General features: G+C 37.2%; 2 protein-coding genes across 4 annotated transcripts in view; both read left to right on the top strand.

Moving 5' to 3' along the window:
• The window catches only part of SCN7A (sodium voltage-gated channel alpha subunit 7), a 77,176-nt gene extending 49,912 nt beyond the window's left edge, over positions 1 to 27,264 (top strand). Inside the window, exons 14-25 of the mRNA XM_065927887.1 lie at positions 659 to 1,015; positions 4,961 to 5,398; positions 8,145 to 8,250; positions 10,406 to 10,560; positions 12,860 to 13,033; positions 14,699 to 14,806; positions 16,973 to 17,251; positions 18,001 to 18,054; positions 18,803 to 18,940; positions 20,872 to 20,976; positions 21,293 to 21,563; positions 24,311 to 27,264. Coding sequence (XP_065783959.1) covers positions 659 to 1,015; positions 4,961 to 5,398; positions 8,145 to 8,250; positions 10,406 to 10,560; positions 12,860 to 13,033; positions 14,699 to 14,806; positions 16,973 to 17,251; positions 18,001 to 18,054; positions 18,803 to 18,940; positions 20,872 to 20,976; positions 21,293 to 21,563; positions 24,311 to 25,377 — 3,252 coding nt within the window. The 3' untranslated portion in view covers positions 25,378 to 27,264. The remainder of the gene's footprint in view (positions 1 to 658; positions 1,016 to 4,960; positions 5,399 to 8,144; positions 8,251 to 10,405; positions 10,561 to 12,859; positions 13,034 to 14,698; positions 14,807 to 16,972; positions 17,252 to 18,000; positions 18,055 to 18,802; positions 18,941 to 20,871; positions 20,977 to 21,292; positions 21,564 to 24,310) is intronic.
• Positions 27,265 to 50,974: 23,710 nt separating this feature from the next.
• Positions 50,975 to 220,797, top strand: SCN9A (sodium voltage-gated channel alpha subunit 9). Of its 3 annotated transcripts, none has more exons than XM_065931685.1 (27): positions 50,975 to 51,126; positions 126,532 to 126,839; positions 134,326 to 134,444; positions 135,049 to 135,138; positions 135,710 to 135,838; positions 137,246 to 137,337; positions 138,309 to 138,518; positions 144,300 to 144,363; positions 145,656 to 145,797; positions 148,568 to 148,774; positions 150,368 to 150,655; positions 152,921 to 153,259; positions 156,075 to 156,204; positions 157,429 to 157,667; positions 161,160 to 161,333; positions 162,072 to 162,428; positions 165,020 to 165,496; positions 183,962 to 184,082; positions 191,320 to 191,474; positions 193,795 to 193,968; positions 197,983 to 198,105; positions 202,228 to 202,509; positions 203,307 to 203,360; positions 204,224 to 204,361; positions 211,808 to 211,912; positions 213,346 to 213,616; positions 216,361 to 220,797. In XM_065931685.1, exons 2-27 carry the CDS (start codon positions 126,582 to 126,584, stop codon positions 217,551 to 217,553), a joined length of 5,931 nt encoding a protein of 1,976 aa, XP_065787757.1. In that variant the 5' UTR covers positions 50,975 to 51,126; positions 126,532 to 126,581; the 3' UTR covers positions 217,554 to 220,797. The 3 variants fall into 3 exon arrangements, with proteins under 3 accessions (XP_065787757.1, XP_065787756.1, XP_065787758.1); XM_065931684.1 differs by having other exon boundaries at positions 152,921 to 153,292; XM_065931686.1 differs by lacking the exon at positions 165,020 to 165,496 and having other exon boundaries at positions 152,921 to 153,292.
• Positions 220,798 to 288,358: the final 67,561 nt, after the last annotated feature.

The raw sequence follows: 288,358 nt of genomic DNA, 5'->3' as shown, positions 1-288,358 counted from the left end.
ATTTTGTGCCATGTGAATAAAAATTTTTAAATCTAGTGAAAATAAGTGAAATATTCAGATTAAACCTTGAATGTTTCACTCTCATGTTAATTTTAAAGGTAAATACACAATAGTATTCTTGCCTGTAAAATCCCATGGACAGAGGAGCCTTTCAAGGCTACAGTCCTTGGGGTCACAAAGAGTCAGACAGAACTGAAGTGACTTAGCACTCATGCACACAATAGAGCTGTCAATGGACTTCAACGGACCCTTGAGACTTTTCCAATATCATCTATATGTTGAAATGCGGGAAAATATTCAATATATTTTGTAAAAAGAAAATAAAGACTGGAAACTTGCTTTACCAGATATTAAAACAAAACTAGAGTACTTATAATAGTATAATATTGAAAAAAATGGGAATTGACAGATCAATAGAAAGTATACTTAAGTTTGGTGTAAAAAACTATAGAATATGTAAGATGTATTAAAAGTTGTATATAAACTGAATTTTCAGTGCTTAGTATTATAATGCTCAAAAGTGAATATTACATTAGAGACTACACACATTTATGGGTATAATGCTAATAAAAATTTTAAATGTACATTGTAATTAATAGTGACCAGAGTTTTTGTCATTTTTTTTCTTATTTTTGTTGTTTTTACATTGCTCTATCAGTTACGAATTTTTAGATTGGGAAGATACTGGCCAACATTTAAGATTCTGATGCTGACTCTTTGTAACTCAATTGTTGCCCTGAAAGACTTGGTCCTGCTCTTGTTCACGTTTATATTCTTTTCTGCTGTGGTTGGCCTAAACCTGTACGGTTCAAATTACAAAAAATATGTCTGCAACATAAATGAAGACTGTCAGCTTCCACACTGGCACATGCATGATTTCTTCCATTCTTTCCTGAATGTATTCCGGATTCTCTGTGGAGAGTGGATAGAGACTTTATGGGATTGCTTTAAGGTAGCAGGTCAATTGAGTTGTATTCCTTTTTACATGATGGTGATTTTAATTGGAAAATTATTGGTAAGTAATCCATGCTTTAAAACTTTCCTTGAAAAACTGACTTATTGTAGTCTGGCATTTTCATAATGAAGACTTATGGAAGCCAGTGGTCTACAACTGTGCTGTCTGATATGGAGGCCTTTAACCACATGTGGCCATTAATCAGTTAAAATATGAGTGGTCCACTTTGAGATATGTTATAAGTGTAATATACCCACTGAATTTGAAGTCTTCAGTTCAGTTCAGTTCAGTTGCTCAGTCGTGTCTGACTCTTTGCGACCCCATGAACTGCACCATGCCAGGCCTCCCTGTCCATCATCAACTCCCAGAGTCCACCCAAACCCATGTCCATTGTATTGGTGATGCCATCCAACCATCTCATCTTCTGTCATCCCCCTCTCCTCCTGCCCTCCCCCAAAAAAGAATGTAAATGATTTCATTAATAATTCTTATATTGAAAGTGCTTCCTAGGTGGCACTAGTGATAAAGAATCTGCCTGCTGGTGCAGGAGACACAAGAGATGCAGGTTCAATCCTGGGTTGGAAAGATCCCCTGGAGAAGGAAATGGCACCCCACTCCAGTATTCTTGCCTGGAAAATCCCATGGACAGAGGAGTCTGGTGAGCTACGGTCCATGGCGCCATCAGGAGTTGGACATGACTGAAGTGAAAGCATTTTAATTATAATATTTTTATACATTTAGTTGAATAAAATGTATTAGTTATGTTAATTTCACCTGTTTTTGTTTATACTTTTAATGGGGCTGCTGGAAAATTGCATACATGATGTTCATCATATTTTCGTTGGTTATAACCTGCTACTCAAAGTAGCTTTGGTTTTATGTGGGAGACAGTTATTAATGTAGACTCTCAGACCCCATCCCAGACCTGTAAAAGCAGAATCTACATTTTAACAATATCCCTAAGTGATCTGTGTACACATTAAATTCTAAGAAGCACTTAAATGTAGCACTGGTTGTCAAATTTGACTGCACATTGAAGTTACTTGGAGAACTAATAAAAATAAAATAATGTCTTGGATTCATTCCCAGAGATTCTGATTTTATTGTTATGTGGACATAGCTTAGTCATCAGGATTAAAAAAAAAATCCTCATTTGATTAAATTGTGCAGCAAATTTTGAAAACCACTGATCTTTGAAACTATCATACATTAACTGAGAGGAAACACTTTCACTCCTAAATTTCCAGTAATTGGAGTGATTACATTAATTGAAGTATCTTATACTTCTTCTAGGGCTTCCCTTGTGGTTCAACTGGTGAAGAATCTGCCTGCAATGCAGGAAACCTGGGTTTGATCCCTGGGTTGGGAAGATGCCCTGGAGAAGGGAAAGGCTACCCACTCCAATACTCTGGCCTGGAGAATTCCATGGACTATGTAGTCCATGAGGTTGCAAAGAGTCAGACACAACTGAGCGACTTTCACTTTCATAATTCTTCTTAGGGAAAAAAAAATGGTTTATAAAATATATTTGTTCTTATTGGGGAAAAAAGAGACTCAATATTTACTTTTCTCTCCTAACTCAGAGATCAAGCGGATCTCCCAAAAGACAGAAACAAAAAAATCACAGGTTAAAATCCATTGTATCAGTGCATTTCTCATTGCTTTTATTTACCCTGGACCCACTCCTGTCCTAAGTACATACTGACACTGTGTTTAATTGTTCATGTACTTGTCTATCTTCCTTATTAAGCTAGAACTTCCATGAAGGAAGGGATCATGAGTCTCATAAAGTGGTTGCATTTTACAGTGTTACACAGTTCTTTCTTTACATCACAGCATTTTCAACTTAATTTTCAGTCTTTTAACACTCACTGCATATGTATATATGCGTGATAGGGAGTGTGTGTACATGTCTAAGATATAGGAAATGTTAGATCATAAGCTCTTAAAAATACAATTGTATTATAATTTTTCCTCTCCAAATCCTGACATAGAAATCTTTCATTTGTTCCATAATTAATTAATTTTTCAACAAATATTTCATACTTTATCATGTACTTTGTGCTTTGCATTGTGCTAGTTATCTACTGAAGAGAAAAAATGGCTCCAACTCACATGAAGCTTGTAGTCAAGAAATTCTTCCTTAACACCCTTTTCTTTTTTCTCACTGTGAACAATACTTAACCAAACAAAGGAAAAAGAAACAACCAACAACCTTAAATTATGCTTGTTCTTGCTCTTTGTCCTTTGAGAATGATAGAGATGCTAATAAGGTAGTTTCTACGAGGCCCCGTAGGGCCCCTGCCCAGATTCTGTGTAAATAAACCTTGATAGCAAAATGGAACACTAGTGGAAGAACAATCAAACTAGTCTGTAGGTGTTGTTTTTCAGTCTCCCAGTCGTGTCAGACTCTTTGCACCCTCATGGATTGCAGCAAGCCAGGCCTCCCTATCCCTCACCATCTCCTGAAGTTTGCCTTAGTTCATGTCCGTTGCATTGGTGATGCCATACAGACATTCAGTTATTGTCTTTTCAGTTTTCAGTTTTTCAGCCATTGAGATTCTGTCATGGTAGGTTATAGAAAATATATGTTAGTTGTTCAGGAGATCTTACCTGTAAGAAATTTCCAATGCTGAGCCAAATGTTAAACCCTCCATTTTATTTTATACACCAAACTATGGTTTCAGTTAAGATAATTTATTTTATGACTTTATTATCTGCAAAAGTATTTTTGTGTTCCCACAAGTGAGTCTTATTTGAGCTTTCTATATTCCTAAGAGATAAAAAGATTTGGTTATTGAGACTTAAAGGTAATCCATTAGAATTGAACACAATTTGGTGGGTACTTCATAATATTTTAGCTGTATATGTGCATAAGAAACCCAGCAATTATCAGAGTGTTTGAGAATTTGTCTCTTCAGATAGATCCAAAATTCTGAAAGATATTTTAACAAATGAATGTTGCAGATCTTCATATAGTTAATTATTTTATTTTATGTACACATAAATTGTCAGTGTAAGTATTAAGAACTCGGAAATACAATAGAAAAGTTTTATGTAAGTTATATACATATTCTTATACATAATATCATTTGAACTTTTCCCTTTAAAAATAATATGTAAAGCATAAAGTAATTTAAATTTCCAAAAGTTCAAATATTTGAAGAGAAAAGAGAAAACTTCCAGAAAGGACAAGATGCCTAAATTATTACTTTAAAAGAATAATCAATGTATCTCTAATTATCTCTAATCTTATAATCTAAAATTATAATTTATACTCTACAATAAGAAACAAAATAAAAATCTAATTCTCTGGAAATTGGGCATGCCTTGATCTTATTTCTCAGCGATAGTAAAGGTTGAAATACACACTATCTTCGAATTCAAAATAATTTGCGTATATTAGGAGTGATCCTTCCTTTACTTATCTCTTTCTTATTTGACCAAATTTATTACCACAGAGAATCAACTAACCTACCCAAACCCTGTGCTTGCACATCACAATTAGATGTGGCCTTCAAAACTAGGAATAGCTCTCTCCCCAGGATAGTCCTCATGAATTTGCAGAACCCATGAAGATGTCATCACATACCTTTCTGATATCTTTCTGAGTTAGGTTGAAGTGAATTCAGCCACCTGGAGTAGCAATTGGTTTTCTCACCTTGGGAGAGTCTGCCTGGCTTAGTAGAAAAGAAAACAAACTGGAGTAAGACAGACTTAAGTTCAACCTCTGTGATTTTTGATACTTGGCATCTGTAAGCTTTGTGTTTTTCATCTGTAAAGGAGAAACAAATGATATTTCATAAAACATTGTAACCTTCTGGCTATCCAAATTCCTAACACAGCAACTGATCCTCTGTAGATAAGAACTGAATAGCCTAAAGAGCATCATAATGTGTATGCTGTTTTCAGATTGCAGGCCAGCTTTTTAAAAATATTTGTTGTTGTTGTTTGAAAGAAAACAAAAAATGAGATGCATTTAGCTTCATTTACTTCCGCATTCAGATACTTTACCTGTTTCTGGCGTTGATCATCTCATTTGGTTCATACAAGCCTGCAACAACTGAAGAAAATGATGAAGCAAAAAATCTCCAGCGTGCAATGGCAAGAATTAAAAAAGGAATAAATTATGTGCTTTCTAAAATACTATGCAAAAAACAAAATGTTCTAGAGGAAACAATGGACAATGTAAGTGACATATATGTTAAAGAGAATATTTCTGACCATACGCTCTCTGAATTGAGCAACACCCAAGATTTCCTCAAGGATAAGGAAAAAAGCAGCGGCACAGAGAAAAACACAATGACCGAGAATGAGAGCCAGTCACTAATCCCCAGTCCCAGTGTCTCAGAAACTGTACCGATTGCTTCAGAAGAATCTGATATAGAAAATCCGGACAATAAGGAGATTCAGAGCAAGTCAGGTGATGGAAGCAGCAAAGAGGTAAGTTGTTTTAACATCACGGTTGCGTACTGTTGATTGATGGCACTGTTGACAAGGAAGTGAAGCAATGCTGAAGTTCCAAAGTTAGATTATTACCCATTCAGTCCTAGCTGCAGCACTCCTTCTCCTGATTTTCTGCTCCTGATCCAGTCTCTTAAACTTCCTAAGTTTCTTCATCTGTGAATGAGGATAGAATTGTATCTATTTCTCAGGATAGAATGATTAAGAAAAATAGTTCAGTAGTGCATAGAATAATGTCTAAAATATGGAAGCACTTAGCAAACATTAGATAACATAATTATAATACCTTCAGTTAATGGGGTGATAAAAAGCATATGGAAGAAACCTAGATTTTTACAATTAATGCATATTACTGGAGAAATCACTAAACTCTCCTAGGCTTTATCATCTTTAAAATATAAGATGGGACTAGAAGAGTGCTGAGATACAGATACTTTCCTGCTTGCTAAAATTTTAAGATTCTTGTCAGTTTATTTCTGCAACATATATTATAACATAATTAGTCCAGCATAATTGAGTTGGACTAAAAGACCAAAGGGTAAAAGAAACATCAGTTGTAAATGTAAACAATTTGTCGTTGTTGTTTAGACACTAAGTTGTGTCAAACTCCTTTGTGGCCTCATGGACTGTAACACGCCAGGCTTCTCTATGGGATTTTCCAGGCAAGAATCCTGGAGTGGGTTGCCATTTCTTTCTCCAGGGGATCTTCCTGACCCAGGGATTGAACCCACATCTTCTGCATTGTAGGCAGATTTTTTACTGCTGAGCCACCAGGGAACCAAAAAAAATAAAGGATCACCTTTAAAGAAGGGCAGATACTACCGTTCACTTAGCTTTAAAAATGTATACTTTACTGAATCCAGTCTTACTGTCTTCATTTGCAAGTAGCACAGTCTTAGTAGGAGGTGCCATTTAATACAAAGCTACATCTGTAGCGATCACATCTGCAGTGTGAGCCACTTCCACTGAACTTCACTAGAGAATTGTTTTATTTCATTCACTGGCATAGGGCAGGGAAGATAATGTCTTTTTCCAGATCCTCAAAGTCTCTGGTACCATCTTATCTCCCAGACCTCTTCTGGTTTATCAGCTGTTCTCTGTAATAGCTTACCAAATTGGCCTTCTAACAGGAATTAAGTTTCATTTATCTAGAGTCCTTCTAGTTTCTGGTAAAGGCATCTTCCTTTCAGAGAAACATTTTCACTCCTTATCATACCCAATCTTGTCAGGTCCATTTTCCTTTAATTAATACCATTGTTAGGAAATGAAAAATATTCTTCTCTTGCACACTGATTTTATTTAAATTATAACAACATTATAAGGCATGTGCTACCATACATTTCTGGGTAAAATTGCTATTTATCGCAACACATTGTGTGGAAATGTCCTGAAAAACTTCTTGTCAATCTCATTAGAAAGTCTGAGATATGAAAATATATACGAAAGATGGAACTTAATGTAACTGTAAATGTTGAAGTTTCAGAAGTTGTTACTTAAGCTGCATAATTATTTGGTTCTTTTGATTGGTTAACTACTCAAAGAAGATTTTATCATTTATATATTTCATTATATATTTAATTAATCACTTTCCAGATTATGTAGCCCAAGAGTATTTAGGATGTTGATCTAAAAAAGCAAAGAATAAAATATAAAAATTACAAGTGATATGATAATTCAGAGATTCATGTTCTTGTTTTCTTTGGTATTTTAACTTTTATCTTTTAGTACAAATATATAATTATATAAATTTCATAAAAATAACATCAAACAAATCAGATTTTGAAACATATTTTTCATAATGTAGCCATATATATTGGTCACTAAGTAATCTTTTATTAAAATGATTTATAATTTTGATTTATTTATAAATTTAAAATAAATACTCAGGGTTTTGAGAAAATCATATAAGATAATTTATGTGTGAGGGTTTTAAATACTCTAATGAATCATATATATAATGTATGATTTTCAATTATTGTATGCTTGAATATTACATAATATTAATTTATTGTCTACTCCCAAATCAATGCATTGCTATACCTTATTTTATCAATAATAAAGAGAATACAAAGGGAAATCAACTAACCTTTTAAAAGATTTGTTTATTTAAAAGTAATATCCTGCTGAATATTTTATGTTTTTAATAGAGCAGTATAATGTCTTAAAGTTGACAATATATGGCTTAAAGCAAACAAAACTTGCTAGTTTTATTTCTTTGACATTTACTGTGCAAAAAACAGGTAGAACAAAATATTTATAATTTTTTTATATATTCTAACTTGATTTTTCAGAAATTTGGGATAGCCTATACATCTTTTAGAACAGTGTTATTCACTATATGTTCATTTTAATGTGAAAATTATTTTATCTTACATTAATTTTTAAAATATCTTTAAACATTTTGACTCCTAGAGATATGTATACATTTAAAATTTATTTTTAATTTAGTTTTTATTTTTTGTAAAAACTGGCATGTGGCATGTGGGATCTTAATTCCCTGACCAGGGATTGAACCCCTGCACCTTGCCTTGAAGCTCAGTCTTAACCACCAGGGAAGTCTCTGTATGCATTTTAATATCAATCATGAAATTGGCATAAAGTCTTTTACTGTGACAGTAATTTTTCTGTATATAATTTTTCTTTTTTCTGAAAAGGAAATAAGCTTTAGGCAAAGCGAGTAAATGAAACTTTAATGGCAACTTTCTTGGTGGGACTTACTTTTCAGAAAGTAAAGCAGTCGAGCTCATCTGAATGTAGTACAGTTGATATTGTTCTCTCTGAAGAAGAAGAAATGGTCTATGAACATGAAAAGCCAAAGCATCTTAGAAATGGTAAGAAAAAAATAAGTTATTTTAATCATTATATTAACATTAGGCTAAATTTCTCTTAACCTAAATAATACTATTAAATACACTTTTAATTTTAAAGAGTTTGTTAACTTGACTAAGGAATACCCACATGCAAATGTGTTTGTGTGTGTGTGTACATGCACTCATGCTCATATGTATACAGATAGAAACTTATAATAATGTCAAAGAAAAAGTCAATGTCTGGAACGGGGAGAAAGGGCCTGCTTCCTAGGGGATCTCATGAAGTAGTTAAAAGTTTTAGTTCTGAAATCACACATACTGAGTTCAGATCCCAGCCCACCATTTACTAGCTTTTACTTACCCTCCTCTGACTCATTTCCTAATATGTAGAATGAGGATAAGAATAAGACTTACTTCATGGGATTAATAGAAAGATTAAATCAGTGTGTGTGTGTGTTTATACGTCATAGAATGGGGTCAATATTTAAAATACTCATAGGAAAACAAATGTAATAGTCATTTATTTTTATAAGCTCCATGAATATTAAGAAATATATAGGGCTTCGATCAGTTGACTAAGTTATTAAACATGTAATATGCACCTCTCTATAAGTTATAATTATTTAGTTTCCTAAAGGGGCTTCCCAGGTGGGGCTAGTGGTAACTAATCCACCTGCCAATGCAAGAGACACAAGAGATACGGGTTCAGTCCCTGAGTCGGGAAGATCCCCTGGAGTAGGAAGTGGCAAGCTGCTCTAGTATTCTTGCCTGGAAAATTCCATGGGCAGAGGAGCCTGTTGGGCTATGAAAAGAGTTGGAGATGACTGAGCTACTGAGCAGTGTATTCGTCTCCTATCAAGACTGACAAATAACCATAGGTTCTAAATATTTAAAAGCACCAAAATCATCAAAATGGCAATGCCTAAATGTTCAAATTCCTATACTCAAAAATAAGAATCTGCTTTCAGTAGCCTGAGTTCTAGGACTTATATGATAAAAGACCAGGGAGAAAACATTTCCTATGTTTTTCTGACCAAGAATGTATAAATTGGCTCTAGGGAAAAATTTTTAAATGTATTGACTTTAAACTGCACCCACCTCCATGCTTCATTCTCTTATTAGTTAATCACACCGTTTTCAAGCCTCAGGTTTTCCTTATGCTAACTCTCTTGATCAGAATATAGAATTACACCTGTACCCTACCCATAAAAAACTCCATAATCCAGGCTTAGCTCCTTAAATAGTCTCATTCAAAATTTCTATCCCATGTCACTGAAGAACTAGGATAAGTTTAATTTACTTAATTGATATTATACCTCTTAACATGTCATAAATATTTGCATATTTAAATGAAAATGCTTGTTATGCTATGTGAATCTTCAGAGAATAAATTTTCAGGCATTATACCAAAAAAATCTAATAATTGGAAGATGGTGTGTGTGGGTGTGTTTGTTTTGTAGGAGTGGGGGTATCTTCTTTCTCAGATTGTGTCTAATAGGGTAAGAGGATGTTCTGAGTCATCTGTGCCTTTCACAATTTCTTTTTTCCTGCTATGGTCCCCAGGTGGTACAGTGGTAAAGAATCCCCTTGCTAATGCAGGAGACTCAAGACATATGGGTTTGAACTCTTGGTTGGGAAGATCTCCTGGAACAGGAAATGGCGACCCACTCCAATCTTCTTGCCTGGGAAATTCCAGGTCAGAGGAGCCTGGTGTGGGCTACTGTCCATGGGATTGCAAAGAATTGGACGCGATTAACATATACTTACTTACTTGTTGTTCAGTTGCTGATTCATGTCCAACGCTTTGCGACCCCGTGGACTTCAGCATGACAGGTTTCCCTGTCCTTCACTATCTCCTAGAGTTTGTTCAAACTCATGTCTGTTGAGTTGGTGATGCCATCCAGCCATCTCATCCTCTGTCACCCCCTTCTCCTGTCCTCAGCCTTTCCCAGCATCAAGGTTTTTTTCCTTCCTTCCTTACTATTATGGAACTCACAAACTTTTTTTTTTCCTCAGCGATTGCAGTGGTCACTACAGTAGGAGTATAAATCTAATGTCTATAAGTCAGAGAACATCTATATTAGATACTGTAAATAAATGACTGTTAAAGCATTTGAAATGTTTAACTTTTCATGAATTTCTAGATTTTTGTTCTTAATAGTTTCATTCTTGACAGTTTATGAACGAAGATCTTCATCTGCTCAAATCAGTAGAGGCCCCAAGAAAGGAAAAATCTGGCAGAACATAAGGAAAACTTGCTGCAAAATAGTAGAAAACAGTTGCTTTAGGTGTTTTATTGGCCTTGTCACTCTGCTCAGCACAGGTGCTCTGGTAAGTGAGCCTATGTGATATTTTTATGGGAAAAATGCATCATATGTCTATTAATTCATAATGTCACCAAGCCAAATTATTTTCCCCCAGAATACTTAATATAGTACCAAATTTTTTATTCTATGATTTTAGTTTTGGGAGATATACATTGCAGTTTCTTAGAGAGTCTGTATATGCTTCATTCAATATTAAATAAATAATTTCAAAATATGTGAATGATAGCAGGAAAAAGAATATTAATAAATACCCTATTATTTTAATAAAGTTTAATAATGTGCACATATTGTGCTAGTACTTTGGTACTTGTTCCATAAGGAAAGAGAAAGACTGTATATATTTTTAAGAACCTTTGAACTACAAATATATTTACTCATTGACACAACTATCTTAATTCTGGGAAATTATCTTAGAATCTTCACATGTGTTAAGTGTGTTTACAAGAACTTTTTGTAATACCAAAAAATTGAAAAGCAAGAAGAATACATATTAGAATGATTAGAATACATATTAGAAGAATACATATTTAAATTACTATTTAAATACACTATGGTACAGTCATCCAGTGGGATACTGTGCAGTTAGCTATGTTGATATTGCAATTCCCCAAGATATGGTAACAAGTGAAAAACAAGAAAGAATAAAGTACACAGCATGCTGCATTCTATGTAGGGAAGGAAGAAAAGTAGAATGTGCATTGATATTTGCTTGCCTATGATTAAAGAAGATGAGAGACTGCTCCACAGGAAATAGTTAATTGTGAGATGCAGGAAACAGAGAAGAAGGTGTGATGGTTGGGAACCAGACTTTGTCCTGCATACATTTTTAAAGTACACTTTATATTGACATTTAGCACACATCCCGGAAAGCATACAGATCATAAGTGCATAGCATAGAGGATTTTCACCAAGTGAATGTACCCACGTAACCATCACTTGCCTTGAGAAGGAGAGCGCTCCCAGGGCTCCAGAACCGCCCTCTGACCCCTCACGGTTACTTCCGCATTCCACCTGGGTAGCCAGCGTGTGGGCTTCAACTGCCATCTACTGGTTTCGCCTGTTTTTTTTAAAAGATTTACTTATTTATTAAATTTATGGCTGCACTGGGTCTTTGCTGCTGCACAAAGGCTTTTCCAGGTGCCGCGAGTGAGGTCTACTCTTTGTTGAGGAGCCCGGGCTGCGCACTGCGGTAGCTTCTCTCGTGGCCCACGGGCTCTGGGGCTCAGACTCAGCAGCTGTGGCCACGTGGGCTTGGCTGTCCTGTGGCGTGTGGGATCTTCCTGGACCGGGGATCAAACTTGTGTCCCCTGTATTCGTAGGCAGATTCTTTACCTCTGAGCCACCAGCAAAGTCCCGAGGTTGCCTGTTTTTTTAATGTTTTAATTGAAATAGAAGCTTCTGTGTATCTTTTTACATTAATTTGCATTATGTATCTTTTCAGTAGGTAAATCCATTTAGTAAATAGTACTTTAGAATAACTTTGGCTTATGTTTATAATCTGTTTTAAAGGATACTTTAGTCCATACTTGGTTCCATTGAGCCAGTTAATTCTATTGTTTTATATATACTTTTATTTAGCAGTAGTTTTTCAAGAATCACACCTTTCTTTACGTATGATTATTTTCGTCTGTGTTGAATCTTTGACCTCCATTGCACTTTGCAACAAGTCTGCCTGAGGTTATTGATACTTTATGGCCTTTTTTCAATGCTAAATGAAATTAATTTGAATTACATTATCAGACTTTGCTTCCTCCACAATAAAACTGAGGTTGATCTATTAAAACTGAGAAATGTTAGAAGAATATTATAGTCTTATTTCATACTCATTTATTTACACTGGTTTATCTGACACACTTTGTTACTTTTCTTGTAATAGCTGTAGGGATTTCTGAAAACACAAGTTTAGGGGTTTTCTTTGTATCTCTACTTCTTGATTCACAATGGCATGTATCTGTGAGATGGCTATAAGAGATAAGAACCAGGTCAGATATGACTAAAGATTCCATCTAAGTTTGAATAACTGATTTGAGAGAGACTTTTCAGTTCACTGTTTAGAACAGTGTTGAGGTCAAGTTCAGACTCTCTAAGTAGAGGTTCTGGAATCAATTAGTGATGTCTGCTACAGGCATGGGAGCAGAAAATGGACGTGGATTGTTTGAAAAAACTCAAACCAAGTGTACAAGCCCTTGAGATTGCAATCTATGACAGTGGTCACCATCTGGAGATGGGATTTCATTCCCCACTTTGCCAGAAGAGTTTTTAGAATTTACATGTACATTGATCTTTAAATATTTCACCCACAGGCTTTTGAAGATATATATATTGATCAGAGAAAGACTATTAAAATCTTATTAGAATATGCTGACATGATCTTCACTTACATCTTTATTCTGGAAATGCTTCTAAAGTGGATGGCATATGGTTTTAAAGCCTATTTCACTAATGGCTGGTACAAACTAGACTTCATGGTTGTTATCGTACGTATTTTAAAGCAAAATTTTAAAGGCTATTTGTTTCCTCTTCCTTCTTTACTCTTACTCTGCCTTTCTTTTTGATTTATGTGTATCTTTCTTTTACCTTTCTCTATACATTCTCAGTCACCAATATCCCATATTTCTTTATATGTAATGTTTAACATCCATCATTTCCATTTAAAAATTTTAATATTTCAGCACTTAACTCCTGGATTTTTCTAATCATTACCTATAAACCTGCTGCTGAGAGAATAGGCTTATTGAACAATATTTTGAAAATATCATCATTATAAACTATTCAAATTCTATTGGCTCTACCTTTAAATCATACACTTAAAATTAGACCACTTAACATAAACTTCGGGCTTCCCATATGGCCCTAGTGGTAAAGGATCCGCCTGCCGAATGCAGGAAACTTAAGAGACACGAGTTTGATTCCTGGGTCGAGATGATCCCCTGGAGGAGGAAATGGTTACCCACTCCAGTATTCTTGCCAGGAGAATCCCATGGACCGAGGAGCCTGGCGGGCTACAGTCCATGGAATTACAAAGAGTTGGACACAACTGAGCATCTGAGCACTTTTCCATCGTAAACTTCACCAGTAGCACACTGATCCTAGGTACCAGAACATGTGAATCACTGCAGTAGATTCCACCACTGCACACATTTATTCTGTTCTCCACATAACAAGAAAAATAAGCTCCATTAAACCAAAATATTTTCTCAATTTCATTCTCTCCTTACCCTATATGCCTAGAACAATTCATGTCACATAGTAGGTGATCATTAATTTTTGTTGAATGAACAAATGTCTCCCCATTCTATCAACAATGATTGAACCTTCTCAGTATATAAATAATAACTTAAATATCTGACCTTTGTCTTCTAAATCAATTCTTGCAAATTAACCTTCTATTTCAATGATACCACACTGTACCTGCAACTCACCTTCCTGTTTCTTGGTTATTGTTCTTTTGTATCTGCATTCTTCCATGCGTATGTAAATGATATCCTTACTTTGAAGCCCACTCTGAGCCTCTTTAGTGTAGGGTAAAAGAGAATAATTTTTTTCATTTATATTACCTTGAAAATATAGAAAAATGAAGGTACAACAAAATTAATCATAACTATACCACCTTCATTTTTATTAATATTGAATCATATTTATGCATGTATGTTTACTTTAAAAAAATCACCTTAGAATCCTTATTTTTTTGTAATTAGTATTTGAACTTAACAAAATTCATTTCCTCCTTGATGCCTCATCTCTGAAATCCTATTTTTTATATTGTCTTAACTATATATATATTTGGATTCATATGAAAACATATTCTAAATTCTGTTTTAACGAATATACTGTTTACTATTACTCTATTGCAAATAATCATGAAACTAATTCTTAATCTAATTCTAAAATAAAAATGAATGTAAATATTAATCTTTGACCATAAAGAATCTCAAACACAATTTTTTATCTCAATAACATGTATTATTCTCACCAAAAAATACTTTTGAATTTTGTGAAATAGTTTTTAAATAGCTTTAGAATACTTTTAAAAATTTTGGTAGGCTTTGACTGTAATTTTCTGTAATAAATTTTCATTTACAGATTGTTTTGATTAAATTTAAAATTAAGTTCTATTCAATTTTTTATTTATATATATCCAGGTGTTCTGTCTTAGTTTAATAGGCAAATCTCGGGAAGAACTAAAACCACTTGTTTCCATTAAATTCCTTCGGGCACTCAGAGTTCTATCTCAATTTGAAAAAATGAAGGTAAGAGAAAAATTTCTAATATAATCTACAAGTTTTTATTTGGGATTAATAAACATCCATAAATTAATAATCTTTGTTGTCTTCTCATTTGTGTCTTTATTAATACAAAAGCCAAATTTCCAATGCACATTCAGTTTAGTGATAGAAAGATTTCATACAATATTCTAGGGCTATAAACTACACATAGCCTATTAAAACATGGGTTGTGGGTGAAGGAAATGGGGAGATGTTGATCAAAGGATCCAAAACTTTCATTTATAAAATGAATAAGTTCTGGGGAATTTAGTACACAGTATCATGACTACAGTTAGTAATACTACATTATATACTTGAAATTTTCTGAGAGTACAACTTAAATGTTTTTCACCATTTATCCCAAAAGATATCTATGTGAGGTGATAGATGTGTTAATTAGTGTGATTGTGGGAATCATTTCACATTTTATACATATATTTGGACATCATCTTGTACATCTTAAACTTACACAGCTTTTGTAAATTATACCTAAATAAAGTGAAATACATATATACATATATAGTTATACACACAAATTAGATAATAAATGTAACTAAAATAACATGTTTTAACTTTAAAAATATCCTGACATACTGTGTATTTTTTCCTAATCAATTTAGATACACGGAGAGGAAAAAAGAGTTTCAAAATCAGCAAATTGTCTTCCCTCAATTTATAGAAACACAGGCAATTTTTTGCTAGGTAAAGTGCCTCTGTCAGAAATCAAGTCCTGTACTATTTGATGCCATACATTAATTAGAATGGCAATGAGATAGTAGCCATGGATAATTTGAGATCAGATAAATAATTATACTTAGGTCAAAGTCAGATCCAGATCTTAATCTTCATATCCTCTGGAAGTTCTGTCTGTAGTTGGATTAATTCTGAAGATATATCATAAGTGTATAAGGAAGCTATGTGATTACAAAATTAAAGTTTTAATGTATTTAATAAGCTTCAGGTCTTCAGGTGCTCTTATTACTTAAATATTTATTTCAACCATATCTCTTTCTTTTATTCTTAACATTTGTGTATATTTTCTAATAGACATAGACTTGTTTTCATCAGAGGCATCAGCGGATCTTTCAAAATATGTAGTGTCAACAAAAGATCCGTGACTTAGTTTTAGAAATGAAACTAAATGTAATTAGAAGTACAATTAAACGTAAAAATATTAATTCAAGGACAGAAATCTAAGGAATATAAACAAGAAAGTACAGACAAATGGCTACATTTTCAGTAATGGCTGATAGAAGGCAAGATTAGAATGATAGGAAAGAGAATGGTGCCTCAGGGTGGGGGGCGGAAAGAGAGAAGGAAGTGAGGCTGTGGAAAGGGAGTCAAGTTAAAGAAAGATAAAGAAAAGAGAAAGAGAAAGCAAAGATGAAGAATATTGCATTGAGTTTAGCGCTGGTTTACATTTGTATAAGAGCTTTAGTGGAATGATAGGAATAAAATTCTGAATATAATAATTAAAGAATAAAGGGACCTGAGAAAATGGAGACAGTGATTATAGATTATTGCTGCTTATTTAAGTTTAGGCAGTAGATTTATTTCCCAGACTTCCCACTCTGAAGTGGTTCACCAGAGACAGTGGTTCAGAGTGGTCAGTGATTTTGAGAAGCACAGTACCCACTGAGTGTTTCTTTAAACAGTCACTTGCCTTGGCTTCACTGATCTATAGTCTTCTGGTCTTCCTCTTAATTTCCCTCCACTGTGTAGGTTAATCATCCCTGAAGTTAGAATCCCCAAGACTTAGGTCTAGGTTTTTTTCACTCTCATTTTATCTGCTTTCTAAATAATCTGATACATTTACACAGGCTCACTTGTTTTGCCTATTTCTGGTACAATATGGGAGATGGATAAACATGTTAAATCAGTGAAATAATTATTTATTTGAGTATTTATACTAATCAGCTCCATTGTATTTTAGTGCAAAATTTTGAGAATATATGAATTTTTAATATATATTTTAAATATAAATTGTTATTTCAGTTATTCAAATACTAGCAAGTGACCTATTACATCTTCAAAGATGGCCTTTTTTGTTGTTATTTCAATATGACGTTATATTAATAAATATTCTCAATTTAATTAAAATACTTTCACATTTCTTACTGAAAGTTTATATGTTTGTCTTTTATATGCCAGGTGGTAGTGAGAGCTTTGATTAAGACAACTTTACCCACAATGAATGTGTTTCTGGTCTGCCTTATGATCTGGCTGGCTTTTGGCATCATAGGAGTACACTTATTTGCTGGTAAATTCTATGAGTGCATTGACCCAACAAGTGGAGAAAGGTTTCCTCTATCTGAAGTCATGAACAGAAGTCAGTGTGAAAGCCTTGTATTTAATGAATCCATGCCATGGGAGAATGCAAAACTAAATTTTGATAATGTTGGAATCAGTTTTCTTTCACTGCTTCAAGTAGTAAGTACATGTTTGAATTTTTGAATTATGTTTATTCATATTGTAGGTGACCATAAAGGACAAAAAATGTGGATGCTTAATAAAATTAGTTTTAAATTATTTTAGCAATTGATAGTTGATATAGGTTATGGGACATAGTATACCAAGCTCATTTAGAAAGACAAAAGTGAAATATAGTCCTTGCTTTGTTGGAAAAAGGAAGTGGAGATAAAGGTAGAACTAGGTTAACAGAAGAAATGCCAAGTATTGACCAAACCTATTACCTCCACCACTGATCAGACAATAGGTACACAGTTTTTGATCCAACTCAGGTTACTGCTGTTTGTTTCTACTTAGTGCTTTGAGGAATGACCCCAACATCTGGCATCTTTCCTGTCTTACCTCCCTCATAGTATAAAGCATGCATATAGCAATTACAAGTAACTATGACACTTGGGCAGCAGGTAGTTATTCACCGTTTATCCATCTATCTCTCTCTTTTTATTTATACTGTTTTAAAATATTTTAAGTTACTACAAATAAACTACATAGCTTTAAATAGTTTTTATTTTTTAATTTTTTAAATAGTTTTTAATAGGCAATATAAATGTAATAATGAAAGTGGTAAAGATCTCAGTTACACAGTATTTTGAAGTGTGGTTGACCTTACTAATCAAATGTTTTACTGTATTCATAATATTGACCGTTAATTTTTATTTGCCTCAAAGCATAAGATTTCCATAAGAATTAAATACATGCCATTTTTACAGGCAACATTTAATGGATGGATCGCTATTATGAATTCAGCAGTTGATTCTACTGATGTAAGTACTGTACAATCTGAGAACCATCCTTAAGGTTGGCTAAGTCATTTTTTAATTCAAGGACAGGACACAAGCAATAATTGAGTAATTAACATGGTAATAGCAAATGTTTATGCTAGACAGAAAGTTCATTTCAGATTGAATATTTCATGAACAATGAACTCCTTCCAGAATTATATACAATGGTTGAGGCCCAATAGGCACATTTGAAGATTATCATAACAATGATTAAACCAATGCAATAAACTTTAAAATTCAAATAAAAGCAGTGATATCTCTTTACCAAAGAACAAAGAGGAAATACTGCCTCAAGTAGCACTGTTAGATTTTCTTGTCCTAAAATATTTTCTAAATCTTATGTTTTAAAAAGTCAGTGTCAATATTTTGCTGTTTTCTCACTTTTTCATGTATTTTATTTTTAAAAACATATTTTTTTCAGAGCAGTTTTAGATCTACAACATTGAAAGGGAGTTACAGAGATTTCCTATATACCTTTATCCTCACAAATGCATAGCCTCCTCATTACTGATATCACTCACCACAATGCTCTATTTTTTTTTTTACCAAAGATAAACTACACTAACACATCATGATCACCCAAAATTCACTCAGTGTTGTGCATTCTGTGGGTTTGGACAAATGTATAATGACATATACCCTTAGTTATAAGGGTATCATATAGCATATTTTCACTGTGCTAAAAATCCTCTGTGCTCTGCCTTATTTTGCTTATTTTTTTAACTTTTAGGTAGATATGCAACCTAATTTTGAAAACAGCATCTATATGTATTGTTACTTTATTGACTTTATTATCATTGGATTATTTCTTCCTCTGAGTATGTTGATTGGTGCTATTGTTGCCAATTTCCACAAGCATAAAATAAAGATAAGTATAAATATTCTTTGTCAATCAATGCCCAAGTTGGGGGGGAGAGTGTCCTGCTTCAAATAATTGGTTTTAGATTCAGCTTAATAGCATTTTTATTTGGTACTTACCTTTAAAAAATTATTTATGTTCCTGCAGATTGAATATTGCTAAAATGTTTATCTTTACATTCTTTTCTATATTCAAATAAGCACAAACAAGTTTAAACGTTAAACATAACAACTGTTTCCGTGTATGTGTTTGTAAATCATGACATGCTGAAAAATAGCATTGTTATATCTGCACAAATATGTGAAGATGTTCAAGAAAAATAAACCACACTTTTTACCCTTTGATGTACTCAAAGTGGTTCAAAATTGTACCCAGCAGAGACATCTTTGTCAATTGAAATGGCTTTTTCTGCTAAAAGTGAAAGTGAAGTGAAAAGTAGCTCAGTCACGTCTGACTCTGAGACCTGGTGAACTGTAGCCTACCAGGCTCCTCCCTCCATGGGATTCTCCAGGCAAGAATACTGGAGTATTCTGCTGAAAGTAGAGAGTCATAAATCCTAATTAGGTGACCTAAGTAGAAGTTCCTTGGAACAAATAAGAAAATTCAGAGGCAGAATTGAAAAACCCCTGTTCAGTGTCATCCCCACACAGACTCCCTTCAGGGCTTCTGTTAATACAAATGCCCCAAATGTCATGTAAATCCACTTATTTTAACCCCAGCGATCTACTTTCTATTAAGTGTAGAAATGGCTTCTAGTCAATCAAAGAAAAGAATAGTTTAATCTTGAAATTTCCTAGTTAGCAAAGTCATCAGTGTGGTGTAGAATCTGGTAAACAAGTCATTCTGAGTCTGCACTAATTAGATGGGATTAGAGTAATTAGATGGGTTTACCCACTCCAGTACTCTTGCCTGGAGAATCCCATGCACTGAGGAGCCTAGTAGGCTGCAGTCCATGGTGTCGCTAAGAGTCGAACATGACTGAGCGACTTCCCTTTCACTTTTCACTTTCATTCATTGGAGAAGGAAATGGCAACACACTCCAATGTTCTTGCCTGGAGAATCCCAGGGATGGGGGAGCCTGGTGGGCTGCGGTCTATGGGGTCGCACAGAGTTGGACACGACTGAAGCGACTTAGCAGCAGAAGGACTGAAGCTACTTAGCATGCATGCATGCAGAAGGATCAGTGGTCATTGGACTGTATGCTTCAGCTTCTTAAGGATTTCAGCCCAGTGGAATAACATCCTAGGATTTGCCCAGGGGCTTCAAATTGGTGAGCCCCGTCAATTTAAGTGACCCAGTCCTGACATGGGCAGTAACAATTCCTAACTCCTAGATTAACACATTAAATGTTCACCTCTTATTCACTTTGCTTTTCCTATATAAGATACTGAACTTAACACTAAAAACACAAAAATGAATAATTCCTAGAAGATATTGTGAAGGGGTAAGCCCTAGGTGCTTTTGGAATAATAATGAAAAGATATCTTCTGATAGTATTTGGAAAATTAAGTAACCTGTGAACATATAAAAACAAGTATATGACCAATTCTATTTTTTCTTTATTATTGAAAGGTACAAATCAAGTTCAGCTTTTGAGGTTAACTATTCTTAGTAACCTTTCCAGATATCCTCTGCTGTTTCTCTTTTGTCTCTAACAAGAGGTAGGTCCCAGTAACTAAAAAATTAAAATAGGGTTGACTACCCGCAGCAAAATGCATCAAAATATAGTTGAATATCAATCATTTCCAGTGTATACTCTGTATTTTGTATGGATTTTTGTGCAGAAGATCAGACATGTTTAAACATTATATAGTGCATTGCAGTTAAGCATTCTTTAGAGGATTAAATCAATAATTGCCAAGCTTTAGAAAATGCATATTAATATAAGGTGAAATGTGGACTAAATATGATTTTAATATCTTTTCCTTTCATTGTTTTACCAGGGAGGCTCAAATATCTTTATAACAGTCAAACAGAAGAAGCAGTACCGTGCCCTGAAGAAGCTGATGTATGAAGACTCTCAGAAACCAGTACCTCACCCAGAAGTAAGGAAACATCTAGATTTTTCTAGCTTTCTGAAAAAGTCTCCTTTATATATTCTCTGTTACAAATGAAGATATGTGTTTTTAAAATTCTTAACAACAAATGCTTTTGACATAATTTTTTAAAGGTGTTCCTTGACACAGCTTTTGATGGTCTTTTTGTTTATTTTCTTTGACTACATGCTGTAATTATAGTTTGGTAAAATCTTAGTTTTCACGTATTCTGCTATTTATGCTGGGAGGGAAGTTGTAAGTCTAAAGACAATGTGTATAAATATCTTATTAATAAGAATATTACACCTTTTTCCTTTATACACAGAACAAGTTCCAACGATTCATCTTTGACTTGGTAACAAGTCGAGTTTTTAATATCATCATTATGACTCTTATATGCTTCCAAGCAATAACCATTATGATACAAAGTGACGAACAGAGCCCCCAAATCGACACTGCTTTGTTTTGGATTAACTCAGTTTATGTTATGCTATATACTGGAGAATGTGTACTAAAGCTCATCGTTTTCCATTGTAACTATTTCACCAGTGGATGGAACATTTTTGACTTCATGGTGGTTGTTTTCTCTATTACAGGTAAGATTTTGTTTAGTCAGATTTTCATTTGTAATAATATTAATTCAGTCAACCTCTTATAGTAATCATCTTCTGAGGTATAGTCTCTTTAATAAACCCAACGGTGGGGGGGGGGGGGGGGGACTCTTTTTATTTCCAGCAGGAATGCCTTGAAAGTCCATCTGAGACACCAGAAAAACCCCAACTTCCCCGAGGAATACTGGAGTGGGTAGCCATTCCTTTCTCTAAGGGATCATCCTCACCCAGGGATCAAACTCGGGTCTCCCACATTACGAACAGATTCTTTACCATCTGAGTCACCAGGGAATGCCTTACATTTTTACATTTACACGTGTACACATGCCTGACAGATATATTTATCTAACATACTGAAAAAATACTTTCTGAATTAATACATAGACTTTATTACACAGACCACCAGATAAATGCTTAATTATCCCTTCAGTATATCACATACATTATTTATTTAAGATGACACTAGCAGGACCTTTATGTTTTAGTGTGATAGAACCTTTCAAACTCATTGTTTTCTTTCCTCTAATCTCTAAAATTGTTTACTAGTTTCACAACACTAGAGTTTTAGGCTTTTATGAATTGGTCACAAGTTTTCTCTTACTCTGGAGATCTCAGTCCTTTATTTAACAAATATATTTGATTATTCTCTTTCTGAATAGATATTATGCTATATGCAAAGAATTCAGTAGCGAATGAGGTAGGCATAATTCCTCTATATACATAGTTTATAATCTATCAAAGGATACATATAATTAAATAGTACATGTTAATGTGCTATTAAGGTATTGGTAAGATAAGAAGCACAGGGCGCCCCGGCACCACAGCAAAGTGAGAAGCACATAATCAATAAGTAGAGGTCAGAGAAAGCTTCACAGAAGAGGCAAGAAACTAAATGGGGAGCCACTGGTTAAGGAGCTAGCCAAGAATCTAGGATAAAAGTGTTCTAGGCAGAAAAGGTTTACTGTCTGCCTCCCATAAGACACTTACTAGAAAGTTATCTCCATAAGAGTATGGACAATATCTCTGTTACTGTCAAGTACTGTTCTAGGCAGTCAGTAGTGAAAATGTGGATAAACTTTCTGCCCAGTTTTACCTCCAGAAAATTAACTCGTTCAGCTGGTAACAGAGGCAGTGCAATCAACACTGATAGACAATTGCAAGAAGCTTCCTAGAAAAGCACATGAAATCAGGAGAGGGCCGAAAGAAGGAAAATGGAAGAAAATGAAAGTAAGGAGCCCTGTAGGTTGAAATGAGAATAATTGAATCAGACGTCTAGAAGGAGAGGAAATATCTCAGAAGGTCAGATATCCTGGGTTCAGAACATACTGATAGATAGGTATAACTAAAGTAAAATGATGGAGAGTATTAAAGTTAACAAAGCCAAAGACTGAAAGACTAGCCTTTCAGTGGACTGTTGATGGTAGGTGCTGGGGTGGAATGGACACCAGTGAGCCGTGTACTAAAGTCTGCAATGAAAATGAATGAGGGGGAATGAACAGATCACAGAGCTAAGGAATGGTAGATGTTATAGTTGAATGCCATGATCCACAAACTATCAAGATTTTTTTCTTTATAAAATTAATATGAAAGAGAAGTATCTGGAAATCACATTGGAAAGAAGGAAAGATGCTTGCTTGTTCCATCTTTCTACACTGAGAAATGTTGAGTGGGAAAGAATGAGCTGTCTGTGCTTGAGCGGAAGTAGTATCCTCAAGATAGAGACAATTTTCTTCACTTCCTTTCTTATCTAAAATCTTAGTGAACAGGGAATAAAGATGTGTTTACAATTAAAGGGGGAAACCTCCTACATAATGTAAGAGTTTGGAAGATGGGGGAGAAATGAAAATTTGAGTCAAGAGTAGAAGGTTCACTAAAGCACTGTGTGCCAGTAACCAAATTAACAGAAATGTGAGACACGATCCTTCCAGATTCAGCAAATATACCATCTCATTTAGAAGCTTCATAGAATTTTCCCCTTCTCCATCTTTTTGACTCAAAATGAACACTGTCTCCAGTACTTCCAGAGAGCATTCCTTATGTTTGTTTATGGTAATTATAATCTCACCTTGTTTTATAGTTATATATCTCACTCTCATAGTTCTCTTCTCACCACAGCGAGAAAGAAAACTTCTAGACCAAGACTTGTTTATTCACATTTAAAATTCCTAAGGGTCCATATGGTATTTATGAAGTCAATAAACCAAATTATAACCTATAAATCCAAATGCAAAGTATTTTTTCAATTATATTTATCAACTAGGTCTTTCTGCTTTGCATGATAATTAGTTTAAATGTCTACCTCTATTGTCTGTATCATATGGTCTTTGAGGATAGGAGTCATGTCATTTACCTTTGCATATTTTCATGGTACCTTTATTAGGTATCCAGTAAAAGTTGGTTTGAACTAAATTGCTGGATCTAACTGCAATCAGAAAAAAAAAATATGACTACTGTTCTACATTATGGATACATGCCATCTGTGACTCCAGAAGTGTCTGATCCCTAATACCCTGGAAATAATGGTAGAAATAATTCTCATCCAAATTCTCATCCAAATTTGTTAGATGCTGAACATTGCCACTATTAGTATTTGGCTAAACCAAACTGTCAATGTGTGCCAAATGTTATAGGGGAAGGATTAATTATCTGAACATACAGAAAAAAGCGAATGTAAAATAATTTATATTCCTCTAAGTAATTGTATTGCCTGCTTTATTTTTTCCTACACCAAGGACTATTTCTGCCTCTGATGGTAGGATATTACCTTGTATCTCCTTCCCTTGTGCAACTGGTACTTCTCTCACGGATCATCCACATTCTGCATCCTGAGAAAGGACTAAAGCTGTTCCATAATCTGCTGCTTCCTTTGATGCTGTCCCTCCCTGCCTTGTTGAACATCAGTCTTCTCATCTTCCTGATCATGTTTATCTATGCCATCTTCGGAATGTATAATTTTGCCTATGTTAAAAAGGAAGCTGGAATTGATGATATGTCCAACTTTGAAACCTTTGGCAGCAGTATGCTCTGTCTTTTCCAAGTTACAATATTTGCTGGTTGGGATGGGATGCTCAATGCAATTTTCAGTAGTAAATGGTCTGACTGTGATCCTGATAAAATTAACCCTGGGACTCAGGTTAGAGGAGACTGTGGCAATCCCTTTCTTGGGATTATTTATTTTGTCAGTTACATCATCTTATCTAGGCTGATCATTGTAAACATGTACATTGTTGTTGTCATGGAGTTTTTAAATATTGCTTCTAAAAAACAAGTCAAGACATTGAGTGAGGAAGATTTTAGGAAATTCTTTCAGGTATGGAAGAGGTTCGATCCTGATAGAACCCAGTACATAGACTCTAGCAAGCTTTCAGACTTTGCAGCTGCTCTTGATCCTCCTCTTTTCATGGCAAAACCAAACAAGGGCCAGCTTGTTGCCATGGATCTTCCCATGGCAGTTGGAGACAGAATTCATTGCCTTGACGTCTTACTTGCTTTAACAAAGAGAGTTATGGGTAAAGATCTGAGCATGGAGAAAGTTCTTTCAGAGATGGAATCAGGATTTACATTAACCAACACTTTTAAGATCACATATGAGCCAATTACAACTACTCTGAAACGAAAACAGGAGGTAGTCTCAGCAACCATCATTCAGCGTGCTTATAAAAGTTACCGTTTGAGGCAAAGTGACAAAAATACTTCAGATGCTCATATGATAGGTGGAGACAGGGAAGGTCAAGCTATCAAAGAAGATTCCTATATTGATAAAGCTGAGGGAGTGTCAATACTTCAAAGCCAGGTATAATCCCTCTTATTTCCTTTTCACCTTTTTTACATGTCCCCCAAATGTTAAAAGTTTAAGAAAGTAAAGATTTCACTTAATAATCAACTGTTTATAACCCATGAAAGATTAGCTTGTGCTCACAAGATCCCATGTCCAACTTACATTTACCCCTAAATATTCAATCTAACCAAGACCATCCCGTAATATTACTGCAGAGTTAAATTAGGTTAAAATTATTGTTTAATATTCCAATACTTGCTTTCTCTATATGGCTTATATGCTGTGTACTTCTAGAGGAAGAAGGAGGTAATGGCAGAAATTAGTAGGAAAAGGAACTTCCTTATATGTTTTATGTTTACTTTAACTTGATGGGATTCAAGTCACCACTAATAGGACTTAATTACAAATAAACAAGTACTTTCTTAAAGTGGGACGGTGTTTTAAAAAATAATACAGTGCTACAGGCCATTGAATCACAAACTAGCCTAGACAGATACCAGTCAGGGGAAGGGAGAATGCAGTTCTTAGAAGTGCCTTTGAGATCAATCAGAGAGACTCTTGGGCTGTGGATCCAAACCATTTTTGAAAAGATTGATTAGAGCCCAGATTTTGTTTTTGATTGTTTCGGTTTTATTTTGCATTTGGTCTGGGAGTTCGTTATTTCTTTGTTCTTGGGTTCCCAGTGTCTTATCTCTTTGGCCAGTTTCAGTTAAGGACCAGCTCTTTTAAGAGCACGGGTTCCTAGAACATAAAGGGAACTAAATTTATGGCCTACATTTTCAAATTTATCTCATTTCTCCTTGGAAAATAGTAGTCACTTTAACTACTTTTCACGGCACTTCATTTTTTTTTTATATATAACTTTAAGAAAAAAATAAATCACTAAAACCATGTGGACTTCTGAACTAGGAGATCAAAATATGAGTTTGTTAGTGGTAGTGTTTTATAACATTAGAGTATGCAAGTTAATTTTCCATTTCTCATTTATTTTTCCAAAATTATTTGTCTTGTTTTTATTTCATCACATACATAATACTCTGTAAAATACTTTCTGTTTGAAAAACTTTAAAATCCTATGCATTAATTTTCACTAGTAAAATTAATTTTAAAGATAGGCACGAATAGTTGTCATAATAAAATTTAGTCACAGGCATCTCTATAGTTTAGGATTCTGGTATTTACTCCATTGTCTTAAGACTGACTTCTTTGTGCCTACAAAGTGCTAAAGGATTCAAAAAGAAAATATGTATACTGTTGACTTAATGACAAGTTTTAAATATGTTGTATGGCATTCAATATTACTTAGATATCAGTAGTTGTATTTTATTATGAGTGCATGATCTTGATTGAGCCTTAACAATTATAATCTATTTCTGCTCCTCAGAAATGTATTAACCTGACCAAGATGCCTTTGGGGGATTCCCTAAGCAAATGTAATTTCAGGGTTCTGTTTCTTATTATAAGTGTTCCTTCCCTCTCTCCTCCCATTCTCCATCATGTGATGGGGACCAGGGAGGAGTCAGTGTTAATTTGGTGACATGGTAACAGATGGTGCTTTGTTTAAGCTTCTCAGTTTTCTATTTCTTGGAAAAGCTTTATTGTGGAAACTGCTTCATATACTTAAACTGAATCTTAACTTGCTTATGTAAAATCCATAAAGACTATGAACTGATTTTAGTTTGAAAATTATGTCTTTTAATTATAAATCATGTTTGCCACTAACCTTCCAAAAACTATGTAAAGAATTATTTTTAGGAAATCTTATAATATTGTACTTTTTAGATATTAAAGAAAATAGTAAATACTACTTGTTAACTATGTAAGCATTGGTTCTTGTACTTTGGTAAATTAGCTTGGCAATTTGTATAATAAGAACTGTTTAAGATGAGCTGTAAATTAAAGCTTATTCATTCAGACTTTACCTGAAAATATGGAAAATAGCATCTCATTTTCTTTTTGTGCTAAAATTCTTATAGCATAGACTGTCTCATATATACCATCAAACCAGTCTGTTCATGTTTCCAAGTAGTGTGCATTCATACATGCTAACTCGTGTCATACTCTATGCAACCCTATGGATTGTAGCCTGCCAGGTTCCTCTGCCCTTGGGATTCTCCAGGCAAGAACACTGGAGTGGGTTGCCATGCCCTTCTCCAGGGGATCTTCCCTACCCAGGGATCTTACCCATGTCTCTTATGTCTCCTACATTGGCAGATGGGTGTTTTATCATTAACTCTACCTGGGAAGCCCTTCCAAGTAGCATTCAGTTCAGTTCAGTTGCTAAGTCATGTCTGACTCTTTGCACCCCATGGATTCAAGTAGGCCAGGCTTCCCTGTCCATCACCAACTACTGGAGCTTGCTCAGACTCATGTTCATCGAGTCAGTGATGCCATCCAACCATCTCATCCTCTGCCATTCCCTTCTCTTCCTGCCTTCAATCTTTCCCAGCATCAGGGTCTTTTTCAATGAGTCATTTCTTCACATCGAATGCCCTAAGTATTGGAGCTTCAGCTTCAACATCAACCCTTCCAATAAATATTCAGGAATGATTTCCTTTAGGATTGATCTCCTTGCAGATCAAGGGACTCCTAAGAATCTTTTCCAACACCACAGTTCAAAAGCATCAGTTCTTTGGCACTCAGCTTTCTTTATGGTCCAAATCTCACCTCCATACATGACTAGTGGAAAAACCATAGCTTTGACTAGACAGGCCTTTGCCGGTAATGTCTCTTCTTTTTAATATGCTGTCTAGGTTAGTCATAATTTTCTTCCAAGGAGCAAGCATCCTAATTTCATGGCTGCAGTCACCATCTGCAGTGATTTTTGAGTCCAAGAAAATAAAGTCTGTCACTGTTTCCATTGTTTCCCCAACTATTTGCCATGAAGTGATGGGACCATAAGCCATGATCTTAGTTTTTTGAATGTTGAGTTTTAAGCTTTTTCACTTTCCTCCTTCACTTTCATCAAGAGGCTCTTTAGTTCCTCTTCATTTTCTGCCATACGGGTGATGTCATCTGCATATCTGAGGTTATTGATATTTCTCCTAGCAATCTTTATTCCAGTTTGTGTTTCATCCAGTCTGGCATTTTGCATGATGTACTCTGCATTTAAGTTAAATAAGCAGAGTGACCATATACAACCTTGACACAATCCTTTCCCAATTTGGAACCAGTTTGTTGCTCCATTTCTGGTTCTAACTATTGCTTCTTGACCTGCATACAGATTTCTCGGGTGGCAGATAAGGTGATCTGGTATTCCCATCTCTTGAAGAATTTTCCAGTTTGTTGTGATCCACACAGTCAAAGGTTTTAGTGTAGTCAATGAAGCAGAAGTAGATGTTCTTCTAGAATTCTCTTGCTTTTACTATACCCCAACGGATGTTGGCCATTTGATCTCTGGTTCCTCTACATTTTCTAAATCCAGTTTGAACATCTGGAAGTTCTCTGTTCATGTACTGTTGAAGACTAGCTTGGAGAATTTTGAGCATTACTTTGCTACCACATGAGATGAGTGCAAACATGCAGTAGTTTGAACATTCTTTGGCATTGCCTTTCTTTGGGATTGGAATGAATACTGACCCTTTCTAGTCCTGTGGCCACTGCTGCGTCTCCCAAATGTGCTGGCATATTGAGTGCAGCACTTTAACAGCATCATCTTTTAGGATTTGAAATAGCTCAGCTGGAATTCCATCACCTCCACTAGCTTTTCATATTGATGTTTCCTAAGACCTACTTGACTTTGCACTTCAAGATGTCTGGCTCTAGTTGAGTGACCCAAGTAGTGTATTTAGGTACAAAAACCAAGTTAAAATACAGAGTCTCTGACTTCAAGAACTTGTCATCTAGGTGGGAGAACAGACCATTGATAAAATGATATATAAAAGTTGGTATATGTGACAACTCAGATTATTAATGGAAGTAAATGTACCACAGCTGCTATATTGATGATCACCACAGGACTCGGTCTGGCCTTTGACCACACACTAGCAGTATGCATGCAATTAGGAAAATATTTTCACACATCAGTCCCATTCTTCCTCTCTTGCTTCAACTCCCAATTACCTGAAGCTCTCCTGTTGAGAAAATCACAACTTTGCTGCCACAACCCAGACTGAGCACTTGAAAATCCATCATCAAGTATACTGAGTCTAATGCTCTCAAAGCTTACAGTCCATCCAGTGGAAACAGAAATAGTGGACTCCTTTCCAAATGGGCACTATACTCTGTCATCTTGAAGGGCAAAACTGCAGGAAATTCAAGGCACAAGAGTATATACTATTCAATAAATTCCTTTTACTAAGTGAAAGCTTTAGATAAAAGTTTATTTTATAACTAAGTCTCTTCATTAAGTAGACTCTGAGTATATTACAAGTGACTATTAGCCCCTCAAACGTATTCTCCCATTCTTATATATGGTAATAGCATTCCTGCCTCTTAGCTAGATACACGGCCTTCTGGAATAAATACTTGATAACCTTTTTTTTTTTTCCCAGTTAAGGCTGGCCATGTAACTAAATTCTATCCTTTTTAACTTTCTTTCCACTGACTGGACTTGGATGAAGAGGCAGGCCATCTGTTATGAAACAAGGAAGGCCAACAATCAGTGAATGATAAGCAATAAGATAGAAGAGTCTGGTTCAGGTAATCATATTTAATGATTAAAATATAATCATATTTTATGATTAAAGCAGGCAACAGTCAGATCACATTGTATCTCCTTTTCCTAAGCTATGAAGAAAAATAAGAACCCTTGAGGGATGACCCAAATCTCTTTTCACAATTTCTCAACAAATGTTCAAATCTTTTTTAACAAAAATCCACACCATATTCTTGAGTTCAAACCAGAAAAATTGTTATCCAGTAGAGAGCATATCACTCTAATATAATATCCTATTATAATTTGCTCTTCATTAGCCATACAGGTGTTACAAGAAGTAGTTTCCAACCCTATGTTGACTTTTACTTTTTACTTAGTATGTACTTCCTTGGTGGCTCAGATGGTAAAGAGTCTGCTGGTAATGCAGGAGACCCAGATTCAATCCCTGGGTTGGGAAGATCACATGGGAAGATTCAGCCATTCTTGGAGAAGGGAATGGCTACTCACTCCAGTATTCTTGCCTGGAGAATCCCATGGAGAGAGGAGCCTAGTGGGCTACAGCTCATGAGGTCACAAAGAGTTGGACATGACTGAGTGACTAACACTCTCCAAAGAACCCAAAGAACTGAACTAGAAGGAAACTATCATAAACCCATAACATAACATACAATGTGAAATAGGAATGCCTTTTTGATCATTGGGTACATCATACTGTTTCAGTACATGAAAGAGTTATCTTTTTTGTTGAATAATTATTTCTATATCACTGACTCAATGGTCATGAGTTTGGGCAGACTCCGGGAGATAATGGAGGATGGGGAAGCCTGGCATGCTGCAGGCCATGGGGTCACAAAGAGTCGGACACGACTGAGTGACTGAACAACAACAATTATTTCCTTCTGAAGGTTTTATCAGTTATGCTTCACAGTTTTGGTGAACGAAAGTATTTGTTTTCTTGACTGAGTGAAGCTTTCAGATCAAGGAGAAGCATTGACATATTTAGGACATGTAAGACTGAAATAGTAGCATCAGTTTGATTAAAGAAGATGTGTTGATTTATGTGCTCTTTACATCACAGAGAGTGACTAAGAATCATCTCTAAGATGTCTGTTTTCCTCCTGAACCTTAAATTATTAAACATATTTCCCTGTCCTCACATAGCTTTCTGCAGAAGAAAATACTGCATCCTTCCAGTGAGCACAAAGATTCTACTGCAGTGCGCCACAAGCAAAACCAGCCAAGGTCTGCTGGGGATCTCTGCTGCTGCAGCATTTAATACACACAGGAAAGGTCTCATGAATAATACATAGTTATAAACAGGTGGCCATATCAAGATCTTCACTTAATGCTATTCCCAAACACACTCCAAAGAAAGTAATTGGATACCTTCATTAGTGATTGATCTGTACAGGAAGAGATTATGATGAAAAGCTTGCAAGACATCGATTGCGTGTGCATTAGCTTGAATTGGCCTGCATTATTATCTACTGAAAACCCACACAAATCATAGCAATAACCAGAATTGTAGTGCTAAATAGAAATATACAATGTTTTAAAACAATGAGTATGTACATCCAGAACAATTCATTCACTGTAGAGTATGTTCAGAAGCAAAAACAGCTTATCACGAGGCCATGTTATAATTAGACAAGTGCTAATGAGGCAGTGTTGAGTACTGATGTACCACCAATGGAACAGCTTGTAGGACATGAGTCCACTCTATTCCATTTTCTTAACACCAATGACAAGAAATGTCAGGAGGCTCTAAGCACCTTCCAGGAACAGCCATCATTAATCTCCAATATAATTACATTACCTTTTTATTATTTTAGATGAAAAAAAACTAGTGAGCACTTTTTATTTTTGCATGATCACAGACTTGTGCTAAACCTACAATATAACAGCCTTTGTACATTCACCTCAATCTGCCAGAATTATTAACACAATTGACTGCTGCTCTTGGTAGAAGGAGGAAGGATGACCCTCAAGGCCAAGTCATATACTACAGATATAAACCTCTCAACTCTGTACACAAATCTTCTTTAACAAGAATGGAAATGTGATATACTATCTTAACTAGACTGTAAATTATTATACTAAGCATTTATAGGCATTTGTAAGACAGCACTAGAATAATTTCCGTATGTTTTTATTTGTTTTACATTGCTTTATCTCAGTGGCTCTTATGTTATCAATAAGTCCTATAGAATATTACTTGCATATGATTAATTTTCTCTTAAATTATAGAGTAATTCATCTAGGTGATCTGGAGATTCTATATTGTTGGCTGTGGTAGAGCTTTGGTTATATCACTACTCTGTCATGGTTATGTTCTCCATATCTTAGTTACTTCTACTTATCTGTGTTGGTTTAATGCATGAAAATTGAATATGCTAATTGGAAGAGAAAAAAATCAAATTCTAAGCTGTTACTAATGTGAGATGCAATCACTGGGGGTGGGGGAAAGGAATTTATTTAAGATTATTTAAAGTCAGGATCTTCTCTCTACATTTACAAAAGATTGATGTGGGAATTGCCATCTCACTGTAAATAACTAGAAAACATGACAAAATGTGTGAAACAAATATTTGTAGATACCAATCAATAGTGAGCACAAAATTATGAAATCTGAGAGAATGGGTCCTGGGACAATTAAGTTTCAGGATCTCCACCCTTTATTAAAGGTTGCTCTAGACCTGACTTAAATACACATCAATGCAAGCCTCAAAAAGACTAAGCAAGTCTGAAAGAAATTTAAGTATTGCCATACTTAAGCAATACAATAAAATATAGCACTCAGTAATGCAAAATTCACAATGTCCAATATCTAATACTTTCAGATAATGGAAGAAGCAGGAAAATGTGGCCCTAAAGCAGAAGTAAAAAGAAACAGATTCAGTTTTGATATTAATTATGAAATAAGAGACCAGGATGTTAAAATAGGTATTCTGAATATCATAGCTATAGACAAGATTATAAAGGTACATATGAATTAATAAGAGAAATTGAAAGTGTAAAAATTATACAAGTAAAGTCCTAGGGATAAACAAAAATCATCTGAAATGAAAAATAAACCAGATGAATTCAACTGCAGATTAGAAATTGCAAAAGAGATCAGTGAACTTGAAAATGTGGGATAAAAACTATGCAAATTTAACAGAGAGGAAAAAAATTAGAGATTTAGTGACCTATGGGCCAATAATTAGCAATCTTATATATGTATAATCTTGCCGAAATAAAGATGAGTACTTTTAAAAAATAATTTTGCTTTCTTTTTCCCTGTGCTGAGTCTTCGTTACTGTGCAGACTTTTCTCTAGTTGCGGAAGCAGGGGCCTCTCTCTGTGGAGTGTGCAGGATTCTCTTTGGGGTGGCTTCTGTTGTGTGGAGCACAGGCTGTGGATGCAGGGGCTTCAGTAATTGTGGCATGTGACTCAGCAGTTGCGGTTCCCAGGCCCTAGAGCACAGGCTCAGTAGTTGTGGTACTTGGGCTTAGTTGCTCCACGGCATGCGGGATCTTCCCAGACCAAGGACAGAACTCATGTCCCTGCACTGGCAGGCTGACTCATCACCACTGAGCCACCAGGGAAGCCCAAGAAGCCCCCCAAGTCCAAGCCCACCACTTAAGCCCCCTCTTAAGACAAACACCAGTAGTGCGGTACTACAAGGTCAAAGGAGGTTCTTCAGGTGGAAAGCAAATGTGAGACTGAAATGTGGATTTAAACAATGGGATGAAGAGCACTAGAAACTGTAAACATGTGGATAACTATATTTCTCATCTTTAACAGTTTTTAAGTTGACTGTATAAAGCAAAGGTAATGTATATTGTTTATAATTTGTAATACATGTATAAAAATGCACAACAACACAGTGAAATGGATAAGACTGAGGAAATATTAATAAAAATGTACTGGAATAGGTTTTATACTGTCTACATGAAATGGTATGTTATTTGAAATTAGACCATAATAAGTTCAAGAAACACATTCAAAATCGTAGAATAGCCATTAAAAAATATAAAAAAAGACAGGTTAATAATCCAAAGAGAGGAATATAGTGGAAAATTTAAAGCACTAAAATAATTTTTAAAAGAAGGAAAACTTGAAAACGAACTAAAAAAAAAAAAAAGCAGATGAAATAAATAGAAAGCAAATAGTGGATAGCAAGATGATTGATGTAAATATCAATAACTGCTGTTGTTTAGTCGCCCAGTCATGTCTAACTCTTTTGCAACCCCATGGATAGGGATTTTTCATGCAAGAATACTGGAGTAGGTTGCCATTTCCTACTCCAGGGGATCTTCCTAACCCAGGGATCGAGATGCATCTCCTACATTGGCAGGTGGATTCTTTACCACTGAGCCACCAGGGAAACCCATACACTTGACATAATGCAGCAAAAAAAATATGTTACTTCTGTGATCTTCCTCTTCAAGTCCTATAACCCCTGTCTAATCATTGGAGAAACAGAAACAAATTACAACTGAGGGGCATTTGACAGAATTGACTTGATACGAAGGGCTGGCTCATTTGAAAAGACCCTGAAGCTGGGAAAGATTGAGGGCAGGAGGAGAAGGGGACGACAGAGGATGAGATGGATGGATAGCATCACTGACTCAATGGACATGGGTTTGGGGACTCCGGGAGTTGGTGATGGACAGGGAGGCCTGGCGTGCTATGGTTCATGGGGTCGCAGAGAGCTGGACACGACTGAGCAACTGAACTGAACTGAACTGAACTGAACTCTTCACAGTTGTCCAGGTCATCAAAAACAATGGAAGACTGGGAGATTATCACAGAAGACATGACAGGTATAGGCAGTGTGTTATCCTGGATGGGATTTTGGAACCGAAAATGAACATTAGGTAAAAACTAAGGAAGTCTGAATAAAATATGGACTTTAGTTAATAATTATCTCTCAGTATTAGTTCAATAATTATAACAAATACCATGTTAAATTAAGAAATTAATAATTGAAGGGACGGGGTGAGATATATAGAAACTTCTCATTTTTGTTCTATAAATCTAAAATTGTTCAGAAGATTTTAAAATATAAAAATATATACTTTTTAAATTTAAAAATATATTATAAATTTATGTATATATGAATCTAATTACTATATTAAGCATTTAGCTCTAAAGATAAAAGAACAGAGTAAAAGCAAATCTATTTTTAAACTAAATAAAAATCACAAAGCACATATAAGAACAAAAATAACTCCATAAAATTTGCTCTTAAAAATTATTTTAAGACTATATATAAAAAAGAAACAAATACCAGATATATATCCTCACAGATGTACAGATAAAGGAAATAGTAGAGCTAGGTTGAAACAGCAAAACACACACACAACCAAATGCTAATAAAAAGGAAGCTTAGCAATATTAACATTAGACAACACTAACTATATGATAAAAAGCTTTAATAGATAAAAACTATCTATTATATAAATATTTATCATATAAAACTTTATTTATCAATATAACTATTTATCATATAAAAATATTTATCATATAAAAACTATATGATAAAAAGCTTTAATGAACAAGGATGCTACTTAAATGATTAAAAAAAAAAGATATGCAAAAAACTAGGAATAAAACCACCATATGACCCAGCAATCCCACTACTAGGCATATATCCTGAGGAAACCAAAACTGAAAAAGACACATGTATCCCAATATTCATTGCAGCACTATTTACAATAACTAGAATATGAAAGCAACCTAGATGTCTGTTGACAGATGAATGGATAAAGAAGTTTTGGTACATACACACCACAGAATATTACTCAGCCATAAAAAGGAAGGCATTTCAGTCCATTCTATAAGGTGGATGAACCTAGAGCCTATTATACAGAGTGAAGTCAGTCAGAAAGAGAAAGATAAATATTGTATACTAATGCATAGATATAGAATCTAGAGAAATGGTACTGAAGAATTTATTTGCAGGGCAGTATTGGAGAAACAGACATAGAGAATAGACTTACGGACATGGGAAGAGGGGAGGAGAGGATGAGCTGTATGGAGAGAGAAACATGGAAAGTTATATCACCCTATGTAAAATAGATAGCCAACAGGAATTTGCTGTCTGGCTCAGGAAACTCTAACAGGGGCTCTGTATCAACCTAGAGGGGTGGGATGGGGAGGGAGATGGGAGAGAGGTTCATAAGGGAGGGGAAACATGTATACCTATAGCTGATTCATGTTGAGGTTTGACAGAAAACAACAAAACTCTGTAAAGCAATTATCCTTCAATTAAAAAATAAATAAAAAAGCATAAACCTAATAAGGTAGCATTCAAATTAGAGGTGCAAAAAGTAATAGAATTATAAAAAAGATATATATTCATACAAGGACATACTTTAGCATACTTCTTCGAGAAATACATTATGTGAAAGAAACTAGTAATAATTTAGAAAACTTGAAGATCACTATTAAAGAGTTGATTTAACCTGCACATAAAAAGTATACAATTTTTTAAAAAACATGATCATTTAAAAAATTGAAATTGGTAACAAATAATGAACAAGAACATATTAGAGAAATTTCTAAGAGCTATTAAGTCATTTTTCAAAAAAGAATAATTGAATAAGTATGTTGATGGAAAGCCTCAATATTAAAAAAAAATGCAAACTCTCCTAAAATTAATATAATTCAAATTAATGTTTTTTCTTCATATTACTGTTCTTGTTGGAATTTGGCAAGTCATGTGGAAGAGAAGTTGTCCAAGCATGCTGAAGACAGTTGTGAAAAAAAAAAAGAATGAATAAATAGCGCAATCATCTTTCCAGACATAAAAAACAGCAACACTTTTCTTCTTTCCATTCTCCCTCCTTGGTCTTCTGTCCTCACCACTGTATTTTTCACAGTCTAGCTTTCCTCAATTTCTCCTGCTCTCCCTGTTCCTTCCTTTCTCCCTTTTTTCTTTCTTACTTATTTATGTAACTTAATCCCATAATGGAAAGAGAAGCTTCAGCCAAGATATTGGAAAACAATGTTCTGTTTAGTGACTTCTCACACACTTCTGACTTACATAATAATTTCAGGAATACCTTATCCTCATAAGTAGTCAATATTCTTTGACTGAGCCATCAGATATATTCTAATGAAGGAATACCTTTGAAATAATTCTTCTCAGATAGTGAGATGGATTCCAAATTGGATTCTAGTAAAATAGATGAGATAGTACCAATCAGGGGATTATCATGATATCAGTGCTTTATATATTATAAATTAGCATTTATAATTAGCATTATAAATTAACTTAAATTTTTATATAATTGTAACAAATCACAAGATATCTCACTTTATTAAATATTGGTCTTACTCTTAATTCTGATTATGACTTTCTTTTATTCAGTCTATAGATATATAAATAGTAGAAAAGAGAGAGTATATCTTTCTATATCTCTAGTATATAGAGACAGTAGATTTTTTATTGTAACTTTTACCAACCAAATTAGCCACAGAAAAATTATAAGAAAAAATGTTTCAACTAAATTTGCACTGAACACTTTAGTGCCTACAATAATACAGCATTCATAAAAGCATTTTATGCATAATGCCATATATTTCGCTCTTTACCTCAAAGGTGATGAATAACAATACTAATAATAGTGGCAATTTTATTGAATGCTGACAATAAGCCAAGCTCTCAATGCTGAGCATTTTATACATATTACCTTCTTACAAAGTTTCAGCGGATGGAAATTATTCTTGTCCTAATTTTACAGATGACTCTTAGGCTGGTATATGCTAGAGATATGATTCAAATCTATGTAATCAGACTCTACTATACTTAACCACTTCTAAATAAAAACAGTGGAATGTCTATTTGGTTTTCTTAAATGAAGAAAAACTTATATTTGTATAGATATTGATTTGTAACCCATACTTTTCTAGAATGGGAGTTAAGGTAGCTTTTAAAATTACTTACATAGTAGATTGTATTTCTGGTCCCAATTTTTCACTCTTCCCTATAATGCCCTTTACTATGTGGTGTTACAGTTTATCTCACAAAAGAGTGAGATATGCTCATTTCTCCATCCTTGAATCTGAGCTTTGTCATGTGGTTTGCTTTGGCCTTTTCACACCAGTTCTGAGCACAGGCTGCAAGAGATTTTATATATTTCCACTTCTGTGTTGTGTGCCTGAAAACATGGAAACCTGCCTCAGCGAGCCTGCGGATGGTGAAAGATCTACACTGTAGAACTGAGCTGTCCAAAGTGTCCCAGCTGAAGCCAATCTAGGCCAGTCTAGGTTAGTTACTTCTGGCCAACCTCCAAATGTGTAAGCCCAGTCCAGACAATCAGGGCCACCCATCCAATCTCTGAATCAACCACCAAAGAATTGATGCTTTTGAACTATGGTGTTGGAGAAGACACTTGAGAGTCCCTTGGACAGCAAGGATAACTGACCAGTCCATCCTAAAGGAGATCAGTCCTGAATATTCATTGGAAGGACTGATGCTGAAGCTGAAACTCCAATACTTTGGCCATCTGATGCAAAGAACTGACTCATTTGAAAAGACCCTGATGCTGGGAAAGATTGAAGGCGGGAGGAGAAGGGGATGACAGAGGATGAGATGGTTGGATGGCATCACTGACTCGATGGACAGGAATTTGAGCAAGCTCTGGGACTTGGTGATGGACAGGGAGGCCTGGCGTGCTGCAGTCCATGGGGTCGCAAAGAGTTGGACACAACTGAGCAACTGGACTGAACTGAACTGATCCAATCCCTGTGGCAACAAATGCCAATTATTGTATGTCATTGAGATTTTTGTGACTGCAGATTATCCATTATTATTATGGCTATAAATAACTGCCTGAATATAAATTTCAATGAGCAGAGATTGTGAGTGGTCACCTTATTCTAGATCCTAGAACTACAGTAGTTATTTAAACAGACAAGGTCCTTGCTCTTTGCAGAGATTACGTTCATACAAGGACACAAATTTTTTTAAATGTGTACAGATACTTTCATATAGTTAAAGGTACGTGAAGAAAATCAAACCAGATGGTGTAACAGAGATTGACTGGGAAACAGAAGATGTGAGGCATAGAATGTGATCACAGAAGGAAACATTGTGGAGTGACATCACTATTGATTTCAGAAAGGGACATTTGGGCTGGTACTTGATAACAAGGAGTCAACCATGCTAAGATCTGAAGGCAGACCATCTTAGGCAGAGGAAACAACCAGTGCTAAGTCAAACTCCAGGCTCGTGTTGAGAGTTGAATTTTGTCCTGCAGAAAGACACGTTCAAGTCCTAACCCCCAGTACCTATGAATGTGGCTTTATGTAAAAAAGGGTCCTTGCAGATGCCATCAAATTGAGATGAGATGAGATGATTGGTACCTTTATAAGAAGAGGGAAATTTGGAAATTTGGACAGAGACAGACACACTCAAGGAGAGTGCCATGTGAAAACAGAGACCCATTCAAGCATTTAGAGACCAAAAAATCACCAAGAACTTTCAACAATGACCAAAAACCAAGAGAAAGGCATGGAATAACTAGCTTCTTCCCTAAGATCCTCTAGAAGAAATCAACACTGCCTACACCTTGCTTTTAGACATCTGGTCTCCAGAACTATAAGAGAAAAAATTTCTGTTTTTTTAAGGCAATCTGCTGTTTGCAGTACTTTATCACAGCAGCCCTAGGAAAGGAATACAGCTCAGAACAAATTTGGTGGATTATAAGACCTGAAAGAAGACTCAGGAGCTACAATATGGTGATGAGGAGGTTAAGTGTAGAAGTTGGATTGGGAGAGAGAGACTCAAGGATCCCAATATTTAGGGAAATGAATTATTTTTTAGCTTTAAAAGCAAGGAAAGAAGGGAATGAAACTAAAAACAAGGGAAGGAAAGATATAATGAAACCAGAAATAAATTTAAGTAGGCAAGTATTCATTTCATGGGTTCCCTATACTTGTTAGAAATGCACTATGAAAATTGTCTTAAATTTTCTATCATCCTGTGCAGAGAGAAACTGATGAATCAAAGTTCTCTTAAGATAACAATAATCTGTCTGATTGCCAATCACAGACAAGATAAAGTCTAAGTTCCTTGGCATGTCATAAAAGTCCCTCCATGATTTCTTAAAAAACTGTAATTAGAACTACCATATGACCCAGCAATCCCACTTCTGGGCATACACACTGAGGAAACCAGATCTGAAAGAGACACGTGCACCCCAATGTTCATCGCAGCACTGTTTATAATAGCTAGGACATGGAAGCAACCTAGATGCCCATCAGCAGATGAATGGATAAGGAAGCTGTGGTACATATACACCATGGAATATTACTCAGCCGTTAAAAAGAATTCATTTGAATCAGTTCTAATGAGATGGATGAAACTGGAGCCCATTATACAGAGTGAAGTAAGCCAGAAAGATAAAGACCATTACTGTATACTAACACATATGTATGGAATTCAGAAAGATGGTAACGATAACCCTACATGCAAAACAGAAAAAGAGACACAGATGTACAGAACAGAATTTTGGACTCTGTGGGAGAAGGCGAGGTTGGGATGTTTCGAGAGAAAAGCACAGAAACATGTATATTATCTACACTGAAACAGATCACCAGCCCAGGTGGGATGCATGAGACGGGTGCTCAGGGCTGGTGCACTGGGAAGACCCAGAGGGATCAGGTGGAGAGGGAGGAGGGAGGGGGGATGGGGATGGGGAATACATGTAAATCCATGGCTGATTCATGTCAATGTATGACAAAAACCACTACAATATTTTAAAGTAATTAGCCTCCAATTAATAAAAATAAATGAAAAAAAAAATTAAAAAAAAAAGTCCCTCCATGATTTATTTCTGCTTATCTTTACCACTTCACTTTCATTCATTCCCTTCCTCACTGTTGTTGTTCAGGTGCTAACTCGTGTCTAACTCTTTGTGACCCCGTGAACTGCATCACAGGGAAGGACAGGCTTCCCCGTCCTTCACTATCTCTGGCAGTGATACTCATATCTGGGAGTGATATCTCATACTCATGTCCATTGACTTGGGATGCCATCCAGCCATCTCATCCTCTGTCACCCTCTTCTCCTGCCCTCAGTCTTTCCCAGCACCAGAGTCTTTTCCAATGAGTTGGCTCTTTGCTTCAGTTGGCCAAAGTATTGGAGCTTCAGCTTCAGTATCATACACGAAAGTAATCAAACAGATTGTCATAATTTCAATGCACCATTTATTTCCAGCTTCCATGTTTGCACATGCTATTTTATAAAATATTTTATCACCATCAGCCCCACATTCACTTACCAGTTTCTTCTTTACTATTACATTCATTCATTCAACATTTGAACTTCTTCTCTGTACCAGGCACCTTTAGCATTAAGGTATAGTAATAAATAGAGTGTTTCCCTGGTGACTCAGGGATAAAGAATCCACCTGCCAATGCAAGATATGCAAGTTCAATTTCTGGGTCAGGAAGACCCCTTGGAAATGGCAATAGCTCCAGTATTATTTTCTGGGACATCTAATGGATAGAGAAGCCTGGTGGGCTTCACTTTCTGGAGTTGCAAAGAGTTGGGCACAACTTTGAGACAAAACAGCTAACAACAATAAATAGGATACATATATTCCTTTTTTTCCCATAGAGCTATGGTCTAGCAGGCTAGGCTGAAAAATAGAAAATTAATTACAATTGTGTCAAATGTAATGAAAGAAAAGTACAAAGCGTTAGGCAGGGAGAACCTGACCCAGGCTTAGAAGTTGAGAATTGGCTTCAAATTGAGAAATAATGGTTGAAAAGAATTACCTACACAAAGAATGAGGCTGCCTTTCCAGTCAGAGAAAGCTGCATGGTCCAAGACTCTTGAAATGAAGTATTTCATGTTCCAACAATCTGAAATAAACTGCTTCTCCTTTCTCTCTCTCTTTCTTTCTTTGTACCTCCCTACTCTTGTTTCTTCCTCCTTCCCTTCCTCTTTCTCCCTCTTCTTCTCCTCCCTACCTCTTTGGTTGTTGATTTTTGTTTCAACTCAGAAGAGGTGGTATAGCATCATTTATTATTTGTGTAGAAAATTATTTAAGATATGCCCCTAGTCTCCTTATCTGTTCAATAGGAATAGCAAAAATCCTTAACACTTGGGTTGTGCTGAGAATTGAGTGTGATTGTGTGCCAACTGCCTCAAAAACTTAGCTATTGCTCTATTTATTCATCTATTTTTCACTGAGCATTAACTATTAGTTTTATGTGACAAGCCTGGTCATAAGCGCTTTATATAGACATGGTCTAACGAAATCCTTACAGAATTATACAAGACAGATGTTACTGTTTCCATAAGGAGAGAACTAGGGCATAGAATGTTTAGAGAACTTTTTCATAATAACACAATCGACAACCTTCACCTGCCCCTAAAGCCTAGGTTTTTTAAACACTATCGTATACTTCATCCTTTCACGAGTTTCATGAGTTAAACACAACAGTATGTTTTATCCTGTCATCTTTTTTAAGAAGGAAATATGTTCTTTAATATATTTGACTCTGACAAAGCTGTTTAGCTTTGTTTAGGTATAGAGAGTCGGAACTCAAATGTAGGATAGAAACAAGATAAGATAGCAGGACTCTTCAGCTTATAAGTAGCTACTGCAAAGTTAAACCACTGGGGAAAAAAGGATAGAAAGCAAAGTGATTGTTACAAGAATGTAAAAGAAAATGTCAATCAAAGTGCAGCCATTATCCTGTTCATTCTTGAGCACTACAATGTCCTTGCCAACCCAGCTTAACGATACAGATCATTTTCCAAATATGTATAATTTGGGAGATTTCCAAAAAACTGTAGGGTAGATCATTAAAAGCTACAATTAGCCAATGGCCATCATTTTAGGCTTCTGTCACCATCCTCTTCCTTCCCCAGTTCCCATGAGACTGATACTTTATGATAACAACACTCAATATGGGCTAGTGGCCTAAGAGATCAGAAAAAACAATTATATCAGTTGGACCTCAGTTTACAGTTCTCTAATGGTCTGGTTCAGATATATATTTTAGGGGTGTTCATAAATCAGAAGCACATACAATGGCTAACTAGGACAGTATCCCCTTTCTTTCAATAATGCTTTTGAATTACAGAATGTAATGCATTCTTTGATAAGACGCTGAAGTGAAAAATCATCTGTACTTATTAAGTCCAGATCTTTTGTGCATCATTTGAGTTGGGGAAGACACTCCATGTTTTTCATCACACTACAAAGTCTATGCAGCCATGAAATTAAATGATGTTTACTCCTTGGGAGAAAACTTATGACCAACCTAGACAGCATATTAAAAAGCAGAGATATTACTTTGCCAACAAAGGTCTGTCTAGTTAAGGCTATGGTTTTTCCAGTGGTCATGTATGGATGTGAGAGTTGGACAGGGAAGAAATCTGAGCGCCGAAGATTTAATGCTTTTGAACTGTGGTGTTGGAGAAGACTTTTGAGAGTCCCTTGGACTGCAAGGAGATCAAACCAGTCCATCCTAAAGGAGATCAGTTCTGAATATTTTCATTGGAAGGACTGATGCTGAAGTTGAAACTCCAATATTTTGGCCACCTGATGCAAAGAACTGACTCATTTGAAAGGACCCTGATGCTGGGAAAGATTGAAGGCAGGAGGAGAAGGGGATGACAGAGGATGAGATGGTTGGATGGTATCACCGACTCGATGGACATGAGTTTGAGTAAACTCCGGGAGTTGGTGATGGACAGGGAGGCCTAGTGTGCTGCATTTCATGGGGTCGCAAAGAGTCGGACACAACTGAGCAACTGAACTGAACTGAGCTGAACAAAGTCTATGGTAAGGAGTAATATAAATAATAACAGACTCTCCAGACAAGAGGTTGTCACTCTCGGCCCATGATTGATACAAATTCATTAGGTGTTTTCATGTGTCCTCAACTTCTGACTTCTCTATAACGGGGATCAAAACCTCCAGTCTACACTCTCACTGTAAGCAGATATCTATCTGGCTTGAAGGGGTCTGCAGTCTCCAAAGCTCTTATACCTCTAACAAACAGCCAATTCACTCCCTTGTCTCCAATGCTTTGAACCTCTGACTTCCAAGGAAATGTCAGAAATACTGCCAGATGATAGAGACTGGAAAATATTTTCTTCAAACTCTCAGTGTCCCCATAACAATACAACAGGGCAGTTGGCTCCACTTTCCTCAACATTTCTGTGCAATACTGACTCTTTTGAGACAGAGGAATCAGACATAAAGATTAGTACGGAGGTTCGCTGGGAAGTCATCTCAGGAATCATAGCTGAGCAGAAATAAAGGAAGACTAGTTGGGCAAAAGAAATTGAATCTTAGTGCAGTTGCAGGAGCAGCCTCAGTCAACTTAGGGCACTTACTCCCCTTTATCCAGGCAAAGTGACTGGGTCTATGCACCCCTCCATTAACCAGTCATTGGAATATGGGCTGCCTCTGGAGAGGGGCCACACCTTGAGTTAGGCTTCTTCCTTCCTTCAAGGATAACTCCCATATAGGACCACGGCTATAAGCCATGAGGAACCCATACATCTTCTGATTTCAGGGATTAGTTTATTTTTCCTGGAGGATGGGAAACGTGCCACAACATCCACTATGTGGATACCCTGTGATACACTGGATGGGGTACACTGGATATTTGTTTGGTTTTCTTCTCTGTGTTTTGTTGCCAAATGTGGATCCCTAAAGTGACAAGCATGAAGGAAATGGCAACCTACTCCAGTGTTCTTGCCTAGAGAATCCTGTGGGCAGAGGAGCCTGGTGGGCTGCTGTCCATGGGGTTGCAGAGAGTCGGACATGACTGAAGTGACTTAGCATGTATGTATGCATGCATTGGAGAAGGAAATGGCAACCCACTCCAGTATTCTTGCCTAGAGAATCCTGTGGGCAGAGGAGCCTGGTGGGCTGCTGTCCATGGGGTCGCACAGAGTCGGACACGACTGAAGCGACTTAGCAGCAGCAGCAAAGTGACAAGCATAAGTCAAGAAAATAATATGAGCAAAGTGATGCTGCCAAATAAAATTGAGTTGTGATTCCTATCAGAAACACTTTTTTCGAGATTATGTTCTGTGTACTCCTTTGCTAAAATATAGGTTTTAAATATCATATTTGGGATTTTTAAAAATGACAATACCATGTTGAGTCCACACATCCAGATTTCTGCCTGAACACTTCCACCTGGATGCCCCCCAGTATCTCTTAGTCATCTAATTCTCACATTGTCTATTCCTCTGATAATACTCTTGGCGAGTAGCAGAGGGTTATTAATAAAATCAACATTGTCATCTATTGCCACTCATGTCAAAAACTTTTGATCTATCCTAAATATCTCAATCTATTCTCCTGTCTGAATTCAATAAATATGTATTTTTTAAAAATTCTACTTAAAGGAAAAAAACAAACTATGAATTCTGACTATACTGTTCCCTTTTTACTTCATTAGTTTCTTTAGGTCTTTATTTTTTCTCCTCTGTATGATTATTCAAACTATCCCTCCCAGTGTTGCCAGAGTAATGTGTATTTTTTTTAATATAAGTTGTTTTCCTACAAATCAAATATGCTGATGATAATTCATATTTTCAAAACACTGAGAATGTCACCCTTCTGGATTAAGTCCAGACAGTTTATTAGTGTACATTCAAGACCTTTTATGACCACATGCCTCCTTCCCTCTTGGTTTATGTTCTATCATTGGCCCAAATGCTTCCTAAATTTCCTTCAAACTGAAAGTGAAGTCATCTGCAGCTGCACAGGAATATTCCTTCTTCCTGGAAGGCCTTTATCCTCAACTCCATCCACCTGACTAATTCATGAACAGCCTCCCAAGTCCAGCTAACGCATCACTTCATTGGGAAGGTTTTGCTGGCACCCAAACAGTTACAATAAAATGTGATAAATGTTTTGATAAAGTTCAGGGTATAATGGAAGTAGGGAGGAGGGGAATTTAGTCCATACTTAGCACTGCAAGCAGGGCTTAGAGAATGTGACATCTAAGACCTGGACAATGACAGGAGTGAGTCAAGCATAGGTATGGAGCAGACTGCTTCTTTAGAGGAAAGCACAAGACCAAAAGTGTTCCTGTTAGAGGTAAAACCTAAGTTAAGAAATTTGACCTTCATCCTGAAGGCCACTTGGTAAATAGGGACTGTAGAGAATTAGAATTGGTAGTGCTGAAGCTGAAAAAGCAACGTGTATACCGTTTATATAACCCAGATAAAAGTTCATGCCACTCAAGCTAAGAGACTGGGAATAGTAATGGAAATAAGTAAGTTTGAGAGAATTTGGTATAAATACTGTCCCCCACAAAAGACATAAAGGAAGGAAGGAGAAAAAAGAAGGAAAGAAAGATCTCATGGAAAAAAGTTTGCTCTATGCTTCTTTTCTCCTTTGCTTTGATAGAACAAACATGCTGGACACGTATGGAGGCAGGGTGTATATGAGAAAGATCTGTATCTCCCTTTCAGTTTTGTTGTAAACTTAAAGCTTCTCTTAAAAAACGACGTTAAACAAAAATAGAAGAAGAGAAAGAAAACAGTATAAAAGATTACGTTTCTGTAACATTTGACTTATTTTGAACACCAGGTGGCAGTAGATATAACATTTATCTAATATGAATGCTTAATGAGTGAACAGTTTGTATTTTGTGTATGCTCAGATTTTTTTCTACTATCTAGGGCATACAAAGCACACATAAATGTGGAATATAATGTACTAATCTGTTAATTCCATCATCTATATCATTTTTGAGTCTGTTCCTTTTAATTTGCTTTTCTGCTGGTTACGGTTCATATTTTCCTTCTTGGCAAGTGTGGTAATTTTTTTAAATGGATGCCAGTCAGTGATAATTTTACATTGTTAGGTCCTTCAGAAAGTGTTTAGTTTTATTCTGGTTAGCATTTTAGCAAGTTGAAACCAGTTGGATTCTTTCAAATCTTGCTTTTAAGCTTTGTTGGTGTAAATCTGGAGCAACTTTAAAACTAATTTAGCCCCACTACTAAGACAATAAATACTCTTCTAAGAATTCTACCAGTATCTCACATGTAAAAAGATCTTTACATGTTCACTGCAGGAATGCAAATTATTTCTAGCCCTGGCACGAAGGCCAAGACCATATACAATTAGATCAGCAAACATTCTGAAGCTGACACATTTTTAGGAAACTGCTTTTCTCCTGCTGTTTCATTATGCATAATTTTATATGCATATGCATAAATAATGCTTATTACTTCAGATTATGTCTACAATCTTCTTTGTATATTGTGTATGTCTGCACTCAGTTGCTAAGTTGTGTCTCTTTGCCACCTCATGAACTGTAGCCTGCCAGGCTCCTTTGTCTATAGGACTTTCCAGGCAAGAATACTGGAGTGGGTTGCCATTTCCTCCTCCAGGGCATATTCCCTACTCAGGAATTGAACCTGTATCTCCTGCTTGGCAGGTTTCCCCAGTGGTAAAGGATCTGCTTGCAATGCAGGAAACGCTGGTTGGATCCCTGGACCAGAAAGATCCCCTGGCCAAGGGCATGGCAATCCACTCCAGTATTCTTACCTGGAAAATCCCATGGACAGAGAGAGCCTGGTAGGCTACAGTCCATAGTGTTGCAAAGAGTCAGACACCACTGAAGTGAATAAGCATGCATGCATGCACTCCTGCTTGACAAATGGATTTTTTTAATCACTGAGCCACCTGGGAAGCCCTTGCATATTGCATCATGTTTCTAGACCTTTATAATTTTACTTTGAAACTACTTTTGAACCTACTTTTTAGCTATGTATACAGAAAGACTTGTAGCTGTATTCTCCCATTTTTTCACTGTAATTGACTTATCTCAAATTATAGTACTGTCATTAGCACATACTAGAAAAGAAATATATTTCTAATCCTATTTAATAAGAAAAAGCAAAGTCTGCCAGTACTACATTGCTTAGTTTATTGTCTCACATTGCTGCCTATGTCTTCTCCAGAAACTTCTATAGTTTTGAAAATTGGAGTGGCAATTGTGAAAAAGACAAATGTATAGATTTCCGTGTAGTGTGTGGATGCTAATTCGCTTCAGTCATGTCTGACTCTTTGCAACCCTATGGACTGTAGCCTGCCAGGCTCCTCTGTCTACGGGGATTCCCCAGGCAAGAATACTGGAGTGGGTTGCCATGCCCTCCTCCAGGGGATCTTCCCCACCCAGGGACTGAACCCGTTTCTCCTGCAGCAGATCCCTTACCGCTGAACCACCCGGGCAGCCCAAAGTAAAACAATTCTTCTTTTTTGCTTTGGTTTTGAAGAATAATGTTAGTAATTTCAAAATACAAACATCTCTACTTTTTTCTACCCAAATTATAGAAGATCAGTTGTGAATAGTTCATGAATTAATTGGCTGTTGGCTGGTTCAGCCAGGTTCTTCTCTGCCTCCTACAATTCAAGTCTACCTTTTAACCTTTTCAATGGCATTATCTAGTTATATCTACATATAACACCATCACTGAGTACTTGGTGAATTCTTAGGGGCATTTAATGTAATATTGAATAGGAGACTCAGATGACCTTTTTCTGAATTTAGGCAGAGACAAAAATATAATAATCCCAGCACTGCCAGAAGAGCAACAAAAACACAAGCAGCATGGACTAAAGGCAAGAGATTACAAAAAGCTTGTGAGACTGAAAAGGGTACATGAACTAAATAGATGATGGTAACTAAATAGTTGGGAGATGAAGCAGAATTAGAAAAAGAATGAATAATACACACCATACTTTGCAAATAAATTCACAGGCAAACTCTCACCAGGGACCCCTCATACACACCAAGGAGGTTTTATTTTTTAAGACTCCCAACGAGAACCTAGGTATAGTGAAGGGACTCCTACAGTGGCAAAGCGTGGTATACACTCATTGTCAAAGCATGGTGTATATTACTTTCTTAGTGGCAGGGGGAGGGGGATACTAAATCCCTTTCCGACCACACAGGTGGGGAGAACTGTTTTTTGCCATGAAGAAAAACAGCTATACTTCATCAGACCAATGAATCACCCAGCCTAGTACCTCATCACTATCCCAAGAGATGTTTTCTGGACAGTGTTATATGACATTAACCACCAAAAGTGACTCTAATTTCCTATATGGTGCCATCATTTATCAGTTCATCTTGACTCTTTTTGTCTTGATTTTATATCATCTCTAGGAAATACAAATCCAATAAACTCACTCTATATTTTATAGCATGGTGCTTTGGTTTGTTCTTGATTGCTTCTTTAAGGCTTTGAGTACTACGGAATTTGATCAAAATTCCTCTTAATCATATTAATAAATTTAATCATCTCATAGGCATTGATCATTATTTCTTTGTCTTAATCAGCTAGAGTTTTTATGTTCTAATTTACATTTTCTTGAGGAAAAAGTAACATGAAAGTCTCTGGGTTCTAATTATTCTGAATATCATATGGATTATTCCCTAATGAAACCCAGATTAGGTGTCAGGGAACTATAGAGAAATGGTTGGTTGAGCTAATTTTACATCTCAGTGACTGTGCATCAGAAGATTTAGTTGAAGGAGGACTTCAAGGTGGTAAGAAAAGACAGTGACTTTACTGCATCTAGTCAAAAAGGCTATCACTCCTACTACAGTTAATTCTTTTCCCTCTATCTGCAAGTAATGAAGAGAAAGTGACTTGGTCACGAAGTGGCCTTGAGTATTAGCCCCAAGTGACTGAGTGTGCTCTTCAACTGAAAGCCTCACAAACTTGACAGCTAAGGTCCAAACGGCAAATCTCTGAAGCTCAGTAAGCCGCCCAGAAAAGTAAATCCTGGGACTTGAAATTCTGTGTGTTTACCACTAGGTTATCATCTCCATATTAGAAGGTATGGAAGTAAATTACACTAAAGCTGCAAATGCCCATCATTCATATTTACATAGCAAGGTGATCTATCTCTTTTTTAAGGCCGGGATCCACTTTGCCACAACGTCAAAAATCCTTCCCGTTTCCTCCTTGGTGGAAATTTCCCGTTTCTCTTTGAGAAAGATAATTCGATTCTGTTTGCATCATTCTTCCTCCCAACAGGCTGTTGTGGAAAACGCACGCGCTCACACATGCAACCGCACACAATGATTTACAGAGATTTCTTTTCACAATCGCTCCTACCCAGCTCCGACAGTCAGAACCTATATGACTGATGGCCTATCCAGATGAGCGGGTCCCAGGTCGGGGAAGGCACCCTCTGCGCCGTCTCCCTCCCCACCCAGGGCGACCTGGGCTCCTCACTCCACCTTTGAAAGGAAATGCATTCTTTGCTTGCCTGGAAGTCTCGGTAGCCCGATCGATCTATCATAAAAGAGAAAGGAAAAATCGCAGCCTAGAGACAGGTCTTGCGCGCCACCATCCCCCCCAACAGACTCCGTGGGCAAACTCCCAGGGAGGGAACGGCTTCCCAGTATTGAATCCTCGGAGCTCGGGGCCCAGGAGGGACTGGCGGGGTCACTGCGCTCGGTCCCCACCTCCTCTGCCCGGAGTTCTTTCTCTCGCTCCGCGTCAAGTGGCTTCTCGGAAACGTTAGCCGATTCAGCAAAGCAGGAAGAGTGGAAAGGGTGATGGGGCGGTGTGAAATAAGGGGAGGACTCTCCTGGCAGCTGGAGGGACACACACAGACACGCACACGCACACACTCACACATTCACGCCCCGTCCAATGGGGTAGGTGAGGGTGCGCAGGCGAGCGACCCCCTCCTCGGCTCTCTGCTGGAGGACAATGGAGAGCATGTGGCATCTCCAACACGGAGGTCGGGCTGGGCCCCCGCGCGGGTCCCCGCCCAGCGCCCCCAGCAGGCGCGGAGGGCTGCGCCGAGCGAGGGTGGGGCAGGGGCGGGGAGCGAGGAGGGGCCGCCGCGCCGGGGCGGGGCCGCCGCCTTTCTGGGCGCGCCCCGGAAGGAGGGGCGCAGTCGCCCGGCTGGCCCTCGCCCGCGTTCGCCAGGCGAGTGTCTGGTTTCCAATTCCGCGGGCTCCGGAATTGGGGCTGGGCTGGCTTGGGTGCCAGCTGCGGGCAGTGGCAGGCGCCGGCCGAGCAACAGGAGCTCAGAGAAAGAGGGCGCGGCAGCAGTGGAGAGGACGCCGGGGGAGAGGAAGGGTCCCTGAAGCCCGCGCCCTCCCCGGGGCCAGACCCTGCGGGCGCACTGGGTGGGCATGATCGGCGGGCACGGCGGCAGGTGAGTGCCCTTTCTCCTGCTCCTCTGGTGTGGCGGGGACGGAGGCCGCCAGTCTCTCGCCAGTGCCCTGCTCAAGCGCCACACCCACCTGTGTCCGTTTTCGCGTCTCGGGTTTGGGCCACCTGGCATCAACGCCACCTGGAAGTAGAGCGGGGAGAAGTTAGGCGAGGAGGTGCCAGCGACTGGACAAAGGGGAGCGGAAAAGGCAGCTGTTTCCCTTGCCAGGTCGGTCTTTTGCCAGTTTTGACAGTGTGGGTTTGCTGCCAGATCCTGAAAATGTGGAAAGGCAGAGCCGCTGTACCGAATGGCTACTGTTATTTCTCTTCTGTCTACGGTAGCTGAGTCGTCGGATGGGTTTCGGTTTCAGGGTTAGGTCGTATTCTTTAGGAGCAAAAAACATGTGTTCTGTTTCCCATTTGCAAAGGTGAGCGTGCAGAACCCGCAGAGCTGACACTACCTGTAGGCTGGCAAGGATGCGCCGCACCCCTTCCGAGCACATAAACACAGATGATTGACGGGAGTCTTAGCCTTATTTCTCCGGGCAGTTTATTTTCTTTTCAAACGAATGTGCATTTTGTTAGTGAAATTCACATGGGTTTCAGAATCATTTTAACTTTTTATCGACTAAAGCTGAAACTATCATTTAGTTTTTAGAAGAAAATAATTGTTTTCGTTACTTCTTTGAAATGCAAACCTCAAAACGAGATTAACAAGCTAGAAACTTCAGTGCCAACTTTGGTGATTATAGCAAAGATTTCTCATTATTTTAGTGTTTATATTAACAGCGTTTGAAATAATCTTAGGTTTTTTTTTTATTATAGTAGCAGCATTCGAAGTAATTTATATCCGCTTTGAAGGTAAGAGCAATTTTTATGTGAGAGAAGCTTAAGGGGAAGTTTTAAAAAGCTCACTTCAATAAGATAAATACCAGATCAACGAAGGCTTTTAAAAGGATGATGGATTTTCATTTGTTGTTGTGAAGTCAGTATTAAAAGGTTCAGGTTTTTTCAGAAACACAATTATTGTTCTTGTCTATTTCTCCTGATTCTACATGGGCAGGAGAAAGGTACTGTCCTTTCTTTCTTTCTCTTGGTAATTTAAAATATATGTTCATGATTTTTGCTTTAATATCATGCTTTATGATAGGATATTGCTTTATCTATATATAGTCTGCAAACCAAGACCAATTATTCGATAGACCATTTTATTGAAGTCTTCACGTTATTTTCCATCATTTAAAAAATATAAACTAGAATTCATTTTTTTAGAAACTAAGTTGTTAATCTTTATTTATTTATTCTTTGTTTAACATTTTAACAATGTTGTTAATTATTTGAAAGCTTGTCTTATTTGAGCTTTATGTATGGGATAATCATGATTGCTAGAACAGCTTATTCACAATAAAATGCTCGACAAAATATGGCTTATGATATATTGAAAGATGTGCCCTGTATTAAGCAACTGACAATAGCTTAAGATAAGTTTTGTATTTTGTAGATGGTTTAAGTACCTGTCTATTTAGAGGTCTCCTTTTGAAGGTGAACCATTGTGCAATCGAGGGACATGGTGACATATTCTTATAGAAGCTGTGTGTATGGTGTGCCATGATTCCTATGGTGCAGGTTAGGGCTTCCAAGGCACCTGATGCTTCTATGGAGGAAAGATGAGTCAGGTTTGCCTCTCTGCCAGGAGCAGCCTCCTGCTCTCCTAGGACCAGGAGGTTATCATGGGAGCCCTGCTGTGGTAGTGCTTCTGTGTTTTTGCTACCTGTTGGTGAGGAGACTTTTGGTAGGAAAGAAAGAGTAAGAAATTCAGAGGTGGAATCTGTGGGATCCTATTCACCCTATTTAATGTGACGGACCAACTTTTTCTGTGGCAAGTAAAAAAGGAGAATGTTGTGTTTTTCATGAATAGTAAAAATATTTATCTAATATCTATGCCTATTAGATATGTGAAAGAGTGTGAAGTACTGGGAAGAATTATATGCGTTTTTTCTAACCTTGTAAAGGAGCTTAAAGTTTAGAGCTATGAATGGGTCATTCTGCATGTCATAATGGTAACAATGTATGATTTTCCCTAAAACTCTGTCTCAGATCCTTTTCTCCAGTCTTTGTCGTCTGAATTAATGGCTCCACCATTCACCAAGTATTTACTCCCTTCTCTTTCTCCTCATAGCATTTCATCCCTAACCAGTCCATATTTCGATCTCTCAGTCCTGTCTCCCAAATGCATCTCTATCCAATTATACTTCTCAGTTGTACCTCTTCCGCCCTGCTTTCTTTATCTACCCTGCCACCAGATTTGTGGCATGATTATAACTTTCCTGGATTCATGCTACAGCCTTGACGCAACCTCTCTACTTCCATAGTTTGCTCCCTTGTAATTACCTCTCCAAGAAAGCAACACCATTGTGTCTCCCCTTAAGAACATTCAGTGGATCATAACTACAAAGAAAAAAGGAATAAATGCAGAAACACAAAAACGGATTATCAACACATTCCTTCCGTTAGCGTCCAGCTCACTCTCTAATCTGGTCCCACCTCTCTGAGTGCATCTCCCATTCATTTATACGCTCTAGCCACCCTGGTCTTTTAGTACCTGAAACACAAGAAGCAGTTTCACTCCCTAAGGCCTTTTCAAATGTTCCCAGTGCCTGGACTATTCCTTCCTCTATTTAAATGTCTAGCTTGTTTGCAGACTTACAACCTCAGCTCAATGGTCTCTCCTTCACAGAGATCATTCTTGATCTCCTTGTCAAAAGTAGACCGTTACATATTTGTTTCTGTCTTGGTACCTTGTTTGTTTCCTCCATAGTGATTATTACCGAATGCTGGTATTTTGTAGATCTGTATATTTTATGGTTTTATGTATTGGATGCTCCAAATGAACGGACACCGTGTCTTTCTAGCTGACCCTGCTTTCAGAGTCGTATCTGCAGTGGAGAAGTAGGGAGTTCCTAGATATTTATGAACAAAGATAAGACTTATTTCACCATAGAGTTCAGTAACCCTGTAAACTTAAGCGTTTTAGGATTCCACTTCTTTCTTTGTTGAGCATCTGGTAAGTTTACAGTGCTAAGAACTATGATTCTGAAGAGGTAAAATTAAAATATCTTGAGATGTATTCCCATCTCTCAGCAGTGTAGTCTTTAAGGTATTCAAAGGGAAGTATATTATAACACACCCTAAAAAGGCAGTAACCGCAACTGGATTAAAATGTATTTTAAAGACACATTGGAGTGCATAATCCAATGACTTTATGACTTTGGTGCAAGTGACTCATAATATACAATGATGACCTTATTAGGTTTAAGTCTACATCTTTCACCAGGATTTGAGGCTTTGTAATCACTAAATTTAAAATCTTGTTTCATAATAAATGAGAACAGTGGGCTCAGTGGATGGAAGTATAATCAAATGAAGCGGAGGTCATAGATTGGTGCCCACATGATCCAAATTTGTGTTTACTCCAGACTCAAGGGGCAAATTATCTCACAAATCCAAAATGTTCACTAGGAAGACTCAGAGAGACACTGTGGGCTAACCTAGGAAGATCCATCACTATTTTGGGGATAGGAGCTGCTGCTGCTGCTAAGTCGCTTCAGTTGTGTCCGACTCTGTGCGACCCCATAGATGGCAGCCCACCAGGCTCCCCCATCCCTGGGATTCTCCAGGCAAGAACACTGGAGTGGGATGCCATTTCTTTCTCCAGTGCGTGAAAGTGAAAAGTGAAAGTGAAGTCACTCAGTCGAGTCCAACTCAGACCTCATGGACTGCAGCCCACCAGACTCCTCTGTCCATGGGATTTTCCAGGATAGGAGAGTGGGCTTCAAAATGCTTGTTGGTTAATGATAGCATTGTATTTATACTACAGTTTATGCACACATTCACACACACACACACACACATGTGTGTGTGCATGCCCACACTTTGTGTGGCAATAGGCCCCCTCTTTTTTTGAGCCTATACATAATGATATTAAATGAAAAATAAGTTTTTATAGTAACATTTGGTTGAAAATTTAGCTTTCAATTAGGCACTTAGCTTTGATTAGTGATATTTTTGTCTTAAGTGATCAACCATTTGTTTGTTTTGGGTAAAGAATTGGGCAGTCATGTTTCTTCTTGAAGGACTGAACTACTTCATGAATTATCACTAGGGATTTTGTTAAATTTGCCCTTATGGTGGTACAGTGGGGTTGTTGTAATGTATTGGAGTGCATCTGTGCACTCATTGAAGTTAGGCTTCCATTTTACATATCCTACATTAACTAGTTCATTCCCACATGTAGTTATTAGGCTTCCTTCTTCGGAGCTGTGTAGGATTAGGACTATTTAGGATGGCAAGGTCATAATGAAATGGATATCCTAAGATTGTATGAAAATGATTTTCTTATGAGAATTTATAAGAGCACGTTCAAAATAGGTGGGTAGGTTACTTTTGTGGAATATGAGAGAACAGTTGGTGTCTCGCCATTCTGCAGAATGAAATTTCTTCATCGAAGGTTTAACTTGCTTCTCCTTCTCTGTGTAGCTGGAAGGCAGTGGCTTTAGGCAACAGGGAAAACCATCAGCCTTGGGCACCTAAAAGTAGAATGAAGTTTGGAGGAATGAAACCCTTGAGTGGTGAGGAAAAATGCCAGACCATGAAAGAGGGGAAGGAGGAGGGAATGTCTCAAAGAGTGCCAATAAATGTCATCTGCCACAAACAAATTTGAGTTGATATTATATGGAAAACTGAATTATTCTCTATCTTTTTAGTCTCACTGAGAAAGTCATTCTCTTTTCATTTCTCTTTAAAATAACTGTATTTTAAGTGAAAAAAAATTCTGTCATTGCTGCTTTTTAATATAGGAAATACCTTTGGATTTTTAGACTAATATAACCTGGAGCCAAAAGCCATATATTGTTGTTAAATTATACCATTGCTTTAACTATAATTTCATTGCTATTCACTTTATAATTTCCTTTTGTTGTGTCAGGTGTTTGAGAGACTGCCATTATTGATCACAACTTTCTTTAAAACGTCTCTTTGGATTTTTTACAAAGCTGTCTGAATCATTTATCAACGTATGATAAAACTTTAATTGCACCTATGATTGTTCACTTGGAAATTGTTCACTCTTGAAAGGAGTGGGTGCATTTACATTATCATTAACTTACCATCCCTTGCCTGAAATGAATGTCTTTTTCTTTCCCTTTCTCTCTTATATCTCATCTTCTAAACAGTAATACAAATTTTGCTCCACTGGTAGGCCAAAGTATTTATACAAATAATTGGAAAATTGAGCCTCTAAAGAAGAATTAATAAGATTAGATAGATGTATTAAAATACAAAGACATTTCTATAGAGATGGTTAATGAAATCTTCTTTGTGTTATATGCCAAACCAAACTTCTTGTGTCATCTGATTTTTTTTTTTTTTTAATTGGGGCAATTTCACGGTATGTAGTGTCTGCCAACTGTATCAGTCATTCAATGTAATTAAAAATGTCAACTTCTTCAGGGCCTATGATTTACAAGTTCAAAAAAGAAGCAAATAGAAGTAAATAGTACATATTCATATTGATATATAAAAATATAGTGTGGGAAAACAAGAGAAATGTTGTTTGATAATAAAATATCTCCTTATGCATGACTTAAATTCCACTAAAGTTTCATTCTTTCAAGTTCAATGGAGCTGCTTCCTTTAGGGCTTCGAGTAAGGATGATTTGCTAACTATACATGTGTTTTAAATGGAATAAGTAAAATATTTTATTGGTAAATTATGCTTTTGCTTTCTCTGGGTGATGGTATAGAGTTAATATTGCTTACAGGTAAATTTTATGGGTCCAATATTTATAGGTAATCCTTTCATGCAACAAATTTTACAAAGTTGAAATGACCTCCCTCCTCCAACATAATATATATATTCTTGTTATCCTGGACAAATTATGTTAATTCAAGTAGGGAGAGAAGAAATGTCATCATCAGGGGTCAACTGGAAGCAGTTCAGTTCAGTCACTCAGTCATGTCCAACTCTTTGCGATCCCATGGACTGCAGCATGCCAGGCCTCCCTGTCCATCACCAACTCCCGGAGTTTACTCAAATTCATGTCCATTGAGTCAGTGATGCCATCCAACTATCTCATCCTCTGTCGCCCCCTTCTCCTCCCACCTTCAATCTTTCCCAGCATCACGATCTTCTCAAATGAGTCAGTTCTTTGCATCAGGTGGCCAAAGTATTGGAGTTTCAGCTTCAGCATCAGTTCTTCCAATGAATATTCAGCTAATTACAATCCCGTGAGATCATCTGACAGACTTTCTGGAATGAATGTTTGTAGAATGGCAATGCAAAGAATCTCTTTTGGAAATTCATATTGTCTCTCCTATAATTCAGAATCTTTGTAAAATACTGTATAATGTGTTGAAAACACAGAGGAATAAATTTGTGTTTACATTAGTGTAGTGAAAGAATTGTTTTCTAGATATCTCCCTTGCGGAACATATGATCTTAGTCAAATGCTGAAAAGTGAAAGTGTTAGTCGCTCAGTCGTGTCCAACTCTTTGCAACCCCATAGACTGTAGCCCACCACACTCCTGTGCCCATGGGATTCTCCAGTCAAGAATACTGGAGTGGATAGCCATTCCCTTCTCCTGGGGATCTTCTTGACCCAGGGATTGAACCCAGGTCTCCAGCATTGCAGGCAGATTTTTCACTGTCTGAGCCACCAGGTAAGCCCTAACCAAATGCTTTCACTTCTCAGATCAAATTTGTTATAAAATTGATAGTGTCCATTTCTCAGGGTGGCTGTACAAATTAGGTTAAAATATATATATTAACAACAGGCATTTTAGTGTCTCACATTTTAGGGAGGTGTTCAATAATGTTGACTAGACATTTGGTAACAGTATATTATAGTCAAAATTTACCCATTATATTTTGAATACAAATGGTGCAACATCTAAAGTTTATCATTGTTAATTCTACATTTAATCCTGTTTCATTGAATGCTAACATTGCACTTTATCCTGACTTTTTAATGATAGTATAGTTATACATCTCAAATATAGGACCACTGCATTTATAACACTTGCTGGTAAAGTTTTCAACTACAGGCTATTACAAATAGTTTATATGAAATATGTAAGAACTTCTCAGTAGGAAGACATGAGAGGCATTCAAAGATCAAGAATTTAACCATCCAGTTATACTTTATTTATGACTTTCAACCTGATCCATCAGAATTCTGCATTAATAGAGAGCAGGTCAGTGGAGGTGACCTGTCAGATGTCGTGTTAGTGATCTTATAACAAATAATATCTACTGTGATAGGAATTTTTTAAAAAGCATACATGAAATTTCTCACTTATGTATGAAATCAGACTTACTCTACTAATTCAATCATCAGAGTATAACTTTGCATTTATAAATCAGTGAATAAAATGTATGAACTTGAGGGAAATACTTGCCAGTTACATCCATTCACTTACTTTATTTCACTGGTGATACATGAACAAAAATCCACATCAAATTAAGGATGATATTTAGTTTCTTAATTGTTTTCTTTAGCAATTCATACATTTTGCTCAGATACACAGAATAATAAGACATGGGCTAGAGCAGTATCATGAAGACATAAAATAGGTATATAATGGATACATTACCATAAGGGAAAATATAGATATCACAATTTACATCTTGTTAATGTTAGTGATTGCTCCTTGGAAGAAAAGCTAAGACAAGCCTAAACAGTGTATTAAAAAGTAGAGAAATCACTTTGCAAACAAAAGTCAGTATAGTCAAAGCTATGGTTTTTACGGTAGTCATGTACAGATGTGAGAGTTGGACCATAAAGAAGGCTGAGTGCTGAAGAACTGATGCTTTCAAACTGTGGTGCCAAAGACTCCTGAATATCCCTTGGACAACGAGGAGATCAAATCAGTCAGTCTGAAAGAAATTCTACCCTGAATATTCATTGGAGGGACCGATGCTGAAGATGAAGCTCCAATACTTTGGCCACCTAATGGAAAGAGCCAACTCACTGGAAAAGACCCTGATGCTGGGAAAGATTGAAGGCAAGAGGAGACAGGGATAGCAGAGAATGAGATGGTTAGATAACATCACTGACTCATAGACATGATTTAAGCGAGCTCCGGGAGATGGTGAAGGACAGGGAAGCCTGGTGTGCTGCAGTTCATAGGGCTGCAAAGAATTGGACATGATTTAGTGACTGAACAACAGCAATATTACTGCTAATAACATTAATTTAACAGCTTTATGTGTGAAGGTCTTCTTTTACACTGAGCAGTACATTAAGGGATTTGCTAATGCTCTTTTTAAATCCCCACAATCACCCTCTGAGGTGAGAAAACTCTAAGGCTCAGAAGTTAACTAACCTTCCCAGAGACTCACTATGATTGTGAAACTTGGGTAACATATATACTCCTTTTAATGAAAGCAAAATCTTATTTACCCCAAAATTAAGCTTGCAAGTATCCCACACAGATACACCTGATTACTGTTTATTCCCCCAATGCTTTTTTAACCCATAATGGAGCTGAAATAATCTACATTTGCAATTAAACATACCAAACAGTGTAATTATAATACTAGAGAATAAGAAAAGGAAAGGTTGAAGCTTATTTAAATGTTCATCTTGAATATTGATCTTAGGGAGTGCATTTGTGTTAAACTGAAATTGAGATGTAGGTAGGAGTTTGAAGACATTATTTTATTATGAAATGCATCTATACATTTGAAGTGTTTCTGAGGTTGTTTTAGACGTTGGGTAGCTTTGCTTTCTTGATCTAGGGGTATCACTGTATTATTCTGACATGGCTTGGCCATAGTTAGAATATTTTGCTTATATGAGAGACTCAATACAGGAAAGGAGACTTTCCCAAGGTGGGCAAAAGTTGCAGAAGGGTGATAGTGTCATTGAAAAGGGTATGTGTGTGAAATGTCTGCGGCAGATTTATTCAGCTATGAGCTATGAAATGGAGTAGAAGCAGGGAGTGGAGTGTATCTGTGAGATCCTGGGTGCTAGAGGATGGAGAAGGAGAGATTGCAAAGTGATCTTGTGCAGGGTAAGAGAAAAAGAAGATAGTATTCATCTAAAGTGTTTTTATGTTCTAAAGCTTAGCACTTATTGTCACACAGAATCAATTATTTATGTCAATTACAGTGATTCTTTAACATCAGTGATTCAGGGTTCAATAAGGATTTTAAAACATTTGGGGAAAAATAATTTATTTTACATGACATAATTTTCTAAGATGATTTTCTTTTAGTATCTGTTATCTACTTAGATACTGTGCTTTGAGTGGTATATAAAAAACATGAGAAAATGGGCCCCTAAGTTCTATGATATATCTCAATCTGTTCTAGTGATTGTGCCTTGTCTGCGTATCCACTAGACTGTTAAAGTTTTAATAGTAGAGACCATAACTTGTTCATATTGGCATCTCTGCATGGTGCCATCACAGTCATTCTTAATACATATTTCATCAATAAAAACATATTTCATCAATACTTATTACACAACCATGTCCTTGACTTTAATTAAAAATAGCTTTTTCATTGAAATGGAACACTTTCTAAGAATAAGGAGGAATAAGTTAAGAATTTAATAATTTATACTTCTCTTACATCATTTTTTACCATTACAACGTAAATTATGTTTTTTATTTCTTACTTAGGGAAGGGGCAGCATTCCTGCTTATTTTCTTATTTTCTGCTCCAGTGCGGGTTCATCAATTGTAAATGACAATATTTAGCCTTCTTTGCCTTAAAGAGCTGAAATATTTTGACATGTACGCAAGTTGATGCTTTAAAAAGGCTGAAACCCAAATCCTTTTCTAAAAGTGAGCTTTCTGTTGGAAGGATTCGCATAAGAGATGAATCGGTAACCAGATAGTAAAAAGAAAAAGTTCAAAGTAAAATTTTCAACTGACTTGTCTGGAGGTTGAAAATCAACCATTAATCAATCATTAAGCCCTATGTGGTTGGCCTCCAGAATGTGTAGGTTAGGCATTCGTATCCAAGGTGGTATCAGTGCCGTTGAGGTTTGTGGGGAGGGAGGGCCTGGCAGAGATCCCAAGGGCAGTGGCTAAGGGATGCAGAGTTGCCCCAGGTCAGTTCCTAGAACTCTCAGCCTCACTCTTCTCAGCATTTGTGTATTTTCTTAAATTTAATGGTGTTTCCTTCTTTCCTTCCCTCTTCCTTTGTTCACTCCCTTCAGCATCTATCTATTGAGTAGGTATGCAAGGTACTATTACAGACACTGTCCATGCAGCAGTGAACAAAACACGGCTGTTTCCTGCTAGATTTGAGACTGATAATGAATAAGTAAATAAATGTTTATCACTTCCTGACCTTACACTGTATACTGTGAGAAAAAAAAGCAGGACAGAGCACATATAGGAAAGCAGGCAGTGTATATTAAGGGTGGCTTTTGTCTTTTAGGGGTGCTATTTGAGCAGCGACCTGAAAGAGATAAGGAAGTGTGGAAGCCAGCTAAGTGACAGGAAATTTATTCCAGTCACAAGAAGCAGTGATCGCAATAGCCCTAAGGTTTATCTGATGTGTTTGCTGAATAGCAAGGAAATCAGTGTGACTGAAGTGCAGAGAGCAGAGTTGAAAGTGGTAGAAGATCAGTTTGGAAAAGATTACTAAGTCTGCCTGGAGGTCTGTGTGATAAACCAGTATTACAGTGGGACCAATGTTATAGCAAGGGACAAACTTTGGGAGGGGGTGAAGTGTGCATGTTTTAAAAACTGGATCCCATTCTTAATGTGAGTACCACACAATCCAAATTAATGATTGAAAAACTCTTAATTTCCTTACAAAAGTTATCTTTTAGTCATTTTTTCGATGATTTATATGTAAAGGTCATATTGTTTCACCAACTGCAATAGATTAGATTCTTGGAAGCCTTTTAAAGAAAGAAGGGGTAATATAGAGTTTACAGTTGAGAGTATCTAAATGTTTAAATTCTGGAAATTAAAACATGGTGAAAGTACAGTAATATTTTGTATATTTTGATTACTTTTTATATCATGCAAATTATTTCTCATGAAATAATGATACTGCATATATGTAATTGAGTCCTATAACTTCTTGGCCTTTTTGCTAAGATAAGGGTATAAAGGAGTCCTGCCTGGCAAAATAGATAGCAGGGAAGCACATCTGAATCCCATCATGTTGGACCCAATGCTAACTGCTGTGACTTTGGTATCTCTTGACTCTCTTCCTTACAGTTGTCAGCAAATTTTTGTGAATTAAAAAATAAAAAAATTTTGTGGTAAAATATACATAGCATAAAATTTACTGTTTTAACCATTGTTAAGTGTTTAATTCAGGAGCATTAAGTACATTCACATTGTTTGCAACCGTCACCATCATCCATTTCCAGAACTTTTTCATCATTCCACACTGAAACTGTGTACCCATTAAACAATAATTCCTCATGCTTTCTGCTCCCCCCAGGCCCTGGTAACGACCATTCTACTGTCTTTCTTTATGAATTTGCCTATTTGAGGTACCTTATGTAAGTGGAGATATATGGCATTTGCCTTTTTTTGTCTGGCTTATTTCACTTCACATAATATTCTTAAGGCTCATTAATGTTACAGCACGTATCAGAATTCCTTTCTTTTTAAGGCTATCTAGTAGCCCATTGCCTGGAGAATCCCCATGGTCAGAGGAGAGTGGCAGGCTACAGTCCATGGGGTTGCAAGAGTTGGACATGACTGAGCGACTGAGCACAGCACAGGAGTCCCTTGTATGTGTACACCACACTTGATTTATCCATTCCTCCACTGATGGATGTGCAGGTTGCATCTGTGTTTTGGCTCTTATACATAATGCTGTGATGGACATTGTTGTACAAATAGCTCATTGAGTTCCTGCTTTTAATGCTTTTGGATATATAAAAGAATTGGAATTGCTGCTGCTGCTGCTGCTAAGTCAGTTCAGTCGTGTCCGACTCTGCTGGATCATAGGATAATTCTATAATTAATTTTTGAAGAACTGCCGTACCCCTTTCCACCATGGCTGCACTATTTTATATTGCCCCCAGCAATGTACAATGGTTCCAATTTCTCTCCATCCTCATTAACATTTACTTTCTCTCTTTTAAATAGTGGTCATCCTACTGGGTGTGAGGTTGGATTTTCCAATGGTTTTGATTTGCATTTCCTAATGATTAGTGAAATTGGTTTTTTCATGTGTATATTGACCATTTGTACACTTTCTTTGAAGAAATCTCTTTTCAAGTCCTTTGGTCATTTTATAATAGAACTGTTTGTTTTTGTTGTTGAATTTAAGAGTTATTTATATGTTGTGGCTATTGATCCCTTATCAAACACATGATTTGCAAGTATTTTGTCTGTTCCCGGGTATCTTTTTACCCTCCAATGTCTCTTGACACAAAAAAGTTTTAATTTTTGTGAAATCAAATTTATCTTTTTCTTTTGCTGCCTGTACTTTAGATACTACATTCAAGAAATCATTGCCAGAAAAAAAAAATCATTGCCAAATCCAATGTCTTAATGATTTACCCTGTGTTTTCTTATTTTTATAGTATTAGCTCTTATGTTTAGGTCTGTGATCCATTGTTGATTTTTTTTTCCATTGCTGTAGATGTTATAGAGTTTTAGAGTCTCCCGCTTCCCTTTACCCATCATTCCCAGTGGTTTGTTCTTTAGTTCAGTATTCCTTACTCTGAACATTTTACTTTCAATAACCTTCATTGCATTTTTTCTTGTATGGCAAGATAAAAATGCTTAAATTATTGTAAATGTATAGCAGTGATATAGAGGGATTTCTGGTACAGAAAGAATATTACATATTCATATTCTCCTAGTCTCTAATTGGGTTTTTTCATCCTTTAGATGATTATTATTAAAAATTTTTTGTAGTTTAAGAATTCTGATTCCTTACTAACTAGTTAATAGATTCAAGAGCTCTTTATATTCCCATTGTAGATACCAGTTCAGTTCAGTTGCTGAGTCATGTCCAACTCTTTGGGACCCTATGGACTGCAGTGTGCCATGCTTCCCAGTTCATCACCAAATCCCAGAACCTACTCAGATTCATGTCCATTGAGTCAGTGATGCCATCCAACCATTTCAGCCTCTGTTAGTCCCTTCTTCTGCCCTCAGTCTTTCGAGCATCAGGGTCTTTTTCAGTGAATCAGTTCTTTGCATCAGGTGGCCAAAGTATTGGAGTTTCAGCTTCAGCATCAGTCCTTCCAATGGACATTCAGGACTAATTTTCTTTAGGATGGACTGGTTGTATCTCCTGGCAATCTGAGGGACTCTGAAGAGTCTTCTCCAGTACCACAGTTCGAAAGCATCAGTTCTTTGGCACTCAGCTTTCTTTATAGTCCAACTCTTACATCCACACATGACTACTGGAAAACCCATAGCTTTGACTATATGGACCTTTGTAGCCAAAGTAATGTGTTTGCTTTTTAATATACTGTCTAGGTTGGTCATAGCTTTTCTTCCAAGGAGCAAGCATCTTTTAATTTCATGGCTGCACTCAACATCTGCAGTGATTTTGGAGCCCAAGAAAATTAAGTCTGTCACTGTTTCCATTGTTTCCCCATCTATTTGCCATGAAGTGATAGGATCAGATGCCATGATCTTTGTTTTCTGAATGTTGAGTTTTAAGCCAACTTTTCACCCTCCTCTTTCACTTTCATCAAGAGGCTCTTCAGTTCTTCGTTACTTTCTGCCGTAAGGGTGGTGTCATCTGTGTATGTGAGGTTACTGATATTTCTCCCAGTAACCTTGAATCCTGCTTGAGCTTCATCCAGCCCAGCATTTTACATGATGTACTCTGCATGTAAGTTAAATAAGCAGGGTGACAATATACAACCTTGACGTTTCCCAATTTGGAACCAGTCTGTTGCTCCATGTCTTGTTCTAACTGTTGCTTCTTGACCTGCATACAGATTTCTCAGGAAACAGGTCAGGTGGTCTAGTATTTCCATCTCTTTGAAGATTTTCTACAGTTTCTTGTGATCCACATAGTCAAAGGCCTTGGTGTAGTTATAAAACAGAAGTAAATGTTTTTCTGGAACTCTCATGCTTTTTTGATGATCCAGTGTATGTTGGTAATTTGATCTCTGATTCCTCTGCTTTTTCTAAACCCAGCTTGAACATCTGGAAGTTCACAGTTCATGTACTATTGAAGGCTGGCTTAGAGAATTTTGAGCATTACCTTGCTAACGTGTGAGATGAATGCAATTGTGCGGTAGTTTGAACATTCTTTGGCATTGCCTTTCTTTGGGATTGGAATGAAAACTGACCTTTTCCAGTCCTTTGGCCACTGCTGAGTTTTCCAAATGTGTTGGCATATTGAGTGCAACACTTTTAACAACATCTTCTTTTGAATTTCAAATAGCTCAACTTGAATTCCATCACCTCCACTGACTTTGTTCTTAGTGATGTTTCCTAAGGCCTACTTGACTTCACATTCCAGGATGTCTGGTTGTAGATGAGAGATCATACCATTGTGGTTATCTGGATCATGAAGATCTTTTTTGTTCAGTTATTCTGTATATTGTTGCCACCTCTTCTATATATCTTCTGCTTCTGTTAGGTCCATACCATTTCTGTCCTTTATTGTGCCCATCTTTGCATGAAATGTTCCCTTGGTATCTCTAATTTTCTTGAAGAGATTCAGTCTTTCCTGTTCTGTTGTTTTCCTCTATTTCTTTGCATTGATTGCTGAAGAAAGCTTTCTTATCTCTCCTTGCTATTCTTTGGAACTCTCCATTCAAATGGGTGTATCTTTCTGTTTCTCCTTTGTCTTTCACTTCTCTTCTTTTCTCAGCTATTTGTAAGGCCTCTTCAGACAAGTATTTTGCCTTTTTGTATTTCTTTTTCTTGGGGATGGTATTGATCCCTGCCTCCTATACAAGTTCACAAACCTCTGTCCATAGTTCTTCAGGCACTCTGTCTATCAGATCTAATCCCTTGAATCTATTTGTCACTTCCACTGTATAATCGTAAGGGATTTGATTTAGGTCATACCTGAATGGTCTAGTGGTTTCCCCTACTTTCTTCAATTTCAGTCTGATTTTGGCAATAAGGAGTTCATGATCTGAGCTACAATCAGCTCCCATTCTTGTTTTTGCTGACTCTTTAGAGCTTCTCCATCTTTGCTGCAAAGAATATAATCAGTCTGATTTCAGTGTTGCCCATCTCGTGATGGCCATATGTAGAGTCTTGTGTTGTTGGAGGAGGGTATTTGCTATGACCAGTGTGTTCTCTTGGCAAAAGTCTATTAGCCTTTGCCCTGCTTCTTTTTGTACTCCAAGGCCAAATTTGTCTTGGAGTTATTTCAGGTATCTCTTGACTTCCTGCTTTTGCATTCCAGACCCCTGTAATGAAAAGAACATCTTTTTTGGGTGTTAGTTCTAAAAGATCTTGTAGGTCTTCATAGAAACATTCAGCTTCAGCTTCTTCAGCATTACCATTTGGGACATAGACTTGGATTACTCTATTGTTGAATGGTTTGCCTTGGAAATGAACAGCAATCATTCTGTCGTTTTTAAGATTGCATCCAAGTACTGCATTTCAGACTCTTGTTGACTCTGATGGCTACCCCATTTCTTCTGAGGGCATCTTGCCCACAGTGGTAGATGTAATGCTCATCTGAGTTAAATTCACCCATTCCAGTCCATTGTAGTTCACTCATTCCTAAAATCTCGATGTTCACTCTTCCTGTTTTACCACTTTCAATTTGCCTTGATTTACGCACCTAACATTCCAGGTTCCTATGCAATATTGTTCTTTACAACATTGGACTTTTTTTTTCATTTATTTTTATTAGTTGGAGGCTAATTACTTTAGAGTTAGTAGTGGTTTTTGGTATACACTGACATGAATCAGCCATGGATTTACATGTGTTCCCCATCCTGATCCCCCCTCCCACCTCCCTCCCCACCCCATCCCTCTGGGTCTTCCCAGGGCACCAGCCCTGAGCACTTGTCTCATGCATCCAACCTGGGCTGGTGATCTGTTTCACACTTGATAATATACATGTTTCAATGCTATTCTTTCAGATCATCCCACCCTTACCTTCTCCCACAGAGTCCAAAAGTCTGTTCTATACATCTGTGCCTCTTTTTCTGTCCTGCTTATAGGGTTATTGTTACCATCTTTTTAAATTCCATATATATGCATTAATATACTGTATTGGTGTTTATCTTTCTGGCTTACTTCACTCTGTATAATGGGCTCCAGTTTCATCCATCTTATTAGAGCTGATTCAAATGTATTCTTTTTAATGGCTGAGTATGTGCAGATGACACCACCGTTATGGCAGAAAGTGAAGAGGAACTAAAAACCCTCTTGATGAAGGTGAAAGAAGAGAGTGAAAAAGTTGGCTTAAAGCTCAACATTCAGAAAACTTAAGATCATGGCATCTGGTCCCATCACTTCATGAAAAATAGATGGGGAGACAGTGGAAACAGCATCAGACTTTATTTTTTTGGGCTCCAAAATCACTGCATATGGTGATTGCAGCCATGAAATTAAAAGATGCTTACTCCTTGGAAGGAAAGTTATGACCAACCTAGATAGCATACTTAAAAGCAGAGACATTACTTTGCCAACAAAGGTCCGTCTGGTCAAGGTTATGGTTTTTCCAGTGGTCATGTATGAATTTGAGAGTTGGACTGTGAGGAAAGCTGAGTGCCGAAAAATTGATGCTTTTGAACTGTGGTGTTGGAGAAGACTCTTGAGAGTCCCTTGGATTCCAAGGAGATCCAATCAGTCCATCCTAAAGGAATCAGTCCTAGGTGTTCATTGGAAGGACTGATGCTGAAGCTGAAACTCCAATACTTTGGCCACCTCATGCGAAGAGCTGATTCATTGGAAAAGACCCTGATGCTGGGAGGGATTGGGGGCAGGAGGAGAAGGGGACGACAGAGGATGAGATGGCTGGATGGCATCACCAACTCGATGGGCATGAGATTGGGTAAACTCCAGGAGTTGGTGATGGACAGGGAGGCCTGGCGTGCTGCGATTCATGGGGTTGCAAAGAGTTGGACATGACTGAGCGACTGAACTGAACTGAACTGAACATTCCATTGTGTATATGTACCACAGCTTTCTTATCCATTCATCTGCTGATGGGCATCTAGGTTGCTTCCATGTCCTGGCTATTATAAACAGTGCTGTGATGAACCGTGGGGTACACGTGTCTCTTTCAGATCTGGTTTCCTTGGTGTGTATGCCCAGAACTGGGATTGCTGGGTCATATGGCAGTTCTATTTCCAGTTTTTTAATGAATCTTCACACTGTTCTTCATAGTGGCTCTACTAGTTTGCATTCCCACCAACAGTGTAAGAGGGTTCCCTTTTCTCCACACCCTGTCCAGCATTTATTGCTTGTAGACTTTTGGATAGCAGCCATTCTGATGGCATGTAGTGGTACCTCATTGTGGTTTTGATTTGCATTTCTCTGATGATGTGTGATGTTGAGCATCTTTTCGTGTTTGTTAGCCATCTGTATTTCTTCTTTAGAGAAATGTCTGTTTAGTTCTTTGGCCCATTTTTTGATTGGGTCATTTATTTTTCTGGAATTGAGCTTCAGGAGTTGCTTGTATATTTTTGAGATTAATCCTTTGTCTGTTGCTTCATTTGCTCTTATTTTCTCCCAATCTGAAGGCTGTCTTTTCACTTTGCTTATAGTTTCCTTTGTTGTGCAAAAGCTTTTAAGTTTAATTAGGTCCCATTTACAACACTGGACTTGACTTCCATCACCAGTCACATTCACAACTGAGTGTTGTTTTTACTTTGGCTCCATCTCTTTATTCTTTCTCGAGTTATTTCTCCACTCTTCTCTAGTAGTATATTGGGCAACTACCGACCTGGGGAGTTCACCTTTCAGTGTCCTTTGTTTTTGCCTTTTCATACTGTTCATGGGGTTCTGAATGCAAGAATACTGAAGTGATTTGCCCTCCCTTCTCCAGTGGACCACATTTTGTCAGAATACTTCTCCATGACCTGTCGGTCTTGGGTGGCCCTACACGGCATGGCTCATAATTTCATTGAGTTAGACAAGGCTGTGGTTCATGGGATCAGTTTGATTAATTTTCTGTGATTGTGGTTTTCATTTTGTTGGCCCTGTGATGGATAAGGATAAGAAGCTTATGGAAACTTCCTGATGGGAGAGGCTAACGGGGGAAACTGAGTTTTTTTCTGATGGGCAGGGCCATGCTCACTTCACTTCAGTTGTTCAGTTGTGTCCAACTCTTTGTGGACCCAGGGACTGCTACATGCCAGTCTTCCCTATCCATCACCAACTCCCAGAGCTTACTCAAACTAAACGTATATCACATTAGTGATGCAATCCAACCATTTCATCCTCTGTTGTCACCTTCTCCTCCTGCCTTCAATCTTTCCCAGCATCAGGGTCTTTTCAAATGAATCAGTTCTTTGCATCAGGTAGCCAAAGTATTGGAGTTTCAGCTTCAGCATCAGTCCTTCCAATCAATATTCAGGACTCATTTCCCTCAGGATTGACTGGTTGTATCTCCGTGCAGTCCAAGGGACTCTCAAGAGTCTTCTCCAAAACCATAGTTCGAAAGCATCAATTCTTCGGCACTCAGCTTTCTTCACCGTCCAACTCTCACATCCATACATGACTACTGGAAAAACCATAACTTTGACTTGCCAGACCTTTGTTGGCAAAGTAATGTCTCTGCTTTTTAATATGCTGTCTAGGTTGGTCATAGCTTTTCTTCCAAGGAGCAAGCAGCCTTTTAATTTCATGGCTGCACTCACCATCTGCAGTGATTTTGGAGGCCAAGAAAATTAAGTCTGTCACTGTTTCCATTGTTTCCCCATCTGTTTGCCATGAAGTGATCGGATTGGATGCCATGATCTTAGCTTTCTGAATGTTTAGTTTAAACCAACTTTTTAAAACTTCACTTTCATCAAGAGGCTCTTTAGTTCTTCTTCACTTTCTGCCATAATGTTGGTATCATCTGCATGTCTGAGGTTACTGTCATTTCTCCTGACAATCTTGATTCCTGCTTGAGCTTCATTCACCCCAGCATTTTGCATGATACTCTGCATATAAGTTAAATAAACAGGGTTAAAATATACAGCCTTAATGTACTCCTTTCTAGGTTTGGAACAAGTCTGTTGCTCCATGTCCTGTTCTAACTGTTGCTTCTTGACCTGCATACATGTTTCTTAGGAGGCAGGTCAGGTGGTCTGGGCTTGCCATCTCTTTATGAATTTTGCACAATTTGTTGTGATCCACACAGTCAAAGACTTTGGCATAGTCAATAAAGCAGAAGTAGATGTTTTTCTGGAACTCTCTTGCTTTTTTGATGATCCAGCTGATGTTGGCAATCTTATCTCTGATTCCTCTGACTTTTCTAAATCCAGCTTGAATAGCTGGAAGTTCACAGTTCACAAGTATTGTTGAAGGCTGGCTTGGAGAATTTTGAGCATTACTTTGCTAGCATGTGAGGTGAGTGCAATTGTGTGGTAGTTTGTTTGAACATTGTTTGGCATTGCCTTTCTTTGGGATTGGAATGAAAGCTGGCTTTTTCTAGTCCTTTGGCCACTGCTGAGTTTTCCACATTTGACTGCCTTTTGAGTGCATGCTCAGTAAATCTTTAATGCAGTTTTCTGTTGATGGGCAGGACTGTGTTCCCTCCCTGTTGTTTGACCTCAGGCCAAACTATGATGGAGGTAATGAAGATAAGGGTGACCTCCTTCCAAAGGTCCCATGCGTGCACTGCTGCCCTGAGCACCCCTCCCCCTACAGCAGGCCACCCCCGACCCATGCGTCTGCCAGAGACTCCTGGACACTCACAGGCAAGTCTGGGTCAGTCTCTTCTGGGGTCACTGCTCCTTTCTTCTGGGTGCTAGCGTGTACATGGTTTTGTTTGCGCCCTCCAAGAGTCAGTTTCCCCAGTCCTGTGTAAGTTCTGGCAGCTCTATGGTGGGGTTAATGGTGACCTCCTCCAAGAGGGCTTGTGCCGTCCCCAGGTCTGCTGCACCCAGAGCCCTTCCTGCTGCGGCAGGCCACTGCTGACCCGTACCTCCGCAGGAGACATTCAAACTCAGATCTGGCTCAGTCTCTGTGGGTCCTCTGGGTTCTGGTGTACACAAGGATTGTTTGTGCCGTCTGAGTGTCTCAGCCTGGTTGGGGTTTGATTCTAAACATGATTTCGCCCCCCTACTGTCTTGCTGGGCTTCTCCTTTGCCCTTGGACATGAGGTATCTTTTTTGTTGGGATCCAACATTCTCCTGTCAACTGTTGTTCAGCAGCCAGTTGTAATTTTGGAGTTCTTGCAGGAGAAGATGAGTGCACATCTTTCTACTCCACCATCTTCCTCTGCCACCAGACTCCTCTATCCATAGGGATTCTCCAGGCAAGACTGAGGCTGGTTGCCATGCCCTTCTCCAGGGCATCTTCCCAAACCAGGGATCGAACCTCGGTGTTCTGCACTGCAGGAGGATTCTTGACTGTCTGAGCCACAAGGTTACTCTGTAGCCACTAAGCAGTCTGGAACTTTCTCCACTATTCTAAGCCTGTTTGCATCTATTTATGAGACTCTAAAATTCTGTCTAAAAATGGTAGAAGATAAGAAATACCATCATACATTTAATTCATTCCTCTTTGAAAATAGTCATACTATTCATCTTCTGACTATCTTTTAAACAACAACTGCCTCAAAAAAGAGTACATTTTAAGTGCTGTTATGTGGATTCCATCCTAGTCCCAGATTAAGGTCAGGGCTACTGAATGTCTTGCCGTAACTATAGCCTCTAGTTCCAAGAGGGAGTAGAGAAGTAGGAAGTGCAGGAACTTTCTCTGTTGATGAGCATAGTAGTTTGATGGACATTTAGTTTGCAAAGGATTTGTAAATCCATGTTATTTATTCAGTGGTTCTTTACCATCTCTGATGAACTTTCAGTAAATAAGTTTGTTTAGAATCTTAAAACCTTCTCTTCCTGCCTTTATGCATACTGGAAAAAAAAAATACACCAAAAGCCTTATAAGTTCACAGCAACTTTTCTTGATAATGCCTGCAAATATTCCAAAGAATCTCTTGGCTGTGTGCTAGTTAACTCACTTGTTCTGATACTGAGTTAAAGGGCTTTGAGTCTATTGACCATTCCTGGTCTACAAAGAATATTTCATCAGCAACTGTCACTGCTCAGATTTTACCTTGAATGAATGTCTAGTCTTCTCATACTTTAGCTTTAAGTTCTGGAGCACCCACTACTAATAAAGAATAATCCACTAACCCCCTATGAGAAATTTTTCCCTTTTTGTTTTTTGTAAATAATGTTTCTCAGTATCATTCTGACTGTTGCCTACCCTAAGCATTTTTAACCCATTGCATGATCCTGCTCAGCCCTAAAGAATCATTTCTACTGTCAGTTGATTAATCTTCTGTGAACTTGTCACATTCCTTATTTTCATATACTTTAAATTATTTTATTTCCATTTGGTTTTCATCAAATTCCAATTTTCGGTTGTCAGATATTTTAAATTCTCAGTTTATTTTCATTTAACAAGCCTGATTGATTTACTAGTTATTATCACATCTGAAAAACAATGCACATTTTCTACATACACTCTATAAACTGAGCCTTAGGTTGGGCGGGAACCAGATGACTGTGTGATAGATATTGCCATCTGTTGATAGAAAGCAGTGTCATTTTGGTTTTACAGTGATCATCAGTTCAGTTCAGTCACTCAGTCGTGTCTGACTCTGCGACCCCATGAACCGCAGCACGCCAGGCCTCCCTGTCCATCACCAACTCCCAGAGTCTACCCAAACCCATGTCCATTGAGTCGCTGATACCATCCAGCCATCTCATCCTCTGTCGTCCCCTTCTCCTCCTGCCCAATCCTTCTCAGCATCATTGTCTTTTCCAATGAGTCAACTCTTCACATGAGGTGGCCAAAGTATTGGAGTTTCAGCTTCAACATTAGTCCTTCCAGTGAACACCCAGGACTGATCTCCTATAGCATAGACTGGTTGAATCTCCTTGCAGTCCAAGGGACTCTCAAGAGGCTTCTCCAACACCACAGTTCAAAAGCATCAATTCTTTGGCACTCAGTTTTCTTCACTGTCCAACTCTCACATCCATACATGACTACTGGAAAAACCATAGCTTTGACTAGACAGACCTTTGTTGGCAAAGTAATGTCTCTGCTTTTTAATGAGCTGTCTAGGTTGGTCATAGCTTTTCTTCCAAGGAGCAAGCGTCTTTTAATTTCATGGCTGCAATCACCATCTGCAGTGATTTTGGAGCCCAGAAAAATAAAGTCTGACACTGTTTCCACTGTTTCCCCATCTATTTGCCATTAAGTGATGGGACCAGATGCCATGATCTTAGTTTTCTGAATGTTGAGCTTTAAGCCAACTTTTTCACCCTCGTCTTTCACTTTTATTGAGAGACTCTTCAGTTCCTCTTCACTTTCTGCCATAAGGGTGGTGTCATCTGCATATCTGAGGTTATTGATATTTCTCCCGGCAGTCTTGATTCCAGCTTGTGCTTCTTCCAGCCCAGCATTTCTCATGATGTACTCTGTGTATAAGTTAAATAAGCAGGGTGACAATATACAGCTTTGACGTACTCCTTTTCCTATTTGGAACCAGTGTGTTGGTCCATGTCCAGTACTAACTGTTGCTTCCTGACCTGCATACAGGTTTCTAAAGAGACAGGTCACAATGTATGACAAAACCCACTGAAAAATAAAAAATTAAAAATAAATAAATAAATAAAGAGACAGGTCAGATGGTCTGGTATTCCCATCTCTCAGAATTTTCCACAGTTTATTGTGATCCACAGAGTCAAAGGTTTTGGCATAGTCAATAAAGCAGAAATAGATGTTTTTCTGGAACTTTCTTGCTTTTTCGATGATCCAGTGAATGTTGGCAATCTGATCTCTGGTTCGTCTGCCTTTTCTAAAACCAGCTTGAGCGTCTGGAAGTTCATGGTTCACGTACTGCTGAAGCCTGGCTTGGAGAATTTTGAGCATTACTTTACTAGTTTATGAGATGAGAGCAATTGTGTGGTAGTTTGAGCATTCTTTGGCATTTCCTTTCTTTGGGATCGGAATGAAAACTGACCTTTTCCAGTCCTGTGGCCACTGCTGAGTTTTCCAAGTTTGCTGGCATATTGAGTGCAGCACTTTCACAGCATCATCTTTCAGGATTTGAAATAGCTCAACTGGAATTCCATCACCTCCACTAGCTTTGTTTGTAGTGATGCTTTCTAAGGCCCACTTAACTTCGCATTCCAGGATGTCTTTCTCTAGGTGAGTGATCACACCATCGTGATTATCTGGATTGTGAAGATCTTTTTTGTACAGTTCTTCTGTGTATTCTTGCCACCTCTTCTTAGTATCTTCTGCTTCTGTTAGGTCCATACCATATGAACAGTGATCATAGTTCTGTTTTAATCTTTAAAATATCCTGGAAATAGAGACTCACAGAGATAGAGTACAAATTTATGGTTACCGGGGGGGAAAGAGGAGAGGAGGGGTATTTAGGGACTTTGAGATTGACATATACACACTGCTAAATTTAAAATGGATAACCAATAAGGACCCACTGTATAGCACAGGGAACTCTGCTCAATGTTATGTAACAACCTGAATGGGAAAATAATTTGAAAGAGAAGAGATACAGGTATATGTATAACTGAATTACTTTGTTGTACACATGAAACTAGCACAACATTATTAATCAACTATACTTCAGCATAAAATGAAAACTTAAAAAAAATAAGTACAGCTCCTAAGAAAGCAAGTTAGGAATCTGCTACAAAATTACAAACATACATATCTTTTACCTTAAATAAATAAGTAAATAAATAAAATACCCTAAAGAGGAAAAGTTTCTGTTTGTAGATAAATGCAAAGTTCATCTCTTATGAAGTAATTAAATTTATTATCCTTTCTTAAGAACGTTAGGTGTGCACAATAAATTGGTAAGAAAGTTGATAAAAATCATGCATAATAGTCGTTATAGGTTTTGTGTACTTAAAACATTATCAGGAAATATGCTAAATGAATGATTAGAATGTACTGTACACTTAAAATATACTAAAGAAATGTGCTTAAATGTGTTTAAAATGCATTGTCTCATTTTTTCCCCTGAAATGAACTTATTGGATAATCATTTTCAGTCCTGTTTTCCGATGCAGAAACCAAGCTTTAGAGAGGTTGACTTGCCCCCAAGCACAAGCTTAGAAGCAGTAGAGATGGGATTTATATTTTTAAGTGATAAATGCAAAATATGAAGTGGTGTGTATGTAGAATATTATTAGTGTGAAAAGAAAAATTAGTAGTTATGTATGTGTTTATAAAAACACATAGATGGATACATAATTGTTATCTCACGATAGAGGAGTCTGGGTGGCTGGGAAACAAAGAAGAGAGGGAGAATCACTTTTTGTTATATGTACCTTTGTGTTTTGTGGCTGTATTTATTCTTCAAAAACAAATGTAAGGATGCTGTTTAGGGTGAAAAGTGAGTCATAAACCTGTAGCTTTGGCCCAGCATTTTAACTTAAAAGTATTCTCTTCTTGGAGTTACTGATTGCTCTGAAACTTCAGGCTGAAATCAAATAATATATCCTCAAAAGTACATCTAAACTGAATTTGAATGAATGAATGATGCAGGTGAGTGTTTAGCGTACCATAATGTATATAAGAATATATGATATTTTTAGTCTTATTTAGAATATTCATCTCAATTAAATAAATTTCACTATACAAAAATTTGAAATGCAGTATATTTTATACAGAAGATCTGAGAATGTGTTTCACCCAAACACCAAGAAAAGCAGAAAGACAAAAGTTGGGTTGGATGAATCCAGTCAAGGTAAAATGAGCAATCTCTCTTAAGCCTCAGACATGACTCCAGGGACTGTGTGATTAACTCATTCCTAGGTCTGTGATTCCAGAAATGTATCTTGAAAATAAAACTCTGCTCTCACACAATGAAAAAATACGTATACATAAAAACGTATGAACATTCTAATTATAAAGTAACTATATGGTTTTGTAAAATAGCAATTATTTAATTATATTTATTTTCAAAAATAAGGTTTGCCAAAGACAAAGGTTAAGATGACAAACTGGCAAAAAAATAATAGAACTTTTGTAAAAAGGGACCAATGTCCTTAGCATAAAAGACTCCTTATCAAAGAAAGAAATGATGAAAACCCAATAGAGAAAGGACTAAGAGAGTAAGAGAACTAAACTGAACTGAAGAGAGTAAGTAGATTTATTAAAGAAGAAACAGATGTTCCATGGAATGTGCATTTAAAATGCTTTTTTTTTTATCAAGTTGGTAAGCATTTTTCAAATTACTATATTTAATACTGCTTGGGTATGGAAAAATATATGCTTTTATATTGCTAGAGGGAATGTACATTTTTATAGCCTCTCTGGAAAGCGTTTTGGCAGTAGGTATGTGCCTTAAAAGGACAAAGGAAATACATCAAAGTATCATCAATAATTTGCTTTGAATAGATTACTTTTATTTTAATTTTTATGCTTTTCAGTGTTATCTAAACATACCAATGAAAATTTACTATACTTATGTTCAGCTATATTAATAACTTGAAATTAGTTATATGTACAACTTTCTTCAAAGTATCATATGTTGGATTTAACAGTAAAGTCATAGCTTGGACTCTACAGACCTTTGCTGATAAAGGTCCATATAGTCAAAGCTATGGTTCGTCCAGTAGTCATCTACGTATATAAGAGTTGGACCATAGAGAAGGCTGAGCGCTGAAGAATTAATGCCTTTCAATTGTGGTTTTGAAGACTCTTCAGAGTCCTTTGGACAGCACGGAGACCAAACCAGTCAATCCTAAAGGAAATCAACTTTGAATATTCATTGGAGGACTGATGCTAAAGCTGAAGCTCTAGAATTTTGGCCACCTGATGTGAAGAGCCAACTCATTGCAAAAGACCCTGATGCTGGGAAAGATTGAAGGCAGGAGGAGAAGGGGGTGACAGAGGATGAGGTAGTTGAATAGCATCACTGACTCAATGGACATGGGTTTGAGTTAACTCCGGGAGATGGTGACGGATAGGGAAAGTTGGTGTGTTGCAGTTATGGGGTCGCAAAGAGTTGGACACGACTTAGTGACTGAATAGCAACAGCAACAACAAAAATATTTTCTGTACAACTTGGCCTTGTTATTTACCTACAGATTTTAAATAAACCGCATTGTTAATGGCAACATTTAAGCTGGAATTAATCAACAATCTAGTATTGTATCTGTGCCTAAGTTTCTGTAATAGTTGAGTAAGTTACCACTTTGCTAGAGATCCAGACATTGGGATATTTGTCCTTAATCACGTATATGTTTCAAATAAAGTATTTGCAATTTGGGGATGCTCAACCACTGATGAAATGGAAAAACATTCCTAATGAATTTTTAGGAGTGACTAATATAATTGTGAGTATACATGACTAGTATAATTCAGAATTGAAGAATTTTAACATGGATTTTCCAGTAGTCATTTATGGACGTGATAGTTGAACCATAAAGAAGGCTGAGCACCAGAGAATTGATGCTTTTGAACTGTGGTGTTGGAGAAGACTCTTGAGAGTCCCTTGGACTGCACGGAGATACAACCAGTCAATCCTAATCAGCCCTGACTATTCATTGGAAGGACTGATGCTGAAGCTAAAACTCCAACACTTTGGCCACCTGATGCAAAGAGCCGACTCACAGGAAAAAGACCCTGATGCTGGGAAAGATTGAGGGCGGAAGGAGAAGGAGGCCACAGAGGATGAGATGATTAGATGGCATCACCGACTCAATGGACATGGATTAGAGCAAACTCTGGGAGATGATGATGGACAGGGAGGCTTGGTGTGCTGCAGTCCGTGGGGTCGCAGAGTCAGGCATGACTGAGAACTATAACGACATTTGGTTAGGTGATGTTTACCATACTAGTCTCTCTTCCTATCTATCAGATCAAGCTTTTAACTTGAGTGTTTTTGGTTGTTAGAATAGACTGGTTGAATCTCCTTGCAGTCCAAGGGACTCTCAAGAGGCTTCTCCAACACCACAGTTCAAAAGCATCAATTCTTTGGCACTCAGTTTTCTTCACTGTCCAACTCTCACATCCATACATGACTACTGGAAAAACCATAGCTTTGACTAGACAGACCTTTGTTGGCAAAGTAATGTCTCTGCTTTTTAATGAGCTGTCTAGGTTGGTCATAGCTTTTCTTCCAAGGAGCAAGCGTCTTTTAATTTCATGGCTGCAATCACCATCTGCAGTGATTTTGGAGCCCAGAAAAATAAAGTCTGACACTGTTTCCACTGTTTCCCCATCTATTTGCCATTAAGTGATGGGACCAGATGCCATGATCTTAGTTTTCTGAATGTTGAGCTTTAAGCCAACTTTTTCACCCTCGTCTTTCACTTTTATTGAGAGACTCTTCAGTTCCTCTTCACTTTCTGCCATAAGGGTGGTGTCATCTGCATATCTGAGGTTATTGATATTTCTCCCGGCAGTCTTGATTCCAGCTTGTGCTTCTTCCAGCCCAGCATTTCTCATGATGTACTCTGTGTATAAGTTAAATAAGCAGGGTGACAATATACAGCTTTGACGTACTCCTTTTCCTATTTGGAACCAGTGTGTTGGTCCATGTCCAGTACTAACTGTTGCTTCCTGACCTGCATACAGGTTTCTAAAGAGACAGGTCACAATGTATGACAAAACCCACTGAAAAATAAAAAATTAAAAATAAATAAATAAATAAAGAGACAGGTCAGATGGTCTGGTATTCCCATCTCTCAGAATTTTCCACAGTTTATTGTGATCCACAGAGTCAAAGGTTTTGGCATAGTCAATAAAGCAGAAATAGATGTTTTTCTGGAACTTTCTTGCTTTTTCGATGATCCAGTGAATGTTGGCAATCTGATCTCTGGTTCGTCTGCCTTTTCTAAAACCAGCTTGAGCGTCTGGAAGTTCATGGTTCACGTACTGCTGAAGCCTGGCTTGGAGAATTTTGAGCATTACTTTACTAGTTTATGAGATGAGAGCAATTGTGTGGTAGTTTGAGCATTCTTTGGCATTTCCTTTCTTTGGGATCGGAATGAAAACTGACCTTTTCCAGTCCTGTGGCCACTGCTGAGTTTTCCAAGTTTGCTGGCATATTGAGTGCAGCACTTTCACAGCATCATCTTTCAGGATTTGAAATAGCTCAACTGGAATTCCATCACCTCCACTAGCTTTGTTTGTAGTGATGCTTTCTAAGGCCCACTTAACTTCGCATTCCAGGATGTCTTTCTCTAGGTGAGTGATCACACCATCGTGATTATCTGGATTGTGAAGATCTTTTTTGTACAGTTCTTCTGTGTATTCTTGCCACCTCTTCTTAGTATCTTCTGCTTCTGTTAGGTCCATACCATATGAACAGTGATCATAGTTCTGTTTTAATCTTTAAAATATCCTGGAAATAGAGACTCACAGAGATAGAGTACAAATTTATGGTTACCGGGGGGGAAAGAGGAGAGGAGGGGTATTTAGGGACTTTGAGATTGACATATACACACTGCTAAATTTAAAATGGATAACCAATAAGGACCCACTGTATAGCACAGGGAACTCTGCTCAATGTTATGTAACAACCTGAATGGGAAAATAATTTGAAAGAGAAGAGATACAGGTATATGTATAACTGAATTACTTTGTTGTACACATGAAACTAGCACAACATTATTAATCAACTATACTTCAGCATAAAATGAAAACTTAAAAAAAATAAGTACAGCTCCTAAGAAAGCAAGTTAGGAATCTGCTACAAAATTACAAACATACATATCTTTTACCTTAAATAAATAAGTAAATAAATAAAATACCCTAAAGAGGAAAAGTTTCTGTTTGTAGATAAATGCAAAGTTCATCTCTTATGAAGTAATTAAATTTATTATCCTTTCTTAAGAACGTTAGGTGTGCACAATAAATTGGTAAGAAAGTTGATAAAAATCATGCATAATAGTCGTTATAGGTTTTGTGTACTTAAAACATTATCAGGAAATATGCTAAATGAATGATTAGAATGTACTGTACACTTAAAATATACTAAAGAAATGTGCTTAAATGTGTTTAAAATGCATTGTCTCATTTTTTCCCCTGAAATGAACTTATTGGATAATCATTTTCAGTCCTGTTTTCCGATGCAGAAACCAAGCTTTAGAGAGGTTGACTTGCCCCCAAGCACAAGCTTAGAAGCAGTAGAGATGGGATTTATATTTTTAAGTGATAAATGCAAAATATGAAGTGGTGTGTATGTAGAATATTATTAGTGTGAAAAGAAAAATTAGTAGTTATGTATGTGTTTATAAAAACACATAGATGGATACATAATTGTTATCTCACGATAGAGGAGTCTGGGTGGCTGGGAAACAAAGAAGAGAGGGAGAATCACTTTTTGTTATATGTACCTTTGTGTTTTGTGGCTGTATTTATTCTTCAAAAACAAATGTAAGGATGCTGTTTAGGGTGAAAAGTGAGTCATAAACCTGTAGCTTTGGCCCAGCATTTTAACTTAAAAGTATTCTCTTCTTGGAGTTACTGATTGCTCTGAAACTTCAGGCTGAAATCAAATAATATATCCTCAAAAGTACATCTAAACTGAATTTGAATGAATGAATGATGCAGGTGAGTGTTTAGCGTACCATAATGTATATAAGAATATATGATATTTTTAGTCTTATTTAGAATATTCATCTCAATTAAATAAATTTCACTATACAAAAATTTGAAATGCAGTATATTTTATACAGAAGATCTGAGAATGTGTTTCACCCAAACACCAAGAAAAGCAGAAAGACAAAAGTTGGGTTGGATGAATCCAGTCAAGGTAAAATGAGCAATCTCTCTTAAGCCTCAGACATGACTCCAGGGACTGTGTGATTAACTCATTCCTAGGTCTGTGATTCCAGAAATGTATCTTGAAAATAAAACTCTGCTCTCACACAATGAAAAAATACGTATACATAAAAACGTATGAACATTCTAATTATAAAGTAACTATATGGTTTTGTAAAATAGCAATTATTTAATTATATTTATTTTCAAAAATAAGGTTTGCCAAAGACAAAGGTTAAGATGACAAACTGGCAAAAAAATAATAGAACTTTTGTAAAAAGGGACCAATGTCCTTAGCATAAAAGACTCCTTATCAAAGAAAGAAATGATGAAAACCCAATAGAGAAAGGACTAAGAGAGTAAGAGAACTAAACTGAACTGAAGAGAGTAAGTAGATTTATTAAAGAAGAAACAGATGTTCCATGGAATGTGCATTTAAAATGCTTTTTTTTTTATCAAGTTGGTAAGCATTTTTCAAATTACTATATTTAATACTGCTTGGGTATGGAAAAATATATGCTTTTATATTGCTAGAGGGAATGTACATTTTTATAGCCTCTCTGGAAAGCGTTTTGGCAGTAGGTATGTGCCTTAAAAGGACAAAGGAAATACATCAAAGTATCATCAATAATTTGCTTTGAATAGATTACTTTTATTTTAATTTTTATGCTTTTCAGTGTTATCTAAACATACCAATGAAAATTTACTATACTTATGTTCAGCTATATTAATAACTTGAAATTAGTTATATGTACAACTTTCTTCAAAGTATCATATGTTGGATTTAACAGTAAAGTCATAGCTTGGACTCTACAGACCTTTGCTGATAAAGGTCCATATAGTCAAAGCTATGGTTCGTCCAGTAGTCATCTACGTATATAAGAGTTGGACCATAGAGAAGGCTGAGCGCTGAAGAATTAATGCCTTTCAATTGTGGTTTTGAAGACTCTTCAGAGTCCTTTGGACAGCACGGAGACCAAACCAGTCAATCCTAAAGGAAATCAACTTTGAATATTCATTGGAGGACTGATGCTAAAGCTGAAGCTCTAGAATTTTGGCCACCTGATGTGAAGAGCCAACTCATTGCAAAAGACCCTGATGCTGGGAAAGATTGAAGGCAGGAGGAGAAGGGGGTGACAGAGGATGAGGTAGTTGAATAGCATCACTGACTCAATGGACATGGGTTTGAGTTAACTCCGGGAGATGGTGACGGATAGGGAAAGTTGGTGTGTTGCAGTTATGGGGTCGCAAAGAGTTGGACACGACTTAGTGACTGAATAGCAACAGCAACAACAAAAATATTTTCTGTACAACTTGGCCTTGTTATTTACCTACAGATTTTAAATAAACCGCATTGTTAATGGCAACATTTAAGCTGGAATTAATCAACAATCTAGTATTGTATCTGTGCCTAAGTTTCTGTAATAGTTGAGTAAGTTACCACTTTGCTAGAGATCCAGACATTGGGATATTTGTCCTTAATCACGTATATGTTTCAAATAAAGTATTTGCAATTTGGGGATGCTCAACCACTGATGAAATGGAAAAACATTCCTAATGAATTTTTAGGAGTGACTAATATAATTGTGAGTATACATGACTAGTATAATTCAGAATTGAAGAATTTTAACATGGATTTTCCAGTAGTCATTTATGGACGTGATAGTTGAACCATAAAGAAGGCTGAGCACCAGAGAATTGATGCTTTTGAACTGTGGTGTTGGAGAAGACTCTTGAGAGTCCCTTGGACTGCACGGAGATACAACCAGTCAATCCTAATCAGCCCTGACTATTCATTGGAAGGACTGATGCTGAAGCTAAAACTCCAACACTTTGGCCACCTGATGCAAAGAGCCGACTCACAGGAAAAAGACCCTGATGCTGGGAAAGATTGAGGGCGGAAGGAGAAGGAGGCCACAGAGGATGAGATGATTAGATGGCATCACCGACTCAATGGACATGGATTAGAGCAAACTCTGGGAGATGATGATGGACAGGGAGGCTTGGTGTGCTGCAGTCCGTGGGGTCGCAGAGTCAGGCATGACTGAGAACTATAACGACATTTGGTTAGGTGATGTTTACCATACTAGTCTCTCTTCCTATCTATCAGATCAAGCTTTTAACTTGAGTGTTTTTGGTTGTTAGAATACTGCTTTCACTACGGCAGATAGATAGTAGCTTTTATTTTGGTATCATTAAAATGAGAAAAGACAAGGTTTTCACTTTCAGTTGCTCAGTCCTGTCCGACTCTTTGTGGCCCCTGTAGCCTACCAGGCTCCTCTGTCCATGGAATTTTCCAGGCAAGAATACTGGAGTGGGTTGCCATTTCCGACTCTGTGGGTTCTTCCCAGCTCAGGGATCAAACTCGCATTGGAAGATTTTTTCTTTACCACTAGCACCACTGGGGTAGCCCCAGTTTTATATTTCTTGCATACATGAAGCTACACATAAGGTAAGGAATTGTTTCTGAATGTGTTTTAATTTTTTAGAAGAGGAGAAAAAGTGAGAACACCATAACTTTAAAAAATTTCTGATGTAAATTCAGTGACATGACAGTTATTAATTACTGTATTTGAAGATAATCTTAAAATATTAAAAACTCAAGTATTCATAATTTTATTAAATAATAATTGTAGTTCACTTACGAATCAGTGTGACGTTTACATTGCCTTAAAGACAGGGTGCTCGATTCTTCCTGTATTTGGGTTAGAAGAAGTTGTCATTCTTCTTGTTCAACAAGTTCCTGTGACATCTAGTTACCACACAATACGCTAGTGATAAAAGATATCCAAGACAAGTTTCCTGTCTAAGGAGCTTAGAGCCTGGTTGAAGAAGACAGACATGGAGACTAATGAAAGAAAAGAGGCATTATAAGGAATATGATAAAAATATGTACTAGGGGGTAGGTGGAAATGCAAATTAGATAGGAGAGGTGAGAGGAGAAGCTGATGAAGAGTTGAATTTACATTTGAGGGAAGAAAGATAAGAGATGAGATCAGATCTCTTCATATAAGAAGTGCTGAACTGAATTTTTAAAGTAATGAAATGAACATAATAGTTGAAACTGGATAGAAGGAGCAGCATAAGAAAGCAGGGGTCATAGAATTATCTGGTTGCCGTTTGGGGAAATGAAACGTAAAGAGATGTAGCTGGAATGTGGTAGACACAAATAGGGGAAGGAAAGAGGCTATCAGCACCTGGCTAGGAAAAGTTTTCTGTGCTTTTCCTAGCTGTGGCAGGTTATCCTGTAGGCAGCTGTCAGCTATTGGGGATTTTTTTTTAGCAGGGGAAGATTACTGAATTTCCCATTATAAAGGCAGGGTTTCTTGTACATTGAATGAATATTAGGACTGAATTTCCTTGGTACTACTGAACTACACGCTTTCCAGCATTTTCTGTAGCACAACTCTTTTTCCCCCCAAAGGAATTATTTTGGTGCTTCAATAAGAAAAACAGATACAATGGAAATATAGGGTCCTTAACAATTTTAAATCTTGGTCTAGAGAAAATAATTCATTGTTCCAACAACCCCTGATACTCCTAAATTGAAATCCACTAATGTGGCCCATGTCACATGTACAGAAATAACACCCAATTTTCAACTAATAGAGGGACCAAAACAGAGAAGTACAGAAACCCAAAGCCCCTTTTCAGGTGGAAGGCTCAGATTTCTAATAAAGGCTTGGTTAGGAGTTTCATCCCTTTTTTTAAAGTTTGAAAGTCTGACTATATTCTTGTAATTGTGGGGGCAAAAGTATTTTGATAAGATATAGCAGAATATCTTACAATATTATTGTAACTAAAGGGAAAAATTAACAAATTTGAAGCAGAAGATTTTTTATGAATTCATTTAAATTCTAAAAAAGATACATTCAGTTACAGCAACACATGTATTTTAGCTAATGATTAATAGGTTGTGACTGAGAATTGCTTTCCTAAGTGCTTCTTTACTTCCGTAGGTCCTTTCTAGGGCGTGATTTGGGTTCTTAGTTTCTGCCTTTCTGTACTTTGCTCTTACATAGGGTTTTTTTAGAAAGTTATCGTCATCATTACACTGTCATCACATCATTACATCATCACTACAAGGGCTTCCCCTGTGGCTTAGCTGGTAAAGAATCCGCCTGCAATATGGGAGACCTGGGTTCGATCCCTGGGTTGGGAAGATCCCCTGGGGAAGGGAAAGGCTACGCACTCCAGTATTCTGGCCTGGAGAATTCGATGAACTGTATAGTCCATGGGGTCGCAAAGAGTCGGACACAACTGAGTGACTTTCACCCTTCACATCACCATCATTAATTTGTCATTGTATTTCATTTTTTGAATTTCACTTGTTTAGATAATATTTTATATGTTTTACTTCTTGTCTCAGGGCAAAAGAGTGCATACGTCAACCCATGTAAATATTTGTTGAGTTGAACAGGCTTTATTATTTTTTTTTTAAAGTTTTTTTTTTAATTTATTTTTATTAGTTGGAGGCTAATTACTTTACAATATTGTAGTGGTTTTTGTCATACATTGACATGAATCAGCCATGGATTTACATGTATTCCCCATCCCGAAAGGCTTTAAAAGTATATCATTAAATCACTATGGATTTATCTATTCTAAATTTTCTATTAAGCTGTCTGAAGGAGAACTGTGTAAAACTGAAATTCATTTAAATTATAATAGGAAATGTACCAATATTCCAAATTAGCAGTTTTTTCCCATTTTACAGGCGTGAGGTTTATTTTCTAGTCACGTCAGTATAATTTCAACATTGTATAATGTGTTGCTTAAGAACATGCAGAAGAAGAAAGGACAGTAGAAAAGAGTATTTGTGATATAGTAGATATCATATATAATTTAGCCATATAATAAAAGGTTATATTATAATGGCGGCTAGACTATGTATGTTTGATATGTATATATACATATACATAATATATGTATATATATTCTAGTGCAGTGTGTTATAATGTTTTCTATTGCTGTAAGATAGTAAAAATAAGTATATATACAATATATATATGTATATAATATATATAATGGAATAAAAGACATTTTAAGGACTGTATTATTTTACATATATATGTTCTTAGGTGGCATCAGGTATGCTGATATGCTTCATAATAATTGTTTAAAACTCCAGAATGAGATTTGTTCCCATTATAATCAAGCAGGATAAGGCATTTTGAAAAAAAAAAAGAAAGGATTTATTCTCTGGTAATTAAAATTAACTATATGAAAAGATTTGGACTCTGTGATTCCACATGGTTTTTCTACCCATCCCCCAAGCTTAATGACTTAGATGATCCTGTTGTATTCGCTTGTCCATAGCAAAGACAGATGGCTCAGCCAGGGAATTCTCCACTAGCTCTGCCTCTCTGAAACCACAAAGTCAGGAAATGTAATCAGAGTGCTCAGCTGAACCAGAGCAAGAGCTTTCCTAATGGGTAACTGTGACTTGAGAAATTACATCCATTAGATAAAGTGATTAAATATACATCAGTCCTTTGGCAAGGGAGCCATGAAGATATTGCAATAGAACATCATCATGTAACCCATCTCTCCTGCTGGAAAAAAGAAACGTGTTTTTACCTTTGACATGTATCATCTCTAAATTCCTCAGCTCAGTTTCAGGGAGACATTTTTTTATAACAGGAGTTATACAGTTCTGATTTTCTGTGAACTAGAAAACATACGAAACATTACAAAATATTTCAGAATTGCTCATTCCCCCACACTGTTTTTGTTTTATATTGTTTTTCTTCCTGTTTTAGGCATTTCATACTTCAAGTTATTTTTTTAATTCTTCCAATAGAAGCCATTTGTGTCCCCAAATTAGACTTTTTTCACTTAGATATACACATCTTAAATGTATACTTAGAAAAAAACTTTGTTTTGCTAATGTTCATGCAGATTTCTCTTAGCTTTCTAAATAGTTTATGTTAAAATCATGTTAAAAGAAAATTTAGCTTTGAAAAGAAATATCACTATTGAATAGCATTGACCTTGAATATATTTATAGTTCTAGAGATTCCTGTTTCTTACTCTTAGTTATAACTACCTTTTGATTAATAATACACTGCCCATTATATATTAATATACTTGCTACTAACCTACTTGAGTTAATCCATGCATTTAAAATGTTCTTTTTAAGTGATGAATAATTTTTCACTTTATCCCTGGTGATCATCAGCAGATTACTGCAAGATGACTGACAGAAAATGTGTTTACAATTATGGACTCATAGATAACTAAGTTGAAAATACCCTCCAGAAGAGCCAGCTTCCTCACTTTATACATAAATCCCTGAGCCCTCAACTTGTGTCTAGCATAACAGAAAGCACAATTAAAGACACGAGCAAAAGTAGTCATCCTTTTTGAAGTTTCTTTAGTGTTCCTGAGCACACTTATATACACACTAATTCCTCTCCCCCCAAATCCAGATTTCTCTTTATATTCTTTTTTTATAATTAATTTTATGTATTTCTTGATGCTGGGTCTTCATCACTGGGCAGGCATTTCTCTAATTGCAGCGAGCAGGGGCCACTCTCTAGTTGCAGTGTGTGGGCTTCTCATTGTGGGGTATCTCTTGAGGAGCGTGGGCTCTGGAGCACAGACTCGATAGTCGTGGCACCTGTGCACAGTTACTCCACGGCGTATAGGATCTTCCAAGACCAAGGATCAAACGACTCTCTCCTGCATTGGCAGGCAGATTCTTTACCACTGAGCCACTGGAGAAGCCCTCTCTTTATATTCTTAGATCTCCAAATCCTCAGTCAGCAGTTTTTACCATCTTACAACAGTAAAAAAACAAATCCTTCTGTAATTACCTGTAAATTATACATGCAGGAAAAATGGAACTAGAATTTTAATTCAGAGAAGTACCTTACAGATGTATAGTTAAAACTTCCCATTGTATAAATGTTCTTGGTGCCAGAGGTAGTGTAGCTATAATGTAAGTTAAAGTCAAGTCTATGAAATCATTTATTGGTAGAAAGGCTTTGTACTAAAAATATAACAGACCTGACATGTTTCTATGAAACATTATTATGTACACGATGATTCTAGATTCCTGTATGTACTACCCTCGGTGTCTACTTAGAGTGTTTAGTAAAATTATGCCGTAACTTACAATGTAGTGCAGATATTATAATTCACAGAATTGACAATATTTTAATTCTCTCTGGCCATTGAAAATGTTCCATTTAATATTCCAAGATTGGGAGTTGAGGAAAAAGTATTCAATAGATAAGTAAAATATGTGGTTCAGTGCATAAATTGAAATAAATAAAATAGATTACATAGAAAATTGTATAGAAAACAATAACCATGAGAGAAAACTGGAGAACTCTTGTGTAATTTTGACATTTCTCTTTTATTGAGGTCTTGAGTTTTGAGCTTCTTCTAACCTCTTTTGGATTAAGGAATTGAGAAAAAAGTATATAACCATTGAATCAAAGTTTGTTGTCTGCCTACTATGTGCCTCGTTATGCTAACCATTGGGAATTGAAAGATGAATAAGATGCCCAATTATGATGAGAGGAACTACTTTGGAGATTTAATTAAAGTTGTTCTGGGTGAAATAATCCTTGGGCTGGCTCCTGAAGGATGAATGGGAATGTTCCATTGGACCAGAGCCACTTAGCTACATTTCTGGATAGGTGTGTGGGCCTGAATTTCAGGGAATGAGGCTAGGATCACTGAAGAAAGGCTTTTGTAGTTAATCTCATAAACCAAACATTGATGATTTTTATTATAAGTAGAGAAGTGATGTTGTCAGTTTTTATTTACCACTTTGATATTAATATGTAGTCTGTAGATTAGAGGTAAAGAGTGAAAACCTAGACATAAGAAACTATTGTGATAATGTAGATAAGATGTAAAGAATAAAGAGACAAGCTGTGGGGGTGTAAAAGGAAATGAATTTAGGGGTGATTTAAAAAGAATAATTAGTAGGACTTGTTGACTGGATATTAAGAGACTATTCTGAATCCCCAGTTGGTGATATTTGTTACTTCTAGTACTGGCTACTGATTAGTTGAGTCATTTAAATGATCAGAGTAATATAAGAGTATAGGAAAAATGGATAAGTTTGTCAAATCTGAAGGACATACGTGCTGCTGCTGCTAAATCACTTCTACGTGTCTGACTCTGCGACCCCATAGACGGCAGCCCACCAGGCTCCCCTGTCCCTGGGATTCTCCAGGCAAGAACCCTGGAGTGGGTTGCCATTTGAAGGACATATCTAGGTTGGAAAATAATTGTTTTTTTCATGTTTTTACAATGGAAAGCCTTCCCATCCTTAGTTTGTAAAAAGACTATCCATATGATAATCAACAAACAACTGCACATGTGCAAAGGTGCTATTTTAACTGATTTCCATTGGCTCATGAGTTGACTGCTGCCTGATGTCCTCTCTGAGAGGTACCACATGATAGCTAGGAAGTGGGCCATCTCTCTCCCACATGTTCTTCCTGCATGTGCACCTGATGTGAATACCTGCCATCTTCCTATAGGAAAAAGGCTCAGTCCCTCTGGAACATGGTCATGAAAAGTTGCCAATTCCTTATGTAGGTCCTGCATCTATTGAAATTCAAATTCAACCTGGCACCGCATATTTTATCTGGCAACCCTGTCCTATATTTTTCTAAAATGTTCATCCTTTTCTGCCTACTCATGACCTCATTATATAAGCTCTAGATCAGAATGTCCTCCGTAAATTCTGAGACATGAACTTCAAGTGCACATGAAGGATGGCGTCAGGGGAAGATCATCTACCAGTCAGTTCCAGGTACTTCTGACACTAATTCCTGGATTTATTTTCAGTGTTGTAATTTACCAGTGACTTCACATAAAACCTTAATGTGTTTATAACTCAGGCAGAATGATGGAATAATAATGATAACAGGGCCCCAGGTGTGTTTTGAGCATTAATTAGTTAATTATGGAACAGTTGAGAGGCGTACTAAATAGCATAGAATTCAAGGCTTTTCACTTCAATCGGGGGTCCACTTAAATAGCGCTTTACTAAGCCAGAGAAAACAAATACAACTTGCGCATGAGGTACACAACCTACTAGGAAGGCTGATCTCCTAGTGTGGCCACTTGCATGAAAATATATCCCCTGGGTGTCAAAGGCTTTCTAAGAGCAATGATTCATGAACCTCTTGGATTTTTAGGATGGTATTGTGAAAATATTTTTATCTGTACTCTTAAACGGTTACTTGACTTGATTAAAATATTTTATGCTTTGATCCAGAAATTCCAGGTGTAAGTGGAAATGACAGAATACCCCCCCCCCCAAAAAAAATCCTAGAGGGGAGAGGGTGATGAGTTAGGAAGATGGAGAGAGTGATGCGAGGGTCAGTACCTAGAGATTTTAGACAAACTTGCAATGCTAAATGCTTCTATTTTATATTCTCTAGATTCCATTCTTATTAATTCAGGATCACTGTAATACATAAAAATATTTTTTAAAAAAGAACAATCAGCAAATTGATGTGGAAGAGGAGGAGACATGTAGATGACTCAGCCCCAGTCCCAATTCTCCACCCTAATCTTCATGTGAAATAGTCAGCCTTTCATGCAAACTGAGTTCTGTCCAGTCTGAGGCTCAAATGATTTGAATAGTTCTCTCAAAACTATTGTGCAGGTGACTTGTCTTCTGTATTTTTGTTGTTTGAGTTTTTCGTCTCCTGGCTTTCCCACCTACTACGAGAAGTCATATACTTTATCATGTACATTTGTATATTATACACCTTTTTCATTGAGCATGACATTCCCACCTGAACCTGTGCTTTAGAGAGAACAATGATAAATTTCTCTGCACCTGTTCCATGTTTAGTAAGTTTCCAGTTCCTTTTGGTGTCAGACAATAGCAGGTATCTCTGCAGTCCCTCAGGTCACTACTGTGCTTGGTTTGTTGTCAAGGTAGCAGCTGAACTATATCTTTCACAAACAGATGGTAAATTTTTTTCCAACTTGAGCAGAGCACCTCCCATTCATTAGCAGAAATGCCCCTAGAGACCCATCTCTATGTTGTCTACATGGCTCAAACATTGTATACTTTAAAATGTCTAACATGTACAGTGTTGAATTGTTTTAAAATATTTAAGTATCCTAGTAAATCCTCAGTGTTGAGATGAATAAAAGGGGTTCAGTTTCCCAAGTCATGACTGAAAAGGTCTATGAGAAATGCCAAGTCATGGTAGATTCATTTGGGAAAAACCGAGAAAAGTTTTGTGCAAAAGATTCACGATCTTTGGTATTAAATTTTGGAATTAAGAATAGACCTAAATAATGAGATTTTCTGATGATTTTTTCCGTTTTTATATCCCCTGAGCAAGCCCATTTTCTTCTTGAGAAATTGACTAAGGCAGGAAAGAAGGGGCAAGCGTTAGGGCATCACTAGTCCTTCTTCCCTTGTTTGTTTACAAGTGGTGAGACAAATTACCTCCCACAGCAGCACAGGTTAATTAAGAGGCTCAGAGGAGCAGCGGATGAGACTGTCCTTATTGATATTTCAGTAAGAATTCTCCATCTTGGTGGTTTCAAGGCAGATGACAAAAGCTCCTCAACCTATACTTCCCAACCAGCAGACCTAATGACATAAAACCTCATCACATATTCCAATTTTAAGTGTAGAATACTCCCATGTTTTAGCAAGGATGCTAGGCCACTGTTTTTTAACTAGACTGGAAAGTCTAACCTGTAATACCTTGGTTCAAACAGTCTTTGGTTTCTAACAGATTATAACTTTAGAAAAGAAATTTTCTTGGGGTGAGAAAAACAGGGTAGGCACTGTTAGTTTTATTTTGGGTGAAGTTGATAGTAGGGAAAACATAGCCAAGGAGATCATCCTTGTTCCTAATACTAACAACATGGAACTTTGGGAGCTCGGGAAGAAGGTAAGCAACAAATGTTCTCACCTTCAGCAGAACCTTCTGGTAAATATACTTGTTCTGTTTGTTTGGTTTTTATCTTGTTGGTTTTTAAATTTCTCTATTGACTTGAAATCCCTGTTTATACTGTGTGTTTTCTTATAACTTGCCCTTGTATCTCAGTCAGTATCCCCCTTTTCCTCTATCACATTTTAAAGGGTCTACTGACCTGAACATGACGAAAACTTTCAAAACAGGGAGAACTGAGTTTAGCTTGCCTCGGCCCCTTTCTAGTATAATAGTATCAAAGAAATGTCTCTAAGTCTCCATAAATTGAGATGAGAATAATAACTGTTTCTGAAAGGATTATAATTCTAACACAGTACTTAATGCTGCTTTATCTATATATTAGTTTTCCTCTATAAAACAACCAAACCCCACCTTCGCTCAAAAATCATGTTCTCTCCTGATGGCATTTATAGTTTTATAAAAGCTCTCTTATCACTAGCCAATTTTCTAAGCTATGCACACCACAACTCAGTACCAATTTTGTCCTGAAATTACCTAAAGATAGCCGAAGAGTAGAGATTCAATGAAAGAACTTTGGGAACTCCTAAATTGAGATATGTATCATCCAGCTGCAATTTGCTGGCTATTCTATACAGATGAGAGCTGAGGCCTCTATTTAGGCCACTTGATGCCCATCTTACATGGCAGCTGTGATATTTTAACTCCTGCAGTAATTGGGGTTGTATTTGCAATACAATCAGCTCAAATCTAATTTATCAATTTTATGAGGTCTGAAACATGGTGAGAGCTCCCTTTCAGAGCCTTGAGGACAAGCTGCTCTGCCAAGATAACAGAGGGCATGACTCAGGCTTTTCTGACTTGCCATCCTGCTTCACATCAGACCCATAAAATTTTATGTTTAGCAACCTTCTCCTCCTATGTGTTTTGGATTTTCTCATCTAAAAACACAGCTATGATGTCAGTGGTGGGAATTTCCATCTCTGGGTTTATTATCTTGAGGAGTTTTTCCTGCTTGGACAAAGGATTTTAGGTGGCTTTCTGTAAAACACATGTGAAAGGGATCATTAAAAGGAATTTCAAAATAGATTAGGCATTATTGGCAGTGAAGAAAACAAGCAACAGGAAACTTTGTTTTGTATTTGACAGAAGGGCTTCCACATACTGGTATATTGCTAGGATGATGATTATTTATACAGGTCAGAAACATCTTCTTAAGGTTTGTCCTCTAGTCTCTTTTGACCAAACCCAATACTCTACAAGGTTGAATGACTCTGATGATACATGAGTAGTAGGATGTCTTTTTAAGCCAAAGCATATGATTACACATCCTTAGTTTTATAAGATGGCTGCTCACCAAAAGGCTTTACTTTGTGGTTTCTCATGGGTCACACTTCTGATAACTCCCATGTGATGGTTAATGGTTCAGTGTTAGGTTCCAGCTCTAACTGTTGTCAAGAAGCAACAGTTAGAACCGGACATGGAACAACAGACTGGTTCCAAATCAGGAAAGGAGTAATTCAAGGCTATATATTGTCACCCTGCTTATTTAACTTATATGCAGAGTATATCATGCAAAATGCCAGGCTGGATGATGCACAGGCTGGACTCAAGATTGCCAGGAGAAATATCAGTAACCTCAGATAACGGAGATGACACCACCCTTATGGCAGGAAGCAAAGAATTAAAGAACGTCTTGATGAAAGTGAAAGAGGAGAGTGAAAAGTTAGATTAAAGCTCAACATTCAAAAAATGAAGATCATGGCATCCGGTCTCATCACTTCATGGCAAATAGATGGGGAAACAATGGAAGCAGTAAGAGACTTTACTTTTGGGGGCTCCAAAATCACTGCAGATGGTGACTGCAGCCATGAAATTAAAAGATGCTTGCTCCTTGGAAGAAAAGCTGTGACCAACTGAAACAGCATATTAAAAAGCCAGAGACACTACTTTGCCAACAAAGGTCCATCTAGTCAAAGTTAGACTGGTTTTTCCAGTAGTCATGTATGGATGTGAGAGTTGGACTATAAAGAAAGCTGAGCGCTGAAGAACTGATGCTTTCAAACTGTGTTGGAGAAGACTCTTGAGAGTCCCTTGGACTGCAAGGAGATCAAACCAGTCAAACCTAAAGGAAATCAGTCCTAAATATTCATTGGAAGGACTGATGCTGAAGCTGAAACTTCACGTTGGCCACCTGATGCGAAGAACTGACTCATTTGAAAAGATTGAAAGGGGGAGTAAAAGGGGACAACAGAGGATGAGATGGCTGGATGGCATCAATGACTCGATGGACATTAGTTTGAGTAAGCTCCGGGAGTTGGTGATGGACAGGGAAGCATGATGCGCTACAGTCAATGGGTTTGCAAAGAGTCAGACACAATTGATCAACTAAACTGAACTGAACTGAAAAAGCTTTATAAAGTTAAAAATATATATATATCAAAATATGCTTTTCATGATGCTTCATTGATTCTAAATAATATGATGTGGTTAATCATTTTTCAATTAAGTATATGTCTGTGCCAGTTTAGTTTGGTTGGTTGCAATGTGATCCTCCTACTGGATCCATATAGGAACACTTAGCATTTATTTCTCCATGGAAAGATATATAATACTCTCAGACAGTCCTCCATGACCCTAGCCAGTTATCCACATAAGCACAGAATTGAACCTTAGCATTTTGAGATTTAATATTTTATTGAGTCGTTCTTACATTCAGCACCCCTCTCAGCACCATCTGTATAAATAGATGGCTTTACATGCACTGTCTATTGTAATGCACACAATAACATTATGAGGAACAGTACTATTGTTGTCATCACTTCTTAGATGAGCAAACTTGATCTTAGATAAGACACTAATTCATTACACACAATCAGAAAACGATAGGACTGGATTTCAAAAGCTCATTTGTCTGACTTGTTCCTAATACAATACCATGTTCCTCAAACCAAAGACTGTCTTTTGACTGATTTTGAAATGTATAGAATAATTCTTGGGGTGAAAAAAGCAAAGTTTTATTTCCATTTTTTCCCTTTCCCAAAAAAGGTATCTGGCAGGTATTTTGCATCAACTATAACTTCTTTTTTGAAACACAGACATTCCCAGTTCTGTAAAATATTGACATATGTGATATCTTGGGGCTTCAATATGTAAAGACTTCTTGTTTTTGTTTCAAAATAAAACACCAGTTATAATTCTAAATGGGTTATCTCAGATATGTAATTTTCTATAAAACTGGTAAAGGATATGACAAAAATTTTATGTGCTCTCTTTTTCACCACACTAAGAAAAAAAATCAGTCTTCTAATTAATTTATATAAATTTAGTGTATATTTCACCTGCACTAAATTTTGTGTTGGGTTGGCCAAAAAGTTCATTTGGATCTTTTCCAAATACCAATAAATGCTTACTATAATAATCATTTACAGCCAGAAAAATCTGAAGGAATTTTTTTGCCAACCCAATAGTTAATTTTATGACACCTAGAAAGATGTAATACAGATATTACAATTAATTTTGATGTTGAAAAAAATTGCTAGTTTCAAAACCTAAAGCATTCTGTGTTCTAAAAGTATTTTTGCAGTATGAAGGCAGGAATAGATAGGGACATGCTTGCCAGAGTTCTCCAGGGATGTTTTGGTGGTGGATTTGAGGCCGGAGCACATCAAATAAATTGTGATTTGAACATGGGAAAGGCATATTCTGCTGTCTCCAAGTGAATTATGAATATCTAAGAAGGATCTTTGAAGATTTTTTAAAAAAAATATTGCCTTTAAATTTTCAATCTTTTATGTCCACATTTTAATGTATATGCTATTTTGTAGTTGTACATGTAGATTCTTTAAAATTTAGCAGTGGTACAAATTCATGTACTGGGAGATGCTCAATTTATTTTATTGTTATTGTTACTTTGCTAGTAAAAATGAGTCTGGGAGGTTTTCTTAATGATAAGGATTGCAAACATGATCCTATAAGTATCACAGTCTTAAGGAAAGGCAGGAAAACTAACTGTAGGAATTAATTGTAGGGCTCATGATTGGCTTAGTCACAAACATCTCTATATGGCATTGACTGAGTAGATTGGCCTCACCACTGATTGAAATCATTTGTGTTTCCTAGTCAACCTTGAAATAGCACAATAATTCTACCTTATTTTGAAGTAAATATAATGTATTATCATAATATATCTAATATATATTGATATATATTTATTTGCTCTTTTTTCTGTTTGTAAGTTATAATTTCTCAGATGTTAAGGACAGAATCTTCATGACAAGATTTTTGGAAAGTATATGTAGTCATCACTCAATTGATTATTATTTTGATAGATATTTATACAACACCCACAGAAATAAGTCTGAGACATTTCCTGTGTATTGACCTCGTTATTCTGCAAGTATGCTTACAAGACAATAAAAGAGAGCTGAGAATCTCCTAGTTTTCGTAAAATTAAGATTAAAACTTGCCTCATATTTCCTGAATGAAATGACAGGTTAATATTATTGATGAAATGATTATGGCTTGGCTTCCTTGAAGCATAAGCTGTTTTAGTTTTTTTAAAAAAAGCAATTAGGAAAATAATAAAGAAATGAAATAGCAATTCCTCTTCCATTTTTCCCTTTCCTCGTATTGTTATAAGCAAAAGTAATACAATAGCCACTAATTATAGGAAACCTCTCAGACTTTGTAATTGGATCTCTCATTTTCCCCACATAAACTAGGAACTAAAAGTTTCCTCACGCAAAGGCCTGGTTCATTCTCTTGAACTCTTAATAGTGTGTCTTTATGAGAACCATAAAAAAAGAGAGACACATTTAGACCTATTGGCTAAGCTGGTCCCTTTTCCAAAAAAGCAAATATGTGTAGGCTTATTACGGTCAATCTTCCCTCTACTATCAAAGTAACCCATCTTCAGCATAACGAAGTGGTGGAAGGCCCTGTGCTCAAGCTCCGAACTTGACCTCTAGTCACGATTCCAGTATTTCCTTCAGTATAACTTTGCAAATACTAAACTGTAAAACTTAATGTCACCATTTATTTTTAAACAGATAGAATATCTACATTTTATATTTCAGAGTATTCCCATATGAGAGGCAGGTATAAAAATTATAAAACCATTGTAAGTCAGTGTATATTTTTGTAAGTCTATGTTATTCTTGAATGTAATGCTTCAGCAACCAAAATGCTGGAGGCGGAAGTTGCAAGTCTCTGTGAAGACCTGCAAGACCTTCTAGAACTAGCACCCACAACAGATGTCCTTCTCATTAGAAGGGGCGGGAATGCAAAAGTAGGAAGTCAAGAGACACCTGGAGGAACAGGCAGATTTGGCCTTGGAGTACAGAAAGAAGCAGGGCAATGAAAGGCTAGCAGAGTTTTGCCAAGAGAACACACTGGTCATAGCAAACACCCTCTTCCAACAACACAAAGGAAGACCCTACACATGGCCATCACCAGATGGTCAACACCGAAATTGGATTGATTATATTCTTTGCAGCCAAAGATGGAGAAGCTCTATATAGTCAGTAAAATCAAGATTGGGAGCTGACTATGGCTCAGATCTTGAACTCCTTATTGTTTCAAATTCAGACTGAAATTGAAGAAAGTAGGGAGAACTACTAGACCATTCAGTTATGACCTAAATCAAATCCCTTAATGATTATACAGTGGAAGTGACAAGTAGATTCAAGGGATTAGATCTGATAGACAGATCTAGTGCCTGAAGAACTATGGATGGAGGTTCATAAATTTGTACAGGAATCAGTGGTCAAGACCAACCGCAAGAAAAAGAAATGCAAAAAGGCAAAATGGTTGTCTGAGGAGGTCTTATAAATAGCTGAGAAAAGAAGAGAAGCAAAAGGCAAAGGAGAAAAGGAAAGACATACCTATTTGAATAGAGAGTTCCAAAGAATAGCAAGGAGAGATAAGAAAGCCTTCCTCAGTGATCAGTGCAAAGAAACAGAGGAAAACAATAGAATGGGAAAGACTAGAGATATCTTCAAGAAAATTAGAGATAGCAAGGGAATATTTCATGTGAAGATCGGTACAATCAAGGACGGAAATGGTATGGACCTAACAGAAGCAGAAGATATTAAGAAGAGGTGGCAACAGTACACAGAAGAACTATACAAAAAGATCTTCATGATCCAGATAACCAGAATGATATGATTACTCACCTAGAACCAGATGTCCTGGAATGTGAGCTCAAGTAGTCCTTAAGAAGCATCACTATGAACAAAGCTGGTGGAGTTGATGAAATTCCAGTTGAGCTATTTCAAATTCTAAAAAATGACGCTGTTAAATTGCTGCACTCAATATGACAGTGAATTTGGAACTCAGCAGTGGCCCCAGGACTGGAAAAGGTCAATTTTCATTCCAATCTCAAAGAAATGCCAAAGAATGTTCAAACTACCACATAATTACACTCATCTCACACATTAGCAAAGTAATGCTGAAAATTCTCCAAGCTAGGCTTCAACAGTATGTATACCCTGAACTTCCAGATGTTCAAGCTGGGTTTCGAAAAGGCAGAGGAACCAGAGATCAAATTGCCAACATCCGTTGGATCATCGAAAAAGCACCAGAGTCCAGAAAAACATCTACGTCTGCTTTATTGACTATACCAAAGCCTTTGACTCTGTGGATCACAACAAACCATGGAAAATTCTTCAAGAGATGGGAATACCAGACCATCTGACCTGCCTCCTGAGAAATCTGTATGCAGGTCAAGAAGCAACAGTTAGAACTGGACATGGAACAACAGATTGGTTCCAAATTGGGAAACATCAAGGCTGTATATTGTCACCCTGCTTATTTAACTTATATGCAGAGTACATCATGTGAAATGCTGGGTTGGATGAAGCACATGCTGGAATCAAGATTGCCGGGAGAAATATCAGTAACCTCACATACACAGGTGACTCTACCCTTTGGCAGAAAGCAAGGAAGAACTAAAGAGCCTCTTGATGAAAGTGAAAGAGGAGAGTGAAAAAGTTGGTTTAAAACTCAACATTCAGAACTAAGATCATGGCATCTGGTCCCATCACTTCATGGCAATTAGATGGGGAAATAGTGAAAACAGTGACATACTTTATTTTGGGGGCGCTCCAAAATCACTGCAGATGGTGACTGCAACCCTGAAATTAAAAGACGCTTGCTCCTTGGAAGAAAAGCTATGACCAACCTAGACAGCATATTAAAAGCAGAGATGTTACTTTGCTGACAAAGGCCCGTCTAGTCAAGGATATGGTTTTTCCAGTAGTCATGTATGGATGTAAGAGTTGGAGTATAAAGAAAGCTGAGCTCTGAAGAATTGATGCATTTGAACTGTGGTGTTGGAGAAGACTCTTGAGAGTCCCTTGGACTGCAAGGAGATCCAACCAGTCCATCCTAAAGGAAATCAGTCCTGAATATTCATTGGAAGGACTGATGCTAAAGCTGAAATTGCAATACTTTGGCCACTTGTTATGAAGAACTGACTCATTGGAAAAGACCGTGATGCTGGGAAAGATTGAAGGTGGTAGGAGATAGGGACAACAAAGGATGAGATAGTTGGATGGCATCACTGACTCGATGGATGTGAATTTGAGTAAGCTCCAGGAGTTGGTGATGGGCAGGGTGTGCTGCAGTCCATGGGGTTGCAAAGAGTCAGACATGACTGAGTGACTGATTTAATCTGAACTATCCGTGCATTGGAAATGTATTTTTAATTTTTTTGCCTAAAAGGGTGCTGTCAAGGGGTATTGCCAAGGCAAATTAATTCTTTAGAAAATAAGTTGGCATATTTTCTAGCCTTTCCCTTCTCCTGAGCATCTTCCCAACCCAGGGATTGAACACAGCTCATAGCTCAGTTGGTAAAGAATCCGTCTGCAATGCAGGAGACCCTGGTTTGATTCCTGGATTGGGAAGATCCCCTGGAGAAGGGATAGGCTACACACTTTAGTATACTTGGGCTTCTCTTGTGGCTCAGCTGATAAAGAATCTGCCCGTAATGCGGGAGACCTGGGTTGGGAAGATCCCCTGGAGAAGGGAAAAGCTACCCACTCCAGTGTTCTGACCTGGAGAATTCCATGGACTGTATAGTCCATGGGGTCACAAAGAGTTGGACATGACTGAGGGACTTTCACTTCACTTTCACTCCCACATTGCAGGAGATTCTTTGCCAGCTAAGCCACAAGGGAAGCCCAAGAATACTGCAGTGGTTAGCCTATCCCTTCTCCAGGACATCTTCCCACCCCAAGAAACCAGCTGGGGTTTCCTGTATTGCAGGTAGATTCTTTACCAACTGAGCTATCAGGGAAGCCTGGCATATTAATGTCTGTCAAAAATACAAAGAAATGTAGATATAAAAATAAAATATAGAGCAAGTACACAAAACCATGTTCTTAGCATAAATTTGTACATCAGGAAGTAAACTTCATCATGTGATGAGAGGACTAAAACATTGGAAACCTGATAAAATAAAAGTTAGAACACCTAGAATCAGTAGGATGAGTTGAAAGAAAATGAATCAGAAGTTCATAGTGGAACTGATGTGGAAGCAGTGTTTGGTAAAATACACATGTGTCTTTGGGCTTCCTGGGTGGCGCTAGTGATAAAGAACCTCCCTGCCAATGCAGGAGACTTAAGAGATTTAGGTTCAGTCCATGGGTTGAGAAGATCCCCTGCAGGAGGAAATGGCAACCCACACCTGTGTTCTTGCCTGGAGAATCCCATGGACTGAGCAGCCTGGTGGGCTACAGTCCATGGGATTGCAAAGAGTCAGACACAGCTGAAGTGACTTGGCAGGCCTGAACATATGTGTCTTTGCCTTTAAATTATATATATCAATATTAAAGTTGTATAGTTTGAGAAAAAACACATCAAGTGCAGTCAATATGAATTATAAAATTTCTAAAAATATTTTCTTTTTAGCTTGTGTTATTTGGGAATTTTGTTTTCTCTCATTTTCATTAAGAGATGGGTTTCCTGTATGCTTCCTTCCTCCCTCCCTCCTTTCTTTCTTTCCTTCCTTTCTTCCTCTTTCTTTCTTTTAGCTGTAATGCAATAGAATAAAACTAACCAGTTTGTAGACATGTGTATCTTATGGTTTCTTCTCAACAGATTAGCCAGTTAGGTTTCTTACCACTGAAATAGGATGTGGAATTCTAGAGTATTGGAGAAAATAAATTTCTTATTGTTTATGTTGACAGCAAAAGTGTTGCCACAACATTTGCTTTGTGGTAAGAGAGCTTATGATTTGCCAGCTATAATTTGCTGCCTCTCTGGGCAGTGGACAATAGTATCAAAAAGAAATGTCATAAGAGATGTTTTATGTATTTATATTCTGCACTAAAGTGCTCATTTATTTTATATTTTTGCTATATTATTCTGAGGTTATTTAAATGAAAGTCTACTCATCTTATTGAGATGATCTTTGTACTAATATCAAGTTTCTTCTTTGCAGTGGTGAATTTATAATTAATTAACCAATACTTATTCACAGACACTTAGATATAAGGGACTCAATTTTGTTAATGTATTTCTTTTATTTAAATATAGAGACTTGATATCAAATATTGAAACAAAAGGCAATAGATTTAAGAAGCTTCTCTTCCACCTTCATAAATTCATTATGTTTAGGGATGGGGGCCTATAAAAATACAAAGACCAATGGATTTGTTGTACTTCTACAAAACAATGAGAAAATGTGTTTCCTCCCCAAGGCATATCTTTCATGTTCTCTTGTCCTCATCTATTTTTGCATATTTACTAATCTTTAATTACAATAAGTCTAAGTTACAGACTTAGAAATTCCCAAATTGTGTGCCTGTCAATAAAAAATTGCTGCCTATGAAATCTTTTTCCTTAACACATTAAATATCAGAGAGTTTGCAGTTACTTGTTCATGCCTTTAAGGAAGTTAAGAGCAAACTGAGTGTCATTTTAAATTTGATTTTCAAAGAGCAGTGTGACAGAAATGTGACATAATCACACCAGCAGATTATACCTTCTTAGTGTTACTGATGTGTAGACATTCCTCAATTAAGTTTCTGGGGATTGTTTTATTTAATTATGAAGGCAGTTTACTAGATAAACTACTTGCTGATTTAATTTCTAAATTCAAGCCTGCTAAACAAAGCCAAATGAATCATCAGTTAAGAACTCCAGTGACTCACATATCAAGACCTTTGTGACGGGTACATCCTCTAAGCCATGTACTTCTGCATTTTGAACTTTTAAAATCATTAATATCCCTTATCTAGTGTTATCTTTTTCTCCTACATTGAGAATCAGCAACCTTAGTTGCTTAGTCTTGACTCTGCTTCACACAGCTCTGTCATCTTGGACAAAGTCACACCTAGATGACATTTCAGTTAACATGTTTGTGAATTGAGAGGTCTGACTTAGATTTCTTCTAAGTTCCAGTGACTCTAGAGTAATGTTTTTATACTGGATTAGTGAGTTGTAGCATGTAGATTTAACACACATGCACACATACTCAAGGAAATGAGGGTAGACTAGAAGAGAGAATATCCGTATTATTTATAGTAAGAATAAATATTATCTGTGAAGTTTGTTTCAGATATAAGTGAACATGTATACTCAGCCTCAGTGTACAGTTACACTGTGGGTCATGGTCATAAATTGTGAGGACTTCTCTAGAATCTTACCGATCTTTCCCACTCTGTTTATAATGGTTGGTTTGCAAATACAAACTTAAATAACACCTGTTCCCACTACAGATTTTTCATTGTCTTAATAGCCTTAAAAACACCATGTCGCCAAACAGTAAACCTCAAAATAAAGCAAACACAAACCAGAATAATTCATGCCTGGAATATGTATGATATAATTTTTTGATTATATTAAAAGAAGTCATGAGGGGAGGGAGGCATAGGAGGGAAGGAATATATATACATAAAATTATGACTGATTCATGTCATACAGCAGAAACCAACACAAATTTGTAAAGCAATTCCACCAGTTAAAAGAAAAAAGCAGAATGTGCTCAAGGCACTAAATAGTATTTTGCTCTGTTAAGGTGAGGTACATTTTAAAGTATTTTCTGCATCCTAAAATTCCATTTGGTGGTTAAATTTTAATGTTGACTTTGATGCACCCTGTTCCTTTCAGAACAATGAGTCTGATCCTGCCGTCCAAGATTTGCATATTAAATCAAGATGATTAATAATTGTTAAACCTCAGTAGATAGTAATTAATGTAGTCTACTTAAAGTATTCAAATTGTCTTTTTATTTCTAGGCTATAAAATAGATTTTAGTACTATCTTGGAAAATCTTTGTTTTAGAAAACTCCAATTAGGAAAAATTATTTTAATATAGCCATTTATATGCAGACCATTTGGACCAAGGTCTGAATGTACTATAGTTATTGAAGTCATTAAAATATTACCTCTGGATTCATGAGAATAGTCCTTGGAATTTTCTTATAAGTGAAACTGTTATTTTGCTGTGCTTGGAACTTCCTCTTAAATGGCACCTATGATGTAGTCACTTTGTGCTCTTCTCTTTGGAAAGATAATACTAATTATGATATTAAAGTTGTTCAATTATAGGGTTGTTTTTATAGTTGTCTGCAATTCATAAGGACTGTACTTCTTGAAGCACGACCTGCTTCTTGAAACCAACCTGTGTAGTAAAGTGTCAAACACTGAATAGGATAGTTTTTAAAAATTAGAAATAATTGTGAAAAATGAAATAATGTTTCATAAATGTAAAAAGCAGAAGCACATGAAATGTGTTTCCATGTGGTATATGATGTTATTAAGAGTGATTTAATTCAGTTAATTGGTTTAATTTAATATGAATAAAATTAGTATCACTTAATTTGATAGTTATTCAATATTGCTTCAGCATTATATCGAATTACATTCTGGTGCTAACAATAGTGACCTCAACACAGTAACCTAAACTCCCATATGCAGAGTACATCATGAGAAATGCTGGGCTGGATGAAGCACAAGCTGGAATCAAGATTGCCAGGAGAAATATCAATACCCTCAGATATGCAGATGACACCACTCTTATGGCAGAAAGTGAAGAAGAACTAAAGAGCCTCTTGATGAAAGTAAAAGAGGAGAGTGAAAAAGTTGGCTTAAAGCTCAACATTCAGAAAACTAAGATCATGGCATCTAGTCCCATCACTTCATGGCAAATAGATGGGGAAACAGTGGAAATGGTGGCTGACTTTATTTTGGGGCTCCAAAATCACTGCAGATGGTGACTACAGCCATGAAATTAAAAGACACTTACTCCTTGGAAGGAAAGTTATGACCAACCTAGATAGCATGTTAAAAAGCAGAGACATTAGTTTGCCAACAAAGGTCCATCTAGTCAAAGCTAGACTGGTATTTCCAGTAGTCATGTATGGATGTGAGAGTTGGACTATAAAGAAAGCTGAGCACTGAAGAATTGATGCTTTTGAGCTGTGGTGTTGAAGAAGACTTTTGAGAGTCCCTTGGACTGCAAGGAGATCCAACCAGTCCATCCTAAAGGAAATCAGTCCTGAGTGTTCATTGGAAGGACTGATGCTGAAGCTGAAACGCCAATACTTTGGCCACCTTATGCGAAGAGCTGACTCATTGGAAAAGACCCTGATGCTGGGAAAGATTGAGGACAGAAGGAGAAGGGGACGACAGAGGATGAGATGGTTGGATGGCATCACCAACTCAATGGACATGATTTTGGGTAAACTCTGGGGTTTGGTGATGGACAGGGAGGCCTAGCGTGCTGTGGTTCATGGGGTCGCAAAGAGTCGGACATGACTGAGCGACTGAACTGAACTGAATGGAAGACCAAGATCGACATCCAGGACCGGTCTAGTGACTGCAAAAAATCGGTAGGTACCTACATGGTCCTTCTTCTTCTGTTGCTTCTGACTTCCAGCCAGAAGTTCCATTATAGTAGAAGATGGTTGTTGGAGTGCTAATATCCAAATTCAAGGCAACAGAAAGGAGGGAGGACTCAGCTTCTTTTTTAGGCATCTACAAGGAAGTTCCATCAACACTTCTTACATTTATTTAGTCAGAACTAGTCACACCCCTACCTGTGAGGAAAACCGAGTAATGTAGTTATTGAGTAGAGCCAATAACCCAGGATTCTTGTGTAAAGATAGAGAGTGAGAATGAAATATTAGAACACATACATTTCCTCTTTTGTTCCAAATGATGGGACCATTTTGGGTTTTTTAAATTTTTTCAAGAAGCAGTCTCATTATCAAGTAATAATGAAGTTATATTGTGCTTTTTATTCAGAAATAGTTACAAGTTTACAAAAACTTTTTATTCAGAACAAATTACAAGTTCAGGAAAATTATGAACTCTTTCGACTGAAAAAGAACTTTAAGATCATCATCTAAATTTTTCATTTCCCAGTGGAGTAACTGACACTAGGTTAAGCTGTGTAAACCCTGCTCCGGGTCTCATAGGTGATAAGAGTAAGACCCAGAACATAAATAATGGTTTCCTAAGGTTCCTACTAATACTCTTCCTGCAACATAATGGCATAAAAATTGCACAGATTCCTATAGAAGTGGTTAGTCACTCGGGCGTCTCCGACTCTTCGCTACCCCTTGGACTGTAGCCTGCTAAGCTCCTCTGTCCATGAATTCCCCAGACAGGACTGCTGGAGTGGGTAGCCATTCCCTTCTCCAGGGAATCTTCCCGACCCAGGGATTGAACCTTCTCTCACGCTGCAGTCAGTTCTTTACCGTCTGAGCCACCAGAAGAGGAATGCCTATGAAACCACTACTCTCCGAGGAAGTTCTGGTTCATAATCATCTGTTCCTGGGTTTAATGCTACCAAGTACTCCATAGACCTCTCATCATTTCTTTAGTTTGCTCTGTGTGTTTTGATGCATCAGTGCCTTGGTTCATTTTGTTCCCTCTGCCGGATCAATAATGATAATAATAGCAATCATCATAGGCATTTATTAAAGTCTTACTGTTTTAGATGCAGTTCTGAAGAGTTTATATTTGTTGATTCATTTAATTCTTCATCATCCTTTTCATACTCATCTTACATGTGAGTAAATTGAAATGCCCAATTAAGTTATTTGACCTAGGTAACATAGCTTCTAAGCCTTGAAGTCAGGTGTAAAAAGAAGTTATCCTGCCTGGGTTTTACAGTCAGGGTAATTAGAAATATCTATTCAGCCATGAACTTCTACAGAATTCTGGCTTATCTTTCCTACCCTAGCTCAAACCCATGTCTACATCTTTGTGTTTCTAAAGTACTTTTTCCATTCAAGTAATTGTATCCTCCCTTGTATTATGGTAATTTGTACATAAGTCTTTCTTAAAGACTATTACCCTTTAAAAATAGAATTTTTTCTGGTCTGTGTCAAATGGTTCTTTATGTTGATGACTCCAGAGTTACTATTTTCATCCCCACTCATATACTGAGTTCCAAAACAACACGGCTCACTACTTCTTCACCTGTATAGTTTGTGTCTGCAGACATCTCAAACACATTATATGCAAAACTGGACCCATCATTTTTCTCTCTTGTTTAAGTCTCATCCTCCTAATTTTCTTACCATCGGAAATTATGGGAGCATTTACTTGGTTGTCCAAGTTGGATACCTGAAAGCAATTTTTGATTCTTATCTCATCCCCAGGGTACCACATTTAAGTGTCAGTTTTAACTTTTCGTTTGCTCTCAAGTATGATCATGCTTCTGCACCTTGGTGTGCTACATTTTTGTACTCATCTGCTAGCTGATCTCTGTACTGTAAATTCACCCTCTGCACTGTGGAAGATGTGAGCTTTACTAAATACAGATTTGATCATTTTCCTGCTTAAATTAATTCACAGTCACTGCATCTCCCCTATTCTCCAACCCTCCTTTCTCGTCATTATTTTTCAAGGACATAGTTCCTTTAAAAGGAATGGGAAGAGTGAATATTTCCCAAGTGAAATGGTGTCAATATCTAGGTCTGTAGCTCTGCACAGATATTCTTTATAGTGAGTACTATAATAGGAGTACCAAAGGTTGGGCCAAAGCTAATGATAATGTAGTGATTATAACTGAGAAGAGGGGAGCCATTGTGGATTTATTGACAGTCTACAATGCCCATGAGGAGAAGGAGAACTAAAAACTGAGCCATTTTCTCAGGGTGTTTACAGTGTAAACCACAAGTAGACAATGTAAAAATCATTTAGAGTCAAATTAGCAAGTAAGTTCCTAAGAACCTTGGCCAGTGCTAAATCAGAGGGGCCCATGGATGAAACTGTGGTCTAACCACAGGTTTCTCAACTCAGCAAGATTGACATTTTGGGCCATCTAATTCTTTGTTGTTGGAGGTGTTCCTGTAGGATGGTTAGCAAGCTCCCTAGACTCTTCCTGCTAGATGTTCATGACAAGCACGCCTCCTCTTACTGAGTTAGGCATTAATGATAAGAATTGTACCTTTTTGGTGGAGATAATATTAATATAAGTATAATTTGGTGATGTGTGTATGCTCAGTCACTCAGTTGTATCTGACCCTTTGTGACTCCATGGACTATAGCCTGCCAAGCTCCTTTGTCCATGGAATTTTCCAGGCAAGAATATTGGAATGGGTTGCCATTTTCTACTCCAGGAGATCTTCCCGACCCAGGGATTGAACCCATGTCTCTTGTGTCATTAGCAGGCAGATTCTGGGACACTCATATTTTGGTGGCTGTTTACCTAAATGTGTGTTGTTTATTCAAAGTTGAAGCAAAGTATAAATGACTCTCTGAGTGTTGACGGTTCTGCCATATTTTACATAATGAGCAACATCTGGTTTATATTGACAGTAAGGGCTTCCCTGGTAGCTCAATCGGTAAGGAATCTGATTGCAGTGTAGGAGACCCAGGTTCATTTCCTGGGTCAGGAAGATCCCCTGGAGAAGGAAATGGCAACCCACTCCAGTATTCTTGCCTGGAAAACCACGTGGACAGAAGAACCTGGTGGGCTATAGCCCACAGGGTCGCAAGAATCAGACATGACTTAGCGACTAAGCACCATATTGACAGTAATGTAATTGTCATGAAATTATTTTCTTATTTTAAGATTTTGCTCAAACAGAATGATTGGAGGATTTTTGTAGTTTTGTTTGCATTCATTACTTTTCAGTTCTCTTGCATTCTAAAAGCTAGTGGCTCTCTAACAAATACAGTGGAGACAGTCCCACTATTTGAAGCACTGAAATCATACATTCATTCTGAAAAGGCCCCACAAATTCTTGTTGATTTTTTAAATAATTCACTGAGTGATGCCTACTTATTTCCTGTTTATAGTTTTCAGTATCTCTTTACAGTACAATTATGCTGTTTGAAAGCAGAGAAGAAAGTATTATTGAAATACTCCACTGCTTAAAAGAACTTGTTGAATGAAAAAAATCAAGGAAAATGTTATTCCTTAAATACCAAGACTGTTTTTAAAAGGGAAAACTTTACTTAAGAACAAGTGGGGGAAAATCCATCTTCTAATGAATGATTATTATGGGAGGTGTGATGACTGTATTTTGAAATGGCTCTTATCTCTTGAAGAATTTGATTCTTGCTTATGAATGTTGCTAAACACTCTTCCAGAATGGGGCAACTGGAACCATCTGTAGTCAAAGAAAAAGACGTTAAAAATTCAAGACAGTGTGTGTTTGTCAGTAGACAACATTTTAAAAAGTCGTAGATCAAAAGAGATGACTTAGTCCTAAAAAATACAAAAGCAAGTTATGTCATGAAAGGTAGTATTATACACTTCAAAGAAATCAGTCACATGACTTCAGAGTCATTGGCCTTATGTACATATGTGCTCCGTATTTCAGCTTGAGAGACTGATGTTCACCATGTTTTCTCATTAATGAATGTTCAGTGGACAAAAGGATGAAATAAGTGGATATGAACACTGTACCAGATATGTTACAATGTAAATGGAACATAGACTCTAATTGCGAGAAATTTTATATAAGAAAATTCTGCAAAACAGGGAGCTGTTAATGAATGCCAAATCACCAAGGAGATTTAATAAAGATATAGATAATTTAGATACTGATAATTTTAGATACACAATGAATGAAATTTTAAAGTAAGTATGCTCTATGTGTATGTTTTATTTATCTCAAAATGGGCATAAGCATTTCAGTTCAGTTCAGTTCAGTCACTCAGTCGTGTCCAACTCTTTGTGACCCCATGGACTGCAGCGCACCAGACTTCCCTGTCCATCACCAACTCCCAGAGCTTGCTCAAACTAAGGTCTATCGAGTCGGTGATGCCATCCAACCATCTTATCCTCCATCATCCCCTTCTCCTCCCTCCTTCAATCTTTTCCAGCATCAGGGTCTTTTCCAATGAGTCAGTTCTTTACATCAGGTGGCTATTGAAGTTTCAGCTTCAGCTTCAGTCCTTCCAGTGAATATTCAGGACTAATTTCCTTTAGGATTGACTGGTTGGATCTCTTGCAGTCCAAGGGACTCTCAAGTCTTCTCCAACACCACAGTTCAAAAGCATCAATTCTTCAGCACTCAGCTTTCTTTTTAGTCCAACTCTCACATCCACACAGATGGACCTTGGTTGGCAAAGTAATGTGTCTGCTTTTTAATATGCTGTCTAGTTTGGTCATAGCTTTTCTTCCAAGAACCAAGCCTCTTTTAATTTCATGGCTGCAGGCACCATCTGCAGTGATTTTGGAGTCCCCCAAAATAAAGTCTCTCACTATGTCCATTGTTTCCACTTCTATGTGCCATGAAGTGATGGGACCAGATGCCTTGACTTTGGCTTTTGAATGTTGAGTTTTAATCCAGCGTTTTCACTGTCCTCTTACACTTTCATCAAGAGACTCTTTTGTTGTTCTTCACTTTGTGCCATAAGGGTGGTGTCATCTGCATATGTGAGATTATTGATGTTTCTCCTGGCAATCTTGATTCCATCTTGTGCTTCATCCAGCCCAACATTTCCCATGATGTACTCTGCATATAAGTTAAATAAGCACGGTGACAGTATACAGCCTTGGTGTACTCCTTTCCTGATTTGGAACCAGTCTGTTGTTCCATGTCTTTTGCTAACTGTTGCTTCTTGACTCACATACAGATTTCTCAGGAGGCAGGTAAGTTGGTCTGGTATTCCCATCTCTGAATAATTTTCCACAGTTTGTTGTGATCTACATAGTCAAAGGCTTTTGGCGTAATCAATAAAGCAGAAGGTGTTTTTCTGGAACTCTCTTGCTTTTTCTATGATCCAAAGGAATGTTGGCAATTTGATCTCTGGTTCCTCTGCCTTTTCTAAATCCACCTTGAATGTCCCAAAGTTCATGGTACATGTACTGTTGAAGCCTGGCTTGGAGAATTTTGAGCATATTTTTGCTAGCATGTGAGATAAGTGCAATTGTGTGGTAGTTTGAACATTCTTTGTCATTGCCCTTCTTTGGGATTGGAATGAACACTGACCTTTTCCATAATTGCATAAAAAATTAGAAATGATTTAAATTTAACTGAATGTTGTGATTTTTTTATTTGCTAACTCTGGCAACTCTACCTGAGTAGTGAGTAGGGGAGTATTCCCCTGTTGAAAGAACCACTAGTTTAGGCCAAGAACAAATAATATAGCATTCTTATGATTATTTAAAATACTTTATTATTGATCTTTGTATTTCTCATAATCACAATATTCCTGTTTGTCCCAGACTTTCCTGAGGATGAAAACTACAAATACTCTACTAAAAATGTAATCTTAAAGGAAAATTTAATTTTGAAGTATTTTAATCACTTAGCAAAACTGCCCTGTCTAAAATTAGCCTGTTGTTTTCATAACCTAGTTTCCACACAGTGAGTCAGAAGTAATTTTCTCTTATTAAGCAAGAATATTAGTTGAAAGCAAGAGAAATAAACATCGACTCTCTCACACCCAAAGGAGATTTATTGGAAGATTCTGGGTTCTCACACGGTCACTGGACAGCTTTGGGAATCTGGACAAGCTGGATGGGGAAGTGAACAGACCAACAGGAGGGCCAGAAGCTATTTGCAGACTCATCTGGCCAGGACAGGACTGCTGGAGGGTTCTGCCACAGTTGGACTTTACTGTAGTTGCACAAAGACTCAAGCACCTAGGAATCCCAACTTGACCTTCCTCCATCTTGGCTTCGCTCACTCCAGGGTAAAAGTAAAGGGAAAGTTAGTCCATTTGGATAAACTTAGGAGATGCGGCCTATTCTATTCTAACAAGAGTAGAAAGGAAGGATAATTCACCTTAGATTTTTATAGTAAGAGGTAGAGGCTCAAGTTCCATCACCACTACTCTCAAGGGGACATCCCTGTTACCCCAGTTAAGACGGAAGATTGGTTGTTGGGTATAAATGTGTATACATATGCACATATACACACACTTCTCTGCATAGACACATCCGTAATTTCCTTTGAGGTTAAAAAATGAAGCAAATTAATATCTGCCTGTGTAACACTGATCTGTATGTGCAGTCAGTTGGAATAGATATACCTTATATACCTTCCTTTGCTTGAAGCAAAGGAAGGCATTTTACCTCAAGTAGTATGACTTTTCAATAAAGTATCATTTTATATTTAAATTTAAGTCATCTGGTAGCAATTGGTAACCCCTTCTCTCCAAAGGAGACCCGGATATCTGGATTTGATCCCTGGGTCGAGAAGATCCCCTGGAGAAGGAAATGGCAACCCACTCCAGTATTCTTGCCTGGAAAATCCCATGGACTGAGGATCCTGGTAGGCTACAGTCCTTGGGATCGCAAAGAGTCAGACATGACTGAGTGACTTCACTTCACTTCACTTTTTTCCAAAGTAGGGGTTCCCTTGTAACTCAGTAAGAATCTGTAACTAACTCAGTAAGAGTCAGTAAAGAATCTGCCCGAAATGCAAGAGATTCAGGTTTGATCCCTGGGTCAGGAAAATCCCTTGGAGAAGGAAATGATAACCCATTCCAGTGTTCTTGCCTGAAGAATCCCATGGACAAAGGAGCCTGGCTGGCTACCGTCCATGGGGTTGCAAGAGTTGGACATGACTTAATTACTAAACCACCACCACCCCAAAGTAATAGATAATTTGTGGTGCTTTTCTATCTGTGTGGTTGTAATACTGTTGTTCAGAGAATTCCTAAGTGATTTAGAACCCAACTATGCCTACTGTCTAATTTGATAAGTGAACTATGAAATAGTATAATATGAAGAGATAACACAAGTATGAAAGATAACGCAGTAAAAGTAGATTATGGTAAAAAGAAGCTGTTAAAATAATTAAACCTTAAGAATTTAAGTTTTAAGTTCTGCTTATGTTTATTTTAGTACTGCTATGCAACTATCACATCTGTCTTTGAGCAAAGCACACAATACTGAAATTGCATTCCTTGACAGTGATCAAGACAATTAGTCTCATATGCTTCCTGAAAGAGGAGATTTTTATTACAAGTGAGTGCCTTATAAGGCTCTCAGGTTCTTCTTGGTAACTTCTATGATGTCTCAAGAGGAAGATAGGGATGTGTCTCTTACGATTTATGTCTTGGTGTCTGATGTGATACAGCATTTAATCTTGACAAAAAATTTTGATTTGCTGTGTAAATGCCCCGGTTATCCTGCCATGGATGGAAGCAGATTTGTACTGCTTCCATAATAATGGAAATATGCCCAGATAAGCCAGGGCATATCTGTCTGTTGCCTTCCTCCAGTAATGCTATCTGGCGGATTCTTTACCACTAGCGCCACCTAGGACGTCCTTATCAGGTATTCATGTATGAGTAAAATGAAGAACTATTGAGAGGTCTTCTAATTATGATTCAGAAGCAGCCAACACTTGCCCCACACCTGGTTTAGTTACTGTTTTTCCTCTGTTTTCTCCAGATTTCATCCTCCAGCAGCTTTCCCCTTCTTATCTAAATAGTAGATCACTGGTTGACGAATGTGCACTTCCTCTTATCTTTAATTGTTTCACCTTCATCTTCATCTTCCTTCCATCCTTAGGATCTGTATGATCTAGGTATTCCTCTCATGTGCTGAAGCTGGGTGTAGGAAGGATCCACATGTTTCCTTTGGAGCCAAGAGGTACAGCAGAACTTCCAAACTCATCTGAATTTTTTCACTTCTCATGAAAGAGAGCTTGTATCACGACAGTCACACTAGAAGCTTGCCTCTCTCGTCTCCCCTGATGATGACTTTCTCTTTTATCATGGGACTTTGGATTTTATGAATAGAAAATTTGTAAAGGGAATGTCACTGAATATAGGTGAGGATTTTCAAATGCTTTGGTGGTGGGACTTCCCAGGTGGTCCAGTGGTTAAGAATCCACCTTGCAGTGCCGGGGATGCTGCTTCAGTTCCTGGTTGGAGAACTGAGATCCCACGTACTGCAGAGCAGGTGAGCCCAGCTGCCATAACTACAGCATCTGCACTGCAGTGAAAGATACTGCGTGATGCAGCGGAGGTCCCACATGCCACAACTGAGATGCAAGTCAGCCAAACGATTTTTAAATTTAATGCTGTGGTGGCAGAAGAGCACTTTGTTTGTAAGAAATGGTTAATCAAGTATATCCCTGATAGCCAGACTTGTCTATTGCCTTGTTTGTTGTTATCAGGTATTCATCATTATTACTTAGTTGCTAAGCTGTGTCTCACTCTTTTGAGACCCCCATGGACTCTAGGCCACCAGGCTCTTCCGTCCATGGGATTTTCCAGAAAGAATACTGGAGTGGGTTGCCATTTCCTTCTTTAGGGGGTCTTCCTGACCCAGGAATCGAATCCACATCTCCTGCCTTGGCATGCAGGTTCTTTCCCACTGAGATACCTGGGAAGCTATTGGGTGTGTAGATGTCAGTAAAATGAGAAGTTTGGAGTCAGATTTCTTTCATCTCAGTGTTATCCTACAGTTCCTAAAGTAATACAGAAATCGAAACAGAGCCTTTTGTAAGTTAACAGTGTCATCAGGCAGGTATATAATAAAGCCCTAATTTAACAACTTAAAAGATATTTGGCATGCTTAACACTACCGAGTGAGTGAAATTGCCCTTGCAGTGTTGTGCAAAGTCGTGTCTGGCTCTTTGCTACCCTATGGACTGTAGCCTGCCAGGCTCCTCTCTTCATGGGGCTTTCCAAGCAAAAATACGGTAGTGGGTTTGCCGTTTCCTTCTCCAGTGGATCTTCCCAACCCAGACCTTATTCTAAAAGAAAATATACATGAATCCCTTATAGGTGAATTTTTTAGCCTACTTAGTCATAATGATCTCAAGTATAATTAGGGCTCAGACATTGTGACTCCAGTCAAGTTCTGTGTTTTTAAATTGTAAACTTATTCCTTACCCAAGAGGGCACATTTATAACAATTACCTCCCAAGCATAATAACTTAAAAATTGATCAGCATTTCTAATGGATCTTGTATTTATCAAATCTATGCTATCTTTACTGTGTAAAACATTATTTTTATGTATTAGTTATAGCCCATTTTATTTAAAGTAGTTCAGTTTTGTAAATCTATTATCGCAGGTACATTCTAAATAATAGCAGTGTATTTACTTGATAAAGTCAAATTACTGAGACATTGTTAATGTCACATAATATTAGTATAATTTTGCAACTGTGATTTCTTCTTGTTTTAAATGAACTACTGACCTTGTAATTGCTTTAGATTTACAGAAAATTTTTACAGGTATTACAGAGTTCCCATGTAAACCATACTCAGTTTAATATATTAATAAATAATTTACATTGTTATGGTATATTTGTTGCAATTAATGAAACCATAATGATACATTATTATTATTAAAGAATCCCTTTACTGTACTTAGATTTCTCTAGGTTTTCCCCACTGTCTTTTTTCTCATCCAAGATCCTGCCCACATTACCAGTATTACATTTAACCATCATGTCTCCTTAGGCAGCTGCAAGGCGTGACAGTTCAGATGTTCTTTGTTTTTGATGACTTTGATGATTTGAAGGAGTACTGGTCAGGCATTTTGTAAAATGTCCCTGACTTGAGCGTTTCTGATGTTTTTCTCATGATTTAGATCCAAGTTTTGGGGAGGAAGACTATACAAGTGCCAATATCATCATATATCAAGTGAGCATATTATCAACATGTTACCACTGTTGATGTGAGGAATGATTTGTCTTAAATTGCTCTTTAAAGTGCTTGTGCCACGCACAATTCCATGTGCCATGCACAAATTCCATGGTGCCTTCAGAAAGCTTTAAAAATAATTGGTACTCCGGTTAAAATCTTACCTGTGGGAAAATATCACTGCTTGTTTCCGGACAAGTGGCAGTTTCAAAGCAGTTTTTCACTTGACAACAGGAAGCATCAATACAACATTCTATTTTACTTGCTTTTACATTTGCCCACTGTTTTAAATAGTTTAGATTTGACTGAAGTTGATTCAGATTTTGACAGATCTTCAAAATGGTTTATTGAACCTATTTTACTTTTATATAAATTTAAGTTAGCTATAGGTAAGAACTCAGGAAATATAAAGCAGAATCTGAGATTATGAAAGAATTTTGAGCATATAATTATTCTCCTGCTCCTTGAAATGAGTAAGTATATCTTGAATTGTCTAATCACAATGAAAGAAACAGGAAGTTCAAATGGTGCTTTCTTTCTACAAGAAATATTGAAAGCTGTCAAATGAAACTAACTGCTAAAGGATTTCCATAGGAAATATTTTAAGAGAATAATTCTATTTTTAAATGTATATTACATGTGTAAGACAAAATATGCTATCATTACAAAAGCCTGACTCTCATTAGAAAATTATATGGACAAAATAGATACATATGCTACCTGAACCACAATAGACTAGAAACTGTCATTAATAAACCAATTGGGAACTGCAGTTTAGAGTCTCAGTATTAGTCTATGGGACCCCATGCCCTTCTCACTGTCAGAGGTTATTTCTATGGTAAGGACTTCACAGGACTCTGAAGATTAAAGGAATCCCCCCAAACAGCTTCCTGATGGCTGAGGCTAATATAGGATGATAAAAATCCAGTTTTTGAAACAGTATGTTCAGAGCCATAGAAAGCACCTAAAGTCCCTAAAACTGTCTAGAGACTGTCATATTTCTTTGCCTGAAGGAAGGGATCATTCTTGTTCTCTGTTCAGAGACTCTATTAATGATACTTAAATGCTTCTTAGACAGTGAACCAAGTGGTAGAATTCATTTCCTTTCGAGTCTGTTCACAAATACAAATTTAAGTTTAAAAGAAAAAAAAGAAAAAATCTTAATGATAGTTCTTGAACCACCTAACTTTGTATAAATAAAAAATATCCTGCAAATCTTCATATAAAGTTCAGGGCAAAATAATGGGGATTTACTTAAATGAAACTCAGTAGCAATCTAAATCTCTGAGTAATCAAAATGCCTCCTAGGGATATTTGTACTGTTTAACATTATGTTTTATGAAGTAACCGGTTTTTTTATAAATGCTTTGCCATCTTTGGGCTCAGAGAGGTTGCATAACTTTAATATACAAGATCACATACCTAGTTACTGGAAAACCTAGGATTCAAACTTTAGGACTTTTAGCTCCTGAACTTGCACTTGAATCACTTCTCTAAATCAAATCTCTGCTTATGTTATACACATATATGAGCTATGTTTCATGCTTAAAAGGCTAATCATTTCAGTTCAGTCGTGTCTGACTCTTTGCAGCCCCATAGACTGCAGCACACCAGGCTTGCCTGTCCATCACCAACTCCTGGAGCTTACTCAAACTCAAGTCCATCGAGTCGGTGATGCCATCCAACCATCTCATCCTCTGTCGTCCCCTTCTCCTCCCACCTTCAATCTTTCCCAGCATCAGGGTCTTTTCCAATGAGTCAGTTCTTCGCATCAGGTGGCCAAAGTATTACGGGCTAATATATTTCTATAAACTGAAATATCCTCAAGTTGATCATAATGAACAGATCTTAGTTACATATGTATGATGAAATTGACCCCAGCAAGAAATTTAAATGAAAGAATGAGACAAGTTAATAATATTAATGGCACCATCTATTGTTACTATATGAAAAACTCTCTCCTGTGCTCTTTATATACACTAACCATCCCCATCCTAACCACCCTTTTAGGCAGTGATTATTAACCCCATTTTCAAACTAGGAACCTGAGGCTCAGAGAAGTTAAGTCATATGTACGGAGTCAGTAGCTGTAAAACATAGAATGTGGATTGTGATAGGAAAGGCCAAGATAAAATGATCTGTGAGCTACTGTAACCAGTTCAGATTTTCCTGTATTGAGTGCAAGTACACCTCATGAGAACTTTTGCCCATTTTATATTTTACGTTTTGGAAATTGAGCCATACTTTCAATGTCTTACAGAAACTCAAATTTGAAAGGAAACTGGAGAAACTTATATAAAGTGAAAAATTATTTTTTTAAAGTGTTCACATTCATAAATAGCATTCGTAAATTACCATGTACTTTGAGTTTTAAGGGCTTCCCTGGTGGCTCAGATGGTAGAGAATCTGCCTGCAGTGCAGGAGACCTGGGTTTGATCCCTGGGTCGGGAAAATCACCTGGAAAAGGGAGTGACTACCCACTCCAGTATTCTTGCCTGGAGAATTCCATGGACAGAGGAGCCTGGCAGACTACAGTTCCATGGAGTCACAAAGAGTCGGACATGACTGAGCAACTAGTACTTTAGTTCTTAAGCTGATAAACATGCTTCTTTTAATATCTTCTTTTTTTTTTTTTTTTTGCAGTGTTGTCATTTATTCCTGAAAGTTGAAGATCAGCTTTTTTTTTAACTGAAGAATAATTGGCATATAACATTGTAATTAATTTCAGATATACAGCATAATAATTTGATATTTGTATACATTGTGAACAGTAAGTCTAGATACCATCTGTCATGCATAGTTAAATTTTTTTTTCTTGTTATGAACACTTTTAAAGTTTTATTTTCTCAGCAACTTTCAAACCTGTAATACAGTATTATTAACCATAGTCACCATGGAAGAACAGCTTTTTAAAAGACATACTTGGAAAGGCTAAAGGTAACGCTTGGTATTTTTTTTTTTTTTTTTAGCAGTAATAGCTATTCCTCTCCATGCCTATTGCTTAGCGAATATTATCTGAGCTCATGTGAGAGCCCACGGATTTGAAGGATGAGTGAGTGTGGGGGACACTCCCAGGAGCTGCATTGCTTACATCAAATGAAAATGGAGAGAATAAAGGATACAAAACTGAAATTTGCAGGCTTAATAGTGATGAAGCGCTATGAGTAATACCATGTGTGGTTTAATTGCCAAGTCATGTCCGACTCTGTGATCCCTTGGGCTGCAGCCTGCCAGGCTTCCCTGGCCATGGGATTTTCCCGGCAAGAATACTAGAGTGGCTTGCCATTTCCTCCTCCAGGGGCTCTTCCTGACCCAGGGATTGAACCCACGTCTCCTGTATTGCTGGTGGATTCTTTACCAGCAGAGCTACAGGGAATACAGCATGAGTGATGCTTAAAATGTTGAGAATTAAAAATAAAAATCAATATGGCAAAGAACTTGCTTTGCTTTTTTATCATCTTGGACTTTGTAGCTAGAAGGGAGCTAAGGGTTTTAGGGTATTTTTGTTAGTCTTTCTCCTTTTTCCCCAATTACACTCTCCTTTCCTGTTTAGTTTTGTCTATTATCTTCCTTCTCTTGCTCAACCTCTTTCATTTCCTCCTTTCCCCACCTCATTCCAAAAACTTCTTTCTTTAACTGAGCATGATATAGATTCAGAATTCAAAAATGTGTTGTTTTTATCGAATGGAATGTATGTTTATCCTTTCAGTTTTAACATGGAGACTTTAAATTTTCATATTTTACTTCCCACTCCCTACTTTTCAAATAAAGCAGAACCCCAAAATTTTTGTGTGGTTTCAATTGCATTTGTTTTCTCTATTAAATAATGAAACCTGGTCATTAATTTACAGTGTTTGTCTGATTTTTTATAACAATTTATGTAGTTTTGGCTGTGCTGGATATTTGTGGCTGTGTGGGTTTCCTCTAGTTGTGATGAGCAGGGGCTGCGGTCCAGCTGCGGTAGGCGGGCTTCTCATTGTGGTGGCTTCTTGTTGCAGAGTACAGGCTTTAGGGTGCACAGGCTTCCCAAGTTGCAGCAGGTGGGCCCAGGACTTGTGGCTCCTGGGCGCTAGAGCAGACTCAGTAGTTGCAGCGCACAGGCTTAGTTGCTCTGCAACATGTGGGATCTTCCTGGACCAGGGATTGAACCAGTGTTTCCTGTGTTGGCAGGTGGATTCTTTACCACTGAGCCACCAGGGAAGCCCCAGTCTGATGTTTTGATTTAGTGCATTTGTTGCTTTAAAAAAATGGCTCTTAAAAGAAGTCACATCAATATTTTATGATTTTTTTAAAGTAGATAAGCTTAAAACCTCCCTGAAAAGTTTTATCTCAGCATTACTTGGGTAAACCCTGACAGCCGTATTTTTTTTAAGTTATACACATGATTCTTTTATATACCTTGAGAATGGAGTATACCTTCATTCTGACATAAATATTTTCTGGTAGCTACAGGGAAAGTACTTACTGTTTTGAAATAGTGGTATTTAAGAAAATGATAGGGAATAAGACTCATTATTTTCATATTATGGATTCTTGATATTGTTCTCTACCCTCTCAAATTTCTCTGAGAATGCTAATTTTAAACCCTTAATATTCCCCCTATGTTTGATTTTTCCTTTCTTCTGGAGTTAAGAGTTTGATCTGTACATCTTAGTCCTTCAATTTCATGTTTGGTAGTTTTGATTACCAGTTTACCCTTAGTTATCTATTAGTAGTTATAAATAAAAGGTTGTGATGTTGGTCAGGGTTTCTTCTGCTCTTATGTAGGCCTGTTTTCCAAATAAGTACTCCCTTGAAAAGGCAGGATGGGTGCAAGCTGTCTGTGTGTATCTGATGAGTTGATAGACTGGCTTCATTTTAGGATAGATGGGCAAGAAGAAGAATCTATCCTTCCCCAGACTCCACTCCGCTTTCACCTAAAATGAATATGGACATCCTAGAGGTCTTATCTCAGTTAATTCAGAGATTAACGTTTTGATTTTAGCCTCAGGATGAATTCTGCTGCCTTATACAGGAGTATAGAAGGAATTGTGGGATAGCAACCTGCAAGTTGTTAAATTGATAATCCTTGGTTAGTCAAGGATTTGACTAACCAAAACTTGGTTTCTGACATACTTGCTTGTGTACCAACTCTATGACTTCTGTGCTAGAAAGAAGTATTTCTTTCTTGAGCATTCTCAGGTGAGTGTTTTAGGCCTTGCCTTCTCCTCTTATCTCCTCTTTAGGGTAATCCCATCTGATATCTCTCTGAAAGTGAAGTCCCTGTCTGACTCTTTGCGACCCCAGGGACTGTAACCAGCCAGGCTCCACTGTCCATGGGATTTTCTAGGCAAGGATATTGGAGTGGGTTGCCATTTCCTTCTCTAGGAGATCTTCCTGACCCAGGAATTGAACCTGGTTCTCCCGCATTGTAGGCAGATGCTTTACCGTCTGAGCCACCAGGGGAGTCTGTCTATATCTCTATCACTATCTATTGCTATCTCTTTAGTTTTGTGAAAACTCTTTAGTGTCTTTTTTGGCTTTCAGTGATGTCATAAAACCGTTGGTTCCCTACTGTGCATCTTTGTTTTCAATGCAGTGGGGATTTAGAAGCCAAAGAGTGATAAACAAGAACTGGAAGCAGACATTGCTTTGACTGGAATGATGCAGAAGATAAAAATAGGCAGATTGTAGATGCATATATACATAGGTAATAGCTAGAAAATAAGAGAGTTCAGAAAATACTTTCATCGATATTAATACATGGAAATATGGTATTTTCAAATTATAAACTTAAAAAGAAAGAATAAATATTGGCTAATTTTATTAACTGTCTTGCTGCTAGTTAGTCACTAAGTCATGTTTGACTCTTTTGAGACCCTATGGACTGTAGCCTGCCAGGCCCCTCTGTCCTTGGGATTTCCCAGGCAAGAGTACTAGACTTGGGTTGCCATTTCCTTCTCCAGAGGATCTTCCTGACCCAAGGATTGAACCTATGTCTCTTGCATTAGCAGGTGGAATCTATACCACTGAGCCACCAGAGGTCAAATAAATTTCAGTGCTTCTTTTTTAAATACATGTTTTTGGTTGAATCTGTGGATGTGGAACTGCAGCTATAGAGGGCCAGCTGCTTAGTTATGTGCAGAGTTTTTACTGTACTGTTAGTGCCTCTTACCTCTTGTGCTGTTCTGGGGTTACTTGTATGTAGGAGTAGAATTACTGGTTCATTTGGTACCTCTTGGGCTTCCCTCGTGGCTCAGCTGGTAAAGAATCCGCCTGCAACGTGGGAGACCTGGGTTTGAACCTGGATTGGGAAGATCCCCTGGAGAAGGGAAAGGCTACCCACTCCAGTGTTCTGGCCTGGAGAATTCCATGAGCTGTATAGTCTATGGAATATAGACTGTATATATATTATAGGCTGTATAGTCTATGGAATCGCAAACAGTCAGACACAACTGAGTGACTTTCACTTCACTTCACTTTTGATAAAACAGTATGCTATTTTTATTGTTAAAATTTGAAAAAATAAAAATAAATTAGTAAATAACTCCTAATCCTTCAGCTAGGAATAGCATTCATTAAATATGCAGTACATTTAATTTCATACTTTCAATACATTTTAAAAAATTGAGTTGAAGATAAGTATATGTTTTTGTGTACCCTATATTCTGTTATTTTTATAAGATTTGTAAAATTTATTAAATAGTCTTTAAAAGCACTCTTTAGATGCCACTCAGTTTCCTATTATATGTTCATTTTTTCATTTAATGAAACCCTGACAGACTTTTGCATAGGTTACACTTTTTCAATATTATAAAAACATTGCAGTAAATATCTTCATAAATGTTTAAAGACTTCTGAGATGATTGCTTTTGGTTACATTCCTAGAAGGAAAGTTATTTGGCAATAAAAATGAATCAACATATTTAAGGATTTTGATAGATATTGCAAAAGTACCCTCAAAAATTTGTACACATTATGTTTTCCCATCATCCAGATAGGAGGCTGTGATTTCCCCTCTACCCACCAAAGGATGGGTATGATTATGAGGATGATTATGGAATCTGACCCAAAGCTCTTCAACTTACTTTTTTCAAGACCCTCATGTTAAGCAAGTGCTTAGCGTCTTCCTTCAATTTAGCTTGAGGAAAGTATCTCCAATTGTGGTACCACTGACTTGAATCACCCACCACCCTCACTGTTTGCATATACTTTAGTGATTTGTAAACTGTATACTGAGAATGTGCATGAATAGAGAGTGAGGACAAGAAAAACAGGGGAAAAGAAAATAACAATATTGGAAGAGTATTGGATATCTGAGTTCATGACATCTACTTACTGGAATTTCTGTCAAATAATTCTTGGAAGATGTGACATCTCCATTTGAATGTAAGATGTACAAAAATACCAGTTCTTCAGCCATCTCTTCTCCCAGGAGATCAAGTATGTGTACACTTAAGGTCAATCAGGACAAGTAACCCGTTTACCTTTATGATTTCAAGAAGCGTTGAGGAATCTCCTAGACCCAAATGGCAACTACATTCACCACCTTGTTTCTCAGAGAGATGTAGTACAGTTTCCAAAAGGCTATTAACTTCTGGAATCAAGTGATTTGTGACCAGTTTTATAAATTGTACCAGGCTTGGCCTTCAGGTGCTAAAACTAAATCATAGCTTCTCCTAAACTAATCTTACACCAAAAGCAATTCCGTGTTTATACTGCGACCGTAGAGACTTATGCAGAGATTGGTGTTGAACATGTGCATTTGTTTCCATTTTCTAAACCTCTTTTTTTGACATAGGACAGTTTTCATGAATTTCATGATTCAGATTTCTTAGAAATTGTTTATAAAAGTTTTATGGGGGTATAGCTTACATATCATAAAAGATCATCCTTTAAAGTGTAAATTCAGTGATTTGTAGCATAGTTACAGAGTTGCACAGTCATTGCATTACCTAATTTTAGAACTTTTTTTATCTCTCTGAGAAACTTCATTCCTATTAACCATTAACCCCATTACCATTAATGGTCATTTCTCACTATTCCCTCCCGCTAGCCTCTGGCAACAGTAATGTTCTTTTGGTCTCTGAGGATGTGACTATTCTGAACATTTCATACGGCTGGAACCATCCAGCCTGTGGCCTTTTGGATCTGGCTACCTTCATATGGTTTTCAGGGTCCATCTGTGTTGTAACATGTGTTCATATTTTACTAATTTTTATTTTCATGTAATATTCCATTATGTGGATGCACTTCATTTTGTCAGTTGACAGACATTTGGATTGTTTCCACTATTTGGCTATTAAGAATAATGCTGCTATGCACATTCATTTTCAAGTTTTATGGAGATATGTTTTCAATTCTTTTGAGTACTTACCTAGTAGTGAAATGATGAGTCATGATTCATTCTCTCATGAGTCACTCTGGCCTGCTTTTGAATGTGCACATTTCTTGATATTTCTTATCTTTCACTACTTTCTTAAAAAAATAAAAGTCATCTCAGCTTTAGTTTCCATCAAAATAAATGTTTCTTCTTACTGGTTTGAATTTATAGAAACAATGGAGTAAATGAATGCACGCATGCTAAGTCGCTTCAGTCATGTCCAACTCTTTGCAGTCCTTTGGACTCTAGCCCACCAGGCTCCTCTGTCCATGGGATTCTCCAGGCAAGAATACTGGAGTGGGTTGCCATGCCCTCTTCCAGGGGATATTCCCAACCCAGGGACTGAACCCACATCTCTTACAACTCCTGCATTGGCAGGTGGGTTCTTTACCACCAGCACCCCTGAGAAGTCCAATGAAATAAATAATCTTAGTCAAATACTTTAAAACCCAGGAAAGCCAGCAAACATGTAGTCATTAACTCTTCAAATTTTGTTCAAAAGCAATATTATTAGCTGCTTGTGGCCAGCAGAATAGACTGACTTTGTTCTTTTCCATAATTATAAAATTCCATAATTCTGAACCCAGGTAGAGATATGTTCTTATTTCTAATTATGCCATTGCATGGCTTTCAACATGTTCTTTCCTGTGAATGATTGCTACATATCTACTATTTATAAGAGGGTTTTAGTTTTGCATATTTGGAGAGGATACTAAAAGAGTTCTGGAATTTGTCAGGAATGTTTGAAATTTTGTTCTTAAATCAGTGAATTCACTACTTTCTCTTACATATGGTACCCTCTCCCCTGATACATGCCTAATTTCTCTATCTTTGTTTCTACTTTCAAGATATAAAGAAAGTTAAACTAATTGTATTCTCCTAGAAGGAAATGGCCCAGTACTCTTGCCTGGAAAATCCCATGGACAGAGGAGCCTGGTAGGCTACAGTCCGTGGAGTCACAAAGAGTCGGACACGACTCAGCGACCTGACTTTACTTTACTATGGTCAAACCAGGTTTTTCTGTATGCTTCAGTTCAATTGGTATTCTTTTTTAGAAGTTTCATAAACACAGAAACTGTTTCCTCCTTACTGTCACAGCTCTATATATCTGGTATAGAAACATGCCCAGGTTAACTATTTGGTAAAAATATTTTAAATGAATATGAGTTAGCAGAGTTAAAAAGAAATGTGGTAAGGCATTGCCATGGCAAGACCCAGATTCAAGTGTGTGGTGGTTTAGTCGCTAAGTTGTGTCCAGCTCTTGCGACCTCATGGACTGTAGCCTGCCAGGGGATCTTCCCAGCCCAGGACTCAAACCCAGGTCTCCTGCATTGCAGGCATATTCTTTTCCAACTGTGCTGTGTGATAAAACATAAAAATATTATTTTTCAGAAAAGCTAAATTTGCTTTGTAAGTTTTTACATAAATTTGCATTGCAAAATGATTGTTTTTATGTTGTTTTTAAACTGGTTTTCCACCTTTAAAAAATGAATAGAATTCTGATAAGGGCTTCCTTGGTGGCTCAGAGAGTAAAGAATCTGCCTGCCATGCAGGAGACCCAGGCTGGATCCCTGGGTCAGGAAGATCCCTGTAGAAGGGAATGGCAACCCACTCCAGTATTCTTGCCTGGAGAATTCCATGGAGAGCGGAGACTGGTGGGCTACAGTCTGTGGTGTTGCAAACAATTGAACACGACTGAGCGATTAACACTACTACTTACTGATAAGGGTTATTCTTATACTGTGCTCAAGTAGCTAAGGGGAAGAGTCATCCATTTTGCTGTAAACATAACTAGAGTTGATTTTGTTTAACATGGGAAGAGGAGAAAACTGTAAAAGAAAGAATAATTAGTTTCAGCTTCCTTTCACTTCTTTTTCTGAATCTATATAACCTGTGTTGTCACATTTGTGGTTTGCTTAATATTTTATATTTCGCAGTGGAAAATAAAAGAGCAGACCATGGCTTCTCTTAGCTCATCCTCCCTCTGTATATCAAGATATCACTTAATGCACAGTCTTTCAAGCTGTTCACGGCAGGTTGACATACTAGAAGTTGGTATGTCCCAACTCTCAGGCAATCCTAATGCAGAAGGACTCATTTTTATTTCCCAGTGGAGGAGTTATGAAGTTACCTTGACTCAATGAAATAATGTGCTCATCATTTTAAAAATAATAACTGTTAATTTTATACTCTTATTTCTAAAATTCCAAAATAATTCCAAAATAATAATATATAATTTAAAAATTTTTCTTTCCTGTACTTTTTGTAATGTTTTGTGTATACATGTAAGTCAATTAAGGAAGTCATAATTTGAGTGCCTATCATAGTTGTTTTTTTTTTAACTTTAAAAATTTAATCTATCCCAAACATTTCCAAAATTCCTTTTATCTTCTTTGTTCTTCTAAAGCGTTTCCCTAAATTGTTTTTAATTTAAAAGGAAAAAATGTTTTCTAATTTGTAAAATGGCATGTATTTATTGTGTGTGTGTATGTGTGTGTTAGTCGTGCAGTGGTGTCTGACTCTTTGGAATCGCATGGACTGTAGCCCGCCAGGCTCCTCTATGCATGAAATTCTCCAGGCAAGAATACTGGAGTGGGTTGCCATTCCCTTCTCCAGGGAATCTTCTTGACCTAGGGATCGAACCCAGTCTCCTACATTATAGGCAGATTCTTTACCATCTGAGCTACCAGGGAAGCCCATGTATTTATTGTAAGAAAATCTAAATGTGTAAAATAGAGTAAAACAATCTTCCACCACTTCATTTTTTATAGAAATGAGTTTCTTTAAGAGAGAGAAGCAGAGACTGTGAGTATGTCAGACAGAATATGATCAGGTTATGCAGAAAGAGGAGAACTGGAGAATGGTGCTGTCCAAAGCCCTGTCATAAAGATTTTTAAACAAGGAAAGTTGAATTGCACTAAGAGTAAGCACAGATGAAAAGTAAAGCGAATTAAGCATTTTTAATTAAGCTGTCACTAAGATCCATGAAGTACTAAGTTCAAATTCTTAAATAAAGTTCCTTAGAGGGCATGGAAAATAAGTCATGTACATGGTAGTCACTTAGTAAGTACGCATTCAACTTGATGGTAATTATGTGAACACATGACTTCTTGCAATTGAAACCAGAATCTGTTTTTTATTATTACTATAGTTCTTATTATTGTTTGTTAAGTGTCATTCTTAACTGGCAAACAGTTAAGGCTTTCTTTGTTTCTCCTTAGGCCTCTTATGTAAGGAGTTGAAGGGGAAATAAAACATACAGGATGAAAAGATGGCAATGTTGCCTCCCCCGGGACCTCAGAGTTTTGTCTTCTTCACAAAACAGTCTCTTGCCCTCATTGAACAACGTATTGCTGAAGGAAAAGCAAAGGAACCCAAAGAAGAAAAGAAAGACGATGACGAGGAAGGGCCAAAGCCAAGCAGTGACTTGGAAGCCGGCAAACAGCTGCCCTTCATCTATGGGGACATCCCTCCGGGCATGGTGTCAGAGCCCCTGGAGGACCTGGACCCTTACTATGCGGACAAGAAAGTGAGTTTATCCTACCTGCAGTGGTGCGGTCTGTCTTTACCTCTTGTACAAACAGGTACTGAGATTAAGAGGAAGTTAGTGAAAAACTACATCATGAAAACATGTTTAGTTAAAATGCATATGTAGGATATTTCAGAATATGTACTTTTTCTAATTTTTCATCAAAACTGATTCTGTCACTGGCATACTATTTTGATCTTTTTTAATTTAATAGTGTTCAGTATCACGTTCTGCCCTTTAGACATGACATAAGTGCATCCTCATAGAAATAAAATAACTGTCAATGTGAGAAGTAAAACGTGGTATACATCCAGAATGTATTTGCATAGAGGTGTCAGTTGAATCTGTGGGAATATATAAAATCACTTAACTAATTATGGAGTTTTGAGAGCCACTCATATAGAAGGTTGGAGAGAATGGAGAATCTGAGATGGTCAGAGAGGTAAGACATAAATCAGAAAATTTTCTACTATTAAAAATAAAAGGGGTTTAAAAAAAAAAAAAGGAAAGAGAATATCCCATAAAATTACTCCGGAAGCTGAGGCTAGATAAAGACTATTGGAATGAACAAGGAGGATGAGTTGGTAACTTTTTTGCAAGCAGTTTATGTTAGTTGATGGAAATCAAAGCAAGAGAGTGGTAACTCTACTCAAAACTCTGTAATGGCCTATATGGGAAAAGAATCTTAAAAAGAGAGAGGATATATGTATAACTGATTCACTCTGCTGTATGCCTGAGACTAACACAACATTGTAATTAACTATACTCCATTCATTTTTTTAAAAAAAAAGCAAGATAGTGGTGGACAGAAAGTGCAAAGAGGAAGTGTGGGTGCCAGCTGATGCATGCTGAGAAATTTGAGAAATTTCCATCAGAAAGATGGTCACTTAAGGCAACAGAAATTGAAAGCTTTTTTTTTTTTTTTTTAAATAATGAAACGTTGCAGTTACAATTTTTTTAGTATTTATTTTTGGCTGTGCTAGGCCTTCCTTGCTGTGTGCAGGCTTTCTCTCACTGTGGCGAGCAAGGGCTAGTCTATTGTTGTAGTGTGTGGGCTTCTCATTGCAGTGGCTTCTCTTGTAGAACATGGGCTTCAGTAGTTGTGACACGCAGGATTAGTTGTCCCATGACATGTGGACTCTCCAGACCAGGTATCAAACTCATGTCGCCTTACATTGGTAGGCATATTCTCAACCACTGGACCACGAGGGAAGGCCCTTGAAAACCTTTTTTATGTAGGGTATTATAGCATGTTTAAAAGTGGAGAAAAATTATTCCCAGAGAGGAAAATGCAGAAGGTTGAGTAAAGCAGTTAGTTGCTAATGTTAACAGACAAGGGATAAACCAAAAGTCGGCTTGCATTTGCATTAGAAAACTGCAGAAAAGTGGAGAGAAGCCTTACTGTGTGAGCCTTGTAGGGCAAATAGGATGAATTTAAGATATGTTGAAGTAAATGTAGGCACATCTGAGGAAATGCATGTTAAATAGTGTCAATATTTTCCATGCTACAGGAGTGGAAGTTGTCTTTTGAGAGTCAATCCTGGAAACAGCAGATCTGAGAGTATTAATTGCATTAAGGACATGGGAGAGTTTGAAACAACTGCTGTAAAGATAATTCTACCAAGAAAATGAGAAGGAGGTTACCATCATTTTTGAGACAGTAGCAGATACAACCAGATTGAACTTGACAAAGAGGAGACAGTACAAGATAAAATCAGCAGGTTCCCTAACTTTCTCCCAACAATGCTTTGCTATACAGCACCTGCAGACTTACCATCAAGAGGTCAAGGAAGTCAGGATAAAGTCCATTTAAAAGTTATTTTGATCTAAGGTATAAATAAAAGGGCACATTTCTTGATAAGAGAGCTAGCAGATAAAATAAGGAAAAGTGAAATGTCTTGTGAAATAGAAAACGTGATGAACTTAATTTTGATGGTGTAAACACATCTACTTCAGGGAGAGTTGCTATGAATAACAATACGTAATTTTTTGTTTCATATTAAAATCAGAATCTCAGCAAACTGACAGCATGTAAAGAGTAAGCAGAATACCTGAGAAGCCTTTGAGACAATACTCAGCATTCTTATTAACTCATCAGTAGTCCGACACAGAAAAAAAGAAAGCTAGCATGTTTTCAGGGTCTCTGTGACAGACAGTGGATTTTTCATACAAATTCGCAACATATTCATCACAACCTGAACAGATAGGAATTAATAAAAGATTCGAGGAAATTAATTTACTCACAAAATGTTACATAAACACTCATAAATTCTGTCCTAGGTTTTTTAGTTCAAGTTGATTTGACTCCCTACTGAGATGTTGTACATCATCTCTTAGTTTAGTTTTGTTTTTGTTGTATAGCAACTACTGTGCTCACAACTTTACAAAAATGAATGGAATAATGAATGGATAAACAATGAAATAGGCAAAATTAAAAATACTTTCTCATTTTACTTATATTACTTCATCCTGAAAAATGTCTGGCTCCTGCATCTCCCATTTCCAGAGGGGACCTGGATGTAATTTAACCAGCCTCCCTTAAGGAGGAAAAAATCTTTCTGGAGTAAATCCCAGTTCAGAGACATAAACTAATATTGACTTAAAGTGACTTGGGAGGTAAGAAGAAAATGTTTGCATTTGGAGGATGAAAAATGGAATCATTTTAGCTCTGGGATAGACTAATGTAATAGAGAATATTTGGGGTGGGACTCCAATCCCTTGCTTTGGCCCCAACTCCTTTCAAATGTGACACCAACTATGTTAAAAGCCCAATGCACATTTGCATCAGGATATAATACTTAGGTAGAGCTAAATCAGACTAAGTAATCTATTTTTCATGGCCCTCTCTTAGCAGATGAATAAATACCCAAAGGGATTATTGAGTCTTCTTATTTTTATTTTTTGGTTTGGAGCTTTAAATGATCAACTCTCTGTGCCATGTCCTAGCTTCTCAATCATTCTTGGTTAAAATAGTCTGGATTTCCCCTTGCAACTTCAGGGTTGACTTTCATGTGGATTGAGTCTTTAATATTTCACGTTATTCACTCTAATAGATGAGAACTTTATTTCTGCTACACTATAATCATTGTTTGGAATAAAAATCTTAATGATTCCTGATTTGTCTTAGGTTCAGATTTTAACTTATGCTTGAGCACATTTATCTTATGCATTAGCTTATGCACTGATTATTTATCAATGCCTTGTTAAAAAAACAGAACATGTAATAAATTAATGTAGAGGTGTACAGTGGTTAGGGCTTCATTTTCAAATATGATGAATATATTAAGTGGCTTCCCAGGTGGCCCTAGTGGTAAAGAACTCACCTGCCAATGCAGGAGACATAAGAGATGCGGGTTTGATTCCTGGAGTTGGGAAGATTCCCTGGAGGAGGGCATGGCAACCACTCCAGTATTCCTGCCTGGAGAATTCCATGGACAGAGGAGCCTGGTGAACTGCAGTCTATAGGGTCACACAGAGTCAGACATGACTAAAGTGACTTAGCATGCATACATGTTCCCAACATTAACCAAGAGTTTACAATGTACCAGAACTTACTTTTTAAAAATTTATTTATTTTAATTGGAGGCTAATTACTTTACAATATTGTAGTGGTTTTGCCACACATTGACATGAATCAGCCATGGGTATACATGAGTTCCCCATCCTGATCCCCCCTCCCCCCTACCTCCCCATCCCATCCCTCTGGGTCATCCCAGTGCACCAGCCCTGAGCACCCTGTCTCATGCATCCCACCTGGACTGGCAATCTGTTGCACATATGATAATACACAGGTTTCAATGCTCTTCTCTCAAATCATCCCACCCTCACCTTCTCCCACAGAGTCCAAAAGATTGTTCTATACATCTATGTCTCTTTTGCTGTCTCGCATATAGGGTTATCGTTACCATCTTTCTAAATTCCATATATATGTGTTACTATACTGTATTGGTGTTTTTCTTTCTGGCTTATTTCACTCTGTCTAATAGGCTCTAATTTTATCCACCTCAGTAGAACTGACTCAAATGCATTCTTTTTTTTTTTTTTTTCAGTGGGTTTTGTCATACATTGATATGAATCAGCCATAGAGTTACACGTATTCCCCATCCCGGTCCCCCATCCCACCTCCCTCTCCACCCGATTCCTCTGGGTCTTCCCAGCCCACCAGGCCCGAGCACTTGACTCATGCCTCCCACCTGGGCTGGTGATCTGTTTCACCACAGATAATATACATGCTGTTCTTTCGAAACATCCCACCCTCACCTTCTCCCACAGAGTTCAAAAGTCTGTTCCGTACTTCTGCGTCTCTTCTTCTGCCCTGCATATAGGGCCATCATTACCATCTTTCTAAATTCCGTATATATGTGTTAGTATACTGTAATGGTCTTTATCTTTCTGGCTTACTTCACTCTGTATAATGGGCTCCAGTTTCATCCATCTCATTAGAACTGATTCAAGTGAACTCTTTTTAATGGTTGGGTAATATTCCATGGTGTATATGTACCACAGCTTCCTTATCCATTCATCTGCTGATGGGCATCTAGGTTGCTTCCATGTCCTGGCTATTATAAACAGTGCTGTGATGAACATTGGGGTGCATGTGTCTCTTTCAGATCTGGATTCCTCAGTGTGTATGCCCAGAAGTGGTATTGCTGGGTCAAATGGTAGTTCTATTTCCAGTTTTTTAAGAAATCTCCACACTGTTTTCCATAGTGGCTGTACTAGTTTGAAATGCATTCTTTTTAATAGCTGAGTAATATTCCATGGTGCATATGTACCACAGCTTCCTTATCCATTCGTCTGCTGATGGGCATCTAGGTTGCTTCCATGTCCTGGCTATTATAAACAGTGCTGCGATGAATCTTGGGGTACACGTGTCTCTTTCAATTCTGGTTTCCTGGGTGTGTATGCCCAGGAGTGGGATTGCTGGGTCATATGGCAGTTCTATTTCCAGTTTTTTAAGGAATCGCCACACTGTTCTCCATAGTGGCTGTACTAGTTTGCATTCCCACCAAGAGTGTAAGAGGGTTCCCTTTTCTCCACACCCTCTCCAGCATTTATTGCTTGTAGACTTTTGGATAGCAGCCATCCTGACCAGCATGAAATATGTACCAGAACTTAAAAGCTCCACAGACACCGAGTGCTAACTCTCAAGTTATGAAATGGTAGATCAAGTATTTAGAATACTGTCTGTCCCTCTCCAAAGCTTATATTCCTCTAAGTTCATAATTCTCTAATTTTATATTCAATAAATTATTAAATAAATGAGCCATATTAAAATAACTCATTCAGACATTGACATCTGTACATTTGCTAGCAGGATTTTAGAGTTTTCTAGAGATACTCATTCTGCTACTCAAAATTTCATATCTGTTTTCCCATCTGTAATTAACTAGTGGGTAGGTATAAATCCAGGCAATCCTAAAGAAGTTTTTAATGTAAATGAAAACTGGGAATTTGAATTTAAAAATAGTAAACCAAGTATTTATTCTTTTAAATTTCAAGTACAAGTTAACTTGATCTTGCCAAGTTGAGGCAGTAATATCATTTTCATGTTAGCTCATTTCATGACTTCTGTTTCATGAAGCCTCCCTGATTATTCCAATAGACATAAGACCCTGCTCCCTCTTCACTCATGCTCTGCCATTTGTATTTCTCTGTATGATACCTGTCACGTCATGCCTTGTATTAGGGTTGTGCTGTCTGCTTAGTCCCTCAGTCGTGTGTGACTGTGACCCCATGGACTGTAGCCTGCCAGGCTTCTCTGTCCATGGGGATTCTCTAGGCAAGAATGTTGGAGGGGTTGCCATGCCTTCCTCCAGGGAATCTTCCCAACCCAGGGATCGAACCCAGGTCTCCCGTGTTGCAAGCAGATTCTTTACTTTCTGAGCCACCAAGGAAGCCCTGTATTAGTTACTGTGCTCTTAATCACTTTTCTCTGAAACCTCTTAAATGCAAAATTCATGCCTCACTTATGTTCAATTTTATTTCAGTTTCTCTTATGCCATAGTTGCTCCCAGGTGGCACTAGTGGTTAAAGAAAAAAAAAAAAAGCTTGTCTATCAATGCAGAAGAGACTTAAGAGATACTGGTTTGATCCCTGGGTCAGGAAGATCCCCTGAAGGAGGGCATGGCAACCCACTTGAGTATTCTTGCTTGGAAAATCCCATGGACAGAGGAGCCTGGCAGGCTACAATCTAAAGGGTCACAAAGAGTTGACAACAGTGAAGTGACTTAGCACACACGTTCACTACACAGTTGAAGAAAATATTAGATCAATGAATTTTAAAAAGCACAGTGTATTGAGATTTAAGAAAACAATAATTGTATTCAAACATGAGGTATTAATTTTAAAACTAATTTTCAAGATAAAAGTGAACTTTAAGTTCAATTATGTTTTAACGTAACTGGTATAGTAAAAGGGACCAGGAGTATAAAAAGTTAACCTAAGATAGTTCTCGTTTGTTTTCTCAGGAACACTGCCACATACAAAAGCAAGATTACCCAAAGTTATATCTCTAAAATTTAGTGGAAAATATTTGTCACATATGTGTGCCATTCATAAACATAAGTAAAATTCAGAATCAACATCAAAAAGACCAAAAATCAGTGTCTTCTGTTAATAGATAGCACAAGGAATTTGCTTGCCAGTCACAGATAAGTAAGAGGAGGCTTTGAACTTAAGTCTTTCTGGTTTCCAAGCCAATTCCTTAGGTTGTTTTAATGTTTTGTTGTTATTGCTGTTTATTTGTTTGGCTTTTAAATTTTTCAACTAAATACCAAAGCCATGGAGAATGTAACTCATTATTCAGTGGTTGCATAAGATATTTTTTAAATGTTTGGTTCTATTCACATTTCAAAAAATTACCATGGACAGTAGCAAACAAGTTCTTTAATTTGTGTTCTTTTATTTTAGCTGTTATTAGTATTATATGTAAAATAGGAAAATCAAATTGAGTAAAAGGATTCTTTCAACTCTAATGTTCCTTAAGTTCATGAAAATATTTTGAAAACTCCTATTTTAGAACATTTGCTACTAACCCTGACAATAGCCAGGAAGCATTACAGTTCTCAAAGCAATATGATAAGAATCAGGGGTAGCTGGTTGCTATTTGGTTTGCTTAAAATGCAATGTAATGATACAAGGAAGTTATATTTAAGATAATTCCAGTGGCCACACTGATTTGTTGCTGATTTGAATGTTAAGGGATATGAAAAAGAGAACACTGTGTTTTGAAAGCTCTAAATAATACATACTCATAAATGGCTCGCTTCTTACTTTGTTGAAGAAATGGACAGTGGACTTGGAGTTCATTGGCTAACATAATGTGAGTGTCTCCATCAGTGGCCTTGGAACCACATTGCTTGAGTCTGATGGCAGGGTTTCTTTAATATGACTCTACCACATGCAGAGGTAAACTGCAGACATTAATGTACTAGACTGAAATTTTGAAATCTCAATTCATACTGTTTTCTTTTTGCTCCTGCAGACTTTCATAGTGTTGAACAAAGGAAAAGCAATCTTCCGTTTCAATGCCACACCTGCTTTGTACATGCTGTCTCCTTTCAGTCCTCTCAGAAGAATATCTATTAAGATTTTAGTACATGCATATCCTTTTTAAAATGCTTACTTGCAGTGGTTCTTTAAAATGTAGTTTCTGGCTATTTTATTTAAATATAGATTTTTATTTCTTTTTTACCTGAAAAGACTCAGGTTTATCAATCTCAATATAATTTGGTGTAGATCTCTGAATAGATTGGGAGTGTGGCAATTTTGGGCTTCCCAGGTGGCGGTAGTGGTAAAGAACTCACCTGCTCATACAAGAGACAAAGAGATGCAGGTTTGATCCCTGGGTCAGGAAGATCCCCTGGAGGAGGGCATGGCAATCCACTCCAGTTCTTGCCTGGAGAACCCCATGGACAAAGGAGCCTGGTGAACTATAGTCCATAAGTTTGCAAAGAGTTGGACATGACTGAAGTGACTTAGCATGCATGCATGCATTCATCATATCATCATCGTCATGACAATTTTGGTATTTTAGGATAAATTGCTTTTATCCATTACCCTTTTGTTTAGAGAGGTTTTTTTAAAGTCTATAGGCTCATTTAGAATTATTTTCTAAGGAAAAATTGTCATCATTTCAACAAATATCGTTATCAGATATTCAAAGTTACCATGTGTTCTTTGATCATATTCCTTGATTCTAAGCTACCGCATTCAGCATGCTTATCATGTGCACTATTCTGACGAACTGCATATTTATGACCATGAGTAATCCTCCAGACTGGACCAAGAATGTAGAGTAAGTGGGTATAAGTACATTTTAATATAGTCTTAGTATGGTTGTTGTTATCCTTCCTTTTTCATACCAGGAAGTTATTGCATGTATAAAAATTGTGGTGATTATCTTCCCATGTTCTATATTTCCTTTACTTTCAATTAGTTTTTTCTCCTCTACAGTATTAGCCTGCTAACATTAGAAGAGAATAATACATGTTACAGTCTTTTCTAGAAAAAAGATCTTACCAGATACCCTGCCTGTTCTTAGACATGTCATGTATCTCTTGTCCTTGGATGTATTATTTCTGATAGGAACAATACAGGAGTTTTCTAGGCTGATCTCATACCTGTGTTCTTAGTAAATTTAAAATACCTCTACTTTCTGGGAGTGTTTCTGGAATATATATTTCAAGATTTTCTGGAAAGATCTTAATTATAATTTATTCTCATAGCTAGAATGGGCACCTTAATCATCAGCCATACTCTAATCAGTGTCTTCCTTTGGTTGATCTGAGAAAAATAATTATAAAGGCTCACCTGGTACCATGTTCTTTTCACAATGGATTAATATCACAATGGACTCTTTTACCTAGGTACACTTTTACTGGAATATATACTTTTGAGTCGCTTGTGAAAATCCTTGCAAGAGGATTCTGTGTAGGAGAATTCACTTTTCTTCGTGACCCATGGAACTGGCTTGATTTCATAGTCATTGTCTTTGCGTAAGTATTTATTTTTTGAAACTCCAAACTCATGAAATTCTCAGACAGCACAGTATCCCAGTGAGAAAAAACTTTGGGATCAGACTTTTCCTGCATATAATAGTTTGATTTAAAATATACAACATGGAAGCTAGTCATCAAAAAATGGTAATAATTTTTCAGAAAGAGCATTTCCCACTCAAACGTGTATATATGATATCATTATAATAGAGGATTTTCCTCTGTGCTCAGCATGTGGATGAATAGCATATGTGGTACCAGTTAAAGTCACACTTTTTCCAAGTTCCTATTTAGTATCTGATAAAACCGATAAGAGAAACAGAGAAAACTCAGGCATTTATTGTTAGCATGGTGCTCTTTCTATTAATGTATATTATTCAAGAACTAATAAAATATAGAAGCAAATCTTTCATAAGGACTCTCACTGCATACTAAACCTAACATTAATGCATTGTGTCTATATTACATAGGCATCCACAGTTTATTTTCATGGGAAAAATATCACATTAAGATATAATTTTAGCTTATTTGTACTGTTCTTCTTTTCCTAAATATATTTGTCAGAACATTTCTTTAGTTTTTAAATCTCAAACCTAAACACAATATTTTCCCTCTGTCATTTTGAATTGTAAAAGTAATACATGTTCATTGGAGGGATTTAGACAATATGAAAGGGTCTTGAGATTTCTAGTCTCCAATTCTGCACACCTGCCCCACCTCTTTGTCCTTCATCCGTGACTACTGTAGGTCCACCCACCATCTGCTAAGATAACACTGTGTCAAAGAAGGCTGCATCTTCTCAGGGGTCTCCTTTTTTATTGAGTATAAATTACATGCCATAAACTTTATCTTTTTTAAAGTATAAAATCAAGTGTTTTATAGTGTGTTCATAAAGTTATGCAACAAGCACCACCCTCTAACTCCAGAATATTTTCCTTATCCCAGAGAGCAGTCACTTTCCTTCCCTTCTTCCCCCAAATCCCTGGAAAACACTCATCTATCTTCTGTCTCTGGATTTGCCTAATGGAGACATTTCACATGAATGGAATCTTAAAATATGTGGCCTTTTGTGGCTGGGTTCTTTTAATTAGCATAGAGTTGTCAAGATTTGCTGATGGTGTTTTATAGAACATTATATATCGATATTACCATAATATTGAAGTCTAGTCATTGAAGCATTTCATCGTTTATTTAGGCATTTAAGTATATGAAGCCATTTTAATATTTGCATTTTGCTCACATCAAATGACTGAAATCAAATTAAATTAGTAATGATAGAAGCAAAAGATTTGCAGAACTATAAATTTAAATAAGAAGTCCCAAGCATAGGAAACACCTTGACTAAAGGCACAGGTAAGTATCATAGACTCTATCTAAATTCTGAATAACTCTGATTTAATTCTACAGGTATTTAACAGAATTTGTAAACCTAGGCAATGTTTCAGCTCTTCGAACTTTCAGAGTGTTGAGAGCTTTGAAAACTATTTCTGTAATCCCAGGTAAGAAGTAACTGGTGTGAAGCATTAGGTCACGCATAACTCCAACTCTCTGGGAGTTGTTCTTTGCTTGTGTGGGTGTGTGTGTGTGTGTTATCACCGTGTTTGTGTATAAACTCCCCATTACAGATATGTGACAGAGTTTGTGGACCTGGGCAATGTGTCAGCATTGAGAACCTTCAGAGTTCTCCGAGCACTGAAAACAATTTCAGTCATTCCAGGTGAGAGTGGGGTTAAACACCAGGGCTGACTTTGATCTTTTGAAGGAAAAAACAATAAAAACTTAATCTTACATGATTTTTCATTAAATTTGATCTCATGTTTTTCATAATTCTTATGAAAAGTCAGCCTTTGAGTTTAATCAATTGCATGAGTCTTAGAGGATGAAGATGGCCATTTGGTTCATATCTCAACTTGAAATTTTTCCTCCTGTTTAACAGTTTGTTTTCCATTTTGCTTATCCAGGAATGAAAATTTCAATTTGTTTTACTGCTTTTCATAGAATGAAGGAAAGAGATACAAAAATATTAGCATGGGGAGGATTGCATGACACAATGCTTTTTTCTTTCCTCAACAAACCATTTCTTTACTGAAAACTTGTCACTGTATCCTGCAATTCAGCCTCTGTTTTGGTCATTATAAAGAGATGGTTTGTCTGACAGACATTTACTGAGCTGACACAAGTTATTTTTTCAAATGAGTGTGGCTATGATTCGAGCAACCAAATTATTCATTTTGACTGGTTATTCTTTGGAAATACTTTAAAGTTTTTAGTCACTTGCTGTAATATACAGAAACAAAATATATAAAACAACACATCCCCCCTTTTGAGCTGGTAGACTTTTTTTTGAACTAGGTTATTTAAGATCATTGATTTGATAGAGTGCATGCATTTCTAAGAAAGCTTGTATTTTGTTTTTGTTTTTCATTTAGAAACTATTTCATTGTGAACACCTTTTCTTCTCTGTATTCAGGCCTGAAGACCATCGTAGGGGCCCTGATCCAGTCTGTGAAAAAGCTCTCAGATGTCATGATCCTGACTGTGTTCTGTCTGAGCGTGTTTGCCCTGATTGGGCTGCAGCTGTTTATGGGCAACCTGAAGCATAAATGTGTACAGACTTCACTTGAAAACAATGAAACGATAGAAAACATACTGGATACCCTCGATGAAGAAGAATATGCAAGTAAGAATACCCTGTAGTTGCTAATAGGTTGAAATAAGGCTAAGAGCATTGTTCTCTTTGGGCAATGAAATGTTGCTTTCATTTTAATTATTTCAAAATCACTCAAATATACAGAAAGTTGCAAAAGTGTGAATTTTTATCATGTTGTATTTTCATAAATTTCCCTGGGTCTAAGCTTTCTAGCGGTTCGAATATTGAGAATGTGGGAGAATAAATTTGGCTGTAGAGAAATAAATTTAACTATAAATTAATGATATTGACCATTAGATTTCATCATGAACTATGTATTTATATACTGTAGTTTTATTGTGTAGTTTATGCTTACATTTTTTATAGTATGATTTATTATATAATAATACAATTACATTTTATACTTGTATTATTCTTATAACATTATTAATCATGGTACAATGTCAATTATCACATATTAAAATATTTGTCTCAATATATTGCTAAAGATTTGTATAAGCAGAGAAATCTATTCAGCTTTATCCTATTATATTAAGCTCTATCCTCCTATTATAACCAATGAAGTGTTTCACAGAGCTTTGTAATGGCTCCCCTCAATCTAGCTAATAGGCCATTGAAGTTTAATTCCTGAGAACTTGTTCTGTAGGTATCACTTCAGATGATATGTATACACAGTCTCGGAAGTCTACTTAATTCACAAATGTATTTTTGAGTATCTTACAGAAAGCATAAATTGGATGTCTCCTAACAGCTATCTCCTACCACAGTTTCTCTCACCAAAGCTGATTAGTTTGAGTGAGAATGAGGTCTGGCCAGATTGTCTTCTGTCTTAACGCCTGCAGTGTGTCTGTGTGATGTTACCCAATGAACCCATGAAAGATAATAGATAATTGAATCCAGAGGTAAAATGAACGTGTAATTGCCTTAGACAGAAGGGGATCAGGGAGTAAAAGTCAGGTGTTAATTCTCCTTAAATAATAAAGAGTCATATATGTCATTTTTTTTTAACTCAGTGTGTTTTTCCTACTCACTGAGAAATATAAAGGCAAATAAAATCTAGCTAATATAGGAAAAAACTGTAAATAAAGAAAACTAAAAAAAAGAACCTAAAACAAGAAAACTGAAGATTTTCAAAGTAAAATTTTATTGTATTTTTTTTACTAACAGTATTTGATAAGGAATTTAGCAAATTTTCCTTTCCTTTTTTAATTTATTTTTTTAGCTTCTGATTTTATTAATAGGATCCTAAATTTTATTTATTTCCCAAAGACTTTACTTCTAATTTATATGCCATAAAAATTTATATATCTTACAGGTAATTGCTGACATTTATATTCTGTTTTACGAATTGGTTTACAGCACTTACTTAAACTTGACTTTTTGTACTAGGATCACTATGTCCTTTTTTCAGAATCTTGGTCTCATTCCTGAGTTCATGATTTGAATGATTTTTAAAAACATTTTAGAATTACTATAAGCAATTTTTTTTTTGAAAGGAGTAGTAAAAGCTCTTAGATTTTGCAGTGTTTCCTCATGTTGTGTTTACATGTGAGTGCATGACAACTTAGATAAGAGTGAAATTTTTTACCACCATCTCCCTCAATTCTGTACATTAGTCTTGATTTTCCTCTGAAATATACTTTCACAGCAGAGATTACTGTGTTAAATCTGAGTTTGATTTCCCACCTGTTTTTTGTGTCATAGAAGCCTGATCTCACTGCAATATTTATTCAAGCATTCATTTATCATGTCTGTTTATTGAATGCTTCCTTGAGCTAAGCATTGTACAAGTTTCTGGAGCTGCAGAGATGAGTATGGTAGCCTTAGACCCAGCATCCACAGAGCTTATCCTCTTGGGGGAATAAAATAATTAAGGGAGGGGAACAGACAAATAGCAATATTATAAGTTATAATAAATGCTATGCAAAGAATGTAAATCTCAAAAAAAAAAAGAAAGTGAATCTCAGGGGCAGAGATACCAACTAAATGAATAGCCTTCTCTGAGGAGGTGGCATTTAAACAGAGATCTGAAGAATAAGAAGAAGTCATAACACAGTGTAAGTGTATATGGAGGCTGTTCCTTGAGTTAGAAGGAAGAGCTTGTGGGAGAGCCCTAAAACTGGAAAGAGTGTGTATTTAAAGAATGGGAAAAGAAGAATGGGAAAACAGCAGTGTGGTTAGACTTTAGCAAAAGAGAGGCAGAATGGCAACAGAGAAATAAAGGAAAAAGGCAGGGGTCATTTCATGCAGGATATTTTAGCCCAAGGAAAGGAGTTTTATTTTATTTTAAATGCAGTGGTTTTAATCACTTTTGCCATATGGAGAACTCACTGGGCAATAATGGATGGTAGACTGAAATAGTGAAGATCAGTTAGGATGTTGTTTCTGTTATCCAAACAGGAAAAGATTGTGACTTCATCTTGAGTGAAATCAGAAAATGAAAAAGGTGTGTTCAAGATGACACCTATAAAACTCATGGATGGATTAAAGAGGAGAGGAGGGCTTGGGGATCTTATCTAGGTTTCTAGCCATAGTAACTGGATAGGTGGCAATGGGAAATGAAGGAAGAGTGGGCAGGCTTATTGGAGAAAGTCACAATTGCCCAGTTAAAATTGAGAAGCCACTGGGACATCCAAATGGAGATAGAAAGTAGACAATTGGAGATTTAAGCATAGAGACCAGAGGAACTGCCTAGTTTGGAGATATATACTTCAAAGTATTCATCAAAAGGAAAAGATATGTACACAACTACACACATCCTTCTGAAAACCCTGATGTTTATAAGTAGGTAGAAAATGGGCAATCTGTTTTTTAAAACAAATTTGGTGGTTATAAGCTGCTCATCTTCACAACCCTAATGTCTGGAAGGCAGGTAGAGAGGAGTACCCCAAAGAAGACATAGAGTGACCAGTAAAGCAAGAAGCAAAGATATAAGTAAGGATGCCAAGAGAAGAAAGTAGATTGAGAAAAAGGGAATGCTTGTATTGAATGATGCTGCAAGATCAAGGATTAAGGTTAAGGTCAAGGATGATGAGGATAGAGAAATGTACATTAGCTTAAACAACATGGAAATCATTAGTCACTTTCATGCAGAAATTTTAGTGGAGTCATAGGAGTACAGAGTTGGACTAAGGTGGTGACAGGGGTGAATAAGATAGCGGAATGAAAAGACAGTATGTGTAGACAGTTCTTCAAAGACATTTGTCTATAAGGGAATCAGAATAATAGTGACAGTGGCTGGCATTTTTTTAAAGGTGGATTTTGATAGAGATGTTTTTCTAGCACTAAAAAGGAATGAGTAGTAAAATATGGATTAATAATTCAGGAGAGTAGGGAGAGGTAAGTCCTTGAGAAAGTGGAAGAGCAAAGGGGAGACATCTCCACCACTGAAGCAGGAGGAAAGATAGAGGAGCAGACTCCAGTGTTATCAGAAGAGGATTAAGTCAAGCCCAGGGGTTTTTATTTCCACGGAAAAGTGTGAGATGTGTCATTGGCTGGGAGTAACAGAAGAGGAATTCTTCTCTTCATATTACATTCTCCCATTACATGTTAACCTTAAATTCTCTCGAGGCTAATTACCTTAATACTTTACTGTTTACTTGTTTAGGAATTATTTTCAAGTGTTCCACCAGACCAGCATGAGCTTTCCCATTGCTTTGTCTTTCATCATTCATCTGCTGAATTGAATAGTTAGCCCTGCAGCATGCCTATACAGGCAGCCGTAGAGCCCACTTTTATAAAGCAACTCCTCCGTGACTGGCCAATGTGAATCAATATTACCTTAAAGGATGACTCGAAAGTAATCTTTCCATACTAAAAAAATCTCAGAGATTTATGGATAAAAAGTTACACGATAACCTCCTCCATCCTCATTCTGCCATGTCCACCCTCCCTGAGGCACAGGATTTTTTTTTTTTTAAAGCACAGTGTGAGAATTTTGTCCCCAAACTAAAAGGCTTTATTGCTTTGTGTCTTCTAAGATTTGGGTCTTCTGCATAAGTGATGTGTAAGTCGGTCAGTCTTACCTGAAGTTATTTAATAAGAGCTGCTGCTCTTTGAGTATTTATATAGAAACTGTGGGGTACTGTGTTAAGTGTTTTACATGCAATATCATATTAGTACTTTTCAACGGCTCTTTGAAGTAGGTGTTCCTATCCACATTTTACAAATGCAGTAGCTACATCATAAAGCGGTAAAACAATTCACTTACATAGGAAAGGGTAGAAGCAATATTCAAATTTAAGTACATCTGACTTCAGAGTCTTTGTTCTACTGTTAGTCCAGAGGCTGCTAAAAATTATAACTTTATTTTTTTTTTACTTGAGCCAAATAGGAAGTTGAGCCCCTATTAAAATTGTTTTTGACCTTTATACCTTTACTATGTACTTTTGGATCAGCCCACTGTATTAAGAGTAAGTTGTTATAGTGAATAAAGAAGAGTTATGAGTTCCTTTACACCTGAAAAGGGGCACGAAGGGTACCGTGAGAGGGGAAAACGTGCATTTATTTCAGTCCCAGGTCCTCAACATTCCAGAACTTAGTAAGTCGTAAGTCGATCCTGATTAGTGCGTAAACAATGAGAGAATTTCAGAAAATATATTTCCTTCGCTTATGGTTTTGCCTTGCCGATTCTTCCTCTTCTGGAAACCTTGGAGATCTTCCTTCTCTTCTCCCTACCCCCCACCCCTTACTCCACTTTCTCTCTGGGTTCACTCATCAGATCCCCTTGGCCTGACTGTAGTTGATATTTTCACTGACCTCAAGACATATCCATCCGCTGACTTACTTGACACATATAATTAAATACCTAGTAATCATTTCAAGCGAAGTACAGCTAAAACAGAGAGCCTGGTTTTCCTTTAGGCCATTTCTTTGCCTCAGTCTTCCTTATCCCGTAACTGGCGCCACTCTGACCAGCTGATACATCCCCGTGTCCCCTCTCTTCCACACCCCCCACACACATGCCATCAGCGCATCCTGTCACCTTTGTTCTCTCCCCTTCTCTCCGTATCCATGGCTCCTCTCTGGAGCCCTGTCACCTCTCACTATAGTCTCGTAGCTTGTATCCCTGCCATCTCACTTGCCCTCCCGTTGTCCAGAGTCCACAAAGCAGCCACAGCAATCTTATCTTGTATCTCTACTTCCTACTTCCATTACTTCCTATCATACTTAAAATCCAAACTCCTTTCCATGTCATGCAAAGCCTTGCCACGTGGCCCCTGCCTATCTCAGCCACCACAATACCCCCCACTCACTACACTAACTGGGCTGGCCATTTTGCTGCTTTGTTCCATATACCAATTTCATTTCTACCTTAGGGTTTTATTCTGCTCTTTACCCTGTCAAGATGTCTCTTCATCAGGATCTTTGGGTAGCTGGCTTCTCTGTAGCATTTAGGTCCCAGTTTAAATGTCATCTGTTTAGAAAAGACTTTCCTGGCCACATTTTTGTCACATTTTCTTAATTTATTTTTAATGGCATCTTCCCCTATGTGAAAATCCTTTGTGTATTTATTTATGTACTTGTTAAGTGTTCTTCTCCATCACTAGCCTCCACCCTTACCTGAGCGTAAAACTTCATAAAACTGATGATCTTATTTATCTTGTTTGTCATTGTATTCACTGCCTGACCCATAATAGGTTATCAAGACATATTTGAGTGAGAATTTATAAGAATACAATAAATAAATGAATGCCTATTGCCAGACCTGAATATATTTGTAAATTGATCTGTTTTAGTTAACTTACCTGCTCAGCCACCCTGAAAACTTACACTCCATAATGTGATGTTGTCCAATTTCTTCCTAAACAGAATATTTTTATTACTTGGAGGGATCCAAAGATGCTCTCCTTTGTGGTTTCAGCACCGATTCAGGGTATGTAATATTTGTTTCAGTTTTAGTCTAAAGACTGAAAAAAAGAAAAAGCAATCTCAATCAGTTTGCTAAGAAGGACCTTTGATGCTATGTTATTTTCTTATATTTCATGACATTATTTGACTCATTCTGTCCCACAGTGAGTCCAGACTTTAAAAAGATCATGGTTAATGCGTACTTTTGAAAGCAAGACATAGGTATGCTTGAATTAAAACAAGATGCAAGTCATATATCTTAAGGAAGTAGAAAAAAAGTTACTTCCAAAAAACCCAACCAAAAGTTGTTTGGATAGTTTCTAGCCTTTCTTCTTTCTATAAAGAAGAGTGATAAAATCAACTTTTCTTTCCATCCCCAAATTCTACTCATTGTTCCATCGAGTACAGTTCATAGGTGACAGAATGCAGTGCCAGTTTGGCCACTCTAAACAAAAGGGTCCCATGGACTTGAGTAAAGGGTCCCATGGGTAAAAAGGGTCCCATGTCCCATGGACATGATACTATTTTAAGGTATCACATTTATGTAAGTACCTGCTGTTTCTCCCATACACCAACTTTATTTCTGCTGTAGGGCCTTTGTTCTTGCACTCTCCCTGCCCAGAGATCTCTTGACCAGGCTCTGTGTATACAGGGAACATAAAAATAAACAAGATAAAGTTGCTGCTCCCAAAGACACATCAGAACACCTTTTATCTGTCATTGTGGATACCAATCTACCAACTTTAAAAAGACAAAAAGTCTAATTATAAATCTCTATGAACTTATACAATTGCTATCTGTTGACAGTTGTTGATTCTAGTTCACCTCAAGAATAATTTGGGGAAACTGTTTTATTAGAGACCTGTATATTAATATCGATCTTTGTGAATATAAGAATTGTTATATGATATCTAGTGAAAGTTTTCAAGTTTTGATGATTGTTGATGATGATACTAATAGCAGCTACCATTTATCAAATGTTTTTTAATGTACAGGAAGTAGGTTAGGTAATTTGCATACATTATCTTTTTTAAACTTAAAAACAATCTTAACCTATGGAAGTACGTATTATTGTCTTGTCTCATGGAAAGAAGAAACTGGGCCTTGCAGAATTTAAGTAATTTGACAAAGTCAGCAACTAGCAAAAAGTAGGGATGGGGTTGAAACCCACTTCTTCCTGACTGCAAAAAGTGTGTTCTTAATCATTATTCAGTATTGTCCCCTAGAAAGGAATCTTGAGTTTTTGACTTCTCTGTAGTACTCTTTAGCTTGCATCCTGAAGGTCCTCTGACGTATGATATTCTTTTTCACATGTAGTCAGTGTCCAGAAGGGTACACCTGTAGGAAGATTGGCAGAAATCCTGACTATGGCTACACAAGCTTTGACACTTTCAGCTGGGCCTTCTTAGCCTTGTTTCGGCTAATGACCCAGGATTACTGGGAAAACCTTTACCAACAGGTGAGTGCCAAGAGAAGCATTCATTGTGTTCATTGCATGAAACAACTGATGTATGTCCTAACCCGCTTTATGTGTGAGATATTTTATTCAGTTTAGAATGGAGAAAACTCTATTGTATTAGTCCTGTGTATTCTATTTCTAGTACTATTAGAATGGATCATTGTTAAATCATAAATTATTTTCTTATCTTTTCTGGGCTTTTTGATCTCCAGATCTCTTTCCCTCTTTGTGAGTGTAGCATCCCATGGGGTCCTAGGTAAATAGCAAGAAATATCCTATAACATTCTCTGATAGCGCTGCTGTACACGCTATGCTCCCGCACATGCCTCCCCGCCTACAGTGCTCTAAGTACCAGGCTCTCCTGTGCTCACCAAGCTTTGTTTTTGAACTACCTTGGACACTTGTTCTGGAAGGCAGCTATGCTCACCACTATACCACCAACGCTGGACACTCGTTCTGGACTCGGTAGTATCTCCCCCAAATTCATATGTTGAAGTCCTAACTCCCAGTACTTTAGAATGACTATGTTTAGAGTTATGGCCCTTAAAGAGATAACTAAGTTAAAATGAAGGCCTTTACAGGTAGCTCAGTGGTAAAGAATCCACCTGCCAATGTAGGAGATGCGGGTTCAATCCCTGATTGGGAAAAACCCCTGGAGAAGGAAATGGTAACCCACTCCAGTATGCTTGTTGGGAGAATCCCATGGATAGAGGAGCCTGGCAGGCTGCAGTCCATGGGGAGGCAGAGTCAGACACGACTGAGCAACTGAGCACAAGTTAAAATGAGGCCACTTGGGTAGGTTGTTAACCGATCTAATGTTCTTTTATGAAGGAAACATTAGGACATGAGTAAGACACCACACACACACACACACACACACACACACACACACACACACACACACACACACACACACACACACACACACACACACACACACACACACACACACACACACACACACACACACACACACACAGAAAGTGTCGAGTGAGGACTCAGAAGGCGGCCATCCACAAGCCAAGGGGAGAGGCCTCAGGAAAAACCAAACCTGCCAACACCTTGATCTTGACTTTTAATCATCTAGGACTATGAGAAAGTACACTTCTGTTGTGTAAGCTACCCAATTTATAGGATATTGTTATGGCAGCCTGGGCAAACTAGAATAAGAATGGAAGATTCAACTCATAGCTCTAAGTTTTCCTCTCCTAACTCAACTGCAGCTTACAGCATCCATCTCTTGCAGTGGGATTCTTCATTCACGTGGCTGTCTCCTCCAACTTCCATGTGATCTTCTTGGAACTCTGGGCACACACACACACACACACACACACACACACACACACACACACACACACAGAAAGTGTCGAGTGAGGACTCAGAAGGCGGCCATCCACAAGCCAAGGGGAGAGGCCTCAGGAAAAACCAAACCTGCCAACACCTTGATCTTGACTTTTAATCATCTAGGACTATGAGAAAGTACACTTCTGTTGTGTAAGCTACCCAATTTATAGGATATTGTTATGGCAGCCTGGGCAAACTAGAATAAGAATGGAAGATTCAACTCATAGCTCTAAGTTTTCCTCTCCTAACTCAACTGCAGCTTACAGCATCCATCTCTTGCAGTGGGATTCTTCATTCACGTGGCTGTCTCCTCCAACTTCCATGTGATCTTCTTGGAACTCTGGGCTCTATCTTTTCACCTATATGTTATCAGCATCCAACCTCAAGAGAAAAGAGACCAAAAATGATTATTTTGTGTTACAAAAAATAATGAGTCACTTTTCTCAGATTGCCTCAGGTTCTTCTTTTGGCCTGTTTTATGTCTGTTTCATTTCTGAGACCATTATAAATGAATTATAGAAATTATATAGAAATCTTACTTCACAGGAAAAAATATGAAATATACAAATGACTGTTTAAGGATGCAAAAAGATACTCACCTTTACTGCAAATTAAAACTAGAGTGACATATAACTTTTCATCTCTTGGAATGACAAAGATCAAAAACCTGATCAAAAGGAAGATACTGTCTGATTAAGCTATGGGGAGGCAGATTTTCTCACACATTTCTATGAACCACTAGAGAGGGTAGTATGGGAGTTTCTATGAAAATTAAAATGAATATGCCTGTTAACTTAAGAACTCCACTACTAAGAATTTATCCAAAAGAAGAATTCCGTAACAACTGATACTGATAGCAAAGGGAATTGAGTTATTAGAGATAGGATAAAGAAACTTATTTTTCAGTTAATATCTGTTTGTACAATTTAATTTTTTATCATGTATTACATTTAAAAATTTTTAGTGTTAATTAAAAATATGTAAAAGTTGAATACATAAGTTCATTTAATAAGGCTATCTACCTTGTGATAACATAAACATTAACACTTAATATATCAGAATGTGATACTATAGAAATTGTCTAGTCCTATAATTTGAAAATGAGCAAAAACAGCTAGTTTTTGAGTAATTTTCAGACTATGGGAGAAAAAAATTCAGAGTTATTATTAAGCTTATAATAGTCTAGAATCATATTTAATTTTGATACAGGCTTAGTACATTGCTATATCTTTTGTCCTGGAAAAGTGTGTGTTTTAATACTGATTGTCTTCCATGAAGATGCAATTTTATTCCTTTATTTTTCTATAACATGAGACTATACAGAACTGCTCGATTTACCATGCCTTAATAAGCCATTCAAGTTGAAATGATTTACCAAAAAAAACCCCTCTGTGTTATTAAAATAATGATTTCCTTTTTTGCCTAGACCCTGCGTGCTGCTGGGAAAACCTACATGATCTTCTTTGTTGTGGTGATTTTCCTGGGATCCTTTTATCTAATAAACTTGATCTTGGCTGTCGTTGCCATGGCCTATGAAGAACAGAACCAGGCAAACATTGAAGAAGCGAGGCAGAAAGAGTTCGAATTTCAACAGATGCTAGATCGACTTAAAAAAGAGCAAGAGGAAGCTGAGGTATTTTTATTTGGTTTAAAATTTTTCCTAGAAGTGAAAAGGCAAAGGGGAATAACAGAACCCCTGTGGTCTCTGTCCGACATTTCCCAGGGAGATTTTCCTTCCTGGATTCTTTCATATAAACTGAATTTTCATTCTTGTGTGGTCAAAGGAAGCAATTCTGGATTGAGTTAGAATTGACATCTGTTTCATTCTACCTTCGCCCCTAATCAACTCACTCCAGCATGGAGAATGTTCTAAGCTCTTTTTCCTAAGCCTGTTCCCCATGATTCCTCAGTATATGGTATTAAGCAAAGTCCCGAAACGTTTATGATGTTATTTCCCCACAGTAACAATTGTACACATGTCCTTAGGGAGAATTATTTTGATATTAGAGTTAACAAATACACTGTGGAGTAGGAAGCAAATGGGCATCAGTTTTAGTTAAAGTTGCAAAAATTTTAAGGTAATGTGAGATGTTGAAAAAATCATACTTGTGATTGTGGCCACTTTAAGTCACAAATTATTGTGGATTTATCCTTACTCCTCCCTCCAAAGGGGCATATCAGTGGAAAAGTTTGAGGAGGTTTGTACTAAGAGAACCAAAATTTCAAATATTTTCCATGAGTTTGATGGTTTGTGCTAGTAAAATCTTTTCAAGAAATCTAACCTATTGGGAGGAAATTAGTATTCTGTAATGCAGAGAAGTTTTTAGGCAGAAAAATGTTCAGTGTAATATTTTAATATTAAAAATCAGAAAGAATTTAAATTTCTAAAAATTAGAAAATGGCTAAGAGGATTATAATATTTTTGTGTCTTGAAATATTATTCAGCCATAAAATGATGTGTTTTTAAGAATATTATGACAGGAAAAGGTGTTAATATAATAATATATTAAGTCATAGAATATAAAATTGAATATAAGATATACATTAAAAATATATGAAGACTGAAAAACATGTTAATGCCAGTTATTCCTGGGATGTAGGATTGTGAGTATTTCTTGCTTTTTATTCACAATATCTTTAATTCCAAATTTTGTAAAGGTTGGAAGGTTTTATAAGGGTTTTTAATAATAAAAACTTAATTTTTGTAAAAGGGTTAGCACTAGGCTCTTGAAGGAATATCCTGGGTAATCCCTAAAAGTGTCTTTTATTTTCTTGATATATTATTCTATAATAATTCATTTTATTTTAAAATAACTCTTTCTTCAATTAACTATAGAAGTGTGTGAATCTATTGATAATATTGAACTATATTGTATGCCTGAACAACTTATACAAATGAATTATCTTGTCACATGGTTGATATGAGTTTTATGTCCCAGAATTATCTAAAGTTAAAACTTTTACATATACTATTTAAAATTGCTTTATTATAAGTATAGTAATAGTATATAATAGTTTAGCTATGAAGCACAATATGGCTTTATTAACAATGCAGGAGAAGTGATAAACATATATTTTATAAGCTCTCTAGTCATGATGCAAAGGAAACATTACTTCCCGTATGAGGGACATGATTATATGCACAGTATAATTAAATTTGTGGTAAAGAGGTGCATTTTGCAGTCCTTGGAATTGACTCACTGTGTGTGTTCTCTTGGTTCAACAGGCAATAGCATTAGCAGCAGCTGAATATACCAGCATTGGGAGAAGCAGAATAATGGGTCTCTCCGAGAGTTCTTCTGAGACATCCAAACTGAGCTCTAAAAGTGCTAAAGAAAGAAGAAACAGGAGAAAGAAAAAGAACCAAAAGAAACTCTCCAGTGGGGAAGAAAAGGGAGATGATGAGAAACTGTCCAAATCAGAATCTGAGGAGAGCATCAGGAGAAAAAGTTTCCACCTTGGTGTTGAAGGTCATAGGCGAGCACGTGAAAAAAGATTGTCTACCCCTAACCAGGTACCACTGACACCATCACGTGTGTATTGCCAGAGGTGGGATCATAGCGTTCTATCTGAGGGAAGGGCACTCAGGAGAAGAGTGAGTGACTTCATTAGTATGTTTTTAGGTAAAAATCTATTGATGACTGGGCATTTGTGGAAAGAACATGGGTATATATAGTCTTCCATTTAAATTTGACCATTTTGAAGGAGCTTATAGTTTTAGAATTGTCATATCTTCTCTAATATAAATATCCAAAACACATGTTCATGAGAACCGATGTAGAAATGAAGAAATAATTTACAATATCAGTTACCTTTTCTTATTTTTATTCAGTCTTCATTTTGCAGTGCCTCATTGGTTAAAAACTAACCTCAGATTAGTTTTCTCTTTTTTCACCAATGTGGGTACACCAGACTACTGTAGGCATCACCAGATTACAGCAGGTAGTCACCAAATGACTGTAGGTACACCAGATGACTGTAGGTAGTCACCACCTGACTGCAGGTGGTCACCACTTTAGGGATCACCAGAATATCAGTCACCCAAACCTTACTGCCGCTACCCCAAAAGGTACCAGTCTCTAACATCTAGTCCCATAGTCTCATTTCTCCTTGTGTGGAATTTCTCTTTCCTTTTTGTTTTTTTTCCACTGACACCTCTGTATTTTAGAATTTCCTGCCTACAAACCTCCAGGAGCAATGAACTATTCCTATTCTCTTTACACTTCTCTGGTTTTCACTGCACAGTCCCGTCAAATAATTTTTCTAAAACAAAGTAGTTTTCCTGCTCAACTTAAAACATAAAAACAGACAAAAGCTGTGTTGAATAGCCACTGGCTACAGAGCAAGACCCACATCTTGTCAGTGCTTTGCTCTTGTCATGGCTTTGACCTCAGTCCCACTCTCGTCAACCTCCACGTCCTCTCAGCCCACCACAGTTGTCCTCTCACCTCCGTGCCCCATGTTTTCATGCCTTTTTACTTGGCGCACATGGTCTCCTCTTCCTCCTTGCTTTCCTCCTGGCATGGGACCACCCACTCTTTGCCCCTTAGCTCCGCTGCCACCCATCCACAGAGTCCTCTGTTCTCTCTACTCCTCCCAATCTGCTCTTCGTTACCCACTTAGAATTACTATCCTTTCCATCTACGTCGTTAAAATTTCTAGCTTCTGCTGCTTACGTCTGTGGGACCCTACCAAATATACACAAAAGTAAAAGAATCCCTTCCTTCAAAGATTTCATAACCTAGTTGGGGAGATAGAACTTGAATTTAATATCGGTAAAAAAAATGTAAGACAAAACTGTTCCCAGAGCAGTTCAAGCTAGTTTTAAGGTAAAGACTTTATTATATGCATTTTTCATTATTCTCAATGCCTATCACCTTGTCCTTAACACAGTAAACACTAATGTTTATTGAATTAGATACATCCAAGGAATATGCACTTTGATTTATACACATAGTTTATCTTGGACACAAGTCATGTAAATGTGACTTGTTTTCACTTCTTTGGTATTGGACAGCTTCTTTTCCATGTTCTAATATTATTATGAGGGCTTCCCTGGTGGTTCAGCCCTAAAGAATCCACCTGCCAGTGCAGGAGACACGGGTTCAGTCTCTGGGTGGGGAAGATCCCTTGGAGAAGGAAATGACAACGCCCTCCACTATGCTTGCCTGGGAAATCTCACAAACAGAGGAGCCTGACGGGCTACAGTTCTTGGTTTCGCGAAAGAGTCAAACATGACTGAGTGACTAAACAACAACAACAAATATTTTTAAGACTTTGTAAATCCGTTGGTATTAGAAAGTCTTTCTTAACAGACCTTAACGGAGCCCTCAGTATGCAGGATAGAGTTGCAAGCAATGGAATGCAAAGATGCATACAGTGTAGTCTTAGCCTCAAGAAAGTTTCAGTACTTAAGGAATGTAGGGGTTGATGTATGAACAGCTCGGTAACAGCTATTAGTATCAAATTCTTTTTTAAGTAATAATTTATTTATAGCAAGATGAATGGTACAAAATGAGTGGAAAGATAACTTGAGACCAGAAGTATAGAGTGATACAGTAGCAGATAACGTACTTGGTCCTGAAAAGATGAGCTTTTCGAGTCACCTCTTTCCTTATGTGAAAGAATTTGTCGTTTTGCTGAATTTCTTTGTTTTTAAATATGTTTCTTTTAAACGCAGTACAGAGCCCTCTGTCCTCAGGTCAGTGGTCTTCATGGGAGTTCTAGGAAATGCATGCCTGCTTCAGCAGATACACATCACCTTTTATTTTTCCTGCAGTCACCACTCAGCATTCGCGGCTCCTTGTTTTCTGCAAGGCGGAGCAGCAGAACAAGTCTTTTCAGCTTCAAAGGTCGAGGAAGAGATATTGGATCTGAGACTGAGTTTGCCGACGACGAACACAGCATCTTTGGCGACAACGAGAGCAGAAGGGGCTCCCTATTTGTGCCCCACAGACCTCGAGAGCGGCGCAGCAGTAACATCAGCCAAGCCAGTAGGTCTCCCCCAGTGCTGCCAGTGAATGGGAAGATGCACAGCGCTGTCGACTGCAACGGCGTGGTCTCCCTGGTGGATGGACCCTCCGCCCTCATGCTCCCCAATGGACAACTCCTGCCAGAGGTGATAATAGATAAGGCAACTTCTGATGACAGCGTAAGGACGTTTTAAATAGCTCAGGCATGGTTCGGCCCTTATTCTTGCATCCATCACTCTCTCTGCTGGAGGGGCCTTCTCTCTGGTCCTCTGAATGGCTCTGCATCTTGCAATACTTTTTATGCTAGAAACACACCTTTAACTGATTAATGTAATCCTTATACTATTGTTGTAGGTATCCAATTCCAAGATATTTAAAACCCCATTTGTGAAAAATGGTACTTATCTACTGATATTATACTTGATTATGAATTATCCCCTTAGGAAACAATCTATATATCAGCATAAAATGCATTGATAATGCTAACATTATTAGTTGATAATAGGTTCCATGTCTGTAAGGAGATTTGGGTTATTTGCCACCTACCGCTATTTTTTCAAGTCACTACTTTATATATACCTTGCTCTAAGGGATCTTATTTGAGTTCTTAATAATTAATAATAGTAATAATAATAGCAGACATGTTAGTATTTATAGCAGCCCTAGGAGGTGATATATTAATATCCCTTTTATACACCTGGGGAAACTGAGTCATGTGGAAATGAAACAATTTGTGCAAAGTCACTCAGCCAATAAATGGTAGTCCTGAAATTCAAAAAGAGGCCTTCTGTTTCTGAGCTTGTGCTTTTAACCACCACACTTTCTCTCATGGATGTGGTAAACTTCTTAGGAATAATTTAGAGTAACTGATTTTCCCCCACACATAAATGAAACACATTGTTATCATTAAAAAAAATACCAGAACTCTTCCATCTGAAGTCTGTGAATAAAAACATAATATCCAAAATACATATGTAAATGCAAACATATACATATAAGACAAAAATAAAACACCTTTCCAAAACAACAGTTTCAAGAGTTTGGGAGTCATTGAGTGGTATGAGAAAAGGATGTGATGAAGCTTGAAAGTGAGATCTTTCTGGTTTTGAAGTTTCTTGGTTATCTGTTAAGGTCACTCACCATGTTACATTGTGTTGCTTGATATCGGAAAGGCTTTGACTAACCTAAAGAGCTCTGAACTTGTGCCACCTATTCTTAAATCATATTTGCAGACAATGAAGTGTTTTAAGTGAGAATGAAGTTCCATCAAAGCCATGGCCACACATGTATTTTCGCTTGAATGCATGCATGTGCTTTTAGGTCATATGTGACCTCTGTGCTTGCATGATATAGCTTCAGCCCTCTGTGAAGGTGTTTTTCTTATCAAATAAGCATGTTAAATTTCCATGGAATCATATCTTTGCTGTGTTTTGCTTTTCAATAATGTGTATTACCTATAAAAGATTATATAATGGGTATCAGATTTAGAGGTTATTTCTTATTTTTAAATGAAGTGTTTCACTTAATACTTAGTTTTACCACAGAAAAATCATTATCATTCTAAATTCTAAGAGTAAAACTACAGAACTGGAGTAATTAGTGGATACTTTATAATTCAATAGAAATAAATGCAAAACATAATAACATGAAATAATGTACAGTTTAGATGAAAACATTGCATGAGAAATAATATAACCTTGACACGTGAGACTGTCTACATGGAGAAAAAATGATTTAATCAACATAGCTATTTGTTTGACTTAGGGAGAAAAGAAATCTCTGCTTGTAGAAAGTCAGTAAATTAGAGAGTATATCAGCTAAAATATGGTTATAGAGAGATCTACATAAGAAGCCACCTGTAGATATGTGTGTATATGTCCTTGCACATATATGGGCACATATATGTGTCCTTGCACATGTATGCATGTCCATACATACATATATACACACATACATGTATTTATGCCTGTTTGTCTACATTTTAATTTACAAGCATATATAACTATATCTAAACAACTATATTTTACAACTCTAAATCTGTATATCTATATATATGTTTATAGAATGGTGTGTGTGTGTGTATACACATATATATATGCATACCACATATAAGTAGATAATAAATATAAAGTTGTATGGTTGTTTATATGCATATATGTGTGTGTGTGTGTGTGTATTGTTGGCCTGCACTGAACTGGCACAGTGTTTTAACTTTGAATTAGTTGCCAAGATTTAGAAATAAGACATCTTTTCATAAAAATGGGTATACCTGGTAAGACTGAGCTCATATTCCTGCATGGCATCAATCCTTTGGAGCCTCTTTCAGATGGAGCTTACATTCTCCACTTTGCTACAGTTTCCACCTGTCTTAATCATCATTTTCCTGCTGAGTCATTCATCTTGATAGACTCAGAGCAGTTCATGAGATCTGCTTTGGCATGAGAAACAGTCATTACCATTGCCCTGTTATTGCTGTACCCCAAGAAAGGATAATTACAGACGTTTATCAGAGAACACTGAAGTTCTTCCTTTACACACACACACACACACACACACGCCATTGCAACACTTATTTAGCTGTTTTCATGTTAGGACTCTTACATAGTAAAGCTATCTGAATAAATTGGAGACCCAGAAAGATAGATAATGATAGTGATTATAACAATGAAAGCAGCTCATTTTAGTTTTTATTTCCTTAGTATTAAGCCATTTAATCCTCATAACAAGATTTTGAGGCAAGTACTATGATTATTTCCATTTCACCAATGATGAAATGGAGACAGAGAGGTTAAGTAACTCTCCTATGATACACAGCCAGTGAATGGCAGAGCCATGACTCAAATCAACAGTCTAGACTCTAATTACTCACTACAACTTTGTGAGCAAGATTTTATTTTCTACCTACAATTTATTGAAATTCCATTCTTAAAACTGTAATTAATCATCTTTTTTTTTTTCCAGGGCACAACCCATCAAATACACAAGAAAAGACGTCACAGTTCTTACCTCCTTTCTGAGGATATGTTGAATGACCCCAATCTCAGACAAAGGGCGATGAGTAGGGCAAGCATATTAACAAACACTGTAGAAGGTATGGAATAGCATTCTCTTAAACATACAGATTGTTAAACAAAATTCGGGTAACTCCTGGTCAGTCTTAAATAGATATAGCAAGTCCTTAGGAAGAAGTCAAAGAATATAAAATGGTGATAAGCAATGGTAAGACTAACCGATAGATACTACTGGAATTGTCTTTAGTGCTTAAAAAGTGGATAAAGTTCTTCGTGATTAAAGACAGGCTTTGGGTTATAATGACCTTTCAAAAATAAACAGCTTTATGGTACTAAATGAAGAAAGTGAGGGCGGCCCAGGGCTATGTGACTCTCTCACTGTATACTCTTAGAAATCTTACCTAGTCTCTCGAAATTGATCATTTTTCTAACAGGCAAGAAAACAATACCAACTTCCAGATTCTGTAAGTTTCTGCTTCTGAGAACATTCTATAAAATTGTAAAATAGTAATATGTGACACAACATCTGTCAAGATAGTGATGTGTAGCACTAGAGAAAGCAGTTTAGAGAATATGATGTGAACAGTGGTGATCAGCCAAAGGGTGGCAATTTCAACAATGTATTGGCGCCCATCCTCTCTCCCCACAACATGCCTCTGGTTCCACCTTGTCCACGGGCTACCACCTCATCCCCCAACACACCCATGATGGACCCAGACAGAGTTTTCACCCACCTCCTAAATTTATGATGAGAACTAAATGGGCTAATGGTGTGTGCGACCTATTGCATGAATAGCTCTATAAATTATTTCTAGTCTCGGTCCTGGGATTATTTTCACCTGTGAGCTGGCAAAAGCTTTTCCTGTAGAGAATAGAAGTTTGTTATTATTGTAATGGGATTCAGGGCATAGGGGAATGTATATACTGGGGTGTGTGTGTGTGTATGTATGTATTGGTTTATATACATTTGTCAAATATATACATTATCTGGATTAAGAAAACATCAATTTTTTTGTTTAACATCATATGTTAAGTGCTTGTTTCTCTCAGAGATACCCATATATGCTCTCATTCATTAATTTCACTGCCTTCTTCTTAGGATTGATCTAATAAATGAACGCATGATATAAGATTTTTATGTTATATGCTATGCGCTCATAGAAAGAATATTGTTAAACTTGCAAAGTATAAAGCAGAAGACTTGTTTCAATGTTAAAGGGTACTGCTGATGTGCATCTGGTTAGGAATAAAATATATAATATGTAATGATTAACTTGGTGTTCTCTGTGGTTATTTTCTTCCAGAACTTGAGGAGTCCAGACAGAAATGTCCACCTTGGTGGTACAGATTTGCACACACATTCTTGATCTGGAATTGCTCTCCATATTGGATAAAATTCAAAAAGTGTATCTATTTTATTGTAATGGATCCTTTTGTAGATCTTGCTATTACTATTTGCATAGTTTTAAACACATTGTTCATGGCTATGGAACATCACCCAATGACTGAGGAATTCAAAAATGTGCTCGCTGTGGGAAATTTGGTAAGTCTGTTAATGTGTATTATGATCCAGAACGTCTCTCTTTGGTTGTCATGATTATCATTCCTTTTTTTTTTTTTTTAAGTCAGATGGATATTTAACTAGGTAGTTATGCATGCTCAGAATTCACAATGTGAATCATTGTACAGAGACAAGTTTCTGGTGATAAACACTATCTTAAAGTAATCGTGCAGGCATATTGAGGTCTATGGATAACAGCATTATCTCCATAATGGGTCACCATCTTGGGAGTAAATGTGTGTTTGTTTTCTGCCAGGCATGTCTGTTAGCAGCAACACTTTGAAAACTTGATACTTTCCTACCCATTTTATAATATTATGGCAGCTTACTTGTGAGTACATACCCTACAAGTTTTCAGAAAAACTATGGATACTTTGTTTTGATATATAGGTAAAGGATTCAGGCATTTGTAATCCCAAAGTCCTTAGTTTTGAGTCCTGGTTTTGCCTCCTAGTAGTTATATGACCTTGGGGAAAAATTTTAATATCTATAATCTTTTATCTTCTCATTTATGTAATAGTAATGGTTTCTTTATAAAGTAATATTTTAATTTTAATATAACAATAATGCTTTGTTTATATTCAATATATAAATAAAATTAATGCTTATTTATTAATATTTATTGAGAGAAATGAAGACTTTCTACTTATTAGCCAGGCATATGGTCAGTACTTAAACCTGTTTTCATCAGCCATCACCATCATCATTGCAATCATCATGCTTTCTTTTTTTTTAAATTTTTGTTGGAGTATAGTTGATTTACAGTGTTGTGTTATTTCTGCTTTACAGCAGAGTGAATCAGTTACACACATAACGTGTATCTACTCTTTGTTATTTCCCATGTAGGTCGTAATAGAGTATTAGGCAGAGCTCCCTGTGCTACACAGTAGCTCCTTATTAATTATCTGTTTTTTATAATCATCATACCTTCAATGAATCAGCAGAAACAAGCCTTAAGAACAAGAATATTTAGAAGTCAAAGTGATTAAACTGGACACAGAAGAAATAACAGCAGCCTAGAAGGGATCTGTAAGCTTCAGAAAGATATAGGATTCTGTTAGGAAGGTTGATGCCAGAGTAATCTCTTAAATGGGCAGTGGTGATCACACTCAGTTAATGCCTCATAGCAAACAGAAAGTGCTCGTTTCCAGCGATCTGCATAACCAGGCAGAAGTTCTGTTTCACAGCCAAAAGGTCCCAGTGTGACTCTTCATCAATCATGAATAACTCTGGATGTCTTTGCAAAATGTCTGTATGAGATAATTTTGCTTTTGCCATGGTCCCAAATCAATTGATATTTGAAGTCAAAGAGTGTTTCTGAGTTGGTCTTCTCTCCAAATTTCTTACACTTATTTCAAGGCAGGATGTTTAAAACTCATGTGCCCTGACTTAGCATTCTTCTTTCTATTCCTAATTGCAAAAGGGCAAGATCATCTAGTTTCTTATTGTTGGTAGAGGTCAGATCATAAAAACCAGTACCTTCTCACTGAATTGTCTGTATCACTGTGAATCCAAAAATTATCCATCATGTTTCCTGTCTGTAACTACAGTCCCAAGTCTGGGTGCTCCCTGCTAGTCTTCTTGATGATGTATTATTTTACAAATGACTCACAGTTATAGAGTTAACCTTTTCCCTTTGAACGTTCTTTGTTCAATTTCTTTGAATCAAATTGCACCCAAGTGATTTATAAGACTTTCACTGTTGCCTTTTTAATTGAGTCCTTTTGATGCCATGTCATAAATTAAGGATGTTCTGTGATATACTTTTGTGTCAAAGCTTTGGAAATCTTTGGGGCTGCACTGGTGGCTCAGAAGATAAAGAATTTGCCCGCAATGCAGGAGCCCTGAGTTCAACCCCTGGGTTGGGAATCCCCTGGAAAAGGGAATGGCTACCCACCCCAGTATTCTTGCCTGGAGAATTCCATGGACTGAGGAGCCTGGCAGGCTACAGTCCATCAGGTCACAAAGAATCAGACATGACTAAGTGACTAACATTTTCACTTTGGAAATCTTACTTTAGCTGCCACTGTATTGATTCAATACTTTTCCCTCTTCTACTGATAAATCTTTGAAGTGAATCAACTTATTCATTACTACTCTAAGAGCAATCAGAACAACAACAAAAAAGACTGGCTCAAAATTTCAGTATCAATATGTTTCCTTTTTACTATCTTCCAGAATAACTTGTTGACATAAGTTATTTAATAAATGTTTTACAAAGAGTGCCTATCCTAACAAACACATGAAAAGATGCTCAACATCACTCATTATCAGAGAAATGCAAATCAAAACCTCAGTGAGGTACCATTACACACCAGTCAGAATGGCTGCTATCCAAAAGTCTACAACCAATAAATGCTGGAGAGGGTGTGGAGAAAAGGGAATCCTCTTACACTGTTGGTGGGAATGCAAACTAATACAGCCACTATGGAGAACAGTGTGGAGATTCCTTAAAAAACTGGAAATAGAACTGCCATATGACCCAGCAATCCCACTCCTGGGCATACACTGAGGAAACCAGATCTGAAAGAGACACGTGCACCCCAATGTTCGTCGCAGCACTGTTTATAATAGCCAGGACATGGAAGCAACCTAGATGCCCATCAGCAGATGAATGGATAAGGAGGTTGTACATATACATGGTACATATACACCATGAAATATTACTCAGCCATTAATAAGAATTCATTTGAATCAGTTCTAATGAGATGGATGAAACTGGAGCCCATTATACAGAGTGAAGTAAGCCAGAAAGATAAAGACCATTACAGTATACTAACACATATATATGGGATTTAAAAAGATGGGAATGATAACCCTATATGCAAAACAGAAAAAGAGACACAGATGTACAGAACAGACTTTTGGACTCTATGGGAGAAGGCGAGGGTGGGATGTTCTGAGAGAATAGCATTGAAACAAGTATACTATCAAGGGTGAAGCAGATCACCAGCCCAGGTGGGATGCATGAGACAAGTGCTCGGGCCTGGTGCACTGGGAAGACCCAGAGGGATGGGGTGGGGAGGGAGGTGGGAGGGGGGATCGAGATGGGGAATACCTGTAAATCCATGGCTGATTCATGTCAATGTATGGCAAAAACCACTACAATATTGTAAAGTAATTAGCCTCCAACTAATAAAAATAGATGGAAAAAAAACCAAAACAAAGAGTGCCTATCTTAATTTTCAAAGGTTTTATGTATCAGAGATTTTAGTGTGCCTTCTAAAATGCTCTCTAAAGGTGATGAAAACTGATAGGAGAGTTAGAGTTTCTTAACTGTTCAATGCTTGTAGCTATAGGAATAGTGATAGTTGGTTTATAGGATTAAATGAAATAATAATATATGTTTATAAAGTATCTTTATAAAGCACCTTGTCTGAAACACAGTAAATGCTACACAGATAGTCATTATCATCATTAGGTTGCTTTCATACCTTTTAATAATACTAGAAATATATTTTATTTCTTATGTAGGTCTTTACTGGCATCTTTGCAGCTGAAATGGTTTTAAAACTAATTGCCATGGATCCATATGAGTATTTCCAAGTAGGATGGAATATTTTTGATAGTCTTATTGTGACTTTAAGCTTAGTGGAACTTTTTCTAGCAGATGTGGAAGGATTGTCAGTTCTACGATCATTCAGACTGGTAAATAAAGACCAATTTTGCCTTTATATTCTATATATAAAGGGGTGTTTCTTTGGTTTTACAATCACTATTTTTTTTAACTTTTGGAGATGTGATTCAAAATATAAGATTAGATCTCAGTAGCTAGTAAAATGAAGTTCCTTTAGTAGCAAATGCACTTAAAGAGCTCAAAAATATTTGAATGTTTTAATTTTGGGATCTTGATGACATATTCAGTTGTATATGCTAGTATAATGATAGGGCAGTAATTTATATCACAATAAGAAGCTTATGGTTTGTAGAACTTCAATCATGTAGATTTCATAAAGATTATCCCTTCAAAATTGTTGTCTGATGTCAAAAATATTAAAAAATAATGACTTTTTAATGCTTTTCCCTCTAATTTGTTGAACTTTCTCCTTATGTCGGCATGAAAAAATTATGAAAGTATCAGAAAATAGAATTAAGGATAAATGACCAATTCTAAAGGATATAATATCTGATACTGTGATAAGAGATTTCCATAACTATCCTGAACTAAAATTGCAGTTCCTTCAAAATATGTGTAGCAATTGTATAGCGGCAAATATAACAAAATAATAGGAATATTGACAGCAGATTAAAAGTTAATAATAAAAATAATTGATTTTACCAGGTAATGATAATATATTAGAATTAAATTTTGGAACAAAGTTCAAGACTGGAAACATTGAGAACTTTTTCATAAAAACTGATAATAAGTTTTGTGTTTACTCTTAGCTCCGAGTTTTCAAGTTAGCAAAGTCTTGGCCAACACTGAACATGCTGATCAAGATCATTGGCAATTCAGTGGGGGCTCTGGGAAACCTCACCTTGGTGTTGGCCATCATCGTCTTCATTTTTGCTGTGGTTGGCATGCAGCTCTTTGGTAAGAGCTACAAAGAATGTGTCTGCAAGATCAATGAAAACTGCAAACTCCCGCGCTGGCACATGAATGACTTCTTCCACTCCTTCCTGATTGTGTTCCGGGTGCTGTGTGGAGAGTGGATAGAGACCATGTGGGACTGCATGGAGGTCGCCGGCCAAGCCATGTGCCTCATCGTCTACATGATGGTCATGGTCATTGGAAACCTGGTGGTATGTAATCACCTGTTCATGCATTTAAAATTCTCCATAGAAAATTATCATATGATGATATGATCATTTACTTTTATAATTATAGTATTAATTAGGTCTAAAGCCATTAATTGTAATAGAATATTGACTCTTTTAATCCAGTGAAGAACAGAAAAGATAATGAATTATTGTCTTATTTCTCTGCCAGATAATGCTTTCTTATAGCTTTCACAATATTTATTTTAATGGAAAGTTTTCATTTTTCTACTTCTTTCATTTTGATAGTAATGTCATATAAATTAATCCATGGTTTTTATATCTCTTAAATATTGATTCAAACATGAAGCCATGCTAGTAAACAGAATATGATTAACTTAATAATAACAAAGTGAATTTATAACGGAACAAGGCAAATGGAAGGCCTAGTCCTGCTGTGTTATAGTCACATATAAGACTAGCATCTATAACAAGTATCAACAAACTATATGGCCCAAGGGCCAAATCCTGCACACTGCCTGTTTTTGTCTCATTCCTGCAAAGCTAAAATGTTTTCTACATTTTAAAATAGTTTAAAAATATAAAGAAAAATATGCTTTGTCACAGGGAAATTAAATGGAATTCAAATTACAGTTTCTATAGGCAAAATTTATTGAAAACAGATATGCTTATTCATTTTCATGTTGTCTGTGGCTGTCTTACTCTACACGGACAGAGATCCTCTATCCTACAAAGCCTAAATAGTTTACCACCTGGCCCTTTTACAGAAAAAGTTTGCCCACCACTACTCTCTAGTTTCTCTTTTACAAGTGATCTACTTCTCCATTAGTGTTTTCTTAGCTTGTGTGCCTTCTGTTTCCTTCTATCTTATACCTACCTGTTGGTGGGAATTTTCAAGCTTAGAGGCAGGAGAAAATTTGGATAAAATGCTCTTCAGTGACTCACTTCAATTTTCAAAGCCATCATGTTCATTTGATGTAGTTGGTTAGCCTGTTGTCAGACTGCTCATCAAGTATGGTTGTCTATGGTAACAGCCACATGGTTGGTACCTTCACTTCCCATTGGCTTGAAAACAAGTTGCTGATTTTTTTTTTTGTCCTTGTAGCCCCCATGCCTACTTGAAACTTGGTAAGAGAGTAGACATAAATGCTCTCACTGCAAAAAGATAATGGTAATTATGAGGCATGATGGAGATGTTCCTTGACACTATGGTGGTAATCATTTTGCCGTCTATAAGCTCATCAAACCATGTTGTACACTTTAAACTTATACAATGTAATATGATAATTATATCTCAATAAAGCTGGAAAAGCTAAATCTAATTATGAATTTGAAGGAAAAAAGAAATCTATTAACATTTGCATTGATTAAGGAAACTAAAGGGAAAATGAGCCCTTGGTTTCTCATCACCATTCCTATTAGAACACACACACATCAACGAACATATATTTTACAGTGAAATATATTTTTTTATTGATAATGAAGACCGACAGGAAAATAGTCTCAAAATTTCTTAATGATTCATCAGATTTATTTCTATGATTTTCTCTTTCCCCTCCATCTCAGATTCTTCTCTTAAGCCTGCTATATTAACACAGATATTTTTTAACTTGTGCTTTTCTACTTACATTTCTGAGAAATTGTTCTCAGGGTGACCAAAATTAGTGGTGAGTCCTTTTCCTCAGCTTGGTATAATTTTGATTGTTTAAATATGAAGTAGATGTCTTTGGCCATGAAGAGACTTACATGAAAGGGTTTTTCAATCATTTTTTTTATATAAAATATTTTTAAAATATAATTTACATATTTTGAGCCCTCTGTGAGAATTTTTTTTTTAAATAATGTTCAGTTTACTTGGACCCTTGCCTCTAAGGAGGGAAACAGAAATGGTTTTGCACACAAACAAAATTTTGCTTCAAGGATAGGCATTATCCTGACCTGTTTTATAATCTTTTCCAGGGCCACCCAATCATAATGCCATTATCTCATTTGAATTGGGTTCAATGGGCATATCTTTTTCTTTGCTTTAAAAGTCTCATTAAGTTGCAAGTTGGCACAATTCTTGGAGAGGATATTTTATTACAGGAACTCTAAGAGCTTTATATGTTCCACTTATTGCAATAAGTGAAGTTTATCTTCTGGGAAAAGTAAACGCAGATCTTGGCTTAAGTTACCTTCAGCACAACAGACAATAGTCACAATTTTCTTGTTCTACTTGCTTCTCACAGGTAACAAATATTAAGTAAAGGCAAATGTTAAGAGGGCATTTTAGGCGCACAGAAGGGAATTTGGACACAGGTTTTCTGCTGTAGAAATGAGTTTAGGAATGACATCACGGTAATGGTGAGGGAGCATGCGCTTTGCTCCTCATGCTGGCCCTTTAAGGGTTAGGCTAACCTCTGCTCCCGTGTTCACAGAAGGTCACACACGGGGAGACTGATGAGAACTCTAGCTTCTCTGCTCCCCCAGCCCGTGTTCTTATCTGTGGATGAAGAAGTATAGAGCTCTTCATTGCTGGTTTGGATTTTGGCCTGTATTTCCGAAAACTGTACTTATTTTCTTTTTTTATTTCCTATCTCCCTGTTTCTCCACACCCTATTCTCCACCTGACTTAGGTCCTCAACCTATTTCTTGCTTTATTACTGAGCTCATTTAGTTCAGACAATCTTACAGCAATTGAAGAAGACACGGATGCAAACAACCTCCAGATTGCAGTGGCCAGAATTAAGAAGGGAATAAATTATGTGAAACGAGCCTTACGTGAGTTTGTTCTAAAAGCATTTTCCAAAAAGCCAAAGATTTCCAAAGAGATAAGACAAAGAGAAGATCTAAATTTTAAAAAGGAAAACTACATCTCGAACCGCACACTTGCTGAAATGGGCAAGGATCACCATTTCCACAAAGAAAAAGATAAAACCAGTGGTTTTGGAAACAGCGTGGACAAATACTTAATGGAAGAAAGTGATGGTCAATCATTTATTCATAATCCCAGCCTCACAGTAACAGTACCAATTGCACCTGGGGAGTCTGATTTGGAGGTTATGAACACTGAGGAGCTTAGCAGTGATTCAGATAGCGAATACAGCAAGGGGGTAAGATTGTTTTTTTACATATATTGTCTCATGTTATTAATTACTATATATGAGTTAAAATTTCAGATTTTTGCTGTCATGAGTTCTTTTCTAATATGCATACTAATAGGTAATTTGTGTGTATGTGAATTTGTACAGTAACTTCCTGAAGGTTCACGTGGTAAGGTTTTACCTACTGGTTCTTAATAACTGATGTAATCTTCTTTAGCTAGATTTGAAAGTATGGGAATATTTAAGTCTTCCTTTCCTTTATTCCATTTGTCATCCACTGTAAAGTCATATGCAGTCTCCTCTAATAGTGTCTGTTGAATCCACAGCTCTTCTCCATCACCTTTGTCTTTGCCCTCTGCTTGCCTAAGCCATTTCCACGTGGTGTCCCCACTGATATCTCTGCCTTCATTTCCCATCTACTCTAATCCATTTGCTTGATTAATTTTACTCAGGTCCAATCCTAATCACATCACTCCTTTGAAGTATCCTTGATCCCCAAGATAGATTTGAATTGTACACTGTAGGTAAAAGCCTTCTTATCATGGCCTCAACCAGCTGACTAGCTGTGTTACCTCGTCCTCACGCTGGGGCTCCTACACCTGAACCAAGCCAGTTTTCTTCTGGGCCACATACACTCACAACCTGCGTGATTTTGCTTGGGGTCTCCTTCTTCAGTCAAAATCCTGAGTACGCCCTTTAAGACACAGCCCTCAGTTTCCTTGTATGTAAAATTATCAGCCCTTACTAAGAGCTAGGTGACGGTTAAATGAATTGCACATGTTAAATGCTTAGAACAGTATTCACAGTGCTCAGAAGTTATACTTATTATTTTGCATTATATTTTATATTCTTAAAGAATTATTATATGCATCAAATGGTACTGTAAACTCATTGAGAACAGGAAACTTTATTACAACTTTTTTGTATCCTCCTTCCCCACCTCCAGGGGCAATATATTCAAAATATTATTGAGCTGCATTTTTATTAATATGGAATATAATAATCATAAATGAGTTTTATGACAGGATTTTTATGGCATCTCTCTAAAGTTTTAAGATACCATTTTACAATATTTTTCTTCTCTTTAGGTCACATTTGAAAATATTGACATGTATTTCCCAAACATCTTCTATCTGCTTGACCCTATGTTAAGACCTGGGTTTCCCAGGTGGCACAGTGGGCAAGTAAAGAATCCACCTGCCAATGCAGGAGACCCAAGAGATGTGTGTTCAATCCCTGGGTTGGGAAGAACCGCTGGAGTAGGAAATGGCAACCCACTCCAGTGTTCTTGCCTGCAGTGTTCCACGGACAGAGGAACCTGGCAGGCTCCAGTCCTTGGGGTCACAAAGAGTCGGACAGGACTGAGTGAAGGAGCGCACACACACACATATTAAGACCTATCCTCCTTAAATTTATAGTGGATTTCGGAAAAAGATACAGAGCTCTGTGTATATGTGTACACATGTGCACTGGCCATGTAACCAATACGAGGTGCATAGTAAATGCTCAATACTTAATCATTGAATAAATACACGATTAATAAATTATGAATATATATTTTAAGTAGCCAAAGAAATTATCTCCAAGATCACAAAGTAAGGAATAAAATATTTTATTTTTTATTTTAAAAATCTTTACATGGAAGAGGTTAATAACTCCAAAAATTCAGAAGGTGTAGTTGTTTTGGTTTGAAAGTAGAAAATTAGATTCCTCATACCCTGTTCAGGAGCAGTAATCTGGGTCTAGTCTCATGTGAAAAGGAAAACTAATTCAATTACCCATTTTTCTGCCTACAAAGATTAGAGTTGTAAAACCCTAACTGCCTAGCAGACTTTCTGAATAAACGTGAGATTCTAGGTGTTAAAGCACTTTGGTAGCTTGATTGTAGCGTCTTTATATCTTAATATTTGAGAGGAGTAGTTTCTTACTTGGTCATTTTTTCTTTGCTCAAAGCCTGTGGCTATCCTTACATGGATCTCCTTAAGTCACTGGCAAATGTCATATTCTTAGTATGTTGAATTATAACATTTTAAAGGGAATCTAATAGACCTGTCCTGTATAGCACCTCATTTTCTAATTCAGAAAGCCAGTAAGAGAAAGCAACTTTATCTACAGTTTTGAAGCTGGTTCAAGGCAGAGCAAAATCGAGTCCCAGCCTTGATGTGCCTAAGTTTGCCTTTATTCCACTGTCTTTGTCCCTTTCAGGGATAAAACTCACATTCCTAATGGGGTTCATACCTAGTTTGTCTCCCCTGGGATACTGAGCCATGCTTCTGAAGAATTCTGTGGTATCCAGAGGAGGTTTGTGATGCCATAGTATTCAACTGTCTTCTATAATTAATGATTTCGTCTATAAGTTTTTTGGTACTGAAATAGACTATTTTAACATCCATAAAGTTACTCTGCCACTTGTCCTGTTGACCTTTCCTAAACCTAAAAAGCATGAAATTTAGTGCACTTAAACTGTGTTATCCAAAGACCATTTGATGGTAACTTAATATTCTTAATTATCATTGAGTTTTTTATGACATTGTAGTCATAACTACTTGAGAAAAATACATTTTTTTCTATTTCATATAAATGGAAATATGTGGCATAATATTCAGGAGCTTGAGGCTACCTTGTAGGTCATAATTAAAAATACATAAACTAGTTTCTTTAAGTCATTTGCACAGTATTTGAGTTGGTAAGCCCTAAACAAATGTTGGGTATCGTGTTTATTATTGTATTCATCATCATTTTTAGCCTCTAAAAATTCAGATTTTAAATTATGGGCTTTGAAATTTTGTCCTTCCTCATAAGACATTTTCCATGACGTATATCAAAAGTGCATCACCTTGAGTGTATTCAAACTTGCTTGACTATAAACTGAACTTGAGAAGTAATGAAATTTCAAGATCTATAAAAAATTTGTTATGTAGTATTAAGCAGTTGTCAACTGTAACAACCTGCATCTAGAGTCTTCCTCTCGAGTGCCTTGTGATTTAAATGTTTCTAGTTATGACTTATTGGTTTTATTTTTCATTTCGGAACACTAAAAGAAATTCACATTTCCTTATTTACCTGAAGTGTTTCTACATCATTTCAGGCTAAGCTCTCTGCTCTAATTTCCCTAATCTTCAGCTCCCATTGAGTTCCCAATTTTTTAACTGCTTAATTCCCTCCTTTGTATCTTTCCTATATTTTCATCTTTGAAATAATTCTTTTTTTTTCCATTTATTTTTATTAGTTGGAGGCTAATTACTTTACAATATTGTAGTGGTTTTTGCCATACATTGACGTGATTCAGCCATGGGTGTACATGTGTTCCCCATCCCGATCCCCCCTCCCACCTCCCTCTCCACCCGATCTCTCTGGGTCTTCCCGGTGCACCAGCCCGGAGCACTTGTCTCATGCATCCAACCTGGGCTGGTGATCTGTTTCACCCTGTTTCGATGGTGTTTCGATGCTGTTCTCTCAAAACTGAAATAATTCTTGATGAACTTTTCCCAAAAAGGCAAATCATGATTATCCAATAGAAAATAATGCCCAACTGAATATATGTCAGTTATTTAAGTCTTAAGCACTACCTGGAGTATTGTGAAGAAGGCAGCCTCTGGAGATAGAATTCTCTAGGTCCTAGCTTTAATATTTACTGTCTCCATGATTTGAGCAATTTACAAAAACCTCTGGTTATTTTTTCTAGTTTCCTTATATGCAAAATAGAATTATAATAAAGATTAAATGATTTGGGTAAACAAACAAATGCTTGTTGAAAAATAAGTGCCCAATTAACAATTACCATGGGGATGAAATTGAGTAGTCGTGTACACATTGTAAGCAGCTATTTGCTACAGGTTAAATTTTTATGTGTAAAGACAAATGTAGGAGCTTGTTACAAATGCCTGTTCTGGACTATATCCTGCAAACTCTAAGTCTGGATGCCCTCTCAGAATCCTTACTGGCAGTGTTCCCAGTGACCACTGAGATGGATTGGTGGGCATAAATGAACCTAAGTTCATCTCTGGCTTGTCTTGATCCAGGTTTCTGAAAATTCATTTTCTTTATTCAAGGGCTGGGGATATTTTCCACATTTGTCTGTTAAGAATCTGCATTTTGAACAGGAGGGGTAAAATCTCCAACCTTTCCTACTTTCCCCTTCCCCATCCAGAAAACAAATCCACCTTCTCTTTTATGACCTAAAATCCTTTTTTTTTTTCTGCCCTCTTCTAGCATCAGCTCTCAGATAGGCAAGTTTTTGTCTTCTGATAGACAGTTAGATATATACACTCCAGAATGAAGGCAAAATATTTTGTCCTCAAATACCTTACCAGAAAATGACCAGAGATGAGTTCAAATAAGGTGTTGAGTAAAATATCTTATGAGTTTTGAGACCATAATTGGCATTAGAACACCAGCATTTCTCTGAGGATGAGTCTGTCTCAGAATCAAGAAAGACATGCTGTCATCCCTAGAGACTCCTGAGAATAAGGCTCCTGTCACTGCTTCTCGGAATACACGCTGAACTGATGGCCCCCCTCAGAATCAATCTCCTCCTGGGATGCAGTGCAGCCCTCCAAGCCCTTGGCAAACATTAACACACTGCAGATTTTCACCATTAGCATTGAAGTGCTTCATTATTATGAGCCTCAAATGAAGCATGAAATGCATCCATTCATTCAATAAATATTTATTGAGATCCACTATGCTCCAGGCATTGTGCTAATAGTTGCTTAGAGAAAAAAAAAATTTTTTTTCACCCAGGTGCAGTAATTCAATGTGATTGGCATCTGGCTTAATTAAGTTCTTAAGAAGTGTAGTTCTTTTTTTTTTCTTTTTTTAAATTGTGCCAAATCTCAAAATTGAAAGTTGTAGAAAACTAAATTAGTAAGTTTTTTTTTTTTTTTTTAATGGAGAGCTGTTTCTTAGAGGGTTAAAGAGACATCCTTTTGTTTTCAGTTATTACAGATTGCTTCCTTTTTTGATTTAAAGATGAAAGAAAAATAGCCAGTTTGTAGACTTGTGATGTTAATTATAGACTTTTGATGTTAATTTTGAATGTGTGTGTACATTTCAGGGGAAAACATTAAATTTATCCATTTTATTTCTCCAAATATTTTAAAACATAACAGTCTTATGTGGTTTTTGGAATAAATTCTGACAGCTTTCAGAGATGCTGGTAGCTATGAATCTAAAACCCTGAACCTTTTTTAATGCTCTTTTGACAAATGTGTTATCAATGCTTGCTTAGGTAAATTTGCTCATCTTGTGTACTCAGCAGAGGAAAACATCCTGACAGGAAGATCTCCCCATTCATTCTTCCTCTAGCCAAATGCAAATACTTAGCTTTACTCAGTGGTTCTTCAGTGTTTTAAAACATTGTCTCCAAGTTGTGATGGAGCTAGTTGAGGTCCTTAGAGAAAGGAGAGCAGTGAAACTTTCAAATTTTACATAATCAAACTTCTCACCTTCAAGGGAGTGTCATTTAATACACTGCAAAAACAGTTATGCAAAATTTATGTTCTTAAAGGAAGTGAAGGCCACCTAAAGCTCTCATTCACTTTGATTATTGTGGGAGAAAAAATTGCAGAGGAATCCATAAGTATATATTCTGTTAACTGTGGCTATTCATTGTTTCAACTTCCATTTCCTAAGCACCTGCTTGTTGCCATATGCCTGCTGGACTCTAGAAAGATGTCAGCAGTGTACTCATTTCCTCAGGAGATGTGGTTCAGAGTCTTCTTGGTCTCTGGTGTTGTTGTAAGTGGTAAAGAGTAAAGCTAGGTCCCTGCCTTTGAGTTAAAACACACACAGAAATCAGAAATTATAAGTAAACATGTAAAAATATTTGAAACAGGTTTTTTAGAAAAAATATTGAGGCAGGATAAGGATAAGGTGGCTAATCTTGAAAATAAGTTGGAATCCTTCACAATGGGGATGCCAGTTGAAGTATGTTTTATGATAAAAAGAATTCATCAGGTGAGAGAGAGAATGAGAGAGAGAGCAGGGAGAGAAGGGGAGGGGTGGAGGGAGACAGAGACGAAGAACAGAGAAACACCCTTCTGGTAGATGTAAAAGGCCCAGCCTGTGTGGAAGCATCCAGATACAAAAACACTCATTAAATATATGAGAGGATGGCCACAGAGGAAGTAGCAGGTGACAGAGGTCGACTGGAGCCAGATAGTGAGTGACTTGACTTACCGTGATTTGGAGATTGAAGTAGATTTCTTTTTATTTTTTTGTCTTGTTTTGTTATTCTTTGTTGTTAGCAGATTTCTACTTTTAAAGGAAGCTTGTTTGCAAGTGTAATAAAGGTGAGGAAGCAGAGAGGATGGCAGGTTGTGGCAACCATCCTAAGGACACTTGCTGAAGACTCAAGCCCAGGGAGTGATGGTGACACGTGGGATAAGTGAAAGATACTTGCAAGCTAAAATGTAAGGGTTCGGGGTCTGGATCTGTGAATTGTGAGCTGTTTCAAAGGGCATATTCATTTTCCATGGCTGCCATAACAGCATCTCACAGACCTGGGGCTTTGTACCACAAGAACTGTATTCTCTGATAGTTCTAGAGGCTGTAAGTCTGTAATTGATGTGTCAACAGGGCCATGCTCTCTCTGCAGGCTCTAAACAGGATGCTCCCTTGCTTTTTCCTAGCTTCTGGTGGTGGTCTTTCATCCTTAGCCTTCATGACCAGTAGCTGCATCACTCTGATCTCTGCTTCTGTTGTCACATGGGATTCTTCCTGTCTTTTCTTTTTATAAGGACACTAATTATATTGGATTAGGGCCTACCCCAGTGACCTCATCTTAACTTGGCTACATCTGTAGAGACCCTATTTCTACATAAGTTCATATTCAAAGGTAACAGGCATTAGGAGTTCAACATATATTTTGGGAGATACAAAGTAATTCATAATAAAGAGTTTTGGCTTAGACGACTGGATGGATATTGATGCTATTAAAAATATGCGGGGGGGGGGTGGAATATTAAGGGGGTAGGGGAGAGACAGTTTAATTTGGGGACATCTTAATTGTAACTACTCACAAGATAGCTAAGTGATAGTGAACAGTAGATATTTGGAGGTTTTAAGAAGATATTCAGAGTTGTAGACAGCTTGGAATTTTGCATGTTAATTTTACATCAGGTTCCCTGGGAAACCAACTGTGAGTAGTGTTTTCAGGTTAAACACCTAACACCTGGATGAAATGATGGAAGCAAGCTGATTGGGCAGAGGGAGGAGTTGACATGCTCTACAATGTAGCAGAGGGTTCAGCTGATTCTATAACATCGCTGGTATGTAGGAGCCTGTGGAGTAATCCCAAATCAAAGCAAGGGCTCGGGACCTGTGTGCCCTGGACCCATCAGTCATTGGATACAGGTTCTCCCTCCACTCTTCAGGGAAGGGAGTATGATGTTGGGTAAGGCAGCTCCCTTCTGTATTTCAGTTCCCAGAGAGGTACTCAGCTGTGAGCCTTCAGTTGCCAACACTGCTAGAAGGTGGAGTAATGAGTAGCTTGTTTGAAAGGCAGATCTGGGCAGTGCACCACAGTATCCACTACAGTAGAGGGACCACAGGAGGAAGAGGACAAGTGAATAACCAAGCCCTTGAGAAGTGGACATGAAAGCCAGCAGCAAAGAGACCAAGGAGAGAATGTATACATTAGCCACTTTGATATACGCTATATAACTTTCTCTTTACAGCAACCTGGGAAAGAGGGTGCTAGTAATCTATGTTTACAGATAACTAAGATGCTAAAGGATTAAGAAGTAGTGCAGGTTAGTTGCTGATGTTTCTGGGAGTCATTTTAAATTTGAACTCCAGGCTTTAACCATCTCTAATACATATGATGGAAAGGCAAAAGCATGAGTAGAAATATATTCTCTGTTATATCCCTATAATGCTGCAATTCAGGGTCAGATTTTCTGTTATAATGGTATTGTGCACTTGCTGATTCATGTCCAGTTTCTAGTCCTCCTTAGTGCTAATTTATTAGCTTATTGTCTACCTTCATAATACAACACAGAGCAGAACAAAGCACATTCCATGAGAGAATGAGAAGCCAGTCTAATGAGGATGCATTGAGTAACAGATTATATTAGGTTGAAGGCACATGAAAGGAAGTGGCACCTAAGCTAGACCTTAAAGAATGGAGATCATAATTTTGTGTGAATGTGGTGAAGATGCCTACTCCGCAGGTGCCTCTCCCCAGGCAGAGGAACAAACAGTGGTGCTGTTCATCTGATTCACTTATTCACTTATCCATCTACCCATTCATCTATTTAGTATTCAATTTCTGCAAGCCATCATTTTGAGAAACTTTGTGTGCTTATTTGTTATTAAATTGCTTCCTTTTATTGATTTGATACAAATTTTAAATATTTGCAGTCATCAAGGTTGAATATTTTATGTTTTTTACTATATGGTGGTTTATGTTGAATATTTTATGTATTTTTACTATATGGTTGTTTTATTACACTGTTGTCAGGTCTGTCTCTCCTAAGATTTTTGTAAACTTTTTTTCCACTAAAAGGCAGTTGCAAGCAGTTTAGATTTCTTTGCATTATTCCATTTTAGAAAATATATTAATTTTTCCAGAAATGCATTTGATCTTGCAATATTCAGTTATATTCCTGGGGGGAGCTGATGTTTGATCCTATCTTTTATGCATAGATTCTTACAAAGACAAAACAGAATATCCCTATAGAATTTCACTTAGATCATTTTTTTGCAGATTGGTTCTAAACTGTTTAAATTTTCTTCCTTTTTATTGGATTTGTTCATGTATCTAAAAACAATGAAATTTTGGTCTGATGTTTAAATCAATGTTTCTTAATTGTTATATTTTGGTAAATTTGAAAATATTCCTTTCATGTAATATCGTTTGAAATGTCAAAATTAAATCATCAATGCTAAGTTTAGAGTATGCTTCAAAAACCACATACTGTCACTCTCACCCCACTCCAAAATTGAGGATCACTTCCTTTAAAATGTCTGTTATGAAGAGCAAACAGAATGCAAAAGGTTGCTTTCAGAAATTACAGTATTTAATTCATCTCCTAAACAACAGAATGATATAACTGTTTAGTTCATTGTTTTACAATCTATGTTGAATGATATATAATTTTATTACTGTGTTGCAAATATGTTTCTTTGTGTTTAGCATATAGCATGCATTATCAAATATAACTAATTTCTACTTACAGGTATGTGACTTTAAACATTTAAATCAGTTGATTAAGCTGTTCCATCATGCTCCACTTCCATACCTCTGTACCTAACTTTCTTACTTCTCACAGGGGTAAAACAAACTGGATCCATCACGGATGCAGCTCTGTGCTTTTAACCAGGCAGAGACATATGTGACCACTTTTACACAGGTTACCTAAAAAAAAAATCATACATATGTATATGATATTTTTTTTCAGTGTCATGCATGCTGTTCAGCTACAAAATCTCTCTGCCTGACCCATTGCAAGAAAGTAGAAACATATACAATTGTTCCATAGATAAATTGACATCACAGCATGTCACGAGCAGTTCTATTTTTGTTATTCTCTCAATGACTCCCTTGATATATCTCTCATGTCCTTGGGTGATTTCAAGTGCATGAGCTATAGATTTTTATTGAATAGATTATAAAAGTAAGGTATAGCATGTAACAGAAACCACTGAAGCAGCATTTAATTTAAAAACCTCTATCAACTTCCCCTCCTAATTTAAGCTATATGGTTGACCCTTGAACAACAGGGGTTTGAACTGCATGGTTCGACTTATAAAGTGATTTTTTTCAATAGTAAATAATACGGTACTACGTGATCCATGGTTGGTTGAATCCACAGTTGTGGAACAGAGGATACTGAGGAACTGTGAGTGTGGAGTGCTGACTGTAAGTTTTAATCACATGTTAGACTGCACGGAAGATCGTGCCCTGACTCCCATGATGTTCAAAGGTCAACTGTATATGTATAGATATATATCATATTAACTTGTCAGGTTTATTGCGGTAAGAGTAGAGTTTTAATATTCTCACCATAACAACAACAACAAAAACGGTGATTATGTGAGGTGAAGGATGTGTTAATTAACCTTATTGTGGTAAACATTTCACAGTATATACATGTAATCTAATTATCACCTTGTTTGCCTTAAATTTACACAATGCTATATGTCAAATACATCTCAGTGAAGCTGGGGGAGAAATTAAAATTGTCACATTAAATTCAGTAAAATAAAATTTTATTAAGAAAAATTTGTGAGAGTATTATTTCAGGCATAAATATAAAAATCTTATAACAAGAAAGGACCATTCTAGTGCTAGTCTTCTATTCACAGGTTAAGGTAATTGAGGCTCGTGCAGTTTCTGAGTATGCATGTAGAAACGTGAAGACAGAGACAGAATACCCAGCTTCTAGGCCAGACTTTGCATATATTTTGAAATAGTTTTAAGCAAAATGATAACTAGGGCTTTATTCCCTTATTGATTCAGTAATTAACATTTGATTTTTATTTGATCATATATAAAATGTACCAATTAATAATTTACTGGGCCTATGAATGAATGAGTTATAATGCCTGAAATGATTAATTTGATTCCAGAAGCAATTTTATACACTGATGAGAATAAGTTTCTGATTATGTACATTTGGCCCTCTGTACCTATGGGTTCTGCATGTGCAGATTCAATCAACTAGGGATCAAAAATATTCTAGAAAAGTCCAAATAGCAAAACATGAATTACTTACATGCCAGCAAGTATTACATGCATTTACATTGTATTTAGCACTGTTTACATAGCATTCACATTGTATTAGCTATCAGAAGTAATTTAGAGATGATTTAACCTATAAGGGATATATAAAGTATAAAGAATGTGCATGGGCTATATGTAAATACTATACCTTTTTATATAAGGGACTTGAACATATGCAGATTTTGATATTTTCTGTATATATCTGTGATTGTCTCATGAGGAGATAGATATACAGAGTAGCTTCAAGAGATAAAAAGTTTAAGTGGAACATGTTATGAAGTGGACACTAGATCTGTCAATAAGACATAAAACACTTTCTTAAAAGAAGAAACAGATTAATATGAATTGCTGTAACTAATGTCTAACACATATAAATAATATGCTATTCAGATATAATATCTTATTTTAATTTTACTATAGCTTGTTGAATGAATGAACTGGAAGGAAAAACCCATGTTAATAGGAATCATGCTTTTTTTATGCTTAATAGAGTTCATATTTTTAATTTATTTGTCATTGTTAGAATGTTTGTATTATTGTTTTCTATGTCAAATGATGAAAGCAGAACTTTATCCTGAAGTTGATACTCTAGGAATAGTGATGTTCAGTTTCAAATGTAAAAAGAAGCATATAGTTTGTTCTAGTTTACTTGCAGTTAATTTTAAAGGAATTCCTGAGTAAAAGACATATTTTTCTATTTCAGATTGACGATGATTTAGAGGCAATATTGTCTTAGAAAACTATTTTGTTCCAAAATGTAGTCAATTTCCTCCTCCTAGAACCTAAGTAAAGATACACACATATGCAATCGCATCTATATATATATATAGGTAAAACACTATTTTTGAGAAAACTGTTTTTAGGAATACACACACACACACACACACACACACACACACATATATAAATGTGTGTGTGTATGTGTGCTTAATTCCTAAATTATTATTACTTTTTTCTTGTTATCAAACTACTTTAGAAAACATGAGGTGCATATTAAGGAATGGTCAATTCTCCAGATAAACAAAGGCTCAATTGCAAAGAATGACTTGAAATATTTTCTTTGGCAGAAGAAATATATTTTTATCTGTGCCAAATTCTATTTTTACATTGTGTTTGCAATATTAGAAGCCTGGATATTTTTAAAAATGATAATTGTTATATCCTTGGAATTTGTCATGCCTTGTCCTTCCTCCTTACGAGTGGATAGTTTTAGGAAATAGTATTCATCATTCAGAGGTACAGGCAGTTTGTTCTTCGTCATTTCTTTTTTTATTATTAATAATATGTAGTGATCTTAAGTCACAGAGTACATGCTTTTACCTCATATTTTGCTGTCATGTTTGCCTATGTTCCAGTCCTTATTTACCAACTTGCAGTATTCTGCTGCTGCTGCTGCTAAGTCGCTTCAGTCGTGTCCAACTCTGTGCGATCCCATAGACAGCAGCCCACCAGGCTCCCCCATCCCTGGGATTCTCCAGGCAAGAACACTGGAGTGGGTTGCCATTTCCTTCTCCAGGCCTCAAAAGTAGAACTGTTTAAATATTTGTTCCCCAAATTTTTAAGGTATTCTTTCTGATTTGACCCACTACATTCCAAGTATTTACATACTATTCTCTGCAAATAGCAATAGCCCCTGAATACCAATTGTTGCTTTACCTTTGAAGACCTTGGCTGCCAGGGTCAATGCCATTTTCCATTAGAAAGAAGTGGATGATACTGTAGGATCTGGCTGAGAAGTCTAAAACCAGTTCAACCTTCTTATATGACCAAACTTTCTTGCATTTTTTTTGTTTGTTTTTATATGCAAGATCATATCTTTCAGTCACATAAATTGTCATGTATTGGACAGAAATTACCCTAGGTATAAGATTTTAAGAAAACAAAGACTTTCAGTAAAGGAATTGCTTTATTTTGAATTTCCTGGTGGTGACTGCGATTTTACCTCATTATTTCTCCATTATCTAAAACTATAAACCATTTGATCATGAGATGGAACTGTTAAGTGGGTTTCCTGCTGAATGAACAACAGCAGTTTCCCAAAAACTTGTTCAGCTTCTCTAATAGCAATAAACAAAACGCTAGGAAAGGAAAAACTCTGTTTTCTTGTCCTTTATTTTAGAAAGTGCTCGTGTTTTAGTTGCCCTTAATGTGGAGCCCTATACAAGGTCACAGGATAAAAATCTCTGGAACTACCAAGCCCCATAGCAACTGTTTCTTTGAGCCTCTGGATCTAAACTGCCCAGTTCCCTGACCCCATATTAAGTAAAATACCCACCCTATTATCCACCCCATAGTATCCTAACCAATCACCCAATGCCACCATTCCGGTAGGAATTTTCTGTCTTGAAACTGTAAAAACTGGCTGCTAGCCTGCAAAAGGGTTCGGCTCTCCCTTGAGCCAGCCCGCTGTTCTAACGGTGTCTCCCACTCTAATAACTTTATTCTCCTCTCATTCTGCCTCATGTCTGAAAATTCTGCTCCAACCACACTCAGACCACAACATTTTTGGTGGCCCGTACTTGGACTTGGGGTCTCTTCCCCCACCTCCTCCCTTCTTCCTCATAAGGACCCTCTTGGCAAGTGGCTGTGGAAGCAGCTGAGGAATCTGGCCAGGGTTACTCTCTGGTGTGTTCCAAAGGCCCCCACTGCTCATTGTGTACCAGTAGCTTCTGCCCAAATGGGTGCTAGTCTCTCTTTCTGACTCCTTTCCAACTGAGGACTAGGCCAACCAATATTGCTATGGGGCTTGATCAGTTCCAGAGATTTTTATCCTGTGACCTTGGTATAGGGCTCCACACTTAACTATGTGAGAAAAGAATTTAACTAGTAAATAAACTATTTTCTGCTAACCTAAATGGAAGCAAAATGAATATTTAGACCACAGAGAGGAAAAAATATTTAATTTTCCACTTATGAATGATATCTGGTGTCATTGATGAATGATGTCTGGTTGCAAAGAGTCAGACACAACTGAGCGACTGAACTGAACTGAACTGATCTGGTATATTTTTTAACTTGGGGCATTATCTTTTAAAAATAATCTTCAGAGAAAGCAGAATTCCAGAGACCAGAAGAGGATTTGGGGGACTTTAAGGGGCCCAGAAGCTAAATCATGTAAAGAAAATAAATATCATTACTCTCAAGATAAAAACAAACAAACATACAAATGGTAATATCACAGGTAATCTCTAGTTTTAAAAATGCTGAAGAGAGTAGTGTTTGCACTTCTGTAGAAGGTCGGGGCGGGGGGGGCGTGGCAAGGGGGGGCCTTTCAATTGCAAGAGAGAGGAGAGCATATTTTGGCTTTAAATTCAAGTTATCCAGTAATAGAATGGTAAATTTGGAAAACTGGACTTCTAGTCACACAAAGCATTGTATAGAATTCTACTCTAAAGATGCTTTGATCCTTTGTTATAAACTTTACCATTTTACTCCTCACTGTAGATTCAGAAACTTCATTATATGTATAAATTGTAGAAGTGAAGTGAAGTGAAGTCGCTCAGTCGTGTCCGACTCTTTGTGTTCCCATGGACTGTAGCCTACCAGGCTCCTCCGTCCATGGGATTCTCCAGGCAAGAGTACTGGAGTGGGTTGCCATTTCCTTCTCCAGAGGATCTTCCCAACCCAGGGATCGAACCCAGGTCTCCCACATTGCAGGCAGATGCTTTACTGTCTGAGCTACCAGGGAAGCCCTTGTAAAACAAGGCTGTAAAGTTAAAAGTTGGGTGATACTGGATCTAATCATGTCTTTGAATTTAATAAAGTCTTTCTTGCTTATTGACGCACAGTGGAGCTTTTTTATCACCAATGCTTCCCATAGTTTTTTGTCCTTTTATGGTCAGCCTTTCCTTTTGATTTGCTTCTTCAAGCTTCTTCCTGTCCCTTGTGTTTCTCTGATTTGATGCTCAGGTGAGATAACTGTTTTAGACTGTGCTGTTCAAAGAATATATTTCTTTTGTTGTGTGAAGCAAACAGCCTTATACTACCTACTTTGAATGTGACATCTTTGGGATGTTTTCAACACCAGCCATCCTCTTTGAATAAGGCTTTTGTTGACTTCTGTGTTTCCTCAATGCTGCTCTATGTTGATAGTGTTTTTTGATTTTGAGTGCCAGATTATCAAGTTATTAGACAATCCTACTTCAAACCTCTCAAAATAAAATATGACAAACTAACATTAATGAACATCCATACTAGCATGAAAGAGGCTTACAATGTGAATGTCTGTTTCAGGAAATGTCAGTAACAAATTTGTAAATGACCAGCCTAGGGCAGTTTTTTCATATGGCACCTATATTTAACAGAATCTCTTCTTAAATGCAGTTTTGTAAAAAGCACACCTTCAAGGCAATCAAAAGGAAACCCATGAAGAATAATTGAGCTTTAATTTGATCATGTTTGCAACAGTGAAATAGCTACAGAAGTTTGTAATCAAGATTAGAATGTTAGAAAACTACTTTAGTATTTTATGGATACACATTGAATATAGAAAAATATGTCAAAAACACGTGTATAGTATAATAATTACGTAAAGGAAACAGAATCAGGGAGACAGTGAAGGAGACTTGTATTTTCCACCATATACTACTTTACATTTGAAATTTTTGAGGCAAGTGTGTAGACTTTATTTAAAGGAAAGAAGGAAAAAATTAGAAAGTACCTACAGTCAATGCCCTATTATTTAATAAAAAGGCAGGAATGCTAACTATAGCATATTTCCTGTTCTATCCTATGCTATACTACTTGATTCTACTAAAAATTATCCTATTTTTACACTTATTTCCACTTCTGTGTAGAACACCAAAGATGAAAGATTCTCTCTTGAAAAGCAAATAGCCAAAAAATTTATTTCATATTTTACTAAAAATAAAATCAACATGAAATTATAAAATGACCTATTTATAAAAGCAAAGGAGAAATTTTTTGTTCTGAAGTATTTATTTTACTGCTCTTAGTATTGTATGGTTATTCTTCCATTTCCAAAATCACAAGAAAGAAAGCTAAATAGCAAATGACTGAGTTTATAGAAATGAAAATAACCATATAATTATTTAAAATAACACAAATAATTGACTTGATCTTCTCTGTATACTAAATAAGAATAAAAAAACAGTCAGCATTTAAAATCAGAACACCTACTATGAGATTTGAAAAATTTATCTTCAAGAGAAAAACTTTGTTACAGATAAAAGCCTTTCTATTTAAAGGTATCCTTTTTTTACCCTGTTAAAGAAACTTCTGCTTTAGTAAGTATTAAATTTAAAAGCTGAATAGATTAAAGCTAAACTATCTATATTGCTAGGACATGCACATAAATATTTGAAATTATATACAGTATTGAAATTACTACCGTGTGAATACTTAGTAAATTCCCAGGAAAGTATTGAGTTCCTAAAAACATTCTAAACATTGAATTTTAAAGCCACAAGAATTTGACTTGTGATACAAATTATAGTACGTATTGAATATTTTGATAATTTATGTTCCAGTGAGGAATAATTTTGAATAACTGTCACTTATGAGATACAATCAAACTCTGAATTTCATTAACAAAAAAATTGTCATAAAACTTACGGGGGCGGGGGGGACATTTCAATGGCAAGATATGTTTCATAAAATCATCTTAATTTTTACTTATAAATTAACTTGGCATTAATCTGCTTTCTTAATGCTCTTTTGAAGAGTGGGATGCTTTCATTAATTTAGTTTATGTCACAGCTCTGCAAATTTTAATCATTTTATTTAGAAGTTGTTAACCAGGTGAGAGAAAATCATTATAATTATATCCAAGTTGTCAATGTTTTGGCTCTGGACAGTAAGGAGGTTTTTATTCTATCAACTGTTTCACCCACTGCTTTGCCTTAAAATCCAAGCCAGTAACTTTTTTTCAGAATGGCAGTATTTGATCTCAGCTCCACAGAATCAAAGTGTCTTGTCTTTCATTTCCCTAGTGATGGTTCACTTGCAGTTGAAAGGTCAAGAATTGAGGGTATCAAATAATTGTAGTCTTTGGATATGGTACTTAAAATTGGTTTTTGTGGTAGTTGGCACAATAGGACATATTAGTAATTACAAATTTCCCCATTGTTTCTGGAGTAATATATATTTTAAAACCTTAAGTCTTACAGAATATCCAGTCTTATAATTAATTTGTATTTGCTTTATTTTAAAGTAATTTTAGATGAATACAATCAGTTTAAATAACCTACTTCTTAAATGAAATTTTATATTGATATTGTTAATTCATAATATTTTAAAAGTCTTTGACCTTGTGGGAAAAATACTTCTATGCTAATACAGATTAGAAGTATTAATTTTAAAAGAGTATTCATAGTTCTTTACTTCAGTTATACAAATAGCTTTCCTTACTTCATTGCTTATGCTCATTACTTTATCAATGCCTTTTTGTTTTTTACTGATGTTGAATACCATGTGGTAATAATAGCACTGAGAATATAATGTGGTACCCATAAAGCACACTTTTAGCTTCCAAGTCAGTCACTAAAAGTTAGTAGTCTAGGTTGGGCATGTGATCTTAATGCAATTCGGTAGACTGAAGAATAAATCTAAATGAAATAAGAATTTTCTCCTTTTTAAAATGTGTATTTTTTGGAATTATTCTTAAAAAAAACAAGTAAAGCTGTAATCTTAATAAGAGACTACATGCTGTAGTAACTAGTAGTTTCCAATAATCACATATCATTTACCAAATGAGAATGAAAATTGAACTCTTCCATTGATGTGCTGCTCCATTATAAAATAATTTTAAGAAAGTTTGACAGAGTTTTGCTACAGTTGCTGTATGTATTTTTTCAAAAACTTTCTGTGTATCTGTGTGTGTGTAAACATCCTGTTTGATCACAAAGTTCTGGGTGGGAAAAGGCTTGTTTGTGTTATGATCAGTTTCATGATCATAATGACAATGAGTTCATTCCTCTTGTGTGTTGGTCTGCTGTGTTCAATTTCATGGAATCTTTGTTTCAGAGTTTGCATGTGGTGCGCACTTTAGTAGCCACTATCTCTTGACATTATAATAATAGTTATGATCTTTTTCTACTATATCCTGAAATTCCATCACTAAGATAGGTGATGATGAATATTTGCTATAGACTTTGACATTCTGATTCGGATACAGTATTTGACTTTTTTTGTTTTGATGAAAGGCCTTCTATCTATATCATCCTGATACATATTCTTAAATCCAAACAATGATAGAAAAAATGTTTGAATTTCATTTTACACTAATTTTATTATTTTTAAAAATTTTAAGTATCAACAAGCTTTTTCTGCCAATTGTCAGATCAGACCTTTCCATTATCAGGTGTTGGCAATTTGGCATTTGTATATTATTGCTGTTAGGGTCTTAGTTGTTCTAAAATAGTAATTACTGGTGTATATAAACTTATATTAAACATAAAACAAAATAAAGGTGTGGTCAATACTTTGCAAATGTTATAGTTTACATAAAAATTGTACCTTCAGACTAATTCTGAACTAATAATTGTTGACATACTAAAAATAATGAAATGTATTTTGCACAGGATGTGTAGATAGAAAGATCAAGCATAGATGCATTGTAAGGTGACCTGACCTCAGTGTATGTTTATATGTTTTTATGGCCATCGTATTGTTAATCTTTTTTTCATAACACTTTGCATGACTCTGATGATCAAAGATGGTTTTTAACACAAGATTTGAATTGAACCCTAAATGAACTCTCTGGTGGGGTGGTGATTTCTTTCTAGAGGCTGAACCAGTCGAGTTCCTCAGAGTGCAGCACAGTGGATAACCCTCTGCCTGGAGAAGGAGAAGAGGCAGAGGCTGAGCCTGTGAATTCAGATGAGCCCGAGGCCTGTTTTACAGACGGTAAGAGAAGAACCAAGACCTCACTGAACATCCATTTGTTAATGTTTTGGCCTTGGTCTTAAAACCTAGTGCTTACTTGGGATTGATGAATAAACTGTCAGAAGACTCCATTCCATGCTGATTCAGTCATGGCTCTGTGACTAGACTTCTGTTTCCACACTTATGCTACTGATAGTAATTTACAAGGGCAGTGTGTTATACGGTAAAGCACTGCCATTTTTTGAGAGAAGCAAATAAGTGTGATACCTGATTAATAGAAATTTGTGTTTGCTCAAATTAGTACTATAGGCAAAACACATGGAGTTTCCTTTAGAAGTATTCCTATTAAAGGCATTTAAGGGTATCATCATGTATTGCAGCATCACAATAAAGTTAAATTGACTAGAACCATGTAAACTTAAATTTGTACAGATACACCAAGATTTTTTCTACACATTTTATGAATGACCCTGACTTAAAATTCTAAGATAACCAGAAAGAAGTTGGGTTTATCAAACAAATTATAGCTTTATATCAGGAAAGGACTTCAGAACAATTTAAACCCTCTGCAGAAAGTATTAATGCTAAACTATTTCAGACTGTAGGTGCTATCTTACTGAGATCAAATTTTGCAAAGGCTATTTTAATCCTATAAAATACCAATGAGAATACTTAATATAATAACTTTGAGATATTCAACACTTTTCAAATTTATAACTCTAATTTGAGTCTAGTATATAAGAGATATTACATAAACACATTTTCAATGAATTGTAGCCTCCAACACTGAAAATTTGCTGCAAACCAAAGTTTCAGTTGTGTAAGATGAATGCATTCTGAAAATATAACAGGCAACAATATGATTATAGTTAGCAATACTGTATGGTATACTTAAATTCGCTGAAAGGGTAGATCTTAAATGTTTTTAATTACCCCCCCAAAAAAGAAAAAATTGGTAACTATATGAAGAGTTGGCAGTTTAATTAGCTTGACTGTGGTGATTTTTCACAGTGTAAACATAACATATTTACAAGTTGTATAACTTAAAGTTTTAATTGTCAATTTTCTCAATAAAGCTGGAAAAAATGGACAGAATAAGAGAAGAATGTTTGCATGCAAAGTCACTTTAATCATGTCTGACTCTTTGCAACCCTATGGACCGTAGCCCACCAGGCTCCTCTGTCCATGGGGTTCTCCAGGCAAGAATACTGAAGTGGGTTGCCATGCCCTCCTCTAGGGGATCTTCCTGACCTGGGGATCAAACCCATGTCTCTCGTGTTTCCTGCATTGGCAAGCAAGTTATTTACCACTAACACCACCTGGGAAGCCCAAAAGAAGAATAGGCAAAATCAGTCTACAAAGGTAGAAGTCAGAATAATGCTTACCTTTAGGAGGTACAGATTGGGAAAGGATATGAGAATGATTTCTGGGTGCTTGAAAATGTTATATCATGACCGACATGGCTATTACATGAGAATATTAATCTATACAGTTAAAATACATATACTATACTGTATGTATGTTCTCCTCAATAAGAATTTAAATAAATAGATAAATATATTTTTTAATGACCAGAACACCAAAGAAAATCTATGAGCAAACACACGTCTCTTAGTTATATCATTTTGACCATCTGTGTTCCACTAGAGACTTCATACTCATTGGACCTGCTGGGGTAAGAGGTTCAGCCTGGTAAATTAAACAGGGCAACCAAGGAGCAATGGCAATCTTCAGCTTATCTACTTCTTTATCCAATCACCAAATAATCATTAAGTACTTTCTTTCTGCCAGGCCCAGGCCTGAGCACTAGGCAGAGAGAGCAGTTGAAAAAAAAAAACCAAAACAATATTTCTTACCCAAACGAAATATGTAAGTCTAGAGTAGGTCAGATAAGCGATATGTGCTTTAGAGAAGTAAAATGGAAAGGAATACCAAGGTCGAGGGGTAGAAGCCTACTACCATATAAACAGAATGGTCAGAGAAGGACTTTCTAAAAAGACAACATTTGATCAGACACCTAAAGGAAATTGAAGCAGATGTATGAAGGAAGACTGTTTCCAGCAGAGTAAGGAAGGCCTATGCCCTGAAGTGGGGATATGCACATTTGAAAACAAAATCAAGGGGCCAGTATGAGTCGAACAGATTGAGAGGTGGGAAGTTTGGTAAAAGATGAGGTTAGAGGTGCAACAGAGGCCAGAGTATTGAAAAACATAAGAATCTAAAAAAAAAAAAAAAGAATCTTATTTAGAAGTCTCATAACACCATTTTATAAGCAGATGGGTGGGTACCAAGGGCAGAAGTTGGAAAACCTCTGGATTTTCCTGCTGTAATCCAGATGAGAAGTGATGGGAAATTAAAACTATTGTGGGAGTATGAGCTTCTGAATATATTTTGAAGTTAAAGCTGAAGGGACTTGCTGATGGGTTAGATGTTGGGTGTTAAAGCTTTCTTCTCTTTAGAAGAGTCAAAGATGACTCCACGCTTGGGGCCTCAGAGAAATGCATTCAGTCTCCACATGAAGAGTTAAAAATGAGCGGGCTTGGTTTCCATGGGAAATCCACAGTTTGTTTACTTATAGTAGAAATGCCCCTGACCAAGTTGTGATTGGCTGACAAGTGTTGAGCTAGAACCAAGGCCAATTTAGAGCAGTATTTGGCCTTCAGAGGTTTTTGTTACCTGAAAGGCAGCAGAAAAATCAAAGCAAATGTGTGAGTTAAGTCAGAATAATTGTGTTTTGATGAAGATAAACACTAACATGATTTTGTTGTTTATTGTCTCGAATCCATTGAGCCTTTTCAGCTTCATAACTACCACTTTATCAGTTACACCTTATTCCTCTTCACCTTTTTCTCCTCCCCCTTCTTCTGTGTTTTTCCTTAGTTCTGCATCATTAGTGTTATAATTCATGACTTCAGCTTCCTTCCCCAGTTCTAGTACCATTCTTCACTATCCTTAATTATAAATATCTTTACAATCTGTATAATTATGAGCATGACATAATTATGAGCATGTATAATTATGAGCAGACTCTTTGGTTCTGCTTGGTTTTATATTGTACTCCTGTTGGATTAAACAATTAGTAAATCACAAAATCAGGATTAGGTTATGAGAAGGATACACTCTTCCTTAACATGGTGTGTTTTCTATTAATTTGGTAGGAGGCACTAACTCAGGTCTGCCCTCAAGTGTTCTGAGTTCAACTTCCTAAAAAATAGCTAATAACTAATCCTAACTTTGATAACACAATAACTAACTCTTTTGTGCCTATTTTGTCTTTTTTTTTAAGGAAAATATGGACAAAACATTTGTTTTAAAGGATTTAGAATTTTTTAAGTGTTTAAAAAATGACATATTCTAATCAGTGTTTACATTAATTATACTGATCATGCTGTTGCATTTTTATTAATGGAAAAACTGTCTTAGAAGTCGTCTGTGGTTTCTTTTTTATTTGAAAGCGTTAGTTTAACATGGTGAAACCCAATAGAGATTCTATGTAATGACTCACAAGAGCAAGTAAATGAAACCACCCAAAAGAAATAGCATTTACCCATGGGGACCCATTAAAATGTTTGAGAGGTTCTCTGTTATGTTTACATTTAATTAATCATCCTTTTTAAAAAGAAAGTGTGATGTTGTTGCTAACCAGCTAGGCTGGAAACCTCTTGGGATATACCTTTCTATGATGGCCAAACAGGCAGTGGTCTTGCACTCCTGTCTCAAAGTAAGAGAGAAGCTCTGTGAGCTGTGATGAATCCTGAGGACAATGTTTATGAACCTTCATCTCAGATAAAAAGTTTATCTGCTTTTCTAATTAGAATATATAGTGCCTTTTCCTGCCTGAATCATAAGAATAATATTTCTCTTCAATCTAAATACTGACAAAAATAAATCTCAAACGGTCAAATCTTCTTGGGGTTTCATTGATGGCTCAGTGGTAAAGAATCCGCCTGTCAATGCAGGAGATGCCGGAACTTAGAAGTTCCCAGAGAGAAAGGACAAGAACACATAAAATATACATGCCAGGAAAAATGTCAGAGACTTGGGGGAAAACATAGCTTGCTATATTTCTGTAAAGCTGAAAATTATTTCCTAAAGAGGTACCTTCTATTAAAGTACTAAGGTACCTACTAAGAGGGACCTCCTATTAAGAATCAATGAACTAATTTCACTGCAGAATCATAAAACAAGCCATTGATCAAAAAATGTATTTCATTAAAATTCTAGCTATGTTGTTTCAGGATACACTTTATGATTATATGAAGTTACTACTTGATAGGCTCAATATTTTAATGAAATATATTGCTTGATAGACAAGGAAATTATTTTTAAAGTACCTAAGCTTCTGAAACAAGTATCTGAAAGTACTGCTCATTTTTGCTCTCCCAATTCTACTTTCTCTCCAAATGAGGTTTTACGTCTAAGAATTTTAAGAGAAGAATTAACTGTAATACCTCTTTTTAAATTCTTTAAGTAATTTTGATTGTTTATTCTTTAATCAATTTTAATTAAAAATTTTTTCAATTGTTATTTCTCTAAGCCTCTCTGGGTCATAGCTCTGTTCACAGTCCATGAAACTTTTTCCTCTCCAACTTTTCTTTTACTTCAGCCTCTTGTACATTTCCTCCACCCCCGACTCTGTCATTTCCTTAGGGGTTTTGTCTTCTTCCCCCTATCCCAGTGATGTACAGCTAAATGTTTAACAACCAGTTCTCCAAGAAAAAAAAAAATGGTATACGTACTGCCATCAGTTTACCATATTTTGTTGATGTAAAGGATATGTGGTACACAATTTACAAATAATAATATAATCAACATCCTTCATTGACTATTCCATACAGCTGATTAGTTCTCACAGAGTGTGAATTTTGCCAGTTTTTTTTTTTATAACAATGATTGCAATTGATGAACAAGAATAGTTTTAACCTGAAGGTTGCTTGGTATTTTCATTTATGTTAATCAGTAACATGAAACAGGCTTCCTGTCAGAACTTGACTCATTCATCAGTGATTTAAACAAATTTTTGCTGAATCAGGTAATAGGATTTGAGCAATGAAGGAATATTTCCTCAAATTTTTCATGCTATTCACAGTGTTATGGCTGCAAACATACATACTTTTACTGTTTCATTAACATTTTCTCCCTCACTTCCTTAGTCTAGAAAATCAGCAAGGCTTGATTTACAGCGTTTGATAACTTTTGCAAAGATTCACACCATGGCTCATTCCTAACTGCTGGTGTCCCTTTGCTGCATGTGGAGTTGAAAAGACACACACAGTAGCCCATCAGTGTAACATATTTCTACCAACCAGGTAGAATACATAAAGCTACTCAAGAGCGTAAATAATAGTAAACTGTAGTAAAATTATTAGAGTAGTATGCTTTTAGTATTTATTACCTTTTCTAAAGTTATACTTTTAGGTTTATACACTTTAATTTTTGATAACAGCTACATTTAACAACGGGCTAGCAAAATTTTCCTGACAGTTTAACAATAAGTTGTCAAGACCAATGTGTTAGTTCCAGCATACCTTTGAATTCTCTTAATATAGCTGTTCCAGAATGTTCCAGACTTGTCCCTTCTCTCTCTTACCCTACTTTTTTTGTGTGGTCTTAACAACTGTCCTGATCTCAGCTGACACATACATGCTAATGACTCCTTCACATTTTTTTCCAGTCCAGACTTTTCCTTTAAGCTTCAGAGATTCACACCTTCAAATATCTACAGGACCTCTGTGTTTAGAGATTTCACAGGCATGTCAAACTCATTACCACCCCAAGCAGCTCCTGCTCCTGTGGTCTTCATTCATTGCTGACATCCTCACAGTTGTCTGGGCTTCTGCCTTCTTCTTACATCCCATATCCAGTCAGTCAGCAAATCCACTGATTATACCTAATATGTCTTGATTCTGTTAATGCTCTAGTTCCTAACAAGAGCTACCCTAATCTGTCTTTCTTGTTGGGGATACTGAACCAGCACCCTAAGTGGTTTTCTAGCTCTGGGTTTTTCTTTGTACCTCCCCATCGCTCTTTTTTCTTCTCTTCCAACTTATCCTCCACAGTTGTTGGAGATACCTATTTAAATTATGATCTTCCTATATAATTCTCTACCTACAACCCTTCACTTACCCTTCATTAGAATACAGGATGTAGACCAAACTCCTTAAGGTGGGGGAAAGTACGTTCTATAATCTGACCAATTTCTCTGCCTCATCTCTCATCCGTGCCTCTTGTGTACACTTTGCTTTCCTCACAGTTCTGAAATGTTTATAATCCCTGTACACATTTTGCTGCCTGTTGGCTGGAATTCCACCCAAACTCTTCTTGACTAACACTTTGATTTAATACACCTCTTCCAGAAAACCTCCTCTGACCTTACTTTTTCAACAAATTAAGCCAGGTTAGGTGAATGTCTTCCATGCTACCAAAAATAACCCCAGCATATCTGTCCTTTTCGTTGCTTTATCCTACTGTAGCCATTTATTTCTATATCTAGCTGCCTAACTAAAAGCCAAAAATAGATTCCATAAGAAGAAACTATGTACACAGCTGAGTAAAATGCTTGCTCAATAAATGTTTGATAAGGATGTGAATAAATAAACCTAAACAACTTTAAATTAAAAATTCCTGTTTTTTTAATAGAAGTATGTTTTACATCTGTGATTCCAAAGTCAAATTGGTTTTTAGCTTACATTATTTGAAAGTTTTATCTGCATCTTATAATCAAGATCTCTTTCTTTTGAACTGAATTATAGGACTTTCCACTAATTTTTAAAGTATTACTTATAATGCTGTTTCTCAAAAGTGCTTTTTTATAGAGGAGTTGAAGTAGCACCAGGTTGTAGACTAAATTCACATCAAGAAGGTCATGAAATGCAATATTGTCTTGAGATTTATATTGATTCAGCAATCATCATTTACTGCTCATTGTGTATCAGGATTAGGATTGTTTTAGAGCTGCGATAATAAATAACAGTATGTGGTTTAAATACTGTAGAAGAGGTTGGTGAGGAACTAGGGAAATACAGAAAACACAAATATATCCAAGTTAGAAATTACTGACAAATATTAAGAAAACGCCATGGAGATTTAGGAGATAAGAAGAGGCAACATCCAAATTAAAATTATTTGAAGCTTCAGATGTGCTTGAAATTATTTGGTTGAGGAATTATCATAGGGAGCACTTTGCATTAAATAATATTTCTTAAGTATTTTATTTATTCTGAATATCCAGATTTTACATGCATATCTTTCTTGCCAGGTTGTGTACAGAGGTTCCCGTGCTGCCAAGTTAACATAGAATCAGGGAAAGGAAAAGTCTGGTGGAACATCAGGAAAACCTGCTTCAGGATAGTTGAGCACAGTTGGTTTGAAAGCTTCATTGTTCTCATGATCTTGCTTAGCAGTGGTGCTCTGGTAAGTGATCTGACACCTAATGCTTAAATAGATGGTCATTATTTTTAATAAATGTGTTGGAAGTCAAAACTATTGTGGCTTTTTTTTTTTTACTTAAAAATTAATCCCTCTGGTCAGTAAAAGACAAAATTTTAGTTACCTTAGTTAATATTTACTACATGCCAGGCATTATTCTTACTCCTGGAATGATGTTTAAGACCCACGGACTTTTCTCAAGGAGATCAGAGAGCTTTAGGGAAGCAAGAGGCACGAGTGATACAGAACTGGGATATGTTTGTAAGTGAAGTACATGCACATTTAAGGTCTGGAGCAAGAAGGGTCATCTGCTTGGGAGTTCAGAAAGGTCGATGATGTTTTGCAAAATCTAGAAAGATGAATAGGAATTTTCCAGCCAGGAAGATAGCCTGAGGGGAATGAAGCATAAAATAGTATGAGACATTTAGGAAATTGAAAATTGTCAAACTGTAGAAAGTGTTGTGGGAGGACGAGCAAATCCAGGGAAGTGGTTGGTGACCAGAGATACTGTGAAAAAGATAGACTGTGTCAACTTAGGAAGCATCTTGCATTAGAGAAAATATTGTGGTTTTAGGATGAGAATGGGATAGGTCTCTCATTCTTATACATGCGCTAAGCATCTTCTATGAGGTTTGAAAAGGATCTGGGAGAGTTAGAGGCTCCCTGAGCTTTTTCTTGACTTAGAGAAGGGAAGCAAGAAAGTCCGGAGGGCTTGACTTTAATTCTTGCATTTCAGTTCCATTGTCATTCAGAAACTCTGCCAACTGCTGGAACCTTCTCTCAGCATCTTAGTAGGTCTGTCCATTCTCTGTATCCCAACTTCTCTGTTTTCCTCAATATTGGCAATAACCTTTTGTAAAAAGTGCTAAGGATTATTTTTAAAGTATTGATAGAAAAACTTGGAATAAGCAGAATAAGAATGGCACAAGTCCATAACTGTGGACAAGTCCATAACTGTTAGCCACTAAAGATAAAGGTCCTTTTGCTTTAATTTTCTCCAACAAGGTGAATATTACTTAAACTTGAAAGAGAAAATTCCAATCCTTTAGACCTGTTTAGGTCAGCAGTCATTTTCAATGGCTTCAGTTAACTGAATTCTTTAAGTCCATTCAAACTATTTCTCAAGGACTATGTGGCTGTAATCACAGTATCATCATCTACCTCTCACTGAAAGTTCTTGGGAAGTATCAAGAGGTGTCACATTGATGGAATGAATATAATAGATATTAGTAGAGCTGAAGTTTTTAATGAATGATAAAGGGTTGGTGGAAAATTCAAAGAAAGAAGCCATCTTCTGTGCTCTATAGCCCTATTAAGCTACAGCACCGATTCATTTCACAGACCTTTCCTGCTGTGTTCTGGACATACAGCTAGGTACTGAGAATCCATAAGCACGTAAGAGCTGAAGGAGAGGCTCTGAATCCCACTGCTGGCTTGAAGAAGAGTGCAGGGTGAGAGAGATTTATAGGAGGGGCTGACCTGGAATCATGTCTTCAATTATTAGGACTTACTAGTTTGCAGGAGAGCATAGGGGTGTCAGATGAGTGGAAATCACCAAAAGAGTCAGAGTTCTTGGTTCTTTTATAGGACTATAAGTAATTTCATTCTTTTCCACTCTATTTCTCTTGACCTCTGGTGAGCAACCACCTGTACTGATGAGAACCAAGTGTTACACCTGCGTGTGTGCTTGTGTGTTAAGCCGCTTCAGTTGTGTCTGACTCTTTACAACCCTATAGACTGTGGCCCGGCTCGTCTGTCCATGAGATTCTCCAGGCAAGGATCCTGGAGTGGGTGAGAATGGGGTAGGTCTCTCATCATGCAGGATGCCCTCCTGAAGGGCCTTCCCAACCCAGGGCTCAAACTGGCATCTCTTATGTCTATCTGCACTGGCAGGCAGGTTAGTGACTCAGTGGTTAAAAAAAAAAAGAAAAGAACTGCCTGCAATACGGGAGATGCACGAGACCCAGGTTTGATTCCGTGGATTGGAAGATCTCCTGGAGGAGAAAATGGCAACCCACTCTAGTATTCTTGACCGGAGAATCCCATGGACAGAGGGCTATAGACCATGGGGTTGCAGAGTGGGACACAACTTAGCAACGAACTTTCTTTCTTTTTTTCTCTTTACCACTAGCGCCAGCTGGGAAGCACACATGTTCCACTGTAACCGTAAACCAGAAGAAAGTCGGCAGGCCCATAACAGTTTAATATGTCAGTGATCTCTTTATCAGAATTTCACTTCCTGTTTTGGTCTTGAATCATAAGCTTCAAGTTGTACCGAATTTAAATTTGAGTGTTATTTTCACAGGCTTTTGAAGATATATATATTGAAAAGAAAAAGACCATTAAGATTATCCTGGAGTATGCTGACAAGATATTCACTTACATCTTCATTCTGGAAATGCTTCTAAAATGGGTAGCATATGGTTACAAAACGTATTTCACCAATGCCTGGTGTTGGCTGGATTTCTTGATTGTCGATGTAGGTACTTTTGAGTAAATTTTAAATAGAGTTTATTCTTAATAATAAGGGGTCTGAAAAATCTCACTAATGTTGTGTATTAATCATATTTAGATAGGCGATATACAAAAAAACAGTTTTTGCCAAGTTTTAGCTATACCTTACAGTTTTAGCTATACCTTATAATCGCCTGTGTGCTCTCAGATTTCCTCTATGAGACATTTGATTTTTGATATTTATACTAATGATTTCATATTTGATTTTTTTGATTCACCTTTTTAATATATATGTTGCCTAGTTACTGCCTAGAAAAATGAATGGTAAGATGAATACTTCTGCAATATAATAGTTTTAAAGAAAGGCTAGCCAAAATAAGAAGTAACAGAAAGAATGTAGATCTTTTCTCTTAACTTGTAATTATGATTGTCTTCTAAAAATTATTACAAAATATTTAAGATCTTCACAAACTTCTTAAAATATTATCCCAAACTTTGCTCTTTTCATCTCTCAGTTTAATAAAAAAGTTTACAAGCAGAGTTGAATTTATTTTTAGTTAATAAAGGGATATGGCTATTTAATAATTAATTTGTTTGTATTTGAAAATCTGAAGTGTGATTCTCCATATTTTGGAGTACATAATATGCAGAATTCAGGAAATTTATATAGCTTCAATTTGAGTTTTTTTTAATATTTTGCAAAAAGCTAAATAAATTATATATACATATAATATGTATAATGTATATGTATAAAAATGTTTTAATAATGCAACAGAGCAAAACTCCACTCAATATTCACAATATTCATGCACATCTAGGCATGTGGATTTAGGGGAGGAGTTGAGTTTTTTTTTTAATATCTCAAAAACTGAGAAATTTATCTATCTAGATAGCACAGTTGCTCTCAGTGTAATACCTGAACCAAATATTTGGCATGTGTGGGTGGGAATTTGTCAGAGATGCAAATTCTCAGGACCCACTTAAGTCCTGCTAAATTGGAAACAATGGTGTTGGGACCCAGCAAACTGTGGTAACAAACCCTCCAGATGATTCTGGTGCGTATTCAGCTTTTAGAACCACTCATGATTTGATATTCAGAGGATGGACTTGTTTGATATCTGCAAGTTTCCTGATGATTTGAAACTTGCTTGACTGACCATTATTCATCTGGAGGGGCACATATCATGTTCATATACGTGTATACATAAGGAGAAAGATAAATATGTGCGTATATGTAGATGTTCTTCTCAATTACAGACTGCACTTAATTTTCTCAGTAATGTGCATATATTCAATATAGTAGCACTCACTTAACAGTGGTTTGGAGATCAGGTTAACCATTTCCTCAGGGGCTATTCAGATTATAATAGACATTTTAAAACTTTCTTTTTGCTTATTAAAAAAATAACATTCATTATTCTAACTTAAAAGTACACCTATTTTTTAAACATACTTAAGTGGAAACTAATGAACCTGGAAGATGAGATGAATTTAAAAGTGATATGAGGATTAGTTATGAATGCAGATATATAGCATGAAGACCTAAAAAGAAACAGTTATACTGCATTTAGTGAGACATTTAGAAGTATAATAACTGTGTGAAAGCAAAACACTTCACCACACATCCTGATTCAAAAATCAGTTCACTGTGTTTTTGATAGCAGCAGTAGTGAACTTATAAATGATAAATTTTTCTACTTCTTTAATAGTTAAACATAAGGAAGTTGACTCTTGAGTAGCTCCTAATCTTCCCTGGAAAATTGAATCTTTCGGTCATTACTTAATCCCAATGAACTGCATTGCAGATATTGTTCTTAGTCATTGCCTCTTACTGCACACAGTGTGAAACAATGGATATTTTAAATGGATCTCATTCAAAGACCGAATGCATTTACAGCTCCAGATTTCAGGTCATTGAGGAGTTCATTGTTGCTTACCAAAATGTGTATTGATTTTCTCTCCATGTTCTTTCTTCTGAGATAACTTACAATAAGAACACAGATTTCTGTTGGACACTGGTTGTGGTAATTGTGGAGGGTCATCTAACATGACGAAGTTCTTGTATGTCTGTATTGATTGTGAAGCCAGTGAGATCACCTACTAGTGAGCTGTCTTCAGTACAATTGAGATTTTGTCCCACAAATTATTTTTGGGAATCTTTGCTGCTGGTTCTGAGAAACTGTAGGGCAGAAAAATCTTGTAGAAAATTTGCCTCATCTCAAAATCATAAGTCTTCAGAATACTTTTGAATAAGGTCTATCAATTCAGTTCAGTCGCTCAGTCATATCCAACTCTTTGCAACCCCATGAACCGCAGCACACCAGGCCTCCCTGTCCATCACCAACTCCTGGAGTCCACCCAAACCCATGTCCATTGAGTCGGTGATGCCATCCAACCATCTCATCTTCTGTCGTCCCCTTCTCCTCCTGCCCTCAATCTTTGCTAGCATCAGGGTCTTTTCAAATGAGTCAGCTCTTCGCATCAGGTGGCCAAAGTATTGGAGTTTCAGTTTCAACATAAGGTCTATACTAGGACATAAATTTGGCTGAGTGAATGCCACACTCTTTTGACTTAGCTTTATAATCACACAGTTCATTATTGTTGTTGTTCAGTCACTAAGTCATGTCTGACTCTTTGTGACCCCATAGACTGTAGCAGGTTAGGCTCCTCTGTTCTCCATTATTTCCCAGAGTTTGCTCAAACTCATGTCCCTTGAGTTGGTGATGCTGTCTAAGCACCTCATCCTCTGCCACCACCTTCTCCTTTTGCCTTCAGTCTTTCCCGGCATCAGGGTCTTTTCCAGTGAGTTGGCTCTTCACATCAGGTGGCCAAAGTATTGTAGCTTCAGTTTCAGCAACAGTACTTCCAATGAATATTCAGGGTTGATTTTCTTTAGGATTGACTAGTTTGATCTTCTTGCTGTCCAAGTGACTCTCAAAAGTATTCTTTAGCACCACAATTTGAAAGCATTAGTTCTTCTGCATTCAGCCCTCTTTATGGTCCAACTCTCACATCCATACATAACTACTGGAAAGACCATAGCTTTGACTATACGGACCTGTGTCTGCAAAGTGATGTCTCTGCTTTTTAATATGCTGTCTAGGTTGGTCATAGCTTTTCTTCTAAGGAGCAAGCATCTTTTAATTTCATGGCTGCAGTCACCATCCACAGTGATTTTGGAGCCCAAGCAAATAACCTGGACTTTATTCCAATTGAAATTTTGATAGTTGATTTACTTAAATGTCCAGAATTAATAAGCAAGTGAAAAACCGACAGAAGTATGAAAAGCATATGTGATTTTATTATTCAGATGTTAGAATAACTTACCTTCTTTCTATTATTTCTTTTTTTCTGGTTAACTTTCCTTTAAATCTATTTCCTTAAAAAGGCATCTATTTTATCCAATTTTTAGACAGTTAGTAGATAACTTTATCTATAAATCATTTTGTTCTTGTCAAGTTACTCTTCAGTTCAGTTCTGTCGTTCAGTCATGTCCAACTCTTTGCGATTCCATGGATGGAGCATGCCAGGCCTCCCTGTCCATCACCAACTCCCGGAGTTTACTCAAACCCACGTCCATTGAATCAGTGATGCCATCCAACCATCTCATCCTCTGTTGCCCCCTTCTCCTCATGCCTTCTATCTTTCCCAGCATCAGGGTCTTTTCTAATGAGTCAGTTCTTCACATAAGGTGGCCAAAGTATTGGAGTTTCAGCTTCAACATCAGTCCTTCCAATGAACACCCAGGACTGATTTCCTTTAGGATGGACTGTTTGGATCTCCTTGCAGTCCAAGGGACTCTCAAGAGTCTTCTCCAACACCACAGTTCAAAAGCATCAATTCTTCGGTGCTCAGCTTTCTTTATAGTCCAATTCTTACATCCATACATGACCACTGGAAAAACCATAGCCTTGACTAGACGGACCTTTGTTGGTTGCTCTTGGTAATCTTTAAAATTAACTTGTTCTCATCATGCTTTATTATTTAATTGGAATGATTAAGTGAAATTTTTGATTAATGAAAATTTTCTTTTTTGTAGGTTTCTTTGGTTACATTAGTTGCAAACACTCTTGGCTACTCAGATCTTGGTCCCATTAAATCCCTTCGGACACTTAGAGCTTTAAGACCTCTGAGAGCTTTATCTAGATTTGAAGGAATGAGGGTAAGAAAATACTAAACTTTCTAATATATTCATATTTATTAATAGAGTATGAAATATGAAAAATGGGCAATTAGGAATTATGGACTGTTTATACACATGTGCATATATATACATATGTATGATCTGTTTATGTAAATAAGTGTATATACATGTGCATATACACACAGTATTTCAATGCATATTGTTTAACAAAGAGTAAATGAAATATAATAATTCCTCCTTCATATTATATTGTTAGGCAGTGATTCAAATAAGTTACTTTTCCCTTCCTAAATGAAAACCTTTTCTATGCTAGGAAATGCAAATAAAGGGGACACTATTAGTCCTGACAGCATCTCTCATATACAAGTCATGAAGAACTTGCCTGTATCAGATGCTTAAATAATATTTTTTAAGGAATCATTCTGGGTAGGAAGCATAAGAAAAGACAGAGAAGTAGCATCAGGCATCACTTTAAATTTCACTCTTGAAATATATAGTTCACTGAAAATGGAAATATCTCCAAATTATATTTGAGAAAATGGAAGTTCTGAGTTAATTTAATTTGCGCTAGACTGTATAGTGCCTGAAAACTGATTTGTTTTTCAGAAACAAACCAGGTGAGATAAATAATGACTACCAGAAACCTAGCTTTAGGGCTATGAAACCAGCAACTTCTTCATAAAATACACAGAGGATAAGAGGACAGTGACTTTATTTTCTCTAATGAGTCCGTGTCCTCATTTGTTGCTACTCCCCTCAAATTTCTTCTTCTCCAGATATGTTCCTGCTTTCTCATGCCTCCATTCTCTTGGCTGGAATGCTTCTCCCTCCCTTGCCTCAACTCTAACTCTTCAACATAGCAAACTCCTACTTATCCTTTAGACCTAAATTTAAATGTGCCTTGTCTGTCCAGGTATAACTGGGCATCCTTCCTATATGTTTAAACACATAAAATCCTTATCATATTGCATCATACATATTTATCTGACTGCCTCTCTGTAGTCTCTGAACAATTTAACATGCAGATTAGTCTAGCTCTCTGCTTCTCTAAATGTAGTCAGCATCATTTGAAAACTTACTAGAAATGCAAATTCCTGATTCCACCCTACATCTGCTGAATGATAAACTCTAGAGTGGGGCTCAGAAATCTGAAGCCTCTGGTGAGTGTTAGACATCTTTTAGTCTAGCAGATCTGCATTGTTATTCCTGCTAACCTAATTAAGACTATAACCTCAATTAGTTGGTGTATCCAGTGCATATTGTTCCAGTGTATATGAGACATCATGATTATACAAAAAACTTTTTTCGTAAGTAAAAGTCAATTCCTGTTTGTCATGTAAGAACTGAAAAATTACATTTAATTTTATACACAAAGGTAATATTGGAATTGACATTAATTTTGCTTTTTGAACATGATTATATAGAACATTGCCATCAGAACTTCTCACTGATCCTTGGACTCAAGTGGAGCACATATGACATTTTCATAATCAAGGAATATACTTTCACCAACAAAACTACTTCCCTCAGTGATTAAGCCACCCCATTATTTTACCCTGTTCTTTGTTCTTCATCTGTAATACAGATGAATTGGATGAAGGAGAATGTTTTAATATATTTGGAGTGAAAAATGTATCTATTTAGTTTATTAGCCAGGCAAAAAAGGGGATGTTTTTTCACATTGCAGGGTCATTTTTAAGAATAAATATGATTGGAAACATTTTATAGTTAGCTTCCTTTGAAAAGACTTGAGGTTCTTGAACTTATTGACTTCTGCAAATGGCTTCTCATCAGAACAACATATATCCATCTCCCTCAGAGACCCATCATAATGTGCATTCTTTCAGCAAACATTTTCAACGCCAACTGTGTGTCAAATTTTGTACTATAAAACTACGATGGTAAATAGACCCCAACCCCCCAGGAGTGAGTCAGGACAATGTCCATGGAGAGAGAAACAGGGGGATATTAGTTGTTCTGTGGCATCTGCTGTAAACAGTAAGCACCCAGTGCTGCGGGAGTAAAGATGAAAGTGGCTGCCTGGGGGGACCTGGGAGGGGCTTCATAAGCAGGTGGCCTTGGAGCCATGACTGAAAGAATGGGCCCTAGCTCACAGGCAGGTGGGCATTCCAGGCAGAGGTGCAACTTGGTAGGGAAGGAGAGAGTTGAATAGGCAAGGTGTGTTTGAGCAGCAACTAGAAGGATCAGCATGCCTAGGTGATAAGCATAATGGGGAGGGCAAAGGAAATGCGGGTGAAAATGTAGGTCTGAATAATAGCTGACCACTTTGAACTCTCTAATCCTGTTCTTCCTAACCCTTTGGGGGGTGATGTACACTGTAAAACTCTTGTGAAAGTGTAAATCATCTCTATAAACAAAGCATGCCCATAATATTTTCATATAATCTCATGCCCCCATGGAACCTCTACAAGTCCATGAATCGCAGGGTAGTAACTATAATTCTGGATCAAGAGTCAACAGTCAAAGCCCACAGACTGGATGCCTGTTTTATAAAGGAAGTTTCTTTGGATCACATTGCATTCTTCAGTCACTAAGTTGTGTCTGACTCTGTATAACCCCATGGACTGTAGCCCACCAGGCTTCTCTGTCCATGGGGTTTTTCCAGGCAACAATACTGGAATGGGTTGCAATTTCCTTCCCCAAGGAATCTTCTGAACCCAGGGATCGAACCTGTGACTCCTGCATTGGCAGGCGGATTCTTTACCACTGAGCCACCTGGGAAGCCCCATTGGATCACAGCCACACCCATTGGTTTGTGTGTGATCTATTGCTACAATGGCAGAATGGAATAGTGGCAACAGAGATCATATAACCTGCAAAGCCTAAAAACATTTAAGACAATGTTTGCCAACTCCTGCTCTAGACAATCTCAAAAGTAGTCAGGGATCCTTCATGTCTTCCCTTTGGAAATGTCTTGAGAGCCTGCTCAACATATTGCAGAAAAAGAGAGAACATATGCTTTTTACTTAACAAGTTGGTCTTTAATGCATTTGTCCCCAAATTCAGGGTAGAGTTTAAGAGATAGTAAGTTTGGACAGATGAAGTAATTAAGAAAATCTGGAGAGTGATAAATGTTACAGTAGTTGCCATGTAGTGGAAAGAGGCATTGGTGATAAGTAGTAGTAGAAATGGCTGAAAAGCAGAAATAAAGAGAGCATAAAAGATAAACTTTATTGCATTTTTGTGTTAGCTTAGACTAGCTCTATCTATATTTAGCCAAGGCTTATATGGAAATTGCCTTTTACATTTAGAATAATAAGTTTGAAAAGATTGCTCTCATTCTGCAGATGAGGAAACAGGGATCCTAAGCTCTTAAGTATATTTATGTTATCACATAACTAGTGTCCATGCATGCTAAGTCATTTCAGTTGTATCCAACTCTTTGCGACCTTATGGGCTGTAGCCCACCAGGTTCCTCTGTCCATGGAATTCTCCAGGCAAGAATACAGGGGTGGGGTGCCATGCCCTCCTCCAGAAGATCTTCCTGACTAAGGGATTGAACCTGAGTTTCTTACATCTCCTGCATTGGCAGACGGGTTCTTTACCACTAGTACCCCTTGGGAAGCCCCATCACATAAATAGCAGCACCAATTAAATCTAAGGGGTTCAAACCATAAAAAGATTCCCAGTCTTAATTCCAGCTTATATATAGTAATGGTTTACATGGAAGAATTTTAGCACTAGTAATTCTAGGACTATGAACCTTTAAATGTACATTTTGCTTATTTAATCATTTATATTTATAAATTTCTTTCTTTTCTAGAGCATGCAGATTTTATGACTTCACCTTACATACATCAGGTTTTTGGTTTATTCTTTTATTTATTTTATTTATTTAAACTGTCATTTAATCTTAGTAAATTGTTTTGTTTTGTTGCTAATAGTTTCACTGTGTGATCTTCATGTATTTTTGTAAACTCATTGATCACGGGGCTCCTGTCTCATTTTGTCCTGCTTAGCACACTGCTGAGCATATAGTAGGCATTCAATAAGTCTTATGTCTTAAACACGTAAGGGTAGCTTTTCTAACTTTTTAAATTCTGCATAATGTTTCATTAATGTTGCCTATTTAACATCCTTACTGGTCCTAATCATTCTTTTCTTTCTTTTGAATGCTAGGTGGTTGTGAATGCTCTCATTGGTGCAATTCCTTCTATCATGAATGTGCTACTTGTGTGTCTCATATTCTGGCTGATATTTAGCATCATGGGAGTAAATTTGTTTGCTGGCAAGTTTTATGAGTGTATTAACACCACAGATGGATTGCGGTTTCCTACAAATGAAGTTGAAAATCGTTCTGCCTGTCTTGCACTTATGAATGTTAGTCAAAATGTGCGATGGAAAAACCTGAAAGTGAACTTTGATAATGTTGGACTTGGGTACCTGTCTCTGCTTCAAGTTGTAAGTGGCTCATTTTATGAATGCTTGAATTTTTAGTGCACATAGGATGGAGAAGCTGTCATTATCATATAGCTGTTAACTAAAAATTAAAGATAAAGTACTGTGTGACTTAAAAAACAGAAGTGGTCTTTCTTAGAGCATGTGTGTATAAACATGAGTTAAGAAGTATGGGCTCTATTTCACTGCTCTAAGGTGATTAATCCATAATCACCTTTTCAGAGTCCCCTGACCTCCCTGCCGTTGTGCCTTCTGAATATTGCTCCAAAGATGAATAGTCATTTTTTGGACTACTACCTTCACACTACAAGGAAATCAGAAGGCCTTGCCACTGGTACAGAAAATCCTTAAGATATGGAGAAAAATTACTTCTTTCCTTAGTTGTAAAACTCTCCACCCCCTCTGGAAAAATAAAAGTTCAAGTACAAAACTCACAGGCAATTCTAACAATCTGGAAATTCAGTAGGACTGAGATTTAGAATGTGACTTGGCAATGTGCCCCCGCTCTTTTTCTTCTTGACATGGCATCTTTATGTTAAGTTGATATCTTGAAATATAATGGGCTCTCTTTATCCATGGCTTTGCATCTGCGTGGTGCAAGGACTTCAGCATGGGCAGATTTTGGTACCTTCAGGGAGTGCCCTGGAACCAGTCCCCCCTGCATGTACCAAGGGATGACTGTATAGTTTACTAACTTAATATTACTTAATAAATGTTGTAACATTAAATATACTTACTCATTTATGGCTATTTTAGAGTATGAGCTTCACTTTCAGATTCTATTAATGTTATATTTACAGGCAACGTTTAAGGGATGGATGGATATTATGTATGCAGCAGTTGATTCTGTTAACGTAAGTATTGGTAAACATAACACCGAACTCTTCAATTTTGAAAAGCTTCTTTGTTTAGTTAGGCTATTTTCAAACAGCAGCTCCAAGAAGCTCTTGGTCCGTGCACACACACTGAAGAACATCCAGGTGGTAGTAGCCTCGGTTACCTGTGTGGCATTTGGAAGCAGAGCTTGACTTAAATTCTATGACTCTGCTGTATCAGTCAAGCTTGCATCTGACTTGCAGCAAGCCACTTTATCTCTCTGAGACTGTTTATTGATCTATAAGAAGAAACAATTCACTACTACCTCATGGGGCTATTCTCTGGATCCAGCTAGGAAATGTAAATAGAGAACTTAGCTCAGCCTGGCAGTAATGTGTTCAGTTAATATTTATCAAAATAAAAATGAAATAACATGTTTTATTTATCAGTCTTACTGCTTTTATATTTTAAAGTGCCTTGGAAGAGTTAATGTGAAATAAGTCTCACACTAAGGAATTTTGAAAACTACTGACTAGTTTATATTATCACAAAAGCCAGTGAAGATATTTCTATAATCAAATTAAAAAAGACAAAATTTATATAAATATGATATCATCTCCTTTACTGTTTTTTCTGGAAATAAATAACATGGATTGTAATTTACTTACTACATTGTCCTATAGTCCAAGAAGGTGGATAAGCCCTTTGTAGTTATTAGAAAATTATATTTAGTATTGAATAAATGTTTAAGAATGATTATGTTGAACTTTGACAACACTATGGCTTCTATAAAACCACTTTTACCTAGGATTGCACTATTTGAATTTCCTTGTCAGAGCATGTGAGAAAGAAAATGATGAATTTATTGTCAACATACTGTTAACTTTTGTTAATCCCATAGGTAGACAAGCAGCCCATTTATGAATACAACCTCTACATGTATATTTATTTTGTCATCTTCATCATCTTCGGGTCATTCTTCACTTTGAACTTGTTCATTGGTGTCATCATAGATAATTTCAACCAACAGAAAAAGAAGATAAGTATTTCAAGTTTATGTCATTGCCCTGAAAGACATGAACATTATTTTTCCAAAATATATAATGTGAAATTTAATGTCAATTACTTCATTAGAATTTCATTAATTTTCCAAGTAGTTTTTAGTATCCAGTGATGGATATGCTTAATCTCATTCATCTCTGCACAGAAAATAATCATCCTGCAATGCCTGAGACCTGGATTCGATTCCTGGGTCGGGAAGATCCCCTGGAGATGGAAATGGCAACCAACTCCAGTATTCTTGCCTTGAGAATCCCATGGACAGAGGAGCCTGACAGGCTACAGTCCATGGGTCACAAGAGCTAGACACGACTTAGCTACTAAATGACCACAAAGTCCTAATTATTTTTAAGCAATACATCAACTATTCAGGTTTTTCCCCCAGTGTTCCCTGTGGAGACTTAAGGAAACTCAGTGCACTAATTATTTATTCAAAATGCTTTTCATAAATAGTTCCTATATTCTGTTCTAAGCCATAGAGGGATTATTGTTATAGACTTTGTCTTGTAAATGAGGAAAGGCACAGAGATTTTGAGTAATTTACCAAAATGATGCACCTGGTAAGTGATAGGGTTTTAATAGTAGTTGATCTCATATACTTTGTTTATTATTTAGGCCCCTTTCTACCCCCCAAATACTGTAATATGATATACTGATAAATGCAATAAGAAATTAACAAGAAATATAAATAGAGAAAGCTAGATACAGCTAAAAAATTTTTCTGATGTATGTGACAATTGAGCAGGCATTGGAAGATGGATGAAAAGATACATAGCAACAGGGAGGCAAAAGGATAAGTAGTCCACAGTGGGTCAGAGATATGTCTGAGCACATGCACAGTGATAATAAGGAGGCAGCAATCCAGGCAAAATACCAGTCCATCCAGTTGGGATGTAGTTTTGAGAAAAGAAATAATAAGAGGTCTTGATTTGCTTAAGCACAGATCTGAAAAGCCGTATTAGATATTTTTCAATAGGAGCTAATGTCATTAAAGTATTTCGAGCATACAAGCAGGACATACACATTTATTAAAATTTGATGACATGTCTGATCCTGTGTAAAGTACACAGTAATCTTCATCACATTCTATAAGGGTAGAGGTCATAGTATCCCCATTTCACCTCTCAGAGGGGTTATGTGCCTTGCAAATGATCAGATAGCCCAGAAGTAGCTGCATCATAGATCCAACTCTGAGGTCTCTTTTCCCAGAATTTATGAAAATCCAGCTTTAATTTAAAAAATTAATCTATCGGTGATGCAGAGAATGACTGCAAGAGCCCAAAGACTAGGTTAGACTCTGCTTTACTTGCTACCTAGACCACACTTCATTCTCCAAATCAGTCATTTGCAGCACTAGAGAATGTGTGTGTGTGAGTGCGAAGTCGCTTCAGTCATGTCCGACTCTTTGCGCAGGCTCCGCTGTCCATGTGATTCTCCAGGCAAGAATACTGGAGCGGGTTGCCGCACCCTTCTCCAGGGGATCCTCCCAACCCAGGGGTGGAATCCCGTGTCATGTCTCTCGCATTGGCAGGAGGGTTCTTTACCACCAGCGCCAGCTGGGAAGCCCACTAGAGAATGGGGGATACATTCAATTAAGAGATTTTAGCGGGTAGGATCTACAGTATTGTTTGTGCTTTGCAGGAGAAAAAATTGTCTATGAAGTCTCAGTTTTCTCAAAGTAAATTGAGTTACTGTGGCTGTAGCACCACCCACAGGAAAAGAGAAAAGTCTCTTTTCTAAAGAGAAAGATGAGGTAGAGAATAACGAGAGGAGGTGATTTCAGGTACTGGCTCAACAGATGTACCTGCAATAAAATGTCATTCATGATGTGACTGACTATTCATGGGTGAAGGAAAATGTAGTAAACTGTGTTGTTTCTGTTTGCATTCTGAATACAGGTGTTTATTTTTTAAATTCCTCGTTCCATTCTAACATTTTATATCTGACAGTCAAAGTTAGTATTATCATATATTCATGCCTTTAGGCAGAGAATCTTAAATAATTAGTAATCTTGAAAAAATTTTGTAAATTATACCTTCATTTCCAATGTAGTTATTTTTCCTACTTTGGTCATTATATATGTGTACCTGTGATATATAAGCACGCATATACAGTTCTGCAGCATTCCCTATAGAGGATGAATTATACATGTATCTAGAAAGAGCAGTATGACCATGACAGGACAACCACAGCCCTCACTGCTTTAGTCCCCTTGCTTTTAAATATTATTCTTATAACAAGAATTGCCACTGCAGGAAGATGGGCTGAATAGACACCATTACCAGTAACATCAGGCGAAATTACTAATTTCAAAACACCGACAGCTCGTTATCCCCTACCATTCTTCCAGTGTTTCATTTGCATATGAAACATGCTTTTTTTTCCATTTATTTTTATTAGTTGGAGGCTAATTACTTTACAATATTGTAGTGGTTTTTATCTTCTGCCTCTTTCTAAATAAGTTTACAGTTTCTTTCCAACCAACTTGGAGAATGAAAGAAGACAGGAACAAGCTGTCTTCAGTTAATAACCTAGTACATAGGAGGCTTCCTGTGGTATACAAAGTGTACATGAATTCATCTAATCCATAGAACAAACAAATGAAAGTGGTACCATTATATATGTGTATAAACCAAGGCCTACACAGAGTAAATAACTTGTTTCAAGTCAAGAAATAGGTCATTGGTAGTCAGGCTCCAAAGTTCTGTTTGAGTGCAAAGCCCATCCAAAATGAAATGGGGCCTCTTAGTGCTTTTTAACTTCAACACTTTAATCTCAGTTTGGTGTGAAAGTCAAAGTGTTAGTTGCTCAGTCATGTCCAACTCATTGCAACCCCATGGACTGTAAGCCCACCAGGCTCTTCTGCCTATGGAATTCTCCAGGCAAGAATACTGGAGTGGGTTGCTCTTCCCTTCTCCAGGGGATCTTCCTGACTCAGGGATCAAACCTGCATCTCCCACTTGGCAGGCAGATTCTTTACTACTGAGCCACCTGGGAAGCCCACCAAATACCCATGCCTCTTTCTAATAGCCAACCCCACTTTACTAGCTTTTCAACTATCCTTAAGTCTTATAAATACTGTTTTTATCTTTAACAAATCTATGTGATAATTGAGTTTTAATAGTTCCTGAGAAAATGTACTTCTAAAAATTTGAACCTAAGTTATTAATGAGTTCAGGTTATAAAAGGGAAATGTATGTGATGTATTTACACAAATGACTAGTACAGACCTTGGTTATATGTAATTAAATTCTAAGTAACATCAACCTTTTCAGTAACAGTAACCTTATTTGGAAGGTTAATCACAACAACAGGAATTATAAATAATTATTGAATGTTTGGAATCGAGTATCTTAATTGATCCTTATGACAAACCAATGAGATAATTACTCTTGTGAAAGTGAAAGTCACTTAGTCCTGTCGGACTCTTTGTGACCCCAAGGACTGTAGTCCACCAGGCTCCTCTCTCCATGGAACTCTCCAGGCAAGAATACTGGAGTGGGTTGCCATTTCCTTCTCCAGGGGATCTTCCGACCCAGGGATCGAACCCAGGTCTCCTGCATTGCAGGGAGACTCTTTACCAACTGAGCCACCAGGGAAGCCCAATTATTCTTGTTCAGTTCAGTTCAGTTGCTCAGTCGTGTCCGACTCTGCAACCCCATGAATCCTAGCACACCAGGCCTCCCTGTCCATCACCAACTCCCGGAGTTTACTCGAACTCATGCCCATTGAGTCGGTGATGCCATCCAGCCATCTCATCCTCTGTCGTCCCCTTCTCCTCCTGCCCCCAATCCCTCCCAGCATCAGGGTCTTTTCCAATGAGTTAACTCTTCACATGAGGTGGCCAAAGTATTGGAGTTTCAGCTTCAGCATCAGTCCTTCCAATGAACACCCAGGACTGATTTCCTTTAGGATGGACTGGTTGGATCTCCTTGCAGTCCAAGGGACTCTCAAGAGTCTTTTCCAACACCACAGTTCAAAAGCATCTATTCTTCAGCACTCAGCTTTCTTTATAGTCCATCTCTCACATCCATACATGATCACTGGAAAAACCATAGTCTTGACTAGACAGACCTTTGTTGGCAAAGTAATGTCTCTGCTTTTTAATATGCTGTCTAGGTTGGTCATAACTTTCCTTCCAAAGAGTAAGTGTCTTTTAATTTCATGGCTGCAGTCACCATCTGCAGTGATTTTGGAGCCCCAAAAAATAAAGTCTGACACTGTCTCCACTGTTTCCCCATCTGTTTGCTATGAAGTGATGGGACCAGATGCCATGATTTTAGTTTTCTGAATGTTGAGTTTTAAGCCAACTTTTTCACTGTCCTCTTTCACTTTCATCGAAAGACTTTTTAGTTCATCTTCACTTTCTGCCATAAGGGTGGTGTCATCGGCATATCTGAGGTTATTGATATTTCTCCCAGAAGTCTTGATTCCAGCTTGTGCTTCTTCCAGCCCAGCGTTTCTCATGGTGTACTCTGCATACAAGTTAAATAAGCAGGGTGACAATATACAGCCTTGACGTACTCCTTTTCCTATTTGGAACCAGTCTGTTGTTCCATGTCTAGTTCTAACTATTGCTTCCTGACCTGCATATAGGTTTCTCAAGAGGTGGGTCAGGTGGTCTGGTATTCCCATCTCTTTCAGAATTTTCCACAGTTTATTGTGATCCACACAGTCAGAGGCTTTGGCATAGTCAATAAAGCAGAAATAGATGTTTTTCTGGAACTCTCTTGCTTTTTTGATGATCCAGCAGATGTTGGCAATTTGATCTTTGGTTCCTCTGCCTTTTCTAAAACCAGCTTGAACATCTGGAAGTTCACGGTTCATGTATTGCTGAAGCCTGGCTTGGAGAATTTTTAGCATTACTTTACTAGCATGTGAGATGAGTGCAATTGTGTGGTAGTTTGAGCATTTTTAGGGATTGCCTTTCTTTGGAATTGGAATGAAAACTGACCTTTTCCAGTCCTGTGGCCACTGCTGAGTTTTCCAAATTTTCTGGCATATTGAGTGCAGCACTTTCACAGCATCATCTTTCAGGATTTGAAATAGCTCAATTGGAATTCCATCACCTCTTGTAGTGTGAGTTTATTCAACCTTAAAGAGATTTAAAAACTTGCCCAAGGGCAACAGAGATGGGGATTAAACAAAGATAATCTTACAAAACTGGGCTCTTAGCTACTATGCAATACATCTTTGACATAGCATGTAAAGACCAGCCTGATTTACAGAATGTCTGCCACCTAGTTTTTAAAGGGATGCGTTTCACAAAATCTTTATAAGCTATGGTTAAATAAAATGACAACACAAGTTTCTCTACTGGAGTGTTTTGCAATCTCCTCTTAGCTTCATCCAGCTCTTCATTATACTGACAATCAGGGTATCATCAAGGGAAGACAAGATCTGTAATTATGTTATTAATAGGCTATGATATTCAACCCTTGGGCTTCCCAGGTGGCGCTAGTGGTAAAGAGCTTGCCTGTCAGTATAGGAGACATAAGATACACGGGTTTGATCCCTGGGTTGGGAAAATCCCTTAGAGGAGGGCATGGCAATCCACTCTAGTATTCTTGCCCCGAGAATCCCATGAAGAGAGGAGCCTGGCAGGCTACAGTTCACGGGGTCACAAAGAGTTGGACATGACTGAAGCAACTTAGCATGTACTCACTTTCAACCCTCATCACTAGATGATAAAGGGTTTGGGTTTCTCTTGACATTATCGTGAAAGTTCTCTCTTGTATATCAGTGGATCAGATGAATACCAAAGTTACACAAAGATTGCATATCAATTAGAGGAGACATAAATTAAAACACATAAGACAGAAAGGGAAGACAGATTTTCATTAGGTATTTGATAGGTAAGAAATTGCAATCCAGGGAAACCAAAGGGAAACCATATCCAGATCACCTTTAACTCCAGGACCATACAAGTTAAGTAAAGATTTCAGAACTATAAATTTCCCCCAAAATTCCTAATTACATGGATTGTGCTAATTTATGCCATAACTAAAAATTTATATTGCAGGTCAATGAGGAATATGCATAAATCTGTATAAATTGTAGATAATTTTAAGAAATCAACAGTTTAAAGGAAAAGGCAAAACTTCTAGGTCTCCTGTGTGAGATTTAGACTTCTACAGTGAAGAAAAGATCAAAAACTTTATTTAGATGTTAGTTTATTTACTGTTGAATCTTAAATGTTGTATATTCAATTAGAAAGTCCTTCAAGTCAGAAACCCTGGATTATTGATAATTTTCTCAACATCTAAAACTCTATTATGTATATTGTTTATACCCAATAAAGTGTTTATGTTGAAATTCCTTTATCTGGAATTAAAGAGGTAATGAAAGATTTTTTAGCAAATAAGTAAATAAATGTATTATGTGTATACCAAATACATTTGCGTGTGTACACTGTTTATCAATGTGTTATAATAACATATAGAGTATATTCATTTTTCTGCTAAAGGAGTATGGTGTAATAAAATGAATACAAGTGAACACAAAAATATTATTACTTTTTGCCCCTACTATTTATGAGTCAGTATGGCTAATAAGTAAACATTAGCCAACTTATTATTCACTACTTTTGTTTCTTATCACTTTTCCTGATATATTTGTTATTTAGCAATGAAATGCCTGATGAGACAAGTAGCAGATAAAATGAGATACCAGCATATCATTTAAAACAAAACAAGTTAGGCTACTAAAATATAATTAAGCCAATTATTATTTCATGTAATCCATATATTTTATATATTATGCACATTACATTACATTACATACAGAGAGTCATGTCCCTATGTGTAGGTAATCCTTTGATTTATAGCTACCTTGCACGTAATCAGATACATTTCATTTTATTTAATTGAAGTGTAATTAACATATAACAGTATATTAGTTCCAGATGGACAATATAATAGGGCTTCCCGGGTGGTACTAGTGGTAAAGAACCCGCCTGTTAATGCAGGAGACATAACAGATGCTGGTTAGATCCTGGGTTGGGAAGATTCCCTGAAAGAGGAAATGGCAACCCACTTTGGTATTCTTGCTTGGAAAATCCTATAGACAGAGGAGCCTCGCAGGCTGCAGCCCATAGGGTCACACAGAGTCAGACACAACTAAAGTGACTTAGCAAACAGCATGCACAATATAATGATATCGTATTTGCATACAGTGTGAAATGATTACCATAAAACTTTAGTTACATGTGTCACCGTCTGTCACCAGAAGTATGGAATAATTTACAAGAGCCACACTTTACAGGAGCCGTACTAATCTCTATATGGTTCCAATTTTAATATATGTGCTGCTAAAGTGAAAACACATTTCATTTCTGCATGAATACATTTTTAACCTGAATAATCACCTGAAGGAATATCTGGAAAACGATTCTGGTTTTAACTAGATCTATTTTTTATTTCTTTACCTTGGAGGTCAAGATATCTTTATGACAGAAGAACAGAAGAAATATTATAATGCGATGAAAAAGCTGGGATCCAAGAAACCACAAAAGCCAATACCTCGGCCAGGGGTAAAAAATATTATATTTAGCATGTAAATTCTAAAATTATTTTAATTCATCTTTAATATATAATTATTTCTTAATCATATATGCATAATTTTAATATTTTAAAGAAAAGTCCTTATAAAACTGAATATATGTATTTTGAACACTATCACAGCTCTTAATATTCTTTGGTATATTTTCTTTTTCTATAAAAATGAAAAAATAATTTTATATGCTTTACCTCTACATTAGCTATACATCTTACTATTAGTACAAATGGTCTATAGAGAATCAAAATAAAATGTACTTTTGACTGAAATTTGATTATCTTGATGACTTTATGGTGTAGTGATAGCATGTAGTGATAGCTGTCTTCAGTCAGGTGAAACCAACCTTGTAGACCTTTGATATTACGACAGATAGAACACCAGGAAAGCAGTTGGACTGGTCATGAGTCTACACTTTATCCTGCCATAAGATCAAAGACCAAAATAGGCTCAGATGTAAATAGTGAGCCTTAGCAGTTAAATAGTTTGTATTCCTCTAACATTTAAAATAATTTTAAATGCATTATATGTATCTCAATTTCTGTTTAGTATAACACTGTATACCAAAGTTGTGGATGAAGACAGAGCAACCTAAAAATGGGAATATGCTTAGTACCAGCTGCCTACATTAGGATTACCCAGCACTATTTAAATGGACACATGGCCAGGTTTCACCCAGACCTATAGAACCATAATCTGTGAATTTAAAGCTCTAGTATTTAATTTTCTCAGTACCCTACTTGATCCTGATAAAGTGCCTTAAAATTTGCCTGTGCAACCAATAAAGTGATTTTGAAATTGAGTTTCCTGAAAAGCACAGTACTGTTCAGTGAGATTGATAAGAAAAGTGGTATGTTAAGTATGGATATGTTTGGAAGTATATATTCTATACATGGAAGAGACAGGAAGTATAGATCTCTATATTATAGCAGTAATACCAGTGTAAGACAATGCCAACACATTAGTCAAAATAATGTGACAAAGTAGAAATTCAGAGATGTCATTTTATTACCTTGAAACACTCTAGGTAATGGAACTGAGATTGTCTTCTCTCTCTCTCTTTTTTTTTTTTTTTCCTCTGACAGATTCTTAGTAAAAAAATTACCTTGTGATCCTGGCAATCCCTATATGACATTCTAGGGTGGCTATGCTTAAAAGCAAATGTCAGTTTACAAGGTTAATTGAAGAACTGGTACACTGAAAGTCAACAAGAACAATAAGTTGTCATGTACTCTGACTTAGATTTAGCCCATTAATAATATTCCTTAAAGCAAGAACTTATAACCAAGGATAATTTATGCAAGTTTTGAAGACAGATACCTTTAAAAATTATTTTGTTAATGTAATCATTTATGGATACTACTTGGAAAATTTACTGTACAATTTCCTATCATTTTTGTTTCTTTGCAGAACAAATTCCAAGGATGTATCTTTGACCTAGTAACAAACCAAGCTTTCGATATAGCCATCATGGTTCTGATCTGCCTCAACATGGTAACCATGATGGTAGAAAAAGAGGGACAAAGTGAATACATGACTGAAGTTTTATATTGGATCAATGTGGTTTTTATTATCTTGTTCTCTGGAGAATTTGTGCTGAAACTGATCTCCCTCAGATGCTACTACTTCACTGTAGGATGGAACATCTTTGATTTTGTGGTTGTAATTCTCTCCATTGTAGGTAAGACCATTTATTAATCAGATTTTAATTTTGAATCAAACTAAACATCACACATATTCAGAGAAGTTTCTGAATTCATGAATATAAACCTACTTTTGAGTAAGACTGAAAAAATAAAGTAACCTTTAAAGCAAAACTAAACAAAATAAAAACCTCTGTGTCAGAATTCCTAGGTTCACATTACAAGACTGAAGGATACATTTTCTATTTGTTGGAAGCACATAATACTCCTTGATATTTAACTTCCAAGATTACCCTTCACAAACGTAGCAAGTGTATCAGTAGATAGGTATGTCTTAGAAGACCAATGTAAATTGACAATATAAATCTAAATGTAGAATCTGAAATCATTTTTAGTTTTTACATATATGAGAACTATCTCTTGATTAATGATAATATAACTAGCCAGAATATTGGTGATTGAAAATTCTCCCTGAAATCAAAGTGAAGTTAAGGTATGAAGAAATGCCAGCTTCATTTCTTACAGCTTCCTACTTGTCAAGTCTGTAATCATTTTCAACCAACTGCAGTCATGTCTGTGAATCCTATTTGATTTTATACTTCCTCCTATTTCATTACCATAGCTGTTTTCCTTTCATCTTGTTTTTCATTATTTCTACATGCCTTGCCCAGTAGTTTAGGTTTGCATTTATTTTTATAAATTTTAGACAGGAAGAGATTGTGGAGATTATTTAATACAAACTCAGAGATGCTGAAACAAGGAGACTCAGAAGGGCTGAAAGTACTGTAATCTAAAACTGCCATATTGAGTACTGCAACTTAGAATAGGCATTCAAAATCAATTTTTGAAAAAAATATAAGAAAAATTAAAATTTAGATAGGACTCACACATTAACAACAAGCAGAATAGAGGAAGCATTCCAATTAACTTAGGAAGAAAGGAATGTCCCTCTGTCACTTCTCTTTGTAACAGTGTTGGCTGATCCAATTAGATCAGAAAACAGAGAGGTACATATCTTTAAATAATGGAGCAAATGTTCAGTTTCACATCTTATTGTGGTACTCTAAAATTGTAAGAGAATCAACCAATAAAATGGATTCAATTAGAGTTTAGAAGGTGCAGATTTTAAATTGCATGAACCAATGTTGATAATTGTTTATGTGGACCAAAAGATTAGAAAATATATCTAAGGAAATCTCATTCATGATTCCAAAAATAAAGAAAAATACCTAGTAATAACTGTAATAAGAAATGTATAAGACTTCTATGAGGAAAACTAACAGAAACAAAAGAAAATTTAAATAGTAAATCCAGTGTTATCGCAATGAGAATATGAATGGGATAATAAATTGACAACCTAAATCTAAATGATTCTAAAATTCATCTGGAAGAAAAATTAGAGTAATGAAGGGTGACTTACATTGCCAGATATTAAAGATTGTTATTACATTGATGAAGTAATAGATTCAAATAAATAATCAAATTTTAAGCTTCAATATATAGAGAATTACTAAGTTAGTTAAAAGATCTCCTGGATCAAGATTAATTGATGTGTAAAAATGTATTCTAGTAGAAATAGATTTATAACCATGAGCTTGAATGATCCTTTCTATTCATGACAAACAACTCCCTTGAGACAAAATAATAGATATGACCACATAAAAATCAAAATATTTATTCTATGGAGGAAAAATCATTACCGCCACCAAATTAAAAAAAAAAAGTTGAAAAACGTTAAAAACAAGGAAATTGTTAATGTAACACTTATGGCTAACAAAGGATTAGTACTTGTAATAAAAAAATATTCTTCATAAATCAATAAGAAAATATTAAATCTCCCAACAGAAAAATAGTCAAAGAACTAAACTAGGCCAAAAGGAGAAAGTTGAAAATAGTCAACAAGCATACAAAATGTCCAATAAATTAAGAAAATGTGGATTATTTTTCCCCCAAAAAATGCCACAGTACTGAGATGTTTCAAACATCACAGAGATATTTTTGGTAAAATTATAAAGAAGAAAACAGCTGGTGAGCATGTGAAGTGGAAGCACTTTCATAGACTATCATTAGGAAAGTTAGTTTCTACAAACTTTTTGGAGGTAGGTTTGCAATATATAACAAAAATTTAAATATACTATTTCACCTACCTTCTATTATTATCAAAAAATGCTCATGCAACTAGAAAAAAAGCACCTGCTTAGATATTCATTTCGGTCAAAACAATTGGAAACAGCATAAAATTCTTCAATATATGGTGACTTTGACAGAACATTATACAACTATAGGGAATTGTTCTGTTGTCATTTATATGGAAATACCTCCATAACATATGATGAAATAACTAAAACAGATGACAAAAAAATCCCTTCTACTATCATGCTTACATTTGTATATGTTTGTGTGCTTGCATAAAAAAATGGAGTGATCCTAAACAAAATACTAACATCTGTTAATGGTTGGTTGATATTTCAGGTGATTTATATTTTCTTTTTAGCATTTTACTATGTGACTTTAATTTTTCTACCCTTCCAATTTAAAAAATTGTGCATTAAAAAAAAGGTCCACAAACCTACTAAAGGAGAAAAAAATGTCACAATGGTTAAATCTAGCCATTTTACTGTGAGATTGCTCAATCCTTGTATTGTTATAATATTGTCTTCAATATAAAATGAAAATCCTGAAATCACAAGAGATAAAATGGCACATAAAACTATTTAGAGTCATGATTTTCTATAGCATAGATATTTAAATATTTACCATTTACTCCTTCACTCTTCACCAGGTATGTTTCTAGCAGATTTGATAGAAAGGTATTTTGTGTCCCCTACCCTATTCCGAGTGATCCGTCTTGCCAGGATTGGCCGAATCCTGCGTCTGATCAAAGGGGCTAAGGGGATCCGCACGCTGCTCTTTGCTTTGATGATGTCCCTTCCTGCATTGTTTAACATCGGCCTTCTGCTCTTCCTGGTCATGTTCATCTATGCCATCTTTGGAATGTCCAATTTTGCCTATGTTAAAAAGGAAGCTGGAATTAATGACATGTTCAACTTTGAGACCTTTAGCAACAGCATGATCTGCCTGTTCCAGATTACCACCTCTGCTGGCTGGGATGGATTGCTAGCACCTATCCTCAACAGTGCACCACCGGACTGTGACCCCAAAAAAGTTCATCCTGGAAGCTCAGTTGAAGGAGACTGTGGGAACCCGTCTGTTGGGATATTCTATTTTGTCAGTTACATCATCATATCATTTCTGGTCGTGGTGAACATGTACATCGCTGTCATCCTGGAGAATTTCAGTGTTGCTACTGAAGAAAGTACTGAGCCCCTGAGTGAGGACGATTTTGAGATGTTCTATGAAGTTTGGGAGAAGTTTGATCCTGATGCCACCCAATTTATAGAATATAGCAAACTCTCTGATTTTGCAGCTGCGCTGGATCCTCCTCTTCTCATAGCAAAACCAAACAAAGTCCAGCTCATTGCCATGGACCTGCCTATGGTCAGTGGGGACAGGATCCACTGCCTTGACATCTTATTTGCTTTTACAAAGCGTGTTTTGGGGGAAGGTGGAGAGATGGACTCTCTTCGTTCACAGATGGAAGAAAGGTTCATGTCTGCAAATCCTTCTAAAGTGTCTTATGAGCCCATCACAACTACACTAAAAAGAAAGCAAGAGGATGTGTCTGCTACAGTCATTCAGCGTGCTTACAGACGTTACCGCTTACGACAAAATGTCAAAAATATATCAAGTATATACATCAAAGATGGTGACAGAGATGATGATTTGCCCAATAAAGAAGATATGGTTTTTGATAATGTTAATGAGAACTCAAGTCTAGAAAAAACAGATGCAACTCCATCCACTGTCTCTCCACCTTCATATGATAGTGTAACAAAACCAGACAAAGAGAAATATGAAAAAGACAAAACAGAAAAGGAAGACAAAGGGAAAGATGGCAAGGAAGGCAAAAAATAGAGCTTCATTTTTTATATATTGTTTACAGCCTGTGAAGGTGATATATTTGTGTTAATAAGACTCTTTTGAGGAGGTCTATGCCAAATCTCTTTTTATCAATTTATTCTCAAAGTCAGTGCTTTTGCTAGCTCTGATTCTCTGACATAGGTGGGCAGCGTTAGCAGATGGCTATTTTTGCATTGGTAAATGTATCTCTAAGAATTGTTAAGAGTAAGTGTATGGGAATTATTGATTACAGCAAACAAAGGTGATTTAATTTTATTTACTTTTAATAAATCAGAAAATCATGTAGAAAATATTCACATCTGCCTTGTCATCTTTTCACAGGATTGTAAACATTCATGTTTCCCATGCACGCAGGCATGCGTGTGCATACACACACACCAATACCTAGCATTTGGATATCTACAAAAGTATTTTGCCTTGACTTTTCAATGAAGTGCTCTAATAGAAGGCACTAGTAATGAATGTTCAGTTAAAACATCTTGTTATCTTGTTATTAGGGGGCAAGACTCTTTTTTTCCATGTACAGAGGTCATTCTATATTTTGAGGTGCTTAAATTTATCCATGTTACATGAAAACCAATTTATATGTGCCCACTAAATCCCATGGGACATGTAGGCTGGTCAGTTCTACCAGTGCTTTTTGTTTATCACGATGCATATACCGACTAGGATAAGAATTACCTTTAAAATGTTGTGCTTCATGGACTGCCTTTTTCTATATCTTTGTTTGTTCATTCGGTAATCATGAAACATGAAAATTTATTTTAAGTACATATCACATTCCTTGAAAGAAAAAAAATGAACATAATTGAGAAAAGAAGCGACTAAAGAAAGCTTTATCCATTTTTATTTATATCCTGTAACGCCGGACTGTGCTGCTCCAAAAGTACCAACAATGATCCATCTCATCATTTTTGTCACAGTTTTCTGTTTTCTCATGCTGTGTTGTTGAATCATTCTTCAGCACCGAGCAAAGCTGATCCTGTCTTCAGTGGAGTGCTTCCAGATATGCAGAAAGATATTTGATATCATGGTACATGTTTGAGCAGATGATGACTTGGCCACAGTGTTTAGTGTATCACCTGCAAAATATCCTGAATGTGTATGGCAAGCTTTCAAGTCATACTACATGGCAGGCTTTCAACACAAACTTGTGTGTAGTAAGAATGAAATAGCATTCAACCAAGATTCTTGCCAACTTGCTTGCCTGATTGGTTCTAGTAATCCACTTGAACCTTTGTTCTTTTATCTACAAAATGAGGAGGATGTCACTTTCTCCTTAAAATTCTATGACTATAAAATATATTATGTATCCATCAATAACGTACCCTGAGCTTAAAGTTTACCAAGTACACATTCATTTTGCTTTAGCTGTTGTTCTTCTATCAAGGATTATATATCTAGTTTACAAAAAAAAAAAAAAAAAAAAAAACTTGTTAATAGTGGCTTGGAAAGAAATAGCCATGATGCATTTTTTATGAGCTTATTCCAGGAACATGAGATCATTCTTCTATCGAGTTATTCATGCACAGGCAAAAACTGAGTTACAAAAGTGGAAAGTAATTTTATTTAGAAGATTTTGTGGGAGGTTTCAAAGCAAATATATACAACAATATTTCATTCATTTGCTTTCCTCAATGAAAAAAGAACTTAAACTGTACTTCTATATTAAGTGCTTAAAACATTTTTGCTGTTGTTCTTTTGGCTAGTTAAAAATAAAGGAGATTTAAGCATACCCATAGAGATGAAGAAGTACGGATAGAGGATGAGAGGCAAAGGGAAAAAAAAAAAAAAACAGAAATGAGAAAGACAGACCAAAACAAAGAAAGAGACATCTCCACAGAACTTCCTACCTAGAATGTTTCTAAATTGTGATGTGTTTTACAGCATTTGTGAAGGAGATTATCACATCTAGACATTTGTCCTAAAGCATGAATGAAATTAAACCTAGGGCCAAAGATTCTTTACACCTAAGTTCAATCCTTCACCTTGCATTATTTGGGCCTCTTTTTTATTTACTATATAAGATACCATGCAGTGTTTTCCTAGACTATATAGAGCATTGTATCACCTCCCTGCTAAGTCTGTTGAAAATAGGTTTTGACCAATTTAGAGAATCATGCAAAATATGTTACCTTTGTAAGATTTTTTAATACACAAAATTAAGAAATTAATATTACCTTAAATGTGAATGCAGTTTATCCTCATCATTTTAAATCTATATAACTGTACTTTGCATATTTATAAAATATAGTGGGAAAAGATGTGGGAAGGTTTATGTGTGATTTACTATTCATGTTTTTACATTGCCTGATTTTTATGTGAAAAAAATATTAGCAACTTGTTCCTCAACACAATTTATTCTAAGCATTTCAAAAAAAGAATTACAAAGTCACACTTCCATTTCATGCTGAACTATAATTTTTTAATGTAACATGGTTTTTTTATATATATGTTTTCCCAGGAATGTCTAATTGTAACTTTTTATCAATTAATAACAATATTTGGAACCAAGTGCTCATTTAATACATTACAAGCTTGAAGGGAAGTTAGACTTCTCTTTTCATATAGATTACTGTTTGGTATTAATAATAAGATATCATTCTCAGCCCTGTCATGCTAATATTTAAGTCACACTATCATTGAACACATTTAATCTAATGATATAAAATGACAATTACACTGTACAATTTAAATTGGAATAAAATGACAGTGAACAGATTTGAACACAAATCCATTCATCCAATGGAGATAAACATGGGAGCATCTCATTTTACCTTTTTGACTGTTATGTAGTTTGCAAAAGATGTAAGTAACTTGTTGGCTGTTTCTAAATGCTAATTGATGAAAACTTCAACCCTAAATGTTCAGCATGATTTTATAGAATTTTGATAGCTTTATTCAAAAGTTAAGAAGAAATGCATCTGTAAATAAAGCAGTTCTAAATAGCAATTTCAGAGAAACATTAATGGGAGTGATGAAAGTGGGCCAGCTAAATTATAATGGCCAATAAATGACTTGGGTTTAGGACCTATGTATAGAGGCCACCAATTTCTTTTAATAACTGTGGTTTGTTATGTTATATTCTTGAGGAAAATAATTGAGTTGCTTCATAAAGATAAATGAATAGCCATGAATATAATAATACTGTTTACATAGAATTCTTTATAAATTTCATACATCTATGAATGCTCAAAATGTTTGAGTTTGTCATAAATTATATTGTAGTTATACTTGAGACCTGCACATTGTAATAGAATCTAAAAATAAAAGTCATCAAAAAATAAAATCATGTTTGCATGTATTTTCTGTTTTTGTGAGAATAACCTTTAGCATTATCCCATAATCCAGGCAAAAGGAGCTGCAGAGCCATGGTTAAAATCTCTTTCAAGGGAGGAAACCTTCTGATTAGAGTGGAGAGGGCCTTTGCTGCAACAGGACTTGATGCACATGGGATGAAAAACATGAATAATTGAGAGCTGTAAACAAGCAATAGGAGAAACATGCTATATTTTATTCTCTGTTATTCTGAAAGTTGTGTAGTTAGGTACCCATATTGACAATCTGTCCCAGAAGAAAAAGCCAATTTTAAGAGATTTAGGAGGCTTGTGTCATGTCTGTATCACGTGCTTTAGCTTGACCCTCAAATTTATTTTTCATAAGCAGCTGAAATGCAAAAAAGCCATGGATGAAACTATAGGTAGTAAGTATATAGAAAAGATTCAGAGCTTATTAACAATTTCGCAAACCTAGTAGCATTGAGGAAAAATTATTCCTCTTCCGGATGTAATATTCACTAGCATGTGCTAGTTTCGATTGTATTTTGTATGAGACAATATGACTTCTATTTCATTAATTTCCACTCAGTGACTAGGAACACCTTGGGATATCTCTATGGGCCTATAAGAATAAGAAAAGCAAAAACAAACCATATTGCTAAATGAAAGAAACCATTCTGGAAAGGCTATGTATTGTACAAACTAGCAGGTGGCACCAATGGGAATATTTCAACCCAGGCAGAACGTACTGAGATTTCGTAATCTTAGAGAAATTTAAATAGAATTGATTTTAACTGCATAAACCCCAGGGAAAATTGAAAAGAGAACTACTGAAGAAAATCGCTATAATTTATTGAAGGGAAAGAATGCAACTCTAAAGTCTGAGAAAGACTTGATAAATTGAGACTACAGAAAAGTGACATTTTCCAACCTTCTGGAAAAGCCACCCAAACCCCATCTACTTTTGTTCTTTCTGCAGTTTTAGAACTGCCAACACCTCACTTCCGTGAAAGACAAACATGATGATGACATCTGAAAGACTGTAAATATCAGAGTGTAATATTATATTGATTTATCATTCATTATAAATCATGTATCTGTTTGTTAAATTATATTTTACTGTTTCTTCTATAACCTATGTTATAAACTATTTTCTTTCATGATACTTTGAAAGACAGTACCTGGATGCTTCACTCTCAAAAGCTTCATAATTCTGGGTCATAACTTAAAAATAGTGACTTGAGATTGTGCAGATTCTTTTGCTGCATGTCTGCCAGTCCCTGTTTCTCTAGCTTAGTTCAAGTCAAAGGGCTTTGTTTTCCTATAGAAGCACTGACCTCCTTAGACCAAGCTCATCATGTCCCTTGTAGCTCTTGGCATGAGAGTTAAGTGAAGTTTTAACTTTATTTCAATGAAAAAGATTAAAATATGCTTGCTCACATTCACTTCTTGCCTGCAGTTATTCTTCAGGTTTCTCATGTCAGCTGTGGTTTAGTGTCATAAAGCTAAAGTAGATCGTTTCATTTCTTTTCTTCTCCCTGGCTTCCTCCCAGATCCCTTTCTGCCTATAACCATAAGTGGTACTCTGGCTGTGGTTTGTAGCAGGCAGACCCATTTACCTTTCAAATAAATGGACAATGTGTGATTCTTTAGAGAGAAACATCTTTTCCTTTACTTGCAAGTATCAGAACCAAATTAGGTGACTCCAAACTAGTGGTTAGGGTAAGATGAATATATAAAAGAAAATAAATTAGGCAGGAAAATAAAGCAGGAAGGAATTCGTTTCCCACCTCTGTTTCCTCTTTTCTTTTAACAGAGTTGATTTTATTAAATGCATCAACTAGAACCGCTATATCAAGATAGGCTGAGTTGTTTAGGAAGATTACAAGAAACTTCTGTCTTTACTAATTTCTTCAAGGGAGTCAAAAGAAGATATTTAGAAGTTTGAGAGTTGTGAGTTTCACAGGATGTTTAAGATAGCAAATGTTTTCTGTGGAATTTTGATATCTACTTCTTACTCATAGCATTTTACTATACAATTAATTCTTAATTCCAGGATTGAGAAGAACATCCAGGAAAATGAATCATTCTGGCAGCTTAAAATGACTTAAAATGCCATTGGCATTTGTTTACCAACCCCCCCCCCCACCCCTGCCCCGTATCTGTCATCTTCAGAGCTAAAACTAACAAAACAAATCTCTTCCTCTTTACAAGATCATTGAAAGCACTTAAAGAAATCTAAGCTTTGCTTTTCAGAGTCTGATACCATCTTATGCCTTTAAGATTTGCCAAAAAATACAAATATCCACCTATATACACAACAGCAGCATATTACATCGTATCATGAGTTTAAATCTTTCTGTCTCTTACTAACAATGTGACTATAAACTTAAACAATGTACTCTATTCTCTGAGCCTGTTTCTTCATCTATAAGAGACCAGCACTCATTAGATCCAAAATACAAAAATATGTGGTAGGAGTTTTAAAGGCAAACACTTTATTATGCATTTTCTGAAGTACTGCTCACTCTTAGAATTCAGTAATAAACTCTATCAAATAATTTGCAGCATCTGCTGTATCTTGGAAGAATCAGTCAATGATGGTTGTTCAGTGCTAATGTACCATGGGAACATGAGGAAGATGAGTTAAATCTAGTAAGGGTAGACTAGAGTCAAATATTGAAAAGTGAATAAGAGTTAGTTTTGAGTATGTTGAATTTGAGTTACTATGGGTCAAAGTAAAAAACGTACTGAAGGCAACTGAACATATAAAGGCCTGTAGTTCGATGAAAACACCAGAAAATATCTATTTAAGACAGAAGAAGTCACTAAGAAAAGGATATAGGGAGGGAAAAAACATGTAAGACGTATAGAAAATAAACTTCAAAATGTCAAACAGAAATGCTACCTTATCAATGCATTGAAATATCTGTATTTTTCTTTTTTTTAATTTTTGTTTTGAGTTATTCATCAGACAAATGAAAATTAAAACAGCCATGAGATTATTATTAGACTATCACCAAAATGACTACTTATTTAAAAGACAGACAATAACAAGTCTTGTTAAAAATTTGAAGCATTTAAAGCAAAAATTAAAAAAAAAAAAAGGAGGAAAAAGAGTGGGTATATATATATGTATAACTGGTTTGCTTTGGTTTACAGCAGAAGCTAACACAACACTGTAAATCAACTATACCCCAATAATTTTTTTTTAAATGTGAAGCAAATTCTCATATGCTGCTAGTAAACATATAAATTTGAACAATTACTTTGAAAATATGTTTGTCAATATCTGTTTAAACATATATGTATTCTATTACTAGAAATTTTATGATACAAAAAATGAGTGTTTATAATCATCAAAAATACATTTTTATGGAAATTCCGAAATGCAGTTTCAGTATTTCTATCGGAAAGGATACTGTGGTAGAGTATGCAACAAAATGCTATGCACTGCAGGAAAGGACAGCTAGCTGATACATGCAATATCATAAAGAATCTCACCAACAAAATAGTGAGCTTTAGAAGCTAGACAAATGATTATATATTGTATGAATTAATTTATAAAGTTTAATAACAGGCAAAACTCATTTTCAAAAAAGTAATAACCTTTTGGAGGCTTAGTCTAACCTTTTGACTTGGGCATTAGGGAGAATTGTAGAATACAGGATATGTTTTATATCTTAATCTGGGTGGCATTTACATAAGAGCATAAACATAGATATTAGAACTGTATGATTTTTCACTTACTGTGTATTTATTATACCTCAATAAAGTAATAATCAACAATGACAAAGTACTCTGAGTTAGAGATCAGCCAGCAAACCTCCAAGGCAACTCAGCTGCAGTGTTTTCTACTCCGTGTCCTGCTGCTGCTTTTCTTTTGGTTCGTAGGAATTTCCTTTAATTTCTTGCAAGCTTCATCTTGCATTCAAAAATATGCTTATTAAATTCTACTCAACACGCATCTTATATCAGGATTTTTTTCAGGATATCTGCTCATCTTATTGTTGAGCATTAAATGGACATGGGCTTCCATGATAGCTCAGTTCCTATTCTTTCTGGTAGTAATACCGAATACATATTTATGCTCTTATGTAAAGGCTTATGGGCTTCCCTGATAGTTCAGTTGGTACAGAATCCGCCTGCAGTGGAGAAGACCTGGGTTCCATTCCTGGGTCAGGAAGATCCCCTGGAGGAGGGATAGGCTACCTGATTAAGTATTCTTGGGTGTCCCTTGTGGCTCAGCTGGTAAAGAATCCGTCTGCAATGAGGGAGACCAGGGTTTGATCCCTGGGTTGGGAAGATCCCCTGGAGAAGGGAAAGGCTACCCACTCCAGTATTCTGGCCTGGAGAATTCCATGGACTGTATAGTCCATGGGGTCCCAAAGAGTCGGGCATGACTGAGTGACATTCACTTTCACTTTCAAATGGACATGAAACGATATCCTATCTAAGAATCTCTTGTAATGCTGTCTGAAAGTCATTAAAAGCTAAGATCATCCTAATGAAACTTTGGCTCCCAAGAGAATTTTTTCTCTATTTCTAAAGCCTCCCAGAGCAAAGCTAGAAATAGCTTTTATAAAGCAGTAGGAAAATGGGGGAAAATAATTTATTCAAAGAGACTCATTAGGCCTGAGACTTCAGTTTGTAAATTTAGATAATGTCTTAATTATTTTAGAGGAGAGTAATTATTTGGTGATCTCACCGAAACATCATTTTCCTACTGCACTGTAATTGCATTTCACTAACAACACAAAGCTATCTAAGAACTTGGATGTACCATAAACACATTCATTATTTATCTTTGGAGGAATGGCTTGGAATAAAGAATGCAATATGAACAGCCTTCTTTTCTCCAGGTTTCAGTGTCTTCAAGTTTTTCTTTTCTTCATTATTTAGACTGGTCATTCTTTTTAAATTGACCTCAGACTAGAAATTAGCTGGAAGATAATAATATCTACCCTGTTCCTCAAATTAAAAAAAAAAAAAAAAAAACCTCAGAGCACACTTTTATCCTTTCTTTATATAGGCATCCAACCCATCAACAGGTACTGTTGGTTCAAGCTATAAAATATACCCCAAAGCTGTCCATTTCTCCTTATCTCTGTCACCCTTACCCTTAGGTCTAAACCACTATTATTTTTGGCTTGATCTGTTCTGGTAGCCACTTTACTGGTCTTTTGGCTCCACTTTTGATTCCCTACATCTTCTCTCCACAGAACAAACAGAATGATCCTTTGAAACCCTCATTTAAACAAGCCATTCTTCCCTGGTGCCTCAGACAGCCAAGAATCTTCCTGCAATGCAAGAGACCTGGGTGTGAACCCTGGGTCGGGAAGGGAATGGCAACCCACTCCAGTATCCTTGCCTGGAGAATTCCATGGACAGAGGAGCCTGGCTATAGTATGTGGGGGTTGCAAAGAGCCGAACATGACTGAGTTATGAACACACACACAAATTGTCCCCCATTGCCATAATTCCTCTTAAGGTTCTTCAGAGCTTCCTCTTCCACTTAGCATGAGGGGCAGACTTCTTAGCATTAAAGGGCCTGATATGACCTGGGCCCTGCTTAACTGCACGCCCCCCGGGCATACTATCCACTTCTGAAACGCACAGAGCTTTAACTCCACTGACTTTCTTTCTGTTCTTTGACCCATTAAGTCCACTCTTGCCTCAGCTTCTTTGGATTTGCTGTTCTCCTCCTTTCCTTGTGCCTCTGATTCAGAACCTAGCTGCACCCACTTAGATCTCAGCTCAGGTGTTTCCTCTTTAGAGAGGCCTTGCCTTACACTCTATATAAGTTAACCCCACTGCCCTAGCCACTCTTCACCAAGTTGAAGTTCCGTCTTCATCTCACCATTTATATCTACCTAAAATTCTTATGATTTTTATCCACTGGTTGACTTAACTCCTCTCAGCTGATAAACAGATCTGTGTGAGGTAGACACACTCTTTATTTTAGCCTTCTCTAACCCTAGAAGGTCTGACCTCCAACAGAGGCTCAGTGAGGATTAGTTCAACGGATTATTTCTGAGGCCTGAACTCCATCAGTTTGGCTTGAAAGGAAAAGCTCCAATGGACTCCTATTATGCAAAGGTCAGTGTCTACTTATAGTGTTCCCTTTTCCACAAGTCTGTGAATTTAACAGAGAAATCCTGGGAATATATGGTGGGGAAAACCTGGCAGGGAAGGGCTCTCCTGAAATCCTCCCATACTTCTCATGTATTTGGGTTAGTTTGGTTAATCTGTTTCATAGGAGAAAGGCAAATCACCTCTCCTCAGGAGTAAATAACCTCAAAATGAATGCCTACCAGTCGTGTCCTGGTAAATGTTTAATAACTGGCTCTTCTGCGGGACTAAAAAGCTCTTATTTGTATGTACCTGTTGTCAATTCCTGTGGTAGAAATACTCCTACAACAACGAAGTTCCAGCAAACAACCTGAAGTCTCAGCATGCAGTGTTGGGAGGAGACGGGCGCTACAGGCCCCTCCAGCCGGTCCGAGCCGGCTCCGGCAGGCCACGGCCGGCTACCGTGAGCCGAGAGCAGGTGGAGGTTGCCTACCCAGTCTCTGCTTTCTCAGAGCAGCCTGTGAACGGATGGGCATATGTCAGAGACGAGGATTTAAACTTAGGTAACTTGCTCATGGATACACATCCGGAAAGGGGTAAAACCAGAGCTCAAATCCAGGCCTGACTTCAGAAACCACATTTCTCACTCGTTTCACGGAGAGGCAGTCAAAGAAGGCGATCCCAACCTCAACAACAAACAGGAGTTGGGTTTAATGTCAAGCTGCTGCTTAAGATGGTGTCAGTCAGTCAGTCTTAGTCGCTCAGACTGCCCAACTCTTTTGGACTCCATGGACTGTAGCCCAGGCTCTTCTGGCGGTGGGATTCTCCAGGCAAGAAGACAGGAGTGGGTTGCCATTGCCTCCCTCAGGGGTTCTTCCTGACTCGTGTATCAAACTGTCTGCTGCATTCCAGGCAGATTCTTTATCGCTGAGCTAGGTAGGGAGGGGTGGAGGGGAAGCAGGTGCAGGGTGGGGCCCTAAATTTGCTTTTCTAATAAGTTCTCAGGTGATGCTGAGGCTTTTCATCCATTAGCCACACAACAACTCAATAATTTGCATACATATTACAGACTGGAAAACATTGGTCAAGACCATGTTTCTCCAACTTCGCATTGAATCACAAGGGGCCTTTAAAACCAATGCCTGGATGGAAACTCAGAGATTCTGCTTTAATTAGTCTGAGGTGCAGCCTGAGTGTTATGGAAGTGTGAAGAACTCCACAAGTGATTCTAATGTGCGCCTAAGTTTGAAAATCAAAAGAGGTTGCTCTGGCTTTAATCCATAGATGCCATATTCTTTGCACACAGCTCTCAGTGTTCCTCCTATAACTGACCCATGAGAAAAGCACTCATGCCCTCAATGTCCTGGTTTGTTTCAAGTGTGTATTGAATGACATAAGCTGGAGTACTGATTTAGGATCCAGCAGCCTGCCTGAGCGATGAGTTAGGAAGTTCTCCTTAGGGTCTCAGTCTCTGCTGCTTACTGTTTGCCTTACTTAATTAAATATGACATTTAATTTCTCTGTTTTGTCTCTCTTTCTTTTGTATACATATTAGTGAGCAGTATATTTTTTTAAAAAAACTTGGAAAATAATAATATAGTATTTCTCTGTATATATGAGGTGAAAACACGTTACCTCCTTTCCGTTGTTAAAGAAAAATGTCATTCAGTTTACTCAAATTGCATAAACTGGTTGAAAATAATAGAGAGAAACTGCAGTACCATTTTGGCCTGCAAGTTTTTAAAATTCTTTATATAATGGCTCCATCTTCTGGTCAATGAAATAGAGTTTTCAAGCTCGAAAATGCAGTTATGTGTCATGTTCCACAAGTTAACTAGTCTGAGTCAGGAAAAGAATGAGGTGACTTCTTATTCAGGAAGATTCTATGAGTTTGACTGAATTTCTTCCTTGAGAATCTTACTTTATTGTTTGACTCGAGCTCAATCTCTGTAACACTCGTGTGAAAACAAAGGGTACCATATTTCCTTTGTTCTCTCTGATTTCCTCCTTCATTATTCCCCACCCTTCTTCTTGCTGTTTCTTCCCCTTGTGCTCAGAGTCTGCTGCTACCCTGAGACTTCAAGAATGCTAATACTTCACCCTCTTCATTGAAATTTTCATTCTGATTTGGAAGAAATTGTATGATATTTATGCTAAAAGAGCAATGAGGTAGTATGGATAACCAACTCACAAATAACCTTTGGTTCTTAGAGATGGAACGCTCTAACAGGAAGAGAGGCTCTCAATAATAGATCTGAACCCAATGTGTATATGAGACCTTTGGGGGCTAATGGGCTTAGCTTAGTAGGAATGAAGACCTATTGAAAGCTGAAGTTAATTGTAAGTATCAATAAATAGAAAAGATGTGTTCAGTTAGTTCAGTCGCTCAGTCTGTCTGACTCTTTGCAACCCCATGGACTGCCACGTGCCAGGGTTCCCTGTCCATCACCAACTCCCATAGCTTGCTCAAACTCATGCCCATTGAGTCGGTGATGCCATCCAACCATCTCATCTTCTGTCGTCCCCTTCTGCTCCTGCCTTCAATCTTTCCCAGCTTCAGAGTCTTTTCTAATGAGTTAGTTTGTCACATTGGGAGCCAAAGTATTAGAACTTCAGCTTCAGCATCAGTCCTTCCAATGAATATTCAGGACTGATTTCCTTTAAGATTGACTGGTTTGATCTTGCAGGCCAAGAGACTCTCAAGAATCTTCTCCAACACCACAGTTCAAAAGCATCAATTCTTTGGTGCTCAGCTTTCTTTATGGTCCAACTCTCACATCCATACATGACTACTGGAAAAATGGTAACTTTGACAAGACAGACCTTTGTCACAAAGTAATGTCTCTGCTTTTTAATATGCTGTCTAGGTTGGTCACAATTTTTCTTCCAAGGATCAAGCGTCTTTTAATTTCATGGTTGCAGTCACTATCTGCAGTGATTTTAGAGCCCAAGAAAATAAAGTCTGTCACTATTTCCATTGTTTTCCCATCTATTTTCCATGAAGTGATGGGACTGGATGCCATGATCTTAGTTTTTTGAATGTTGAATTTTAAGCCAGATTTTTCACTCTCCTCTTTCACTTGCATCAAGAGGCTCTTCAGTTCCTCTTCACTTTCTGCCATACTGGTGGTGTCATCTGCATATCTGAGGTTATTGATATTTCTTTTGGCAATCTTGATTCCAGCTTGTACTTCATCCAGCCTGGCATTTCTCATGATGTACTCTGCATATAAGTTAAATAAGCAGGTTGACAATATATGGTCTTGACACACTCCTTTCCCAGTTTGAAACGAGTCTTCTGCTCCATGTCTTGTTCTAACTGTTGCTTCTTAACCTGCATACAGATTTCTCAGGAGGAAGGTAAGTGGTCAGGTTTTCCCATCTCTTGAAGAATTTTCCATAGTTTTTGTTGTGATCCACCCAGTCAAAGGCTTTGGTGTAGTTAATAAAGCAGAAGTAGATGATTTTCTGGAATTCCCTTGATTTTTTGATGATCCAACGGATGTTGGCAATTTGACCTCTGGTTTTTCTGCCTTTTCTAAATCCAGCTTGAACATCTGGAAGTTCTCTGTTCGTGTACTGTTGAAGCCTCACTTGGAGAATCTTCAGCTTTACTTTGCTAGCATGTGAGATGAGTGCAATTGTGTGGTAGTTTGAACATTCTTTGGTAATGCCTTTCTTCAGGATTGGAATGAAAACTGACCTTTTGCAGTCCTGTGGCCACTACTGAGTTTTCCAAGTTTGCTGGCATATTGAGTGAAGCACTTTAACAGCATCATCTTTTAGGATTTGAAATAGCTTAACTGGAATTCCATCACCTCCACTAGCTTTGTGTTCATAGTGATGCTTCCTAAGGCCCAATTGACTTCACAATTCCAGGATGTCTGGCTGTAGGTGAGTGATCATACCATCATGGGTATCTGGGTCATGAAGATCTTTTTTGCATAGCTCTTGCCACCTCTTCTTAATACCTTCTGCTTCTGTTAGGTCCATACCATTTCTGTCCTTTATTTTGCCTATCTTCACATGAAATGTTCCCCTGATATCTCTAATTTTCTTGAGGGGATCTCTAGTCTTTCCCATTCTAATAGGTTAGATCTGACAGAGTGCCTAAAGAACTATGGACAGAGGTTCATGATATTGTACAGGAGGCAGTGATCATAACTATCCCCAAGAAAAATATATACAAAAAGACAAAATGGTTGTCTGAGAGGGCCTTACAAATAGTTGAGAAAAGAAGAGATGCTAAAGGCAAAGGAGAAAAGGAAAGATATATCCATCTTCTTGCAGAGTTCTAAAGAATAGCACGGAGACAAGTAAGCCTTCCTCAGTGATCAATGCACAGAAAAGATGTGGAGTTGAATGGAAAAAAAAAAAACTTTGAACCCACTTACTGCTTGGATATAAATCTCATGGAAATGTTTTACTCTCTATCAGTATATCCAATAGCAGATATAATACAAATTACCCATATATGTTTTAGTTCATACAACATAGTAAAATGGCAGACCATTTTAAACTGTATTTCAATGTCTGAGGCTTAGAAAATATGACTTACTGGTTCAATGTAGCTGAATATTAATATACACAGGTTATAGCTGTTGATTTACTTCTTATTAAGAGGAACACAGTCTTTTCTTAGACTAGGGAGATAGTGACATACTTAAATTGAAATTGCATTTTTACATTTTATATTATGGAAATTGTGATTTATTTTTATATGCATTGGAATATTTGGGCCACTATGAAGATATTATTCATATCAAGAAAGGTTGAGTCTAATATGATATTATTTATACTAATGCATATTGGATCTATTAGTATGTCTCTTGGAATAAAGCAAGTATAATAATAATAATTCAATAATAAAAATTTTTTAGGGAGAAATACCATAATTTTTGCACTATAAGTGCTCTATAAGAATTATATTATTCATTATTATTATAGTACTTCAGTGTTGAGATATTTTAAATGGTTTTATTAAAATGAAGGGACATGAAGATTACCTCAAAAGTAAAAAAAAACTAAAGGATAAAATGTTGTTGTTGTGTTCTAATATCAAATTAATCGAGTCTCTAGTGAACTTTCAATGGACACAATATTTTCACTAACTCACTAACAAGGTCTTATATTCTCTAATATGAAATGTACAAGGAAAAAAAATACCAATGATTTTTTGGTAGAATAATCAATTCAGTTGATGCCTTCTTTGTAAGATAGTATTTTAGGAACTAGGTGGAGAATGAAGGGTACAAAACAGACAACAGTTTGTCTTTAGAAGTAACAGTAGCTAATCATTGGCTAATGATTAACAATAGCTAATCACCTAATAGTAACAGTAGCTAATTGTAGTTGGGTGTGATTACATCAGATCCAGCAGGGTCTCTTCATCTAATCAACCCGTCAATCATACTTGTGACAAATTTCTTCTTTCACCCTTCTTTTCTTCATTATCCTTCTCTTCATTTGTGGTTTAAAAAAAAAAAAAACCCACAACAAGCTGAGTTTATTCTGTGCAGTGTGGCAGAAAAGGAACTTCGGGGGTAGGGAGAGGTGCTGAGGATTAGTGTGATTCTGTCGTAAATTTCATGTGCCTGGGTGCTCCTCCTCACTGCAAGTTGTTTGGACAGCCCTGAGCAGTAGTTGGTTTTCTGGGGACTTTGCTTTATGCAGTACTTACACAGTACTGAGATCTACACTTAAAACTGGCCTCTTAATCACAATCTCACTTTAATGGCCTAAAGAGTCAAGAGAACTAAGCAAAATAAGGCATGGACTAAGCAAGCTAGAACAGTGAGGAAAAACAGGTCAGGAATACCTCAGACAACTACAGCTTGCTATTACTGTAAAAGGCGCCCCTGTGGGATTAATGGTAAGAAATGGACCTAGAAAGTGAACTTGTGGACCACAAAGTTTGCCCTATTTGGTGGTAAGTTAATCTGATATTGTGATGTGGCCTCCAAAAATATGAAAGACAACCAGCTCACAGCTCTAGATTCCCATGACTTGACTGCTTGCTCGCTCTGCTTCTGGCTAACCCCTTTTGGGTGTCCCTCTAAAGGGGAACTGCATCTACTTTACTCATTTGTGTCTGTATCTGGTTTTTAAATCTTTGCACCAATCTTTGCTGGTCTTTGCAGCAACCATGAACCAAATCTCAGTACACACGCACTAGTCAGGAATCACAGACCGGCTCTGTGCAGTCGGCCGATGAAGGTAAGCTGCTTAACCACATTTCATCAGACTGTACAATTCAAATGGGTCTGTGTCACCTGATGTATTGGGGGAACACATTGCACCATAGAAATATTTATTTTCGTAAAATCTAGTACTTATTCCTTGGATTGCAAAAGTAACATGTTCTTTGTAGAAACTGGAAAAATACAGGAAGAAGAAAAAAATAAGGTCACAGTCTTGAGATAAACGATTATTGAATTTTGATGCATTTCTTCCCATTATCTCTATGTTGGTAAAATTGATTTTTGTGTTTTTTTATGTATTTTGGATAGGGTCATGGTTAGAGTAATCTAAGGTCATTTGTTTCTTAAAACTGTCAGCTGGCAGCTGAGTGCTACATTTGGTTCATCTTACAGAGCTTTCTCGGGTTTTCTTTCTCTTTCTCTCTCTGCGTGCACCCCCCTCTCAGCAGTGAAGGCCCTGGTGCCGGTTAAAAGCTCCAAGTCTCACATCTGGAGGATACACTATTTAATTGAATTGACTCCAGTGAACAGGAAATGAAGCTGGGTTTTTTGTGCTGCTGCTTTGTAGTAGCAAAGAGGACATCATCAACCAGCCTTGCTTCCAAGTATTAATCCTCCTAGGGGAGCACTTTTAAATAAAATGTGGATAGAAACCCTTAGTTGCAAATGCTCAGCCTCTGGTTCTCGGGCAGGCTCCCAGGAGATTCACAGCTTCATCATAAGCAGCCTCACGTATCTGTTCATGTATTGTTCCTATAGTCACAATTGGAATGGGTGTGTGTATATGCATTTGAAAATACTCGCCGAAGAGGGGAGTGTGTTTGAAATATTTCTACTTATTTTAACATTTTCCAACTCCTTAAAATTCTTATACATTCATATGTATCTAAGTTTGTGAAAATGTGTAGAGGCCTATATGTTAAACACTACATATCTAGGTAGTGATATTTGGGTGTGTTTTATGAATTTTTGTAGTTTTATGAATTTCATCTCTAGCCTGAATTTTTAAAAAATGAAGTGTGAATTACTTTTATTAGCAGAAATGAGATATCTTCCAGTTTGTTTAAGAAATAAAAAAGCTTTAAGTAATTAATTCAGCACCTGCCCTGGTTGTATCTGTGTTTATGTACCAGTAAGGGGGAAGTGGAAGATGGTGAAACCAGCAGAGAAAGGAACAAATACAGGAGTAAATGCAGAAAGGAGCGAATAAGCAAGGCGTATTTGCCATGTGTCCCCTGCTCAGAAACAGTTGAAATGATTCCTAGGAAAATGATACAGCTTTTGTCTTTCTGAATATGGCAGCAGCATGACTATTAATTTCCGAGGCTTACTTCAGAATTTTATGTGCTTTCCTTGGCTCCGTCGATGGATTTTGAAAACCTTTAATCAAAACTATAATGTGACTAGGTAAATATTATCCTATGTGATTCAATAAGACTATTATTCTTAATCATTAAAAAAATACTAATCTGCCCTCTATGGAGGCCAAGGCATACAAGTAACTATATTAAAATTGGAGAAAATAGTCCTGTCTAGAAGAAACCTTCAAGGAGGCTTTAGAATGTGAGTTACTGTGATATTACAGTGCTGGTTATTCCTTTTTTTAAACTATACTAAAATATAGTTGACATATAACAATGTAAAAATTTAGGTATTCAATGTAATAATTTGATATATACATATATATACACACACACACACATATACACACAGCAAGAGAAAGAAATGCTTACCAGATAACACATCCTATACCTCACATAATTACCATTTTGTAGTTGTTTTTATGATGAGAACATTAAAACTCTAGTCTCATAGCAACTTTTAAGTATAGAATACAGTATCATTAGCTATAGTTGCCATACTGAACATTAGATCCCCAGAATTTACTCATTCTCTTAACTAAAAGTTTTAACATTTGACCAACATTTTATATCTCCCACCCCTTAGCTGTTGGCAATCACCATTCTAATTTGTATTTCTATGCGTTCAGTGTTTTCAGCTTTCACATATGAGACCATACAGTATTAGTCTTTCTCTCTCTTTCACTTTCAAAGTCCACCCATGTTGTTGCAAGTGCCAGGATTTTCTCCTTTTCTGACTGCATAACATTCCATTACAGATATATTTGCCACATTCTCTTTACACATTCCTCCATCACTGGACACTCAGGTTGTTTCTATGTCTTGGCTATTGTAGATAGTACTGCAATAAACATGGGAGTACAAATAACTCTTCATGAGATAGGGACTTTATTTTCTTTGGAGATCTATCCATGGATGGATTTGCTGGGTCACATGAGAGTTTTATTTTTAATCTTTTGAGGAAACTCAATACGATTTTCAAGAGGGACTGCACCAATTTGCATTCTCACCAGCAAGGTAGCAGTGTTCCCTTTACTTCACATTTTCATCAGAATTTATTTTTCTTTTCTTTTTGAAAATACCCATTCTAACTTTTATGAAGTGATATCTTGTTGGGGTTTATATTTGCATTTTCCTAATTGCTAGTGATGTTAAGAAACTTTTCACATATATGCTTACCATTCCTGTATTTATTTTTGAAAAATGTTTAAGATTTCTGTCCATTTTAAAATTGGACTGTTTTGGAGTTTTTCTTGGAATTGAATTATGAGTTCCTTACATATTTTAGGTACTAACTGTATCAGATCCATGATTTGCAAATATTTTCTCTCATTCTGTAGCTTGCTTTTGCATTTTGCTGGCTGTTTCTTTTGCTGTGCAGAAGTGTTTTTAGTTTGATGTACTCCTACTTTCTGATTTATGCTTTTTTGCTTGTGTTTTAGGTGTCACACCCAGAAAATCATTGCCAAAACCAATGTCAAGGGGCTTACCTTCTACACTTCCTTTTAGGAGTTTTATGCTTATAGACCTTATGTTTAAGCTGTTAATCCAGTTCAAGACAATTACGTAAATCATGTAAGCTGGGGGCTCAATTTCACTCTTTTGCATATGAATATCCAGTTTTCCCAGCACCATTCATTGATGAGAATATCCTTTCTCCTTTCAGTGTCCTTGGCTCCACTGTCAAATATTAGTTGATCATATGTGCATAGGTTTATTTCTGGGCTTTTGATTTTGTCCCATTGATCTATGTGTCTTTTTTCTCTTTTCATTACCATAATTTCACAATATAGTGAGGCTTCCAGCTTTGCTATTTCTCAAGAGTGTTTTGTCTGTTTGGGATATTTTGTGGTTGTTTTGTCTATTTGGGATCTTTTGTGGTTCCATATGAATTTCAGGATTATTTTTTTCTATTTCTCTGAAAAATGCCACTGGAATTTTGATGGGAATGCATTGAATCTACAGATGGCTTTGGGAAGTAAAGACATTTCAGACTCTTTTGATCCATGAACATGGCTGTTTGTTCATTTGATTGCTGATTCAATTTCTCTTTTTATTGGAGTATAATTGCTTCACAATGTTGTGTTATTTTTCCTGTGCAGCAAAGTGAATCAGCTATGTGTACACATAGATCCCCTCCCAACCCTCCACCCCACCCACCTAGGTCATCACAGAGCACTGACTGATTCAATTTCTCACTTGTTATTGCTCTGTTCAGATTTTCTATTTCTTCATAATTCAGACTTGGTTGTCTATTTTCTATTTATCCATGTCTTACAAGTTGCCCAGTTTGTTGGCATGTGATATTCTTTGTGCTTTTTATATATGTGTAGTATGAGTTGTAATGTCTATCCTTAAACTCATAATTGAGTTCTTCTCTCCTTTTTTTCAGCTGAAGCCTTGTCCATTTTTGTTTCTTTCCAAAAAACAACTTAGTTTCGTTGATCTTTTCTATTGTTTTCCTGTTCTAGATTTCATTTACTTCTACTCTGATGTTTGTTACATCCCTCCTTCTACTAACTTTGGGTTAAGGTTTTCATTTTGAAGTTTTTGTCAGGCATTCCATATTATCTCCACTTCTTCTGTGTCAAATCCTGGAAGTTTACTTCTTTGGTTGGTGTCTTATTCGCTTGATTCTTTGTAATCCCTGTAGCTTTGTGTAGGTGTCTATGCATTTGAAGAAGTACAGTTCTTCCAGATTTTATGGACTTAACGTCAGTAAGAAAGATCTTTGCCTGCAAGTGGAGGCATTCTGGAGCATGCAGTGACCCCAGGACTAGAGGTGTGGGGCACGGAGAGCTGGGGCATGTGTCTGCTTCAAGGATAGGGGAATGTGATGTCTCACCTCGAACTGCTGGGTCCTTCGACAATTGTGTAGTCCTTGACAAGCCCTGAGGGGAGTCCACAGTGTTTTCTAGGACTGTTGGGATTCTCAGCAGCACTAATAGTCCCCAGCAGCTGGGGACTAGGACAAACAGTGGTGGTGCTGGAGTAGGCAGTGTGTACACATTCAGCTGTGGGTCCTAGCTGCGAGTACATGGCTAGAGTAGGACTGGTGGAAGACTCCCATTTAACGCCAGGGTCAACTATGGACTTAACTGGCAGCTGTGGGCGTCCTGACTATCTGTGTGCACTCCTGTGACCGCAGGATTTCACCACAGGCACACGCACAGTCGTGGAGACCAACAGCAGGGGCTGGGCAGGGGTCATGCAGGTGCATGGGTGAACAGGCAGCTGGAGCTGAGCCCAGAGATGCAGGAGAGCATTAAGAATGGGAGATAAGATGGAAACAGCCTATGCACAGCTCTGGGGGCCTTGGCTATTGGTATGCACTTCCATGGCTACAGGGTCTCACCACGGAGGCAAATACCAGTGGGGACTGTGACAAGCATCAGGCCAGCGGTGTGCAGGCGCCCTGCTGGAAAGGCTGGTGTCAAGTGTGGGCATGGTGGTGGGGGTCAGTGGTGGGGGTCCAGGCTGGCACCTCACACAGTGATGGAAGGCTGTGTGTGAGAATCCTGGGACCTGGCAGGGGCAGGGAAGAGGAAACAGGAAAGGACTCGGGATGGGTGCCTGCAGATGCTACTACCTGGGGCAGAAAAACTAGTGAAATCTGCAGGAGGTGCTCAGTGTCCATGTACCCGTTGGTTTCTTCAGCGGCAAAAGTCCCCAGGGTCCTCTCCAGGGCAGATCACTGGGATCCCCAGTTGTTCCCGTTTCAGGGCTGATGTTGGTCGAGTCTGCTCTCCTTCTTTGTTTCCAGCCTTCTCCATATGTCTTAGCTTTACCACTCTCTTCTGTGAAACTGAATTGGATCTTTCAGGCCCAATTGGAGTGCCCCCCAAACTCTGGGTAAGCTGGTCACTCACCCATTCTCCCTTTCCCAGGAAAGGAAAATCTTTCCAACTGGGGAGTCCCCTTTGGGTGATGAGCAGTGCCAGCCTGGATGCTGGGGTGATGCAGGCAAAATAAAGCTGTTCTTCATTCCAATTTTGTGTTCTCAGGTTTTTTCTTCCACTGTCTTGCTGAAGTTTCTTAAATGGGCTCCTAAGCTCTCCCAGAGCTGTCATAGTTCATAATTGCCTCGTAGTTGATCTTTGGGGGAGGATGGAGGTTGGTGTCTCCTATGTCACCATTTTGGTAACAGTACTTGTAATTAATTCTATGTTTGTGAGTCTCAAACAGAAGAATTTTGAAGAATCAGTCTATTTTTGAAAACCAACCTGGATAAGAATAATTTTTCTTATTATCATGGCTTACTCTGGGATATATAATCACTGGTAATTTCTTCTGCATAAGCTTAGCACTATAAAAACCATCTGGGGTCTTAGGAGCATTACTATGCTTGTCATGTCAGGCACTTATTTTCTGTCACCATCTAGCCAACCTTCATATCTAGATTACTGCAAGAGTTTCTTGTTTTCGATCTATTGGTCAGAACCTTCCCAAATTAATCTTTCTAAAATCCAGTCAATATGTATATAGCTAGTGCTACTTAAAAACCATTGGATTTTATTCCACTACCTAGAGATAAAATCTATACTGATTATTCTGGTGCCAACACTCTTCTCAACTCCAACCTGTTATATTATTTTAATTTTTCACAATTCCTCCTTTCAATCCTGTCAACTCAATCAGAGCTGCCCTCCTGAATCCATCATGTACTTTCTACCTCTGCCCTTGGCTTCATGCTATTTTCCCTGTAATTTATCACTCTTGAGTCTCTTTCCTTCAATCTCTCCAACTTTCCCAGTTTTTGAGTATAGCTTATGGGAACTGTGAAGGAAAGAAGCTTGACATGTACCCAGGAGGTGCTACTCAAAAGGGTAGTCTTCTCTCAGGGGAGGAACCAGTTGGAAGAAGGGCATTACCAAGAAGACACTCCAAAATCAATATTGGAGAAAGGAGGCTGTTTTCAACCTGTGAGTAAATGGGGGGACCAAGACCCCTGAGATTTGATCAAGAGTTACCAACTCAGATGATGTGAACAAACCAAAAGAAAGCTAATGTGAGAGTTGAGTTGAAGGATGTAAAAGGAGTGAGGTATCAGTATGCCAGAAGCCAGTTTGGGAATTACTGTGTATCGTCTACCGCTGTCCTCTCCTTTGGTTTGGTCTGTTTTGCAGAGCTGACGGGAATGCTTATATTAAAAACACTACTCCACTGTACACCCCATGCTTTTTGGCCCAGTTCAACCCAATCTCCTCCAGATCTCTAGGAAGCCTTCTTAGATCATTCAAGCATAGGTGTCTCATCTTCCTCTGACGTCATAGCACTTGTTATCTCTGTCTCTCATTGGCAGTAAGCCTGTGATTGTCTCATGACATTTTTTGTATTGTGGTTTAATTTTTATTTAAAACATTTTACCTGTTAGAAAAAACTTTCTGTGGTTATGTCTAACATAACCTCATTAGGCTGTTAAATCTTCCTTCAGTATGGAGATGTGACTCTTTTATTTTATATCTTCCTCTTAGTCTAACATAGAAATATGCTCTTTATAGGCACCTAAACAAATACTCATTACATGACCTGGAATCTTATATTTTAAAGTACTCTTCTCTTTAACTTGGCCTAAAATGCAAGCTGATATCCTAACCCTCCCTGAAACCATTTCTAAAACTCAAAATTTTCCCAAAAGTATACATTCAGAAATAATTATGTTGATTATTCTGTAAGGAATATAGATGCAGTTCAGACCTATGCTCAAGAGAGCAACATATTTCAGCTAAAAATTTTTTGCTACAAGCAACAAAATCAACTCTGGCTAACTTAAGGGGAAAACAATGTATTACAAAGACATTTTGTAGTTCAAAATTTACAAGAAGGCTAAAGAAGGGGACTCAGGGAAAAAACTGTGACCAAGACTCTAAGGCCCAAGGTAACAAACCCATCAGAGTACCCCTTCCAAAAAGAACAAGCTCTAACCACTTTTTCATCCTTATGTTCTGTTTGAAGAAGTTTCCGAGTCTAAAGAAAGAACCCAGTTGACCTAACCTGTCCTCTTGACTGACAGAGGGCAAATACCTTGACTGCACAAAAATAAGAGGAGAGGTTATTTGCCCAAAGTGAATCCTGGCATTCTTACCAAAAGAAGAAGAATGGAAACTAGGCATCCAAATAAAGAATAGCTGGTAGAATTGATGTACATTATAGTCCAGTGAATATAATGGTGAGGTTTTATAGAACAAGGTTCCTCTGGTGCATGAATTTTATAATCCATTTAGACATAAAGCAGGCTTAATGAGCACAGGGCGAAGAGGTTATTTAAAATTGGAATACTAGACTGAGGCTTTAACCTTGAGGTAGACTTGGACCCATAGGATGAGTCCAGGCTTTTGGACAGGAAGCACAATCAGGTCAATGCAGAGAGGGCAGAGAGTGGGCAGGTTGCCATGTGAGGATGCTTTCAGGATCTGGGCCTCACTGTTTGCTGGTATACACCTTTAAGGTCATGTTGGCATCATTCTGTTTCATATTTAATGGGAACCTTATGTGTTAAAAGGTAACTGTTTACCTTTTATAAGGTGAAAAGAGAAAAATTAACAAAAACATAGCAGTGCTGTACCTGCGATGGATTCCTATTGTCCAATTGGTATCTAGGTTGCACAGAATTGCATTTAAGGACACAGACAGTGAGTGAGATAAGCTGCCAGTTACTCATCAAGCATCTCCAAACACAAAGGTATTAAAACTGCTGTTTTCTTTTTCATTTAGTGTTTGTACATACACATAAATTTTCAAAACATTTATCAAGTAATTTTATCTTGGAAAAAATACCTTAAACCTGAGAATTAATTATGAATTTTTTCAAAAGGACAGTTTCTCTACTGTATGTGTTTCTCATACTTGTATTAGTTGTAACTCCTTCAGTTAAAGAATAGTGAGCACAAAGCTTACTTTGTAAGAAGATTCTAGTTATTCTACTCTAAGCAGAGGGTCTCAAAGCTCTTGCGTCTTCTTAGAAATGGAAAAATGTTCATGAGAAAATAAAATTCATTTAGAACAAAGAGAGCTAATGTTAGTATGAAAATGCTTTACAGAATGATTCTGGTTGCATATGCTCATCAAAACTGAGCAAGGTATTTTATTTTATTAGTGAGTTTAGACATAGAAAGAGGGCGATTAGAACATAAACAAGTAAAGATGACAAAAAATCAACATTTCATTTCTGTAACAGATGAACCAGTGAATAGTTGCTTGATATTTTTTATAAGCACAGGAAGCAAGAAGGCAATAAGTTGCATTTTTCACAGCAAACATGGAACATCAGTTAGAGAATAGACATTACTAAATTGACGAGATACCTTTGAATCTGTCATTAAATATATAGAGCTTGACTTCTAAAAAACGATACTCATACCTTTTAATCACTAACTGAGCTGTGATTAAATGTATACAATATTTTACTTGTTGGATCAAAGGAACTACAAAGTAGAAAGTTTTCATTTTGATGGTGCTTTAAGGATTAGGTAGGGAGATGGATTCATATCTACCCTTTCCTTTCTATCAAGTAGTCCTGGAATAAAAGAAAATTAAGAGATGTGTTTTATGGCTAAGTGAAGCTCCCCACAGTTGTATACAACTAAAAGAGAAAAATACAGAGCAGTTATGACATCCCAGTGTTACACCTTCCCAACAACTATATTTAAATATTTCATCCAGTGTGCAAAGAAAATATCCAGTATCTTGTGTCTAGTTCCCCTCGGTAAAGACAGTGTGGAAGACTTCAGACAAAAGCACTGGTGAAATAGTTTACGTGCCTCACAATCACTATTTAACATGGATATTGCTATTGGCAGACATTGAAGCACTTAAACCCAATTTAAACATGGCCAGGAAGTGGTAATATTGCACTGATGGGCACATTAAAGTGTTTTTAATTCCATCTGCAGACATTAAACCAATGTGGAAGTTAGCAATTTTATTGGCTCTCTATAAAGCCCTTTCTACCACAGGAAAATAAAGAAAGCATGTTATAAAAATAAAGTTCTGTGGGGATGTCCTTTACAATATATAGTCCTTTTTTCTAAGAATAATGTTCTTATACCATATCCCCAGGACAATGAACTAGGATGTATGTGGTTGTATGTTCTATAACATACATACTGTGTGTGTGTGTGTGTGTGTGTGTGTATATATATATATATATATATACACACATACATACATACATATATATATATATGCTTGACTGGAGGCTCAAACGTTAAAGAATCTGCCTGTAATGCAGATTGAACCTGTGTTCAATCTCCAGGTTGGGAAGACACCCTGGAGAAGGGGATGGCAATCCACTCCAGTATTCTTGCCTGGAGAATTCCATGGACAGAGGAGCCTGGGAGGTTACAATCCATGGAGTTGCAGAGTTGCACATGACTAAACAACACACACTATATATATACACACACACACACACACACACACACACACACATATATATCTATATCTATATACACACACACTTTTTCACATTACTTATTTTGAAAAAAGTACATAAAAGTGTGTGTTTGAGGGATGAGCAAATAAGTGTAGAAGAAATTGACATCTCCATGTAGCTTCCAAAGCTCTTGGGAATTACTGACCTTAGATTTTAACACCAGGAAGGGTTTTCTGGTAGCATCAGCCTCTCTGACTTCTTTGTCAGCAGTTGGTTACAGCCTGTTTCATACAAAGGTGCCAAGATGAGACTGAGGCCATCACTCAGCCTCAGTATTTAGTACCTCTGGCCTCACTAACTGATAATGTCAAAATTCTGGTAACAGCAGTGGGAGAGAAAGATCTTTTAGATCACAGTGGAGCAGTTAACTAGAAGTTGCTTTGGGGAATCTCAGTCTTAAATTCTACAGGGAAATACCTCAAGTATTTGCCTGCAATAAAAGCAAAAGTAGAATCATCTCAACTTGAAGACTTAAGTACTTCTGTTAGACATAGAAAACATCAACTACAAAAATGCAGAAACACTAATATATTCAAAAATTCCAGAAAGATTATAATACACGTTTTAAAAGGGACAGCAAGTGGTAACATAACCTGAGAGTTTCAAGCAGTGAACAGTTAGTTCTTCCTAAGGACTTTGCTACCCTTTACCCAATTTTTCAAAATTATGCTCCATTTATAGTTACTATAAAATACTGGCTTCATCTTCTGTGTTGTACAATATATTATTGTTGTCATAATAGTCTGTACCTTTTACTCCTACACCCGTATTGTTCCTCTTCTCTCTCCCCACTTGTAACCACTAGTTTTCTATATCTGTAAGTCTACTTCTTTTTTTATATTCACTAGTTTGTTATATTTTTAGGATCACACATATAAGTGATATCATACAGTATTTGTCAAACTACTTTCTAGTTTAGCAATTTATAACATGTGCCAAGTTTCATAGTCAGTATTTTGGTAGCAACTTCCATGTATTTTTAGTCTGACAAATGTGATCTCATTTAAAACCCTTTCTCAATTTGATTTAAAGTCAATTTTCACTTAAGGTATTTTTCCTTCTTTACTGTCCCAAAGATACATATTTAGATGATCTTTGGTTTTAAACTACAACTGTTTGGTCAGCCTGTTAACAAACACTGGTAGTTGTTTCAGCTGCAGCATCTTATGACTCTATGGAACATCGTTGAAAACAACATGATTATGATCAAATCAAACCTGCAGTGGATCTCTCTAGAATTTGACCATTGTGTTTTTCTATTGAATTTCTATGTGGTCCCAAATAAGGCTCTCTGCTTGTCCAATAATGGAGTGTGTAAAAACTACAAAAAAGACTGAACTGCAGGTCTTCAAAGTATCCTTTGTCAACTCTACTTCTCTGACTTTTGATGAGTCAAAAACAGAGTTTGATGTTATAGTTTCTGACAAGGGCCTTAAGTACGAGTATTCCTGGGACATTGATTAAAGGCAAATTCTTTTTTTTAAAACTGTAATTAAAAAAGTTTTTTAATTGGTGGAAAATTGCTTTATAATGTTGTGTTGGTTTATGCCGACAGTATGAATCAGTCACACACACACACACACACACACACACACACACCCCATACCTATCTCCTTTCCCTCTTGAGCCACACACACACACACACACACACACACACACCCATACCTATCTCCTTTCCCTCTTGACACACACACACACACACACACACACACACACACACACACCCACACACACACACACCCCTATCTCCTTTCCCTCTTGAGCCTCCCTCTCCTCCCTTCATCCCACTCCTCCGAGTCCTAACAGGGCTCCAGGCTGGACTCCCTGTGTTATATAGCTACTTTCCACTATGAATTTTACACATGATAGTTTATATATGCCAGTGCTACTTTCTCAATTCATCCCACGCTTACCTTCCCCCGCTGTGTCCACAAGTCATCCTACGCTTTCAATATAAAATGTGTAGACGGCAGGCTGACATCTTTTTGTGAACAAGCATACAATGTCTTAAGCAAAGCTCTTATATGAGAGGGGGACCTATGCTATGGCTTCCCTCACGCTGGAGCCTCCTAATAGTCTTCCTACTAATTCTTCTCTTTTCTGGCTTGTTTTTGGGGGAATGAATATGTAATTAGGTGCAGATTTCCCACTGACACCAAAAATGTCCTCAAGTATTTAAAAAGTAAGGATGATATTGGGGCTTTAGAAAACAACTTCTGTTTTTACTAACACACTTTGGAAGAAATTGTTAGACTTCAATATTCTTTCCTCATATCTGAGAGACTTCATAGTAAATTGGATGCTATTGGTAAATTCTAAGCTAGAATTATTTTTAATTTAGACATAAGAGACTGTCAGCAATAGACGACTTGTAAATTTTAAGAAGAAAGTAGTGAAAAGAAAGTAGTGATCACTGCTGACAACGGAGGGGATTCTGGGGATTCTGGTTTGCCTCCATTCTGAAAGAAGGGCTTGAGGTCTAAATAAAGAAGACAGCAAGCAGCATGAAGTGGGCTTGTAGTTATCTAAAGATAAAGCCATAGAAGTGTGGAAACAGTGTAATAGGTGTCAGTCAGTTAAGTCGCTCAGTCGTGTCCGACTCTTTTGACCCCATGAACTGTAGCACACCAGGCTTCCCTGTCCATCACCAACTCTCAGAGCTTGCTCAAACTCATGTCCATCAAGTCGATGATGCCATCCAACCATCTCATCCTCTGTCGTCCCTTTCTCCTCCTGCTTTCAATCTTTCCCAGCATCAGCGTCTTTTCCAATGAATCAGTTCTTCGCATCAGGTGGCCAAAGTATTGAAGTTTCAGCTTCAACATCAGTCCTTCCAATGAATATCCAGGACTGATTTCCTTTAGGATGGACTGGTTGGACCTCCTTGCAATCCAAGGGACTCTCAAGAGTCTTCTCCAACATCATAGTTCAAAAGCATCAATTCTTCAGCACTCAGTTTTCTTTATGGCCCAGTTCTCACATTCATACTGGAAGAACCATACTGGAAAAACCGTAGCTTTGACTAAATGGACTTTTGTTGGCAAAGTAATTTCTCTGCTTTTTAATATGCTGTCTAGGTTGGTCATAGCTTTTCTTCCAAGGGGCAAGCGTCTTTGAATTTCATGGCTGCAGTCACCATCTGCAGTGATTTTGAAGCCTGAGAAAATAAAGTCTGTCACTTTCCATTTTTTCCCCCATCTGTTTGCCATGAAGTGACGGGACTGGATGTCATGATCTTAGTTTTTGAATGTTGAGTAATAGGTGTGGTCCTCACTCAAATTCCCTTTACTAGGATAGCATGCAGATCCCTCAGTTGTTGTCAGTTTTCATACTCAGAGCTTCCCTCTTTTCTGAAGAATTGTCCTAGGCCAGTAAGAGTGACCTCGTCACTAGGAAACACATAGAAAATTCCCCCCTTTTCCCGAGGGGAGCATCTGATGCCTCAAAATCTAGCTGTTGAGTAGAATGACAGTGCACCCTGCTTCAAGTGAACCCAACTTGTGGTGGTCAATCTGGGGAATGGTTGACAGTGACATCAAATTTCCTCCTAATTTTCCATTTTATGGCATAAGGCTGAGAATTTACTAATTCAAACACCTTTGTCAGCCCATTTGATTTCTTAGGTCACTTAATAAAACATAAGTATTTGATCGATTTGGTTCTTCATTTCCCAGACTGTTGGAAAAGCAGAACGGAAGTAGGTTATGGGGAGGAGAAACCTAATGTAAGTTCTGATAGTTTGTCAACTCAGGTTTTCATGAAAGATTTTAATAATATAGTTAGACATAAATTCTTAGCAGGTACTGAACAGACATTTTTTGAGTAACTCTCATGGAGAGCTATGCCTTATAGAATTTTTTAAAATTCCTGCATTTGAATGATAGATGAGGTCATGATTATTTGTGTGAGAATCAACACATACATATGAGTATGTACAGTAAAAATTAAAACATTCAAAATGCATATGATCATTCTTAAATAATTCCTCTTCCATGAATGTCATAATTCTAATCACTCTAAATCCAGTCTTAAATAACAGTTTATTCATCGATTAATTCCTTCAGTCACTTAGCAAGTATTTTTTGAGAGACTAACATAAACGAAACACTGTAAAATGAGCTGAGATACAACAGCGGATAATCCCCTTTCTGCACAGAGCCTACAGCCAGTCAACAATATGGACTAGACATGGCCATGGGCTATAGCAATACAACATGAAAGTGGTGAATGCTGTAAGGAAGAAAGTAACCGCAGAACACAAAGGAAATGCACTTAATTAGAATAAGGATCAGAGTAGCTTCCTGAAAGGAGTGACACTTTAGCAAGGACCAAAAGAATGAGGGGGGAGAGAGCTGAGAGGAAAGGACAAGTGCCAAGGCTCAAAGGTAGAGCACTGTATATTTGAAGAACTGAATTTAGGTTGGGCCAGATTGGAAAAAAAAAAAATAGAGTACAAAAGGAAGAGGTCATACAGTATGAGGCTGGAATGCTAAACAGTCCATGGGAGAGTCTTGTTCAAATACTGGGTTCTCTTTGTTAGGTAGTTAGAATAGGAAAAAGGAATCCAGAATGGCAGTGGCTAAAAGACAAGGAAAGGAAAAGCCCGCGAAAATAGAACAGAGGAAGGTCCGAAGACTGGAGTGAGGACCTCAGGTAGAACAAACGACACTCGTGGCTAATCCCAATTTACATAGGGCAGGCCCAGAGGGAGGAGTGAAATATATAAAAAGAGAAGCCGAAGGACCCAGTGTCTCCCTCACGCTCCCTCACTCCCTTTCGCTTCTTCTTGCTCTCTTGCTCACTCTCTCCCCTCTTCGAGTCTTTTGGGTTATCATGCCCTCACTCCTCGAGGATGTATTTTCCTTTATTTTCTAAATAAAACTGAGCTGTAACACGGAGCAGTGACACTGGTTTGTCCGAGAGCTGTAATGCTGGTCCGTCGCTTCAGATTTTTCTTGAGACAAGACAGAACCACGGAAATTACACACTCCCCCGACATCTTGAAAATAGGATCAGAGGCTGAGGTCTTAATATAGGAGGTTTATTGGGGAGAGCTTTCAATATCAACACCTGTGAGGCAATGAAGTCATTCTACTACCCAACCTCCCTCTCCCTGGGTTGGAAAGTTGGGCTGTAATATGGTCACAACAAAGTCTTCAGGCAATCCCACAAGAAGCTCTGAAATTGGAATGGACCTTCAGAGTAGTCTATGATTGTATCCAGGTGACTAGAATTTTATGCTTCTGAATGGAGGTGTCATTGGATGACAGCTGTCCTGGGGATGGTATAAATCTGTACATGTAGGTTCTCATCAGCTGAGGGAAAGTCCCAGGGAAGGACAGAATTTAGAGCTGTTAGCCTCAACACTACAATGAATGTTTGAATTTTCAAAGATATCTAGGAAGTGCATCCCATTGTAATAAAGTATATTAAGGATGCACTGTATAAACCATTAGAATGGGAAGTGGGGGTTTAAGCACAATAAAAGAAGAGACATAATGTGATGTATACTTAGAAAGATTCTTCTGACTGTAACATGAGCAAAGAATTGGAGAGAGGCATGACTGGAAGCAGAGAGACCAATTGAAGTGTGCATGCTAAATCACTTCAGTCATGTCTGACCCTTTGTGACCCAATGGACTGTAACCTGCCAGGCTCCTCTGTCCATGGGATTCTCCAGGCAAGAATACTGGAGTGGGTTGCCATGCCCTCCTTCTGGGGATCTTCTCAACCCAGGGATTGAACTTAACGTCTCTTATGTCTCCTGCGTTGGCAGGTGGGTTCTTCACCACTGGTACCACCTGAGAACAGATGGTGGCTTGAAGCAGTGTAGTGGCAGTAAGAATGAAGAGTTATTGATAGGTTTCAAAGATCCTTTAGAAGTAGAAGGGCAAGATTTGGCAATTCGTTGTGAAAAGGAGAGAGGAATCCGGCTATAACTCAAATTTTTAGCTTGGGTAACTGTGAAATGAAACAAAAGTAAGAGAATGCAATTTTTAAAATTGTTAATTGCATTTTTTAATGATAGGATGATGATAAATTCAGTTTTGCACACACAAAGTTTAATAGGAGCATGCATGTGAGATTACTGAAAAGTATATAGATAAAAGAGTCTGGAATATAGGAAAGTGCTATGGACCAGAAACAGACATATGGGAGCCATCAGTATAGGGCTTCCCTGGTGGCTCAGACTATAAAAAATCCACCTGCAATGTAGGAGACCTGGATTCAATCCCTGTGTCAGGAAAGATCCCCTGGAGAAGGGAGTGGCTACCCTCTCCAGCATTCTTGCCTGGATAATTCCATGGGAAGAGGAGCCTGGCAGGCTATAGTCCATGGGGTGGCAAAGAGTTGGACATGAATGAGCAACTAATACTATCAGTATAGAAGTGGTAATTGTGGCCAAAAAAGAGATCAAGATGGCTCAAGATAGTGTAAAAAGTGAGGAAAACAGAAGACCTAGTAAGGAATCATGAAGATTTGATTTTCTTTTTCAAAGAAGCATTCATGAAGTTCCTATCCTGTACTTTCAACATAAGAAGGAGAGGGGAGAAAAGAATAATATTTTTTTGGACATTTTTGTTATAGCAAATGTGTCTCAGTATCTTATTTTACAACCCAACCCAACCCAATGATTTTGGATTATCGTCCCCATTAAACAGATAAGAGCAAAGCCTCAAGAAACTTAAGCAACTTCCAGAAGGCATAATGATATCAATTAGTGAAGCCAGAAGCTCAATTTCAGTCTGCCTAACTGTGTTTAACTATGATTTTTACACTATACTGAGGCTAACTCCAAATGATAATATAATGCAGGTTTATTATGAATTATAATTTTTACAGTCATGATCTTATTTTGGTTGATATAGTAACATTTAAACATTAAAAAGTAAAACTAGAAAACTCAAATCTGCTTCAGGGAATAAAGATAGGGTCTCCTATATTCTTAAGTCTTAAAGGAGATGTAGACATTTATTCTCATCAAATAGAAAAACAAAAGAAAAGGGCTTTACCTTTCATTAACCACTTTGTAAAGAACAGCTTCTATTTATTCTGAAGGGAATTAAAAATGTATAACAGTAAGCATTTAGGACAAATTTACCTCACAACGAAAGTGTATGTGCTGTTAGCACTGATGTTATTTATTTATGTGTAAGCTAGAATTACATGCACATTTAGGACCCAGGCTTATGAAAATGAAAGAGTTTCTCAGGGCTGGAGAAACTATGACTATGCAGAAGCCAATTCTAAGCTTTCTTGCAGAGGTTCTGAGAACTGCCAGCCACCCCATGGTTTCTGTTGATGGAGATGCATCAGCAATGCTTAATCAAAGCTCTGTCTTGTTGATAAACTGCAAACATCTCCTCTAACACAGAGAATGGGAGCTTAATCTTCATGCTGGGGGACTAGGAGAGCGAGTAATGGTACCAGCAGGAATTGGGTGCTATAGTCATAAGTGTGACACCATCCATCAGCTCTAGGCTTTCTGTGGATACATCCTCCACATAGAAATAGCATCCACTTATCACCACCTCAGTGGTGAGGCTTGAATACATTACCTTTAATGAAAGGTCACTTAGGTCAAGTGCAATTATATGAGTGGATGCAGTTTAAAACTGTAAAACCTCATAAAGTCTTGAAATTAATGTTAAGTTACACTTATTTCAGAATTCTCTGCAAGCCCCAACCAGGAGCAGAAAGACATTGCTTTAAAATCATCCTTTATCTCTTTAAATTTCTTTAGGATGCTGGTTTTGACTTTAAGATTTAACTGGGCTAAAAGGTGCCATGTAGCCCTTGAAAAATTATCTTGCTACCTAAGAAGAAAAACATTTGAAACGTGCAGGTCCCATTCATCATGAATGTGGCTTTTTTTTAAAGGATGAAAATAGAAGAGGATTGTGATTTAAAAAAAAAATACATAATTTTAAAACTTGAGATTAAGATGCACTTATGTTTAGTCTCATTTATTTTGTACATTGTTATACAGGTTATACAGATTCACAGATGGGAAATATATTCAAGGTCATACAAGAAAAGACTATTTAATGGTAAAAGTAGGACTCAAAACCAAGTGTTTTATTCCAATTGAAAATATATGTCACAGCACTGTAGTGCTTTGCTTCATAATTTCTTGATAAGTACAGGATGATAAAATGCTATCAATTGATATGTGCTAGGTAAAAATGTAAAGTCATACATTTAGAAATTTCAAGGACACTAAAAATGTGCTAAAACTAAAGACTCATAATTTGCCTGGGGTAATGGCATTGCTCAGTTTTAAAATATCACACATAAATCAGTCCTCTAATGAATTTCATTTTATTGCCTTCATTTCATTAAAAAAAAAAAAAGTGTCCCCTGTCATTGAAGATGCAAAATAAAATGCATCGACAGGAATTAATAGGCAATAGAACTTGATGAATTCTCCTGGAGAATATTTTTATGATGAAAGCTTGGCATATGTTCCTGTGATTAATCACGATAATACACAAATGCTCAGCTCCATATAAACAGCCTATTCCTTCTTTCTGGAATATTCTTCTCTTTTTTCTTTAATGATTAAGTGCTCCACCCTCTTCATAGTCTTCCCTGTGATAGCCCCACCTCCGCTCCTCCACCCAAATCCCACTTCCCCCAAGAAGATATCTCAGATAACCAAAGGAGGGAACGATCTTGTCCTCCTTTGAATTCCAAGGTACTTCAGACTTCTATCACCCAACACTGATCACACAGTATAAGATCAGCATGTATTCTCCAGACCGTAAACATTCCAAAAAAATTGAGTTTTATGTTCCAGAAGATAGGTGTGTGGGTAAGGAGTCAATAGATGTTCCTTGCCAATATAGTGGATACACAAGAAATGACTAAATACATCAGAAACTAAGATACTTTAAAAATTCAATCAGCGGGTCATTGGTTACCACACAAGCTAAAAGTAAACTTTCCCTAGGAAACATGGACACTTCTAGTCTGATCACCTTTCCTATTAGAGAAAAGTGAGAAGAAAAAGGAATTTAAAAAATAAAAGTCAAATAGAAGATTTTCAATTTAATGTAATCTGAAGATTTAGTTGGCTAATAATAGTCTTCTTCTGGCTGACCAAGGACCAAAATTCCCATCTTTACCCGATGGAAGCAAGAAGAGTAGAAGGGAAAACTATTGACCAGTCATCACCTGCCCAGTGAGAAAGTTTCTTACTATAATTTATGACAGTCCTATGAGAGAGGCATTATTATTCCCACTTTCCACCCTACAAAGTTTGCCCTGGCTTCTTTGGAACCAGGAATTCAGAAAGAATATGGTCAAGATGTGGCATTTCATGTATATAATATTTCCTCTGCTCTGTTTTATAAAATAAATTTATGTTAAGAAATGAGTGTGTTTTTAACACTCATTAGTATATACTCACTTCAGTACTCTTGCCTGGAAAATCCCACGGGCAGAAGAGCCTGGTGGGCTGCCGTCTAGGGGTCACAAAGAATCGGACATGACTGAAGTGACTTAGCAGCAGTAGTTAGCAGCAGTATATATCAAATGTGTTGCTTATTAAAGGTTAACAATGAGGGCTTAACAATTAGATATCAAACTGTTGACATATTACATTTAAAAGTTGTCTTACATTAGTAAAGAAAGATTGTGATTTGGAATGTGTTCTAGAAATAGCTTTTCTTTAAATAGCACTAATCAAAGTCAAGTTACACCTGATTATGAATTTATCAAGCTAGCCATGTGGAGCAATAGCAAAATTGGGGTTTTCTCCAACCTCCAAATCCTATGACTGGTTGATTTATAATGTTCTTTAATACTGGAATTAGAGCAAACTTTTTCCACCCAATTAAGCTTGCTGACAGAGTAGTTCTGTGTATATGTGGAATTTGCCTTAATTTGGAGCCCTCTTGCCTATCCTCTGCTAAGAGGGAAATGTTTTCAAATCTGAAGACATTTGCAGCTGTTGGGCTAGTTGACGAATCAATTCTGAGATTTTTCTTCCCCAAAATAAAAATCATCTGGGGACTATTTGTTACTCAGAATAATAAGAGCTTGGCATTTCTGAACATCTGTTCATCACTAGATTTTACAAGTGGTCTGAGCCAACCTCTGAAATCCTGAGCTTCTCTTCCAAAATCCAAGTAGAGACCTGAATAACAGAGATTCTCCATGGCAGGTGTGGGGTTAGGATTGAACATTCCTCGTTCACACTTTTCACCTTACATCAAGGAGGCGCCATGCTTGCTTAGTAGTATCCTGCAGTGTATTGAGCTGCAAAGAGCCCTGCATGAGAGTTCTACTGTCTTGATGCATCTGGGCTCCATTTTAGTAGGAGCAAAGAATCAGATAAGTGACTGCCTTTAAGACCTCATGCATATCTGGTAAGCATCTAGGTCTTTAGGGAATAAGCTTACGAACATGCCTTGTAAAGTATCAGTCGTGTTTACACTAACTATAAATTATGATTAAGATTTAACTATCATTAGCACAACATTCTTATCAACTTCTTCAGTTACCAAAAAAAGGGGGGTGGGTGGCAAGAGGAGGATGACTCAGCATATATGATGTCACTATGAAGAACATGTTTAGAGGTTTTGCTAAATGGAATGGAATACATTTCAAATTTTTTTATAACCCAGCTATATCTACCAAAAAAAGTCTAGGTTGTTTATTTTTCATTTCAATAATTAATTTTTCCATTTATTTGACCTAGACAAGAAATCCTATATGTTGGCCAAGACATAGGTGATTCAGACAGTAAAGAATCTGCCCACAGTGCCAGAAACCCTGCTTTGATCCCTGGCTTGAGAAGATCCCCTGGAGGGCATGGCAACCCATTCCAGTATTCTTGCCTGGAAATTTCCATGGACAGAAGAGCTTGGTGATCCACAGTCCATGTGATCCCAAAGCGTCAGACATAGCTGAGCAACTTTCATTCATTAGGGACAAATAGCTATGTGGCCTCAGGCAAGTTATCTACTTTTTTCACATCTTTTTCTAACTGAAAAGTTGCAAAGTAGGAAAGAAATGAGGCAAAAGGAACAAATGGGTCTGGGTTACCCAGGTCAACATTTATAGCCTTAATTTTCCACCCTCAGAGGAACACTGGCCAACAAAGGGAGCTCTGCTGATTTAGAGTTCTATGTACTCACAGATGTTCGCATCAAAATGAGAGAGTCAAGACTGGCAATTTGAAGACAGTACTTCTAAAACTGTGTTCCAAATACAATAGCTTAATTTGGAATTCTGTCGAAAAGTGCCTGTGAGGACTTTGTAGAAGTAATAAAGGATGGCACACAAAAAATGTATGTTGACTGCTTGATTTGCTGATACACTAAAATTTTTTATTGAACTGAGGCCCATCCTGTGAGTTGTGTTAGTTGCTCAGTCATGTCTGACTCTTTGCAACCCCACGGACAGTAGCCTGGCAGGTTCCTCTGTTCATGGGAGTCTCTAGGCAAGAATACTGGAGTGGTTTGCCATTTCCTTCTCCAGAGGCCCATCCCAGAAAACATGAATTCTGAAAGTAAATTAATAATAAGGGAATCTTGGAAGAGCTGTGAGCACTTTCTCCATCTTTTTTCTTTAATACAAGGAGAGAGAGGGTAGAGTGCTAAAATCTGTTTAACACCTATCATAGGGTTATTATAAGAATAAAATAGTAAATCAATGTGAGAGTCTGGGGAAACTAAAACATCTTATGTAATACCAGGTCAAAATATTAAACTCTATTAATAACATATATCATTTTTATAACTTTTAGAGTATTTTAAAACAGACTACCAATGTCCAGCTTCTCTTAATCTTTACATTTGAATTTAATAACCATGTAGAGAACAATGTAAAGTTGCTATTAAAACCAGGTTTAAAAAAATGTTTTTTAATCAAGCCACTGCCTGTTCTGGAAAAAGTACATGTAACAGCAGCTATAAATGACATTTTCAATGAAAATTTGGTGTCCTTTTACAAAGTAAAACATCTTTTTAAAGGATATATCGTTATTCCTAAGTTTTTATATTTAATAAGTCTGCATTTGTGTATGTTTGTCCTTCTTAAAAAATTGAACACTTCTCTTCCTTCTTCCCAGGGACCCATCTCAACATCCTCCCATTCACATATACTCCAATCTGGATGATTCTCCTTTTTGTCTAAAAGTTTAGCTATTCTGGTGTGTGTATGTGTGTGTGTTTAATGAAGAATGGCAGCTCTGAAAGAGATAAGAAAGCTGTTTTTTTTTTTTTTAAGAATGCCTCTTTCTATTTGAAGTAAGACACCTGCTTTGAATATATTCTAGTGTGTTAAGAGGAGAATCCAATACTGAAAAATATGGAAAGGCAAAATTACAAACCCACAAACACTCTGGTTCATTAGCCACAGATTACAGAACAGATTTAAGTGAAAGAAGTCTCTGGACTGCCTAGGGATTCATCATTAGCACCAATCATTTCCTTTCTCTCTCTCTTCCAACCTTTCTTTGTCTCTCTCTCCTTCCTCTCCTTTCCTCCTGCTGGAAGTCTGATTCAGAGCAACAGATGCACTGCAGAATAGCAACAGATACAAAACCGCAACAAGGAGCTTAAGAAAACCTTGTCAGCGCTGGCCACCATTCACATTAGTCAACACGGTAACTGGCCTATCTAATAAAACATCTGCTTTCATCATTTTATTTATTGTCCATCAACTTTGGATTGTGGCATCACTTAAGTACAGTTGCTTTTCCCCAGCTCCTTATGGAAAGAGATCACTTGAAATAACCAGATTCCTCAGGCCATTATCATATGAATTGCGTGAGCCTCATCCTCGTCAAGTCCAACACAGACTCAAGGGCACTAAATTTAAACATACCTGCACCAGGTAGGTAATACATTTTTCAGGTCACTTCTCTGTTTCTACTGATATATAATCTACTTCTTCATTTTTATAGAATAGCCTTCATATTTTAACTATTTAGGGTTCATCTCAGAGCTCTCTAGAATTTTTTTTTCTAGAGCTGGATTTTTGTCTTCATTAACCCAATTTTCTTATAATAGAAATTAGGTTGCTTTCATTCAGTTACGTGTTTCTCTGTCTCTGTGTCCCTTTCTCTTTTCTCTCTCCTCACCCCTCTTTCTTTCCCCCATCCCCCTGCTCCCTCCCTCGCCCACCCCCTTAGGACCACTGGGAAATATAAAAGGCTGATTATCTGTGCTATTAATGTGCTATTAGACAGTTACTCTTTTTCTTCCTCCTTTGTTATTAAGAGAACCTCAGTTTAGTTTGAAACATGCAATAATCCAACTTGAAAGCTATCTTTCCCAGCTTCCTTTCTCACAACCCATAAGTGGCCATATAACAATTCTGGCCAATGAGGCCCGTGAAGAAGTCAGCTGAGGATTTCTGAGAAATTCACTTTCCTGACACAGGCTCTAACCCTTCCTCTTTGTATTTTCTTATATCTTGCCTGAAATGCCAAAGTGATATCCTTAACTAAATGCTATGATCAGAATGGATTAGAAACTGTTCTTTCAAAATTCATATATACAAGCAATGTTTCTTAGAACATGGGGAACTGTTCCAGTTTGGTGAACTTTTACTTAAAATGTAAAATTATAGGCCTGAATTCCAGGTACTACAATGCAAACATTCGAAAATTTATACCAAAATATCTCTGATCTCTGAAGGTAGATGACAAAGGACACTATCACATCTCCAGGTGCAAAATATCATCAATCATGCCACCAACACCAGGAGAGAGCCCCCACTCCACCATTAAATCCTCTCCATTCTCTAATCTCCATAAATAATAACTGGCAAAAGATGATCTATTTTCAAAAGATGCTTAAACTGCAAAGATTAAAAGTAGGACGAGAGAGCGTGATAACCACAGTAACTTATGCTCCCATCTGAGAAATGGCTGCCGAGCCAGGGACAGCATTTCTCAGTCTTCCATTGCATCGAGGTGGAGCTCTGTGACCCCTCCTCACCATCTAAATATAAATAAATATAAAAATAAACCTGTCATCTGTGCCTCTTCTGGGCTGAAAAGATAGGTGTAACTCTTTAGTATGCCTTTTGTGGTCTTTTTTTTTTTGGTCTGTTAGCTGACTCTAGTTAGCTCGAGGCAAGAGGAGCCACAAGAAGGACTTGTGAATGGTCACTTGCCAACTAGGAACAACCATAGAGATCTTTGCATGAGTAAGAAACACGATTTCATTGTACTAAGCTACCAAGACTTCTGGGAGTATTTGTTGCTGAAACTAGTGTTACTCTAATTAATAAAAAGGGCAAAAATTTGAAATCTCAAACTTTACTGAGCTAAGCCTGAGATAACCAAGATATCATTAAAGTGATTGAGCTAACATAGAAATAAATACATTTTCTGCCATTAGGCAAAAATGGGACATTAAAATAGAAATTAAATTAATTTATAGAGAAATGAAGAAAATTGCAATTTTGTTCTCCCTTGAGTTTACAACCTATAAAATTACACCTGCCAGGTAGTAAACATTTTAATTTTGATGTTTACATTTAGTTTGGGTATAGTCTGCTGTTCTGCAATGAATTTCCTCAGTGATTTCTGTAAGGAAGTAAAATAAACAACATGCTCCTCATTGCTATTTAGGGAAGTAGAAGCTACTGCAATATTTCATTTTTTTCTGACTAGATTATTTCAAGGTGATTGTGATTTGGGCTCAAGAGTCAACTATGTTTCTTTAAAAGTTAAGTTTGATAAAAACTATGAATGCTATCATTTTTTCCTCTAAAATTAGAGAGCTTCTATTCCACTGTGCCCAGGAACCCTCTACAAACTTAAAGCAAAACTTTTGATTTGCAGGGTCATCTTGTTCCAGGTTTTTAAAAAGATGTCAGTATTGTTATTCCTGACAATATAAAGAACAGTTTCTGGTTTAGAGAGGTGATCTTGTGACCTAGTTGAAATATCTGATGAAGTTCTTCCATGCCCAGTGGGAGGCACCATGAGCTTTTCAGTTTAGTTGATTTCAGCAAGATAACAGAGTGAACTGAAAAAAAAAAAAAGAAGAAGAAAAGCCTCTTTTCTAAATTAGTGAGACACCATTTTACTTAGTAGTTGCATATGTTTCAAGGGTTAGAGCTTTAATTCGGTGTCCATTTATTTTGTAGACTCTTTCTAGAAAGATACAGCTTTAGACAACCTTGGATTGTGAGTATAGGCTGAGTATGAGGTGAAATGGCAAATGGGATTATTTTTCCTTCTTCATTCTGAAAAGTTTATCTACAGCTTCGTCTTTGCATCTATTTGACAACAGTGTAGTTATAAACCCATTGTTTCCCAGGTAACATTCTACCACAAAAATAGGATAATTTTTCCCAAAGAAGAGCCAGAAATAAAATGGGAAAAGTTCTCATTTTGGGGGAAGATAAATCAGCTTAGCATAAGTGATCACTCTTTAGGATTTTACCATAACCACCAAAACAATATGCTAAGGGAGAATGTATGTTGGAGAAGCAGCCCACTTTACCTTAAAAATAGAACCCCAGCTTCATTGAGAGTGGGAAAGCTCTTAGAGAAAGCTCATTCAGCTGGCACTTTCCTGTTGCACATTCTGTCCTCCTGCCTGGAATATAGTCAGGATACTAGAGGTGAGGCAGCCATTTTGAGACCGCAAGGCAACAAGTCAGGATAAAAGCCACATATTAAGGATGGCCAAGAGGAAGGCAAAATGGGCTTAGATTCCTGAGGACTGGGGTCTGCCAGGATTGTGAAATCCTAACTTAATGTCATTTGTCTCATCTTAATGTCACTTGAGTAAAACAAAACGTCTATTTGGTTAACCCAGGGAAAGTTAGATTATATCTTATGGGCTGTCAAACCTAAACCATGTTGATCGAATTAGGTTGCAAGGAAAACACTAAAAAAAAAATTTATAATAACAGTTTCTAAGCAAGTATTTCAGAGGCATTCATTTATTTTGGCAATTATTAACATGTATAAATCATTTTTATATGTTCTTTAAAATGAGTCCTCCAAGGAACTCTACTTGACAACAACATACACAACTCTCATGGAAGGGTCAGTATAAACACATTTTATCCCTCCATTCATTAATTCAGTGAACATCTAGTGAGGGTTCATAACCACTGTGCTATGGACAGGGATGCAAACATGAAAAACAAATGCCTGACTGCAAGAGCCTCCATTTGCTTGAAAGTAATGGATGAAATAATTAACGTAATAAGACGAAATCTGTTTTTGAAACATTCTATTTTCCAATTCTCTGCTTCCTATGGGTTATTGCATGTACATTATCTCTCCAAGAGATGGATAAGCACCATAATCAACATTAACAAAATAAAAGAATCTGAACCACCGACTTGGTATCCAGTGCTAAGTTTTCAGAGCACTATCTCAGAATTTGAAATTTTAATTAAATGTCATACCAGTATATTCATTACAGTTGTGAGAAATAATTGAAGAAAATTTTTCATTCTGTCCATGACAAAACTTACTTTTTCCAAAATTAGAGAACTTCTAAAAGCAGATATTGAGTGCGATTCCACTTTGTTATTTCTATGAGTAAAAAAAAATTATTGTACATCAGACTTTTACACCAGTACCAAAGGACAATTATTCACAGTGGTATAGTCAGCAAAATATTAACACCAGTGAGTCTCAGGAAAACCACTTTCCAGTCACCTCTTTCTCTCTGTCACCATCAGCGCATCACTTAACTTCTTTCTACCTCTGTTTACTTAGGGGTTAAATAATGGTGAGGGATTAAATTAATGTGTTTCATTGAACTAAAATTCTCTTGTTTCCCTGCTCTATTCTCGGCGTGATGCATTAGTAGACAAGTTTCCCAGCTAAGAGCAGCACATTAAGATTATTTTTAAATGATGCATGGCAGCTTCTCTGTTTCCATTGCCTCGGGGATTATATATCTTAGGCCATACCCCATATAAAACCACAGTTTTATATATAATTAAACAATATATCATCTTGTATTAATAATACCATATCACCCTAATCAGGATCAGAATATAGGACTGGTTTTATTCTTTCCAGCTTTTAAGGACTTAACTGACATTGCACCCATTTGAGATAATTCAATGAAAATTAGATGGAGAGTATATTGTTTTAAATTTGTTGCTCAAAAGTATATTCAGGAGTGAGTCTAACAAAGTTTATTTAAAAGCACAGTGATCTTCTTGCTTCATTCAGATAAATTGCTTTCAAAGTCTAAAAAAAAGATTCATTATATGCAAAATCTGGATGCTGAAATTCAGATCTTTTTGTGTAGACAACAGAAGTAATTAACACATCTGAAAGTTATCTACAAATCACCAGAGAGGTACCTGCTTCTCTTCCTACTTTCTTGAAAATATCTGAAACTGAAATATATTAAGTGCAACCAGTTTAACCCCCCACCTTCTGAATTTGATACACAAGATTATAAATGCTATCATCTTGCTTGCAACAAGATGTTCAAGGGACATGAACACTCTTTATAAATCCTCTAGTTATCACCCTGCAAAGCAACTCACACTTGCACGGATTCCTCTCTTACCAACACATGCATTCCCCTCTACTCACCACAATGAGTTAAAGGTAGACAAAAGCTCCGTGGCAGCCTTTGAGTCATTACTTTGCTCTACCATTCCTTTCATTTTAGGTGTCATAGCACAGTCCTTTACAGACAGCCATTCATTCTGCTAGGTTTACTGCAAACACTGAAAGAGGTATCTGGTACTTGCTGGAAGATTTGGCTTTTCTGCTTCTGGTCACTCTCCCCACAAAAAGAGCAAGACCAGTTTCTGAGCTATTCTTAACTCTCCTTCCAAAACATTTGAAAAGAGAAAGACAAGACTTCTTGATTTCCATGCAGACTCCCAGCCTGCCCGCCTGCCTGCTGCTGCCAATACTTCTCACTCTTGCTGGTGATGACACTCAGCAAGCTCCCCAGCCCCGATGCTTCGTTATGTAAGGCTGTCTAGGTCAAGTGTAGGAGACACAGACTGCTGGCCTGTGAAAACTCATGGAACTGTTCCTTCAGATTAACACTTCAGGGACTATGGAAGCTGAAGGAAGCTGAGCTTTCACTACATCTTTTGGGGGTAAATATTTTTTTTTTTTTTTTTTGCATGAATCAGTGGTTTATGTGCTACAATCTTGGCAGATGCCTGTTAGCCATGCTGAGAGGTGCAGAGAGAAATTATTAAGAGATTTCAGTTCTGTCAGCAAGCTTGAATAAGCATAGGAAGTCTTCTAGCCATCCTAGCTTTAAAACCTTTAAAAAGTGAATCATGAATTAGAGTTTGCTTATCAAGCATTCTCTCTAACCATCAAGGAATGCATGTTGATTTGACTGTTTAAACTGACTGCAATCCATTTGCTCAGAGGTGTTGTAGGAGAGCATTATTAGATGGGGCTATTAGCTGAAAGAGATTTACTGCAGTTCTTGGCTGTTATTTTGCCCTTGTCTAATTGCAAATTTGTTTCCCTTGTAAATGAGCTGTATGTTTTCCTGTATTTGTCTTCTGTTGTGATGGTTTGTTATAATATGAGAATGGAGCCTGCATAACCTGGCAGTTAGGTGACTTCAACGAATCATAAATCCTGCCTATTTATTCCAAGGTGAATACTGCAGTGGGCGCGCCATTTGGTACAAGCCTGAATGGTGTTGGGCTAACTGCATTGGCTTACACTGTACTATGTTTGGGGGGCTTGGAGACATCCTCTCAGGTTTAGCATCAACACTTATTCTCTCTATGAGCAAAAGTGGAAACAATATAGTGCTTATTCTGTTTCCAATTCTCACACTGTGTCCTAGTGCAGGGATTAGCTGAAACAGGAGGCTCTTACTGAAATGCTGCAGAAAACCCTGCTAAGACTGCGGCAGCAGTGTGATGTCAAGGGGAAGAAAAATAGATAAGATTTAACCAAGATGATGAGACAACTGGCACCTAAGTTAAAGGACAGGTGGGTATTTTAAAACTTGAAGATAGATACAGCACAGTTGAGAGCAGCTGGCTTCCTGTGTGCCCCTGGCAAGAAAAGTTCAGTGCCTTGAATCAGAATGTCATGATTAGGAAAATAAAAGCTGTGGACACTCTCTCTGTGATGTTAAAGAGATAAAGGGGATGCTGACTATTCAGTCACCAGGAGGACCAGTGTGAGGCAGGTTAATCGGAGCATACTAGGTACACAGGTAGTTTTCAAGTATCTGAAATTCTGGGCATTCTTTTAATTAAATGATCAGAATGAAAATGAGTGCTACTGAAATGCATTTCTTTGAGAGTATTTTTTATTAATCAAGATTAACAGTGGCACATTGATTATTTATGATGAGAATATACTGTTTATCATCTTATTCTATGTTTAACTGATTAAACATATACCTTTTTTTCCAAATAATTTAAAGAGACAGTTATGGTCCCTCAGGGCCTGATTGTATATTATTGATGTTCAATAATCATATTCCCCATAGACTTTGTTTGGCGTAAGAGCCCCATCAGACTAGGTTTTACTCAGTTTGACATTTCGAATATCCCTCTTAAACATAATGCTAAAAATAATGCATACATATTTAGTTGTACTTATCATCTTTGAGTTTTCGTATCTTAGGATAACACTGTCAGTACTCAAATTGTCTATAAATGATTTTCGTTTAATACTGTTTCTTTTGGCTATTGTTCAAAGGAATTCTTGTAATGTAGCTTTAAAGTTACATTAATTTTTTCATTTCTAAAGTGAAACATTTGAGTTAAGCGAGGTCCAAAGTTAGTTTTGGTTCTGTCATCTGTAGAATATATTCTACTAAGTGTGAATTAGCTGTGTTAATCAATCTATGCTAAAGTGAGATTACATCTTCTGGTGAAATTATGTTTTCTAAATACCTACAATATTAAGTCAACGTTTACTGACCGAGTGCTAAGCCAGTGTTATCTCAACATGTTACCCCTTGAGCGATAGCAAGGGCAGCATCACCTGGGAATGTGTTAGGAATGCAGATTCTCAAGCCTGTTCCAGACTTCCTGAGTCAGAACCTCTGGGATGGGGGCGGGGTAATTTGTCTTTTAACAAGCCCTCCAGGTGACTGGGAAGCTGCTAAAGACTGAGAACAGCTGTGCTGGGCAGGTCTTTGGTTAAATATAATTTTAAAAATTATTATTACTATTATGTATTTCAAATAGATCCTTTTTATATTATCAAGTAAATTTCAAGGATATGTTACATAAGTAAGTTTTCTGTTTTCTGGTGGCCGAGTTTTCCCAGCGTAAGCAGTACCCTGTTTTAAAGATTTATGCATCTATTTAGTATGTCTTAAGCCTAAATTTGTTCCTAAGATGCTTTATTTCCCAACAGCTTCATTTTTAGCTTTCAGAAGTTACGTAGTGTGATGGGAATAGCACTGAGGGGCCTATATCCTCTCTTGGTGTGCTGTGTGACTTGGCCTCTGTCACTGACCCTCTCTGCTCAGTCGTTTCTTTGTGAAATAATAGATTGGTCTAAGGGCTTCTCAGCTCAGTACAATTCACATTTTGAGTTGGATATTCCTTGCAGTGGGGTGTGTCCTGTACATCATTTAATGTGAAGCAGCGTCCCTGGCCTCTACCCAAAAGGTACTGTTAAAAACCCCCAGGCATGACCATCAAAAATATTTTCAGACATGAACACCTTATCTCCTTGGGGAAAAATCACCTCTCCCACCTCCTCACATCCTAATCATCCCATCCCTATGTTTGATAACCTTTGTTGACTCCTCTACATAAAGTTCTATTAAGCCAAATAATAAAACAATGTATAATTTCTTCTTTTGGAAGTAGGTAGGTTAAAAGTCCCAAGTGAATAAATAGGTATATGTCTTACTTACATAACTCAGCTATAGGCTCTTTGTCCCCTTTAAGATCTAGGCATAATTTGCTCAAATATCTACCAATTCTAGAGTCTGTGGAAGACCGCAACCCTTCTGCAACTTTTTAGGGGCTTAAAACCTTATATCCTCTCCTACGTCCCAGAGTCCTAACTCCATATATACTCATCACTCTAAAAACGTGACCCAAACCATTTTGTCACTAGTTTCTACCAGGGATTTATGCATACAAATCATCTTTGGAGTTTAATATAGATATCACTAAGAATTTCGGTTCTTCCCCTCATTCTCTTTCCTTTCTTGACCATCTCTGCTCCTCACTCTGTGTGCAAGATGTTCTGAGACCTTCAAATTCTCTTCTTTCTATTGTCCATGATAATCCAGTTTTCCACAGCTCTTACATCTGAATGTAAATGCCTGAACTTATCAAAGAGTTTAGAAGATCAAGGATCTTCAGTTAGGACTATCTCCCTTTCATGGAAGATAGTTGAGTTCATGTACTTTAATCACAAAATCATAAAGTCATGGGGCTGGAACAGATATTGAACTTAATTTGTATGTCTTCAGAATTCATACTGAATGATAGTTCTTGGCCCATAAAATTTTGCGTGCCAACATTTCAGAATATTAAATTGTATCTGAGATTATCCTGAGTTCTTTTCATTCTTTTTACTTTATTCTGCTCTCCAGAAGTTATTTCCACCATTTTATCTTTCAGCTCACTGATTCATTCTTCTGCTTCAGATATTCTGCTATTGATTCCTTCCAAAGTATTTTAAATTTCAGTAATTTTGTTGTTTGTCTCTGTGTGTTTATTCTTTAATTTTTCTAGGTCCTTGTTAATTGATTCTTGCATTTTCTCCATTCTGTTTTCAAGGTTTTTGATCATCTTTACTATCATTATTCTGAATTCTTTTTCAGGTAGTTTGCCCAGTTCCTCTTCATTTATTTGGACTTCTGTGTTTCTAGCTTGCTCCTTCATTTGTGCAGTATTTCTCTGCCTTTTCATTATTTTTTTTTAACTTATTGTGTTTGACGTCTCCTTTTCCAAGGTTTCGAGGTTGAATTCTTTCTTCCTTTTGGTTTCTGCCCTCCTAGGTTTGGTTCAGTGGTTTGTGTAAGCTTAGAATAGGGTGAAATTTGTGCTGAGTTTTTGTTTGTTTGTTATTCCTCTGATGGGCAAGACTGAATGAGGTGGTAATCCTGTTTGTTGATGATTGGGTTTGTATTTTTGTTTTGTTTGTTTGTTGTTTAGATAAGGCATCCTGCACAGGGTGCTACTGGTGGTTGTATGATGTTGGGTCTTGTATTCAAGTGGTTTTCTTTGTGTGAATTCTCATTATTTGATACTCCCTAGGGTTAGTTCTCTGGTAATCTAGAGTCTTGGAGTTAGTGCTCCCACCCCAAAGGTTCAGGGCTTGATCTCTGATCAGGAAGGAAGATTCCACAAGTGGTTTGTTATGGCATTAAGTGAGATTAAAGCAAATACACAAAAATGAGAAAGCAAAGATGAATCCCAGACAAATGGCAGTTACAAAATCAGGCAAATAATAATTAAAATAATGCATATGCATATACACCCATGAGCAAAGTCAAAATAGTGCAAGGAAAATAAAGTACAGTAGATTGACCTGGTGAACAAAGGAAACCAAAAATTATATCTACCAGTTAAGAACAAAACTAACTAAAGCACAAACTGGAAAACAAAACTAAAGCAAGGTGCCAATTCTGGAGTAAAGCAATGAAAATAAAACTAACAAATATGTTGAAAGGAGAGAAAGAAAGAATAGATATGCAAAGTTACACAGAGGTAGATAAAGAAGGTTTATATACATTAAAGATTAACTGCAAGGGGAAAAGTATAGTAGGAAAAGCAAACAAAGGACTACATGGAGATAAAATAATAATAGGCTTAAAAAATTAAAAATTAAAATTAAAAAAAAGAAATAAAAGGCGAACTCCACAGAACTGCAAAAGCCCAACGTAGAGGCAGAGGTTCAGAACAACAGTAAAAAATGTGACTGAGGGAAAAAAAGCTCAAAAGCTTAATTAGATTTCATAGTGCCAGTAAAATCAACAACTACACTGTGGGGGTTGCGGGCGGGAAATTAAAAGAAAAAAAAATCCAAAAGAATCTACAGAACAAGTGAAAACATAAGAATAACAAGTGTTTTTGTAGAGTCACTGCTGTCAGAGTCCTTTCCCTCGCTGGGAGTCACAGTCCGCCTTACCTCCCTAGGATGCTGTCCAACACTGTGTTGATCTCTGGACCTGTTGTGGGGGCAGCTCAGACTCTAATCTGCTCTTGCTCCTGTGTGTTCTTGCCTCCAGTGTCCGCAGCTATCAGAACTAGAGTTTTCTTTTGTGGGAGCTCTCAGCATCCTTTAATATAGACACAGAGTCTGCCCAGTTGATCATGTGGACTTAATCTGCAGCTTGTACAGCCGGTGGGAAGGTTTGGGGTCTAGTTTCCTACCTACACTGCACCTGAGTTTCAATTGTGATTTTGTTTCCACCTCTGCATGTGGGTCATCCACTGGGGTTTGCTCCTGAGGCTGCCCTGGAGGGCTTGGGTTTGCCCCTGTGAGGCCCAGGTGTGGAGGCGCTGCAGCTGCTTGGGTCACAGGGGTTCCGGCAGCACCAGGTACTCAGGGGAGTTGGCGGCTAGGGCAGCAGGAAATATGGTGCTCTAGAAGGGTATGACAACCAGTATTGGCCAATACGCTCCAGTATTCTTGCCTGGAGAATCCCCCTGACAGAGAAGCCTGGCAGGCCACAGTCTACAGGGTCGCAAAGAGTTGGACATGACCGAAGCGACCCTATGCATATAGACCCAAGATGTGTTTTGCCTGTGGTGGTTCTGCCCCAGTGAGAGTGGAGTGTGAAGGTGGCGCAGCTGCTTGGCTCGTGGGGACCCTGGCATCACCAAGTGTGCAGGAACATGGACTGCCTCTTCCCCAGGAGTTATGGCCCTTTCAGAGGCTTTCTTTGAGCCTTTTGCAGCTGGTGATCAGAAGGCCTCTTTGGCCAGTCTTTCCCCATAGCTCCACCCATCAGGTACATAGAGGCCCCCCCTGGCTGTGGTCCTACTCTGTAGTTCGGCGCATCAGGCACTTAAAGGGGCGCCCTGGGTGGGGTCCTACTCTGTAGTTTAGTGTTTCAGGCGTTTGATGGGCCAGCCTCTCTACTGTTCAGCTGCCGATGCTGGCCTGTGGAGAGAGAGGCTATGGTGATGGCTCCACCCCTTACGTGTGACTCAGCAGTATTGCCTTGCTTCCATGGCTGCCCAGCTTTCCTCCATGGGCATTTCTCACCACAGTCTCCTCCCTCAGACTCTCCTGGATCCTCTCTGCACAGTCAACAGCAGCCCTCACCATGGGATTGCTCCACAATCCCTAAACTCCACCTCCCAGCTGCTGTACCTTCCAGGGGACCTGTGTCCCTGTCCAGGTTGTGGCAAGGACTGTCTGATTCTCATTCCAATTAGGCTGCCACAGGTCAACTGGTTCACTCTCAGCCTTAAATGTTCCTCCTCTGACTCAGACAATTGCCCTGATGTGGCGATCAGACCCCTGCTTCAGTTCCCCCACCCACTGAGGGCAGGTCCAGTCCTACTAACACTCCTGTATTTTCCCCCTGTTCTTTCACCCTACCGAGTTTTGTGTGGCTCTATATATTCTTTTCCGCTGGTCAGGTACTCCTGTCTGCTCTCAGATGGTGTTCTGCATGCACTTCTGTGTCTGGAAGTGTATTCCTGATATATCCATAGAGAGAGATGTACTCCATGTCCACCTATTCCTCTGCCATCTTGTTCTCTCCTAAATACTGAGTTTTGAGCCAGCTCTTTCACTTTTCTCCTTCACCCTCATCAAGAGGCTCCTTGGTTCCTCTTCACTTGTCATTAGAGTGTGATCATCCACAATCTGAGGTTGTTGATGTTTCTCCTGTCTATCTTGATTCCATCTTGTAACTCTTCCTGCCCAGCATTTCTCATGATGTGCTCAGAATACAGATTAAACAAACAGGGTGACAACAGAGAGTCGTGTTGTACCCTTTTCTCAATAATGAACCAACAATTTGTTCCATAAATGCATAAGGACTGAGACGTGTTGCCAATTCTTTGCTTCAAATTCTAGGATTAATACATTTCCCCAACTTATCATACATATATTTGTATGACATAGTTAATTGCTCTTCATACATATTACTAAAGTACTTAGGAAAGGATTTCAACACTTCATTTATTGTATTAGTCATAGTCACATATATTATGTCACTTAATGCTCTCAAAATCTCCAAGATGGGGTTTCTCCCCTTATTAATAGATGAGATTGAATTCAACTTAACCTCAGTCAGTTCAGTTCAGTTGCTCAGACTTGTCCAACTATTTGTGACCCAATGGAATGCAGCACGCCAGGCTTCCCTGTTCATCACCAACTCCCAGAGTTTGCTCAAACTCATGTCCATTGACTTGGTGATGCCACCCAACCATCTCATCCTCTGTCATACCCTTCTGCTCCCTTCAATCTTTCCCAGCATCAGGGTCTTCTCTAATGAGTCAGTTCTTCACATCAGGTGACCAAAGTATTGGAGCTTCAGCATCAGTCTGTCCAATGCATATTCAGGACTAATTTCCTTTAGAATGAATTAGTTGGATCTCCTTGCAGTTCAAAGGACTCTCAAGAGTCTTCTCCAACACCACAGTTCAAAAGCACCAATTCTTCTGTGCTCAGCTTTCTTTATAGTCCAACTTTCATATCCACATATGACTACTGGAAAAACCATAGCTTTGACTAGATGGACCTTTGTTGGCAAAGTGATGTCTCTGCTTTTTAATATGCTCATAACTGCTCATATCTAGGTTGTTTATAACTCTCCTTCCAAGGAGCAAGCGTCTTTGAATTTCATGGCTGTAATCACCATCTGCAGTGATTTTGAAGCCCAGAAAAATAAAGTCTGTCACTGTTTCCACTGTTTCCCCATCTATTTTCCATGAAGTGATGGAACCAGATGCCATGATCTTAGTTTTCTGAATGTTGAGTTTCAAGCCAACTTTTTCACTCTCCTCTTTCACTTTCATCAAAAGGCTCTTTAGTTCTTCTTCACTTTCTGCCATAAGGATGGTGTCATCTGCATATCTGAGGTTATTGATATTTCTCCCAGCCATCTTGATTCCAGATTGTGCTTCATCCTGCCCAGCATTTCTCATGATGTACTCTGCATATAAGTTAAATAAGCAGAGTAACAATATACTGCCTTGTCATACTCCTTTCCTGATTAGGAACCAGTCTATTGCTCCATGTTCAGTTCTAACTTGCTTATTGACCTGCAAACAGATTTCTCAAGAGGCAGGTAACTGGTCTGGTATTCCCATCTCTTTAAGAATTTTCCACAGTTTGTTGTGATCCACAAAGTCAAAGTCTTTGGCATAGTCAATAAAGCAGAAGTAGATGTTTTTCTGGAACTCCTCTGCTTTTTTGATGATCTAACACATGCTGGCCATTTGACTGCTGGTTCCTCTGCCTTTTCTAAATCCAGTTTGAATATTTGGAAATTCACAGTTCACATACTGTTGAAGCCTGACTTGGAGAATTTTGAGCATTACTTTGCTAGCGTGTGAGATGAGTGCAATTATGTGGTAGTTTGAGCATTCTCTGGCATTGCCTTTCTTTAGGATTGGAATGAAAACTGATCTTTTCCAGTCTTGTGGCCACTGCTGACTTTTGCAAATTTGCTGGCATATTAAGTGCAGCACTTTCACAGCTTTGTCTTTTAGGATTTGAAATAGTTCAACTGGAATTTCATTACTTCCACTAGCTTTGTTCGTGGTGATGCTTCCTAAGGCCCACTTGACTTTGCATTCCTGGATGTCTGGTTCTATGTGAGTGACCACACCATCTTGGTTATCTGGGTCATGAGGATCTTTTTTGTATAGTTGTTCTGTGTATTCTTGCCACCTCTTCTGTATATCTTCTGCTTCTGTTAAGTCTATAACATTTCTGTCCTTTATTGAGCCCATCTTTGCATGAACTGTTCCCTTGGTATCTCTAATTTTCTTGAAGAGATATCTAGTCTTTCCCATTCTATTGTTTTCCTCTATTTCTTTGCATTGATTGCTGAGGAAGGCTTTCTTATCTCTCCTTGTTATTCTTTGGGACTTTGCATTTAAATGGGCATATCTTTCCTTTTCTCCTTTGCCTTTTACTTATCTTCTTTTCACAGCTATTTGTAAGGCCTCCTCAGACAAGTATTTTGGCTTTTTACATTTCTCTTTCTTGGGAATGGTCTTGATCCCTGCCTCCTATACAAAGGCACAAACCTCCATCCATAGTTCTTCAGGCACTCTAAGAGATCTAATCCCTTGAGTTTTTTTGTCACTTCCACTGTATAATCGTAAGGGATTTGATTTAGGTCGTATCTGAATGGTCTAGTGGTTTCCTCTACTTTCTTCAATTTAAGTCTGAATTTGGCAATAAGGAGTTCATGATCTGAGTCACAGTCAGCTCCCAGTCTTGTTTTTGCTGACTGTATAGATATTCTCCATCTTTGTCTGCAAAGAATATAATCATTCTGATTTTGGTGTTGACCATCTGGTGATGTCCATGTGTAGAGTCTTCTCTTGTATTGTTGGAAGAGGGTGTCTGCTATGCTCAGTGCCTTCTCTTGGCAAAATTCTGTTAACCTTTGTCCTGCTTCATTTTGTACTCTAAGGCCAAACTTGCCTGTTATTCTACCTTTATCTCTTTACTTCCTACTTTTGCCCTTCAGTCCCCTATGATGAAAAGGACACTTTTTTGGGAATTAGTTCTAGAAACTCTGGTAGGTCTTCATAGAACCATTCAGCTTCAGCTTCTTTGGCATGGTGGTTGGGGCATAGACTTGGATTACTGTGATATTGAATGGTTTGCCTTGGAAATGGACAGATATCATTCTGTTGTTTTATAGATTGCACCCAAGTACTGCATTTCAGACTCTCTTGTTAACTATGGGGGGTACTCCATTCCTTCTAAGGGATCCTTGACCACAGTAGTAGAAACAATGATCAGCTGAATTAAATTTACCCATTCCAGTCCATTGCAGTTAACTGATTCCTAAAATGTCAGTGTTCACTCTTACCATCTCCTGTTTGACCACTTCCAATTTACCTTGATTCATGGACCAGACATTCCAGGTTCCTATGCAGTATTGTTGTTTACAGCACAGGACTTTACTTCCATCACTAGTCACATCCACAACTGGGTGATCTTTTCACTTTGGCTCAGCCTCTTCTTTCTGGATCTATTTTTCCACTCTTCTCCAGTAGCATGTTGGGCATACTACTGACTCGGGGAGTTCGTCATTCAGTGTCATATCTTTTTGCCTTTTGATACTGTTCATGGGGTTCTCACACAAGAATACTGAAGTGGTTTTCCATTCCCTTCTCCCATGGACCATGTTTTGTCAGAACTCTCCACCATAACCCATCTGTCTTGGGTTGTCCTACCTGACATGGCTCATAGTTTCATTGAGTTAGACAAGGCTGTGATCCATGTGATCAGTTTGGGTAATTTTCTGTGATTGTGGTTTTCATTCTGTCTGCCCTCTGATGGATAAGGGTAAGAGGTTTGTTGAATCTTCCTGATGGGAGAGACTGGCTGTGGGGCAATCTGGGTCTTGCTCTGATGGGTAGGGCCATACTCAGTAAATCTTTAGACCAATTTTCTGTTGAAGGGTGAGGCTTCATTCCCTCTCTGTAGTTTATGGTCGGGGTAATGGCTGTAATGACAACCTCCTTCAAAAAGACTTATGCCAGCATGCTGGGTCTCCAGGACTGTCATATTCAGTTCCCATACTCTGCAGCAGGCTGCTGTCAGCCTGCGCCTCCGCTGGAGACTCCTGGGCACTCACAGGCAAGTCTGGCACAGTCTGTCTGCTCCTTTTTCCTGGGTCCTGGTATGCACAAGGTTTTGTTTATGCCCCACCATAGAGCCACCTGCCACCTTAGTCCCACTATGCAGCCACCCAGGAGGCAATCCACAAACTGGTGAACAATTATACCAAAGTCGTTCTCACACTGTTGCAAAAGTTCTAGGGCCCACAACAGATTTCCCAACCTGGGGATCCAGCAAAGTGACTGAGAACCCCCAGGGAATTTGCCTTTGAAGGCTAATGAGATTTGATTACAGAACTTTTACAGGACTTGGGAAACAGACTATTGGAGGACACAAATAACTTAACCTAAACTTGAACTTTAACAGAGTTACTTTGTGAACCCTATTACCTGCTCTGTTTTCACAAAACAAAGTGGAGCCCTACCAACAGATCACCTTTATTCACTGTTATGTCCCAGTGCATGGCACAGAGTTTATACCGAATCTCAGTAAATATTTGTTGAATGAATGCTGAATAATTATCACTGCTACCTAGTTCATTTGTATTTTGGACTTTACATAACTCTGTTCACTCAGGTCCATTAAATAGCAACTAACAAATGAGATCTAGGAGGAAAAATCAAATTCCACAAGGAAGAAGTTGTTCACTTATGGCTGTAGTACATTTGGAACTCTTTGCAGCTCTCAATCATTTATGCTACTTTCTTAATTTACCTTGAACAAGAATCTTTTCGGTTTGATATACAGAGTTTCTCAGACTTACAACATAAAAAGTTATTCCCAACATCAAATATAAATTCTTCTTTTAAATGATGAGTTTCTAAACACCAGGATCACACAGTCTCTTCCAGCTTCATTTGATCTTAAAATAAATACTGAAGAATAACTTAAAAGATCTTTTATTCCATTATAGAATATTAACTCAGGAGAAAATTATTCAATAATAGAAAATAAACACATACTAAATACAATAAATTTCAAATGAACTGGTAGTATGTGTGAATTCCATTTTTTTCTGAAGTGGTGAATTAGCTCAATATTAGTCCTCTACAGAGGACTAATAGCATCCCTTGGGCTGATCAAACCAGTCAATCTTAAAGGAAATCAACCCTGAATATTCATTGGAAGGACTGATGCTTAAGCTGAAACTCCAGTACTTTGGCCACCTGATGTGAAGGACTGACTCCTTGGAAAAGACCCCAATACTGGGAGAGATTGGAGGCAGGACGAGAAGGGGATGACAGAGGATGAGATGGTTGGATGGCATCACTGGGTCAATGGACATGAGTTTGAGCAAGCTCCAGGAGTTAGTGATGGACAGAGATGTCTGACGTGTTGCAGTCCATGGGATCACAAAGAGTCGGACATGGCTGAGTGACTGAACTGAACTGAACTTATCCTCTATTGAGAGTGAAAGTTCTCAACCTACACCTAACCTTGATAGAGTTAGGGGTGTAAATGTCTTGTCAGATAATCCCCTTCCTTATCTCCGGTTAGCTCTGTGACCACAGCCAATTTATTTAACCTTTCTGAAAACCCCTTTAGGTGCCAGGTGAGAATGATACTATCCCCTTGACAGAATTCAAAAGAGATAATGTATATCAAGTTGTTTATTTCAATGTCTTTCACATATTAAACGTGTTTAGAAAATAATTGTTTATGATAATATTTGGCATCAGACACTCTCAAACATATTGCAGGGAGTCCTCCTAGTTATCCTCTAAGCAGTGAGGACATTTGTGTCAATATCAGGATCTGGGACTCAAGATTCTAGATTCAAGGACCAATATCAAAGAACCAAGGTTATCAGGAACTGGAAATTAGGTGTACCAAAGCTAAATAAGGATGGATGGTTATCTGGACTCTCACCCTGCCCCTAGAGATAGTTTTTAAAATGCAGTATTCAAAAAAATAAAATAAAAAAAATAAAATGCAGTATTCCAAAATAACTAGTATACCCTCTGTATAGTATTTTCACTTGTTTTTTTCCCTAATATGTAAGCCCCTATTCTTTAAAAATTATATCAGGGTAATAATTATTACATATATATCATAACATAATATCATTAATTTACATGTAATTGCCTGTGCTTTAATTATAATAACTATATAGTTTATATAATTATGTTATCAGGATTATAATCCTTTGAAAGATTTGAAAGACTTAGGAACTATAGAAATCTTTCTCCAGGGTAGAAAGAACAACTAACTATTGGCAGAAAGTACCTCTGACTGGGAAAGAAATTTAAAAGTATATTGATTAATTTATTTTGAGAAACAGTTGAGGCCAAAGATGACACCAAATAAATTTCTACCAAGTTAAGGTAAATTCTTTGACAACTGACAGCCTAAATGAAGTAATTTAAGCTGATTTTTCTCTGATTTTTTTTTTCTAATTCTGATATTCTGGATAAATGAGTTGAACTCTGGAATATGATCATCCAAATATCAGCCAAATCCAAGATGATTAGATTTAATAGCCCCATTTCATATATCCATTGATAATTAAAGAAATAAGTGAACTCAGTATTGCTGTTTGAATCATTTATCCTACAGTGCATCATTAGTAACATATGCCTCATGATCTGGAATTTGCTTGATAAATATGCTGGTTTGTGAAACTTTAATCCTTGTCTTTTAAAAATGAAATTATAGTTCTCTGATAAAGTGTTATTATGTTTATTATTTTATGTCCAACAAGTGAAGCAGTGAAATAAGAAGGACCTCTATCCATTACTTGGCCTAGCAATGGGAAGTCCCGGGAAGCATTACTCCTGCTTTCAAGAGAAGAAAGAAAAGTCGTAATTGTAGGTGATGGTGTGAGTTTGTGAATGAATTTCTGAAGGTCAGAACTGCTTAGGGATGTGTGAAAGATGTCAGTCTCACAGAGAAACTGGCAGCACCTAATCCTAATGACTGTCAAACGTATGGATAGCTTTACTGTGCTCTAGCAAAGTCAGTGGCTTTCTGCCTTTGAACGTGAAAGGAAGATGTTAGTAAGAATCCTTTAGGGGAACAGAAACTACATGTTTGCTTATGCTGTCATGGCAAAATTCAATTTTATTCTATAAATAGAGTTGTCTTCATAAATATCAGCTATTTCCTTCAGTTTAAAGAAAGTCCTATTTATAAAACAAATCTGATTAAACTCCTTCAGTAAATAGACAAGTGATGTGGTTGACTAAAAAATATATTAAAATGGCAAGCTGGTATTTGGTTCCAATAAGTAAGTATATTTTTCATAGCACTAGCTTTAACTTGACTCATCTTTGCAGAGGGGGAAACTGCTGCGTGAAACTGATCAGGTGAAAAAACAAGCATAACATTTAATTCACTTAAGAGAATGGGAAAGAGCATATGTAAGCACAGAAGAGAACCCAGCACAGTAATTTAACTTTTCATAACTCTTCATGCATTTTCTTAATTTATACTGATATTTCTTTTCTCTCCTTAATCTCTTTTGGCAGTAGATCTAGACATAATGCTTTAAATATTGTGATCTTTGATCTAATTTCAAGAGCCAAAGCTTTATGAAGCCTTTGTATATTTAGAGAAAGAGGCATAAGGCTTAGGCATGTGAAACATTAAATTGTGTTTTCACATGTGAAAGAGAAGTGCCGTATATAAATGGTTTATCAGCCTAAAGAAACAGACAATATATTTTTAGATTATATTTTAGCTTTTCAATGGAATTGTACAGCTTCACGGCCATTTGCTTCATGGATATTTCCTGGGGCTCTTTTGGGTCTGCATTTCTGAAAACTGTTAGTGTTTTACTCTGAGTACCTGATTCTCATGTCCTTGAACACTTACGTTAATGTTTAATCAGTGCATGGAGCAAGGCTGAAGGACAGTCACTTTCTTTACCCTTTACTAAAACCAGTGTTGGTTAGTCCGTCACCTTCTTAAACAGACTGCGATGATACACTCCATCACATCCATCTCTGTCAAAACATGAGTGAAAATCAATTGTGGCATATCTAGAAATACTTCACTCACTTCCATTTTGCTTCTTATGAGCTGATGCACCTACTCAATATTAATTTCCTTCATAGTTAGGCTGTGGAAAAAATTGAATGGACTTTGGGGGGATAAAACTAGCTAGGTGACCTTGGTCAAGTCACATCATTTCTCTTGACATCATCCCTCATATCTGAAGTAAAATCCCTTGTCTGACTAATGTCTAAGGACTTTCCAGCTCCACACTTGCTCAAAAATCATCGAATCTTTAGAGCAGTGGTGCACATTTATGCCAGTTGACATGCTGCTTTATGAGGTTTGAAAACGCTATTTTATCCTACCTGTAAATGGTAATGGTTTCATTCTGGAATTTTGATTCATCAGTAGTCAGCAGATGCTGTCAGTTCATCTTCAGAAAGTACCTTCATTCAACTGCAGACACTGTGGTATGTTGGGGGAATAAAATAATGCATGAGACATAGGTCTTGCTGTCAAAAAGATTATGGGGTTGGACTGGACAATGGAGAAGTGCACAGATAAAAGAAGAGGGGATGTGGGCAAAGAGGAGGAATCCAAGCAGAGGAAAGGGAGTAAGCAGAATATCCAAATGTGATGGCTCCTGGCTTATTTAGGGAAAGGCAGAGAGCTTGTTATGAAAAAAATGACATTGAGGTTGTCCTCAGTAAATATTGTTAGCATACTCTTACACTTTAACAGAAGAAAAAAAGAACAAAAATAAACCAGACTTCGAAATAATAAAGGATTCTAAATTGAAATGTATATGGAACAATAATTTTTAAAAACTGAGATATAATTGACATATAACATTGTTTTAATAATATGATTATTTGATTAATGTATAACTGTGCAATGATAGAGTGATTTTTAAAAGTGTTGCTTGGGTGGTTATGTAACAGGAAGGATAATATTATGTAAAATGATAAAAAATAGTTTTGTAATTTAATATCCAATTTTGCAATGTTGATCTCTTCAGATGTTTTACATTTATGTTTCTAATTTTCCTTTGAGAAGTCAGGTTTCTGCATTACCATGTCTTGTCCATAAAACCTGCTTATTTGGCATGGAAATACCATTATTTCCTTCTCCAACACCAATGGCTACCTATGTAACTGAAAGGAAATTGCAGTGAATATTCCAACAAGAAGTAACTGCAACCCTGGGAATGATCCTCTGTGGATTTATGATTAACTTCTGGCTTTAATTGCTTTGGATGGAAGAGCAGGGAAGGCGTGGAGAAGCTGGTGGTGGGGTGGGCTGGGGAGAGGTGTAGCAATTTGGGGGAATCTGGGGGAATTTGATGATCTCTGTGGTAATCCTCTCCCCCTCTTTCTCACTGTAAAAGACAGAACTATGGTGAGGTAAGAAAACCCCTAACTGTTTATTCTTCTCGACTACCAGAGGGAGAGTCAGGAGTAATTTTAATGATGTTTTAGAAACTCTTAATAAAATCCCATGTGCCCACAAATGCATTCCTTCAAGAGATGTTTAAGAAACATCTTAGAATAAAATTGGTAAGAAAAACAATTCTAATGACATAAGCTCAATATATTGTAAGTGATTTTTAAAAATGGCATCTATGAGTGGGAAATCACAAGCCCCTAAAACCTTGATTAAGTAAATTGAAGTGGGGGCCCTCAAATATTTGGTATCATATTTTAAAAATATCTGTTTTTTGTTTCAGTGGGATGTATGGACTGTACTATGGTTTTAAGTGCTTACCTTCTGGTACCTACAAAATGTTCTGAAACCAAAAGACCAATTTTGTGCTATTAAGAAACTGTAACTTAAAATGCTGAAAAACTATCTCTAGTCCTCCTAAAAGAGGGTTCCTAATTGCAGTTTCCTTCTTTATGTATCTAACAGTCAGTAAATCCTGCATTTATTTCTGGCTCGTTTTCAAAGGGATAATTTAACCTGAAAAGTAAAGATAAGAGTTAATTATTTTCTGCTAGGAAGTGATTTCTGTTTCAAAAAGAGTGGCTGCTAAAGGCACTGTGTTAGTGAACATTTGGGAGAGAGAGCAAGGAATAGGTAGTAAATCTTTGCAGATTGCTGCAAGTTCAAAAAAAGGACTGGGAAACTCATATCTATAAAAGCAAAGCCCTGGAGTGGAAAATGATGTTAACCACGGGATCACATCAGTACTGTGCTTAGCTAAGTTCCATGTTTCATTCTCAAGGGCAAGGCCAGGATTTGAAGCCAGCTAATAACTCAGTGGTCCTTTGGATTTAGAATCAGAGAGAGTCTGGGTTCATATTCCGACTCTGCTATTTTCTATCCATGCTGGAATCACTCACTCACTTCATCAAAAGTCCTGTCACCACCCACAGTCTGATGGCATTACCACTATGTCTTTGGGGACACCATCCCAAGGTCAGACCACTGCTCAGGTTCAACTCCAGACCCCAGCACCCAGATTCCTTTCTTTCAAAAAGGAACCCAGCTCCTTGAGCCTAGATTCCCATACAAATTACAGGAGAATCTAGAAACACTTTTTCCCTTAAAATCCAAATGCCATTTATAACTCTGAGCAATGGAATCCAAAATTCAAAACATAATGATTTGACCATTATTTAGGGAAATTTTTGGCCAAAGATTCAGAGTTATCCCCTATTTCCTGTGAGGCCCCAAGTTAATTGAGTGCATTTACTCTTTTTGTAAGGCAGCTAACGAGAAAGGTTCAGAATTCCAAGAGCTGGGTGTCAAGCATCATGTTTTGACAACAAATTTTCTTTCTTTTTTTTTTTTTTTAACAAATTTTCTTTATTAAAAGAATAATTGTATTTATTTATTTACTTCTGGCTGTGCTGGTTCTTCATTGCTACAACGGCTTTTTTCTCTAGTTGCAGTAAGAGGGGGCTAGTCTCTGGTTGCGATGTGCGGGCTCCTCATTGCATGGCTTCTCTTGCCATGGAACACGGGCTTTAGGGCACACAAGCTTCAGTAGCTGTGGAGTGTGGCCTCAGTAGTTGCAGCTCCTGAACTCTAGAGCGATGGCTTGACAGTTGTGGTGCATGGGTTTAGCTGATCCACGGCATGTGGGATCTTCCAGGATCAGGGATTGAATCCATGTCTCCTGCGTTGGCAGGAGGATTCTTTACCACTGAAGCACCAGGGGAGCTCTCCCTTTATTTTTTATGCAAGAAAACATTAAATAATATTGAGATATTAGTTACACTGACTCTTCAGCCTTCCAATTTAAGTTCTTCCCCTTGAATTCTTGCAGAGTTCTCATCACAGCAGAAGATTCTCCAGGTTGTCTCAGTACTGAAAGGCAAAAAGACATGGCATGACTTTTTCTACCTCAGTGACTCCTCTTTTTCTTTCACATCTAAGATTTTTTGACAGTGATGATGTCCCATTACAATATTCCATTTCTGTATTGGGCACTGAGCAATGAATTGCTGCCACTGGCCCCCAACAAAGCTCTTCCAAAGGAACAATCCAAGTCTCATGGCAGAGCTAATGCTTCACAGACTAAAGGGCATCTCATGCTTTCATTCTCTTTGCCTTGTTAGGAACTTTCTCAAAAGAAAGGCACACAGCCCAGGCCTCTTAGCTGGTTTAGTAAGTCCATGTATTCACAGGCTGAAAAAGTGTTGTCACATGGGAGATGGCCTGTATGTTCTTTCTACTTTCTAAGAAGAGATTACAGAGGACCTCTTGGAATGGCTAGCTTTTAGGGTGGGAAGGAGGGAAATGACCCTATCATTCTTTGAAACTGGAAGTGTAACAGTGGGAAAGAAAATTATTTCTCAATAAATTAACTTCCATTCACAGATAAATAAGTAAACCAATGTAAAACCAATGTAAAACTGGTTCTACAAGGAGTTTAGAGTCTGGAAGGCAAATAAGATATGTACATAAAACTGTCAGCAGAAAGCCAAAGGGGAAAAGAGCTGTAGTGTTACAAGAGAATATAGATAAAGATTCATTTTAATTTATCTTTCTTTTTAAAAAAATTTATTTATTTTTTAATTGAAGGATAATTGCTTTACAGAATTTTGTTGCTTTCTGTCAAACCTCAACATGAATCAGCTATCAGTTCAGTTCAATTCAGTTCAATGGCTCAGTCGTGTCCAACACTTTGCGATCCCATGAATTGCAGCACGCCAGGCCTCCCTGTCCATCACCAACTCCCGGAGTTTACTCAAACTCATGTCCATCGAGTCGGTGATGCCATCCAGCCATCTCATCCTCTGTCATCCCCTTCTCCTCCTGCCCCCAATCCCTCCCAGCATCAGAGTCTTTTCCAATGAGTTAACTCTTCGCATGAGGTGGCCAAAGTATTGGAGTTTCAGCTTCAGCATCAGTCCTTCCAATGAACACCCAGGACTGATCTCCTATAGGATGGACTGGTTGGATCTCCTTGCAGTCCAAGGAACTCTAAAGAGTCTTCACCTACACCACAGTTCAAAAGCATTAATTCTTCAGTGCTCAGCTTTCTTTATAGTCCAACTCTCACATCCATGCATAACCACTGGAAAAACCATAGCCTTGACTAGATGGACCTTTGTTGGCAAAGTAATGGCTCTGCTTTTGAATATGCTGTCTAGGTTAGTCCTAACTTTCCTTCCAAGGAGTAAGCATCTTTTAATTTCATGGCTGCAGTGGCCATCTGAAGTGATTTTGGAGCCCCCTAAAATAAAGTTTGACACTGTTTCCACTGTCTCCCCATCTATTTCCCATGAAGTGATGGGACCAGATGCCATAATCTTAGTTTTCTGAATGTTGAGTTTTAAGCCAACTTTTTCACTCTCCCCTTTCACTTTCATCAAGAAGTTCTTTAGTTCTTCTTCACTTTCTGCCATGAGGGTGCTGTCATCTGCATATCTGAGGTTATTGATATTTCTTCCGGCAGTTTTGATTCCAGCTTGTGCTTCTTCCAGCCCAGCATTTCTCATGATGTACTCTGCATATAAGTTAAATAAGCAAAGTGATAATATACAGCCTTGATGTATTCCTTTTCCTATTTGGAACCAGTCTGTTGTTCCATGTCCAGTTCTAACTGTTGCTTCCTGACCTGCATATAGGTTTGTCAAGAGGCAGATCAGGTGGTCTGGTTTTCCCATCTCTTTCAGAATTTTCCACAGTTTATTGTGATCCACACAGTCAAAGGCTTTTGCATAGTCAATAAAGCAGAAATAGGTGTTTTTCTGGAACTCTCTTGCTTTTTCAATGATTCATCGGATGTTGGCCATTTGATTGCTGGTTCCTCTGCCTTTTCTAAAACCAGCTTGAACATCTGGAAGTTCATGGTTCATGTATTGCTGAAGCCTGGCTTGGATAATTTTGAGCATTACTTTGCTAGTGTGTGAGATGAGTGCAATTGTGTGGTAGTTTGAGCATTCTTTGATATTGCCTTTAATTGGGATTGGAATGAAAACTGACATTTTCCAGAATCAGCCATAGTCATAGGTAAATTTTAATTTGTCTTTAACCAACTTTTAGGAATATGTGCATTTAAGTGTATACTATGCTGATTTAATAGCAATCTCACATCTTGCCTTTGTGCTAAGCCTAATATAAGGAATAAGTAAAGTTACCAATGTTGTTCAACTGGTTCATCTCTGATGAATTGTAAATCTTGTGTACAGAATGACAAGCTCTTCATTACATGTACTCATTGTTCGGTGGATAGGATGTTGGCCCTATTTTTCCAGAGTCTGTCAGAAAAGGCATTTAATTTCATATGCCCAATGTGTTCAGCTTAACAAATAACCATATTCTGCGATGTAAAATACAAAGTTGTTCTGTAATTAACAAAAGAAAAGAGATCTTACCTATTGAGAAAACAAGAAAGACATTAGAGTAAAAAGAATATGTGACCTAGAACCTTGGTAGAATTTTCCACGGACAGATGGAAGGATGATCTGTCAAGTGAAGATTATGAACAAAGATACAGAGGTTGAAGGGTGATGTGTGTGTTGAAAACAGCATGCCTTTCCATTTATCTGATATATTGGAGTAAATGAACTCCACTAGTAGAGGGATTTTGATCTAGTTTGTTCACTGATGTAACTCCTGTGTCTGAAAAAGTGCCTGACTTCTAGCTGGCGCTTGAAGTGAATAAGTGAAGTGTCAGATGCCCAGGCTATAAGCAGTACTTGAGAGCTCTCAAGGGCCTGGGCATTTGGATTTCTGCAGCGAGGAAACTGGCTATAACACCACAGAGAACAGAAACCAAGCTCAACTAAGCAACAGTGGAGTTTACTTGTGACTATCATGGAGCCCCAAATCAGGAAAGTATCTCAATTTGGGGAAAAACTAGTATCAGAAACATAAAGTCATCAGTTTTCTGACTGTCTTTTAAAAAATTGTTTATTTTTTAAAAATTTTATACAGTTTTAAAGGTTGCTTTCCATTTATGGTTATTACAAAATATTGGCTTATTCCCCATGTTGTACAAAATATCCTTGACCCTGTTAGTACTGGGCTTCCATGGTGTCTCAGACAATAAAGAATCTGCCTGCCATGTGGGAGACCTAGATTCAGTCTCTGGATTGGGAAGATCCCCTGAAGAAGGGAATGGCACACCACTCCAGTATTCTTGCCTGGAGATCCTATGGACAGAGGAGCCCGGCGGGCTGCAGTCTATGGGGTCGCAATATGTCCTTGACCCTGTCTTATACTCAACAGCTTGTACCTCCCACTTCCCACTGGTAACTCCTAGTTTGATTTCTATATCTGTGAATCTGCGTCTTTTATGTTATATTCACCAGTTTGTAGCAGTTTTTAGATTCCACATGTAAGTGATATCATACATCTTTATCTTTCTCTGTTTGACTTATTTCACTTAACGTGTTGTTAGTTGTTCAGTTGTGTCTGACGCTTTGCAACCCCATGGACTGTAGACCACCAGGCTCCTCTGTCCATGAGATTCTCCAGGCAAGAATGCTGGAGTGGGTTGCCATTCCCTTCTCCATTCACTTCACATAATGCTCTCCAATTCCATCTTTGTCACTGCAAATGGAAAAATTCCGTTCTTTTTATGGCTGAGTATATATATATACTGAGTGTATATATATATATATATATATACACACACACACCATTGTGTATACATGTTTATGTTATCACATCTTCTTTGCATGAATCTTTCAGAATAGTGTTTTTGGTTTTTGTCTAATATAAACCCAGGAGTGGTATTACTGGGTCATGGGGTAGTTCTATTTTTTTTTTTAAGCCTTCATACTGTTTTCCATATGACTGTACCAATTTACATTGTCACCAGTAGAGTACAAGGGCCCCCTTTTCTCCGCATCCTTGCCAGCATTTATTTGTAGACTTTTTGATGATTCCGACTGTCTTTTTTCACTATTTCCCCTTCCACGCCTGTGTAATTCCTCTCCTCCGTGCCCTGGTCTGCTTGTCCTGAGTCTGCATTGTGAGCGAGGACTGGCCCCCACAGCTGTCAGAATCACACGTGGCAACGTCCCGTCTCCTGGTCCTCTAGGAGCACAGGTTCACTTCTAGGGATCAGGTAGGGAGCGCTGTTGAGAAGACTGTGATGAGCAGACACTCAAAATATTGACCTCTATCATAAGCAATTATAAGACATGAATGCATGTGGTCAGGGGTGTCCTTATTTTGTCTAAATCATAAGGACCATTCACATGTAACTAGTTAGTCTAAAAAGTACTGCCTGTTAGTTCACACGTTTCCCCTTTTGTCTTCATCTCTTAGCATCCCAGTAATTATTTACCAAGTGTTGGTCCATTCGGTCACCTGTCTCTCCAGCTCCTTTTAAGATTGTCCAGACTCTACCAGAGACTGAAGAACATTATTTACCCACACCCTTTGGCTTGCAGAATCTTAGTTCTCTGACCAGGGGTGGAATCCAGGCCCCAGCTGTGGAAGCACTGATTCCTTACCACTAAGCACAGTGGTCCTAACCACTGGATCACCAGGGAATTGCCTGAATAGATTTGCAGTGTTCATCCTACCTTGCCTGGCCTTCATGGAAGTTTAGGATTTTAGAGCTGAGCAGGAAATAATCTTAATTTCTTTCTTTTATAGATGAAAAGATAGACCCTTGAGTAATTTATACATAAGGGTTAGTAAATGTCTTGTGAACACAGAAATGCAGGTTACTTTCCTGTGATTCTAGAATAGGGAAAGAAAAGAGGACTTTTGAGTATGTTGTATAGAACAAATGGACTTTAGGACCAAAAACTTTAGCTTTATTACTTTGCAAGCTAGATGCAGCCTTTACTAAATCTCAGTGAGGGTCATAAAGCCCTCAGTATTCCCAAATGTATAATGGGAATAATTTTAATAATATTAATAGTATTTACCACACTGTCTTATAGTAAGGAATAGAACAATTAAATATTGAAGGTGATGTCATTTAATAAATGATAAAGTACAGGCAAGATTGTTGTTCAGTCTCTAAGTTGTATCTGACTCTTTGCAAGATAGTTATCAATAATAAGGCAAGACAGTTATCAATAATAAGTGGATTAGATAACAGATAACCAGGATGAAATATTTACTGCAAATTATGCCAGATGACTAATCTACACATAGTTAATTGTGAGCATATGCATGACCAAATGCTAAAGACTGTTCAGTTTTAAAGTACAGTTTATAACACAGCTGCTCTCTCGTTTCCTGGAGTTATAAATAGTTTAGCATGAATTCTCCCTTGTCTTAGGAAAACCTGATACATGTGGCTTTCATAATTCTATCAATAGGTAATACTTAGTTGGAGTCAAAATATATGTTTGCTTACTAAAATGTTGTTATAATTAAGTTTTAGGTCATGTCTAAAAACCATGGAAATATATTGCAGTAAAGGGTAATAGAACCATAGACAGAATGGGAGTATAATCTTAACAACAAATGAATGTGGGGGAACGCAAGTTCTCAAAGAATTCACGGGCTTGCTCAAAGGCACACACTCATGAGGACTGAACTTGTAGTAACACAGCTTCTCACTCAGATCTCTTCACTATAATACATAACCTGCTATTAAAACACAAAGTTAAAAATGAGAAAAAATTTCAAGTAGATCCCCATTGGAAAGCCATTGATCTGTCATAAATGGCCTCCTCATTTTCTTCTGGGGGAATAAAAAAGACAAAGTTTTATTCACAGGTTATGTAATTTGTAAAGATAACAAAGATTAATAGTAAGAATAAAGTAATACTTTTGAACAAAAATAAAATGCAAAAACAACACAAAAGTCGTTTGCTGGGCTTGAAAATAGCTATATTTAGTTTTAAACTTTTTCGTCTTTGATTCATTAGTTATTTGATAGAGAAATTAGAAATGAAAAGGAAACAGACAAAGCAATAGTGAGAGATCAAAGGGAAGAGGGATATGAGGCTGAGAGAAAAGAGGTTGAAAAAGAACACGGAATTCTGCCTGGTAAAAAAATATTTAATGTTTGACCACTAGATGGCGATGTAATGTAAGGTGCTACCTCGACTTTTTTTTTTTTTTTTTTTAAAACAAGCTATTTGCTGATTTGTATTAGGTACCATAGAGGGAGGCGAGGATGAAGCCGAGAGGATACTGCAGAGGTCTCTGGTGCATGTGTGTATGTGTGCGCGCGTGTGTGTTTGTGTGTGTGTGTGTCCTGCCCCAGTGAGACTGCAGTCCCCGTAAATACTTGGTCACCTTTGCAAGAAAGAATCAGAACAATTGCAACTGAAGAAGGCACGTTATCCTCTGGTCTTTGGGAGATGCTGTTCCTCATTGCAGATGGGTAATTTTCCTTTTTATCAGGTAAGCCATCTGCTTATTTCGTCGCGATCTTAGGCATGTTCATTCCAGTTATTCTTTTGTGGGGGGGAAGAGCCCGTGGAAATACAGTTTGGGCAGAGCAGGAAGTCCATTTTTGTATGTGAATTCGGACCGACGGGTCCCCCTCCTCCTCTCTTCTCCTCCCCTTCTCCTCCCCTTCCCCTCCCCCCTCCCCTCTCCACCTTCCATGAACTGAAATCAGGTTTGTTTTGCAGTTCAGCATTTTGATACAAGATGGGATTCTTTGGCCTGAAATAGCTTGGCACCTGGCCAGCTCTTGCCTTTGCTACCCTCCATCCTATTCAAGGTCTCCCTTTGAAGCCCCCTCCTCCTTCACCGGTGCTTTAGAACTGGACAAGCGGAGCTGTAAATAGAGGTCATGTTGTTCCTAAGGATGGAGCAAAAATTAGATCTCAAGTTAACCCCACAGGAAGAAAGCCAGCAGCGGGGACCGCGGCTGGAACCTAGCACTGCAGGGATTTGAGCCTCCTCGGCAGAGGCTGGGCTTTTGAGGAGAAATGCCGCCTGCCTTGGGCCAGAGGGGGACAAGGATTTATTGCTTGTAACTCCGATTGAGCGTGGTAAAGGAGCTGGAGGGTAGTGGGAAAGAAGCCCTTCTTCCTGGAATGCCAGATGGGGAAGGTTGAGTTACTTTTAATTACACAGAGGTCACTAGCAGCAGTGATACTGCAGATCCTGTTCAGTCCTCAGTGTGAACCGTGTGGCTTTCACAGACAGCACAAGAAAAGGTCTCTGGGTGGACGGGAGGCTTTTTCAAAGGCCCTTGTTATCATGGATCCCCTCTCTCCTACCTGTTTGAGGTATTTGTTTAAAGACACCCCCCACCCCCAGCGCATGTACTTCCCCTGTTTCTTTTTGTTCCCTTCAGTGACTCTGTGACAGCTGTCACTCCTCTTTAGCAAATGAGTCCAAAAGAGAGTGGTGGTAGTTGCTTTTTCACATGTCCCAGGAAAGGATTAAAGCCAAAGCCGGGTAACATTCTCTCCATATGTGCATGCGACTCAATATTTCTAAGGCGATGTAGCAAACTTGCAAATTGCCAAACGCTGTTGCTATCACACCTATAAAATGTGGCTTCTTTTTTCTATGGATTTTCAGGTTCACGTGGTATTTCTGATGTGCTAGTGTAGTAACAGAACATATTTCCCCATTAAGCGCTTTCAATCATCCCAAGAGGCTGATGCCAAGCAGAAATAGGAAAATTCCATGCTGAGGTTGGCTATCCCTGCTTTCATTTCTATCCTCCAGAGCAGTGGGTCGCTTACCTTTCCTGCTTGCTACAATACCTGGCACGCTAGGGTGATGCGACTTGGAACTCCTGCATGCACACCAGGGTCTCACACTTTACTTGCCCCTCATCTGTGCATTTGGGAAGCCCAATAACTTCGGTGGAACACTCCTTTAAGCCTCTCCTTTGTGGTCGCTGCTTTGGTAACTGCCGTCAAGCCATCGCATCCCTCTTGCAAGGGTAGTGTTGCAGTTTAGGCCTTCCTCCACAAAGCTTCTTGAAGAGATTTTTAGATGGTGTCTATTTTAGGAACAGAATGTGTAGACAGGAATGGATGGCCACTGAGATTTACGGGAAAACAATTTCCTGGAGAGGATGAGGTAACCTTGTAACAGAGCTGGTTATATCACATGAACTGAGCAAAGGAATTGTTTTCATGAAATTTACTGCAGCTCAGTTTGATGGCTTTTTTTCTTTGTTCCCTCTGGACATTGTTGGCCTGTTGTTTTCAAATATCTTTTTAAGCATAGCTAGAATGCTCATTCTGATAAAAAATAATATGTTGGATTTTGCTGCCAGTACTGATAGTCTCTGTTTACTTGGCCCCCCATGCTGAGCTATTTGGCATCTGGAAACTCAATTATTAGGACTATTTCCCTTTAAGGCATGGTCGAGAGGTTTGCTCCATCTGCGAAGGGAAGGGGAAGGCACAATTGGAGGCCTAATTAGTTATACCATATCCCAGAAGGCATTGGGTATCTCAGCCAGGATTCAACTTTACCAACCAGAGGTGCCAGGGGCAAAGAGACAGACCAGAGACACAGAAGTAAACTATTGCCACCAACACAGGATATTAAAACTCTAGAATCCAGAGGAGTCCAGTAAGAACTGTGCTAGTTCTGAAATTGCATACCTCAAACTGGGACTTGAACCCAACCAAATCTCTGACTGGAACTTGAACCCATGGTCTTTTAACTGAGATCACAGGTTTCAGGATTTAATGAAGCTCAGGTTCTTGAAGTTTCATTGCAGAGAGAATTCAGTGAAAGACAAAGTGATAGGTGAGAAGTGGATTTATTTAGAGAGAAACACACTCCACAGACTGAGTGTAGGCCATTTCAGAAGGCAAGAGCTGCCTTGAAACATTGATTAGTTAGTTTTCAGGGCTTGAGTAATTTCATAGGCTAATGAGTAGGAAGATTATTCCAACTATTTTGGGGAAGGGTGCAGATTTCCAGGAATTGGGCCACCACCCACTCTTTTGCCTTTCGTTGGCCGTGGAACTGTCATGGTGCCTGTGGATGCATCATTTGCTCACTGATGTGTTGCAGTGAGCATACATTGAGGCTCAAGGTCTGGTGGAAGTTGACTTGTCTGCCATCTTGGATTTTGGATTTATTTGGTTCTAATTAGTTTCTGTCATCTCTTTGGGCTATGTCATTCTTTTAAAGTTTGTGCCCTGCCCCCTTCCCTCCTATTTCAGTTCCTTGTGTAGAGGGCACTCTCTGGGATCCTAGAGATTCAGAGAGGAAAAAATGGAAGAGCATCTTCTTTGGATGTTGCAGACAAGGAAGGGAAAAGTTGGGGGTTCCTTTAGAGTTGCCTCTAGGACAATACAGACCAAGCAGTCCTCATGAATTTATATTGGTATATAATGAAGTGAAAGTGAAGGTCTTCCCTGGTGGCTGAGACTGTAAACGATGTGCCTGTAATGCGGGAAACCAGGGTTCAATCCCTGGATGGGGAAGATCCCCTGGAGAAGGGAATGGTTATCCACT

The sequence above is a fragment of the Muntiacus reevesi genome, chromosome 3 (genome assembly GCF_963930625.1).
Source record: "Muntiacus reevesi chromosome 3, mMunRee1.1, whole genome shotgun sequence".
In the NCBI taxonomy this organism is placed as follows: domain Eukaryota; kingdom Metazoa; phylum Chordata; class Mammalia; order Artiodactyla; family Cervidae; genus Muntiacus; species Muntiacus reevesi.
The sequence above is the reverse complement of the archived record's forward strand: the minus strand, read 5'-3'. Positions and strand labels throughout refer to the sequence as shown.

What these genes read in the sequence shown, in the direction of transcription:
- SCN9A (XM_065931684.1), top strand. Translation starts at nt 126,582, where the DNA reads ATGGCAATGTTGCCTCCCCCGGGACCTCAGAGTTTTGTCTTCTTCACA. An exon ending in TGCTCGCTGTGGGAAATTTG is followed by an intron (nt 157,668 to 161,159) that starts GTAAGTCTGTTA and finishes TTTCTTATGTAG; the next exon opens with GTCTTTACTGGCATCTTTGC. An exon ending in TGCTTAGCAGTGGTGCTCTG is followed by an intron (nt 191,475 to 193,794) that starts GTAAGTGATCTG and finishes TTATTTTCACAG; the next exon opens with GCTTTTGAAGATATATATAT.